We start from the raw sequence: 288358 nt of genomic DNA on the forward strand, positions 1-288358 counted from the left end.
GCCCATAGAGGAGTGAACCTCCCCTCACCCCAAGCCTACAGGGAGGGCGCCTCGTGTTGCAAGGTGTCCTCCCTGCATGGTGCAGGCCCCGCCCCCCCCCCCCCACCACTGGTAAGATCCCAGCAGCGGCGGGACCAGGCCCTTAATTGGCCATTAGGAGGCCAGTTAAGGGTTGGCGGTGGCCTATCCTGTCCCCAGGAAGATCACTTGGCGACAGGGAGGCGACTGGCCCTCCGCCCTGCCACCCCCCCACCTTGGGGGCATATGAAAACTCCTGGGCATGGGTGCAGTAGCATAGCAATTATGTAACTGGGCGAGTAATCCAGAGGTCTGGACAAATGATCTGGAAACATTGGAGAGGATTCTGAGAGACAGGATTTATGATTATTTGGAAAAGCATAGTTTGATTAGAGACAGTCAGCATGGCTTTGTGAGGGGCAGGTCATGCCTCACAAGCCTTATTGAATTCTTTGAAGATGTGACAAAACACATTGATGAAGGAAGAGCAGTGGATGTGGTGTATGTGGATTTTAGCAAGGCGTTTGATAAGGTTCCCCATGGTAGGCTCATTCAGAAAGTGAGGAGGCATGGGATACAGGGGAAGATGGCTGTCTGGATACAAAATTGGCTGGCCCATAGAAGTCAGAGGGTGGTAGTAGATGGAAAGTATTCAGCATGGAGCTCGGTGACCAGTGGTGTTCCGCAGGGATCTGTACTGGGACCTCTGCTCTTTGTGATTTTTATAAATGACTTGGATGAGGAAGTGGAAGGCTGGGTTAGCAAGTTTGCCGATGACACGAAGGTTGCTGGAGTTGTGGATAGTGTGGAAGGCTGTTGTAGGTTGCAACGGGACATTGACAGGATGCAGAGCTGGGCTGAGAAGTGGCAGATGGAGTTCAACCTGGAAAAGTGTGAAGTGATTCATTTTGGAAGGTCGAATTTGAATGCAGAATACAGGCTTAAAGACAGGATTCTTGGTAGTGTAGAGGAACAGAGGGATCGTGGGGTCCATGTCCATAGATCGCTCAAAGTTGCCACCCAAGTTGATAGGGTTGTTAAGAAGGTGTATGGTGTGTTGGCTTTCATTAACAGGGGGATTGAGTTTAAGAGCCACGAGGTTATGCTGCAGCTCTATAAGGCCCTGGATCGACCACACTTGGAATATTGTGTTCAGTTCTGGTCGCCTCATTACAGGAAGGATGTGGAAGCTTTAGAGAGGGTGCAGAGGAGATTTACCAGGATGCTGCCTGGACTGGAGGGCATGTCTTACAAAGAAAGATTGAGGGAGCTGGGACTTTTCTCATTGGAGCGAAGAAGGATGAGAGGTGACTTGATAGAGGGGTACAAGATGATGAGAGGCATAGATAGAGTGGATAGCCAGAGACTTTTTCCCAGGGTGGAAAGGGCTATCACCAGGGGGCATAATTTTAAGGTGATTGGAGGAAGGTTTCGGGGAGATGTCAGAGGTAGGTTCTTTACACAGAGAGTGGTGGGTGCGTGGAATGCGCTGCCAGCGGTGGTAGTAGAAGCAGATACATTAGGGACATTTAAGCGACTCTTGGATAGGTACATGGATGATAGTAGAATGAAGAGTAGGTAGTTAGTTTGATCTTAGAGTAGGTTAAAGGTTCGGCACAACATCGTGGGCCGAAGGGCCTGTACTGTGCTGTACTGTTCTATGTTCTATGTTCTATGTTCTATGTCACTGGCCTGAAACGTTAACTCTGCTTCTCTCTCCACAGATGCTGCCTGACCTGCTGAGTATTTCCAGCATTTTCTGTTTCTATTTATGTGACCATAGACCCACTGCAAAGTGGTTGACTCTTAACTGCCCTCTGAAATGGCTTAGCAAGCCACTCAGTTGTATCAAAATAAGAATAAACCTGATGGACTATGCAGCATCAATGGAGGCACCAGATATGACAAAGGCACACCCAACCCAGTCAACCCTGTGAGGTCCTCCTCACCGCCATCTAGGGACTGGTGCCAAAATTGGGAGAGCTGTCCAATCAAGCAACATGGAGAATCAAGCAACAGCCTGACATAGTCACACTCACAGAGTAACATTCTCAGCCATTGTCCCAGACTCCTCCTCACCATCCCTCGGTATGTCTTTTGCCACTCGCAGAACAGACTCACCCGAGGTGGTGGCACAGTGGTGTACAATTGGGAGGAAGTGATAATGTGACTGGTGCATTTCACACATCAGCCATCATTGTGACCTATCTCTGAATAATACTATATAAATTTACTGCCAGGGTGGGTTACTATTTTGCTAAGGCCTCATACTCACGATAACTGAGATGACACAGCCTAAATACCCATTACATCCAGGAAAGCAAACTTTTTATCCTATCTGTCTGTATTGGACTTAGATCCAGGAACTGAAGGTTAAAGTACATTACTGTACCCATTGTATAACGCAATCCTCAATTCAACCTTGCTTGTCTTTTCTTTGAAGTTATTCAGGGTTTCTGTACACTAAACTTAACTCCTGGATGAGTGTGCCTGGAACTCCTCTCCACCCCCGCCAACAGCACTGTGAGTGTACCTACACCAGATGGACTGCAACGGTTCAAGAAGGTGGCTCACCAACACCTCAAGGGCAAGTAGGGATGGACAACAAATGTTGGCCTTGCCAGTGTTACGGCCACGTGGTGCGATGTGGGTGGTTCCCACTGTTCAACCCCCCACCTGACCGCAGCAAGTGTTTTGTTATTAGGGTTTACCCCGTGGTGTTTTATTTTTCAAATAAACAGACAGTGACAGGTTTTCTTGTAGGTATTAAAAAACAGAAAATCAATTTTTGATTGTGCAATGCGCTTAATCCTGAAATTGTCACAACTGCATCCACTCGCGCATTCACTCGCACGCACACAAGCAGACGTGAAGAAAAGAAAGTGATTTTTAATGAGGGGGAGGGGAGGTCATGATAAACCTGTTGCATTCTCTTGGAAATCAAGTTCTTGATGGGTTTCATATTTATGTTGTTTGTTTTTTTGGGTTTAGAAAGAAGGAGAAAAAGAAATAGTAAGAAAGTTTACAGTCACACCACTGTACACATTTATTCATTCACTCCTCCATCTTACAACCGCTGCAGTTGACATTGTCTGTAGCAGCCATTTCAGGTTCAAGTTTTTTCATCATCCTTCCTCTGGATGAGGTACCACTTAAAAAATTGTATTTCTTTTGGTTAAGTGTTGTCAAGTGGGGTTGTAGTTTCTCTCACACCAGTTTGTCCTACTTTAGGAATGTTAATCTCCAGGAACATGTGATTGTTGGTGAAGCTTGTAGAATGCAAATTTCTGTTACTGCTTGTGGCAAGGTTCCCTGTCTGTACAAGCTTTAACCCTTAACTAATGCTTCCACAATAAATGGTGTTAAGCATTCAGGTTCTGGCACATTGATAGTTCTTATTTCTAGTGTGATAGTGGGTGATACATTGTTTTTTAGACCCTGCGAAGCATCTGGGATTTCTTCCTGCCCCTTGTTCTTGCTGAGTTCTGACTCTAAATTGGTGGGCTTGATGAGTTGTGGATTTGGAACCACAGAATTGTTACAGTGCAGAAGAAGGCCATTCGGCCCACCATGTCCGCACTGGCTCTCTGAAAGAGCAATTCACTCAGTTCCATTTCTCCACCTTCTCCCCGTTCCACCGCACATTCTTCCTTTCCATTTAACAATCTAATTCCCTTTTGAATGCTTCAATTGAACCTGCCTCCACTACAGTGGGGCGGCACAGTGGCGCAGTGGTTAGCACCGCAGCCTCACAGCTCCAGCGACCCGGGTTCAATTTTGGGTACTGCCTGTGTGGAGTTTGCAAGTTCTCCCTGTGTCTGCGTGGGTTTCCTCCGGGTGCTCCGGTTTCCTCCCACAAGCCAAAAGACTTGCAGGTTGGTAGGTAAATTGGCCATTATAAATTGCCCCTAGTATAGGTAGGTGGTAGGGAAATATAGGGACAGGTGGGGATGTGGTAGAAATATGGGATTAGTGTAGGATTAGTATAAATGGGTGGTTGATGGTCGGCACAGACTCGCTGGGCCGAAGGGCCTGTTTCAGTGCTGTATCTCTAAAAAAAAAACTAAAACTACAGTCTCAGGCAGGGCATTCCAGACCTTAACCACTCACTGCGTGAAAAAGGTTTCCTCATGTCACTTTTGCTTCTCTTGCCAAATACTTTAAATCTGTGCCCTCTCGTTCTCGATCCTTTCATGAGCGGGAACAGTTTCTCTCTATCTACTCTGTCCAGACCCCTCATGATTTTGAATACCTCTATCAAATCACCTCTCAGCCTTCTCTTCTCCAAAGAAAACAGTCCTAACTTCCCTAATATATCTTCATAACTGAAGTTCCTCATCCCTGGAACCATCCTCATGAACCTTTTCTGCACACTCTCCAACTCCCTCACATCTTTCCTAAAGTACAGTGCCCAGAACTGGACGCAATACTCCAGCTGAGGTCGAGTTAGTGTCTTATACAAATTCAACACAACTTCCCAGCTCTCGTACTCTATGCCCCTATTAATAAAGCCCAGGATACTGTATGCTTTATTAACCACTCTCTCAAGTGTCTTATACAAATTCACTGTCCTGCCACCTTCAATGACTTATGCATATATACACCTAGGTCCCTCTGCTGCTGCACGCCCTTTAGAATTGTACCCTTTATTCTATATTGTCTCTCCATGTTCTTCCTACCAAAATGAATCACTTCACATTTCTCTGCATTAAATTTCATCTGCTACCTGTCTGCCCGTTCCACCAACTTGTCTACGTCCTTTTGAAGATCTACACTATCCTCCTCACAGTTCAGAATGCTTCCAAGTTTTGTATCATCTGCAAACTTTTAAATTGTGCCCTATACACCAAGGTCCAGGTCATTAATATATATCAGGAAAAGCAAAGGTCCCAACATTGACCCTTGGGGAGCTATACTACAAGCCTTCCTCCAGCCCAAAAAGCATCCATTAACCACTACTCTTTGTTTCTTGTCACTCAGCCAATTCCGTATCCATGTTTCTACCATCCCTTTTATTCCATGAGCTATAACCTTGTCTGTTGTGTGGCACCGTATCAAATGCCTTTTGAACGTCCATGTACACCCAACAACAGCACTGCCCTCATCAACCCTCTCTGTTACCTCCTCAAAAACACCAGCAAATTAGTTAAACATGATTTTCCCTGAAGAAATCCATGCTGGCTTTCCTTAATTAATCTGCATTTATCCATGTGACTATTAATTTTGTCTCGGTTGTTTCCTTCTTCAGTGGATAGACCCACATTGACCTCACTTTTAGTTTTCTTGTGATTTTCCCAAATGTGGTTCACTTTAAGGTATGTTACCTTCCCTTTTCCTTTTACTTCCGAGATAGGTGTTTCCCTAATCTGCCCCATGTCCTCTGGGACACTACTGATCGCAGGTGGTTGTCCAGTTTCCACTGCACTCCCCTGTGGCACTTCAACCAGGTGATGCATCTCCCTCACGCTTAGCTTTCCTAGTTGGGAACTTTCCTTGTCCCTATTTAAATCTTTGTAAAAGGTTTCATCTAATCATATCTCTGGTGCTTTTCCTTCAATCTTTGTGGCTTTTATCTTAGCTTCTTTAAATGTTTTTGGCTCTATCTGGGCCCTTTTAAATTCTTCTGGCTCTATCGCCCCCTGTGGGACTTTTGGGACTTCCACAGCCCTCTGCAGCTGTACAGAGTTTTGTTTGCTCCCCTGAGTTTCTCCAGTCTCTGTGAACTGTTTGTACATTCTGGGTACAATACTGTGCATCTTGCCAAGTCATTGCCCAGCAATAGGTCTGCTCCCTGCATGGGTAAACTCTGAATGATTCCAACTGTCACTATCCTGGTGACCAACTTACTCTGTAGGTAAATTTTAACTAAGGGAACCTTCTAGCATTTGCCAGTAAGCACTTTTACTAATACTTTGGTAATTGTTCTCCTTTCCGGTGGCATTTCTGTCAGTTTGGCTGCCAGTAGGGTTTGAAAACAACCGGTAGCCCTGAGGATGGTTATCTCCTTGTCTGGTACCTGGGACACAGATGGAGTCATTTTTCCTTTGTGTAAAAAGTTCTGGTATGTGCTCTGCTCTTGAGTTATATTAGAACACAGGCTTACCACATTCAAAACCACAGACATGGGCTTTACTGCAGTGTCTCCTGTTGTTGTTTTTTTGGCATACGAACCATTTGCCTGGACATGTCCAGATTTGTCACACTAGAAATATGTCCAGCGGACCCCTACTGGTTTATCACCTGGGCTCCATCTTTTAAAAGTTGGAGACTAGTTGGGTTTTCCTTCCCTACTTTCCTTTTCTCTTGATCCCACTTCTGCTTCACCTGCATCCCTGCTATCTCTCTCTAGCTTGTAAGAGTTACTAAATGCAAATTTATTCTGAGTTAGGGATTTGTGTATTAATTCATAGTCACGGCCATTTTAGCTGCTTCCCTTATTCTTGTGACTCTTTGTTCTTAGATGTGGGTTCTCATACTATTTGGGATGTTATTTTTAAATTCTTGCAGCAACATCACTTCTCTCAAATTTTACTATGAGGGTCCCAGCTTGAGAGACCGTATCTAGCGATCAAAAGCCATATGTTTAATTGCTTTGAATTCAATGTAAGTCTGTGTGAGTCTTTTCCAGATGTGTCGGAATGACTGTCTATCTGCTTCCGGTACCGGCTCACATGCATTTAGAATTGCAGTTTTAGTTTGTTCATAATCAGAGGAACTTCCTTCTGATAACAGGGGAAAAAGCTTCACGAGCCCTACCCACAAACTCGCCTTGTAAGAGGAGAGTCCAAAATTCTTTCGGTCATTTTAGCCTGGTAGCTATTTTCTCAAATGAAATATAACATGACTCAATCCCCTCCTCATTAAGTTTTGGCACTAGCCTGAGTGTCTCAGCGTGTCAAAGTTTTGCTCTGAATTGATAATCAGATTTGACTGCCTGGCAGCATTTTCATTTTGGATTTGCAGCCTCACTACTCAAACGTTCTTGTTGCTTCCTCTCTTTGCATCTCTCTTTCCTCTTTTTCTTTCTGAAACTCTCTCCCTTTTTCTTCTGAACTGCATCTCCTCCCTTTTCAACTGTAATTGTATTTCTTTCCTTTTCATCTGCAACTAGATTCTAGCTTCAATGATTTTTGAAGACTCTGATTCCATGCTGTCTTCTTCCAGTTCAGAGGTAAGTTTAAAATGGTTGGCTAGACTTTTCACCAGTTCAGATTTCTTTGCTTTTTTTGTCTGAAAGTGATTCCCACCTCGGTAGCTAAGCTTTTTAAATCTTCAACACTTAATTTGTTTAAATTATCATGGGATATCTCTCCCTGCTCTACAATCTCCTTAGCATTAAACGCGGCCACAAAGAAGACACAAAATCCTGTTTGTTTCGTTTTCCACAATTTTAGAGGTGAATTTTCCTCCCGTTTTCCAAATCTCTCGTTTATCTGGAGGTTCAGATCCTGGCTTTGAGCCGCCAATTTGTTACAGCCATGTGGTGCGATATGGGTTGTTTCCACTGTTCAACTCCCTACCTGACGGCAGCAAGTGTTTTGTTATTAGGATTTAACCCTTTGATGTTTCATTTTTCAAATAAACAGACAGTGACAGGTTTTGTTGTAGGTTTTTAAATGTTTATTGATAAATATGCCATATTCCGAAATTGTTGCAACCGCATCCACCCATTCATTGAATTCTCTTAGAAATCGAGTTCTTGATGGGTGCAGGCCTGAGATGATTATAGATTTTTCTCTTGATTGAAATTTCAGTTGAAGACGGTGGATCACTTCTAGCTCACTGCTGTCTAATGTCGATGTAGGATTTTACAGCAGGGCTTGTGCCTTCTGGCTTGCTGGAACACAAGCTGTTAGATGTTTCTTCTCTCTCTCTCTCGCAGCTCTCTCCAGTTTTACGCTGTCTTCTTTAAGGTAAAGCTGCATTACTTCTCACCTTCTGGTAGGAGACATTCTCATTGCTTCTCCACAGTGATCACACAATGGCCCAGGACATGGCTACTTCATACCTTCTTTGTTTCTGGAAGGTTTTAGGTTGGGGTGCAATTGACACCTCTTAGCTATGAAGATTTGTCCTTTGTCTTTGTCAGACAGTTTGAATATGCAAAGGACAGTCCCCTTTCCTCCAGTGGCCATTTTGGACCATTGTTCACTTTTCAAAATAAAGGTTCATTTTTTTAAAAGACAAAGTCAGTTTTTCATAACTCTTCAGAGTTAGTCTATAGTTTGTATCATCACACTTCCAGTGTGCATGACACCAGCAACGCTCACATCCCATGAATGAATAAAAATACAGCCTAGCCCAGCAATCAAATCTGGGGCCTTCCTGGTCTCTGTAGTTTGGTACCACACTACACACTGTTTATGCACTGAATCATATTATTTATATTTAGAAATACAGCACTGAAACAGGCCCTTCGGCCCACCGAGTCTGTGCCGACCAACAACCACCCATTTATACTAACCCTACAGTAATCCCATATTCCTTATAACCTGCCTACACTAGCGGCAATTTACAATGGCCAATTAACCTATCAACCTGAAAGTCTTTGGCTGAGGGAGGAAACCGGAGCACCCGGCGAAAACCCACGCGGTCACAGGGAGAACTTGCAAACTCCGCACAGGCAGTACCCGGAATCGAACCCGGGTCCCTGGAGCTGTGAGGTTGAGGTGCTAACCACTGCGCCACTGTGCCGCCCATAAAGCATCATGAAGCAAATTTCACTTCTTGCCTAATGACTGTGATTCCAAAACACCGATTAGCCAAATTTCCATAGCATTTGTTTAACTTTTCAAATACCTGCGTTGGATGGCAATCTAGTCTTTGATGATGATACTATGCAATCCTTTTTATTTCCACTATAAATAGTGGTCTTTTGGCCCAAGTCAATCTGTTTTGCTCAGAATTCTCGTTTGGTGCCTATTCAGCCAACGGGTGCTTTTCGGTCAATTCTAGAGACCTTTCCACACACAAAATCTGATGGAATGCCAGAAGGCAACCACAGATCAATATGGAATTAAAAAGAGGAACTGGGGAGTATCAATTAAGGGGAATCCTGTAGTAAAATTACAAAATTACAACTGCATCAATAAGAGTTCTGGGACTAAACATGCATCAGCTTCAGCTGAATGTGTGAAATTCACTGTCTTGTAATTCAGAACAAAGGCTGAATATTACATTTGTTACAAGTGCTTCTATATTTTTAAGTATTTTTTGGGGAGTCATATGTTTTAGAGATGGACTTTGGTTTATTTTGGGAAAACTGAAAAGACTCCATGGATGGGTTTTTACCAGGGTCACTGAGAGATCTGGCTTTGAAAATAAACAGTTACTGGAAGGCATCTGTTTTCAAATAATTACCCAGCAGGGGTTGTTTTTGACATAGGGAAGATGTTTACAGAGAAGTCTCAGCTCAAGATTTATAGAGGTCAGGAGGCTTGACTCTTGCGGCACTGTTTATGGTTTTGTTTTGGACAGTGAGTTGGGATATGGACAATGGTTTGGAAAGACAGTTGGAGAAAACTTGCCAAGGAAGCAAAACCCCAGCTCAGTCTGTTCCAGCAGTTTGAAAAAGCCTGCCAGTTGTCCTTCACTCGAGAAGCTGAGAAGCTGAGAAGCAGACTGAAACTGTCACCGCATTTCTGCTGTAAGGTCTGTCAGAAACCTTTGTTGCTTCATTTCCTGGAAAGCCTATTCAAATTTATCTTCAAAGTCACCTGAAAAGAACTGTTCTCGGGAGATTCCAGTGACAGCCGTCTGTATGCATTTGGGACGCCAAACCAAAACAAAGGATATCTTTCCATATCTTCTCTTTCTTCTTCAAGAATTAGCAAGTTTTTAACCCAAGTATTTTTTTTTTCTTAGAGCTCTAAAACACAAATTCCTTTATTTTCCCAGTTAACCGAGTGTGTGTGTGTGTGTGTGTGTGTATATAAGTGTGAGGGGCTAAGGTAAAAAGGGAACTTTAATATTTCAATCTGTGTGTTTATGCTTTATTTCATTACTGGTTAACACTTGTTTTGTAATAAACTGATAATTTTATTGTTAATTAAAGAAACCTGATTGGTGTGTGCTTTATTCTGGAAAAATAGAGTATATGATTGACTATATTGGTCAGTGGGAAATTTTTAATATATGTTGTGACCTGTGGAGAAGTGGAACTAGAATAAACAGTGCACTCCTCCCGCCTCGGTTGTAACACATTGTACAACCTACAATCCTCCGAAGTGTCTGCCCTTCCCCAATTTTAATCACTCCACCATTGAAGGGAATGCCTTCAGCTGCCAAGGCCCTAAATTATGGAATTCCCTCCCTAAACCTCACCACCTCTCTGCCTCCCTTTCTTCCTTTAAGATGCTTCTTAAAACCTACCGCTTTGACCAAGCTTTTGGTCATCTGTCTTAATATCTCCTTATGTGACTCGGTGACAAATTTCATTTGATAACATTCCTGTGAAGTGCCTTGGGACCTTTTGCTACATTAAAGGCGCTATATGAATACACATTGTTGTTGTTGTAGGGCTGTTTCCTGATGTGATTCTGCATACTGCCTGTTTCTCCCATTGTTGTGCATGAGATGCCTGTTTATTTTGTGGGGAGTGTTCTACAGCAGCTGAATGCAACAGCTGAATACACTTTAAAAATGACCTTCAAAACTTTCAAACAATAACTGTTTCATCGAGGGTTGATCATTTCCCTCAGTGGCTGGCGTAGGTTCCGCAGAAGCTAGCCGAAGCAGAAGTGCTTTGCATGCCTGCATGTGTTGTGTGCAAAGGCTTTGCCTGTGGCCATAAAATGCAGACACCTTGATATTTTTCAGGATGTGTTTATGTTGTAATGGGAGGCACTGGCTGAAATCACTTCTTGGTGGTGCTTTCTGGCTCCACCAGCATAAAAAGTTTTGTTGCTTGGGAGCTGTGGTGACAGCAAAGCAACCAAGTAAATGTCCTGTAACAATCATTCAAGTACCTAATCAACTCTGGCTCTTTTGGAAACATGCATGTCTCTAAGTCAAAACGTCATGAGTTTAAGTCCTTACTCAGAGAGTTGAGCATATAATCTATGCTGGTGTTCAATTGCAGTACTGAGGGAGTGCTACACTGTCAGAGGTGCTGTCTTTTGGATGAGATATTAAACTGAGGCCCCATTTGTTCTCTTAGGAAGAAGAGCAAGAGGGTTTTTTCCAGTGCCCTGGTCAATATTTATCCCACAACCAACATCACTAAAACACAGATTATCTGGTCAATATCACATTGCTGTTTGCGGGAGCTTGCTGTGTGCAAATTGGCTGTTGTGTTTCCTACATTACAACAGTGACTTCATATCAAAAGTACTTCATTGGCTGTAAAGTGCTTTGGGGTGTCCTGAGGTCGTGAAAGGCGTTATATAAATGCAAGTCTTTCTTTCTCACTAAGATCCAGAAAACAATATCATTTTCGATAAACATCAAAGGATGTGGCCTCTTTTTCTGATTCCTTCCCTAGGCAGCAGCTGTTCCGCATATCAGTATCAATCCTTTAGCCATTGTCAGGATATAAGGTTTGCTGTTCCCTCCAGGGCTCTCTTGCATAGTTTGGGATTATTATAAAGGGTGTCTCACCATCAGTAACCCTTTTAAAAATCAAACAGGTATATAGAATTATGGTTATCTTTACATTTTTTGCCCTATCTATTTTCTAGATTCTTTTTAAATTTTTAACAGCAAATAATAGTGATGTCATTGGAGAAAATTGGCTGGAAGGAATTACTGAGCCTGACAATATAAAGGGACTGAATTATTCTCGGTAGGCAATAAGGTGTTTCAGTGAACCTGTCATCAATAAAAGTAAAATTTAGATGAAAAAAAAACAATTTTGGTGGCAATGATTGTAAATTTGCCAGCATGAAAACGTCCAGTACCAGAAAGTTTGTATCCATCTGAACTGCTGTTCTATTGACAATGCAATGATAAATTAAATTTGAGCTTCCCTCTTTTGTTTTTGAATGTTTGTTAAGATAATTAATTACTGTGCCAAGTGCAAAATTCCTTGGACGGGTAGCCTCTATTCTTTGCTTAACGAGAGGGGAAAACATAATCGTGTGCTGTGCCCGTTTTGACAGAAAGTTCTGCATTTTAGAAGGTGGACATCAACAATTTTAATGGTTTGCAGTTGGTTTGTTCTTTTTCTGAATGGGTAACTGCCCCTTCCCTAGGTAGGCGTATTATGTACATGTTAAAGTAGCCTGTGTAAAAATGTCACCATTCAAATCATTAGTAAAATACAGTACTGAAAACGTCCATTTACTTTTTAAGTATTAAACATGGAAGTTTGCTCAGTTTAATTTAAGCGATTATTTTCCATTGAGTTGCTATTTGCAATCAAGCCTGTTAAATGCACAACACATTAATGGGAAACAACGTATCCTTTCCTGAAAAAAAACCTGTAAGTGCACATTGCGCAGTTCTGAGTTCAGAAAGCCCAAAGCTTGTATCTCTGCACAGCCAAGTTAAACTGTCACAAGATCATTAAGATAGCCTCTCCACAACTGTCAGGGATCCAAATGATGTTACTTTAAACCCTGGAACAAGATACATATTCAACCACTGTTTCACAAGGGATTCTTTGTGCCCCACAATTGTTAGGGACTAGACTTTTAATGCACTTTTAAAAAATATAAACTGTAGCTCCTTAGGTGACGGAATAACACAGTGGGTTAGTGCAGTGAGGATGACACACTGCCTTTTCATCTCTATGATGTGGATTTGAATCCAGCATAGGCTGGGTTTCCTTCCTCTCTCTGCTGGCTGTCAGGGTCCTAATTAAGTGACTTTTGACAGTCGCAGCCCAGTTCGAGCAGATGCAGACCTACAGCAGGAGAGAAAAATATCCATTAACAGTTTGTCTCACACAGAATGTGCACAAAAACTGCTGTTGACGGAATTGTGAAAAAAATTACATTGGTATGGCCCAGAATGCTCTTCTGAGGCTGGGGGACAGAATACAGGGCACTTTGGATCTGATTATAATGCACTTGATCAGGCAGTATTTGACACTCATAAATAGTGTCCAAAGCAGAAATTAATTTTAATGTAAATCATGGGCAGCTTTGCTGAAAATTCCTAACCTACCTGGTCAGTGGGTTAGGCTCCCCACCAGTTATGCACATATATAAAGTTGACTTTTACATCTTGTGCCTTGATGGGCACAAAAATACACTTAACAGATACATAAACTGTGGCTGAGGTCACAGATACATGCTAACATGAAAGAAAACGAGTGGTAGGACATAGAAAATGGTATCCCTGCATATATACTGCATAATTTAAAGAAAGAACTTGCATTTATGTTCCATATTTGACATCCTAAGGACAATCCAAAGTGCATCACAGCTAACAAGTTACTTCTGAACTACAATTGCAGCTATTACATGAGCAGATGCAGCAGACAGCTTGAGTACAGCAAGGTCACACATATAGCAAATGAGGTACGTGATCAGTTTTGATGGTGTTGGTCGAAGACTGAAATGTTGACCGAGACACCAGGGGAGCTCACGACTCTTCTTCAAATACTGCTACGAGATCTGTTACACCCACTTGAATAGATAGGTGGGGCCTCAGTTCAATGTTTCACACAAGCATAAGAAAAGGACAGAAAAAAGTCCATCAAGCTCACCCCTTCCAGATGTGGTGTAGCTATGCTACACTTTGTCCTCTTTGTCTCACAATCTTGTTTGAGAGGCAGGGCAACAGAGGAAAACCCGAGGGTAATTTAGGAAAAGCTCAGGGAATTTCTTTTCTGATGCCCCATGGCAATCAGGCAAGCTCCACTAGACTACAGTAAGTCATGAATCTCATTCATCCCAGCCATTCCATAATTTGTCATCTATCACTTGAAAACTCTTCATCTCTGAGGAACTAACCAGCTCCCTTTTGAAGGACGGCATGAAATCATACTCCTTGCATGCAGCTGCAATCTGTTCCAGAGGGGGATAACACTCTATCTCTCTATGAAAATAGATATTTTCAAATATCTACCCCAACATTTTACCTCCAAATTTATACTTATGATTCCAGTTCTCTCATCTTTACTGAACTGAGCATAATTTACTTCCTCCATCAGCTTGAAAACTGCAACCAAAATTTGTATAGCAATTTTGACAACCTTAGGATGTCCAGAAGTGCTTCACAGTCAATGAAGTACAATGCAAAGCACGGCTGAGCAACTACCATCTTAGATGCAACTACCATCTTATCCACAAATCATTGTAATGCTCTACAGGTTGACTGTTTCAAAACTTGGAGCATTTCTAAGCCACCAAGTGAAATCTGAAGAAACAATCGATTCCCATCTCTATTTCACCCAGCCACCTACTTTGGTGCATTTAATAGCCACCCTATGGACTGGAGTTATTCAGAATCCATCAAAGATATTGGATGTTTACAAAGTTGGCATCGTGCCCTGATTCATGACCATAAAGAGCATGGCATCTTCCACTCAGCGAAATGCATTCAAGACTCTTCCCCTGACAAATGTTGGATCACTTCAATCAACAGTCATGCACAACCAGCATCATGCACTGTTCTCAATGCCCTTCCACACAGTCTACGCTAATCTTCATTTATCCAGAATAAAAGCAGAAAGTGTTGGAAATACTCAGCAGGTCTGGCAGCATCTGTGTAGAGAGAAACAGAGTTAACATTTCAGGTCTGTGACCTCTCATCAGAACTGGCATAGGTTAGAAATCTAATAGGCTATGAGCAAGTGAAAGGCGAGGGGAAGAAGAACAATAGGGAAGGTCTGTGATAGGGCAGAAGGCAGGAGAGACTAAATGACAAAGATGTTATGAAACATAAGGCAAAGGGAGTAGTAATAGCTGTAGTAAAAAACAAAGCATTTTTCCAGAGAGAGTGAATAATGAACAGATCTGTCCGAAAGCAAAAACAAGACAAACAAGTTTATGACTGGTACATGGGTCAAAATGGCAGTCATGGTCTGAAGTTGTTGAACTCAATGTTTAGTCCAGAGGGCTGTAGAGTGCCAACCAGAAGCTAAGATGCTGTTACTTGATCTTGCTTTGAGCTTGACTGCAGCTGGTCAAGGACAGAAATGTGGGCATGAGAGCAGGGTGGAGAATTAAAATGGCAAGCAACCGGAAGCTCAGGATCATGCTTGCGGAGCAAGTGGAGGTGTTCTGCAAAGTAATCACCCAATCTGCGTTTGGTCTCCCCAATGTCGAGGCGATCGCACTATGAGCAGCGAATAGAGTATACTAAATTGAAAGAAGTACAAGTAAATTGTTGCTTTAGCTGGAAGGAGTGTTTGGGGCCTTGGATGGTGAGGAGAGAGGAAGTAAAAGGGCAAATATTACACCTCCTGCAATTGCATGGGAAGGTGTCATGAGAAAGGGAAGAGGTGTCAAGGGTGATGGAGGAGTGGACCAGGGTGTCGCGGAGGGAATGATCCCTTCGGAATGCTGAGGGGAAGAGGTGTTTGGTGGTGACATCATCCTGGAGGTGCCGGAAATGGCGGAGGATGATCCTTTGCATGTGGAGGCTGGTGGGGTGGAAAGTGAGGACAAGGGAACCCTGTCACAGTTCTAGGAAGGAGGGGAAGGGGTGAGGACAGAAGTGTGGGAAATGGGTCGGACACGGTTGAGGGCCCTGTCAACCACAGTGGGGTGGAATCCTTGGTTGAGGAAAAAGACATATCAGAAGCGCTGTTGTGAAAGGTTGCATCATCAGAACAGATGCGACAGAGATGGAGAAACTGGGAGAATGGAATAGAATCCTTACAGGAGGAAGGGTGTGAGGAAGTGTAGTCAAGGTAGCTGTGGGAATCAGTGGGCCTATAATGAGTATAGTAGATAGCCTATCCCCAGAAATGCAGACAGAGAAGTCGCGGAAGGGAAGTGTCGGAGATGGACCATGTGAAGGTGAGAGAAGGGTTGAAATTGGAAGTGAAATTGATGAAGTTTTCCAGTTTGGGGCAAGAGCAGGAAACGGCACTGATACAGTCATCAATGTACCGGAAAAAGAGTTGGGCGAGGGGGCCTGAGTAAGACTGGAACAAGGAATTTTCAACATTCCCCACAAAAAGACAGGCATAACTAGGACCCTTGCAGGTACCCATTAGCAACACCTTTTATTTGGAGGAAGTGAGTGGAGTTGAAGGAAAAGTTGTTCAATGTGAGAACAAGTTCAGCCAGGCGGAGGAGGGTGGTGGTGGATGGGGACTGGTTGGGCCTCTGTTCAAGGAAGAAATGGAGAGTCCTCAAACCATCCTGGTGGGGGTTGGAGGTGTAGAGAGATTGGATGCCATTAGTGAAGAGGAGACGGTTAGGGCCAGGAAACCTGAAATTGTTGAAATGACGTAGGGCATCAGAAGAGTCATGGATGTAGGTGGGAAGAGACTGGACAAGGGGAGAAAAATTAGAGTCAAGATAGGAAGAAATAAGTTCAATGGGACAGGACCGGGCTGAAACAATGGGTCTACCAGGGCAGTCCTGTTTGTGGATTTTGGGAAGGAGGTAGAAGCGGGCTGTCTGGGTTTGTGGTACTATGAGGGGGGAAGCTTTAGAGTGAAGATCTCCAGAGGAGATGAGGTCAGTGACAATCCTGTGGCTTGATGCTCGATGGTGGGGTCATGATCCAGGGAGGGGAGTTGGAAGAAGTGTCTGAGAGTTGGCACTCGGCCTCTGCATTTTATTTATTTAATTAATCCATGTCAGCCTGTAACTACTACTCACAAAAAGTGCAAGGAAACCTCAATGGAACTTTAGGAAAAACACTTGGGCTTCAGTTAGAGACTGTTGAACAAATCATTGTTACTATCCCATAAATAATCTCCCAATGAAGGAAACTTGCAAACACTTTTGTGGCACCCTCTAAGAAAGTTGCAAAATTCACATTGCCTCGTAACGTTTGCCCCTTGTACACACCACGTTTGCACAAAGAGTGCACTGCCCCATTCAAACTGTACAAGGAATCTGGTGACTCAGATATTGCCAACCACCTATTTGAAGCTGCTTGTTGAGCCCATTAGGGAGAGTCAAGCTCAGTGATGGATTTTACTTGCTCGAGTCGAAAAAGCTGGAATCTCATCCATCACCCAGGTACTGCTCTATGTCCACCAGACCTAATCATCTGTGTCAGCCAATGCCCTTGCCATTTGCCTACAAAATGTGACAAGAACTCTTCGGATAGAAAGTACTTTGGGGAGACAAAACGCAGATTGGGTTACTGCTTTACAGAATACCTCCACTCGGTCCACAAGCATGATCCTGAGCTTCCGGTTGCATGCCATTTAAATGCACCATGCACCACTGTCATCAAAATGTCCTAAACCAACCTCACACCATCATAACTTGACGCTAAGCTGCAAGATAGGAAACTGGCTACAGCATTCAGCTACAACATATACCCTGAGTTTTTGAAGAACCCTGGTGCATAAATTTATAATAAGAACAGAAATGTTCGGCACAGTGGCGCAGTGGTTAGCACCACAGCCTCACAGTTCCAGGGACCCGGGTTCAATTCTGGGTACTGCCTGTGCGGAGTTTGCAAGTTTTCCCTGTGACCGCGTGGGTTTTCGCCGGGTGCTCCGGTTTCCTCCCACCGCCAAAGACTTGCAGGTGGTAGGTAAATTGGCCATTGTAAATTGCCCCTAGTGCAGGTAGGTAGTAGGGAATATGGGATTACTGTAGGGTTAGTATAAATGGGTGGTTCTTGACCAGCACGGACTCAGTGGGCCGAAGGGCCTGTTTCAGTGCTATATCTAAAAATAAATAAAATGCTGGAAATACTCAGCAGGTCTGGCAGCATCTGTAGAGAGAGAAACAGAGTTAACGTTTCAGGTCGATGACCTCTCATCAGAATTGGAAAAAGTTAGAAATGTAATTGGTTTTAAGCAAGTGAAAGAGGGAAGGGTGGAAAAAGAACAAAAAGGAAGATCTGTGATAGGGTGGAAGGCAGGAGTGATTAAATGACAAATGAGTTGATGGTGCAAGCAAAATGAAGCGGTAAAGGGACAAGTAAAGAAATAAAAGATGTGTCTAGAGGAGGTGTAAATGGCAGAATGACGAACAGCTGCCATCCGAAAGTAAAAACAAGAGAAAAATGAGAGTAAAATCAAAACTTGCAAAGAAAAAAAAAACAAAATGGGGGAAGAGATTATGTTCCGAAATTGTTGAACTCAATGTTGAGTCTGGAAGGCTGTAAGGTGCCCAATCAAAAGATGAGATGCTGTTCCTCCCAGCACCATGATAGGGTGCCCCTTGTCCTCATCTTCCACCCGACCACCTTCCGTATTCAATGGATCATCCTCCGCCATTTCCGCCACATCTGGCATGATGCCACCACCAAACACATCTACCCCTCCCCTCCCCTTTCAGCATTCCAAATGGTCATTCCCTCCACGACACACTGGTCCACCCCTCATCGCCCCAACAACCCCTACCCTCCCCTTCCTATGGCATCTTTCCATGCAAGCACCGCAGATGGATCACTTGGCCTTTTACCTCACCGTCCAAGATCCCAAACACTCCTTCCATGTGAAACAGTGATTTACGTGTACTTCTTTCAATTTATTATATTGCCGACATGCTTTTCTCACCTTGGCATTTACAGGAGAAGTGCCTCAAACAGCACAGACCACTCTATGTTGCCTTCGTAGACCTCACCAAGGCTTTTGATCGTGTCAGGAGAGACAGACTCTTCAAACTGCTACGGGAAACTGTCTGGCCTCCTGAACTCTTGAGCTTCATCTCTTCTTTCCACAAGAACATGCACAGTTCTGTCAATTACAATGGAGCAACATCAGATGCTTTCAAGATCAGCAGCGAGGTAAAGCAAGGCTGCATCCTGGAACCACCTCTCTTTGGCATGTTCTTCTTCATGCTGCTGTTGTAAGCTTTCAGCAACTCAAATGGGGGTGTCCACCTGCATACCAGAGTTGAAGACAAGCTGTTCAACTTGGCAAGACTGCGCGCCAAGACCAAAGTGCGTTAAGTCCTAGTCCGTGAATTGCTGTTTGCTGATGCTGTGCTGACAACCCATAATGAGTGTTCACTTGCAGCAGCTTGTAGATTGGTTCTCCCGGGCCTGCAAGGAGTTTGGACTGACAATCAGTGCCAGGAAGACCAAAGTTATGGGCCAGGACGTAGAGACTACACCTTCCATCAACACTGAAAACCTAACTTTGAAAGTTGTCGATAGCGTCACATATCTTGGATCAACAATCACCAGCAATCTGTCCCATGGTGCTGAAATCAGCACCAGGATTGCCAAGGCCACAGCTGTCATGTCAAAGTTGAGAAGATGAGTGTGGTCCAACAGCAAAATAACCAAAAATACAAAGGTTCACGTGTACCTGGCTTGTGTTCTCAGCATCCTCCTTTATAGTCGCATAACATGGACAACTTATGCAAGCCAAGAAAAGCAGCTGAACAGCTTCCACCTCCACTGCCTCAGACAGATATTGAACATCTCCTGGAAGGACAGAGTGCCGAATGCAGAAGTAAGCCAGCGTGCAGGGATCTGCAGCACGTTTGCCCTCTTGAGTCAGCGGCGACTCTGTTGACTGGGTCACATGTGCTGAATGGATGACGGCCGCATTGCCAAATACATGCTCTATGGCGAGCTTGCTATTGACACGAGACCAACGAGTCACCCACATCTGCAATACAAGGATGTCTGTAAGCGAGCCATCAAGCTGACCGGAATCAGAGTTGATGCATGGGAAGCCCTTCCTGCTGACCGGAGTTCCTAGAGAAAGGCACTCAGGAAGGGCGTTGTAAAAGCAGAGGAGAAAAGAAACAACCAGATGGTGGAAAAGAGAGCCTGGCAGAAGGAAAAAACATCAGTCAACCTCGGGCCAACGATATTCATCTGTGCCAGCTGTAGAAGGGATTGCCACTCACGAGTCGGCCTCTACAGCCACAATGGTTGGCATCCTTCCATCTACGAAAGGTGATGGATACGCAGTAAACAATCTCTTTAGATGAGGTGTCTTCTTTTGGTGCACCTTTGTTGATGGCTGTGAAGGTCAATCCTTGAGAGGCAGGTTCTGCCACAAGTGCTGCAGGTGAAGTTGCCAAGTGACACTGGGAGTTGTTGTTTTTGATGTAAGCTGCTGTAGCAACTGATCATCATGGTAGTGCACACCAGTCCACAGGATGTATCGCCATTTCCCTCTTTCGCCAGCTAGTGACTCCCAAGTGCGATAGTTGACATTTAGGGCCTTCATGTCATGCTTGCAAGCATCCTTGAAGTGGAGCTTTGAGCACCCCACTAGTTGTCTGGCCCCGGCTACCTCACCATATAGAAGGTCCTTGGGTATGCAACTGCCTTTCAACCTACGGACATGTCCAATCCACCGAAGCCGCCTCTGTTCGATTAGAGCCAACATACCTGGGAGCTCTGCCTTTAAGAGGACTGCCACATTTGTGATTTTGTCCTACCAGGATATACCCATAAGGCGCCGCAGACAGTGAAGATGGAAATTATTGAGCTTCTTTTCCTGGCAGCTGTAAGTCACTCATGTTTCACAGCGATACAGCAAGGTGCTGAGAACGCAGGCCTTATAAATCATGACCTTGGTCCTAAGGATCAGCTTGGTGCTATCGCATGTGCATTTTGCAAGTTGGCCAAAGGTGGTAGCTGCTTTCCCTATGTGTGCATCAAGCTCTGTGTCAAGGGACAGATAATCACCATGGACCCAAGGTATCAGAATTTGCTAACCTATTCCAGTAGAGTGTTATTTAGTTGATTGGTGGTGGGGTGGGGGGGAAGGGGGGGGGGAGATGGCGGGGAGAAATGCAACATCTTGTCCCATGACCATAGTTTTCTTGATGTTTATAGTCTAGGAGAACAAGTTACAGGCACGGGAGAGGCAGTCCATGAATCTTTGTAGCTGAATTTCCGTGTGAGCAACTAGCACAGCATCATCAGCGTAGAGGAGTTCTCTGATCAGGACGTGATGTGTTTTTGTCTTCACTTTCACCCTTGGTAGATTGTACAGCTTGCCATCTGACCTAGTGTGCAAGTAGACTCCTTCCATATCTGCAGAGAAGACGAAGGTCAGGAGCATGGAGAAGAAGATGCCAAACAGAGGCTAGGACACAACCCTGTTTCACTCCATTCTTCATTCCGAAACTGTCAGAAGTGGAACAATCAAACTGTACAGTGCAGTGCATGTTGTCATTGAAGGAATGGATGAGACTGAGGAGCTTCAGCAGACAGCCAATTTTTTTCCAAAATCTTGTAGAGCCCTATCTGCTGACGGTGTCGAATGCCTTAGTGAGATCTACAAAGGTAAGGTAAAGGGGTATACTCTGTTCCCTACACTTCTCTTATGGATGGCAAATGGAGATCATATCCACAGGAGATCTGCCAGCACGGAAACTGCACTGTGCTTATGGGTACACTAAATCACTAAATGGAGTATTTTAAGTATGACCCTAACAAAGACCTTCCACATGATGCTAAGGAGTGAGATGCCCCTGTAGTTGTTGCAGTCTCCTCTGTCACTTTTGTGTGATGATTTTTGCATCACGCATCTTCTGTGGAACGGAGTCTACTTTCCAGCAGAGAAGGAAAAGGTCATAAAGGCATCGATGAAGCTTGGAAGTCACTAAGCTCAATCATCTATGAAGCAGCAGAAGCATCATTTGCTAAAGGTGGAACCCGCAACAAGGGCTGGTTTGAGATCTACTCAGCTGAGACAATATCTGTCATTGATGCAAAAAATAAAGCCTAAATGATGCACAACATAAACCCAACAGCTAAGATACTGCATGACCTGAAAGTAGCCAAGACAGGGAGATACTGCACAAACACTGGATCAACTTCTGTCAAGAAATCCAAACTGCATGTGACAAAGGAAATCTACGAACTGTGAATGAAGGAATCAAGAGGGCACTTGACCCTGCCGTCACGAAAGTTGCTCCCCTGAAGTCGGCAGCTGAAGTACTCACCAACAAAAGCAAACTAATGTACCGCTGGGCTGAACACGACTGTGAGCTGTAATTCCGCGAGTCGGACATCTTCCAGTTTGCATTTGACGCTCTCCCGCAACTTCCTGTCATGGATGAGTTAGATGAAGAACCCTCATCACTGGAGCTCGAGAAGACCATAGACTGCCTAGTGAACAGAAGGGCACCCGGCAAGGACAGAAGCCCAGCTGAACTGCATAAGCACAGAAAGTCTCATCTGTTGTCACACAGGCACAACAGATGATGTTGAATCCAGAAGTGACATACAGCCCAGGTGTAGCCCATTGTCTTCCGAGATGGACAGATTCCTACTATTACTGCTACTATTCACTGCTCACAATACAGTCTGTTCTACATTGGGAAGATCAAATGCAGATTGGGTGACCACTTTGCAGAAAACCTCCATTCAGTCTGCAAACATCTGCTCGTCTGTCATTTTAATTCTCCATCTTGCTCTTACGCTGACCTCTCTGTCCTCAGCCTCCTGCAGTGTTCCAATGAAACTCCATGTAAGCACAAGGTACAGCACCTCTTCTTTCAATTTCCTGTGCGCTATCAGAACCCCATCCCTGCTTCAAGCAAGTCAGCAAGTAAAAATTCCCCCCCCCCCCCCCCCATACACTCCTACAGCATAGAAGGGAGCCATTCAGCCCGTTGTACCATGCTGGCTCTTTGAAAGAGCTATTGAAATTAGTCCCACATGCAAGTTTCTATCCCAGAATCCTGCAAATTAGTTCTCTCAAAATAATTGTCCTGTTGCCTTTTGCAGTTAATATGGAATCTTATTCCACTACACTTTTAGGTAGTTCATTCTAGATTTGTGACAAGAAAACCTTATTTCCCCTCTAGTTCTTTTGTCAAGTATTGCAAATTTATAATTTCTCGCTACTGACTCATTTCCCAAAGGAAACAGTTTCTCACTACTTTATTGAAACCTCATAATTTTGAATACCTTTTAGGTCTCCCCTTACCCTACTCTGCTCCAAAGAGAACACTCCCAGCTTCTCCAATCTCACCACATAAGTGAAGCCCCTCATTTCTCACAATACAACAGTGACTCTGCTTCAAAAGTACTTAATTGGCTGAAAAGTGCTTTGAAACATCTGGTGGTCATGAAAGGCGCTATATAAATGCAAATCTTTTTCTGAGATCATCCTGGTAAACCTCCTCTCCCAAATTGCTCAAATTCAGGTCACTTTGGATCACAATATTGACTTGCGACTCATCTGTAGTGTGGTTTGCAGTTTTCAGATGTCCAGGGTTGTGAATATCTCGGAAATGTTGGCAATGAGATTTATAATCACAGAGTGAGCCAGATGGCAAATCAGTTTAAACATATGGAACTGTGTTTATTTTGAAGAACATATATCAAAATAGTTTACATTTTTTGAGATCAGATGAATGAAATGAATATTATCCCTAAAAATGTGATTTGGTAGGTCTGCATAGGTTAACTCAGGGCCACTGACAGGATCTCATGTTTACTCAAGTAGGCTTTTCTATGCATTGGTATCTGATGCCCTATCTAGCCCCGTTCAGCTTAACTGTGGCTTCACTCCGTTCCAGTTAAGATGATCTGGTATATTCTGGAAGCCTTTTCATTGACTGGCAGTGCTAGGCTTTTGGGACAAGCACAAATTGGCATCACACTGGCAGGCTGCCTCTGAACAACAACCTCGCCACAGTGCCAGCCTAATTCTCCTTCGTGTTTCTAAACAAAAAGCTACCAGTAGCATGCCCTGTCTGTCCACAATTTACGCTGCTGGCTTCCTTTTTACTCTTGAACGTTGTTGGGGTACTTTTCCTTTCCCTGTCCTGCACGAACTGGAAGCAGGATTAACTGCAAACCCACGTGGGAAAACTATTTGAGTAACACTGTTGGAATGTTGTACAGAAAATTCCTTCTTACCTCATTTACTCACGCTATGACTGCGACTATTTGTGGGGTATTTTTATTTGGGCCTGGGGGAAGGAGCTGCGGGAGGGACGTAATTATTTGATGGGGTTTCAAATATTTAAAACTTCTGTCAAGAGTTTATAGGAAACAAAAACTACATGAGTTTTGGTCTGTTTCACGCAGCTCACTTACAGTTACTTCCTGTAATTTCAGTTTAGAGTTACGTTAGTTAGTCGACCCCTTCCATTGAAGTACACCCAGTCATGTCGAAACCTGGTTATAAATATCAGATGAACTGGCTCTGGTCAGGTGTGCAAAGGAATGGTTAAATGTGAAAGGATCACGCAGATCACGCAGGCAAAGAAACGTAATCCTTGAACATGAGGGTTTATTTATTGGCGTTTTGGGGAAGTGAGATTTATTGTTTGTATACACGTGTTTCTTTTCATCTGATGTCTGCAGAATGGGTCCCTTTCTCTATGACTATAATTTGTCTCTTTCCCTCGTTGGTTGCCTGTGAAATGATGGGACTTTTACATGTGGCATTTACGAACCACCAGCCTTCCAGAATTTCACCTATTACTCCTGCATTTTACACACACAATTCCGTCAGGCTGGACACAGCAGCTAGAAGAGAGAAGGCGAGAGAATTTGCAGCGGATTTTTTTTTTGTCCTCGCTCCTCAATCAGGCTGTAACAATGTGTGGAATGCGCGCCTGCGCTCTATGCTCTTCGCCGCTCGGGGCTGGCGGGGGGGGGGAAGGAAGAGGGGGAGGGTGGGCGGGGTTTGTTTTGCATATTGTCTGCGGTGCTGACCAATCCGCGGCGGGGGAGAGGTGGCGGGGGCGGGGAAAGGGGCGGGAAGGCCGCTGGACGGCCGCTGGACGTCACAATAGCGGCGGGGGTAGATTGACGTGTGTGTGGCAGAGGGCGGGATTGCGCTTGGCTGGTTGGGCTTGAGTTGGGTTGGTTGGTGTGTCAATGTGTGTGTACAGACCCAGCGCCACTCACTCACTCACTCACTCACTCCAGTCCGAGCTCTGCTATTAAACCCAACCCTCGAATGACAGTCCGCCAAGGCACTCGCTAAGATCGCCCGCTCGCTCCCTCTCTCCAGCTGCGAGGAAATTCCGCTCACTTTGAGGAGAAAGAAAAGAGGAAAACAAAACCCTTTTGCATCCGAACATAAAAACCGCACTCGCAGCAACAGCAACATATATATATAAAAAAAAATCGGAATCCCCGCAACGACAAAAAAAAAATTGTGGAAGAAGTTTCGCAGTTTTGAAAAGGACAATCCCGATTCTGTTTGGAGAGAAAGTGGAGGAAGAAAGAAAATAAGAAGCCGGATCAACTTTGCTGGAAGTCTTTAAGCAGGAAGAAAACTTTTGGTTTTATTTTTTGAGGAGAGGGGGTGAAGAGAAAAACCGTGTTTCTCGTTTTCTCTGCATATTGCTGTCTTGTGTTGAAGAGGCACTGGGCATCTGTGAAGTGATCGTGTCGATCAACATCCAGGAGTTGGTTTTTTTTAAAAAAGAAAACTTTCGCTGTGATTTTTTTTTTGATAAAGAAGAATTAAAAAGTTCTTTTTATATTAAAAAGGCAGTGCGAAAATGTTTCCTTCTGGGATGTACCTGGTTGCCAAGTTGGTGGCAGTCCTGCACCTTCTGCATTTATTGGCGCAGAGTGGCCGGGCTATTGTGTGCTTACCTTGCGAGGAATCCAAGTGCGAGGGGTCCAGGCACTGCCCGGGGAGTATCGTGATGGACTTTTGCGGCTGCTGCTCCATCTGTGCCAAGCAGAAGAACGAGACCTGCGGCGGAGTGTACGGTCTGTACGGGACTTGCGACCGAGGCCTCCGGTGTGTTATCAGACCGCCTTTCAATGGCGATTCCATCACCGGCTACCAAGTCGGCATTTGCGAAGGTAGCTTTAACTCAGCGCGGAGTTTTAACATGGCGCGATGGCATGCCGTTAACTTGATCGAGTGAAGTTAACTCCAGTTGCTGTTTTCTCATTTTTGTGGGGAGGAGGAGGAGGGGTGGGTGGGGGACGGTGTTCTCGCCGGCCTGTTTATTCTGTTTTATCTTCTTGCGGTCATCCAAATATATTTCAAATTAACGTTTGTGCAGCCTTCGCCCTGGCCGGTGGGAAGCAAGACCGCTTGGCCCTTGGTTACTGTATTTTCATAAAGCAATGCACCTTTCTGCGGCTTTGCTGTCTTCATCGTGGTTCTGCTCGGGTATGTTGACTGCATGGGGTGTTTTTTTTTGCCTTGGTGTGATGCTCCGAAATGATCTGCACAGCGGTGCACTTTATATATATATATATATATATATAAACACACATTCCAGCTCAGTGAGTCTGTGATCTGTTAGAATCTGTCGGCGATCCCTTTTTTTTTGTTTCTAACAGATTCCTTGCTATTTTTTGGGGATCCGGTGCTACTGTGGGCTGTTGAGGGGGTTTTTTTTTTTGACAGGAATGTTTGCTATGTCTGTTTGTGGATCAGCTCCTCAGATTTGAGAGCCTCGCGGAAGCTCAGCTGCAAGACACTGCGATGTCGGATGCAAAGCTTGTTTCTCTCCGTGTGTTTAAACGGACTGCAGAGCAATCTCTCTCATACACACACAAAACAAGCGCACCAGGAACTTTTCATGATAACTTTCACCCATTCCTTTAGTGTAAGTCACTCCGTCATTTCTTAAAGGGAGAATGCATCATTCCGGGTGTCGACCCCACGCCAGCCGCTTCATGGCTATTCATTAGGTTAATATTAAGATGAGCTTAATATATTGGGTAAGGTGAAGCACGCTTCCCACTTAGTGAATTGTATATTGCAAGTAGCCTCGAAATCTAGTGCTCAATCTTATCACGTACTCAGTATAATTTGCACCAGACCTGGACCTAGCTTTGTAAATAAGATCGGGGTGACTTTAAATGCAGGGTCTGTTTTTTTTTTGGAAACTTCATAGAACCAAATTGGCGAGAGATGTGAAAACATCAATGCCATCCAATTTTTCAAATATATTGAAAACAGTTGCCTTTTGCAAATTTGGCTTCGGTGTGATCCGGGCAGATCTAATTTTATTCAGTCAACCCAATATGTCTAAAAGTAGAACAAAGGTTGCGTCTTTCTCGAGAGGACAGTGGTTTAAGAAAATACGTTGCGAATACTTTTCAAATCTCTTGCCTCCCCCCCCCCCCCCCCCTCCCGTTTATTCTTCCTATTAATCTTCAAGTGCAGCAAGAGACTTTGTGAGCTTTCATTCTTGAAAGACAGGTGGCAGCAATGAGTCTTGGGAAAGAAATTCTCAGGATGGAGCAAACAAAACAAAAATTGAATTCAAAAATCTCTGCTCCAGGAACTTCAATCGATCGGTCATTTGTCTAGCTGCTGTCGCAGTTACCAATCATCTAACGTTGTTTCAGGCTGGTAGTGTGGTGTTGGAAGTTATGTATACGTGAAAAATTTGTTTTGTAAAGGTAACTTAACAGTTGGCTTTGGCGGCTGGGGTTTTCCTCCAAATTCCTAGGCAGCAGGAATGTCAGCGTTTTTTTTCCCTTTCTTATCCTGAAAGTTTAGAGCCCCTGACCCTCTCTCCTTCATATCCCAAGGATTTCCTTTACTGCACCATTGGGAACTTTTCGGGCTCAGGTCCAAGCCTCAAGCACATGATACAGCAAAACAAGAGTTGAGAGTTTAAGATGACACAAAGGAGAGTAAGTAGATCTAGCAGAACCTAAACCCACGAGCTGAACTTCCTAACTTTTAAACAAAACAATGTTTTTGTTTGTGTTTTATATGTCTTTAATTTTGGCGTGAATTTCTGAAGCAGAAGTTGGCAGGAGATGACAATTAAAGGTGTTATTTAAGGCTCCACAATGCCTCAGCAAGTTTAACTCAGTGAGTAGCTGAACCATGCAGCCCAGGCCCTAGCCAATATCATGATTAGCAGATTTCAGCTGGTGCGGTAGTAAGGATGCTGTGCTTGGCCTCATCATCCTCAGGTTAGCAAAGGACAAATCTACTGGCCTGAATCAGTGTCCAGTGACCTCAGCTGGACACCTGACAGGATGAGGACAGAATTAGGCTTAGCCGGGTGCCACCTGCAGTCAGGTAAAACTGACATTGGACTACTGACCACTTGGGTGAGGTACCAAAGGGCAACCACAGTCTGAAAGGAGTCAGTTGCTTATAATAGGAGAAAACATTGACAGGAAAAGAGGAGAAACTATAAGATCTGTGGAACCTTATCCCAATAAGGAGTTAGTGCCTGTATAAGAGAAGAGAACATTGACACGAAAAGAGGGAAAATGTATTATAAATCTTACAAACCTGATAGCCTATGAGAATTATATGATAATTGAGATGTGGTGCACAGTGCAAGTGGGATAATGCAGTCACTGTCGGATTTATTACCATATTTATACTCCACTTTAAATTAAAGGGGTAAATTTCACAATTAAGTTTTTCTATAATATTCATTCATGACTTCAGTCCCACAAAAATTTTTATTCAAAAATGAGTAAGTGTTGTATATTGTATTGACTGTAATAGAGTGTGCGAGCAGTCTATTGTTCCAGCTGGTGACCTCCCTCGTGCTCAGTCTACTGAGAAGAACCTATACAGGTTCCTGGTTACAATTGAAGGGCCAGTAAGGGGAAGAAGCATGCTGATTGCAAGAGCCAGCATTGTATTTTGTGCTGCCTGGGACTTGGGAGCTACAATATGCTGATGTCACTAGAATGAAGGGAAAGCTGAAAGAAATCTTTTCACTCAGAGGGATATCAGAACACTTTGGAATTCTTTTACTACAAGTGTGGCTATCAAGACAGAGATTGTAGCATCATTTCAAAAGAATTGGATAAGTAATTGGAAAGGAAGAATATAAAAGGATAGGTAGAAAAAGTAGGGAAATGTGATTAGAGCAGGTAGCTCCAGCTGAGGAACTGTGGATCAGATATCCTCCATCTGTATAATTACTGTGATTCTGTGGTGCTATTTCCAGTATTTTTAAACCTGAATTAAGTTGTTGCATTGATTATGCTGTTATCCCTATGAAACTTTTTTTTTATTTCTTGCAGTATCATAGTTCTCCTTCATGGTATTTCCATGAAATGCAAAGAGAAACTTTATTATTGATGAGATGATGCCATCAGTGTGGTGGTATAAGAAAGCTCCCCTAGTGGCCTTGGTGGGTAAATGCAGGGTGTGGGATGATGCTGAACCATCTACATCAGCAGAGCCCCAGTTCATTCTCCAGTATGCACTAACATAGCTGATCTCGGCCAGAGGAGCACTGAGAGTGCATCAGTTGTCCGTTCAGATGGGCGGGGATCAGGGAAAAGACAGTTCTTGAAATGGAGGGGAGAGACAGTCAGCACAAGGTCCTGCCCCATGTCGATATCTAGTGAGCTGAAAGATGCAAGTCAGACAAGGGCACAATCTGGCACAGCCAAGGTGCATCAGTAGTCTGTCAGCACTTGGTCTAAACGCGCACATAATGGACACATGGGGGCGGTACTGAAGAACTCCTGGTACCTGTAGAACTGAAGCGTAACATGAGTCAGCAGATACGGGAGATGAAAAAATTGGGGAAAAAACACATGGGTATAAACAGAATTCAACATAAATATGTAAACAAATGTAAAATTAACTATCAAATATTTTTTACCATATCACATAATTGTGTTTACAGAGGTTCCATGTGAATGTATAAAATGTGACCCGCAGTGCAGGAAAAGATCAATTCCGTTTTCTTTTTAAATCTGCACCTGTCATGATTTAATATGCTCTTTGTTAACTGAAGAATATTCCAAATGGGTGAAGTGAAAATAAAATTGCAATAACTGTGAATGACTTGCAGCTAACCAGTGACTGCACTCTGTGTGGTTCCCTCTTCATCACACCTGTGCCACACATCGCAAATGATAAATTCTGGCCTTATTATTGTGGAGAGGAATCTTTGAATGCAAATTACTTTTAAAGGCACTGTGCTATTCAAAACGTAAACATTGTAGGACATACATGGAAGATTTAAGTACTTTCATTTATTATCTCCCTCCCCCTCTGATATTCCTCAATAAAGCATTAAGTGAATGTAAATGCTTTAAAGAAAGAACATTTTAAAGAACTTTGGAAGCCAAATCATGTGGAAAATCATTAGTTATTGAGAGTTAGAGAGAGCCCTACATATGTCACATATAAACAAATATTTAGGAGCAATCCATAAATTGGTGACTAAACTAGTGCCAAGATTGTGACTTGTTTGATGCTTAAGCACAGTTTACAGCAACATGCAAATTGTAGGCTTATTTTGATCCTGGCCATGTTCTGAGAATACTTTTCTTTTAGACGAGAGCTGGGAAGACGACCAACTTCTTGGACTTGAGCCCTGCAATGAAAACCTAGCAACAGGCTGCAACATAGTCAATGGGAAGTGTGAGTGCGATACCATTCGAACCTGTAGCAATCCATTTGTCTTTCCCAGTCAGGAAAGCTGCCTCTCAGCGTTAAAACGGATTGAAGGTGAGTAAGCACTGAACATCAATAGAGCACTTCAGATTAGGAGTTGTAAATTTGGCATTGTCGTCTATCCCCGATCACACTAAACATTGGCCACATATATAAACTGACAGTTTAGTGGGTGTAGGCAGCTAGAGAATTGGTGAGGTCATTCTGTAGAGTTCTTTAGACTGACATCTGTCTTCATTCCATACCCACTAAAGGCCAGATTTCCTCTCTCTCACTGTTTGTACCTATAATTTAGTTGAAAGCCTCTGTTCTATCACAGAATTCTGTGTACTGTGAAGCTGAAGTTATTTTTCTTAAATTTCCATTTGTTACCTAGCTGTTATTTCTGTAGATCTGTTAAGTCAGTTTTACAGAAATTTCAACATTGAGGGAAGTCATTCATAAGATCTGGAACTATCCATTGGGATCCCATTTCCCTGCTTTTCCTGTACCCTGTAATATTTTTCTAGTTCCCCCAATCACCACTCACCTTTCACATGGAAAAAAAACTGCTTTTAAGAACAATCCCTCAAAAGTGATTCACAGTTTGGGGAATATCAGACCCAATCAGAACTAGGAGAGATGTTAAAGGGATATGGCTGAACACGTGGTTGACAAGTAAGGTTTCAAGGAGGCTTTTGAAGGTGAGAAGCTATGTAGCAAAGACAGAGGTGTTTACAGAAGGAATTGGAGTGCTGGGCAAGAGAATTGAAGGCTGCACAACTGATGGGTAGAGTGGAAGGACAGGAGCACATGCAGCAGGTCAGAGCTTGAAGATTGAAGGATTAGAGCACTGGCAAGATTCAACGTCGACAGAGATAATAGCAGATGTGCTGCTTGTTTCTACACCGCACCCAGTTTCCCCTTCCATTGAAGTCAATAGCCTGTTTTTCTCCTGCACCCAGTTGAATTTTACCCCCATAGGTCTAGAGGAGGTTGCAAAGGCAGTGGAGGGATTTTTAGACCTGATTCTTTGTGTGTCCAGTCTTAGTATTGAAATTATTCCCCTTACTGCAAACAGTTTAATCTCAACCCCTTTCATAATTTGAGCGGTTCTACGTCAACACCACCCCACCCCGCCCCCCTTCAATGAATACAGATTTCATTTGTTAGTCTCTCTATAACTGTATCCTTAAACCCCTGCTATCATCCACAGCAGCTGTTGCACCATTTTGATCAAGCAAAAGCACAGATTTAGCCAACACTCTCCTTTAGCCTGGCTCTCCTCATTGCCCTTGTATCAGTTAGCATGAGAGGTGAGGTAGCGGCTTCAGAAACAAGGTCAGATTTTCAGGGGGGAACAGGAATTCCCATGTTACAGCACATTAAAAATGGCACACTCTGTTTAGCATTTTAATTCAGTGTTTTGGATTTTAAAATGTTTCCATCATTATATATCTATGCAACATGTTGCAGTTTGCCTGATTGTTAGCAGTAGAATGACTGGGCTGGCAATGCTCCTGTTGGTAGGTCCAATAGCAGAAAATGACTCCTTGGGTTCCCGGGCATGTGTTAATGTTTGCAGGACATTCCTCTGTACACAAAAAGTGTGCAAACCACTGCTGTATGGTACAGTGAACAAATTGGCCGCTTTTAATAAGCGCAGTTATAACAACCACTGGCAGTTCCAAAAGTCCAAAATATCCGCACTCAACCGAAAGCCAAGTGGCATTTGCCATTGTGCCCTGTCCTACGCGAGGAGGAATTAAAAAACTTTCCAAGCAGGTTATTGTGAACGGGATGTCTTACACCTAGCCAACCGCAACACCAGCACCAACCTTTAGCTTGGTTTAAAGGAGCAGCATGCCTTAAACAGACAAATCCACAGCGAGGGCCTCAACATGCCTTCTGGAATCTGCGAATTAAAATAGTGGCTGACGTGAGTGTGGTGGCAAGCAGGAGAGCAGGGCGCGACCTCTGTTTTACTCCCCACCCCCACCCCGCATGCCCTATTCTTAACAGGCACTGGAGAGGTGGGGGGGTGCGGATAAAATCGCCCCTATTTACTTGTTGGAAAGCATGCTTCAGTAGTGTATATAACAACAAAAATAACATGCTAATAAGTCAGTAAACAGGGAAAGGGTCAGAAATCCACTGACAGATAGATAGAAATTTGATGGGCTCGGGGATGTGTTAGGGCGTGAAGACCCCAGTTTTTAAATCTGCGTTCCAGAGGTGAGTAGCAGGTACATCTGCACAAATAACCCATTGCATTCTTTGGTATTGTAGCCACTTTGTTCTTTCAAAGCAGAGGTGTCGTGGTAAAGGAAACACAAAACAGCATTGTTTCCCACCTTTGGGAAGGATGGGTTTATTTTTGTTAAAAGGAAAGGGCTTTCATTTATATAGCGCCTTTCATAATATCAGGACGTGCCAAAGCATTTTATAGTTCATGCAGTACTGTTGAAGTATAGCCACTGTGGTAATTAATCCTGAGAATCCTTCAAACAGGACAAATGAGGCTTGTGAACAGATAATATTGTTGCATTTTAAAATTTATTAGGATTCTTGCGTTCTGAATCTGTTACAAATTTGATTGAACCTTACCTTGCTAGTAATGGTTAATTTGTAAGGTTTTGGAGGCTGAAGTGTTGATTCATAGGTGTGTTTGTAGATGAATTTCTGTTTTCCTTCTGGGAACAAAAGGAAATCCTTGCTAATTGCATGGGTGTAAATTAGCCGCGACAGTGTCTGAGGAAGATATTAAAGCAGATATACCTCACCCAACATCCTTATACAGTCATTGCACAGAGGGACCTGTTGTTTTGTTCTTGATCTGCTGAAAACAAATATTTGATGACTTTGTTTGGGTTTGTGCTCCTGATTATGTGCAGGTGCTGGCAGATAGCTGCATAGCAGTCTCATTATTTCACTGCTGAAAAGCAATATTTGAAAAGGTTCCGCTTGATTGTGGAAAAACAAAATGGGAAGGGGGCAGTCTGTGGAATTTACTGGAAGTTATTTGGCGTTTTTTTTCCTTATTGACCATCCCTTCACCGCCCCTCCCCCCATTCCCCCAACTTTCCACCCATACAGAATATTATCTTTTGATTAAATTTCTTGCTCAATAAGGTGAGGAATGTTTGTGCTGGGAAATAGAATATGTTTCTGCTTTACGCACCCAATGTCAGGACTGAATGCTCTGCATGTTAGTAATAGAAAAAAGCTCCCTCTCCTCTGTCCGTACAAGTGCCTTGATTGCAAACTATTATCTCTGGTGTACTATTCCCAGGTTTCATATCAGCCATCCCTGTGAAGCTTGGGTGGGGCATGTAATTCCTCTGTGCGAGATTTTAATTTAGTTTAGTTACAGCCTACAATGGCAATCTTCACCCCTTGAGTGTCTTGCTAGGATTGCATTGTGCTTCTTGACAGCGCATTCGAGACTGTCTGAAGCCCATTTTAGTCTCAGACCCTTATGTAGCCGGGAGAGAAAGAAAACTTTCATGCCACAGCTCATGGACTGGATTTAAGCCCAGGTCCCTGGATGAAAGGATAGTGTACTAACTAACACACAGCACCACCCAGTTTCCCCTTTCACACTTTTGTATCAGTTCCAGACTCCTAACAGTTGAACAAATCAAACACTGGAAATAATGTTCTCTGTAAAATAGTTCGAAAGCTTGTGTTGGATTGCATTTTTGTTACTTGGCAGAACTTATTTTGCAAGACTAACTTGGCATGAGGTGACGTTAATTGATCCAAGAGATATATGTGTTTGAAATGCAGGAAAGAACACATTTCCCTGCTATGAGGGGCTTTCGCTCTGCTATCAGCTGATGAGGTCTTTTATTTATTATTCTTAAATGCCAGCAATGCCCTGCTGTACAGAACCATTTATAATCCATTGCATGTTTGTCTGCTGGGAATATTTAATGCGGGCTTTTGCCAGTTTAATATCACTGATGGTAAAATCAAGTAGGATTAGAACTGATTGGTGTAGAAAGGAATTAAACATTTTCAGACAACGAGGTAATAACTATGGCAAAATCACTGGATGGGAACATGCAAGTAATCAGATTGTCTGAAAGGTTGGTTGGAAATCAGCTAAGCATGCGTATGAAACAACTGAAGGGAACAGAGCTGAGTGATGCTCTTCTCCAACTCCTTTGGCTGAATGTATAAGCACTGATATTGCTTATCAGTGTTGGATTCAACCGTGTGTCTAAATGTCCAGTGGTCCCAGACTTTTACCCCCAAATGGGCCTGGGTTTTTATCTGTTTTTATCTCCCAGGAGATTACACGGTTTGGGGAGGGGGTAGGGAGTGTGTATATTTTGATGTACAAGGTATCACAATTGTGTGGGACAGGCTGGATGATCTAGAAGGTCTTTACCTGTCTTTCATTGTCATGCTCGTATTGCTCCTGCCACGTGCAGTAGAAAGGATGAGAGATGTCCCCGTCCATCTTGTCATTGCTTCTGCCTCAGTGCGCCGAAAGTGCACATGTGTGGATGTTGGATGAACATAAGAAGCAGGAGCAGGACTAGACCATATGGCCCATCGAGCCTGCTCTGCCATTTAATATGATGGTGGCTGACCTTGGGCTTCAACTCCACTTTACCGCCCACTCGCCATATCCCTTGATTCTCCGAGAGACCAAATATCTGTCTGTTAGCCTTAAAAATACTCAATGATGGAGCATCTACAACCCTCTGGGGTAGAGAATTCCAAAGATTCACAATCCTTTGAATGAAGAAATTTCTCCTTATCTCAGTCCTAATTGATCGGCCCCTTATCCTGAAACTGTGACCCCCAGTTCTAGATTCCCCAGCCAGCGGAAACAACATCTCAGTGTCTACCCTGTCAAGCTGCTTCAGATTCTTGAATGTTTCAAAGAGATCGCCTCTCATTCTTCTAAACTCCAGAGAATGTAGACCCACTTTACTCAGCCTCTCATCTGGGCTCAGCTGCGATGACCTTTGTGATAGATGAGCCTGCTTACACTTACTCCCTAGGCTGTCGGATAAAGAATGGTGTCTTGGACTCGGTGTTGGAGGAATGCTACTCCAGTAAGAATGAAGGCCCACAGGTGAAGAAGAAAGAAAAACTGTGGTGGGGTTCGGGTAGGGGATGAGGGTTCAACCTGTTCCTGGCCAGTTAGATTTAACTTCTAAGTGCATGCAACATCTTTTCATTTGATAAGAATCTTTTGATACATTCTACTTTCCTATTTTCAGTATTGAGGCTGCACTCGAGGGTTGGGACTTGGCTTGAGCCCAGGACTCAACTTCATTGCTTGGCCTTCCATTGGTGAGAGTTATTGATAATAGCATTCCTACTTTTATTATTTAAGCCTAGGTGTAAACATTTTCCCTTGGTTTTATTCACTTATTGAATACAGTAGGCAGCACAACAGAAATAAAGTTACTGTTTTATTTAATTGGGTTGTTAAAATCTTCTGAGCCATTAAGGATGACACAATTTCAGTGACTATTCTAAATGGATTAGATTAGAAGGGAGAGGATGTGTGGGGACACATACTCTGCAGATTAGTACCTGCATGACATGAATTGTTTATGTTGGCAATATCATGCGGGCAATCATTTCTCAGTACAAGTTATTTTATTTGCATGATCTAACAGCTGTAATCTCCTTAATGGATTAAAATCCCTTCCAAAGTTTAAAAAGTCAGTTGCACACATATCTGATGCATATGTTCACCCAGAAGTGTTTACATAAGAAAGTAAGAAAGATTAAGAATTCTCTCCGCCCCCCCCCCCCCCCCCCCCCCATCTAACTGGGGCTGATATCTTGGTGTTATGACCTGGAAGTGGTTCTGCATGCTGTTCCATAAATGGAACAGAAACAGTCGGCAAGAAGCCATCTGGGATAGATTTAAGATGAAAAAAAGCACTTGGTGGTTGTTCAGAGCTCACTTTTTCTTTTACTCCCCGTTTTCGATTTCATCCTGGCAGAAGTACAAGGCTTAGAAAATATCAAAACCACGAGCACTTTTGAGATGCTAAGCTACTGGATTTAGAAAGCAAAGTTTGTTGCATTGATGATATGGGCAGTGCAGTGGCTTCAAAATCTTCCCACCGTTGTTATTTTAAGATGAGAGGCAGAGGTGAATCTGCACCGTTTCCCCACAGCAAATCACGTCTGAGGTATCCAAGAAGCTAATTATTACAAAAGAATGAAAATCTGATCAAACATCTTATGTGTCAGTTAAATGAAAAGGCATCCTAAAGCTTCTATTGTACTAATATTTCCTGGTAATTAATGCTAAATTTTAATTTAATAGTACTTTCCTTATCGCCAGCTGCTAATGAGGAAACAAGTATAATCTACAAAAAGAAGTATTGCAAATGAACGAGTTACATGTGAATGTTGAGGCGAGGCACTGGGATTGAGTGTTGAGGTGAGGCACTGGGATTGAATGTTGAGGCAAAGCAGTGGGATTGAGTATCGAGGTGAGGCACTGGGAGCAAGTGTTGAGGTCAGGCACTGGGATTGAGTGTCGAGGAAAAGCAGTGGGATTTAGTGTCGAGGCGAGGCACTGGGATTGAGTGTCGAGGTGAGGCACTGGGATCGAATGTCGAGGCGAGGCACTGGGATCGAATGTCGAGGCGAGGCACTGGGATCAAATGTCGAGGCGAGGCACTGGGATCGAATGTCGAGGCGAGGCACTGGGATTGAGTGTTGAGGTGAGGCACTAGGATTGAGTGTTGAGGCAAGGCACTGGAAACGCGTGTTGAGGCGAGGCACTGGGATCGAGTGTTGAGGCGAGGCACTGGGATCGAGTATTAAAATAGACAGGAGTGTTTCATAAATTTGTAGTATAAACGAGGGTTTCAGAATATGCCATAGATTGTGCAAACAAATCTTTAGCAGTTTATACAGTTATTACAACACGGTGATTGTACAGTATCCCCTCATGCACGCCCGGTGAACATTCGATACTCTTGTTCACATTATCGTTCATCGTTGTGGCCTGTCAGTTCAAGATGGGCAGTGTGATTTTTTTCCCCCCCTCCTAACGCACATCAGTGAAGATTTAGTTTAAGAAAATCTTCAAATGTTGCACACAGTATTACATGTATCTAATGAATGAGATGGATCACGCAGAGCTAGTGTTAATGTATGTGCTTTATAAGACAAATGTTGTTTTAATGGTCTCTGTGTGGGCCTCAGCAAGACCAGAAAAATATTCGAGGAGGAGTTGGCAATTTGGAGTCATTCTCTTATGGTTTTTCGACCTTCTCAACTAGAGGACATTACAGAGGAAATGTTTCACATTCCATTGCTTTGCTTTTGTGTCTTTATAATCTTTGGCAGGATAACAGCAATGAATATTTGTACCATGCAGCTAGCCATGCTATTTGTGACTTCTTTCTGTGGACAAAGAACAGTAACGAGTGCCAAGAGCAACATGTTGCTTGCTCTCTGCTCTGGGCCTGGTGCTGTTAAATAATTTGTTGTTTCATAAGGAAGTCGTGAGGGAGAAGCAACACCTTTTAGATTCCAGCTGTGGTTAGAAGCCACTCCTTGTTCTCTATGGCCTTCTTAACAGTACTGTAACCACCAGCAAAGCACAGTGTTTCCACAAACCTCCCGATTTAGCCTTTCATCTGCACGACATTATAGTCTGCTTGTCTGTTCATGCTAAGACACTCCACATTTTACCTGATTGTCTTACTCACCTCCATCCATCTCCCCATGCTACTCTCTGTTCCTTGGCTTAGAAGGCAAGGAATATTAATGTGCTATACAGTCCTTTCTAATGATTTTCTGCATCAAGCTGCAAAGAGATGTTTTGAGAGTAGATCTTGTGCATTCCTGATTTTAATCGCTGAACCTTTGGCGACTGTGCCTTCGGTAATCTAGGCCCTCAGCTCTGGAATTCACTCGCTAAACTTCTGTGCCTCTCCATACACTCTCCTCCTTTAAGGCACTCCTTAAAATCTTACTCTTTGGCCAAGCTTTTCGTCACCTGTCCTAATATCTCTTCATGTGGCTCAGCGTCAAATTCTGTCCGATAATGCTGCTATGAAGCACCTTGGGATGTTTTTACTGCATTAAAGGTGCTATATAAAGGCAAGTTGTTGTTGAGTGCTTTTACCCTACTTCCCAATGCCCTGTACGTTGCGAGCAGGGCAGATTGGGAACTCGCCCGACCAGGCTTGTCAGGTGCAAACTTGCAGCATCCCTGGTACTGGCCATGTTGGAGCTCCAACACGCAATCACTCAGCAGTATTTTATCAATGTGCTTTACTCCTGAATGCTTTGGTCTATATTGAGTCTGCTTCTTGCAATGGGAATCAGAGAAAAGCTGTTCATTTGAGAATTTAAATTGCTTCCAGGAGGGAGCCTCTCACCATCAGGGCTCTCTTTAAAATATGATGACAAGGAATTGTGATTAAATTTAACACTTTTTAAAAAGTTTTTTTTTGGTTTACCGGGTGAGTGCTAACGACATTAAAGCAGTTACTGGGCTCGACGGTACAGGCCAGATGAATTAACATGCAGTCACAAGAGCATGATTGTGGAAGCACTCTGGATTAATGGCTGTATCACTGCTGATGCTAATTCAGCTCCATCACACTGTCAGGCTCTGTAACTCCTCCCAGCTGGTCCTCCTCAGTACTTTCATCTGGACTCATCCAATTATTCACCCAAATGACAGGAATAGACAAAAGAGAAAATAGGAAAGCAGTAGGATGTTAAAGTTGCAGTTTGTTCCATTGGTTTTTTAAAATTTGTTGATAGTGATGCTCCCTCTTTTCCAGCGAGACAGTTTATCTCATGTAAATGAGCTGCCAAAGTGCTGTTAATAGATGATCACCGAGAGCAGACGTCAAACCAATTCCCTTGCCGTATTCATTAAGCCTGATGCAGGATATATCCCATTCCTGGTTGCTTCTACATAATACTTCCGCATTTTGTAGTTAACCCCTCTCCCATTGTGCAGATGTGGTTGAGCTCTTGTTTGCCAAAGTGTTACCTGAGTCAGCAGATGGGTGGGTGCGGTGGGGGGTGATGTGGTGGCTGGGAGCAGGAGTGCAAGAGGTCTGTATGCGTGTGACAACATGTGGGACAAGGAGACAGCAAATAGAAGTTTTAGCCATCAGGGAACAGTAGCAGGGAGACCAATGACAGAACATTTAGTAGCCCAAAGCTATCAGCCATTAATTTCTGCAGAATTGCAAACTTTATCATCTAAAACAGTTGCTTTTTTTGGAGGGGTTTGATATTAGCAGCTCATTGACTCATAAATGGATTATCAAACCCAGCTATGCAGAACATCTAAAATCTTGTACTTACCTCAAGGCTGCCCACCATGGAGCTACTGGTATACGTGCAAAGACCCCTTGAATATAACCTCAAGGCATATAACACCCATGCCAGTGACTTGGATGAACTCAGCAGTACTGGGGTATTGCACCTTGCTGACTGGTGTTCCTCGCTGTGAAAACAAATTTCTGTGCAAAAATCACTGGAGCATGCAGCATCCGTGGGAAGTGATGGTGGTGGGGCAGGGGATGGGTGGGGGAGTTTATTCTATCTGTGCAAATTGCTGAAAGAATTTAGTGGCATTGGAAGCATTGCTTCGTCAAACAATTTCTAGCTTTAATTTTGCACACACATACTGCATTTATGGGGGCGCTTGCCCATCTTCCCAATGTGACCTCCTGGCAGCCAAAGCTCAGAGCCTGGAGTTATAATTTTTAAAATGATTTCTTTTCAGTAGGCTTTCTTCGGTATATTACAAGAGACGTATTGCAGGAAAGCCCACACCATGGTACAGGGAGCTTCCAGTGTTAATCTTGTTAGCTGGGCATGTGTATTTTTGTTTGCCCTTGGAGTGCTGTGTTGGACACAAGCCATACCATTATTAAGGTTGTGTTTGTCTGTGTGCACATAGCAGTATGAGTCTGTATGTAGCTGCGACAGAGGTGAAGGGTAAGCTGATGGGATGTACATTTCCTGAATTGAGACATTTCAGGCATTGATACACGAAGAGCTGAGCAGCACTGAATTAATTCTGCTAAAAGAGCGAGTGTTGCCATTAGAAATCTTTGTTTGAAGGAATCGCAGACCTCTAAAACAAAAAAAGAACATTAACACCTATTTTTAATTTCCATCTATTTCTTCTGATCGTTTTTGGCGTGCGTGAGCATATTTTTAATGAACTACCAGCGTCATTTGGGAGCCTGTATAGAAAAAGATTATTGGGTCTGACAGTCTGCAGGGTTGAGTTAAAACAGAAGACAGTTTTACACTGATAGATTGCTGTTGAATGCCATGCCCAGTGCTTCTGATATTGATGCTAATGTTTAATATAGATGACCTTAACTTGGGAGAGCAGACCTCTCCATATTCATCGGCAACATGAGCTGCTGTTGGGTCCCTTGTGTGGAGGGAGCTTTTCTGGCAGATGGAAATGTGACAGCAGGGCCCTAAAAAAAATAGTGGGGTACGTCTTAGCACCCCCTTCCCACCGATGGCCTGGCCGGTGCTGTCTCTCCAGGGACTTATTGCTGGCCAGTCAGACAGCAAATCAATTGGTCCAGTTGCGTAAGCAAGAGCCGGATTGCCGTTTTGGTGGTCACGGAGCTGATGAAGAGGAGCCCAGAAGGTCAATTTGAATTTATTTTTGTGAGGAGCTCCGGGCTCCATGAAGAAACCAACCTGGACTGCTGTCATGCCAAGAATATATTCTCTACAGATCTACCATTTTCCAGGCTGAGAGGGTGCCCTGGCACTCGTTGCCACACGGACAATGCGTTTAGATCTATGGAGTGTGGTAGTCATTCTGCTGGTATATTTTGGTAGATGGATCAGAGTCATTGTATGGGTTATTTAACATGGTCTGTGGCCCTCTAATTCAGTTGGATGTTTGCATTGATATCTCCTATCTTATGAATCCCAGAAATTGTAACCTCCTTAGGCTCCCCCCCCCCCCCCGCCCCCCCCCCCACCCATCCCCTGTCCACCAAAGTAAAGTAACAAACTGTTATTGCACACCTGTCATTATGACAAGTGTTTCCGTGGTTCAATTGCAGCTTCTTCATAGCCCATAGGAGAAGACAAACCTTAATAACCTATTGCTTCAGCTCTGTCAAGCTTATAATAATGCGTTTGGGCTGTGTTTAGTCTGCAGGTGACTTAACCATTTTCCACAAACACCAGTATCAGTACTTTATTGTTACGGTAGAAGGCACGTATTGCGCTGGTGGGCTGCAATTCACGATTACAAGGACAGAGAACGGTCTTATTTTCCTGGACAATAGCTGCGGTTCTTGGTTGAACATTGGGAAGCTGCAATATCTGCTCACTTCACAGGCGTAAATGCTGGGTAAATCTGGGCCTTGTTCTTTTTAATGTCTGCTTACGCAAATAGCCGAGTAACAATCACTCTCCGGGTATATAAGTAAATTGCCTGGATCACTGATAAACAAGGAGCATTCCCCAACAAAGGTGGAGTGGATAAGTAAGAGCCAGAAAAATGGAGGGATAGAAAGGGCTGTGATGATTTACTCTTGGATTGCAGAAGTACTTGAACGATAGATCAGGAATAAGGATCAGAAAATTACAGTTAATTTAATCATTATAAAAATTTGTAACTTTGACTCTTAGAAAAACAAATATCTGGCTCAGACTGTTGTTAAAAATAAAAGAAAGACTTTCATTTGTATAGAGCCTTACACAACCTCAGGACATCCCAAAACACTTTACAGCCAATCAAATACTTTTGAAGTGTAGTCACTTTGGTAACATAGGAAGGGTATTGAAAGATATGTGTATTAGGTGCAGGTATTAAGGGATATGGAACCAAGGCAGATGGAAGGATTTAAAATACACATCAGTCATGGTCTACATTGACTGGCAGAATAGGTTTGAGGGGCTGAAAGGCCTACTCCTGTTCCTGTGTAACAGGCCCGAGGGGGGCCTTAGTGGCCTCCTGCTGTTCCTGTATAACAGGATCGAGGGACTGAAAGGCCTACTCCTGTTCCTGTGTTCTTTTGTTGCCGACCTTGTGCGTATCGAGGTTGGGAGCAAGGTGTGTCTGTGTGTGTGTATATGTGTGAGTGTGTGTATGTGTGTGTGTGTTTGTGAGAACACTGATGTCACTGGACCGAACAACACTAAAATTGTCAGAGGTGGGATTTATCACGTAGAAATATAGCATTGAGTCTCGCAGCACATTCTAATCATGCCTGTGCAGAATCTTTGAAAAGCCTATCCATTGCCCTGCCATTTCCCCTTGCCCTGCCAATTTTCTCCCCTGCAAGTATTTAACCAAGTATTCATAGCCGGCCCGTTGCCCGCTCTATAAGATATGCTTAGTTGGATTAACCTGCTTCTCTACAGAGTGCTGTATTAAAATATGCTGCCATTATACTGCAGGAAGGCCTTCCCTGTGAGAGTGCAGATTTACATTTGCAGCAGGTGCTTTCTCCCCATGATGTTAGCTGTCGGTCATCCACAGGACAGGGCAACAGTTCCACTGAGACTTGTGCAGGAGCAGATTATTTTGCCCCCCCACCCCCGATAGTGGGGGAGGAGTATAATATTTCTGTTCATCGGGAAACCTTTTGTCTTAATGGGCTATATCTTTAATGTCTTCTGTACAACCCCTGGGCCATATATAAAGCTGAAATCCATGTCCTCATTGATTTGCATGGATCTCACGTTGACAGTGTTAACAGATCCTGTGAGGTATTCTCATTTACGATTTATTCTCACTGTTAAGAAAACGCTGCTAAAAAAAAAGGCCCTTTTCAAAACCTCCAGGCCCCCCAAGTTCAAGCACTGTGAACCAACGAATAAGTAACATTAGCACAAACATTAGTCAATTGCCTGGTCTTTCAAAAGCTGGATCTGGCAGGATTCATGATCCATATGTGGCTCCTGAGCCACACTTTGGGCCCACTTCGTGTATATAGGCAGGACAGATTACAGTGGAACATCACAATGGAGAGAGCTCCCCCTATCCCGTTATCCTCAATTGGATAATGCAGATTGATGCAGTATTGAGTTTGAGAGACCCAAATAGGTATAATGCAACAATTTCCTAAGTATGCGAATAAAGACAAATTCAATGCAAATAGCATGATTTAAATTTAATCAGTTCTGGGCTATATGGTTGATTTATGTTAGTGGGCTGTGCAGTGATGAACTGTGCCAGGCCTTGGGTATCAGAAAGGAACATAACTGGAGTGCAGATACCACCATATTATTTTCAGTATTATGTAATCCCTGATGAGCAGAAGATCTGCTTCAAGTTGTAGTTTCACTCTATTCTAAAACTTAGCCCATTTTGCTGGCCCTGTCAAATCTGTAATTCAGCACTTTGACTCTCTTCAGTTTCAATTTGGGGGGGGGGGAGTGACCTTTGCCATGACAAAGACAGCACACTCCCACTTCTGGAACATTGCCTACCTTCCCCTCTATCACTGATAGTCAGCATATGCAAGTCAGCACACTGTCTAGTTCAACCTGAGCAAGCAGCAGGGAGGGCAATGAGAGTCAAGAGCAGGGGATTGGAGTTTATGGTGGGACTGAATAAGAATGGTTTGGTTTCCGCTGTGCCATAGGATTCATTACATCCACCTGAGAGGGCAGACAGGGCCTCAGTTTCGTGTCAGATATGGAAGGCAGCACCTTTGACAGTGCAGCACTCCCTCAGTACTGCACTGGAGTGTCAGCCTAGATTGTATGCTCAAGTCCTGGAATGGGACTTAAACCCACAACCTTCAGATTTAGAGCTAAGAGTACTACCAACTGAGCCACAGCTGACACTTTTGAACTGAAGTTTTTGTTGAGGCATAAGATAACGTTAATAATCCATATAAGGAAATGTTGGCAGTCAGTGCTATAAATACAATAACCTGTAACTATAATGCGCCTTTAATGTGGTATGACATTGCAAGGCACTTCACTTATGCAAGAGTGGACCGAATAGTAACAGAAAAAGTGTAAAAGCTGAGGAAATGATAGCTTCTGAGGAGTTTCTTAAAATCAGGGAGAAGAGTGAAGAGCTTTAAGTTCCAGAGGACTGGGCCTAAGACAGCAGAAAGCTTTTGTTTCCAAGCAAGACTACAGCTCCTTTATTACCATCAGCAATCTCAGGCCACTCATGTATACTCTTTGCAGATGAATTAGAATCCTAATCATATCAGTTTAAGTAGAGAATAATGGTTAGCATCGTGAGGGGGATTACACAGCACTAATCTAATCAAGGGATCCAGATGATGTATTTAGTGACTTGTAACTGTCATCTGATCCCAATCCCCACCACCAAACTGCTCCCCCCCCACCGCCCCCCTGCCATCCACCACACCATCCTGATTAGAATTCAGCCTTGAAATTAATCCCCAATGTTCTACATCTTTACAATTGAATACAGCGCAAATTTTAGGTCGCGATAGTCTTCTGTTTTGGGCTTACTTTTGTGCGCAGTGGATATAGACGCAGACTACATGCTTTGTGCACCTGATAACAACACTCCAGAGGATTACAGCACGGTGCCATGATTCACGGGACTGTTGAGAAATAATCTGCAGCGGATTTGTTGTGGGAGTGTTAAATTAGAATGATAAGAAAGGCCATTTGAGTCTTTAAAGTTTAATGCACCAAACATAGAAACATGGAAAATAGGAACAGGAGTAGGCCATTCGGCCCTTCGAGCCTGCACCGCCATTCAATAAATCATGGCCAATTGTCCAAAGTGTTCCCACTTTCTCCCCGTATCCCTTGATTCCTTTAGCCCTAAGAACTATTTAACTCTTTCTTGAATATGTTTAATGATTTGGCCTCAACTGCTTTCTGTGTTAGAGAATTCCACAGGTTCACCACTCTGTGGGTCAAGAAATCCTTCCTCAGCTCTGTCCTAAATGGCTTACCCTTTATCCTTAAATTTTGACCCCTTGTCCTGGACTCCCCCACCATCAGGAACATCCTTCCTGCATCTAGTCTGTCCAGTCCTGTTAGAATTTTGTAGGTTTCTATGAGATCCCCTCTCATTCTTCTAAACTCCAGCGAATACAAGCCTAATCGAGCCAATCTCTCTTCATACGCCTCGCAGGAATCAGTCTGGTAAACCTTCGCTGCTCTCCCTCCATAGCAAGAACATCCTTCCTCAGATAAGGAGACCAAAACTGCACAAAATGCTCCAGATGTGGCCTCACCAAGGCCTTGTATTATTGCAGCAAGACATCCTTGCTCCTGTACTCGAATCCTCTCGCTATGAAGGTCAACATACCATTTGCCTTCTTAACTGCCTGCTGCACCTTCATGCTTACTTTCAGCGACTGGTGCGCAAGGACACCCAGGTCTCACCGCATCTCCCCCTTTCCCAATCTATTGCCGTTCAGATGATAATCTGTCTTTCTGTTTTGCCACCAAAGTGGATAACCTCACATTTATCCATATTATACTGCATCTGCCGTGTATTTGCCCACTCACTCAACCTGTCCAGATCACACTGGAGCTTCTCTGCATCCTCCTCACAGCTCACACTCCCACCCAGCTTTGTGTCATCTGCAAACGTGGATATATTACATTTAATTCCCTCATCTATATCATTAATAACTCTCCACTTGTGGCACCTAACTGTATATTGAACAACCCTAATATTTTGGCCTTTATCTTGTTTCATCAATTATATTACTATTATATAGTGCGCTGCTAGTGGATAGTGCAGCAACTTAATGTCCAAGCTGGAGTACTTTGACCAGTACTACAGCATTCAGTTTTGAGTTTGCAGTACTGACGTCTTTCAAAGCTGAGATAAACTTCAGCGATTAAATAATTCCTGTTGCACCATTATCTATATTTTCTTAAATAGCTACTTGCCTCAGCTGGTAACATCTTTGCCTCTGAGTCACTAGGGACTTGAGCACTTAACCTAAGCTGACACTTTACTGGATACTGAGAAAGTACTACATTGCCTGAGGTGGTAAATTTCAGACAAGATGTCAACACCAAGGCCTCACCTTCCAGTTCAGGTGAGCATAAAAGTTCCTGCGGCATTATTTAAAGTCAGGAGTTCCTCTGGTATCGTGCCAACGTTCCTTCCTTTAACCTTTGCCACCAAAAAAGATTATCTGATCATTTATCTCAAATGCTATTTATGGGATCTTGCTGTGTGCAAATTGGCTGGCTTGTTTGCCTACAATACAACAGTGTACTGCACTGCAGAAGTAATTCATTGGTTTTGAAGTCTGGAGGATATGATGAGCTGCTGTATGTATTAAAGCTCCTTTTTTTCCTGTTATTTGTAGCTCTGATTTTAATATTGCATGGCTTGAGTGGTATTATTGCCTGTTCGTATTTGCCAGCTGCACAGATCATTCCCTGCCTGACAGTGTGGGCAGGTGATCTACTCCCTTTCTTGGCTGGTATTGCTCTGTAACTTGCTGAGAGGGAATTGCCTAGGAATGATTCTCACTCACATTCCTCTTTCCTGTAAATTAATTCCTCCACTCTCTGAATTCTCCCTTCCACTATCTCAGTTCTCTTTCCTCCATCTAAATTCTCCATTCCTTCCTCTTCATTTCTCCGTCTCTCCAAATTCTCCTTCCCTCCCTTGGAATTCTCTTCCCCCCCTCCCCCGAACCTTCTGTCCCTCTGAATTCTCTCTCCCTCTGAACTATCCTTCCCACTCTGAGTTTCATTCCCTCCCTCTGAATGCTCCCTCTCTAGATTCCTCTTCCATCCCTCCCTCCCTTTGAATTCATCCTCTCTCAATTCTCCTTCCATCCCTCTGAATTTTCCCCCTCTCTGTCTTCCTTTGAATTCTCCTTCCCTGTCAGAGGAGATGTCTAGCCTCGGTAATCTTCCCCTGTCGGCACTGGGTAGGGTGTTGTGGGTATGAGCACATGCTTTACTATGCTGCCGTGAGGCACTGGCAGACGGAGGCCAAGGAAGGAAAGTTGCAGCCAATTCTCTGGATGTTCCTGTGTAGCTCCTAGTGGCTGTTTGCAGACTGACATCACCGGAGCCATCTAGATCTTAGATGGCTTGTGTGAAGCTCACTCTGCTGTTTCACCAGTAGTACTCTGGTGCTCTAACTACGGTGTTTGTACCCAGTTAAACTGAGAAGGAAGACAACCCCATGATTTTATCATCCTACTGAATCATGAGGTATTGGTACACAATTCATTCTCTAGATACGGGCATCACTGGCAAGGCCAGCATTTATTGTCCATCCCTAGTTGCCCTTGAGAAGCTGCTGGTGGGCCACTTTCCTTGAACCACTGCAGTCCATGTGATGAAGATGCTCCCACAATGGGGCCAAGTAGGGTTTTGGCACAGCAACAATGAGGGAACGGCGAAAAAGGTCCAAGTCAGGATGATGTGTGACTTGGAGGGGATCTTGGAGGTGGTGATGTCCCCATGTGCCTGCTTCCCTTGTCCTTAAAGCTGGTGGAGGTCATGGGTTTGGAAGGTACGGTCGAAGAAACCTTGGCAAGTTGCTGCAGTGCATGCTAGATTGCACTCAACTCCACTCCAGACCGTCGATGACCCAAATATCGGAGAGACAGATGACACAACTGCAATGGACACAGTACCACTGTCCACAGGCACCCGCCATGTGTTCAAACAATGGCTTTGTGTCTCTACATATTCTGCAAATTGAGCTTTGCCTTTGAAAAGCTAAATGCTTTTAAAGGTGTGCATGTTGCCTCTAGCCTGCCTGGAAGAGCCATCCTGTTCCTGGTGTAATCAGATCCACAATTCGTCAGACAAAGAAAGTGCCAGTGAGGGCGAACTGATCCTTTTCCTGCTTTCAACCCGCGTCTTCCCCAGATCAGAGACAGTTTTAGTTTCCACCTGACAGGTACAGCAATGTATATATGTCAGCACCTTGTTTTCTTGCCCCATGGGCAATATTCCACAAACAAACCAGATAACAAAGATACAGTATTGAGCTCACCCCAACTCTGGCAGTGCATAAATCTGTGGTGGCAGTGTGTTATTGTGCCACAGGCTGATGCAGTTTCACTTTCTAACCACATAGGCAGGAAATGAAACACTTGCTGTGTGTATATAAAAGTCTCTATATTTTTGTGTCTATCTAGCTCTTGCATGTTAATGCATGCTTGTCTGAGCTGGCTGTTGCTGTATACACTTTGGAGCCTTTATGCAGGATTATCGGTGAGCCGGGGATGCTCCAGGCTGTCAAAATCACTTCAAGGCCGGTCACAGCTTGCGTATTGTAATTATTTAATATATATAATTTACAGTGTGCCACGCAGTAATCCACTGCAGCATGAAAACTGAACCGTCTCCATGGCTTCAGTTATTCTTGCTGCATTCAGTACCAAGTCATAACTGTGGACTGCTTCTTCCTTTGCCACTTGTCTCCCCCTTTCCTGAAGATAGTAACTGTCTCTCAGGAATTAGAGGACTAAGAGCTCACATTTATGGGGGAGTGAAATTAGACGACACCAGCAGCGTGAGACGGGTTCGTAGTGAATCGGTAGTCGATTCTTTTTTTCACTGAAGTTTGTAGTATAAGGGACTGAAAGGGTTAATGTTGAGAGAGTATAAAAGACTACCTTCTACCATGATGATTTAAGAAGTCACGTGTGAGAGAGACTTGAAGATAGACGCAGCGAGGCTTTAGAGGAGTCACATAGATTGGTGTGAAGCAGTACATAGTTGTAATGTATTAAAGGTTAATGTTCTAATTACCCCAGACTAAGGAATCTCTCTCAGCTGGACTAACTAAGCATATTAAGGTGGCAGCATACCAAACAAGCATGCAACGAAGTTCACAGAGCAATAGTTCCAACGCTTTTTGGAGATTTGTTTCTTAGTTTCGCTATCGCTTTTACTTGGTTTGAAATCTCCGGATTACTCCCAAGGCCACCTGCTGGTGAGTAGAGTAATAGGAAAATACACCAGAAGAATGCGTGGCTAGAGAGATGGTGCAGGAGGGTGGGCTTCAGATTTCTGGGGCATAGGGACCGGTTCTGGGGAAGGTGGGACCTGTACAAGCCGCACGGTCTGTACCTGAACAGGACTGGGACAAATATCCTTGCAGGAAGGTTTGCTAGTGCTGTTGGGGATGGTTTAAACTGGTTTGGCATGGGGATGGGAACCTGAGCACAGTCCTAGGACAATTTCAGGGCAGGGAACAGGAGGCAGAAAATTAGCAAGTGACTCTGAAAGACAGATGAAGCAAAGGTTAAAAAGTGTGCAGCACAGGAATTTGGCAGTGTTAAAGGGTATTTATTTAAATGCAAGGAGTATAGTAAATAAAGGATTGTTTTTCCTGGAACTGAGGAGGCTGAGGGGTGACTTGATTGAGGTGTACAAAATTATGAGGGGCCAAGATAAAGTGGACAGGAAGGACCTGTTTCACCTAGCGGGGAGGTCAGTTACCAGGGGACACAGATTTAAGGTGATTGGTAGAAGGATTAGAGGGGATGTGAGGGAAAACCTTTTCACCCAGAGGATGGTGGGTGTCTGGAATTCGCTGCCAGGAACAGCGGTGGAAGTAGAGACCCTCAATTCTTTTAAAAGGTACCTGGACATGTACCTGAAGTGCTGTAAACCTGTGGGGCTATGGGCCGATGCTGGAAAGTGGGATTAGTTTGGGCGGCTAGTTTTTTCGGCTGGTGCAGACATGCTGGGCTGAATGGTCTTCTGTGCTGTACTTTTTCTATAGTTCTAAATTGAAACTCTTGCCCATATTTTCCAAATCAATGGAAAATAAAAACTGGTGCGGTGAAACGTCGGCTGCTGAGTTGCTCCGATCCCGTTTTGCGCTGCTGGCGTAGACCAGTTTCACCCCCGTAGTGTATTTCACAACCTCAGGACGTCCCAAAGCACTTTACTGCCACTGAAGTACTTTTGAAGTGTAGTCAACTGTTGGAATGTAGGAAACGCATGCAGACAGTTTCACACAGTAAGCTTTGATAATATTGGCTGAGGGATATATGTTGGCCATATTACTTCGAATAGTGCCATGGGATCTTCCAGGTCCACCTGTGAAAGATTTGGTTTAACGTCTCATCCAAAAGGTAGCACCTCCAACAGTGTAGCACTCCTTCAATCCCACATTGGAGAATTGGTTGAGATTTTGTGCTCAAGTCTCTGGAGTGGGGCTTGAAGCCACAGCTTTCTGACTCAGAGGTTGGAGTGCTACCCACTGAGCCAAGGCTGAAATGTTGGAGCATGCTACCACAATTGCTGGCTACCCATTGGCATCTCATGCATATAGCCCTTCTTCATTTGTGTGGTGAAGTAATGAGTCTGGGTGGAAGCACCAAAAGGAGTACAATCCTACGATCACCCAGCATCCAGACTTGCAGGGGTCACTGGGTGTCACTGGGTGAGGGTAGGGAGTAGGAATCCTGGCTGATTTTTCTCTCACTTGGCATGGGAAGCTGGCATCAGTTGTAGCTTCTCCTGACCGTCACTGATCTCCTACCAATTGAGATCAATTAACATCAAGCAGATCATTAATCAAATCAGAGTGCTTCCTGATCGATAGGGATCAGACATTTAGTAGCTAAAGTTTCTGAGCTATTGGGGAGCCTCCTCTCATTTCGAAAGAAAATGCTTTTTCTTTTACATTCACTGCACAATCAAACTTGATGCAGCCAGAAACCAAAATGTAATATATAAAAAGCTAGTATTTTCTAAAACCATCATAATGTGACAAATATGTCTGGCAGTGGGTTGAATGCTGCAGCTTTAATTTTGTGGTTTTGACACCTGTAAACCTTTCAAACTTTGCTTCTGTGGTTTATTGAGTCGAATTAAATTATCTAACTGGCTGTCTTTGGTTACCACTCTGACAACTATCGCATATCCACCAACTCATTCAATGCTCTATCACCTATTACCCCTGTCCTCGCTGACCTACACTGAATCCCAGTCCCCAAATTTAAAATTCTCATCCTCCTGTTTAAATACCTTCATGGCTGCACCCCTCTCTATGTCTTTAACCTCCTACGGCCCCTCCCCCAACTCTACATTTCTTTTACTCTGGCCTTTTGTGTATCTCCATCTAGCTTCACTGCACCGTTGGTGTTGGTGTCTTCAGGAGCCTCCCTAAACGTCTCTGGCACTCCACCTCCTTCTCTTCCATTAAGCCATTCCTTAAGAGCCACTTCTTTGGCCAATCTTTATGGCCTCTCCTCTTTGGCTCAATGTCGATTTTGGTCTGATTACACCTTTGTGAACCACTTGCTAATGGCTTTCTATCAATCTTAAAGGTGCTATATAAATGCAAGTCATTGTCCGATAGAATAGTGATTTTTTTTTTATCTGTCTGTTTAACAACACAGCAGGTCTTTTCTGCTTGTTTCTTGACAGTGGCTGATAGATGTTGCCTGTAGATTACCTTCTTGTGTTGCCACATGTAGTGTTCTTGTAGTGAATCTATCCAGACTGTTACGTACAGAGTTAACTCTGGTGGTTTTGCCTCGATTGGTTAGTTCTTCGAGGATTGTAAAATATAAGAATTTTTTTTATGTGTCTGCGCAGTGAATAACTGACTGTAGCTGCTTTGTTATAATAAGGTTTGCTTTGTGAGGGAGTGCCATACTCTTGACCGATGCAGACTGACTGGGTGTAATTTATCTTGAGGGGGACCTGTGTGTGTGTGTTAGAGAGTCGCTTCAGGGTTCTGAAGAGGTTCGTTGACACTAGTGTTTTGTTTAGCTTCTTTTTCCTTTTTTTATTTTCGGAAGGAGCTGAAGCCTTAAACCTTATGAAAACTTACAAGAAGAAACTATGGAAAAAGTACCAAAAACCACATTCTTCATGGCTTGGCTGCAGTTCTTTGCTATCTCAAGTGTTTTCAGAAAGAAAAATAGAAATGTACAACATAAATGTATTAGTTTCCAATTGCTATTGAGCAGTCTGCTCAAAGTGTCTTTTTCCCAGAAAATATTTCAGTGACTTCATAATCCAGAGAGTGAGTTCAGATCCCACCACGGCAGTTTGAAAATTTCAATTCACTCTTAAAAATCTGGATATAAAAAAAATTCTGGTATCAGTAAAGCTGACTTAGCAAACCACTCAGAATTTTGCTCGGCGAGGGTATTAAGGATTAAGGAACCAAGGCGGTTGGATGGAGTTCAGATACAGATCAGCCATGATTAAATTGAATGGCGGCGGAACAGGCTCGAAGGGCTGAATGACCTCCTCATGTTCCTATGTTCTACTGAATATATAAATAAAATGCAAAATAGGCACTTGGCTTAGGCACCATAAGTTAATGCAGTCTGTTTATCACCGCAAATTATTCTCACTGCTCCCAGTATCCACGATAGAATTGGTAAACTCAAATATTTCAACGTCAACTTATTTGGCTGAAAATAATTTTCCTAAAAACGACCAAAGTTTCCCATTCCACATCGAACACTGCGGAAATCTTCCCCACAAGTGTTAAACCCTGTAAAGATGTAAAAATGAGCAGGTGTGTGCTAAATCATAAGAAAGGTTCAGCTTGCATGAAGTCCAATTTACAAAAACATGTACATTGGAATCCTATGCTTGGATTTACTGTTTTCAATGGAAATGCAAATCAGGAGAGATGTTGAATAGGTGACTAATTCGATATATGTTGTTTTGACACTATCACTCAAAGTCAAAATTGCTCCCAGTATATCTTTCCAGATTTCACTGTGCCCTTTCTGTTCAGTGGTAGCTGCGCAATGAAGGGGTATGGCTTCTGTCACAGTTATAGTGCTAGACTGGGAACTCTGGTGGTCATGTGTTCAAGTCCTATCAGAGTAAGCTGTGCCATTGAATCCAATAAATCAGGGGTAGTGTCAGAAAATGACCATGAAGTTGACTTGATTATTGTAAAAATCCAACTGGCTGTCTAATACCATGCCGTGCTACCATACTACGAGCATCAATTGGTCCGTCATCAGGATGAGAAGATGGATTTAGCAGTGTAGATGCTGGGTGTCACAGAATTCAAACTCTTAACATAAAAGCAGCTTTCAGCAGAACAAAGGACATGTGACACTGTCAACCTGTCTTCACTCTTCTCAGATATCAACAGGCCTGCTGAGCATTTTCAGCATTTTCTGTTCACGTTTTAGATTTACAACATTTGTAGTTTCTGTTTTTATCTCTATGCGAGTTTGATACCCGCATGAGGCTAAACAACATATCTGTTCCCTTAGCAATCCCTTTGATAAACACAGAGTCCACCTACACCCCTAACCACATCAACCTTCCACACACACCCCCCCCACCCCGCAAAGAAAACCTGAAATAAGGAACACTTCAAGGTAAAGCCACAGTTTAAAAACTGGAGACAACCTGATGACATGAAGATAATGCTTTTAAGAGGAATCTAAGACTGTTGTTACTTCTATCATTTTATATGGGCAATCCTGCCTGCTTCAGAAATGTATTATTTTACATGGCTGTCAGAAGTTGTGGAAAGGGCTTCAGATACTGTAATGTATATTAAAGTACATTTTAATCCACAGATTAAGTTTCTGTTTTGTGTGTACAGTGTTGACAGAGGGCTGCTGAAATGGAAGACCCTGTGGTACTGTCAGCAATAAGAGTGGGAGAGATGAATGGTAGTGAAAGAGTGCGGGGTAACCTGAGTAATTGGGGGACAAGCGTTATGTGACAGGACTTTGAGGTAATTGTGTTATGTGCATGCACAGAAATGCAGTCAACTACAGAAACATTTTTTTATTTAAAAGAAACTTTCGTGTGCTGAAGACTGCTTGAGCTTAGCAGAGCAGCTCTGTTAACAAGTGTAGCTGAAGGCAGGTGTGATTGTGAATGTGTGTGTTATGATTGTGAGTTACCGTGTTTGTGGAGGGTTTGTATTTTTTTTAAAATAGAACATGCACCAAAAATCACTGATGCTTAGTGAAGGTAACTGCACCACCCTCTGTGCTGCTGATTCACACACACACCAGGAAAAAGAAGGAAAGAGAGACTTGGCATTTATATAGCGCCTTTCACAGTCTCAGGTTGTCCCAAAGCGCTTTACATGCATTGGAAGTTCTTTTGAAGTGTAGTCGCTGTTGCAGTTTAAGGTCCCGGGTTTGCTTCCCAGTTCACTCTGAGTTACCTGAGGGAGTGCTGCACTGTCGGAGTTGCCATCTTTCGGATGAGATGTTAAACGGAGGCCCTGCCTGCCCTCTCAGGGAGATGTAAAAGATCTCAGAAAGAAGAGCAGGGGAATTCTCCCAAGTGCACTGGTCAATAGTTATCTCTCAACCAACCAATAAAACAGATTATCTGGTTATTAACTCACTGCTGTTTGTGAGAACTTGTTGTGCACAAGTTTCCTACAGCTGCCATGTTTCATACATTGCAACAGTGACTACACTTCAGACGTACTTAATTGGCTCTAAAGTGCTTTGGGATGTCCTGCGGTTGTGAAAGGCACTATACAAATTCAGATTCTTTCTTTCCTAATTTCTAACCAGTGATTCCTGCCTACCTGTGCGGATGTCTTATGAGGACAGTGTTGGGTTTGGCTGTGGTGCGATGCCAATACTCACATATCATTGGGCTCTGCTGTGATGTCCCGTGCACACTGTATACCCTCGCTATATCTTGGTATCATATCGATGCACAATGTAGGCTCACACATGAAGACTTCCTAGGCTGGAGGACATCTGATGCCTGTGGATCTGTATCCCAGAAGAGGAGAGGGAAATAAAATGAAGAAAATGAACACAAATAGCACAAAATTAATTCCTGCTCACCCCCAGAATCATGGCACATTCCCTGCCCGATTGAACAACACAAACTGGCACACTGGCTAGCTTTTTGTTTACCTATGGGAGGCTTTTCTACCCTGACATTGGGAATCAATAGATTAAGAAGCAAGAACAAGATGCCGCATTCTGATGGTGCATTTCTGTTGTGCAAAAACCTGGTGCTTTCAGTTTGCCTGTTTACACTGCAGATCAGGGTAACAATACAGATTGCAACACTGAAGCAGCTGCTTGTGTGCAGCTGCCAAAGCGTTGAGTTCGCGATCCTACGTTGCTGTCTTTGGGCCCTCATGAGAAAATCCACGGAGGCTAGCAACATGAAAACCGCAGGTACACTGAGAAGCCAGCCTGCCAGTGGTGAAGAGGAATAGTCACCAAGGAGCATTGTCTCATCTCTGGCGAACCCAGGGAAAACGCATTGATGTCTCCAGAGGTATTAATGTTACCTCATCTACATCACATCGCTGACTCCAAAAGCACATAACGTTGCTAGGCCGAGACCCATGGCCCACCAACACACTGCACCACCTAATCAAATTCCCAAAGAGTATGTCTCCAGTTTAGGCTGATTGTTTTGTTCAGCATTCTTGGGTTTGGCAGGGAAGGCTGAAAGAATGTTTCCAGGCATGTATCATTAGCCATAATTCCAACAGAAGGTGTGGAAGGAGAGAATTGAAGGTTTGTTAGCAACATTTAAAAGTTGGACTCAAAATCAGTGTGAAAGTTTGAAACAGTAATAATCAATGAATAAGTCTTACTGGCATTCTCCTAGAGTGTTAAATTAAAATGATTTTGCAATTGAATTTCAAATATACTTTTCTCAATGGTGCATTCCTTAAGTTATGTGATGAAAGACAGATTCACTTTGTACTGTATCGTGTAGATGGCATCATTTCAACTGAGGGAATTAATTACATGTGCTGTAGACTTGTTCAGCTGGAAGCAGCAGCTGACATTAAACTCTTTATTTAAAAAAATTAAATGAGCAAATCAGAAAATGTTGAGATTAACTGTCCCTAACACCCTTGTATCTGTGTGTTTGCTTCTTTCTCTCTCTGCGGTGTCTATTTATATCTTCTGTTTCTTTTTGAGTATCTAATTCTCTGTCCCTTTTACACATGTATTCCTGTCTCTGTCTATCACTGCATGGCCTCTTCTCTGCCTGTCTGTTTCTCATGTCTTCCTGTCTTTGTCTCTCTTGTGTGTTTGTTTCATATGAATGCTTGTATTTATTTTCTCTCTCTTGCTGTCTCACTCTCTCTGCCTATCTCTCTCTGCCTATCTGTCTGTCTGTCTCTCTCTTCCTCTCTCGCTCTAGCTTGCTGTCTCTGCCGACTCTCTTCCCTTTCTGGCTGTATGGCCACAGTTCAATGGATAATCTCCTAATATCTCTCTGTCACAAGGCAGTACTTTGGTTTTCCTTTTGCAAGCAGGCTATTGTTGTCATAGACACTTAAGCCAGAATGCCAGGTTATTCCAGTTCAGTTTCTTGCAATTAAGTTAGAAAGAACACCTTATTTGTAGGCTGTCGAAGATGGCAGGACTTTCAGTGATAAAATACCACTGAGGACCAAGTGCAAATAGGGGTGTAATTGTAAACGGTTAGGAGGACTATAAGCTCCTTTCTTCTGAAAATAAGAGGGTTGCCTTAAGGAGTGACCCGTGAGAGAAAAGACAATGAGGCATTAGTGAAACCATTCGTTTATTCCCGTCACTTGGAGAAGTCATACTCATGTGATGAAAGGACATTTGAAGGTGTTTCATTTATATAAAAAATATTTTCGAAGAAAGCTGTTTAGCACCAAGTTAATTTATCATTATAGTAATTTTTGAAGTTAATACAGATGTAATTATGCCCATGAGTGGGTAAGAGAGCATCCTCGACTGCAAGGATAATAGCCTGCATTGTAAACCGATCTCTGATGTGTGAGGGTGAAGATTGTGCTGTGTGAGCGCATTAACTGAGCCAATGTTCACTGGTTGTGCCCTCTCTGCTGCTTCTTCATCAGATAATAAAAGGTTTAAAATGCTCTCCTCTCTCAGGTGAGAATGGGTTACCTGTTTGTCAGATCCACTCGCTCCTCCCATCAGCACAGCATGGTTGATTTGCTGAGTGATAGATGCTCTGGGTTTGACAAATCCACTTCGTGGCTTGGCCTTTGTAGAGATGCGGTCAATCCACCGCACTACTGGAGGTTTCGGGCTGAATGACCTGTCTCAGTGGCCATATATCCCTATGTAAAACATGACAATTAGGACTAGGCGACAGAGGGTTAAATTGGTGAATCGCAAATTTAGGACTGTTTTTAAAATAATGATCAACATATGGGTATGGTTTTGGTGGTTAAAAACCCAAACAACATTAAAGAAACTGTTGTTGACTCCACAAACATGACCCTGAACATCTGGTTATCTGCCCCACTCCCGCTCTGGCCTCAGCCTCATACACTGTTCCAACGAAGCTCAACATAAGTTCCAGAAACAACACCTCATTTTTTGATTAGGCACTTGACAGCCTTCTGGACTTAACGTTAAGTTCACCAAATTCAGATCATAATTGCAGCCTGCAGGTTTTCAGACAGCAGCTGTAGGTAATGATTCTTTTATTCTTATTTACACCTTTTCTTGACACATGTTTTGTTTCTTTACTTATCCCATTACCAGCTACTTTTGCCTTGCACCATCTTCCCTTTTGTCATTTAATCTCTCTTGCCTTGTACCCTATCACAGACCTTCCCAGCTGTTCTTTTTATGTTGTTAAGAGAGCTGCAGTTTCACCCTGACCAACGCTCAGGCCCCAGGATGTAGAGTTTGGCCTGTTCAATTTAATTCAAAAAGTCCTGGTGATATCAGACTGCTACAGCCCTCGCACTGAAGGAGTGGGAGCGGAAAATGTACCCTGTCACTTCCACGTACCATTCTCGTGCTTTTAATGTTGTGATTGCCAATTACCTGTACGGACGGCAACTTTATGTCTCAGATCACAAAATGGATGGGTATTCCCTGTGAGTATTTTGACGCACATTCCGATCGGAAATTCTCGGAATGTGGTCTGGTCAACTTTTGCTGTTTTTTAGAGCAACAGTAGCACCCCTTATTTGGAGAAAGCCAAATACTGCAACACAACCTCTTTCCAGATTCATAAGCCTTGTGCAAATCCTCTTATATGTCTAAGAATGTAAGTATTTACACCAATTAATTAATTTTATTGCTGCATGAGAAGGTTTGAGATCCGAACTGTGCCACCAAGAACTTAAAGAAATGTTGGCTATGTGTCTATATAATTTGCAGGAGGGAGGTCTGTTTTATTCGGAGTTGGGGGAGGAGGGTTCTCTTTGTAATATTCCTCTTTGGAAGTGTGGATGAGGGGAAGTAGAGTTATTGTATGCTGGTTAACACTAAAGGATTTTGTAGCTTTCAACTGTAAGGAATTATTAAACACTCTAAGATCAGCATGTAGCTGCCAGTGTTGTATCACATAACCCGTGACTCAAAATAGGTTTACTTCAGCTGCTGGAACGCAGTATGCCAGCTCTTCATTTTTCCATCGTAACAGTGAAGGCCTTGCATGGCACAGAGTAAATTACGTAGTACCCACAGGACAGATACAGGCCATTGGGCCCAGGAGGTCCATGCAGGTGTTTTTGCTCCACACAAACCTCTCTTCATTTAACCCCATCAAAAATCCTTGTATTCCTTTCTCATGTGCTAATCTACCTTCCTCTCAAATAGCATCTATACTATTTGCCTCAATTACTGCATGTGGCAGTGAGCTCCACGTTCTAACCACTCGCTGGGTAAAGAAGTTGTTCCTGAATTCCCTATTTGATTTATTAGTGACATTTTTTTGGCACCAAGTTCTGATCTCCCTTGCAAGTGGGAATGTCTTCTCTACATCTAAGCTATCAAGCCCTTTCATAAAAATGACCTCTATCCATTCCGCCCCACCCTCATTTTTCTCAAGAAAAGAGCTGCAACCTGTTCAGTCTTTCCTGATAACTAGATTTTGGCTTAGCCGGCTTTACACTCTTGCCTCTTTCTGACCTTTACTGAGAAGGGTATAAACGTCATTTAAAGATGGGCTCGGTTGCTTTGTCCTCCTATGGTTAGATAGCCTGTGAACATTCACCTTTCCGGGCCTATATGAGGACTTGAGTGATGCAGACCAGGAAGGCCTCAGGTTTGACCCTTTTTTCATGCTGTATTAAGTGATCCCAGCCTGGCCAGTAGGGCTGTGCTGCAGTGGACCACAGTGCCACTGTTAGAGAAGGGAAAGTGAAACAGGGATCTCACACCCAGTCCTCACGCAGACTGACTCCATGTGTGTGTGTGTGTAAGTATTGCCACACCTGGATTATTGTGTGCAGTTTTGGTCTCCTCATCTATACTTGCCATAGAGGAAGTGCAGTGGAGGTTCACCAGATGGTGGGATTGTCTAATGAGGAGAGATTGAGGAAACTGGGCCTGTGTTTTCTACAATTTCGAACAATGAGAGTGATCTCATTGAAACTAACAAAATTCTTACAGGGCCTGACAGGGTAGATGTAGATGGGATGTTTCCCCTGGCTAGTGAGTCTAGAACCATGGGACATAGTCTCAGAATAAGGGGTAGGCCATTTCAAACTGAGATGAGGAGGAATTTCTTCACTCAGAGGGTGGTGAATCTTTGGAATTCTCTACCCCAGAGGGCTGTGGAAGCTCAATCATTGAACGTGTTCAAGACAGAAATAGATGGCCTACTCGTGTGTGTGCGTGTGTGTGTGTGTGTAAATCAGATTAAGGAAAGGGGACCAGGATTGGTTATGGTGCCCCTCCGAGCACCAATCACTGTGAAGACATACGCTCACACACAGGAATACTGGTCACCAGAGTGATGTAACGGAGTTGAACAGTCACTAGGGAAAACTCTACCACAGCAGAATTTGATGCTACAGGAAGGAGGGGGGAAAGAAGAAAACTACGGGAGACATAAAAAAGAATGTCCATTTGGATGAGGTAGATATGAAACCTCTAACCCAGCTTGAGTAACTGATTTCAGGAAAGATGGGGTGAGGGGAGAAAGAGTTAGAGTTCAGGAAGTTTGCAAGCACAAGTCAGTTGCGTTTTGGTTATAATTCGTACTGTCTGTCTGCAGTTTGTTTAGTTGTGCGACAAGAACTGTGATTTGAGCTGCTGTTGTGAGGATAGACAGGCATGTGGCATTCATGTAAGTAATGGTTGTGATTAATGTGGGAGATTTGCGAAGTGAGTATCTGCCTGAAAGCAAAGGAAAGCATTTATGATTTATTTGGTCTGCTGGAATGACACTATCAGCAGAAACGTCCTCCTTGTTATATAATTCTGTGCAGTCTACATGTAAAGTGTCCTGTGGAGCCTCTCTCCACTGCTGTGTTTTCATTGTAAAACAGGAGCGTGTTATGGCTTGGTGACAAAATCACTGTCACCTCACTGAAGCAGAGAGAGACATTTTTGGCTTAACGCAGTGTAATTCTCCAGTTACACCTTTGCCCTATGTTTAATGTCCTTCCCACTGTGTTTCTGTGTCCTGCCCAATGTGTTACTGTATCCCTCCCAATGTTTTACTGTGTCCTTCCCACTGTGTTACTGTGACCTTCCCATTGTATTACTCTGTCCTTCCCACTGTGTTACTGTGTCCTTCCCACTGTATTACTGTGTCCTTCCCACTGTGTTACTGTGTCCTTCCCACCATTACTGTGTCCATCCCACTGTGTTACTGTGTGTTTACCACTATGTTACTGTGTCCTTCCCACTGTTACTCTGTCCTTCCCGCTGTTACTGTGTCCTTTCTGCTGTGATTGTGTCCTTTCCACTGTTTCTGTGTCCTTTCCACTGTTTCTGTGTCCTTCCCCATGTGTTACTGTGTCCTTCTCCATGTGTTAATTTGTCGTTCCCACTGTGTTACTGTGTCCTTCCCAATCTGTTACTGTGTTCGTCCCATTGTGTTATTATGTCCTTTTCACCATCTGTTTTGTTTCTTTCTCGCTATCCTCTGTGTGCTTTGCATTGTGTTGTGTCTTTGTGTTGTGCTGTTTTTCCTTTGTAATGTGCCATGTGTCCTTTGCATTATGCTGTCTGTTCTCTGCATCGTGCTCCATGTGCTCTCCAGTGTCCTCACTGTGGTCTGCATGTTTCAGTGTTCTTCGCATTGTGTTGTTTTCATTAAAGTTGTGTCCTGTATGCTTAGCTGTTTTTTTGTATGATACTTTGCATCTCTTGCATTGTTTTGCTCTGTGACCCTTGCATTGTGATATTTGCTTTAAGTTGTATTCTGTGTCTCTTGTTGTCCTCTGTCTTTTGAGTTGTGGTATGTATCTCTTAGGCTGTTCTCAGTATTTTATATTGTGCTCGTGTCTCTTGTGTTATGCTCTGTGTCCCTTGCATTGTGATGTTTGCTTTGAGTTGTGTTATGTGTCCCTTTCATTGTGCATTCCCATGTAATAAAAGCAATTTTAGCTACTTAGTACTTCAAAATGATGCCTATCTTCATATGAAAAGCATATTTCAAAAGGATTTTTCACTTAGCAAAAACATACAGTGCTGTATTATAGACATTATGATGAAGCGCATCGGAATGTTACTTGGGGTAATGTTTTGTGACAGAGACATTTCTTTTGATTGTTCTTCATCTTCAGTCAGAAATGATTTAGGCAATGCCACATTGTCCACACAGTGTGTCTTCAGTTCAATGGGCCCATCTTATTTTAAGGAAGAAATTTCCTATTGGGAATTACATCACCCAATCCTTAGCTCATGGGAAAATGAAGAAGCGAGAGGAACTGTTTCTGATTAAGTTGTCGCCTCCAAAGCTTTGACTGGATTGGAAGGAATCCAATCCTTCTAAACAAAAACATTGCTGATTTACTTACTTGCACTCTTTTGTGCCTGGCTGGGGTTACTAGCCCCATTTGCTGGGGACGTTAGCCGCCTCGAGGACTTCTGTGTTGGAGATACGGTCCTGCCACCTGATGCCAAGGATTCTCCGGAGGCAGTGAAGATGGAATGAATTGAGACGTCGCTCTTGGCTGACATACGTTGTCCAGGCCTCGCTGCCGTAGAGCAAGGTACTGAGGACACAGGCTTGATACACTCGGACTTTTGTGTTCTGTGTCAGTGCGTCATTTTCCCACACTCTCTTGGCCAGTCTGGACATAGCAGAGGAAGCCTTTCCCATGCGCTTGTTTAATTCTGCATCAAGAGACAGGTTACTGGTGATAGTTGAGCCTAGGTAGGTGAACTCTTGAACCACTTCCAGAGTGTGGTCGTCGATATTGATAGATGGGGCATTTCTGACGTCCTGTCCCATGATGTTCGTTTTCTTTTAGATTAGATTAGAGATACAGCACTGAAACAGGCCCTTCGGCCCACCGAGTCTGTGCCGAACATCAACCACCCATTTACACTAATCCTACACTAATCCCACATTCCCACCAAACATCCCCACCTGTCCCTATATTTCCCTACCACCTACCTACACTAGTGACAATTTATAATGGCCAATTTACCTATCAACCTGCAAGTCTTTTGGCTTGTGGGAGGAAACCGGAGCACCCGGAGAAAACCCACGCAGACACAGGGAGAACTTGCAAACTCCACACAGGCAGTACCTGGAATCGAACCCGGGTCCCTGGAGCTGTGAGGCTGCGGTGCTAACCACTGCGCCACTGTGCCGCCCTGATGGTTGATGGTTAGGCCAAATTCATTGCAGGCAGCCGCAAACCTGTCGATGAGTCTCTGCAGACACTCTTCAGTGTGAGATGTTAATGCAGCATCGTCAGCAAAGAGGAGTTCCCTGATGAGGACTTTCCGTACTTTGGTCTTTGCTTTTAGACAGGCAAGTTTGAACAACCTGCCACCTGATCTTGTGTGGAGGAAAATTCCTTCTTCTGAAGACTTAAATGCATGTGAGAGCAGCAGGGAGAAGAAGATCCCAAACAGTGTAGGTGCGAGAACACAGCCCTGTTTCACGCAACTCAGGATTGGAAAGGGGTCTGATGAGGCACCGTTATGCTGAATTGTGCCTTTCATATTGTCATGGAATGAGGTGATGATACTTAGTAGCTTTGGTGGGCATCCAATCTTTTCTAGTAGTCTGAAGAGACCACTTCTGCTGACGAGGTCAAAGGCTTTGGTGAGATCAATGAAAGCAACGTAGAGGGGCAGCTGTTGTTCACGGCATTTCTCCTGTAGCTGGCGAAGGGGGAACAGCATGTCAATGGTGGATCTCTCTGCTGGAAAGCCACACTGTGCCTCAGGGTAGACACGCTCGGCCAGCTTCTGGAGCCTGTTTAAAGCGACACGAGCAAAGACTTTCCCCACTATGCTGAGCAGGGAGATTCCACAGTAGTTGTTGCTGTCACCACGGTCACCCTTGTTCTTATAGAGGCTGATGATATTGGCATCGCGCATGTCCTGTGGTACTGCTCCCTCATCCCAGCACAGGCAAAGCAGTTCGTGCAGAGCTGAAAGTATAGCAGGCTTGGCACTCTTCATGATTTCAGGGGTAATGCCGTCCTTCCCAGGGGCTTTTCCGCTGGCTAAAGAATCAATGGGGAGTTCCGATTTTGTTGGCTGTACGTCCAACTCATCCATGACTGGCAGAGACAGGGTTGCATTGAGGGCGGTCTCAGTGACAACATTTTCCCTGGAGTACAGTTCTAGGTAGTGTTCCACCCAGCAGTCCACTTGCTTGCGTTGGTCAGTGATTGTGTCCCCTGATTTAGATTTGAGGGGGGCAATCATCTTGACGGTTGGCCCAAAAGCTCTCTTAATGCCATCATACATCCTTCTGATATTTCCTGTGTCAGAGACCAACTGAATATGACTGCATAGGTGTTGCCAGTAGTCATTTGCACAGCGCCTGGCTGTTCTTTGTGCAGCGCTTCTGGCAGCTTTAAGTGCTACGGATGTTAACTCGCTGGGGGCTTTCTTGTAGTTCAGCAGTGCAATAGGTCCTGTCATACTCCACTTCTGCATTGGGAAGTTTCTGTCCATTCAGTTTCATGATGTGAAGAGTCTGCAGAGATTGAAGTGGGCCAAGTTTCATCAGGCAATCTCTCAGGCACAGCGCTGATCATGAACCCCTGTCCCCCTTACATGCCCCACTGAGGGTAAAGGTTCTGCATCACAGCCCAAGATGTTTCCTCTTGTGGTGGCATCCAAAACTAGAGACCGTAAATAGATAGTCAATAATAAATCCGATAGGCGATTCAGGATAAACTTCTTTACCCAGAGAGTGGTTAGAATGTGGAATATGCTACCACAAGGAGTAGTTGAGGTGACTAGAATTTTTTTATTCTTTCATGGGATGTGAGGATTACTGGCAAAGCCAACGTTTGTTGCCCATCCATAATTGCCCTTGAGCAAGTGGTGGTGAGCTGCCTTCTTGAACCGCTGCAGTCCCTGGGGTTAAGGTACAAACACAGGGCTGTTAGGGAGGGAGTTCCAGGATTGTGACCCAGTGACAATGAAGGAACGGCGATATAGTTCCAAGTCAGGATGGTGTGTGACTTGGAGGGAAACTTGCAGGTGGTGGTGTTCCCATGGCTCTGCCGCCCTTGTCCTTCTAGGTGGTAGAGATCGCGAGTTTGGAAGGTGCTGTTGAAGGAGTCTTGGTGAGTTGCTGCAGTGCATCTTGTAGATGGTACACACTGCTGCCACTGTGCGTCGATAGTGGAGGGAGTGAATGTTGTGGATGGGGTGCCAATCAAGCGGGCTGCTTTGTCCTGGATGGTGTCGAGCTTCTTGAATGTTTTTGGAGCTGCACCCATCCAGGCAAGTGGAGAGTATTCCATCACACTCCTGACTTGTGCTTTGTAGATGGCTTTTGGGGAGTATTGATGCATTTAAGGGGAAGCTAGATAAACGCGTGAGGAAGAAAAGAACAGAAGAATATACTGATAGGGTTAAAGAAGAGTGGAAGCAGGCTCACATGAAGCATAAACATCTGCTGAATGGCCTGGTTCTCGGTTGTGCAAACCACATGGAACATTAATTTCTCAAAAAAATACATTCTCGTTAGCATCTCTTGAATAAAGTGGCACATTGTAAGTGTGGCCTTTGCCCTGTCCCTCAGCAGGTTGGATTGCACAAGCATTGCTGCTTGGTCTGGCTTGTCCAGCAGCCATCACCTTTTCAATCATTATCTCCTTTTTTAATTGGGTGAGCCAATAACGCACCCTCCCCCACCTCCAAATCCCCATCCCACCCACACCACAATGCGAGGAGGAGGCTGCGGACCGTCTTAACTTGTCTTCCCGTCAGGACACACAGCAGTAAATATCTCTGGGAAAAGGCGGATTCAAAATTACTGCTTTCCACATGAGCTGCCCGATATTGACTGACCCTGTCTGAGGTAGAACTTGGTAAATTTAATGGCAGGATTATTCCAGGGCCTTGCATGCTTTATAGCCTGTGGCTGCTCTTGCTCTGAAAATCTTCCAAGGCGGGATGCTTGGTTTCTTTTTCAGAGCACTACGAGTAAAACTTACACCATCTGACATCTGCTTATTGAAGCATGCTCAGGCTTCTTAAAATCTAATTGCAATCCAGGGCAGGCAAAGCCCACAAGGAGGTGTTTGTAGCTGTTGCCAGACGCCAGTTAACAGCAGTCATTTCTGAGGGCACTCCTAGACGAGTTGTGTTGCAGAGAGCTCGGCTGCTCGTCTTGCTTGATTGACCGGTAGATGTGCACGGAATGCTAGGATTGTTCCTTATTAGCAGCCCGGGGCAGGTGAGGGGGAGGGGGCGTGGGGACAGCTTTCACAAACTGAGGAGTATTGCCTCTACCCTCACTTTCTCAGCGTCCTGCCTCCTCATCGCCTGTGCAGCCCTTCTTCACATCTCAAGTTTACAACTTTCGATTGACTGTCCTATCACACAGCCTGCAAGTAAGCAGAGGACAGGCACATATTGACTCTGGGCATTGTGGCAACTGCCCAATTTGTGTGGGGAGAAGCTGCCTCATGAGGTGATACCGCAAGAAGCTGGAGTCACCAGCAACACTTGAAAGGAAGACTTGCACTCCACTTTAAATGTACTTCATTGGCTTCAATGCACATAAACGCCGCTATAAAGTCAAGCTGTTCTTTACTTGTACAACACCATTCACGACCTCAGGACATCCCAAAGTGCTTTACATAGTATTTACATCACAGAAACAGGCCATTCGGCCCAGCTGCTCTATGCCTGTGTTTATGCTCCACGTGTGCCCCCTTCCGCCCTTCTCCAGCGAACCCCATCTTGTGTTAATCTAGCTTCCCCTTAAATGAATGCATTTGTTCTATTCGCTTCAACTACTCCTTCCACATTCTAACCTTTACAGCCAATAAAATATTTTTTGAAGTCACTATTGTAATGTAGGAAATGCGGCAGCAAAGTTGAACACAGCAAGCTGCCACAAACTGCAATGTGATGATGATTGAGGGATAAATACTGGCCAGGACATGAAGTTGATATAGCCAGTGGCAATACAGTATAAATGCAGCATGAGAGATAACTCAAAGCAGTCGCTTCCTGTCACACTTTTGTGTGTGTCTGTGTGTGTCTTGCCTTCTTGTTTCCTGTTTGGACAGTCCCTTTCTCCCCATGTGTTGTTTTGTTTTTTGTATATTATGTGCGCTCGTGGGTTTCATTTAATCCTGTGATGTTCTTTCCTACTATTATCTTTCTAATCACCGGTTTTGTTGTGTTGTAATCTGCCTCTTATTGAATCACACTTCAATAAGAGAATTAGGCGCAGTTCCACAGTGGCCTGGGGTAATGATAATCACAAGCATTCAGTGGGCAGGCGCTGTTGATTGCCTTGTTGTGCTGCTCAGCATCATTAACAGGGCTGAGGATATTTGTTGTGTTGAAACTTTAACTGTTTCCTCCAGTGAGGTTCAACACTTTTGCAGACTCATTGGTAATTACTAACTAACTGGTGGCCTTTGCATTTACCTTTGTTTTTACGCCACTGGGTAATGGAACATTGGTTCGTAGGTATGATGCTATCCCCAGTGTTGAATCCCTGGTTTTGGCTATGCCACCTTGGGAAGTTGCTGAGTGGAAGTCGGGCATTTGCTCTTTGGGAGGGGGGATGGGCTGAACTGTCCCAGGTCTTGGGGGGGGGGGGGGCGGAGAGAGAGAGAGAGAGACACCATACTGACCAATGTCTTCAAACCCTTCCCTATCTCTGTAACCTCCTCCAAACCACTGAAATCCCTACGCTGCTCCAGTTTTGGCCTCTTGTGCACCCTCGATTTCCATCACTCCACCATTGATGACCGTTCCTTCAGCTGCCTAGGCCCTAACTTCTGGAATTCTCTCCCTAAACATGTTTTCTTGAGTGACCAGGTAGCTGAGATAGACTGTGCACTCCATCTGCACTTACAGATTCTGTTTGTCATATCCTGCTGCGTCCAATTGCCAGATCCATCAGATGGATGGACATTCACATGATCTGACATGAAAATCCTTACATTCTTGGTTGTTAACGCAAGAACACATCTCATACTTTCTGCCACTTCTCGATGCTGACACACACATAGGTTCATATGTGACATGAGGTACCATTTCCTTGAATTTTATATCTGTTGTACCTTCCAGCCTTAAAGACAGCATTTATTACCCATTCCTAATTGCCCTTGAGTAGGTGGTGGTGGTGGTGAGCTGCCTTCTTGAACCGCTATCCATGTGGTGTAGGTACAAACACAGTGCTGTTAGGAAGGGAGTTCCATGATTTTGACCCAGCGACAGTGAAGGAACAGCGATATAGTTGCAAGTCAGGGTGGTGTGTGGCTTGGAGAGGTACTTGCAGGTGGTGGTGTTCCCATGCATCTTCTGCCCTTGTTCTTCTAGGTGGTAGAGGTCGTGGGTTTGGAAAGTGCTGTCGAAGGAGGCACGGTAAGTTCCCGCAATGTATCGTGTATATGGCACACACTGCTGCCACTGTGTGCTGGTGTTGGAGGGAGTGAATGTTTAAGATGGTGGATGGGATGCCAATCAAGCGGGCTACTTTGTCCTGGATGGTGTTGCGTTTCTTGAGTGTTGTTGGAGCTGCACCCATCCAGGTAAGTGGAGAGTATTCCATCACACTCCTGACTTGCACCTTGCAGATGGTGGACAGACTTTGGGGAGCTGGGAGGTGAGTTACTTGTCACAGAATTCCCAACCTCTGACCTGCTCTTGCAACCACAGTATTTATATGACTGGTCCAGTTAAGTTTCTGGTCGATGGTATCCCCCATTATGTTGATGGGGATTCAGTGATAGTAATGCCATTGAATGTCAAGGGGAGATGATTAGATTCTCTTGTTGGAGATGGTCATCACCCGGCACTTGTGTTGCATGAATTTTACTTGCCACTTATCAGCCCAAGCCTGAATGTTGTCTTTCTGCATGCGGGCACGAGCTACTTCAGTATCTGAGAAGTTGCGAATGGAACTCAACATTGTGCAATCATCGGTGAACATGCCCACATCTGACCTTATGATGGAGGGAAGGTCATTGATGAAACAGCTGAAGATGGTTGTGCCTAGGACACTACAATCCCAGGTTTCCAGGCAGCGTCACAGATAGAAACACCTATGGCTATCTAGACTACTAAACTATCTCAAAACTGGAAATAAGAATATCTATAAACAAGTAGCTCTAACTTAAAATTCAATCAGGATGATAGCATTCAACAAGTGTAGTGGAATCTCAGTTATGCATCACAATGGAAGTGAACCCTTCCTGAGGGATAAAGGAACTAGGCAGATAATCAGAGCTGCTCCACTAATCCTTTGATAAACTGAATTTTCATAGTTGGTATTTTACGATTTAGCAATCAGGTTTCCAGCAATGTAAGAAAGGCTTGCAGTTTATAGATTCCCTTATCAATTCTTTCAGAAATGTCTCAAAGTACTTCACATTCAATGAATTACTTTTGGAGTGTGATGGCTTGTTATGTAACCACACACAGCAGTCTTATTACACACAGCAAGATCCCACAAACAACAATAGGGTAAATGATGAGTTAATCCTGTTTCTGATGCTATTAATTGAGGGAGGAATGTTGATCCAGATACTGGGATAGTGCCTTAGGCCTCTTTGCATACACCTGAATCACAGACAACCGACACAAGCTTGATTTAATATCTCAACTGAGAAATGCTGCAATTTCAGGTTTGAACCCATAACGTTCGGGCTCAGTCGCGAGATTGATAGCAACAAAACCAGAACAGCTAGCAATCCAACTCCTGATCATCCTGCATCCAAAGCTATATGAACAGTAGCATCTATCAGGCACTAAACATCTGGATAACAATTATTTACCCTGCTAGATCAGGGACAAGAGTCTGTGAAAATCAATTTTAAAAATTCAATTGAATTTTAGTTGGTTTATGCAAAAGCAGTTTCCATGAAAATTCACATGAATTATCAATGCATATAGTAGCAGTGTGGATAGTCGGGAGTGCATTAATAATAGCAGAAGGACCCACAAGTTGTTGTGGTAATTGCTATGAATGTTGAGTTCGGGCCAGACTTGGTCTTGTTCCTAGTTACACTGTTGTTGTTTCCACAGCCTGTTATTGATATGTTGCTCATAAAGACGCTGTCCTCCTAACTTTGCACCAGTCTCAGCTGTTGCTAGGCATCAACTGGTGGTTGGCAGATCTGTCGGTGTGTGGATAACCTTCCACAGGACTCAATAAACAGCCATAAACCTGAAGCTCATTTTTTTTACATGACATGAAAATACCTTGCTTGTTTGACATGCAGGCACTTTAACGTAAAATTGTTCAATCTTCTTCCTTCTTTTGAAGAATGGAAAATTATTTCTGTTTGACTTTTTTTTAACTAGTTGTTGACAGCAAAGAGAAGCGTCACGGATCTCATTTTTCTTTCCCTAGTAGCTTTTTAAAAATGTGTGTCTTCTCAGACTGGAGCTTATTATAGTTTCATATAGTGTCATACTAAATATAGATGCTTAAATATTAATTGGAGCTATATTCCAATGTTTTCTCATAAAAGTTACACATTGTTACCTCTTGTGTAATAGGTACAGCACTGGGCTAACTATTCCGTTTCTACGATATTTTTTCGAACTCATTTCTAAGTTCCTTAGAGGCTTTTCCAAGATTCCAAACTTGTTTTTATTCTGCCACTCTTATTTCTCAACAGCCACATAGAATCATGTAGAATATACAGCACAGAAACAGGTCACTCAGCCTATCCATTCCATGACACGGTTTATGCTCCAGTCGAGCCATTGCCTGTATTTTTAGAAAGAATCTATATATACTTAGCTCCTGAAGATAGTTTGCTGGTATCTGTTTTTATGAAACAAAATAAACAGAGTGTTTGTGAGAACTCATAGAGATCCGGGTCTCCAAAGCAGCTTTGGAATCCCCAGCCAGCAGTCTATACCCTGTGCCTTTGGAACCTGCCTGAACCTTCCCCCTCAGTAAGTTTCCACCAGGCCGGGAACCTTTGACTGAACTCTTCTTTGCTGCTGGCTGACACTGCAGGTCTTTGCACAATACCTGAAGTTGGCAGCAGCACTTCAACAGCAATTGACTTGTTTTTTTCTCCTTTTCCGGTATCCTGTTTTGTTGCACACGAAACCCAATAGTTGGGTTGGTGTTAAAATTTAAAGAAGCCAGAAATTAAACCTGTAAAATTAGTCTCTGATGCCTGTTCTTTATGTGCGAGTAAGAACTTAGCCACAATCACCCTGTCAGTAAACACAGTGCACAGCACCCTCCGTACACAGCACAGTATAAAGGAAACCCTTTATACCCGGCATAGTGCACGGGAAAACCTCTATAGAGGGCACAGTATGAAGAGATCCTCTATAAAGGCCTGCTCGGGTCTGCAAATGAGACCCGACCTGAGCCCGACAGAGCCCCATCCGAGCCCGACCCAGCCCAAGTCCTTCCATTTTTTCCCGCGCCCTACTCAACCCGACCCAACCATCAGTTAACCTACCTTCCGTTTTTCACTTTGTTCCTTATCTGCACAAGCTTAAAATAAAGTTCTAAAGTTACTTGTGGACTGGTGGCTGATTAGTTTAATGTACCTCTACTTTTTTTTCCACTTGTACATCGTAATCAAACCACCTTTAAAGTCCAAAAAGTAAATTAACTTTAAAGTCACTTAACTGAGGTGGTGATAGAGCGTGTCCGACCCGAGCCCGAATGCCAGACCTGGAAGTGCGACACGACCCGACCCAAACCCAAAACATGTCGTCGGGTTCAGGTCAGGTAGCAGGCCTTTAATCCTCTATGCACAGCGCACTGTACGGGAGCAAGCTTACTGTACTACAGTGTCTAGTGCGAATCATCACATTATTGATGGGATCATTCCCTGGACAATCCATATCAATTAGATAGCTCACAACCTAAAAATACTTGACATTGTTTATTATTCTCACCAGTATGGAAATTGTATTAAAAACAATTTTATATTCACATTGGCTGAGCGCAGTTACAGAATCTCAGTGAACCTGTCAATATTGATGAAGAGCTATCTGGGAACTTTTCAAAATAAAGTTTAAATGGGCAGCTTGGCACTGGTTAGAATACACTAGAGCAGGTGCAAAACACCAATGTTCCTCCTGGAGGTAATCATATGCCACGTGGCCAAATTTCAAATGACCCTTCCAATTAAAAATTTCAAGCCACTGTTCTTAGAATTAGAACATTACAGCGCAGTACAGGCCCTTCGGCCCTCGATGTTGCGCCGACCTGTGAAACCATCTGACCTACACTATTCCATTTTCATCCATATGTCTATCCAATGACCACTTAAATGCCCTTAAAGTTGGCGAGTCTACTACTGTTGCAGGCAGGGCGTTCCACGCCCCTACTACTCTCTGAGTAAAGAAACTACCTCTGACATCTGTCCTATATCTATCACCCCTCAACTTAAAGCTATGTCCCCTCGTGTTTGCCATCACCATCCGAGGAAAAAGACTCTCACTATCCACCCTATCTAACCCTCTGATCATCTTCTAAATTGGCCCATTGTATTGACGTGGAGGCTGTAGAATAACCAAGCATATATTAGATTATCTGATGTGTCGTGACCTCAGGTTGTCTATGACTCCCTGGCTAATAGAGACAGTGAATGAAAAGACTTCATAGACAGCTTCCCCCCCGACCCCCACCCCCCATATGGCCTGATTGTTGTATTGCCTGCCAAGAAGTTTATTCTGTAAGAACAGTCACCTTTAATGGGTACATACAGAAACATCTGCGATCCAAATACACTGAATACTGTGATCATTCAGCTGAGTGCAAGCTCTCATCTCACTCTTCACAAAGTGGAAGATTTGAAAAACCAGCTACCAATTAGATTTTATCTCCACCTTACCATTCAGCTGTTTAGTGAACTGCTCTTAGATCAGACATTACTGTTAGGTAGCACTCCTGAAGTTACTTGTGGACTGGTGGCTGATTAGTTTAATGTACCTCTACTTTTTTTTCCACTTGTACATCGTTTTTATATAAATGATGTCTTACTGTGTGGTAAAGGGGCTGTAATATATCAGCTGGTGGGTTTCTTGATTGAATGGTTGCCAGATACCAGGTACTTGTTCAAACGGAGGGAAGGGGAATTCCCTCTGGCATGTTCCAGGGCAGCTGCTAATAGCCGGATCAGCCGGAGTGTTGACAGACACCTGGGAGGCACGTCACCAACCAGGGATGTACAGTGGGAAAGCTCACTCTGAGGGGAGTTGTGGAGGGTGGGTGAGGGATGGTTGGGGGGGGAGGTACGGGCAAGGTTTTGTAGAGAAGTAATTAAATCATTAGGATGAAGGTGTTACCAGTTTGAAGGTAATGAAACCAGCAGGTTGAATATGAGGCCTAATGTTGTATCATAAAACCAGCAGGTTGAAGCTATGACTGACTGATGTCATGTGAGGCTGGGCTGAATATCGAGATATGTCTGGAGCATAAATGAGCTGACAAGATGTACGATGGAGCAGGTTAACCATAGGGACCAACAAAGAACATTGTGATCTCCGCACCCCCCCCCCCCCCCCGATCCCCCCGAACACCCCATACAAAAGCAGCAATGAAAGCAGCTGGTTACTCTGTTCCTGTCAATTAGTGTAAGAAGCTGTGAATGAAGGGAAATACACTTCACACCAATTGTTTCACGGAGATGCTGGTGTTACAGAAGGAAACTGTATGTTATCCAGCGTTAGCATAAATCACTCCCCAACCAGGTGCAGAGTCAAGCACTCTATCCTTGTCAACAGTGCACGTAGCCTCAATCTCAGAGGAATGTCTCCTGGAACATACATTAGTATTAATCCATTTCCCACACCAGCCAGCCTAACATCCTCTCACTGTTTTCTGCACAGGTTTCAAACTAGGAAACCTGGACTCAGGGCATCTGTGGAGAGATCCCAGGGGAGATAAGAGGTTATCCATCCATCATTGTATTTCTGAATTGTGCTGAATTTGGGACTCACTAAAGCATATTTATATTGCTGTATACCAGCAAAAGACTTTTCCACAGTACAGTTGCTGTATGCCTTTGGGAAGCTTGCTCTGTCTTTCAGAGGTACAAGAGGTCTGTTGCAGTGTGTCACTACTTGCAGGGGATTCCCTAGCAGAAAGACTTTGAAAGTCACTGATTTATACCGTTAGAATTTAGAAGCACTCTTGTCCTGTGGGCCATGCCTACTGGTTTGAGAACTCTTCATATCGACTCATAGAGCCAGCAGAGGTGAGACCTAACTACCATTAGCCTGACCTTACTTCAAACCCTTGTCCCAGAAGTGAAATGACAGCATTCTAACCCACTACACCATCCACTTAATGGAATATTTGTTTGAAGGGAACATTGGCTGAAGGTGCCAATGAATTCCTTATATAGTCCAATGAAAAAACTACAGACATATACAGGAGAGAGAGTTTAGACTGGGACTTGCTTCTTGTTTAACCAAACTCATAGGCAGCATCATGACAGATACATTATCAGATTTTTACAGACAATAGGACCTTTGCATTACTAACTCGCTGCACTGCATTATAGCAAGGGACTTGTTACAGAGAAACAGCTTTCCGTGGGTTCTCTAATAATGATGCAGATATATTTGATTTGTGTTGCGCTGGAGCAGATGTAGGTATGAAAGGGATCTGAACCACTTAATGGCAGGACCAGTAAATGACTGGCTTGCTCCAAAAGCCCCTGACCGCCAACACCATAGTAATTATCTATGCCTTACAGACAAAACACGCGCACACCAAGCATGTGAACACACAGTGCACAAACATACAACATACAAGCGCACAAACACAGACAAAACGTGCACAAACGGAGTGCGCACACAAACACACACACACACACACTTTACAAACACGCAGTCCGCATGCACAGGCAAACAATGCTGTCACATGCGTTCAAAATGTGCATGCACCACACACATATATAGAAAATTCACATGCATTCATACATTTATTTGTATAAATTGTATAAATACAAATAAATACGTGGATAGATTGGAGGAACTGGAGTTGTGCTCCTTAAATAAGAGAAGGTTTGATAGAGGTGTCCAAAATCATGAGGAGTCTGGACAGAGCAGATAGGGAGTAACTGTTCCCATTGGCTGAAGGGTCGAGAACCAGAGGACACCGATTTAAGATGATTGGCAAAAGAAGCAACAGTGACGTGAGGAAAAACATTTTTACACAGCAAGTGGTTACGATCTGAATGCACTGCCTGAGAGTGTGGTGGAGGCAGCTTCCACTGTGGCTTTCAAAAGGGAATTGGATAAACACCTGAAGAGAAAAGGTTTTCAGGGCTACAGGGAAAGGGCAGGGAAATGGAACTAGTTAAATTGCTGTTGCAAAGAACCATCATGCGCTCAAAGGGCCAAATGGCCTCTTTCTGTACTGTAACCATTCTATGATTCTAAGTTGAAAGTCATTTGTAAGAAACCTGTGTAATAAGCTTCCTATGTGTGGGACAATGAGCTCGCACTGTACAAATTACTTATAATTAAATCGCCTACAAGTGGGAATCCTTTATAATTAAGTTATTCTCCTTCTCCTTCGTTTTTTGTGCTTTATTGGGGGAAAACTCTTAAAATTAAATCAGCTAAGGGTGAACTATCGTCAATTAAAACTAACAGATGACCCAAGGACATTTTCATACCCAATAAAAAGTGCTTTGGTTGCTCTTTGTTACTTTGAGGTGTTGAGATTGCCTGTTTAAGGTACATTTGGCATTGTAGTGAGGTTAGTACATCTTGAACACACATAAGCTGGCGACCTTACCTGCTTTACATTAACATTGGTGAAGTAATAATGCCTCTGGCTACAGTGACTTTTGTTCTAAGGGATCGACACCATATTGGTGTTTGAAACCACTGGGAGAAGGGGTGCTCTTAATTTTAGCTGGTTGTGCTGTGTCATAGTGTTCATAGAAGGAATAGCAGCAGTTTGTTCCATATACAGTTCACAGTGACCCTGTATAAGGAATGTTTTTTTTAGTTAACTACAGGGAATTAGGAATGGGAGGAGGCCATTCAGCTCCTCGAGCCTGTTCTGCCTTGCTATTAGGTCATGGCTGATCTGTATCTCAGCTCCATTTACCTGCCTTGTTTCCATAACCTTTAATTCCCCTACCTAAAAAAAAATTAGTCACAGTTTTGAAATTGTCACTTGAATCCTCCAGCCTATACAGCTTTTTGAGGGAGAGAGTTCCAGATTTCTACTACCTTTTGTGTGAAGAGGCACTCCTGAATGGCTTAGCTCTAATTTTAAGGTTATGCCCCCTTGTTCTGGACTCTGCTGACCAGAGAAAGTGGTTTCCCTCTATCTGCTCTATTAACCCCTTTCATCATCATAAACATCTCAATTAGATCATCCCTTAATCTTCTATATTCGAGGGAATACAAGCCCAATCTATGCAACTTGTCCTCATAATTTAACCCTTTTAGTCCAGGTATTATTCTGCTGAATCTACACTGTATCATCTCCAGGACTAATGTATCCTTCCTGCAATGCGGTGCCCAGACTGAACACGGTACTCTAAAGGGGCTCTAACAAGAGCTTTATATAACATAACTTCCACCCCTTGCTATTCTAGCCCCTTTCTATCTATCAGATTAGACCTTGTTTAAAAAAAAGACCCAGCTTTCTTCCCTGTTCTCTCCCCCTCTTCTGAAGGTACCAGCTGTTTTGGTGTACAGTTCCATAGGCGCCATTCAGAGGCCATGTCCCCACTGATCGAGGCCAGCGATACACCGGATTTTAATAGGAGTGGAGTTAGTAGGATGGTTTGGATAATGACAATGTTTTACTGGATTGTAAACCAGTCAGTCAGAGAGTTGAGCAGCAAGTGTTATCAGCTGCAGTGGTGATGCATTGTAATACATAATACAACAACAATTTGCATTTATATAGCTCCCTTAACATAGTAAAATGTCCCAAGGCGTTTCATAGATGCATTATCAACAAAATTTGGCATCAAGCCACATAAGGAGATTTTAGTTCAGTTGACCAATTGACAGATGGTCAATGAGGTAAGCTGTAAGGAGCATCATAAATGAGGAGAGAGAGGCGGAGAGCTTCAGGGAGGCAATTCCAGAGCTTGTGGGTCTTTTGAGCTGAAGGCACGACCGCCAATGGTGGAGTGATTAAAATCGGCAATGTACAAGAGATCAGAATGAGACGAATGCAGAGATCTGTTGAGTGTTGCAGGGCTGGAGAAGGCTAGAGAGATAGGGCGGGGTGAGGCAACAAGGCTGAGAATTTTTAAATTGTGGCATTGCCCGACCAGGAGCCAATGTAACAATTTCTGTGATTCACTGCGTACAAAATAAAGACAAAATCAGCATGCTTTTAGGTCTCATAGACTTGGGACAAGGTTTTTCTGCAGGCTTCAGGACACTGCCATTCGACTCAAATGGGGATCAAAAACCCGCACTCTGTGGGAAACAGGCACTCACCTGTGATTTTCCCAAAATTGGCCAATTAATGGCCAGAGGGTGGGCTTGCTGTCCAATTAAGGATGGTGGGTGGGCTCTCGAAGCTGGAAGGCCAATGGGAGGCCCTTCAGCTTGAAAGCAGCAGCTGGGTGCCATGGCAGGTAAGTGAGAGAGAAGGTACCCCAAAATGGCGGTGCTCTTTCTCCAACATTTTCAAATTTAAAATAAAAAAGGCCTTTAAGACTGTGGTGGTGGGGGGGAGCCCTTCCATGGGGAGACTTGCAGCTGCTGCTGAGCACAGGCAGGCGCGCAGGGCTTCTACGACTGCCTGGAGCTCTGCCCCTCCCCACCCCAGTCTGCTTCCAAGAGGCTGCCTCTGGACAGTTACAGTGTCCCCCATCGGTACCTACGGGGAGGCTGACTGGAAAATCCCTGTCCGCCTCCAGCAGCAGGCCTTAAGCAGCTCAGTAGGCTACCTGCCACTTGTGGGCGGGTAGCCCTGCCACCCCACCATCCTGCCTCGAGAAAAATGGCCTGGTGGGGGGGGGGGGGGGGAGAGGGAAAGGGGGATCTAATGTGCCAATTTTGTGCCACCTGTTTCCATTCCTGCCCCCAGCGGGGGGCTAAAAATCCAGCCCTTGCTGTGTCCCAAATGCCTTGGTCAGTTTACTGCCATTGTGATATATCTATTATCCTATCCACGTCCTTCGGGAGGTGAAGCATCTTTTGGCAGACTTACAAAGGTGATTATATTCGTTAAGGGTTTTTTGATGTGGTTTATATAAAGGCATACCGCATTGCCGACAGTGCGCTGCAGATGCTCTCCGAGCCATCTCCCGCGGGCGCTTTGAAGTTGCGGCCGAGGATCCGTTCATGGATTTTTTGGATGTTCGGGGCACCTTTTCTCAAGACTTCCCTAGGGTCCCGCTGCTCCTTCTTCACCTCAATGGACTTACCGCACGCCGTGGCCGCACTCTGGGCATCAACACGAGCAGAATTTCTCACCCACAGCTGTTACAAAAATTTCTAAATTCACTTGTAACAGCCCTTCAAAACACTCCCACAGGGGATGCTGAGACCAAGTGGGCCCACATCAGAGACGCCATCTATGAGTCAGCTTTGACCACCTACGGCAAAAGTGCGACGAGAAATGCAGACTGGTTTCAATCTCATAATGAAGAGCTGGAACCTGTCATAGCCGCTAAGCGCATTGCACTGTTGAACTACAAGAAAGCCCCCAGCAATTTAACATCCACAGCACTTAAAGCAGCCAGAAGCACTGCACAAAGAACAGCCAGGCGCTGCGCAAACGACTACTGGCAACACCTATGCAGTCATATTCAGCTGGCCTCAGACACCGGAAACATCAGAGGAATGTATGATGGCATTAAGTGAGCTCTTGGGCCAACCATCAAGAAGATCGTCCCCCTCAAATCTAAATCAGGGGACATAATCACTGACCAACGCAAACAAATGGACAGCTGGGTGGAGCACTACCTAGAACTGTACTCCAGGGAGAATGTTGTCACTGAGACTGCCCTCAATGCAGCCCAGCCTCTACCAGTCATGGATGAGCTGGACATACAGCCAACCAAATTGGAACTCAGTGATGCCATTGATTCTCTAGCCAGCGGAAAAGCCCCTGGGAAGGACAGCATTCCCCCTGAAATAATCAAGAGTGCCAAGCCTGCTATACTCTCAGCACTACATGAACTGCTATGCCTGTGCTGGGACGAGGGAGCAGTACCCCAGGACATGCGCGATGCCAATATCATCACCCTCTATAAAAACAAAGGTGACCGCGGTGACTGCAACAACTACCGTGGAATCTCCCTGCTCAGCATAGTGGGGAAAGTCTTTGCTCGAGTCGCTCTGAACAGGCTCCAGAAGCTGGCCAAGTGCGTCTACCCTGAGGCACAGTGTGGCTTTCGTGCAGAGAGATCAACCGTTGACATGCTGTTCTCCCTTCGTCAGATACAGGAGAAATGCCGTGAACAACAGATGCCCCTCTACATTGCTTTCATTGATCTCACCAAAGCCTTTGATCTCGTCAGCAGACGTGGTCTCTTCAGACTACTAGAAAAGATTGGATGCCCACCAAAGCTACTACGTATCATCACCTCATTCCATGACAATATGAAAGGCACAATTCAACATGGTGGCTCCTCATCAGAGCCCTTTCCTATCCTGAGTTGCGTGAAACAGGGCTGTGTTCTCGCACCCACACTTTTTGGGATTTTCTTCTCCCTGCTGCTTTTGCATGCATTCAAGTCCTCTGAAGAAGGAATTTTCCTCCACACAAGATCAGGGGGCAGGTTGTTCAACCTTGCCCGTCTAAGAGCGAAGTCCAAAGTATGGAAAGTCCTCATCAGGGAACTCCTCTTTGCTGACGATGCTGCTTTAACATCTCACACTGAAGAGTGCCTGCAGAGTCTCAGGGACAGGTTTGCGGCTGCCTGCAATGAATTTGGCCTAACCATCAGCCTCAAGAAAACGAACATCATGGGGCAGGACGTCAGAAATGCTCCATCCATCAATATTGGTGACCACGCTTTGGAAGTGGTTCAAGAGGGTACACCTGTCTAGGCTCAACTATCACCAGTACCCTGTCTCTAGATGCAGAAATCAACAAGCGCATGGGAAAGGCTTCCACTGTTATGTCCAGACTGGCCAAGAGAGTGTGGGAAAATGGCGCACTGACACGGAACACAAAAGTCCGAGTGTGTCAAGCCTGTGTCCTCAGTACATTGCTCTATGGCAGCGAGGCCTGGACAACGTATGTCAGCCAAGAGCGACGTCTCAATTCATTCCATCTTCGCTGCCTCCGTAGAATACTTGGCATCAGGTGGCAGGACCGTATCTCCAACACAGAAGTCCTCGAGGCGGCCAACATCCCCAGCTTATACACACTACTGAGTCAGCGGCGCTTGAGATGGCTTGGCCATGTGAGCCGCATGGAAGATGGCAGGATCCCCAAAGACACATTGTACAGCGAGCTCGCCACTGGTATCAGACCCACCAGACGTCCATGTCTCCGCTTTAAAGACGTCTGCAAACGCGACATGAAATCCTGTGACATTGATCACAAGTCGTGGGAGTCAATTGCCAGCGTTCGCCAGAGCTGGTGGGCAGCCATAAAGATGGGGCTAAAGTGTGGCGAGTCGAAGAGACTTAGTAGTTTGCAGGAAAAAAGACAGAGGCGCAAGGGGAGAGCCAACTGTGTAACAGCCCCGACAAACAAATTTCTCTGCAGCACCTGTGGAAGAGCCTGTCACTCTAGAATTGGCCTTTATAGCCACTCCAGGCGCTGCTTCACAAACCACTGACCACCTCCAGGCGCTTATCCATTGTCTCTCGAGATAAGGAGGCCAAAGAAGATTATCCTATCACATATGGGTCAGCACTCTGGCCCTGACCTAAGGGTGTTTTCCTAATTCGCAGTGGGCTTGGAGTGGGGAGAAGTCTCACCGCTCTTGGCTCAGGTAACTTGTTGGTTGTGGCGGGGAGGGGACGGGCAGGTTGGGGGTCGATAAGCCAGAGAGTTCCTTCCTGCATCACTTCAGCATGCTTCTTTGGCAGTGTGACTGCTGATGGTGTCCTCAGAGATGTCCATGGGCCGGAATGACAGGAAGAACATGTGATATAGCGACTGGAGAGAATGGCAAGCGGGGGTGGGGGTTTGAAGGAAACAACAAGGGAAGTTTAGAGTGAATAAATCTGGCATTGTTATTCAGATTTGCTTATTGGCACACCTGCAGTCCTCAAACACGTGTTGCTTGTCGGCCGATCCATCAGGGTATTGGCAGTTTGGTGGAAACACATTAAACTCAGAAGTTAAGCATTTTGAACACATGTTAATATTGAAAACAGATAAAGCTTTTTAAATCAAAAATAGTCCCATGGACCTGCTGTGCATACATGTTCCAAACTCATTTCCTCCCAGTCCCAGCTCTCCCTGGTCACCACGCCAGATTTTGCCTAATCGTTTAGTTACTTTTGGCACTGTTGTGTGAAGCAGAGAAGGTTAATGAGGCAGGAATCTAATAAGACTGTTAGAAATCTTGAAAAGGTCTGAGGGGTAAATGATGAAAGATCATTTACGCTGATGAATCGAACAGGAACAAGTGGGCGTTAAATTAGGACTGTTGTACAAAGGTTAGAAGAAATGCTTTATGCAGATGAGCTGTTCAAATATGGAATGTATTACATCAAATAGCGTTGACGCTAAGTCAATCATAGCATTTTAAGACGGAATTAGATAAATACTTGATAAAAGCAAATATTAAAGGATGCAGGGAAGTAGCATTACAATGGATAGATCGAGTGCAAAGTCAGCACCGTCACAAGCACGATGTACTGTGATTTCTTTGATTCTAGTTGCATGAAGGGGGGTTGGTTAGCTCAGTTGGCTAGACGACTAGTGTATGGTGTTGAAAAATATCAACAACATGGGTTCAATCCTTGTACTGGCTTTGGTAGTTCACCGAGGCCAGCCTCTTCACGTTGCCCCACACTTGAGGAGTGATGACTCTCAAGCTATACATCACCAACTGTCCTCTAATAGGGAGAGATGCTGATGGTCCTTTGGGACTACAGCTAGAACAGTTGAATGAAGGAGGATCCTGCATACCTGCTCTTTTGGCCTGAAACATTCAGCAGATTTTCTCTCTCTTCTTACTTTGATTTCTCTCCACCTCACCCCAATTTAATCATGTTTGGTATGAAGATTTCAGCTCTCCTGAGGGAAATTATCTCCATGGAGTCATAGAGTTATACAGCACAGAAACAGGCCTTTTGGCCCATCGTGTCTGTGCAGGCCGTCAAGCACCGATCTATTCTAATCCCATTTTCCAACACTTGGTCCGTAGCCTTGTATGCTATGGTGTTTCAAGTGCTCATCTAAATACTTCTTAAATGTTGTGAGGGTTCCTGCCTCTACCACCTCTTCAGGCAGTGTGTTCCAGATTCCAACCCCCTCTGGGTGAAAAAATGTTTCCTCAAATCCCTTCTAAACCTCCTGCCCCTTACCTTAAATCTATGCCCTCTGGTTATTGACCCCTCCGCTAAGGGAAAAAATTTCTTCCTATCTAACCTATCAATGCCTCTCATAATTTTGTATACTTCAGTCATGTCCCCCTCAGCCTTCTCTGCTCTAAGGAAAACGGCCATAGCCTTTTCCGTCTCTCTTCATAGCTGAAATGCTCCAGCCCAGGCAACATCCTGGTGAATCTCCTCTGCACTCTCTCCAGTGCAATTACATCCTTCCTATAGTGTGGTGACCAGAACTGTACACTGTACTCCAGCTGTGGCCTAACCATCACTTTATACAGCTCCACCATAACCTCCCTGCTCTTATACTCTATGCCTCAGCTAATAAAGGCAAGTATCCCATATGCCTTCCTAACCACCTTATCTACCTGCACTGCTGCCTTCCGTGATCTATGGACAAGTACACCAAGGTCCCTCTGACCCTCTGTACTTCTTAGGGGCCCACCATCCATTGTTTATTCCCTTGCCCTGTTAGTCCTCCCAAAATGCATCACCTCACACTTCTCAGGATTAAATTCCATCTGCCACTGCTCCGCCCATCTTACCGGCCCATCTATATCGTCCTAAGGCTTTCCTCCTTGCTATTTACAATACCACCAATTTTTGTGTCATGGGCACACAGAGAGCTCCACTTAACCTTGCCGTGCCCTTTTGGGCACGTCTTAGCCAGGAATTTTCAATATAAATATTGAACAATATAAAAGATGGGACTCGTGTTTTGCCTAAGTTGTTCTTTGTATATATAAGACATTTTTCCCCCCTTTTTTTTGGCCGTGTACCTGGGTTGTGTGAGACATGAGACGTTCCTGATGTTTGGTCTGAGCCTGGGCCTTGTCACCTTGCCAGATGCTCTAGTGGCAACAGATGCTCAGTTAGCTTGCTTCCATGGCAACTCGAACAAAATGTTACCATAGAGATGAAAGGTCAAAAGTAAAGCATGGAAACTAGGGTCCTAATGTTTCCTTGGAGATGCTTAAGCTATTCAGCAGCTGCTCTTTCCGCACTGGGACTTTTATGGATGTTAAATATTCCTGGTAATTCCATTTTTTCTGAATAGGGAATACTTAACAATAAAGATGTCTGAATAATAGTTATATGTACCTATATTGCTGGTAAAAGTGATTTGTTAATCTGCCGAACAACCCGTCTTGTAGCATCAGACTTCAATAAAGGTTATCGTTTCCACATTGCCAGATTTCTGTACTGTAAACTCTGGTGATGTTTTAGTGCATTCTTTGATTAATTTATGTTGCAATTTTCAGTAGCAGGGAGTCTACTTAGTCAGTCATTCTGCAATTAATTGCACTTTCCACAACTGCTGTACTTTCCTCCTCTCTTTCTGATCGTGACAGATTATTGCGGCAATGGTAATGAAAACTGGACGAGTTGTTTAAAACCTGTGAAAGAGTGAATTTAAGCCATCCTGCCTGTTAAATCCCATCTGCCAGGGAGAGATATGGCCTGTCACCAACACCAGCCTGCAGCAGCTTCCCACTAACACTCATCGCTGATTACTATCGATGGGGCTTCTTATTTCCGTATGTCTTTCACCAGGAATTAACGGTGTAACTAGCCTAAGATTAATGTCACAGTGCGCAATGTTAAACAGGTGTGGTATAATTATCAGTTAGACCAACGTGCAGCCCTCATTGAACAGTGGATGCGTATTAAAGTGTCAGTGGACCCTGCGTCTTTTCATTAAAATATTGTGTGATGATTTTTTTGGGGGGTGGGGGGAGGGGCGGCGTTTTTGTTGACAAGTACCTCCTTTTATGTACTTTTGTGATTTTATCTGTGGTTGCCTGTCTGGTCCACGCCTGCAGCTGCTAGGATGGGCACACACACAGCCTGCTGACTGGCTTTTCCAGCAGTGTCCACATACCTAACGACAGGAGGTGCCAGGGACTGCCTCGGGGCGATGCACTCCCCCCTCTGGTTTGCCCTTGGCTGGGAGACATTGCGGTCTCCACTTGGCATCTGTTGTGATTGGGTACTGGACAGCGTGGGACTTGAAGCTGATCATTGTCTCATTGCTGTTTGTGGGATCTTGCTGTGCGTAGTTTGGCTGCTGTGTTTCCTACTTTACAGCAGTGATGACACTTCAGAGGTACTTCACTGGCTATAAAGCGTTTTGGGATGTCCTGAGTTTGTGAATGGTGTTCTATAAATGCAAGTCTTTATTCCATAAATTGAAAAAAAGAGGATGATAAATTTGAGGAAAAACAGTTTTAGTGGCACAGTGAAAATACTGTGCCAGATTGCATTAAAGCAGGAAATGTCACTATCAGGATGTGATTCTTTAACAAAAAAATTCAGACTATTCATGCCGGTGGATTACTCACTGCCCCTGTTTCAGATTGTCGTATTCATTCTCCCTCTCGTACCCTGTTTCCCAGTGTTAGCTTAAAAGCCCAATAAAGGTTGACAACTCTTGTGGCATTTAGTTGCCAATGGAGTAGACTTCCAATTTCTGATATAGAGATGGAGTTTGAGCTCCCTCAATGGCTCAGCATAGTTCATCCAGTGAGCCAGATAACAGATTTGGAAGGTCCAAGGGTTCATTGCCAGTCACTGCCTGGTTTAACCCCCAGAGTGCCATCACCTGTTGACCTCACTGCCCCTTGATTATAGGAGGGAAAACTAACCAGTGTTGCTGCTCCTAGTCGCTACCCAGCAACCTGTGATGGAAGCATCAATGCTGGGTGAAGAGGAGATCGAGCACAGCATGTGATGCTCCCTATGGTCGAATATTTTACCAGCACTCCACCATCAAGCTTCATACAGAAACAAATATGTTCCTGGCGAAATATCTGAGGCTGGAGGGACACCTGCAAAAATAAAATGGCAGGAGAAAAGATCAGCCGTGATACAATTGAATGGCAAAACAGGCTTGAGGGGCTGAAGGGCCTCCTTCTGTTTCTGTGAGAGGAATCACGATCAAAAGCATTAAAAGCCAACCGTAAGCAAAAAAGATCATAAACGCCATGATATTTTTGTAACTGTTTCATTTTAAGCAGCAGTTCCGCTTGTGACACGAGCTCTTTAAATGAATAAAGGAAAGGGCTCTTGGCAGTGGGGGCCTCTTTTTATTAAGAAAGAAATAAACACTATAATTTGAAGAACTACAGATCGAGCCCCTCTTGCTTATTCCCTAGTGGAAACCACGGAAGACATAGGCCTGGATTTTAACTGCCCCCAGGCCCCAGTTACTGATGGAACCACCTCACTGCCCCCAGGCTGGCCGTCAGGCACGAGACTGCAGCTTGTTATTTAAACGAGGCTCCGCTGGGTTCTGCAGCTGCTTAGGGCCTCCCCTAAACCTTCTCCCATTAAAACCTGGGCCTCAGTGTCTGTACAGATCAGCAAGCTGACAGTGTTCCACAACAATAACTAAAGCAGATCACACACAATAAACAGAAAACCAGGAAACCCACTGAATTTAATTATGAGAAATGTCATCACATGGAGAGTTTTCTGCAAACATGACTGACCTTAATAATATTGTGGTTTGACATGCCGTGTATAGTGGTATCTGAGGGAAAATAAATTGCTGCTCTTCATTTTCTTTCTCAGTTTACTGAATGATCTCCTGTGGCATTGCTCACGTGCGCAATGGGAAAAAAAATTATGTTGTCTGTTCTTTCTGTAATTGTCTCTCTGCTTGTCTCCCACTTTCTAAATTCTATCATGTCTCTAATTCCATTTTGTCTTCCTCTTTACCGTGCACTCACTTTTTTGTCATCTAACCCACTAACCCACTCGCTCTTCGTGTAAATCTCTCGCTGCCTGTTTCCTCTCTTTCTGTATTGGTAAGTGAATCCCCAGCCAAATGATGAAGACTGAAGCTTGACACAGATACTTTTCTTGATTGTTGGTTTATTCACAGAATGCAGCATTACATCTTGTCTCCTGTTTGCTGTCTCCTTGCCCAGTAGGCTCTCCTTATATTTGCTCTGGGACCTTAATTAAACATTGCCCTTTATCTCTAATAACATCATTAACCTACCATTAATATGTATGCCTCTCATACTGTCTATATGTTTAGCACTCTGATCGCAACTTACTCACTCTCTCTCCCCTTCCCGCTGTAGGTCTGTCTTTGTCCGATATGTCTCATACTCTCTCCTTTTTTCTCACACTTATCCTGAGTGCTCGGAGGCAGAATGTGGGGCCAGATTGCAAGTGGCCACAGAACCCGTAGAATGGTTACGGCACAGAAGGAGGCCATTCGGTTCATCATGCCCATGCCGGCTCTCTGCAAAAGCCGTTTAGCCACTTCCACGCCCCCACCTTTCTCCATAGCCCTGCAAATTTTTTCTCTTCAGGAGCTTATCCAATTCTCCTCTGAAAACCCCGATTGTATCTACCTCCACCACACTTTCAGGCAGTGGATTCCAGATCCTAACCACTGGCTGCATAAACAAGTTTTTCCTCATGTCGCCATTGGTTCTTTTGCCAATCACTTTAAATCAGTGTCCTCTGGTTCACCACCCTTTCGCCAACAGGAACAGTTTCTTTCTATCTACTCTGTCCTAATTCCTCATGATTTTGAACACCTCTGTCAAATTTCCCCTCAGCCTTCTCTTCGCTGAGGAGAACAACCCCAGCTTCTTCAATCTATCCGCATAACTGAAGTCCCTCAATCCTGGAACCATTCTCATAAATCTTTTCTGCACCATCTCTAAAGCCTTCACAGGCTAAAGTGCAGTGCCTAGAATTGGACGCAATAACTCCACTTGAGGCCAAACCAGAGTTTTAGTAAGATTCATCATAATTTCCTTGCTTTTATACACTATGCCTCTATTTATAAAGCCCGGGATCCCGTATGCCACTTTAACCACTTTCTCATCCTGCCATGCCACCTTCAATGATTCAGGTTTCTCTGTTCCTGCATTCCGTTTAAAATTGTGCCCATTATTTTGTATTGCCTGTCCTCATTCTTTCTACCGAAGTGTACCATTTTATACCTCTCTGCATTAAATTTCATCAGCCACATTCCACCAGCCTGCCTGTGTCCTCTTGAAGTCTATTACTGTCTTCCTCACAGTTCAGAATACTTCCAAGTTTTGTGTCATCTGTAAATTTTGAATTTGTGCCCTGCGCACTCAAATCTGGATCATTAACATATTTCAAGAAAAGCAGTGGTCCCAAGGGAGCTCCACTGCATACTTTCCTCCAGTCTGAAAAACAACTGTTCCCCGCTACTCTGTTTCCTGTCACCCAGCCAACTTCGTATCCATGTTGCCGCTGTCCCGTTTATTCCACGGGCTTCAACTTTGCTGGATAAACCTAGCAACTATAGGCCAGTCAGTTTAACCTCGGTGGTGGAAAATGTTTCAGAGGCGATAATCCGAGGCAAAATTAACAGTCACTTGGACAACTGCGGATTAGGGAAAGCCAGTATGGATTCGTTAAAGGGAAATTGTGTTTAACTAACTTGATGGAGATTTTTTGATCAAGTAATAGAGAGGGTTCATGTGGTGTATATGGATTTCCAAAAGGTGTTTGATAAAGTGCCACATGATAGACTCTAAGACTGCCTGGAGCTCTGCCCCTCCCCCCCCCCCCCCCCCCCGCCACCCAATCCCCGGTCTGCTTCCAAGAGGCTGCCTCTGCGCTTTATCAAACACCACTTCTCCTCTTACTACACTTTTACTATTTGTATGCTTATAGAAGATTATTGGATTCCCTTTTATGTTAGCTGCCAGTCCCTTCTCATATTCTTTCTTTGCCTCTTTTATTTACGTTTTCAATTTCCCTCTGAACTTTCTATATTTAACATGGTTCTCAATTGTATTATAAACCCGATATCAGTCATATGCACTCTTTTTCTGCTTCATCCTACTCTCTATCTCTCTTGTTATGCAGAGAGCTCTGGCTTTTGTTGCCCTCATGGAAATGTACCTCAACTGTACCCGAACCATCTCCTCTTTAAAGGCAGCCCATTGTTCCGTTAAAGTGATCTTGTCTTGCCTCCAGAAACAGGAGATTGGGGCATATGTCATCTTGCTACTTTCCAATAAGGGAGTGGGCGGCCGAGGTATGGGTCAGGAGTCAGGGAAGAGTTGGAGAGAATGGAGTCTTGTCTTCTTAACTAAAACCTATCTTTCCAATCACATGCTATGAAAAGAAGGAAGGTTTTGGGTCTGTAGCTCCAGATAATCATTTTGGGTTTTGCAGCCACAAGTTAACTAAAAGCTCAGAACAGTTGTGGATGTTTGATGTTAACGGGGTCAGGGTGGGTAGTCAGCTCCAAATGTCCTACCTGCTGCTGATTTTCAGATATTAGTACAAGGCTGCAAGGGCTGCCCACTTATCCAGTATTGCTAGTAGGTGTGTTGGCACCAGTATACCGGAAGAGAGCTCACACTTCAGCCAGTGTCTCTCAGTGTTGTGCAGTGCATTTATGTGTGATACTCTTAATTCATCACATCAAATTGCTTCCACCACCAGTGACAGATCTGAAGCTAACTGTACTTCAGGATCATATAAAACCTGATTTAGGTTAATTGCTACTTCCACTGAGAGCAGTTCTGCATTAAATCCCAGTCTTTTGCTGCCGAATCTGCCATGTTTATATTGCAGGATGCATTCAGCAACAGCAGATACCTGTGCAGATGTGAGTTTTGTATTTGTATGTCCCATAGCCACACCAAATTAAATCCCTCCTCGAGGAGAGTCTTGGTGTCGATGATGACAGCAGCATCACTGTGTTTAATGTTGTCAAACATTTACTGTAGTGTAGGAACAGGAATAGACCATTCAGCCTCTCAAGCCTGCTCCTCCATACTCTGTACCTCAACTCTGCCCACCTTTGATCCAGATCCCTAACAAAAATCTAAAAGCACAATACTGCGGATGCTGGAAATCTGAAATAAAAACCAAAAGTGCTGGAAATACTCAGCAGGTCTGGCAGCATCTGTGGAGAGAGAAACAGAGTTAACGTTTCAGGTCCGTTATCCGTTCATCAGAACTGGCAAAGGTTAGAAGTGTAATAGACTTTGAGCAAGTGAAACGGGGAGGCGGGAAGAAGAACAAAAGGGAAGGTGTGTGATAGGGCAGAGGGCAGGAGAGATTAAATGACAGAGATGTCACGGAACAAAGGCAAAAGGAATGCTAATAGTTGTATTAAAAGACAAAGTATTAGTCCAGAGAGAGTGTTGATGGCAGAATAATGAACAGCTCTGTCCAAAAACAAAAACCTGAAAAACATGTTTAAGGCAGACCCTTGGTTAAAAAATTAAATTAAATTTTAAAAAGGCAGTCATGCTCTGAAATTGTTGAACTCATTGTTGAGTCCAGAAGGCCTTAGAATGGCGGAGGATGATCCTTTGGATGTGAAGGCTGGTGGGGTGGAAAGTGAGGACAAGGGGAACCCTGTCGTGGTTCTGGGAGGAAGGGGAGAGGACAGAAGTGCGGGAAATGGGTCAGACATGGTTGAGGGCCCTGTCAACCACAGTGGGGGTGGGGGGCGGTAGCGGGGGGAATCCTCAGTTGAGGAAAAAGGAAGACATATCAGAAGCACTGTTGTGGAAGGTTGCATCATCAGAACAGATACGTCGGAAATGGAGAAACTGGGAGAATGGAATGTAGTCCTTACAGGGGACAGGGTGTGAGGAAGTGTAGTCGAGGTAGCTGTGGGAGTCAGTGGGCTTATAATAAATATTAGTAGACAGCCTATCCCCAGCGATAGAGACAGTGAAGTCGCGGAAGGGAAGTGTCAGAGATGGACCATGTGAAGGTGAGAGAAAGGTGAAAATTGGAAGCAAAGTTAATTAAATTTTCCAGTATGGGATGGGAGCTCCTCCCGCAACTCTTTTCCCGGTATATTGATGGCTGTATCAATGCAGTTTCCTACTCCTGCCCATTACAGACCTGAAACATTAACTCTGTTTCAGACCTGCTGAGTATTTCCAGCACTTTCTGGTTTCATTCCTAATAAAAAATCTATTGATCTCAGACTTGAAACTATCAATATACCCAGCATTTGAGGAGAGAGTATCATATTTCCACGACCCTTTGTATGAAAATGTGCAGCCTGATCTCACTCTTGGATGGCCATGTTCTAATTTTTAGCTTCTGCACCCTTGTTCTGGAAACCCTCACCAGGGAAATAGCTTCTTTGTGTTTACTCAATCTAATCCCTTAAACACCCCAAATAGATCAACCTTATACATTCAGGTAAGTGTATGCAACCTGTCCTCATAATTGAACTCTTTTAGCTCCAGAATCATTTGGTGAAACTGTGCTGTCCCTCCTGCAAGACCTATACATCCTTCCTGAGGTTTGATACCCAAAACTGAATGCAGTACTCCAGGTGTCTGGCCAAGGATCTGTGCAACTGAAGCATCGCTTCTCTCCCCTCTTTGTATTCCAGCCACCCTGTGATAAAAGCCAACTTTCCATTAGCCTTTTTGATTACCACTATCTCAGGCTGACCCAGAATGTTGTAACTTCAACATCCAATTCAACCTCACCCCGTATCTTCTCAATTATAACGACCACTTACTTTTATCTCTATAACATGATCCATCTCCACACTTGCCTCAGCCCTTCTGCTGCTGAAATCCTCAGCAATGCCTCTGTCATCTCCAGACTCAACTACTCCAAAACTCTCCTGGCCAATATCACATCCTCCAACAACTTCAGTTCATCCAGAACATTGCTGCCCGTATCCTATTCTGTATGGAGACCCACTCACCTGACACTCCTGCCCTCATGTGTAGATGCCAGACAAGAACAGGATTGAGATGCTTTTCATGGAAATGGCCTACCCAGTGTCTACGTTCACACATGAAGATTGGCCACATGCCAGAAGACAAACTATCCCAAGAACTATATCCTACCATCCTACCATGAGTTAGTACCTTAAGGTGGTGGGGTGTGGGGGTGGGGGGAGGGGGAAGTTCCAGCTGTTCCATTATGTGTTGCACAGAATGTGAGAGGAGTATGTTGCTTCTGCCAGTTTCCTGGAGTATGTCCAGTTCATATTTGACCCCAAGATGAACTTTCAACCACTTATCTGCGCCATCACTAAGATCGCCTATTTCCACCTCCGTAACATTGCCCGACTCCTCCCCTGCCTCAGCTCCTGTGCTGCTGAAACCCTCATCCATGCCTTTGTTACCTCCAGACCTGACTATTCGAACACACTCCTCGCTGGCTCTGCAAATTCTACCCTCCGTAAACTTGAGATTATCCAAAGCTCTGCTCCACGTGTCCGAACTCGCACTAAATCTCATTCACCCATCCCCCCTGTGCTCGCTGACCTATACTGGTGCCACGTTAAGCAACGCCTCAATTTTAGAATTCTCAAATCCCTCCGTTGCCTGGCTCCTTCCTATCTCTGTAATCTCCTGCACCCCTACAACCGTCCGAGATATCTGCACTCCTCAAATTCCGGCCTCTTGAGCATCCCTGATTTTCATCGCTCCACCATTGGTGGCCATGCCTTCAGTTGCCGAGGCCTCAAGCTCTGGAATACCCTCCCTACACCTCTCCGCCTCTCTACCTTGCCTTCTTCCTTTAAGCCACTTGTTAAACCTACCTCTTTGACTAAGGTTTGGTCATCTGACCCAGTATCTCCTTATGTGACTCCATGTCATATTTTGTTTTATAATACCACTGTGAAGTGCCTTAGGAATGTTATGTTACATTAAAGGTGCTATATAAATACAAGTTGTTGTTGTTGTATTAATTCCTCTGTGGTGATTGCTTCAGAGTTGGGTTGCATGAGCTAGATATTGGTTGAGTGCCTGCAATCTCTATGGTTTTTCCTGAGTTCCTGCAGTGGGACATGACTAACTTAGAAGCAGATTCAGTTCTTTGTTACAGTGAAGCAAGTTGATTTGGACATTAATAATTCTGCCTCTTGTTAGTGTTTGAATTGGCATTTTGTCACTTGGCTGACCTGTTAATTAGTGTGTTCTGAGCCATAAGGACCAGGAAGATCCCAAGTTTGATGGGAAGTCAGTGACGAGTGTGACAGTGATCTCAGGTGGGGCAACATTAGTGCCAGCGATGGGCAAGGAGAGGCCCACCAAGAAAGATATCAGTCTATTGTTCTGGCCCCTCATCGGCATCCATGCTGAATACTGCACCTGTTTGAACATTGAGCGAGGATAAAACCACAGTCCAAAAGTTTGGTAATGCTCAATTCCCAGGCACGCATGTGAAGAATGGCTGGTTGGGCAAGGTTCTAGAGAGTTGCTAGTGCCTGTTGGAACAATAAACCTGCATGCGCTCACCCAAAACTCTGCTGCCCCTATCCAAACTTGCCGCCTCCTGAAATTTACATTTAAAAACACCGGAGGATCGCTCTGAGGGGGGGAGGGGGGGCTGCAAAAATGCAGAGGCGGGGTCCCCTCCACCTTTTGTCCTGGCATCAGGAGTCCCGCCTCCTACACACAATCCAGCCCTCAATCTCTGTAATCTCCTGCACCCCTACAACCCTCCGAGATCTCTGCACTCCTCCAATTCTGGCCTTTTGCGCATCCCCCGTTTTAATCGCTGCACCATTGGCGGCCGTGCTGTCTAGGACCTAAGCTTTAGAATTCCCTCCCTAAACCTCTTCACCTCTCTCTCCTTCTTTAAATCGCTCCTTAAAACTTACCTGTTTGACCAAGACTTCGGTCATCTGCCCTAAAATTTCCTTATGTGGCTCAAGGTCAGAATTTTACTGGTCATGCTCCTGTGAGTTTTTTTTACTACATTAAAAGCGCTATATAAATGCAAGTTGCTGTGGATCACAGAGAAAATTGCAGAGGCACATGGATTTTATAAAGAGAAATCACCAACATGCTAGCAGTGTGCTAGATATGTTTTAAAATCCCACTCATTGAGCTAAAAGCTGTATTTATGTCATGTTTAATGCTGTCCCAGGGCCTCTGGCCCCAACATGTGGCTCTTATGCAGCCAAAATCAGTACTAAACTAAATCACTAAGACTGGCAACCAACAAGGTTCATTTCTCACTGAGCTCACCTGGAAAGCTACCCATGGTGAGACTGAGCAGCTAGGTTCAAAGCGGGAACTCATAACCGTGGCTGCTCAGACAGAGTTGGGTGAAATGTAATGTGACCAAATGATCTCCTCCTGTGCTGTATGATATGCCAAGTACCAATGGATGGGGAGCTTGCATGGTGCATCTGCTGCGCATAGGAACCTGAAAATTGCATTGGGATCCTATATGTGAGACGGCAAGTGGATTGACAACATGAACAGGGCGACAAGTTAGCACACTACCATTTTCCCTACGCTTCCACTCCATTCCCAACTGAAAACCAGGACAGAAATTGGCCCTGGAATTTCCTATCTTGGCCAGACCATCAGGAAACAAAAGACAAAAATAATGTGGAAAAGAAAATGAAGGGAAGCAAAGCAACATTCCTATTTGCAATTTGCGTAGTCCTAAAGTCTGACTCTATTTCCCAGACAACGGGTCCAGGAGTAGATGCGATCGGTCCATTATTTCTTCAGCAGGATTTTAAGGAGGCCAGGGATATTGAACCTGCTATTTGATTTTCTGATTATTTAATAGAGTTAATTTTCAATTTATCCTCTCAAGGAATTTCATTTTATCTTAACTCATCTTTGGGAAATAAAAATGTAATTAATACATAGATGAGGGCATAGGGAGCAAGGCTATGTTTCTAAATCAGAACCTTTCTAGGTGGGAGCACGGGCCGGGGATACAGCTGTACAATTTTGCACTAATATGCAGACACTTGCATTTAGATGGGCTCATCTTTCAGTGGAGCAGACGTACTTCACCCATTGCAGTATCTGCCCTGACATGTTCCTGCAGACAGTTGTCCCTTCAAAGTAATGGGGAAACGACCTCTACAATGGAATTGTTTTCTTTTTACAAAAATGGTTCAAATTCCCCTTCAGGCTAAAGGAACCCACAGCCTCCCCACACGGGCTTCTCGCGATCCACTCAGGCATATCCACAGCCCATCTGAATCGCTGAACAGCCAGTCTGCAGGTTCCAAGGTTGATGGTTTATTTTTGGATACTTTGTGAATTTCCTGATAACTCATGATGTATTGTAACACAAAAAAGTAGTGAAAAATCTTCCATCTTTTCAGGAAAAGCTTTTAAATAAATTTATTTCCCGTCTATTATTGTGTTACCCTTATTCCTTCCGGACTTTAAAAAAAAAATTGTTTTTTTTTTGCCAGTTTTCTCCCTTTTCTACTCGTGAACATTGAGTCCTTCAATACTTTGACTTCAGTTTTCGTAACTGTCCATTTTTCTGCTGGTATTGTGTCAGAGATGGTAACTGTGTTGCAGGAAGTCATGGTAAGATGAAGCAGAATGCCTTAGCTTACATTTGGAGCTTCAAATTCCGCAAACCACTCGGGGAACAAAATAATTAATATTTTTGGTCGGGGTCGTATCCGTCAGGTGCAGAACACTTTACAATTGCAGGACGTTGTCATGGCTACGTAAAGTGGCAATGCCAGCATTTTGAAGGTGCTCTTTTTCTGCTGAGGTGTAACAGTGGAGTTTAATAGACCAGAGCTCGCATAGGCACATAGAAGGACGGGAATTCAATCATCTTGTGGAGCCAATATATAAAGGGTCCAGTAGGGAGTCTATTTGCATCCAATATGACTAGATCCTCACTTTAGAAGCCCTTGATGAAGGTACCGGAAGAATGATTAAATATACTTGTAGCTGGTCCCGGTGTCACTGGGACAGTGTGTCACCTGGCGTGGTATTAAAGATGGCTGCATATTCCCACAGCACCACTATTCCCACACAAAATGGAGACTATTGGGAAATTCTTCCACCAATCACAGCAGGAGACTGCACTGCGGTAAGTGACTAGCATTTAGGTTACGTGCATTATTTATGTTATGTAAGTATCCTCCACTCATTCCATTTTGCTGGAGAAATCATTCTGCTTTTATTGGGAGATGTTGCTACAGTTTTGGTCATGCAGGAGGTCTGTGTGCTGTAGGCTCTTTTTAAATAGACTCTGTAGACTGTTGGCTGTAATTCGCTGTGTAAACAGAATCTGCTTATTGAATAGACTTTGTTTACTGTAATTGCTCCAACATTGGCATCCGTGCTTTCAGCTGCCTTGGCCTTAAACTCTGAAGTTCCCTCCCTAAACCTCGCCGCCTCTCTTTCCCTCTCATTCAAGACGCTCCTTAAAACCTGCCTCATCTGTCCTGATATCTCTTTATGCAGCTCGGGTCAGTTTTTTCTTGATAAGGCTCCTGTGAAGTGCCTTGGGATGTTTTACCACATTAAAGGCACAGTATAAATGCAAGTTGTTGTTCTTGTTGTAAAATATACTGTTTGCTGTGAGTCCCTCTGCAAGTGTCAGATGATATATTTGGTTTAAAAAATAACATAATAGCTATGCTCTGAATGGAAGTAGGTTTGGTGCTATGGAAGAGCACAGAGGTTTGGAGGTACAGCTTCATAGGATATTAAAGGCAGTACCTCAGGATGATAGGGCTGTAAAAAAGTTAATGGAATTCCAAATTTTATCACAAGAGAAATAGAGTATAAAAGCCAAGAGTTAATGATGAGCCTATAAAAAACTTTAAGACCATAGTTAGAGTACTGGGTAAAGTATTGGCTCCATACTAGAGGAAGGATGTTATGAATTACAGAGGGAACAAAACAGATTGACAAGGCTGCTGCCTGGTCTGAGAAAGTATAAAGGTGAAGAAAGACTTGAGAAATTGGATCTTTTTTATTAGAACAAGGTGGATTACAGGATGATATGATAGCTCTGTTTAAAATGTTGGAAGTGTGGGACAGGGCCCATAGAAGCAGATTACTTCCTGTAGTTGAGGGGCCATAGATACAAGGTTAAATGTAAGAAATTTAGAACAGAGGGCAGCAGAAGCTGCTTTACACAGAGAGCTGGGAGGCTGTGGGATTCAACTCTAGGGTTGAGGCAAAAATTCCATCAGCGTGCAAAATAGATTAGATAGATGGATGACGGAAAAGGGGAAATAAAGGATACCGGAAGGGGTAAATGTGATTAGAATGATTTCCACACAAGGAGGGTAAATGCCAACATGAATTGGTAGAGGTGCGGACTACATTCTAACTTCTATAAATGTATAAGGACCGGATTGAACTTGGACTGATCACTCTGATCTCCTCACCATAGTCACATAGCCTACCGACCCTCAGCATTTAAACATGTTTAAACATCACCAGGGTAATATCGAACCTCCCTTACCCTATCCCCAGCATCCATTACACCATACCCACAGCTTTCAGAAGAGGGATGAGAAATAATTAGGACTGGAGGGAAGAATTAATTAAGCGCAAGTCATTTTCAGATACCAGCAACAAAAGCAAATGATGAGTAGAATATCACATAACTGATTCACAAATGTAAATTACTTTTTTTAATTCAAGGGTTGGATTGCATGAAACTTGAAGTTCTAAAATATTATCCATAGCATCCTGTGTCACTTCATGAGCTAGTGGAAGCTAATACCAGCCTGTATGTTTCCAGACCTCCTTCCCAATGCTGCCCCAACCCCCTCACCACCCCTCACCCCAAGTCAGAATTACAGGATTTATCGCTTTATGAGCCAGCTCAGTTGACAGACATGTTGGGGGAAAAGATAGTCATTTGCTTCATTTGTAAGATGTCCAGGATTACGGCAGATCCCATGCCTTATTCTAACACAGTTGCTTTGGGAGCGGCAGGAGGATGTAGAATCATGCAGCGTAGGAAGAGGCTATTCAGCCCATCGTCCCTGTACCAGACAAGGTGCTATTCCTAGAGGAGAGGAGGACAAGGTGCTACAGGAGAGGGGGACAGTGTAGTACTGAGACGCAACGAAATGTGTTACCCCCAAAATTGCTCCCTAATCTTCTGTGAATAATGCTCTCCATACCAAGCTCCCAGTGGCCTGTTGGGGAGAGGAGGATTGGCAGAGGGTTGGGGATAGACACCCACACACTCATACTGCCCTCCCTTGGCTGAGGTATGGCATAAAGGAATGCACTTCTTTATTTCTACTTTTTTTAAAATGTTATAAAATGGATCCTACCAAGCTTGCCTGATTGAGGTAGGGAGTAGCTGAACCACCATACAAGAAGGTCACAGGTTTAGTTCTAGTTCTATACTGAGTTAGCTGATCTCAGTTGTGCTGAGGTGCTGTTGGCACCTTTTGGTTGGAGATGAAGTGCTGCGAGGATTCTCTCTCCGGAATCTTATGCACTGACTCCCTCTAGAAACTGTGTGTGCTTGGTCATCAGGTGAGGACAGGATTGTGTCAGTTTCACCCACTCATGGTTGAATAGACTGCCGAGGTTTGTGTGTAAGGGCCACCTGTGTTCTACTTCAGATAGCCAGGTGGTGAAGAATAGAACTAGACCTTGTCTTTACATACTTATAAGCTTTTATTTACAGAGACACACATTACAAACATGCACCTCCAAACCCAATAACCACAGTTTCAGTCTGCTCCTATACACAGGAGTACAAGTGAATTTTTTTTTAGAGATACAGCACTGAAACAGGCCCTTCGGCCCACCGAGTCTGTGCCGACCATCAACCACCCATTTATACTAATCCTACACTAATCCCATATTCCTACCACATCCCCACCTGTTAATTAACCAATTAACCTATCAACCTGCAAGTCTTTTGGCATGTGGGAGGAAACCGGAGCACCCGGAGGAAACCCACGCAGACACAGGGAGAACTTGCAAACTTCGCACAGGTAGTACCCAGAATCGAACCCGGATCCCTGGAGCTGTGAGGCTGCGGTGCTAACCACTGCGCCACTGTGCCGCCCCAGTTAATGCCTACCACCTGAATACAATAAAACACTCATTAATATACAATTAACAACCTGGATAAGACATTGGGGGGTGACCTTAGGAGTCAGACAAATGACGAAGAGGGGAGATAGGAAACCCAGAAAGGAGTCGGCACCTTTTGGAGAGGTGAGAGGGAGAACGGTTGTAACTATGTACAGTCTCAAAACTTAGCCTTATTTCCTAACAAGCAAACTTTTTTTTATTCGTTCATGGAATGTGAGCATCACTGGCTAAGCCAGCATTTATTGCCTATCCCTAATTGCCCTTGAGGTGGTGGTGGTGTGCTGCCTTCTTGAACTGCTGCAGTCCCACAGTGCTGTTAGGAAAGGAGTTCCAGGATTTTGACCCAGCAACAGTGAAGGAACGGTGATATAGTTCCAAGTCAGGATGGTGTGTGGCTTGCAGGGGAACTTGGAGGTGGTGGTCTTTCCATGCATCTGCTGCCCTTGTCCTTCGAGGTGATAGAGGTCGCAGGTTTGGAAGGTGCGGTTGAAGGAGCTTTGGTGAGTTTCTGCAGTGCATGTTCTAGATGGTACACATTGCTGCCACTGTGCATCGGGGGTGAAGGGAGTGAATATTTAAGGTGGTGGATGGGGTGCTAATCAAGTGGGCTGCTTTGTCCTGGATAGTGTCAAGCTTCTTGAGTGTTGTTGGAGCCGCACCCATCCAGGCAAGTGGAGAGTATTTCATCACATTCCTGACTTGTGGCTTGTAGATGGTGGACAGGCATTGGGGAGTCAGGAGGTGACTTACTCGCCACAGAATTCCCAGCCTCTGACCTGCTCTTGTAGTCACAGTATTTATATGGCTATTCCAGTTCAGTTTCTAGTTAAGGGTGACCCCCAGGATGTTGATAGTGGGGGATTCAGTGATGGTAATGCCATTGAACATCAAGGGGAGATGGTTAGATTCTTTCTTGTTTGAGATGGTCATTGCCTGGCACTTGTATGGCTTGCAAGTAACTTCAAGTAACACCAGCGGTAGGAGGCAGTTGGGTTACCTCGTGAAAACAGACTAAATATCTGAACGAAATGATGACCTAATCCTGACAGCAATATAAATAACAAATGTTTCAGAGGAAACGCCATCAGCACAATTTCTATTGGATTTCCCCTCCCCTGGAATGAGACAGCCTACGCTGATAAGAAGCGGTATATTTTAACATACCTGTCTATCTGATTTCGCCACAGTATGGCAAACTTTTTTTTAATGCTGCGGCATAACATTCTTGAGGCTGTTGCAAAGTCTTTTCTTTATCCTCTGCACATCCCACCATCCCGCCAGACCCCAACCCCTCTTTAAAACTTACCTGCTGAATGGCTGTGTGCTGGAGAAGGAGCTATTGTACTCAATGTTTCCTGCTGCTGAGAGGTGATGCTGGAAGGTAGAGGATGAAGGTTGGCAATGCTTCGAGCTCTTCTTCCCAACAGCCAAGAATACAGGCTTCGGGGTAGCTAGCTGCTGCTTGCCCACAGCACAAGCTTGGCCAGTGTCCTGGGGCTGCTTCTTTTAATTATAATAACACTTCCATTGCATACCACCTCAAAAATATCTCAATCGTATTAGACGCAGTGAACTAGAGCGCATTGACGATTGCTATGTGGGCAATAACTGTGCCAGTAGAAAACAGTAATGAGGCAAATGACTAATTCATCCACATTTTGGAGGCTGAGGGAAGAATGTTGGCCAAGGACAGATGAAGGACGCTTCTTTGAATAGTACCTTGGGGTCTTAACTGTCCACCTCAGCCCCTTGAAGAAGCAGGCTGGACCCCAGTTTAACATCTGTGTACCTACTGCAGCAACTGGATCTTGGCCCTGCTAGGAATGGAAGATGTCTCTTGGGCAGACATTACAGTGATCGAAAATGATAGGAGCACAGGCAGCCTGAGCAAGATGCATGAATGTGTCGTCATTACTTCTCATCCCAGTGGACCCTGCATGTGCATAGCTGCTTTCATAGTTTGCTTTATAAGTGCTGTGCTTTCTTCCTCTGTAGTAATTCTGAGATTCTGTTCATTGTCTCCAATGGTTACATTTCATAGTGAGCCACACAGTCACATGAGAACATCCAGCATTAGCTCTCGTCCAAAACAAGATGGGGTAGATTGGCAAACAATAAGTAAATGGCATACACTGGGCTGTTTGGAAATCATGTTGGATTAAGATGTCAGTTTGTTCCAAAAACACACCGTTTAAATTATTGACAGTGAAGTCAGAGTTGGATCTCTGTTTGAGCCTGCCTTCCCACCCCCTCTGCCCACCCGGGAGCCATTCACTGTGTTCCAGTCAGAGGCCTGCTTCAGAGTTGCTGTGTTCTTTGTTTTAACATGGTTTCTTAAAGCATGAATACAGTAAAGGTCCAGACAGAAGCCAGAGCAAGACGGCATGGCAGATCTGTTGACTCAGGAGTGGTCCCTCATTGAAATCATGCAATATTGACTCCTAAGAATCAAGTCGAGTAAGAAACGGACAGTTCAGGCATCAAACTCATCCAGTTCAATGGACTGCGGGAGGCCCTGTGAGTTGCCACCTTCCCGATCCCCATCCTTGACTTAATTGTTATTAAATATGACACTGTTTTCAAGCGAAATCTGGGGATAACATTTCATCTGGCTTCGTAATTGTGCTTGTTTCTTATGTTATCATTGGAGATACTGCCAAACACGATATCAAACTGTCTGTGCATTACATATACCCGCAGAGCAAAGAATTCATCATGCAGTGTGTTCAGCTATGAATAATTGTATCAATAAATAAAGCAACAGGGCCTTTCTGTTTGTCACAAAATGATAAACTCTGACAGACATTTCTATTTTTATAATTTCCTTCTGCGACCATAGATTAATTATTCATGGTAAGGATTAGGGCAAAATAGATTTTTGGGGGGGAAATTACAACGTGTTCACATTTCATAATGCAGTTAATTATATCTGTTAAAGGAGAGCTCTTCCTGTTACCCCACATACCCAAAGTAGCATAAAACATATTCGTATTATGCTTTACAATCTACTAGAGCTCGTCAGCGCCAACTTTAACCATGTAATATGATGCACTAGTTAGAAGGAAATGTTCATTATTTTATCAATGCTAACAATTCTAACCTTTCAATCCAAAAATTGGGAGAACCCAGCAACGGAGAGTCCAGTTAACTAATTAAGGATTCAATTTGCTTGTTGTTAAATATTGGCTACTGTTAATTACAAATAAGGTACTACGCAGGTTCAGTATTGCAGCACGTCAGATTGGGATGCCAGTGTTTTCCTTAATAATGTTTACACTCTGGGGAAACCCATCTCATCAGATGTGAACTGGAGCAGGAGTGAGATCCTTAATCAACAAATCTAATTGTAGTCGTTTAGTAGCACAGAACTCGAGTACTGCTGAAAATAGAGACATGTTGTCGAAGCTTTTCATCTTGCACTCATCAGGACAATCGCAAGAATAACCAATGTAAGGGAAAACAACAACTTATACTGCATGAGAAGAGAATGCTGATTGATTGGCAAGTGAACTCTATGCAGACAGAAAGAATATGTACAAACATTAAGCCTATTTCAGCTGAACAAAATAAGTGATAGCCATTCGCTGGTTCATTCCTCAGGGCAATGCCTTGACCAATCAGAGTCAAGCTGCCTGGTTTAAATTTTAAACAAAGTTTAACTGTCAGTCACCGTAAACTGGTGCATTCGCCATGGCAACGCCTCTACCAATCAGAGTTCACTTGCCAACCAATCAGCACTCTCTTCTCATGCAGTATAAGTTGTTGTTTTCCCTTACACTGGTTATTCTTGCGATTGTCCTGAGGAGTGCAAGATGAAAAGCTTCGACAACGTGTCTCTAGTTTCAGCAATACTCAAATCTAATTGTCCTGGAATTTGATATTGGATGTGTATCTGCTGGCCTCCTAAAAGCACGGGAATATACTGCGAAAGTGACCATGGTGATGGGAAAAATGGTGAGTGCGCATGTCTGATGCCATTGACACAAATTTTACTTCCGTTGACTTCAGTCAAGATAAAAATCAGGAGAGTTATAAAGCGAGTTGTTGCTTCACTATCACATATTTTACACTATCGCACAAAGTCAAGACCCACCCCATGAAATTCCAGTGTAGCAACCGAGGCTTGTACAGACAGACAAACCATATTGAGACAGGTAGCTCAGTGTCCTATTTCTGCTGTCCCTTGTTGTGCCTGAGCTGTTGTTGGATTTCACTACTTCGCAGACCCATCACACACAGCCAACATTCCTCTGTAATTATTAATATTCACAATTGACTACTTTATCAGCAGTTGTTAAATCATTAGAGTGACAGCCTGTGATTGCAGGTTTGTATGTGTGTGTGTGTGTGTTTGTCTGGTTGTTTAAAAGGAGGAATGCTATGCGGTCTGTGCTTCTTTAGAGTTAATTGCCCAATTCAAATTTGGACTCCATCCTTTCTAAATTCCCATCCAAAATCAGAGAGTTGAGCTCACCAGGATGGTCTCAACAGGCATTTGCTGACTATAAATTGCTTAGTGAAGGGAGCAAGCAGAATCAATAACGTGGCATTAAAATATTTGAGGACACGCTGGTCAGAAATAGTTTTTTGCTCTTTTGAGAGAATGTCACTCACCAATTTAGGTTGGCATGCCACAGCCTCCTATTCTTTAACTTACCATGTATAATTAGCTATTCTTGTTTAATATGTTGAGGAAACTTCAAGCTGTGAGTTATAATTTAAAAACCCTGAAAACAGACTAATCAATTCCTTTCTCTTTATGACGGAAACCTTCTACTGAAACCAATTATTGCGCTCTGGTGGCTGGGTTCATTTTCCGATTGCCTGGTTTTTAAACTAGAAAGTGATTGACAATATACCAAAGGTTAATTGCCCTAAACTTACACATGGAACCCTTGATCGTTTCAAATGCCAGTGCTTTGATCAATACGAAAATGAGAAAAATGAAATGGAAAATTAGATCTTTGTCAGTGGTCCTATTAAAGCTAATTGAAATGAAGAGCCCACTGAATCTATGGGGCTCAGTGAACCAATCAAAGCTCTCCTCAGTGTTGCTGGAAGAGGGATGCAGTCATCCTCTCACACAAAACGGAAAAGATCAATTTTAATTGGCTGCAGTTAACTACTAAAAACAGCCTGAGGGAGGGGTGGCAGGGAGAGAATGTAACAGTGGATTACATTCACACACCACAGTTTCACTTGTGGCAATTTCCCATCCTCGGTTGTGTTGCTTCAGACAATGGAGAAGAGCACTTCCCCATGAGAGGAAGGGCTGTGCATGTGCACCTCCTGGTGGCTGGTTGAAAAGTTGCCATTGACAAAGATTTGGTAGGAGTCCAGCCACCCACAGTCAATTTTCCGACTCGGCGCCCTTGGATAGGAGCCGAGCCCACCGGGAGCATGCATCGGAAACTTGGGTGGCGCTCTATGTGATTTTCTGACCAATTAAATAGTGCACATCCAAAGTGCCAAAAGGCACTCCCCGAAGGCAGGACTCTCCAGCAAGACGGAGCATTATCCCTATAACTCTAGAAATTATGCATGGCACAGGCACATTTAAAAGGAATGGAGAAAAGGATAAAGTTGATGAGTACGATTGCATAATGCTTATATTACTGGACTGGTAATCCAGGGGTCTGGACTAATAATTCAGAAACGTGAGTTCACATTCCACCATGGCAGTGGGGGAATTCAAATTCAGTTAATAAATAAATCTGGAATAAAAAGCTAGTATCAATAACGGTGACCACGTAACTACTGGATTGTCATAAAAACCTGTCTGGTTCTCTAATGTCCTTTAGGGAAGGAAATCTGCCATCCTCACCCAGTCTGGCCTATATGTGACTCCAGACCCACACCAATGTTGTCGACTCTTAACTGCCCTTTGAAATGGCCTAGCAAGCCACTCAGTTGTATCAAAACTGCTATGATGGACTGCAGTGGTTGAAGAAGGCAACTCACCACCACCTTCTCAAGGCCAATTCGGGGTGGCCAATAAATGCTGGCCTTCCAAACAACACCCACATCCTGAGAATGAATAAATAAGGCAAAAGGCTATAGTGAGCACTCAAGGTGTCCCTGAGGTTCTCCCAATAACATTGTAAGTTGATGCCCGTGTGCTATGGTCCTTGAGCCTCGGTGATCAGGAAGATTCCAGCTGATCCCAGTTGGCCAATGGTTGAGATACTACCTCTGGAATAAGGAAAACCAGTTAAGATTGCCCCTCCTGATTGCTGCTGGAAAAGACAAATAGTCTGCACTCACGAGAATCGCCCCTGTGAAATCATATCGCAGAGAGTTAGTATCTGCATAAGTGGAAGAGAAGTTAATAGCAAGCAGGAGAATTCAAAATGAAAATTTCTACAATTTTTAATTTTCTTCAAAGATGACAGGAGAGGCATCATTCAGTTGCCAAAAATATACAGGGGAAATCAGAATGAAGCAAAGCAGAAATTTGAAAGTCAAATTCCACTCACATCCCTTGGAGGATTTATCATTGTGGCAACTTAATCACCGGAGCCTGCTCCTACAAAAGGAGCATTTACAAAATGTGTGTCAGAATCCAATCTAACTCAATGTAGGAGGTGTCGGTTGGTAAGATTGGTTTTGTGGCCATTATCAGGGAGATGTCCCACTGGGCTACATTGCTTAGCGAATACGGAAAAAGCAGCACCAACGTCTCAGAAATGGATTTTAGAGTGGCGGTGATCGTAGTAGGGTTAAGGACATCATTATAGTCAGTACTGACCAATTTGTGTCTAGTGTCTAGGGCCTTGAGGAGCTTAGTGGAGCCAAATTGAGTTTTTGAGTGGAAGACTGGCCTCTTGGATTTTTGTATATAGGAAACTCTTTGAGCTATAGAAAGGATTGTGATGGGATCTCAGATCTTTCAGCTAGAAAGCATGGCGTAACTGATAATAGTATTGTCTTCGGATACTATAGACAGAGCTGTGATGGAATTCCCTTCACAGTAACCACGGTAATCGCTGACCCTCCTTATGGGCCCATTCAAGCAAGGCTAGGCCGGCAAGCCTTCGCTTTCTGCAACAGGTTCCCATTTTCTTTCCCACATTGCGCTATTCACCCAGCTGCTTGCCCCATTTTTATTATCACTGCTTTTTGTGGAACTTCACAGCACAGAAGGAGACCATTTGGCCCATCGTACCTACACCAGCTCTTTGAAAGAACGATCCAATTAGTCCCACTCTCTTGCTCTTTTCCCCCATAGCCTTCCAAATTTTTTTGCTTTTCGAGTATATATCCAATTTCCTTTTTGAACGTTATTGAATAATCTTCCATTAACCATTCCGGCAGTGTATTCCAGATCATAACAATTCGTTGCGTTAAAAAAATTATCCTGAACTCCCCTCTGGTTCTTTTCCTAATTATCTTAAATCTGCAAATATAATTTCAGTGTTTCTTTGCTCCTTCCAGCTGTAATGTTTCCCTTTCACTGCCACTTTCTGCCCATTTCTCCTGAAGGTGCTGACTCACACTGGGTTACAGCACTCCAAGTACTGCCAACATTTCAGAACAAGGAGCAGTTCTTCTTGTCTGAACCTCGTTGGCATGTTTTGACTCACTGTACGACCATTGAGGGGGTGGGTGGGCATCCCAGTTGGGACCGATCCTGTCCTTGCACAATAGCCACACGTGCCAATTTTTCCTTTTCCTAGCCCAGGGTCGCTGAAGACGATTGTGGCACTGCTGTGCCTAGGATCGGCACAAATCAGCAATCAAATCCGGAAACTTCCTAGTCTGTTCAGCTTCACATTGTGAGGTCCATTTAAGCCCTGAGCCATTGGCGCGGCCAGTGACAGTACTGGCTTTCTTTTTCAAAGATTATAATTAAGAGACCGATCCCATTAATCCAGTCCACCTTGCTCCCCTTCCTCCCTGTTTAAAGAGACCCTATCTATGCAGTGTTCCACACACTGGCTATGGGCTAGTCAGCGAGGGACAGGAAGGCAGAGAGGCAGCACGATCAAATTTAGATTGGTGGCTTTGATGCCATTGCTGTGTTCCTGCTATGTTTGGAGTTATTTCCGTTTTGTTTTTGAAAGAGGGGGATAGTGAATGCATTTAATTTGTTTACAGCTTACCATATTATTGACTTTAGATTTGCAGTGTTACTGATTTGACTGTCACCATCACTGAATAGGCATCTAGGTCCGTTATCCTCTACCCCTCTACCAAAGCTCTCAGCATGGCTCTGGGTGTTACAACTCAGATAGCCAGGCAGTGAAGGATAGAACTGAAGCCAAGTCTTTATACACTTACAAGCTTTTATTTACAGAGACGCACATTACATATTATGCACTTCCAATCCCACAACCACAGTTTCAATCTGCTCCTATATGAACGCAGGTGAGTTCCCAATTAATGCCCACCACCTGAATACAGTTAAACATCCAATTAATATGCAGTTAACACTGGATGCTTGTTGATCTTATTTTCTAATTTAATTTTATTTGACGCTTTTTGAATTCTAAGCGATCTGCCTGCATTTTGGTCACCAAACACACAAACCGTTGATCTATTTCACTTTCGTCGCCTCCCATGCACTTAACCCCACCTTCTGTCCATTCCCCCCACCTTCTGTCCATTCCCCCTCCACCCCCAATTATCCGCCTCTCTTCTTATACCTTTATAAAAACCTCTTAAAATTGTAGTTTCAACCACAAATTTGGTCATACTTCCTTACTCTCCCAACATGGCTTGGAAGCCCCTATCTTTTTTTTTTCAGTAGAGTACCTAGGGATGTTTTTCTATGTAGAGGATGCTGGATTAATATAAGTTGCTGCAGTTTTATTAGTCTGTTGAGGCGTAAAAGGTCTGTGTTCTCACAGGAGGCTCAGTGAAACCTAACCAGTCCTCAGGCTTGGTTAGCACGTGTCGGGATGGGTAAAGTAAAACAGTTGCTCAGAATTCAGGTTCAGTCTTAACTTGTGTGAAAAGTGTTTTGTTTATGCCGCGGTTACTAATTATTGCAGGAAGTGGTTGTTGAGTTACTAAACCTCGCATTTGGAGAGATGCAGCTGTTACTTATAGTCTTTCCTTTCCAGTTCACTTCCCTTTGTTTCCATCCCTCTTTTCCCCTCTTGAGGATGTAGTCTTTTCCTGGAACACAGCCTTACAGGTACTTGTAGCCTTCTGGTGCCTCATATAGCTGGCAGTTTATCGCGTATGAATGCTGACAGGCTATTCAACTATGAGGGGAGGCATGACAGCCAAACTCAATCCTGTCTGCACCCAATGTCTTCACATGCATGTTTACATTGGAGGTCATCAGATTGTGATCAGGAGCAGGAGTCACCTCCCCTCCCAGATCACTGGTCACATTTCCCCTCCTTCAGCCCATATTGAGCTGATGGACCACAAACCAGGAAGCAAACCGGGGACCTTTCTGGCCTGGAGCTTTACCCCACTGCCTGGTGTGTTCAACTACATTGAAGAAGCCCGAGATTAGGTAGTTAACACTGTACTGCTTCAGTGATTACACCATTTCACCTCTGTGTAGTCAGTCTGTCTCCCTTCCCTCACTCCCTTTTGTCTCTCACACACAATTGTGCTCAGGCAACCATCAAATGTCAGATTTTTTTTTGGAAAAAAGCAAAATGACAAAGACTTAGAAAAATTCAGGAGTGGCCTGTGATGTTGCAGGCAGTAAATTCACCTGTCAGTGTGACCGTGAGCCGTACACAACAGGTTTTAGCCCTCCTCAGTGCCGAGTCAGCTGACCTCTGCTGTGGTAGTAATACACTTGCTACAGGTGATCCCAATGTCCTGCATTCAGGATTCCTGCTTCTGATTGTTATCCAACATGATTCCAAGTGGAAGAGAGAGGGAGTGAGGAGAGAAGGAGGGAGTGAGGAAGGAAGGATAGTGGGAGAGAGGGTGGAAGCACCTGCATTTATATAGAAAGATGGAATATGGAAATTGGACATAAGTGGAGGTCAGATGAGGAGGATGGTGACTGGCCATGATGCCTTCCCCATTCACCCAGAGATGAATTGTGGCTGGCATTGATTGACTGGACTCATACGTGGAGAATCCACACCTGGGAGAGATACCAGAGGGTGGCAGCTCACTATGGAACTGTGAAGCGAGCAAAAGTCAGGAGAGGAGGTGGGTGAGGAGAACTGGCAGCAAAACCACCACAGCAAGTGAAGTGATTTAGATGGGCCGGGTGTTGTGCACAGGCTGAGGGCCGGACAGTGTATGTGTTTCTCTAATATAGCCCCACTTCTTGTTTTTCAGAAGAGAAACCAGACTGCTCCAAAGCCAGGTGTGAGGTCCAGTTCTCCCCTCGTTGCCCAGAAGACTCCATCCTGATTGAAGGCTATGCCCCTCCTGGCGAGTGTTGCCCCCTCCCAAGCCGCTGCGTGTGCAATCCAGCTGGTTGTTTGCGGAAAGTCTGTCAGCCCGGATACCAGAGTATTCTAGTTTCCAAGGCATCAGGAAAGCCGGGGGAATGCTGCGACCTTTATGAATGCAAAAAAGGTTTGGGAAAGGAGTTACTTTCAGTTCAAGGGGTTATTTGATAAGGATACAAATATAACGCTGCCTGTGTTACACAATTAATACTTTTTTTGGGGTAGAAAACAGCATTTCTCTGGATGCTAATATTTAACTATAAAATATTAAAAATCTTACATTTGCACGTACCTCATATCTATCCACATTTATAATGAAGACTGTTATGTTAAAGGCGCTATGTAAATATATGTTGTTGTTGAAGACCGCCTATGTAAACTTGTTAACCTGTAAATATATCCTCCCACCAGTGGTGGGAATACAGCAACTCAGATTTGTTGGAACCAATTCTATTTCTTGATTTCACAAATTGCTGTAACTTAACATCAAAGTGTTTATTGATAAAATGCACAACTTAAAGATGGAGACCCAATTACGTTTGCACACTCTAGTGTAATTATCTCCTGCCTTCTAACTCCCTTTCACCCGAACATTGTGTTTTGTCTTCACTCCTTGTTGGTAATTGTGGCCTTCAGTGATGGTGAAAGCAGGGTAATATCAGAATGACCTCAGTTGAAATGAAAATCGAGGCAGCCAACCCAATATCAGCCCGTTTCCACTATTGGCAAATGGTACATTTACAACCCCGTGTGTGTGTGTGTGTGTATATGTAAAAATCTTGCCTCTTACATCTATAACATCTCAAAGTACCAGAAGTATAAAAAAAAGAACAGCAGTCATTTAGTGGTTTTTTCTCTCTCTGTCCTGGAACCCAAAATTTACAAGCATGTGCCAATCTACAAACTTCCCTCGCCAATAGCAATTAACCTCTGATTGCCCTCAAGTGTGTTTCTTTTCCGAAGTTAGGCTTCCTACCCTTAAGGGGGCAAATCAGCTTGAAGCACAGCTTCACCTGAGCAGCAGAATAATGAGATAGACTTTACCCACGATTTATCCACCAAACCTCTGCCAAGTTTCTGCGAACATTCAGGAGAGCCCCTGCAGAGATTACTGGGTATTTATGCGGTATGTGGCATGAAGCTCAAAGTTATATAACCATGCATGGATCTTCTGCCTTACGTGAACATTGGTATGGCAGATCCTCAAATATATCACAAGAAAAAAGCTTCTCTTTTGGTTTTCTTTCTCAAGTCTTTGCTGAAGGTTTAGATTAGAAGGCAGCACAGTGGTGCTGGCTCACCAGCGCCCAAGGGATGGATGAATACACAAGAACAGGAGGACGCCATTCAGCCCCTTAAGTCTGTTCCACCATTCAGTAAGATCATGGCCGATCTGTATCTCAACTCCATTTACCTGCCTTGGTTCCATATCTCTTAATGCCCTTGCCTAACAAAGAAAACAATCTCAGTTTTGAAATTTTCACTTGACTCCCAGTTTCATCCGCTTTTTAGGGGAGAGAACTCCAGTTTTCCACTACCTTTTTGCGAAGGAGTGCTTCCTGACATCACCCCTGAACAGCCTAATTTTAAGGTTATACCTCCCTTGTTCTGGACTCCCCAAGCCAGAGGAAATAGTTTCTCTCTATCTACCCTATCAATTACTTACCTTCTCATGGCAAATTAGTGCTAATCGGGACTCAAATTGTATTGACAAACTGCAGCCAAAGGATGTCTGAGGATCAGGGAGGGGATATGAGCCAGGGGAGAGAGGAAAAGGGGCAGTGAGAGGAAATGCGAAAGTAAACCAGCTTGAAACCAAGAGAATGTAAGTTTGATTTACTTTTGTCTCCTGGGATCCCAGTGTCAGGCATGGTGCTACAGGGAGATACTGGGCAGAGATCCACTTTCGCCCCTGAGCTGTTCCAACTAGGCTGAGCCATTTCCAAGAGCTGCCTTAATGGTAGCTTGAGAGCATCCCATCATGATTATCTATTGATATTCAGCAATCATAAATAAAGTGGTGTATGACATCTCTGTGACTTTTGAAATCATAACAGAAGCCTCCCTTGTGTGCCATCTGTATCTAATCCGTCCTCATTCTTTGATTCTTCCCTTCTCTCAGTCTCTCATTTCATTCTATCTCATTCTCCATGTTTACTCTCCCAATTTATGTCCAGTTTGTTTCCCTGCCACTTTATCTCTCGCCCCTGCTTCATTACCTCTTCTGTTGCCTACAGGCCTCTTCTGCTTGCATTTTGTCACAACTATTGGGTCCTGATTAAAAATAGCACTAATTTGCCATGAGAACATAATTATTTTTAGGATCAGTTGGCCCAAACAGGCCCAACAATCCTTTTAAGTTCTGATTGAATTGAGCCTCCTGTCCAATGAGATAACAACCAGACTTTGTGAAAGTCAGTAGTAGTTCCTTCATCAACTTGTTTCAGCTGTCACCAGCGATATGGGAAACAGAGAAGCTCGATCCCAGTATATGCAGGTGCTGTTTTTTGTCAACCAACCTTCAAATACCAGCCAGTTCTGAAATTCCCCCACACCTGATTTAACACAAAATAAGTAACCTGCTGATAGGTTTCCCTTATTCACCAAAGCTGTGCAAATGTGAGCATCTGGTCGCCGATGAGGGAACAGAAAGCAGATGTTTACTGATTTAGAGCGGAATTTAACACACCCACCACCAGCAACCCCCGCCCCCCCCATCCCCCAGGAGTGGGCTAGGAGGCAGTAGGGCGGTGTAAAATCGTGTGGGGTATGAGAGGCAGAGGGTGCTGTGCCTGTCGCCTATCCGCCCCGCTGCTATTTTACCACTGACAGGGGACATGGCAAATGGCCCACCTGCCCTTAGGCCAATTGAGGTCCTTTAATGGCCAGTTCATTGCCACTGAAGGGCCTCATCCCACCGCCACTGGTAAACGGGCACTTCGGCACCTGAGAAGGCTGCCTAGTAACACCTGCTAGCCTCCTTGCGGGCTGTGGGGGGGGGCGGGGTGGGGGGATGGTGGTGGTGAGCCCTGTGCCCCAGCTGCCCCTACTAAAGCAAATTCCACCCCCCAGACTCCAAACCCCACATCCTCGCTGGGGCCTCACCAGTTGTCCCCGGTGAGGCCCGACCCATTCTGGGGCTTCCTCCATTCTTGTTGGTACTGGTTGGGTGCAGTTTTAGCAGGGGCCACCGCTCCCAGTGGCGCCACTGGGACTGAAGAGCTGCTGGTCCTGTGATTGGTTGGCAGCTCTTGGAGGCAGGACTTCCTGCCTCAGAGGGGCGGAAGCCCCAATTAAAGCCATTTAAGGGCCTGAGCCACGCAAAATAACAGCGTGGCTTCCATGCCTGGAGCAGGCGGACTGGCCCCCGGCTTTCCAGCTGGTGGGTGAGGTTACTGCCTCACTATTAATTTCTGGCCTTAGTCTTTGTGATTTGTTGACAAAACTAACAAACTTACTAACAAACTAATGAATCGCCCCAAAGGTATTACATCACCCAGTGATCTAGGCACTCTCTGCCATCCCATCAGATCACCCAGTGATCTAGTCATTCTCTGCCATGCCATTGTTGCTGTTGGTTTGTCCATCATTCATCTCCAATTTAACACAGGTTGTGGGTTGTCATATGACTGTAAAGTCTGATTTCTGTGAAGAATGTTTTCCACACACAGGATATTGGATGCCAGATCGACCTGAGGGCTGATCTTTCCTTGATTTCCTTTGAGTTTAGCTGAATACGACTTGCTTTGTCTTGCCTTCGCGAATCATCATTTGCCACTTTTTCCTGTCACAAGCTGTCAGTGGTGATGCTGCATATTCTTCAGATTGGTCTTTAGGCAAAGCTTATAGCTTTTGAACTGACCATCATGCAAGGGTGAATAGGATTGCTGAGAGGGATGCTGAGTTTCACTGCTTGGCCTCGCTCCTTTTCCTCAGCTACATGCTGCCCCTTGGAGACATCATCCGAAGGCATAGGTTCCACTTTCTCATGTAGGCTGACAACGCCCAGCTTTGCCTCTCCATCAGCTCCACTGCCTTTGTGTTGTCAGGTTGCTTGTGCTACATCCAGTCCTGGATGAACCCCAATCTCTTTGTTAAACATTGGTCAGACCAAGCCATTCCCTAGCCTCTAATTCCGTTCTGCTCCCTGGCCACTGTCTCAAGCTGAACCAGACTGTTTGCAACCTCTGCGTTCTTCGCTGAGCTTCCAATCCCATGTGCTCTCCATCACAAAAAAACATCTACTTCGGTACCATAGCCTTTCTGCGCCCTTCCTCAGCCCATTTACTGCTCATTCATGCCTTTGTCACCTCCAGCCTATTCCAGTGCTGTCCTGGATGGACTCCCAGCTTCCACCCGCCATAAAGTTTAGCTGATCCAAAACTCTGCTCTGTATATCCTATCCCACACCAAATCCTACTCCTTCATCGCCTCTGTGCTCACTGACTTACTTTGGCTCCCAACCCCCAGTGCCTCAAATTTTAAATTCTCATCCTTGTGTTTAAGTCCATTCTGCCTCACCCCTCCCTATCTCTGTAACCTTCTCCAGCCTTACAACCCTCTGAGAACTCTGCATTCTCCAACTCGGGCCTTGTGTACATTATCCATTCCTTTCACCCCATCACAAGCAACCATGCTTTCATATGTCCAGACCCTACACTCTGGAATTCTCTCCCTGACCCTTTCCTCTCTGCCCACCTCAAAATGTACCCCTTTGAATAAGTCTTTCCCCCATCATTACATCTCCTCCTTGGTCTCGGTGTCAATTTTATGCTGATTATCAGGAGAAGAGCCTTGGGTTGTTTTTCGTCATTGAAGGTGCTGTGTAAAGGAAAGTTGTTGTTGTAGAGCATTTGGGCTTGAAATCACATTTAGCAATGTTAGGAACAAAACCCGTTAGCGTGCTCATGTGAAATCCACAGGTTGGAGGCCTTTAAAAATGCGGACAGAAGAATTTTAAATGAAACCATGAGCACATTTGTTACTAATATCACAACACACAATTTCAACACTTTTAGTATTCACAGGGCATTGGGTCTGTTAAGGTTGGAGAAATTGGCTGTCAGCTTCCCCTCCTCCACCCTACACACACACTGATGCACCCACACCCCCTGCTATTGCCCTGTCAGGAGCAGTATTCAAAACACACAAAGACAATTCTCCATCCTATCCAACAAGCTGAAGAAGATAACATGTGGCAGCTTTAGCTGAACATGAGAGCTTGCCAACTTTACTGTAAATTTCACTAATTATTTAGCTAAATGTAAAAGCAATAAAGCTTCCACCCAGAGCTCAGTTGATGGGAAAGAAGAGGGGAGGGCACCAGGAAAAATCTAAGGAACTAATTTACTGGGTTTGTGCCAATGGGGAATCTTTGCCCCCATCCTTCCCCTCACACCTCCCCCCCACCCCCAGGCTTCCAAAGGGCCGCATCGGTAGTGACAGCTCAGAAAATAATGCCATAAATGCTGGAGTAGCTCGTGGTCATGGCATGGTGCTAAATCTCCATACTGTTCTCAGAAAAGCTGCATTGCAGAAGGAGGTAATGTGTTGAAGTAACAGTTTGCAGAGACAACATGCACCTGCTTAACACGTCCACTATTTGAACTGGTTAACCCATCCAGCTCAACTCACAAACTGTAACATTATGTACTGAGCAAAAAGTGCTCAGTGTTGACACTTTCTTTTGTCTCTTGTAGTCTACAACGTGGACTGCAGCACGGTGGACTGTCCCGCCATTCAGCAAGTGGTTTGCCCATCCGACAGCTACGAGACTCCAACCCGATTGACTGCTGATGGTTGCTGCACTCTCCCGATACGGTGAGTCTGCCCGTTGATGCTGATGTTGGTGAGGAGAAGTTTCATCCCTCTTGGAAATACAATGTCAAATCCACACTATTCATTGGTCCCATGTTGTGAGGTTTAATTTATACAGTTACTATGAATGAAATGGTATGGTACACAACCATAATGAATAGGCTGGTCCCAGATTGAATCATAAATATATAAAGATTGTATCTAGAAAAGAGGAGTGACCTGATAGAGGTCTTCATGATAATGAAAGAGTTTGCTAGGATAAACGTGGAGAAAATGTTTCCACTTGTGGGGGAGACCAAAACTAGGGGTCATAAATATAAGATAGTCATGAATAAATCTGATAGGGAATTCAGAAACTTCTTCACCCAGAGAGCGGTCAAAATGTAGAGCGCATTACCACAAGGAGTAGTTGAGGTGACGAGCATAGATGCATTTAAGCCGAGCTAGATAAATACATGAGGGAGAAAGGAATAGAAGGGTATGCTGATAGGGTTATTATCATAGAAATTTACAGCACTGAAGGAGGCCATTCTGCCCATCATGTCTGCGCCAGCCAACAAGTAGCCACCCAGCCTAATCCCACTTTCCAATGCTTTATCTGTAGCCTTGTAGGTTACGGCACACCAAGTGCTTATCCATGTGTTTTTTAATGTTATGAGGGTTTCTGCCTCTACCACCCTTTCGGGCAGTGAGTTCCAGAATTCCACCGCCCTCTGGGTAAAAACATCTCCCCTCAAATCCACGCTAAACCTCCTACCTCTTACCCTAGATCAATGCACCCTTGTTATGGATCCCTCAAACACGGGGATTATGGACTTCCTATCCACTGTATCTCGACCCCTCGTAATTTTATACACTTCAATAAGATCTCCCCTCAGCCTCCTCTGTTCCAAAGAAAACAGCCTAACAGCTATGATGAAAGATTGGATAGGATAGGGTTGTTTTAGAAACATAGAATAGAAACATAGAAAAATAGGAGCAGGAGTAGGCCATTCGGCCTTTCGAGCCTGCACCGCCATTCAATACAATTATGGCTGATCATCCAAACTCAGTACCCTTTTCCCGCTTTCTCCCCATATCCCTTGATCCCTTTAGCCCTAAGAACTATATCTAACTCTTTCTTGAATATATTTAATGATTTGGCCTCAACTGCTTTCCATGGTAGAGAATTCCACAGGTTCACCACTCTCTGGGTGAAGAAATCTCTCCTCATCTCAGTCCTAAATGGCTTACCCCTTATCCTTAGACTGTGACCCCTGGTCCTGGATTCCCCCACCATCGGGAACATCCTTCCTGCAACTAGTCTGTCCAGTCCTTTTAGAATTTTGTAGTTTTCTGTGAGATCCCCTCTCATTCTTCTAAACTCCAGCGAATACAAGCCTAATCGGCCCAATCTCTCTTCATACGTCAGTCCTGCCATCCCAGGAATCAGTCTGGTGAACCTTCGCTGCACTCCCTTCATAGCAAGAACATCCTTCCTCAGATAAGGAGACCAAAACTGCACACAATACTCCAGATGTGGTCTCACCAAGGCCTTGTATAATTGCAGCTAGATATCCTTGCTACTATACTCAAATCCTTTCGCAATGAAGGCCAACATACCATTTGTCTTCTTAACTTCCTGCTGCGCCTGCATGCTTACTATCAGCAACTGGTGCACAAGGACACCCAGGTCTCGCTGCACCCCCCACTTTCCCAATCTATCACCATTCAGATAATAGTATGCCTTTCTGTTTTTTCCACCAAAGTGGATAACCTCACATTTATCCACATTATACTGCATCTGCCATGTATTTGCCCACTCACTGAACCTGTCCAAATCACACTGGAGCTTCTCTGCATCCTCCTCACAGCTCACACTCCCACCCAGCTTTGTGTCGTCTGCAGACTTGGATATATTACCTTTAATTCCCTCATCTATATCATTAACATATATTGTGAATAGCTGGGTTCCTAGCACTGACCCCTGCGGTACCCCACTAGTCACTGCCTGCCACTCGGAAAAAGACCCCTTTATTCCTACTCTTTGTTTCCTGTCTGCCAACCAGTTCTCTATCCATGTCAGTACCTCACCCCCAATCCCATGTGTTTTAATTTTGCACGCTAATCTCTTATGTGGGACCTCATCGAAAGCCTTCTGAAAGTCCAAATACATCCTACTAGTTAGATCCTCAAAAAATTCCTGTTGATTTGTCAAGCATGATTTCCCTTTTGTAAATCCACATTGACTTTGTCCGATCCTGTCATTCTTTTCCAAGTGCTCTGCTATTACATCTTTTTCCCTGGAACTGAGGAGGCTGAGGGGAGACTTAATTGAGGTGTACAAAATTATGAGGGGCCTAGATAGAGTGGACAGAATGGACCTGTTTCCCCTGGCGGGGAGGTCAGTTACCAGGAGACACAGATTTAAGGTGGTTGTTAGAAGGATTAGAGGGGACATGAGGGTGGTGAGTGTCTGGAATTCACTGCCAGGAGTGGTGGTGGAGGCAAAAACCCTCAATTCTTTTAAAAGGTACCTGGACATGTACCTGAAGTGCTGTAACCTGCAAGGCTGTAGACCAGGTGCTGGAATGTGGAATTAGATTGGACGGCTAGTTTTTTTCGGCCGGCACAGACACGATGGGCTCAATGGCCTCCTTCTGTGCCATAATTGTTCCATGGTTCTAACCCTAGCCTATTCAGTCTTTCCTCACAACTAAAATTGTCCAAACAACTTCCTCATAGATCTCCTATAGTGCAATCACATCTTTGTTATAGTGCGGTGACCAGAACAGCACGCAGTACTCCAGCTGTGGCCTAACTAGTGTTTTAAACAGTTCCAGGATAACTTCCCAGCTCTTATAGTCTATGCCTCAGCTAATAAAGGCAAATGTCCCTTATGTCTTCTTGACCATCTTCTCTACCTGACCTTCAGGGATCTGTGGACATGCACTTCAAGGTCCCTCTGTTCCTCTACGTTGCTCAGTATCCTACCATTTATTGTGTATTCCCTTGCCTTGTTAGCCTTCCCCAAATTCCTTACCTAACACTTCTGCAGATTGAACTCCATTTGCCAAAGTTCCGCCCACCTGACTCATCCAATGATATCTGCTGCAGTCTACAGCTTTCTTCTTCATTATCAACCATAGGGCCAATTTTGGTATCATCTGCAAATTTCTTAATCATACTCCTACATTCAAGTCCAAATCATTGATACATACTACAAAAAACGAGGGACCTCGTACTGAGCCCTGTGGAACCTCACTGGAAACAGCCTTCCAGTCACAAAAACACCTATCGACCATTATCACCGAACATTAAAGGTTAGGTGAAGAGAGGGGGAGGAGGTCCATGTGGAGCATAAATGATTGGGCTGACTGATTTCTGTCTGTAGACTCAATGTAACAATGAATATGCTCATCTCAGCCAGGGTGATAAGGGAGGATGCACACAATGCACCTCAGTAACCCTGGTCCGAGCATTCAAACAGTGTCCCCCTCCCATTCCTGATCAATTCGGATTCTGGCAGCGAATGGTATTAATGTGGGCAATGGGTAAGAACAGGATTGGGATCAACTCTGACACCCTGTATGTTAAGATAGCCAACTGACTCTTACTGCTGAGGCTCACGTATAAAGAATGGCCACTTGGTTGAGAGCTGCAGTGTGACCAGACTAATGGAATTTTACTATATTGAGAGTCTGACCTTTCCAGGTAAAGAAAAAGCTTGATACGAATATTGACAGGAAGAAATTATAAAGGAAATCTCAGTAGCATCACTGTTTATTTTGCCTGTGTTTATTTTTTCCGACCATTGCTTTTTAAGACGAGATGTTAGTGCTATTTAATGGAGCATTTTTGTATTCCGGGTACCCAGTATCAACAAAGAATGCTCCTGGGTCAGATACAGCACAGTATTAGCAGTAGAGATTGGCACTGCCTACCCAAGAACTCAGTACTAACCTCATGAGACCTCACCTCCTACTGCTCACAGCGCCCATCCTCTGGCTATTATCACCAATTAGTACGTGATTAGAAGCAGTTCTGAGCTGTGGTCTCATATCCTTTAGGAGCTGGACTGAGACAGCTTAAACCTATTTCACACAGGACCTTTATAGCTAGAAAAAGAGAGAAGGGGAGAGGGTCTTCTCTCCATTCATTCTCTGCTGGATCAAACCCAGATGGCAGAAATATAAAGCCAATGCCTAACCCGCTGTCCCCTAGCCAAGTATGGAGAATCACAAAAGCCCAGGTTGGTGCTACAGGACTGTTCCCCAATGTGTTTCTGTGGCTTCTTCTCCCAGCATCTCAATTTAGCTAATGGCACATAAACAATGGAAAAGGTTTTAAGTGAGCAGACGCAGCTTTTTAGCTGAATTTTATCCCTCAAGCTATCGGAAAAAAACCCACACACACATTCAGAAAAATCAGGCACGTTGGATGGTAACAGATTCAGGCCTGAGTTGTCTGCTTAGAAAGAATATAGTCTTGAGTACTCTAAACGGACGCAGCACTTGTAACTTTGCCCGCCTCTTGGGCACCCACGTGTCTCACTCCATTCCCGCTGTCAAGGCTCTGATTTGTTGTGTCTTGTTTGGTTTCCAGGTGTGAGTGTTTGTTGGGAATCTGCCGAGTCCCAAAGTGTGAGGCTGGCACTGTGGCACGAGTCATTTCTCCTGGGGATGGCACGCCTGGAAAATGCTGCGATCTGTTCGAGTGCATCAATGGTATGTGCAGATTTAACAAAAATATATTCTACAGCTGCTGTGGAAATGTTTACACAAAATGATTCCTTTGAAGAGAGGAGGAGGGGTGCAGAGGAGGATTAATAAACTAGAATGAGAAACTTGTTCTGCACAGGGCTGTGGGGGAGGTTTCAGAGATGGGCTGTTGAGCCTGTATTGATAGTACTTTAGCCTAATTAAAAAAGAAGTCTAAACAATGTCCACATTTAAACGTTTGAAAATGTCTACAATGCTTTTTACAACCTTTGGTTAAGAGCCCGCAACACAGCTTTAAAACTACATTTTATTACTTCTTTCGCGCTCTTTTGCGTAACTTGATTACAGTTTTATGACTGTTTGAAAAGCATAGTGATAAAAAAAAGTCCTATTGTAAGGATATGTTGTGCATATTCTCTGAGGTTGTGAATCCTGCTTTTCTCCCCTCTTTCGGGTTATCCCAGGTCATGCACTATCTGCAGCCACGAAGGCAGGGTCGTGCCTTTTTCTTTTGTGTTTGCTTGTAGGATGTGAGCGACACTGGCAAGGCTGCATTTATTGCCCATGCCTAGTTCCCCCTGAGAAGGTGCTGTTGGGCCTTCTCCATGAAACGTTGCTATCCTGGTGATGATGGTGTTCCCACAATAGTGTTAGACAGGGAATTCCAGAATATTAGCCCAGCAACGATGGCAGAACAGCGATAAAATTTCCAAGTCAGGATGGTGTGTGGCTTGGGAGGTGAATAGTGCTGCAACATCACTGTTCTTCTGCTTCCCGGTGATAGAGGTCGTGGGGCTGGAAGGTCAGATCAAAGTAAGCTCATAGGCCTCCACCAGTCACTGCCTCGGAAGTGGTCAAGACAGACTTTCCTGCAACATTTCCCTCCAGTTTGTGTGAGAGGCTTCCACCTAGCTGCTTAAGAATACCTCTTGTCTACAAACGAATGCACCAGAATGGCGGGTTGGGCCCACCTTGAGGCATCGCACCTTGTGGCTTCAGTGCGCCAAGTTGCTGCAGTATGTCTTGTGAAAGTTTGAAGAATTTAGAACCTTTGCTGTCATTGCATTCATTTTGTTGTTGCTGTTGAAATTCGCCCCATCTTCCATGTCTCCTAGACCAGTACGTCTCCAGGATTGGCTGGTCCTCACCCAGGCCTTTGTCAGTGTTACGTTGGGCTGGATCAATCGTTTTTCAGTTTTTTTTAAAATTCGTTCATGGGATGTGGGCGTCGCTGGCTAGGCCAGCATTTAATGCCCATCCCGAAATCCCCTTGAGAAACTAAGTGGCTTGCGAGGCCATTTCAGAGGGCATTTTTAAGGGTCAACCGTGTTGCTGTGGATCTGGAGTCACATGTAGGCCAGACCAGGTAAGGACAGCAGATATCCTTCCCTAAAGGACATTAGTGAACCAGATGGGTGTTTACAACAATTGCCAATGGTTTCATGATCACCATTAGATTAGCTTTTTACTTCCAGATTTATGAATTGAATTCAAATTTCACCATCTGCTATGGTGGGATTCAAACTCATATCCCCAGAGCATTAGCCGGGGCCTCTGGATTACTAGTCCAGTGACACTACTAGGCCACCGTTTCCCTGTGCTTTGCTCTGCGCATCGCTAATGATCACCCTGCTGAGGACCCTGGCCAGGATTTTATGTGGCCACCCAAGATGGGTCAGAGACGGTGGGGGGCACGGAGTATCGTGACAGGTGGTGGGGGGCACGGAGGGCCTGCCGCCTCCCTGTCACCAACTAGTCTTCCCAGGAGAGGCTAACAACTGCCTATTAATGGCCAATTAAGGGACTCTTCCCGCTGCCGCTGGGATCCTACCAGCGGCCGGGGGGAGGGGGGCAGTTGGGAGGGTGGGGGAGGGGGCACCTCCGCCATGCGGGGAGGACACCTTTTAACACAAGGCACCCTCCCTGCAGGCTTGGGGGTTGTGGGGGGCCGTTCCCTCCTTTGTGGGCAATCTGTGGCCCATGGAGGACCCCCACCAGGAACCAGTTTACTCCCTAGGACCCCCCCCCCCTCCCCTGGACTGCATCACCAAACCCCCCCCCACACACCCCCTCACCTTGGCCTTCCGGACTGTCCCCTGACAACCCAGCCTCACCTACCTCTGGTCCAGGGTTGTATCGCTGGGCCTGGTTCTGAGGCCTCTGCAGTACCGGTCGTAGCCACTGCTCCCGGTGACGCTGCTGATACTGCTGAGTTGCCAGCTCTCTGATTGGCCAGCAGCTCATGGAGCTGGGATCCCCGGCTTTAAAGGGACAGGATCCCGGCTTCTGAAACTTAGATTTAAAAAGACTGGAGGATCGCTCTGGCGGTGCACAAAAAGGCAGAGGCGAGCTTTCCCCCGCCTTTTCGGTCCAGCACCAGGAGCCCCGCCTCCAACACAAAATCCAGCCCCCTGTGTGAGAATACTCAAGAGGTCAACTTGCCACTCTGTCACCCAGCACCTTGGCAGCACCCACACCCTCTGCACCCAAGCAGACCCATGCCTTCCATTTGAATTCTTCACCACTTGTCTAACCAGTGCATTGTGTATCTCAAAGAGCTTCCGAACTCCAGGAGCTGTTGCTGTTGTGTGATAAGTTTGATATTGAATTATTTCTGGAGGGTGCAGGAAACTGCTCATGCAAACGGAAAGAATGTGTTTGCAAAGTATGAAGGATGCCTCTGACCATAACATTTATTACTGCTGTGGTATTCATAAACAGTTAACATAGCAACACTGTGCATTAGCAAGACCCGGCTATTTAAATCTAGCACAATGTTTAGACCTTGATAGAAACTAAATATAGAGAACGCTATGCTCCATCTCACTGAAACGCTTGGCACTGTGACAACAATGTCTCAAAGGCTAAATGAGCCTACTTGACAATAACGCAATTAAATTATTTAGTCAACATTGGAAGAAGGTATCACTGAAATATGTCAGTGTTAGAAGCCTCTCCACGGTCTCCCCCCCCCCCCCCCCCAATCAACCATCGCACTTTATTCAGATTGCAAACTATTAGCTGCTTGCCCTTCCTTCCTTGCCTTCACACGTTTTGAGTAGTTGTGAAGTGATTTCCCATTTTCAGGAAGTCATCACAAAGAACTTTGTAAACTCAGACATTGGTGCCAACATATTTCTTGTCATTCTGCTAATCAAATTGTTTCATCCAAAGTGATTTGAATGGAAGGCAGAAGGTGGTACAGGGAGTTGTGCATGAGGACAGTTAATTATATACTGAGGGATTGTATGTTGCAGCAGTTTACAACACTGTCCTCTTACTGTTGGGTTCAAAGCAGTTTCAACCTGATCGTAACACACTGTGACATTAGAATCCCCTGGCAATACATTTTTAATTGCTAGGCGAGAGTTACAAGTGAAAAATGACTGACAGCAGATAGCCTACTGGTCTATCCAGCCTGTCCCACACAATTGTCTTGTGCAACACCGTATAAATGCTTCCCACTTCATTACACCCAGAAGCCATGTTTATATCAGAGCTGAAAAGTTGTTAATTTGCTCAAATTGCAAACGGTGGACTGTTGTTAGAAGCTGTTCAGTTGTGCTCCATTCAATATGTCAGATTGATGCGATACAGAAGGAGATTCACTTTGGAATGTTGGGGGAGATGCAGACAGGTTTGTGAGGCCACCTTCACTGGCAACTGAAAGAGTCTTCAAAACGGTTCCTACTCTTAATTCTCTCAGGAGATTGGGGGTAAAGTTTTCAAGACCCCAAGACACTGATGGGGACCTCACATATAGCAAGTGGCATATCAGAAAATTGCACATGCACTGTCCTTGATTCACCATCCATTCCATTCATTACTTGTCTCAGGAAATTCATATCTTGCTTTCTGTCAGTATCTGTTATGCTCTAATGTATTGGTTTATTTATTTATTCTCCACGTTTTAATTTGTTTCTCAATTCTTTGCCCTTTGTGATCTCTTGCTGGCGTGTGGTTCCACAGTCATCGGCAGCCCACAGGAACCTAATCCAAATGCGTTAGCCCCACAGTGAATGTTAACCTCGCTGCCAAGCCCAATCCTGTCCCTTCCTGACACCCACATACGAGCACTTTCCGGCAAGAGTCACTGACATTAGTCTGCTTTCCTTGTTAGCTGTAGCTCAGTGGTTAGCACTCTTGCCTCTTGAGTTAGCAGGCTGTGGATTCAAGTCCCACTCTAGAGACTTAAGCACACAATCTAGCCTGATGCTTCAGTGCAGTACTGACAGAGTGCTACACTGTTAGAGGTGTTATCTTTTGGATGAGACATTAAACTGAGGCTCCGTGAGCCCTCTCAGATGAATGTAAAAGATCCCATGGCACTATTTCAAAGAGATTTTTATTATATTCGTTCTTGGGATGTGAGCATCGCTGGTAAGGCCAGCATTTATTGCCCATCCCTAATTGCCTTTGAGAAGGCGATGGTGAGCCACCTTCTTGAACCACTGCAGTCCATGTGGTGTGAGTACATACTCAGTGCTGTTAGGAAGGGAGTTCCAGGATTTTGACCCAGCAACAGTGAAGGATTGGCGAAAGAGTTCCAAGTCAGGATGGTGTGTTGCTTGGAGGGGAACTTGCAGGTGGTGATGTTCCCATGTGTCTGCTTCTAGGTGGTAGAGGTCACAGGTTTGAAAGGTGCTGTTGAAGGAGCCTTGGTGAGTCGCTGCAGTACATCTTGTAGATGGTACACACTGCTGCTACTGATGGTACACACATGGAATGAATGTTTAAGGTGGTGGATGGGATGCCAATTAAGCAGGCTGCTTTGTCCTGGATTGTGTTGAGCTTGTTGAATGTTATTGGAGCAGCACTCAAGCTGGCGAGTGCAGAGTATTCCATCACACTTGTGCCTTGTAAGTGGTGGACAGGCTTTGGGGAGTCAGGAAGTGTGTTATTTGCCATAGAATTCCCAGCCTCTTGGAGCCACAGTTACGTTTCTGATCAGTGGTAACCCCCCCAAGATGTTGATGCTTGGGGTTTCAGCGATGGCAATGCTGTTGAATGTCAAGGGGAGATGGTTAGATTCTTACTTGTTGGAGGTGGTCATTGCCTGGCACTTGTGTGGCATGAATGTTACTTGCCACTTATCAGCCTGAATGTTGTCAGGTCTTGCTGCATGCAAGCACAGACTGCTTCATTATCTGAGGAGTTGTGCATGGTACTGAACACTGTGCAATTGTCAGCGAACATCCCCACTTATGCCCATATGTTGGAGGAAAGGTCATTGATGAGCTGGGCACAGTGGCGCTGTGGTTAGCACCGCAGCCTCACAGCTCCAGCGACCCGGGTTCAGTTCTGGGTACTGCCTGTGCGGAGTTTGCAAGTTCTCCCTGTGTCTGTGTGGGTTTCTGCCGGGTGCTCCGGTTTCCTCCCACAGCCAAAGACTTGCAGGTTGATAGGTAAATTGGCCATTGTAAATTGCCCCTAGTGCAAGTAGGTGGTAGGAGAATGGTGGGGAATGTGGGGTTAATGTAGGATTAGTATAAATGGGTGGTTGTTGGTCAGCACAGACTTGGTGGGCCGAAGGGCCTGTTTCAGTGCTGTATCTCTAAATAAATAAAGGGGATTGGTCAAGATGAAGCAGCTGAAGATGGTTGGGCCTAGGACACTACCCTGAAGAACTCTTGCACCAATGTCCTGGGGTTTCGATGTTTGACCACCAACAACTTCAACCATCTTCCTTTGTGTGAGGTATGACTCCATCCAGCAGAGAGTTCAATTTTACTCGGACTCCTTGATGCCATATTTGGTCACATGCTGCCTTAATGTCAAGGACAGTCACTCTGGAGTTCAGCTTTTTTGTCCATGTTTGGACCAAGGCTGTAATGAGGTCTGAAGCTGAGTGGCCCTGGCAGAACCCAAACTGAGCATAGGTGAGCAGGTTATTGCTGAGTAACTGCTGCTCGAGAGCACTGTAATGACGCCTTCCACCACTTTCCCGATGATTGAGAGTAAACTGATAGGGCGGTAATTGCCCAGATTGGATTTGTCCTGCATTTTGTGGACAGGACATACCTGGGCAATTTTCCACACTGTCAGGTAGATGCCAATATTGTAGCTGTACTAGAACAGCTTGGTTAAGGGTGTAGCTAGTTCAGGAGCACAAGGTCCATGCCTTTGCTGTATCCAGTGCCTTCAGCCGTTGCTTGATATCACACGGAGTGAATCGAAATGGCTGAAGACTATCATCTCAGATGGTGGGGACCTCAGGAGGAGGCCGAGATGGATCATCCACTCGGCACTTCTAGCTGAAGGTGGTTGCAAATGCTTTCAGCCTTGTCTTTTGCACTGATGTACTCATCTCCCCCAACATTGAGGATGGGGATGTTTTTCACACAGAGTCACAGAATAATACAGTGCAGAAGAGGCCCTTCGGCCCATCGAGTCTGCACCGATGCATTAAAGACTCCTGACCTGTCTACCTAATCCCACTTGGCAGCACTTGGCCCATAGCCTTGAATGTTATGACATGCCAGGTGCTCATCCAGGTACTTTTTAAAGGATGTGAGGCAACCCGCCTTTACCACCCTCTCAGGCAGTGCATTCCAGACTGTCACCACCCTCTGGGTAAAAAAGTTCTTCCTCAAATCCCCCTTAAACCTCCTGCCCCTCACCTTAAACTTGTGTCCTGTCGTAACTGACCCTTCAACTAAGGGGAACAGCTGCTTCCTACCCACCCTGTCCATGCCCCTCATAATCTTGTACATCAGGTCACCCCTCAGTCTTCTCTGCTCCAGTGAAAATAACCCAAGCCTATCCAACCTCTCTTCATAGCTTAAATGTTCCATCTCAGGCAACATCCTGGTGAATCGCCTCTGCACCCCCTCCAGTGCAATCACATCCTTCCTATAATGTGGCGACCAGAATTGCACACAGTACTCCAGCTGTGGCCTTACCAAAGTTTTATACAACTCCAACATGACCTCCCTGCTTTTGTAATCTATGCCTCGATTGATAAAGGCAAGTGTCCCATATGCCTTTTTCACCACCCTATTAACCTGCCCTTCTGCCTTCAGAGATCTATGGACAAACACGCCAAGGTCCCTTTGTTCCTCGGAACTTCCCAGTGTCAGGCCATTCATTGAATACTTCCATGTCACATTACTCCTTCCAAAGTGTATCACCTCACACCTTTCAGGGTTAAATTCCATCTGCCACTTTTCTGCCCATTTGACCATCCCATCCATATCTTCCTGTAACCCAAGACACTCAACCTCACTGTTAACCACTCGGCCATTCTTTGTGTCATCCGCGTACTTACTGATCCTACCCCCCACATAGTCATCTATGTCGTTTATATAAATGACAAACAATAGGGGACCCAGCACAGATCCCTGTGGTACGCCACTGGACACTGGCTTCCAGTCACTAAAACAGCCGTCTGTCATCACTCTCTGTCTCCTACAGCTAAGCCAATTTTGAATCCACTCTATCAAGTTACCCTGTCTCCCATGTGCTTTTGCTTTCTTGATAAGTCTCCCATGTGGGACCTTGTCAAAGGCTTTGCTGAAATCCATGTAAACTACATCAACTGCACTACCCTCATCTACACACCTGCTCACATGCTCAAAAAATTCAATCAAATTTGTTAGGCATGACCTCCCTCTGACAAAGCCATGCTGACTATTCCTAATCAAATTTTGCCTCTCCAAGTGGAGATAGATTCTCTCCTTCAGAATTTTCTCCAATAGTTTCCCTACCACTGAAGTGAGACTCACTGGTCTGTAGTTCCCGGGCTTATCTCTACAACCTTTCTTAAATAGTGGGACCACATTAGCTGTTCTCCAGTCCTCTGGCACCTCCCCCATGGCCAGAAAGGAATTAAAAATTTGGGTCAGAGCCCCTGCAATCTCCACCCTCGCCTCCCACAGCATCCTGGGGCACAAATCATCTGGACCTGGAGATTTGTCCACTTTTAAGCCTGCCAAAACCTCCAATACCTTGTCACTCCCTATGACAATTTGCTCGAGAACCTCACAGTTCCATATCTACATCCTCTTTCCCTTGGGTGAAGACAGATGTGAAGTATTCATTCAACTCTTTCTCTTGGGTGAAGACAGATGTGAAGTATTCATTTTTGGAGCCTCCTCCCCCAGTTAATTGTCCACCATCATTCATGGCTGGATATGGCAGGACTGCAAAGCTTTGATTTGTTGGTTGTGGGATCGCTTAGCTCTGTCTATTGCATGCTGCATCCACTGTTTAGCATTCATGTGGTCCTGTGTTGTAGTGTCACCAACTTAGCACCTCATTTTTAGGTGTGCCTGTTGCCGCTCCTGACATGTTCTCTTACACTCCTCATTGAGCCAGTGTGGTTCCTTGGCTTGATGGTAGTGGTAGAGTGGGAGATATGCCAGGCCATGAGGTTACACATTGTGTTTTAATATCATTCTGCTGCTGCTGATGGCCCACAGTGCCTCACGGATGCCCAGTTTTGAGCTGTCAGATCTGTACTGAATCTATTTCACCTCATTTAGTACTGTGGTCGTGCCACACAACACAATTGAGAGTGCCCTCAGTGTGAAGGTGGGAGCTCGTCTTCACAAGGACTGTGCGGTGGTCACTCCTACGAATACTGTCATGGACAGATGTATCTGTGACAGCTAGATTGGTGAGGATGAGGTCAAGTAGGTTTTTCCCTCTTGTTGGTTCCCTCACCACCTGCCACAAGCCCAGTCTGGCAGCTATGTCCTTCAGGACTCATCCAGCTCAGTCTGTAGTGGTGCTACCGAGCCACTCTTGGTAATGGAGATTGAAGTCACGCACCCAGAATACATTCTGTGCCGTTGCTACGCTCAGTGCTTCTTCCAAGTGGAGTTCAACATGGAGGAGCATTGATTCACCTGCAGGCAGTTTCCTTGCCTGTTTTTGACCTGATGCCATGAGATTTCATGGGGACTGGAGTCAATATTGAGGACTCCCAGGACCACTCCTTCCTGACTGTATGCCTCTGTGCTGTCACCTCTGGTGAGCCTGACCTGCTGGTGGGACAGGACATACCCAGGGATGGTGATGGAAGAGTCTGGGGCATTGGCTGTAAGATATGATTCGGTGAGTATGAATTTGTCAGGCTGTTGCTTGACTACTCTGTGGGACAGCTGTCCCCAAAGTTATTGAGGAGGACTTTGCAGCTTCGACTGGGCAGGGTGTGCCTTTGTCATTTCCAGTGCCTAGGTCAATGCCGGGTGGTCCATCCAGTTTTATTCATACTTGCCTTTTCTGTCGCTGTTTGATACAACTGAGTGGTTTGTTAGGTCATATCAGAGGGCAGTTGAGAGTCAACCACATTGCTGTGGACCTGGAGTCACAGGTTAGGCCACACTGGGTAAGAACAGCAGATCTCCTCCCCTGATTAGTGAACCAGAGGGGTTTTTACGACAATCTGGTAGTTTCACGATCATCGTTACTGAGACTATCTTTTTAATTCCAGATTTAATATTTAATTGAGCTGCTGTTATCTCCGAGCATTAATCTGGGCCTTTGGGTTCCTAGTCCTGTAAGAGGTTCCGTTCCCGTTACCCACTTACTACAGTTCTTGGACTTTGGGAATTAAAAGAATAAAATTGCATACGACACAGGATTAGGCTGAACCACAAATTTGTTTATTTAAAAAAACACAAAAACCCTCCTAACACCCTGTTACAAAGACCTCTAAACTAATTTAAAGGACACCACACGACACTTGATTGGTTAGTCCAATTTAAATCCCTCCGCGATTTAACCTCAATGCTCACCCAAACACACAAGTCCCCATGACTTATAAAATAAACCTTTTCGAAAAAAACCACAGGCAAAACCCCACATTTCTGCTCCAAATTCACTCAATTCAAACATCAAACCCTCCCAGGATTTGGTTGCTGCACTTAAAATTCTTTTATAACTCACGGCCCCAAATACCCCTTGGATTTGGCTGATAATTCACAATCCTCCAAGCGGTTGGTCCTTCCGGTGAGAATTGTAGGTCAACGAGCCAGGTTGACTGTTCCTGACCCACCTTCTCGACTGCAGCCCCCATAGTACAAACCCCTTCAAGATTTGACTGAAAAACTTACAATCACCCACACGGCTGGTCATTATCAATGTTGATTGTAGGCCTGGACCTGAGATGACCAGTCCCCGTCCTTCACATAACTGCAGTGCCAAACCCTTCGATCTTGTCCTTTTTATGATGATCATTATCGAAATATCATGAACACATAACCTGAAGCCATCCTGCTGAATGGTCAACACTTAGCACCTTTTAATCTCTTTCCTCTATTACCTGCCTGGTCCAGACAGATCCGTTTAGTGCTGATGTGATTTCCCTGACCGAGAACAATGAACTCCACCATGGTGAGGTAATCCAAGCTCCAAAGCTAATATCCATGAAAGAGGATTCTCTCCTGTCTTGGCAGGAGTGAATGCTGTGCTCTGGGGTCGGTTAGTTGTAACAATGGCCTCCCCAATCACTTAACATGATGGCAGTTATACTGTGTCACTGTTATGATAATGTCCCAAATTCCAGGCCTTTAACAGTATCAGTTCTGTTGTGATGTTGGGATGTTTGAAATTGACCCATTGGAATGCAGCCTGCCTCTGTGTGCTTTGTGTTGAGGTTTGACTCTTAATATCCTGGCCAATATTTATCCCGCAACCAAAATCACTAAAAACAGAATATCTAATAATTATTACATTATGGGAGCTTGCTGTGCTTATATTGGTTGCCACATTTCCTCCATTACCACAGTAACTACACTTTATTGGCTGTGAAGTGCTTTGGGGTTCCTGAGGTTGTGAAAGGCGCTATATAAATGCAAGTGTTTTTCTTTCTTTGCTAAGGCCAGTTGCTTTGTTCCAAATGCTACCACAACCGAGATCACATAGCTCAGGCTGGGAATCGATCCTGGGTTATTCCGATTTGTAAGGTGGTGCTATTTACCCACTTGAACACTGAGAGAAACTCCAGGTTTTTTAATAAAAACAGGAAGTGCTGGAAATGCTCAGCAGTCGAGGCCTGCTCAGGTTGGGAAAAAAGAACCCAACCCAAACCCGACCAAGTCCCTCCGATTTTGCCCCAAGCCTGACCCGACCCAAGCCCAAGCCAACCATCCCTTTACTTACCTTGGTACTCGGAATCTCCATGAAAGCTGCAGCACACGCGCGATGACGTCATAGTGACGTCACTCGCCCACTGCGCAGACTCAGTTTCGTCCCAGACTCCCAGCTCAGGTAAGTTTTTAAAAATTTCAATACTTACCAGCAGAGTACTTACCGTGTATGTCTGGCTCGGCTCGGCTCGGCCCGACCCGACCCGAGCCCGAACGCCGTACCCTGAAGATGGGCCAGACCCGACCTGAGCCTGACACATGTGGTCGGGTCCCGTCGGGTTCGGGTCGGGTAGCAGGCCTCTACTCAGCAGGTCCACCAGCATCTGAGGAGTGAGAAACAGATTTCAGTTTCAGATCTGTGACCTTTCATCAGAACCCAGGTTTTGAATATTTCCCGGCGGTTGTGCTTTGCCCTAAAGCTAGTCCCAGCAGCAAGGTAGGGTGCTGCTTACCATGTGGTGACACTTCAATGCACTTGGCTTGTTTGATATTTGGGGCACATAATTTTCTCCCTTGTTTAAACATTCTATTTAAATTCCAACCGCTGAAAATCAGTGTTACTCAGGCGCAGAGGAATCTAGGTTAATGACAGCTGCAGTGCAATGTCTTCAAACCTAAATCTCACAATGTTGAGGATTAGTTGTAATCAGTAATATTTTCACACCATATATTATTAGAATTTAGTTACAGTATTTTTTGCCAATTAGGTGTTGTATAATGTATTAATTTATTAACTAATGGTACAAGGACTAGGGGACACAGGTTGAAGGTTCTGTGCAAGAGATGCAGGGGGAATATGAGAAAGAACTTTTTTACGCAGCGGGTGGTAATGACCTGGAACTCGCTGCCCACAAGAGTGGTGGAAGCGGAGACAATCACCGACTTCGAAAGGAAATTGGATGGGCACTTGAAGGAAATAAACTTGCAGGGCTACAGGGATCGAGCGGGGGAGTGGGACCGACTGGATAGCTCTGTGGAGAGCCAGCATGAAATCAATGGGCAGAATGGCCTCCTTCTGTGCCATAAATGGCTCTATGACTATAAGCAACAAGGACTGAGTTATCAGGAAGAGCTGAAGAAACGTGGTTCTTCAGACTTGAAGGGAGGTGATTCATACCCCATACAGAATCATAGAATAGTACAGCACTGATGGAGGCCATTTGGCCCATCAAGTCTGCACCGGCTCATAGAGCAATCCAGTAAGTTCCACTCCCCTGCTCTTTCCCTGTAACCCTGCAATCTTTTCTCCATCAAATATTTATCCAATTCCCTTTTGAAGACTTGTATCAAATTTGTATCCACCACGCTATTAGGCAGTGCATTCCAATATTTATTTAGAGGTTTATAAATTGTACCCAGTATAAGGAAGGTAAATCCATTGCTGTGCTTCATAACATGGCAGTAGGATAGACAGACTCCAGTTAATATCAGGAGGCTTCCAATCAAACAGTGATCAACATATGGAAGGAAATTGTATGAGGCAAAAACCCTGGAATCATTTGACAAACAGATGGATGCTTTAATCGGGAAACAGTAAATTTCTCTATAAGAATAACTAAAAATTTATCTACTAAGCCTTCCCCATTTGTATCTCTCTTGCGAATAGGATTCATGCCCACACAGAGGGTTAACAGCCCTGCTGCAATGCTTCCATATAGGGAGCAAAATCATTGAAAGTGGGAGTCACCATGGACTACTTGGGCAACACCACTTTTTGACTATTCAAAGGGCAACATAGACAAATACACTGGGCAAGATAGCCACCTGCTGTCTTAGCTAGGGATAGGGCATGGCCTGGGCGGTCCGAGATATAAAAGTAAGGAGAGATGAAAGAGGAAGCTGTTGTAGCAGTATAACTTACAAAGGACTGTAGTTGACATTAGCAGGCCAATGTCTTGCGCTGTCATATGACATCCTTCATTTATCATTAATGGGTTAACACTTCAGCTAAAATAACAGACAGAAGAATGTTGTGCAAGCTTGTTAAGCATTCCTGAGCTGATATTGTCAAGAATAATCTCGAGGCTTGCATTATCTGAAGAGACCATTCAAATCCATGTTGCGAGTGGGGGCAATATTACTGGATGCAGTGCAAAAGTAACTTTGTCATTCTAGGGTTAATGGTTGGTCTGTGTTATTCTAGGCAGGAGTAGGGGTGGCGAGATATTTGTGCATTCACAGCCCATTAGGAGAGATTATCTCAACTCAAAGTATTTACTGCCATTGGTTCTCTCATGGTTGGGGCTTGTCTAAGAAAGGGAAAAAGATACCTGCCTGTTGATGTTAGCAGCTATTGTCACAGCCCCTGCCTACTCGTGTGGTGCAGAAACAGCCAGAGTATGCAGAAAAGGAGAGAAGCACCTGTTTGTATTTTCTAGCAAGCAAGCATATCTGATCATTTTGATACACAACTCAAAGGGAAAGGAATCTGTCTTAAAATAAGTAAAAGCTGGTTGAAGAAAGCTGACATGCGCTGTGACCATTAACAACCATCAGTTTATATTTTGGTTTGTAGCCAGCTCAAGTATACGTTATATCTATATTTGTCTACAGTCCGTAATGGAATACATTCTACCCACAAGACTTCTCTTTTTAATCAGTTTGGTTTTGAACAGGTGTACATACTGTTGCTTAATCCAATAGATAGGAGTTGGTAGCATAGTGGTCATGTTACTGGGCTACTAATTCAGTTGAGTTAATGATCTGAAGATGAGTTCAAATCCCACCATGGTAACTGGGGAATTTAAATTCAGCTAGCTAAATAAATCTGGAATAAAAAGTCAGTATCTGTAACCATTGCTGGGTAATTAGCAGATAGTCATGAAAAACCCATCTGGTTCACTAATGTACCTTCAGCAAGGAAAAATCTACTGTCTTTACCCATTCTGGCCAAATGTGACTCCAGGTACACAGCAATGTGGTTGACTCTTAATTACCCTCTGAAAGGGCCTAGCAAGCCATTTTGTTGTCAAGAAAGTGGCTCACCATCACCTTCTCAAGGGCATTTAGGGATGGGTGATAACTGCTGCTGTTGCCAATGATGTTCATGTACTCAAGCTCGGGCACACATACTCACATGTGCACATAAACTTAGCAGTGTATTCTTGACACGTGTGCACACATACAGACCAGAGTGAAAGTGCTTGGAGGGTTTCATGTCCAATCGGGTAATCTTCTCCAAACTCAGTATTCTTATGGGCATGCCTCACCCACTGGGAGTGCATGTTGCAAACACACTGCTCATTAATGGTCAGGAAATCACGCAGACTGGGCACAACAATGTCTAATGCGTGCTCCAGGTGGACGAGGCACCCTGCAGGAAGCACAAAACCAAAAATAAATGCCACCTTTCATGTCAGCAAATAAAATTGTGAAAAAATTTCAAAAGATTTGCCTTCATATAGCACCCGATCGCATCTCTCAGAAATACCTCAGAGCGCTTTTACATGCCATTTATTTTCCGGTGCGTACATGTGGTTTAGTGGAGGGGGTTGGAGCGAGAGAGGAGAATCATTGAAGGGCAAGGCAATTCCATGGGCAGGGGGGTTAAAAAAAATCATGTCTGAGGTTGTGAATTTATTTATGCTGCAGCTTCTTTTGTCACTGCTCAGGAATTCACAACACAGACAAACAGGGCTGCAGCATGCAGGAGTAGACAGACAAACCTTGAGATGACAAACATTCTCAGATTCTTGTGGTTTACCAACCTGAACCCATTTCCATATCAGGGCTGGGCTCCACAATCGAAGAGTGCGAGTGTTGTTGGCAGGGTCTGTACTGCTCTTGCAGTCAACAGCATAGTTCCAGCTTCTGTTAGGAAGTACTCACAGACATCTGGAGCCCACACATTGAACAATGTGGCTCTGTGCCAATAAATTAAGCTTTTCTTGTAGAACTTTGCTTTTGCTCTTTTTTTTTACAAACAAAAAAAATTGGATTAAAGTTTGCATATACTTATAATGCTTCCCAAATGTTTGTGGAATGACCACTTTGAACTGGCTGCCTGATTGTCCCCAGAAAAGGGAAGTCAGCTCTTAATGCTCTTGCGTGTCGAGATATCTTACCTCAGTCTCAAGGACTAATTTTCATTATCAAAAACTTACTCATGCTTCTGTATAAATTTAACTCCGTCCCAGACTGCGGTAATCTTGAATCAGCTAGGATCTTGTGGAATTGCAGTTTCATTTCCATTATTCAGAATTGGTCATTGTTCTGCATGTTTACTAAATTGTGTAGTAACTATTTTAGTACCATTTTATTATTTTCACTATTTTTCCTTCCACCCTCTCCCATATTAAACTATCCTCACAATCCTTCTTCACACACACTAAGACCTCTCAGGACATTATGTTTCTGCCAGGGTGAGGAAGTCTCCACTAATGATGCCCTGGTCATCATGAATGTGGGGTAGGCTTGATAGACCAGCTGGTCTATTCCTGCCCGTTATTCATTTCTGTTTATATGCCAGTGACCTGCGTCTAGGTGAGGGTCACCAACTCTGGTTGGATGTATTCCTGGAGGTTTCACCACATGACATCCTTCCTCCAACTGTCCCACCCCCAAAGCCCCCGCCATTGGTCACCCAACACATTCATCTTCAAGGCACCACACATTCTCACACATGTCGGGAAACGAATAGACTCTACGCTACCTGAATGGATGATCCTTGGTTCTCAGTCCGACAGTCTATTTTTCCCACTCTGCAATCTTTTTAAACTAGCATGAAAAAACGTTCAAAGAAATCGATTGAAAGAAACACAACTCCTCAGCTGGTTGTCAGATTCCAACCCGCCTAATTCCCCTCTGAAAAATATAGCTTTTGATCAGCCTGTCTAAAAATGGATATAAGAAGTCTGTTTTTTGAAACAAAACTCAATGTTAGTAATTCTTTATTACATAAGGCATCAATAATTGCTGAGGTTGTTAACTTTTTTCAATTAATTTCAGTAGCAGCAAACTCAAGTCCTGATCCCACCCTGCTTTTCATGTGTCCATCTGGTTTTGAGCTGGTCAGCAGGTACCAAGACTGGATGGATGCTGGGAGGGTTGCAGGAGTGCAACTGCTCCCTCTTCTTCCTCTACTCTCCATTTCATCTTCTTCCCTTTGGGACGCATCTCTGCTCAGTATGTCTTCTTTACAGCCTAACTGTACAGCCGTTCACTGAGCTGGGAGTCACAGCCACCTTTGGCTATTGGATGGTAGTGGCATGGTGGGGCACTAAGGTACCAGACAACCAAGACAACACTAGTTGTCAGCTGTGACTCAGTGGGTAGCACTCGTGCCAGAGTCAGAAAGACATGGGTTCAAGCCCCACATCAGAGACTTAAACACAAAATCTAGGCTGACACTCCAGTTCAGTACTGATAGAGCGCTGCACTGTCGGAGGTGCCATCTTTTGGATGAGATGTTAAACCAAGGCCCTATCTGCCTTCTCAGGTGGACGTAAAGGATTCCACATCACTATTTAGAGAAGAGCAGGGGAGTTATCCCCAGTGTCCTAGCCAATATTTATCCCTCCACCAACGTCACTAAGACAAATTATCTTGTTATTATCTCACTGCTGTTTTTGAGATCTTGCTGTGCGCAAATTACCTGCCATATTTCCTACATTACTGCAGTAACTAAGCTTCAAACATACTTCATTAGCTGTTCATTGGGAGATCCTGAGGTTGTGAAAAGCACTATATGTCTGCAATTGTTTCTCTCTTTTTTTAGTCTGGCTTCCTTATTTTTTTGTTCATGTGCAGTGAGGTTTCCCTTTCCATCTGCTCATTTATCCAGGGCAGAGGTCTGCATCCAGTTCCATTCCATGATCATCTTTGATGGAAGTTGCACTTCATAAGCATGAATTTTTCTAAATTCTCCTTTCCCTTCCTTGCATTTCCTTGAGAATGTTCCACTGCTAATTTTTAATAAAATTATTTTGGGGTGAGTTTCCGCCATGTTTACAGAGGGGTCTTCTGTCAGAGCGACAGCAGATGAGCGGGAAGACTGCCTCAGAAACTCACCCCCATTATATATAATGTTTTGTTCCTGGAATCCAGCTGAAGAAGGACTAGCATTGATAATTCTGCTGTTCATTTTAAGCAAAACCTTTTTTCCCAAGTAAAAGGAGAAAATAATTTATTGCATGGTAACAACAAAAGACAAGATCCTGGCTGATGACATTTCCCATCTCCACCCATGTGAAACATGTAATGATTTACGCTGTGAATTGTTTCAATGACATATTGTTGACTGTAAAAGAACACAAGTGCTTCCACATTATTGATACAGTGGCTTCCAGTTCAATTCTCAAAGGAAGTTGAGGTACAGGTTCTGTACTAATAGCCATCAAAAGGGGGTGGGGGAGGATAGTGTGTTTACTCTAGAAGGCAACACATTCCTAACCCAACAGTGTACTACACAGGGGTCACGGAGGGTCAGCATTTTGTTTTCGAGCAGTACACAGGCTTTCTGAACTCCTGGTGTCAACAGTCAGGAAGAAATACTCACGAGTCTGGAATTTTCAGGAAATAGCACACAAAACAAAACCAGAACTTCCATCCAGCACTCCTACACCAAGTTCCTTTACTCAGAGGAATGCAGAGCTTTACAGGGAAGCCTGGCTGAACAATATGGGGAATATGTGCAACCATGTTGCAAATTAACAGAACAAAAATAAATGGATAGACTACCTAAAACTGGCGTGCATAAAATCATCAAATGGTGTTGAGGGTGCAGGCAGTAGTAAAACACAAAGTGTGAATTGATAAATCTGCCATGTATCGGTACAAAGGCTAATCTAATGAGGTGATCAATAGTTAGAGAATAGCTATAATTCATGAAACAAAAGAACATTTCAACATAACCGGAATATTATGAGGCAAAAAGAGGAGGGTGATTAATAACTCTCTGTACACAAATGCATACGCACCACGGCAATTGAATCTAAAGGGTAAAAAGTGTCTGATATTATCGTGACACACAGCAATGATTCGTGGTGTTATCTTCTTCTTCTTCTTCTTCTTTGGGCCTCCTTATCTCGAGAGACAATGGATATGCGCCTGGAGGTGGTCAGTGTTTTGTGACATATAACAGTGGTGTTATATGTTAAGATAAAGGGATATTTCCTTCATAAAGGCTCAGTATCACTGGGAGTGTCAGGAAGTTTGATCTCTGCAGCACAAGTTCTGAGCGCAGGTTAGAAGTAATAGTGGGAATTGTTTGAAGATGAGCACTGATTAGTGAAGTGTGTACAGTTCCGCACACTGCATCTTAGAAAGGATATATTGGCCTTGGAAGGAGTGCAGTGCAGATTCACCAGAATGTTACCAGGGCTCCAAGGGATTGATTATGAGGAGCGATGACATAAATTAGGCTTGTGTTCCCTGGAGCATAGAAGGTTAAGGGTTGATTTGATTGACATTTTTAGGATTTTAAAAGGAATCGATAGGGTAGAGAGAAACCTCTCACCATTGGTGGGGGAGCCTAGGATAAGGAGATATAACCTTAAAAATAGAGCCAGTCCATTCAGGAGAGAAGGGTAGTAGGAGTGTGGAACTGTCTGCCACAAAAAGCAATAAATGCCAGCTTAGTTAATCATTTTAAATCTGAGATCAATAGATTTTTGCTAGACAAGGATATTAAAGGATATGGAGCCAAGGAAAGTGGATGAAATTAAGGTATAGATCAGATATGATCTCATTGATTGGTGGAACAGGCTCAAGGCTGACTGGCCTACACCTATTCCTATGTTCCTATCCTCAATGAAAGCAAAATACTGCAGATGCTAGAAATCTGAAATAAAAACAAGAAATGCTGGAAATACTCAGCAGGTCTGGCAGCATCTGTGGAGAGCGAAGCAGAGTTAACGTTTCAGGTCAGGGACCCTTCATCAGAACTGGTTAAATCTTCTGATGAAGGGTCACTGACCTGAAACGTTAACTCTGCTTCGCTCTCCACAGATGCTGCCAGACCTACTGAGTATTTCCAGAATTTCTTGTTTTTGTTCCTATCCTCAATGTGGTTTCTATTAAGTCTGCTTGAAGCAATCCTTTGACAAGCATTCCTTCATCCTCTGAAACCGCTTATGGCTCTGCATCCTAGCTCTTCTGAGTCATCAACTATATGACTTTCAACATGATATCACTTGACTCTCGCCAACTCTTTCCATCTTCCTTCATCTCTCCCCATCTTCAAGAATCAGCTTAAGATTAGATTAGATTAGAGATACAGCACTGAAACAGGCCCTTCGGCCCACCGAGTCTGTGCCGAACATCAACCACCCATTTATACTAATCCTACACTAATCCCATATTCCTACCAAACATCCCCACCTGTCCCTATATTTCCCTACCACCTACCTATACTAGTGACAATTTATAATGGCCAATTTACCTATCAACCTGCAAGTCTTTTGGCTTGTGGGAGGAAACCGGAGCACCGGAGAAAACCCACGCAGACACAGGGAGAACTTGCAAACTCCACACAGGCAGTACCCGGTTAAGGACCTGTTCACATGTTCAACCTCGTATCTGTCCACATCCTTGAGCACTGCTTCCAATTCTTACTTCAGTTACCCCGCCCCCTTCTCCCCCTGCACCCCACCTTATTTTGGACTTTAGGACTTTGCAGTACATTAAAGACACTGGGATTGCTGTTTTAAGAGCAGAGAAGGTTAAGGGGAGATTTAATAGAGGTGTTCAAAATTATGATGGGTTTTGATGGAACAGATTAACAGAGAGAAAATGTTTCCACTGGCAGGAAGGCCAGTAACCAGAGGTCACAAATTTAAAATAATTGGCAAAAGAACCAGAGGGGAGATGAGGAGAAATCCTTTTACACAGCGAGTTGTTATGATCTGGAATGCACTGCCAGAAAGGGTAATGGAAGCAGATCCAATAGTAACTTTGAAACGAAAATTGGATAGATACTTGAAAAGGAAAAAAACTTGCAAGGCCACAGAGAAGAAGCAGGGGAGTGGGAATAATTGGATAGCTCTGTCAGAGGGCCGGTACAAGAAAGGTGGGCCAAGTGGCCTCCTTTTGTGCGGTATAGTTCTATGATATAAGTAAGTCATTGCTGGTGCTTTTTTTTTGTTTCAGCTAACTTGCATATTGCAAAATATCTGCAAGGATTTCCTGCAGAACAGCAGTGTGGGGCCACACAGCAATGGGACCAGGTCCCACATCCTACTCTGCCACTCTGCTGCATTGCTTATCTCAGCTGGGGTGAAATCAGGTGCCTCCCCAACGTGCGGGAATCACACTGTTGTGTGCCTCCGAGCAGCTGGTTGAAGAGTGGCCCTGACGCAGGCTTGGATGCAGGTTGATTTAACTGCTCTGCTGCAGGCGGTTTGAGGCCAGTGGGAAATGAGCAGAATGGGAAGGAACGGGGGGGATTTTATACTCGTAAAAGGAAAAGTCATAATCTCATCTTTTTTCCTTCTATTCTGTTCCCATCTTACTTTACTGTGTCCCTAGTGACCTCCCTAGTCAGGAGTACTGGAGCATGACATTGGTAGAGCCGCCAAGGGAATTGATGAATGACAGCATTAGTTTCCCTTATTGACCCAGACAACCAGGTCAAGTCTGAGGAAGTTCGTCCTCTAGGAGTCCCCAAAGTGCACTGAGATTAGAGTTCAGGCTCGGGTTTCCTAGACTGGAGTTCCTGCTCTAACAATGTACTGTCAAGGCAGCCATCATAAGTTGGACTGTGTTTTTGCCAGCATGCAGAATTATGGTGAAAGCAAGAACCACTCCCCCACCCCACCTCCAAAATCATGGGCCTGTTCTGGATAACCAGGAGTGTAGTTAAGCTTCAAAGCTTTACTAAACTATTCACTAAACAAGACTGAAAGCTACATTTCCAACATAATTTCTCTTGCTCATACTTGCATTGCAACATGTGATCCTTGGAGCGAGTGCATTAATATGTGGCTGCGTCCTGGTGAATGTTGCCACTAATGGTACCCCAAGAAACAAGAATAGATAGCAGAGCGCTGGCTCCATCCCAGAACATTCCAGATTCTCAATTTAGAAGACAGCAGTCCGTGTTGCCATGTCAGAAGTGCTGCCATGTGAGATTGCAGCACGATCTTTCTTGATGCGTGCTGAAAGCAGACTCCTAATCATGGTTAATTCTATAAAAACATACTTCAGAGGGGACATGTATTGCCAGTAGTGTTAGCAGATGTGCATTCCCTTCTTGTCACGTAATTGTTTTTTAAATCACTTCATGTTGTGTTTTATTTTCTTTGCTGCCCATTATGCAAAGGAGCAAACCCGCGACCAGGGGCATTTGTTAGATCGCCTGCGATTGCTCTTTGCTCACCTTGGGATTATGACTGCATCACTCAGTTTCCTGCTTATTACAAATGTGTTCAGACAAAAGAAAGGCTTGCATTTATCTAGCGCCTTTCATGACCTCAGGACATCCCAAAATGTTTTACAGCTAATGAAGTACTTTTGAACTGTAGTCACCATTTTAATGTAGGAAACATGGGAGCCAACTTGATCACAAGGTCCTACAAACAGTAATGTGATAATGACCAGTTAATCTGCTTTTAGTGCCATTGGTTGAGGGATAAATATTAGCCAGGACACTGGGGAGAAGTCACCTGCTCACATTCAGAATAGTACCCTGGGATCTCATGTACACCTGAGAGGGCAGACGGGACCTTGGTTTAACGTCTTATCTGAAGGACGGCACATCTGACAGTGCAGCACTCCCTCAGTACTGCACTGAAGTGTCAGCCATGATTTTGCCCTCAGGCCTCTGCAGTGGGACTTGAAGCCAGAACCTCCCCTCTCCCCAGCTTGAGAATACTAAGGCCAATTATAGCATTCCTACTGCCTTTGAAAGTACACATCCCAGGATGTTAGGTGAGGACAGGGTCTGTGATGCTTCACATAGAAGAACAGCACAGGGCTTAGAGCTTTCCTGTGTCTCCTCCAATTTCATTATTTTCATATGGTCAGCTGTATTTTTTTATTTCAAGGCAAGAGTTTCTTCCCTTTCTTCATAATAAGATTTATTGGTTGTTGTACAGCTTCCCCCCAAAGTTAAAGATCCCGGGTTCTCTTGTGTGAAAGTGGATTGAAGCCAGCTGCTCACCAGCGCTATTATTCAGAATAGTTATCTCGTACCAAAGGTTTTTGGGATCCATCTACCCACTACCCACATTCAGCGTGGTATGTTGGCAGCACAATAGCCCTCAGTCCTGTTACTCAGCATCAGTAAGATGTTACTGATGTAGCCTCAGGTAAAGCAGCAGCTCCTGCAGAAAGTTGAAAGGAGTTTAGTTGCACTAATTGTTGAAATACAAGTAAGAGCCAGACTGAATAATGGGGATTTTTTTTAGGGCTGGAAGATTGCCTTCTGGTTTGTTTTGTCTTTTTTTGTAACACAGAGTCTATTACAGTATTTTCAACAGGAATAATGATTGTTGACTCAGTTCTGCAGTAGCTAACTGCCTAGGGACAAGAAATTTCAGCTGAATTCAGATAAACCAAGCACAAATTACTGGAGTAAATGCATTGTCTCTTCCTCCAACTTTCTGCCTGTCACTGTCTTAATCTCTTTCTGTGTTTCTCCCATGATTTGTCTATATGTGTACAAGTCCGTCCATTTCTCTACATCTCTATCCCTGTATGTCCCTCTATCCATTTCTAAGTATGTCTCACTTTCCCCATTTCTGTCTCTGTTCCGTATGTCTGACTTCTCTTTGTCCATTTTTCTATGTGTGCGCGCGCACGTGTGCGCATTTGTGTGCATGCCTCTTTTGGCCTGTTTCTTCTTTTGTATGTGTCACTCTCTCTGTAGTTTCTCCTCTGTATGTGCCTCCATATCCATCAGTTTCTTGTTCGATGTCTTTTTTTTTCATCTGTTTATGTATTTGCTCCTTAAAACCTACCTCTTTGGCCAAGCCTGTCCTAATGTCTCCTCTTGTGGCTCTGTGTCAATTACATTATTGTGAACCACCGTGGGACATTATAGGTGCTATATAAATGCAAGCTGTTGTTGCATGAATAGCTTTCTCTCCATCACTATCAGTTTCTCCATTTTCTGTCTCTTTCTATGTTGTATGTCACTCTCTGGGAGTCATTCAAAGAGGAAATAGTGAGAGTTCAGAGCCAACATGTACCTGTTAAGGTGAAGGGTAGGACCAACAAGTCCAGGGAACCCTGGATGTCAAAAGATATAGAGTATTGGATCAGGAAAAAAAGGAGGCTTATGGCAGATTCGGAGCACTGAAAACAGCGGAGGCACTAGAGGATTATAGAAAGTGTGGGGGGGGTACTTAAAAAAGTAATTAGGAGGGCGAAGAGGGGACGAATAAACATTGGCAGGCAAGATAAAGGAAAATCCTAAGGCATTTTATAAGTGTATTAAGGGCAAGAGGATAACCAGGGAAAGAGTAGGGCCCATTAGGGACCAAAGTGGCAATCTGTGTGTGGAGCCAGAGGACATAGGTGAGGTTTTAAATGATTACTTTTCATCTGTGTTCACGATGGAGAAGGACGATGTAGGTGTAGAGATCAGGGAGGGGGATTGTGATATACTTGAAGATTTTGTCATTGAAAGGGAGGAGGTATTAGCTGTTTTAGCAGGCTTTAAAGTGGATAAATCCCCAGGCCCAGATGAGATGTATCCCAGGCTGTTATGTGAGGCAAGGGAGGAGATAGCAGGGGCTCTGACACAAATTTTCAGATCCTCTCTGGCCACAGGAGAGGTGCCAGAGGACTGAAGGACAGCGAATGTGGTACCATTATTCAGGAAAGGTAGCAGGGATAGACAGGTAATTACAGGCCGGTGAGTCTAACATCAGCGGTTGGGAAACTATTGGAAAAAATTCTGAGGGACAGGATTAATCTCCACTTGGAGAGGCAGGGATTAATCAGGGATAGTCAGCATGGCTTTGTCATGGGGAGATTGTGTCTAACTAACTTGATTGAATTCTTCGAGGAGGTGACTAGATGTGTAGATGAGGGTAAAGCAGTTGATGTAGTCTACATGGACTTCAGTAAGGCTTTTGATAAGGTCCCGCATGGGAGATTGGTTAAGAAGGTCCATGGGATCCAGGGCAATTTGGCAAATTGGATCCAAAATTGGCTTAGTGGCAGGGAACAGAGGGTAATGGTCGAGGATTGTTTTTACAAGTGGAAGTTTGTGACCAGTGGTGTACCACAGGGATCAGTGCTGGGACCCTTACTGTTTGTAGTGTACGTTAATGATTTAGACGTGAATATAGGAGGTATTTTGGGATTTTTGGGATTTTCTTCTCCCTGCTGCTTTCACATGCGTTCAAATCCTCTGAAGAAGGAATTTTCCTCCACACAAGATCAGGGGGCAGGTTGTTCAACCTTGCCCGTCTAAGAGCGAAGTCCAAAGTACGGAAAGTCCTCATCAGAGAACTCCTCTTTGCTGACGATGCTGCTTTAACATCTCACACTGAAGAATGCCTGCAGAGTCTCATCGACAGGTTTGCGTCTGCCTGCAATGAATTTGGCCTAACCATCAGCCTCAAGAAAACGAACATCATGGGGCAGGATGTCAGAAATGCTCCATCCATCAATATTGGCGACCACGCTCTGGAAGTGGTTCAAGAGTTCACCTACCTAGGCTCAACTATCACCAGTAACCTGTCTCTAGATGCAGAAATCAACAAGCGCATGGGTAAGGCTTCCACTGCTATGTCCAGACTGGCCAAGAGAGTGTGGGAAAATGGCGCACTGACACGGAACACAAAAGTCCGAGTGTATCAGGCCTGTGTCCTCAGTACCTTGCTCTACGGCAGCGAGGCCTGGACAACGTATGCCAGCCAAGAGCGACGTCTCAATTCATTCCATCTTCGCTGCCTTCGGAGAATACTTGGCATCAGGTGGCAGGACTATATCTCCAACACAGAAGTCCTTGAAGCGGCCAACACCCCCAGCTTATACACACTACTGAGTCAGCGGCGCTTGAGATGGCTTGGCCATGTGAGCCGCATGGAAGATGGCAGGATCCCCAAAGACACATTGTACAGCGAGCTCGCCACTGGTATCAGACCCACCGGCCGTCCATGTCTCCGTTATAAAGACGTCTGCAAACGCGACATGAAATCGTGTGACATTGATCACAAGTCGTGGGAGTCAGTTGCCAGCATTCGCCAGAGCTGGCGGGCAGCCATAAAGACAGGGCTAAATTGTGGCGAGTCGAAGAGACTTAGTAGTTGGCAGGAACAAAGACAGAGGCGCAAGGGGAGAGCCAACTGTGCAACAGCCCCAACAAACAAATTTCTCTGCAGCACCTGTGGAAGAGCCTGTCACTCCAGAATTGGCCTTTATAGCCACTCCAGGCGCTGCTTCACAAACCACTGACCACCTCCAGGCGCGTATCCATTGTCTCTCGAGATAAGGAGGCCCAAAAGAAAAGAAAAGAAAGAATAGGAGGTATGATAAGTAAGTTCGCAGATGACACGAAAATTGGTGGTGTGGTAAATAGTGAGGAGGAAAGCCTTATATTACAGGATGATATAGATGGGCTGGTTAGATGGGCAGAACAGTGGCAAATGGAATTTAATCCTGAGAAATGTGAGGTGATGCATTTTGGAAGGACTAACAAGGCAAGGGAATATACAATGGATGGTAGGACCCTAGGAAGTACAGAGGGTCAGAGAGACTTTGGTGTACTTGTCCATAGATCACTGAAGGCAGCAGCACAGGTAGATGAGGTGGTTAGGAAGGCATATGGGATACTTGCCTTTATTAGCCGAGGCATAGTATATAAGAGCAGGTAGGTTATGATGGAGCTGTATAAAACACTAGTCAGGCCACAGCTGGAGTACTGTGTACAGTTCTGGGCACCATACTATAGGAAGGATGTGTTTGCCCTGGAGAGGGTGCAGAGGAGATTCACCAGGATGTTGCCTGGGCTGGAGCGTTTCAGCTATGAAGAGAGACTGAAAAGGCTAGGGTTGTTTTCCTTCGAGCAGAGAAGGCTGAGGGAGGGACCTGATTGAGGTATACAAAATTATGAGGGGCATTAATAGGTTAGATAGGAAGAGACTTTTTCCCTTAGCGGAGGGGTCAATAACCAGGGGGCATAGATTTAAGGTGACGGGAAGGAGATTTAGAGGAAAAATGTTTTTACCCAGAGGGTGGTTGGAATCTGGAACACACTACCTGAAGGGGTGGTAGAGGCAGGAACCCTCACAACATTTAAGAAGTATTTAGATGAGCACTTGAAACGTTATAGCATACAAGGCTACGGGCCAAGTGCTGGAAAATGGGATTAGAATAGTTAGGTGCTGTATGGCCGGCAGACACGATGGGCCGAAGAGCCTGTTTCTGTGCTGTATGACTCTGTGACTCTCTCTCTCTGTTTTTGTCTTACTATGTATGTCTCTCTTTCTGTCTTCCAGTGTATGTGTCCTCCCTCCATTCTTATATTGCTATCAGTATATATATCTCTCTGTATCCAATTCTCCCAGGCTATTTGTTCTCGCTCTCCATCCTTTACTTGCTGTGCGTTAACGAGTCTCCCTCCTGTATTTTGTTTTTTGGTTGGATTTCACATGAAAGCCATTTTTCCAGTGTGAGCAGAGCTGATAGATTCAGAGACCCCAGTCGACAGTCCCATTGCATGGATAAACCCTGCCCCTTTATTCCTGATGGAATTGGAAGTCTGGAAAAAGAGGCTGCAATTCTACCAGAGGATAGGTTTTGTGGGCACAAGGAAACAGTCCTACATGTTTGTTTTCTGTGGAATTCTGGAAAAAGCCAAGCCCAAGCAGGCCTGTAAGAGCCAGCTCCCCACTCCCGAATGTATAAGTGGGAGAGTGGTACACAAAGTGTGGCTTACCAGAAATGGGAATGAGGTTGTGTGAGGTCAGCTTGCAGCTACAGATTTATCTTCATCTGGTCTATCAACTCATCGTTGCCGGCTTCATGAAATACTGCGATTGAAAGGCAAAGAGTTGCTATTTTTGTCACCCAGATCAGAGAAATTTTGTCGGCTGCTTCTGGAAGCTGGCTGCTCATATTTGTCGATGGAAAACATCTGCTCAAGTTTACACTGCACTGTAAACTAGACAGACAAGTAATTGTCAAGTTTTTATTTTGTGGCTGGGATTAGTTATTGGGTTTATCTGGCTTCACGTACTTCACAGATAGCAGAGAAATTCCAGAGCGGTCAGTCTCTATCATCAGTTTTGTCGGCATAAAGCAGCCAACTCAAATATTAATTGTACCTCCTGCCCCAACCACCGCCACTTTGTAAGCAGTTGGCGCTGCCCATTGATGGCTCAGTGAGTATGTGTATCGTGTGGTGATGTGACAATGAATTATAAAGACTATAAAATTTCTGAGGTTTGATCCGGGGTCTGTGCTGAGCTCGCTGATCTTCCTTAGGGCAGTGGGAGTCAGTCGGTCTCAGAACACTCTCCAGGCCAGGGAAACTGGGTGGGTAAATATTCAATTAAAGTTTGGAATCGCTATCCACCAATCCTAACGCGGGTTGTCAAGGTGAAGACAAATCTCTGGCTTAACTGCAATGGTCTGCCAGCTATTCAGGCCTAGATTTTTCAGACCACCTGTAGTCAATTGTAGGAAGGTCCTGGCTGCAACTTTAAGAACGGGCGGTCGTGGTAAAGTATGAGAGAGAGCAGCTGATGCCACATGGAAACTCACGTAAAGAGTCAACGTTTTGAAGAGAAGGAACGGGAGAAAAAATTGTAACAAGACCTGGCAAAGTTACCAGTGTTGTCAACTGAATGCAAATTAGGCCACAACCACCTATAGAATTACATAGTATTTAAAGCACAGAAACAGGCCATTCGGCCCAACTGGTCCATGCTGGTATTTATACTCCACACAGGCCTCCCACCATTCTTCATCTAACCTCAGCAACATATCCTTCCACTCGTTTCTCCCTGATTTGTTTATCTAGCTTCCCCTTAAATGCAGATGTGACAGGATCAAGTCTAACGGAACATTTTTGTGCTTTGTCCTTGCAGAGACAAAGCCCACCTGCATATTCAATGGTGTGGAATATTACGACGGGAATATGTTCCGGATGGATGCGTGCCGCTTCTGCAGGTGTCAAGGGGGCGTCTCCATTTGCTTCTCGGCACAGTGTGGCGAGCTGCACTGTGACAGGTACTACGTGCCGGAAGGAGAGTGCTGCCCGGTTTGTGAAGGTAAGCCTTCCTGCTTTACCATCCTTCTCTGCATGAAGGGAAACTGAGGGCGGAGTGGGGTGGGGAGGAGGGTAAGTTTTCGTCTTCGCCACCTGACCTGGAACAGATTGCCTACCCATAACAACCCATCCCATTATCTTTCCATAAAATTCAGTGGAATGAAAATCGGACAGGTTGTAAATGGGCAGGTAAACCTCTAAAGGTATTACTGCCCTGGTGGTGAAGGAAGTTAGTTAAGAAAGACTAGAACAAACTTGCATTTATATAGCTCCTTTCACGTCCCAAAGCACTTTATAGCCACTGAAGCAACACAGGAAATGCAGCAGCCATTGGTGCACAGCAAGCTCCCACAAACAGCAATGTAATAATCACTGCATAATTTCTTTGAAAATGTTGGTTGAAGAGTAATTATTTGCCAGGTCACTATGGAGAACTCCCCTAATCTTCCTCAAATTAGTGGGATCTTCTATGTCCACCGGAGAGGGTTTAAAGTCTCATCTGAAAGATGGCAGTGCCAACAGTGTAGCACTCCCTCAGTACTGCACTGGAATGTCAGCCTAGGCTTATGTGCTCAGGTCTCTGGGGTAGGACTTGAACCCCTGTCCTTCTGACACAGGCACGAGCATTACCATTGAGCTACGGCTAAGACCGTTAATCAGATTAAGTTGGAGATTTACCCTCTGGTTGCACAGTTCAGAAGGTCTCAGGCTCAGGTCTTGGTCTGACTGAGCTAGCTGGCAACAGTCAGGGTGTTATTGTCAGCTTCATTGCCTCTTAGATGAAGTACATAGAATGGGAGGTGGCTCAAGTGGAGCATAGTCAGTGGCGTGGTCTGTGTCTGTGCTGTACACTCTATGTAATTCTACGTTTAAAATGAAGTTACAATGAAGTCTGCTAGAAAATATGTGTGTGAGCGGCAGATAAGAGCAGCATCAGGCTCAGCTGTGATAATGCCTCCTGCTCAAATAACCTGCTGTTTCCAGTCCACTTCAGTTAAATTGCATCTCATGAAGATGAGCGGTGAAGCTATACTCCAGCATCAGTCCTTGCCTTCAGGGAAGATAAAAAGGATAAAAAGCCATGTATCGATCTTGATTGGCACAAGTTGTGTCCTCTAAGTGCCCAGTTACTAATGACATTAACTCATCTCTCACCCATTGGCAGGCTTTTATGAGGGCACAAGAAATTGTTAAGCCGACCCATTAAAGCTGCATTGGACCAAATCTATTACATGGCAATACAAGAGTTTTTTCTGTGCTCTACTGCACTTCATTTATTTGAAGAGATGCTGCAATTTCCGGTCTGCTTCTGTTTAATGCACTGAACCACGATATTAGCACCTGATTCCCAGCTAATTTCACCTTCATAGGGAGGAATAAACATTTCTGTTTGCAAAAAGCAGGCGTTTACTGCTTTGGAAGAGTCAGGATTTCACACACATTGCGTGAGAATTGTGATGAGTGCAGTCAGATTCTCCCAAGCGCAGATCTCACATTGAGGCCCAGCCTGTGCCTAGCATGCAGACCAGGTCCGTTTTACCTGCAGCCAGCTGGACGGGACTTCCTGTACCTGGTGAACCTGGAGGCACCAGCACGATGTGAAATGCGCCTTCAAAAGGGAAATCATGTTTAACCAATTTATTGGAGTTCTTTGAAGAAGTAATATGTGCTGTGGATAAAGGGGAACTGGTGGATGTACTGTACTTAAATTTCCAGAAGGCATTTGATAAGTTGCCACATCAAAGGTTATTGTGAAAAATAAAAGCTCATGGTGTAGGGTTTAATATATTGGCATGGATAGAAGATTGGCTAGCTAACAGGTAACAGAGAGTAGGCATAAATGGGTCATTTACTAGTTGGCAAGATGTAACACGTAGTGTGTCGCAGGGATCCGTGCTGAGGCCTCAACTTTTTACAATTTATGTAAATGATTTGGATGAAGGGACCGAAGGTATGGTTGCTAAATTTGCTGATGACACAAAGATATGTAGGAAAGTAAATTGTGAAGATGACATAAGGAGGCTGCAAAGGGATATAGATAGGTTAAGTGAGTGGGCAAAGACCTGGCAAATGGAATATAATGTGGGAAAATGTGAAATTGTCCATTTTGGCAGGAAGAATAAAAACAAAGCATATTATCTAAATGGTGAGAGATTACAGAGCTCTGAGATGCAAAGGGATCTGGGTGTTCTCGTGCATGAATCGCAGAAGGTTAATATTCAGATTCAGCAAGTAATTAGGAAATCCAATAAAATTTTATCTTTTCTTGCAAGGGGAATTGAATGCAAAAGTGGGGAGGTTATGCTTCAGCTATACAGGGCATTGGTGAGACCACATCTGGAGTACTGTGTACAGTATTCTGGTCTCCTTATTTAAGGAAGGATGTAAATGCATTGGAAGTAGTTCAGAGAAGGTTTACCAGACTAATACCTGGAATGGGCGGGTTGTCTTATGAGGAAAGATTGGACAGGCTAGGCTTGTATCCGCTGGAGTTTAGAAGAGTAAGAGGTGACTTGATTGAAACATACAAGATCCTGAGGGGTCTTGACAGAGTGGATGTGGAAATGATGTTTCCTTTTGTGGGAGAATCTAGAACTAGGGGTCACTGTTTAAAAATAAGGGGTCGTCCATTTAAGACAGAGATGAGGAGAAATTTTTTCTCTCTGACGGTCGTGAGTCTTTGAAACTCTCTTCCTCAAAAGGCAGTGGAAGCAGAGTCTTTGAATATTTTTAAGGCAGAGGTAGATAGATTCTTGATCAGCAAGGGGGTGAAAGGTTATCAGGGGTAAACGGGGATGTGGAGTTGAGGTTACAATCAGATCAGCCATGATCTTCTTGAATGGCAGAGCAGGCTCGAGGGGCCAAGTGGCCTACTCCTGCTCCTAATTCGTATGTTCGCATGTAAAGAGTCTCTGTATTGTCAGGAAATGATGGCGCGTTGTCTGCTACTGCCAAATTCTATATGTTACATAGATTACCGCTTCCCCTCGCTCAAGCTGCTGACTCAGGCTGGACTATATCGCTATGTGCTCGGTAAGGGTTAAAATACTCCCTGTCTTTTGCTGTAGTTTCAGCCAGCAGTGTGAGATGCGGCATTTTGAGCTGAAGACAGAGGGCCGCGAGCAGCCTCTCCCACCACAGAAGTCCGTGTCAGTGCCTTATAAGTGACAAGATGGCCACCTTCAAATCACTGGCTTAACTGCAGAAATGAGCTGATAAACAGGAATTAATATAGCAGCTGGATTTGGAGAAGCATTGCGTGCATTAAAATTGAGGATACCAGGACTCTGGAGCTTCCCTTTCAAAGAGATTAATGGCACTATTGTATTGAAAGGTTGTCTCTTGGGAGAGGGGCACTTAACCAGAGACCCAATGCCTCTGTGTGGTGGCTTCCCCATTTCTCAATGCTACCAAAATTTGACTTTTATCCAGTGAATGGAGACAGGTGGCAGCATGCAAGACCCACTGAAAGGCCTAACTCAGGACCTGGTGCTGTTTATATTTGGGTTTGCGTGTCTCCCATCACTGGCACTCTGCTAATGTAAAACCACATTCACAGCTGTCACACACTGCCTCAGGACTCTACTTAGACACCAGTGACTCCAGTCTGCAATATTTCTATTACCAGCAACTCAATTTCTTTTACAATACAGCCCATTCTGCAGAGACACCCCTGCACTAAAAGAGGTGATGTATCTGTCTCTATAGACAGTACTGTATTCTATTAAACCAGACCAATGATCCTCGTGAACCTAGATCAGTATGGCATGCAAGAACACAGGCTGAGTTCGATTTGTTTAGTACCTCTTAAAGGAGAACATTGACGTGGCACTTTCATATTGCTTTGCACAGCCTGAAATGTCCTGTGGTTCTTTAGAGGGACCTTGGGGAATCTGAGCAGGGAGAAGGACAAATAGCAAGCTGAATTCAGCACACTAATATATGAATACAGCATCTTTTTTTGGAATATTGAATACCATATCAAACAGTAGTCTGTGTCTTCACACTACAGCTAGTGCCCATGTGTGTTGTATGGGTATGGGCATGTGTGTCTCACAGGTATGTTTGTGTGTTTTGCATCTGCATCTCTCCCATGACAGCCCTCTCTTGTGTGTCTGCTTCGTGAGTCATGTCTGTCTGCATGTCCACATGCCATTGACATGTGCGAATTTCTCACGTGCTGCATGCCTGTTTCTCCCATGTGTCTGTCCCCATCTGGTGTACCCACCTCTCCCTTTTGTTTGTGTTTGCCTATCTCTGCGTTTGCCCCAGAACGATCACCACAACTGCAGCTTGTTAACCGTGTTTTATTTTCCATTGACAGATCCGATATACCCGATCCATAACCCTGCTGGGTGTTACGCCAATGGACAGATCCGTGCGCATGGTGACCGCTGGCGTGAGGACGACTGCACCTTCTGCCAGTGTATTAACGGCGAGCCCCATTGCATGGCCACAGCCTGCGGTCAGAGCTGCCTGAACCCAGTGAAGATTCCCGGAGAGTGCTGCCCTGTTTGCGAAGGTAAGGAAACCTTTCAAATTGAGTATTTAAATGCACTCATTCATGGTCAGTAAAAGTACTTATTGAAACAGGCTTGCATAAAAAAAAAATTGTTATGTATTTTCAGGGGACAGCTATTTTAGTCAGGGGCAGTAAAAAAAAACAGATACATAATATGCCAATGATAGCATTGTGTAGAATTAATATTCTACTCCTCCAGTGGAATTAATGATAATTATTTTAGAAACCAAAATGCTTTTCATCAGCTACTTAAGCTTTGAGTCAGACTACGTGGCATTTTATAATGATGATGAATCTCCAGTGGCAGTGCATGCTGCCAATCGTGCACTTTCAACACAAGACCTGCAGACTCTACGCCATCAGTGGACTCCGGGTCCCGATGTTTCCTTGGTTCTGCGGAGTGGCTGAGCAAGAGACCGTGCAGAAAACACTGATCTCTCCTTTCTACAGGCCCCTCTGTCAGAGCCTAGAGATGTCACGTCAAAGGGAAGCTGGGACATTGCCGCTTGGAGGTTCTTGATCTCCGCCCTGACCCGCACAGTGTAAAAGTGAAATATTTCATGCTACTGCTTCCATTCGGCACTTGTTGCTCCGAGGTCTAAGGAGTGACCTTTGACACTGAAGTCCTGCTGCAACATATTGTCGCCAGTGGTAATGTAAAAACTGTCTGTTTCGGCCTCCTGAAGCTGTCGATCCTGGGCCAGCACCAGGCACTGAATGCGCAGCTGTGTCAAATGGCATTGGGTCTGAATTGAGGGTCAGCCCCAACCTCCATTTTTACGACACCCTGGCCTGCCTGTGGCGCGGGTCTCTCGCTTTATGAAACCTGGCATAAACAATACCGCCCGACTGAGGGGTTCCAGGCCTCCTCTATTTTAACCACCAGCGCCTCACACCACCGCCTACACATACACCCATTCTCATTGGGAACGGGGGAAGTGCAGGAGTGGGAGAGGTGTTAATATCAGCCCTCTGGTGTTTAGGAGGAGGAGTGGTTTGTCTCGTGAAATACTAGACATACACACAGGGAAGAGGCTGCTCGATAAAATTACTGGAAACACAGTTCCTTTGCTCTATGTACACACACACGCACATTGCACTCCTCAAACTCCTGAAACCAGACAGAGCTGCTTCAAGTAACGAATGTCATTCCCTCGTTTCAGATGGGAAATCAGGAATCTGAGGAATGCAAGTGGTAAATGAGAAGTTATTTTTGGAATGATGTATATGTTTTCAGTGGGATCTTACAACAAAATTTACAGTACATTTTCAAATTCACGCCTGGCAGGTGGCTGCTTTGAGGCAGTGGGTCATGAAGGAAACTAGCTTGGTTTGTTTCCCTAAACATGTGCTGTATGGAATATGTGTCCCTCTGATGTGTAGTGTATGGTATGTTGCTTTATAACATATGGTAATTTCAGTACAGCTCCTTTCCTGCGGGAGCCTGGCAACAGAGCAGTGTAAATTGGAGATCGGAGTATAACTGTAACGTGCGTGTGTGCGTGTGTGTATGTGCACGGTATGTGTGTGGTGCGTGCATGTTTGTGTGGTGTATGTGGTGCGTGCGTGTGTGTGCGCGTGCGTATGTGTTTTAAATGTTGCATATCACGAGAAAGGTTTGGATGGAAAAGACCCAGCAGCGCATTTGATCTCATCCTGCCAGGATACCAACCCAGATGTCTTCCCCATTACAGCATCTAGCTGTTTCTTAAATGGGTCCAGTGTTCTAGCTTCAGCCACAACCTCATGCAACCCACCCCAGCGACTGCTCACTTTCTGTGCAAATAAATGCTTCCTGGCATTTGTCCTAAACTTTCCCTCCACAGCCCTGACCCTTTGCCCTTCTTCCCTGCAGCATCTAACAGTATTAATCCAAGTTTCCTTTCTCTATCCCATTCTGAGTCAGAAGGTCATGGGTTCAAGTCTCACTCCAGGGCACGAGCGCATAATCAAGGCCAACACTCCAGTGCAGTACTGAGGGAGCACTGCACTGTCAGAGGTGCCATCTTTTGAATGAAACATTGAACACCCCATCAGTCCTCTCAGATGGATGTAAAAGATCCCAAGGCACTATTTGAGGAACGAGCAGGGGAGTTCTCCCTGGTGTCCGGGCCAATATGTACCTCTCCAGCAACATCATTAAAACAGATTATCTGATTGCTGTTTGTTGGATTTTGTTGTGTGCAAAACACCTGCCGTGTTTCCGACATAACAACATGTGACTTCACTTCAAAAGCACTTCAAAAGTAAAACACAGGGCACAGTCTCAGGTTACGGATATGATCATTTAGGACTGAGATGAGGAGGGTAATAGATGCTCCATCATTGAATATATTTAGGGCTGAGATAGACTGGTCTGTCAGGGAAGCAAGAGATATGGGGAGTGGGCAGGAAAGTGGAGTTGAAGCCCAAGGCCAGCCATGGTCATATTGAATGGCGGAGCAGGCTCGATGGGCCGTATGGTCTAGTCCTGATCCTGTATCTTATGTTTTTATGTTCATTGACTGGAAAGCGCTTTGAGACATCCTGAGATTGTGATCGACGCTGTATAACTGCAAGCCTTTCTTTTCTTTCTTTAAGCTCCTGTCTGAGATGTTGCTCTTTCAGGCTTTACAGCCATAGTTTGTCAAATGATTCCTCATAGAACTTCCTTAATCTGCCTCATTGTTCATCTTTACCGTCTTTGGGTCTGAAGGCTCACTTATGACTTGGTGACTAAAACTGTACACTGTAATTGAGGTGTGGTGTTATCTAGGCACGCATGGACTCACTATGCCTTGCCTGAAATACCAGGCATTGGTTTATATGAAACATCATTTTGAGGTCATAATAAATCTATTGTTTCTTTAAAAAGGTGCTCCCATAGCATCTCTTGCCAGGATATAATTGCATTAGTTGTCGGTAGTCCTTCTGTATCAGCTATTGGCAAGCAGTTCCAGTTGTGGGAGGCATCACAAGTGAGCTTTGTCCTATCTACACACCTGAGCTTTCTAACCTGGAACACTAGGCAAGTATCAAGAGCAGTAATCCAGGCTGGCATCAAAGCCTTTTTCCCCAACCAAGGGACCCCTGTGGTCTTGTACTATCCCTACTGCTACCTGGATTAAGATCAGCTAACAAATCAGGGCCTTTGATCTGTTAGTACCACACCACGTAGCTGCGTCCCCCTCTAAATTAATAAAATAAATGATCATACCACATCATACTACTAAAAGTAGTGATGCAGGTTAATAAGACCATTAAAAAGCAAACCAAGCTCTGGTGTTATCTCTGAAGGGGTACAGTTGAAAAGCAGAGATGTTATGTTAAACTTGTATAGAACTATGCTTAGACCACACTTAGAATACTGTGAACAGTTCTAGGCTCTGTATAAAAAGGATACAGAGGCACTAGAGAAGGTGCAAAAAGAATTTGCTAGGATGGTGCCAGAACTGAGAGGTTCTACCTATCATGAAAGCTTGAACAGGCTGGGACTGTTACCTCTAAAGAAAGAGAAGCCTGAGGGGTGACCTGATAGAGGTGTTTAAGATTGTGAAAAGGGTTTAATAGGCTAGACGTAGAGACAATATTTCCACTTGCAGAGAACCCAGAACTAGGGGCCGTAAGTATAAGAAGGTCAATCATAAATCCAATGGAGAATTCAGGAGAAACTTCCTTACCCAGAGAGTGGTTAGAATGTTGAGGTGAACGGCATAGATGCATTTAAGAGTCCGCTAGATAAACACATAAGGAATAAAGGAGTAGAAGGATATGCTGATGGGGTGTGATGAAGAAGAGTGGGAGGAGGCTGATGTAGAGCATAAACATGGACATGTTGGGCCGAATGGTCTGTTTCTGTGCAATACTATTTAATTTGGAAATTAGTCAGGCATAAAATTGGATTGCAAAATTTATTTAGTAAAGTTGCTGTCAGAGTAGTGTTGGTACACCACATTAAAAAGAGGAAAGTACAGGTGTCCGGCTTGTAACAATATATGAGTACATCACAGAGGAAAAGTGCCATTGCAAATGGGAGGGAGCAATGAATACATCTCAAGATTTGCTTCAAGACAAAGTGAAGAACAAAGACTGCTGCAGCAGTGATAAAACCAAGACAACATACTATTAAGGTGTGGTAGAGTGTTTAAGGTAGCATTTCAATCTCAGAAACTGGAAGGGGGTTCACTGGTTTAGTTTAGAGATACAGCACTGAAACAGGCCCTTCGGCCCACCAAGTCTGTGCCGACCATCAACCACCCATTTATACTAATCCTACATTAATTCCATATTCCTACCACATCCCCACCTGTCCCTATATTTCCCTACCACCTACCTATACTAGGGGCAATTTATAATGGCCAATTAACCTATCAACCAGCAAGTCTTTGGCATGTGGGAGGAAACCAGAGCACCCGGAGGAAACCCACACAGACACAGGGAGAACTTGCAAACTCCACACAGGCAGTACCCAGAATTGAACCCGGGTCGCTGGAGCTGTGAGGCTGCGGTGCTAACCACTGTGCCACTGTGCCGGTTTATTATTGGAACTGTCAAGTTGAATTATTGCCGTGCAGTTCTCTGTCTCTCTCTGCAGTGCCATCAAATAATTACTCTCCATTGCACAGTGCACAGGTTTTCCATGTAAAATATTGGCTGGGAAATTCCTGGGGCCTGGTCCCTCATTTAACTACCTAAAGTGTTTTGCTCGCCATGGCTACTCTATTTTATCAATCCCAATTACCTACTCTTCTCCATATCCTTGAACATCCTTACTTCCCAAGTATGCTTTCTACTTCAAATTGCACTGCAAAGTTCAGAGAGCTGAAGCTGTTTATGTTCCCTTAAATTGCCTTTATCTTGACGCTGTTCTAGTTTTGGATTTCAGGCACCGAGCTCCCAGAATCCAGCTGCAAATTAAAAGTGGTTCTTTTAAAAACCACAGGCTTTATTATTTATTTTGGTGCTGTTCAATTTTATGCAGTCAAAAAATTTGTAATGTCACGGACTCTAGACCCCACGCCATTTAATCACAAAAGAGTGAGTGTAAATGGGACAGAGAGTGAAAGAGATTGTACATGGGATCCCGAATGAGAAGAACTGCATTAACAGATCTCAGACAGCGAATAGCCTCAAAGGGGCCTGGCATTGATCCACTTGTTACTTGTCAGGCTCCTTCCTGCAGTGTTGCACATGGAATAGAAATTCCAAGTGTCTCGGTATCTTCAGTAGTTAAGTGCCTGACTGATAGCTAGACAGCCAGAGGTCCCGGGGTTGCCAACTATTGAAGGTCAGTCTATGATTCAATTATCAGGAAAAGGAAGCCAGTTTTAGCCATAGAGAGATAACACTCTTCCATAAACCTAGCTACAGAACGAAAGACTTGCATTTATATAGCGCCTTTCACAACATCCTATGATGACATTCTCAGGACATCCCAAAGTGCTTTACAGCCAACAAATTACTTTTCTAGAAGGGTTGTCTCTGTTGTAATGTAGGAAATGTGGCAGCCAATCTGCATACAGCAAACTGCTACAAACAGCAATGTGATAATGACCAGATGATCTGTTTTTTAGTGATGACGGTTGAGGGACTAGGTATACTAAGTGTAAAGCTGCTTCCCTTATCTCAGCTTGGGTGCGTTTTCTCCACTTGACTGTTGCGCATAGCAGAGAAAGCTCGGCATTTTAAGGCTGCCCCCACCCGCCAGTAGTCTGATCACAGAGAGGCACTGGTATCAGCAGGTGCCACAGGCCACCTTGCCCCCAATTGACCCTCCCATGGCTTATGTGATGTACTGCAACCAGCAAGAGGCAAAGCAGATAGAAGGCAAGAAAAAATCCAAAGTTACCATGACCCAAATTCTTTGAAGGAATTCGGGATGGGTGGTGCTGTTACATTCCAGCTTTGAAATCCTCTCACGGCAAGTAAATATCTCAAGCTATAAGGTTTGTATTTGTAGTCCTTGAGAGCAGAGTACCTGATGTCACTTGATACATGCTGAGGAATACAGAACAGAGAGCGGGGAGTGCCATCAACTGCCAACACAGGCACTCACATATATAAAAAAAGAGCAATTCTGAGCTCAGTTCTCGGAATCAGTGCAGTCTTGGCAGCATTATTCAGAATTGAGACAAACATATCATCACTGAACGAGACCCACAACTTTATAGTTAAGCATTAGGTAACAGAAACTCAATCCAGGAAAGACCAATATTCCGATGAAAATAGTCATTTTGGATGCTTCAGCACAAGGGCAGGAGAATCGGAGGGGGAAGTCATTTTAGTTTTTTTTAAACAGGAAGGTATTTGACTCTCTAATGTTTGCTTTTCTATAATTATAAATATAACAAAATGGCTTATAACAGAACATCCTTTGTCACAGTTGTCTTAAATGCAAACTTTTTATCCATATTGAATTATCTGGTAAACTCCCTTAAAAAAAAATTGGCTGAGACAAAATATCATCAGCACTTTAATTCTCAATATAATGAACCTTGGAGATTGACCATTTAAAGCACCTTTCACGTTTCAGTAAGAATTGGTAATGTGCACCCAGTCGTGTGGCACCTGCTATTCAGTTTCCCTTGGTGCTTATACTGACTCACATCCAGTTTAGTGAGGTAGTAATACTTGCATTGTATTGAGTAAAGATTAAAGGGGGGACTTTTATGCTCTCCGCTGCGATGTGTTTGGAGGTGGGGAGAGCATATAATCAGGTGGGATGGTGGTGATGGGGGTCCTTCCAGCCTCCACCCAAATTAAGTCTGGGATGGGAAGGCCTGTGAACGGCCTTGCTGACCCGCCGCCAATTGAGGCCCTTAGGTGGGCAATTAATGCTCAATCAAGGGCCTCAGCCCAGCGGCAGGCAGGCCTGTTGCCACACAGGGATCATACGGGTTGTTTGCCAGCTCCAGGCAGGGAGGAGGGGGGGTAGTCCCTCGCTAAAAGGCTTCGGGAAGGCGGGCCGCTGAGCCACACCCCTGCCATTGTTGCTGACCCCCACGAAAGCCCTCCTGCCCTGACTCACCTGTGGCCTGGGTCCAGGGCCTCAGGTGAATCCAGTACCAGTGCCCCTGTGGTGGTACTGCTCAGTGAAAAAGCTGGCGGCCTCTGATTGGCCAACATCTCTCAGTGGGCGGGACTTCTGTCACCGGGGTCCTTATTCCCAGGGAAGGCCCGCTGCTGTCCACTTAGTTGCCTAATAGGCACATAATGCCTTCGCCAGCGGAGGCGACTCGGAGCTCTAGCCATTGCTTTAGCCAGTGGTCAATAAAATCCCGGCTTCTATGTGTGAATTTTTTGGGATGACCCCTAAAACACCATTCAGCGTATTACCATCACAGAGACTGATTTCGTTACCCTCCCCCACCCCACCCCACCCAACTGCTGTGTGTAGGGAATCTCCATGAGGTGTTTGTCCACATATCAGTCATTGCATTTCAAAAGTAATTCATTGTGTAAGGTACTTCAAGATGTTTCTACATGATAGATGGCTATGTGTTATTATAGTAAATTGCAGGAAACTGTAGCACACTGCAAAATGATATAAACAAATCGCCAAAAATAGTATTGGATAGAAGAGATGAAGACATTTACGGCACGAATTAAAGCATCTAAATTGTTGCATTTCAGACATTTTCACAAGATAAAAGGCCTAACAATCTTTTTATTTTGGTGGGTGAAATCTGTGTTCATCGAGGCATGAAGGATGTTAGCCACTGGAAAATAGAACCATTTCCCATTTCATGGTCAGTATCAAGGACACCCAGGAACTCCAACAATGTTCCTCAGCTTCTCCTGCACCACTGTGGCATTTTGAACCACCCACAATCTAACCCTCTGATGGTGTTGGCTAGAAGGGTCAGGTTCCGAAGAAGTTTTTTTACCTGCCTTTAATTGGTTGGTGTTTGAAATGACAAAAACTTTAGGCGATGTTGTAAAATGGGCAATATCTAATCAACGACCCGTTATGTATCTCCAGATAGAAGGGGAACTCGGACGAGGTCTATGATGGGTGGCTCATTCAGTGTTACCCATTTTACACAATTGACCAAAGACAATATTCTGTAGTATCTACAGAAGTGACCATAATTATTTAGGCAGTAATTACGTGATGGAGATAGAAAATGCTTCAGGATTTTCAGTTGCTATTTGCATTAGTAGAAGTATCCCTTCTCATATTTTCATATTCATGTTTTATTGATAAATACCGATAAAATGTTTAGGTAAAAGCTTTGCTGTCCAGAGCTGAAGATAGCTGGAACAGAGAGATCCTACACTGACTCTTGTAGCTTGCTTTCAGAAAAATTTCCTCTGTTGTTAATATCCTCTTAATTTCTGTTGATTCTTTTTGAATATTTTAGCTGAAATAGTAACTATTGATCACTTAATTAAGGAGTTACTGGTTGGAATGAGTTACTGATCTTGAAAGATAGCTCAGGACATCAGACTTCTATAATCCTTAATCCAAACTGAAACCATGCCAATTTAAACGTTTCGCCTTACTGGAGTGATCAAAGGTCTGTGGAAATTTCAGGATGTGGGGAGCAGTAGGGTGGAATATTGTCGGTTCGTCAGCAGGCCAAGGTTGAATCGGGAAAATGTCAGGGTGGATAGGAACATAGGAGCAGGAATAGGCCATTCAGCCCATCAAGCCTGCCCCACCATTCAAAATGATCATGGCTGATCTTACACTTCAATGCCTTTTTCCCACACTATCCTCATATCCCCTTATGTCATTGGTATTTAGACATCTGTCAATCCCTGCTTTAAACGTACTCAATGACTGAGCTTCCACAGCCCTCTGGGGTAGAGAATTCCAAAGATTCACAACCCTCTGAGTAAAGAAATGTCTCCTCATCTCTGTCCTAAGTGGCTTCCCCCTTATTTTGAAATTGTGTCCCCAGTTCTAGACTCCCTAACCGGGGAAACATCTTAGCTGCATCTACCCTTTAAGTCTATCCGTTTAAGTACTTTGTAGGTTTCAATGAGATCACTTTCTCATTCTTCGAAAGTCTAGAGAATACAGTCCCTGTTTCCCCAATCTCTGTTCATAGGACAGTCCCGCCATCCCAGGAGCAAGTCTGCTGAACCTTTGTTGCACTCCCTCTATGTTAATAATATCCTTCCTAAGATAAGGGGACCAAAACGGCATACAGTACTCCAGGTGCAGTCTAACCAAGGTTCTATACAATTGAACCAAGACTTCACTACTCCTGTACTCAAATCCTCTTGCGATAAAGGCCAACATACCATTAGTCTTCCTAATTGCATGCTGCACCTGCATATTAGCTTTCAATGACTTATTGGCAAGGACACCTAGGTCCCTTTGTACATCTACACTTTCTAATCTCTTACCATTTAAGAAATACTCTGCACATCTGTTCCTCCTACCAAAGTTGATAATCTCACATTTTTCCACATTATATTCCATCTGCCACGTTCTTGCCCACTCACTAAGTCTGTCCAAATCCCCTTGAAACCACTTTGCATCTTCCTCATAACACACATTCCGAACTAGTTTTGTGTCATCCGTGAACTTGGAAATACTACAATTGGTCCCCACATCCAAATCATTGATATATATGTTGTGAACAGCTGGGGACCAAGCACTGTTCCCTGTGGTACCCCACTGGTCACAGCCTGCCAATGCGAGAATGACCTGTTTATTCCTACTCTCTGTTTTCTGCTTGTTAACCAATCCTTAATCCATGCCAATATATTACCTCCTATAATAAAAACAAAATACTGCGGATTCTGGAAATCTGAAATTACCTCCTATCCCATGTGCTTTAATTTTGCTAACCAACCTCCTGTGGGGGACTTTATCAAAGGCCTTTTGAAAATCCAAGAATATCACGTCCGCCAACTCACCTTTATCAATTCTATTAGTAATATCCTCAAAAAGCTCCAACAAATTTGTCAAACATGATGAATACTTCTGGAGTGTTGTCCAATTCTGTTGGGAATGGGGCAGTGCTTATGCAGAATTTTTTCTTGGGAGGGATGGAGTAGAGACCCTGAGAGGGTACATTGTGCATCATCTGTAGAAGGGCTGGGCTTTGATGGACAAAATGGCCTTTCCCTCATCCATGCTTTCTAATGTTAAGATGGCGGAATAGTATCACAGCATGTTGGCTCTCCCAACACACAAGTGTTCCTCAGACACCTTGAATTGCCAGTTCTCTTGCTATCGGAGCACAGGCCAGATAATTCGTCACTGTAGACCCACTCACACACATCTACTGCAACTGTTAAGAGCGTCATTATTACAAGCCTGCGGGCAGACTGTCTGCCACTTAAAGGAATGTGGTCTAGGAGATGAGTGTTAATGAGGGTCTTAAAGAAGGAGAGGGAGGCGGAGATGCAGAAGGGTTTAGGTAGGGAATTCCAAAGCATGGGACTGAGGTAAATGAAGGCTTGACCACGAACGGTGAGGCTAAAAATGTGGGATGAACAAGGGGCTGGAGTCAGGAGAACCTACAGTTCAGGGAGAAGCAGGAGTGTAGGTCTGGAGGAGGTTACAGAGATAGAGAGGATGAAGTCTTGGAGGGATTTAAATATGAGGATCAGTATATTCCAGTATGTATCATGTGAGTGCCATGATGACTGAAGACAAACTAGGGTGGATCTTGGTCTTTTTCATCTAGCAGTTCCTATGAGAACTTGAAATTTGAGACATAGATGAGTGAGAGCTGTGGTGATGGACTTGATGCAGGGTCGTGTACGGGTAGAAGAGTTTTAGATGAGCTGTGATTTAGTGAGGGTGAAGGATGGATGGCCAGCCAGGAGAGCGTTGAAATAGTCGGGTGAGGCGGTAACAAAAGAGATGAACATAACATCTGATCAGTAAAGTTATTGTTCGAAAAATTGCATTTTTAGTAAGGATTTGGTATCGGCCCAATTCAAAATGCATATTAAATAGACGCAATGTTAGCCCTTGTAGGTTGTGCACATTTTTTTTTGCTTTTCTTTCCACAAGGCCAATGCACAACAGTGAGTTACTAATGCTGAGGGACAGTCAAGGTGAGGTAGTTGCCATGGATACAGCAAGCAGACAAATGGGGTCCAAAAAAAACTTTTAAATTGCTTTTAGCTCACAGGTAATGGTTCCATGGCAGATATTATCTCCCTTCTATATGCAAAATAAATTCCATGCTCCTTGAATGTGAGATAAGAATGTATTGCTCATTGTGCTAGGCTGCATACACTGTATAAATTACACACACACACATATACATTGCTGAAAAATTCCCACATCTCACTGTAGAAGAATTAGATCTCCAAGACAATTTATCCTGTTTAATCCCTGTGAAACTTCCAATGCAAGCACGCGCACATACACACACAAGCACACACAAACAAGCTTGCGCACACATAAGCATGTGCGCACGCGCACACACACACACACACACACAAGTGCACATGAACGCACACATAAGTTTCCCCTGCCTCTGTGATGCAGGGCAGTGCACTCAACCTTGCAAGAATACTGACATGAGCACTACTACAATCAGCTATGGAGTAACCTGCATAGTTCACATTCCAGAGGGCTTGGTCTCAGTAAATAACTGCACCCCTGTCTGGAGGAGGATCCTTGTGAGAGGAAAAAACATGTTGGGGGGGGGGGGAGGAACCAAACAGGATTAAATTGACACATTCTCCCATAGGACCAAGGGGATCTGTTTCTCCGCTCTGACCCCCACCGAAACCTGTTGCTATTTTCCCACCCTCTATACCTTCGTGTCCACTGGTTTCACCCACTCCCAGAGTACAGCAAAGGAGATTAGATCGTATGGCCTGTGTAGAGCTTTTTTTCCAAGCTTAGCTACTGTTTGTCTATTCAACTGCACGGAAGCCTGGCAATGGTTCTGGCTTTATTTGTTGAGTCTTGTCTGGTGAAGTGAAAAGGGCAGATACTTTTTTTTCAGACTGCATTTTTTTGCGAAATTATTTCCATTGTCCTCTGCTCACAGTTCATTGAAGTACAGGCATGCATAAAAAAATTAACAGTGTTTGAATCTGCACCTTGACACAAAAAAACACCACACAAGCCTGTCCACAAATGATCAGCCTGCAGGCGGGTCTCACAGCCGTCGGGAGCAGCAGCTATGAGCTTTGATTCTATCAGTCTTTCAATTCCTCACTGTGGCTCAGTGAGTAGCACTCTCCCCTCGAAATAAGAAGATTGTGGGTTCAAGTCCTACTTCAGAGATTTGAATCTAATAGTCCAAGTTGAACTTAAGTGTAGTACTGAGGGAGCACTGTTCGAAATGCAGTCTTTAAACTGATTGAAGCCCATCTGCCCTTGCAGCTAGACAGAAGAGGTTGCATGGTGCTATTAAAGAAGGTGACCAGGGGAGTTTGTCCAGAAATCTGGTCAGTTCCTCAACCAGTATCACTAAAACAGGTCATCTGTTTCTCACCACATTGTTGATTGTGGGAGATTGCTGCATTTCCTTATTACAACAGTAGTACACTTCAAAAGTACCCCATGAGCTGTAAAGTGCTTTGGGATGTCCTGAGATCATGAAGGTGCTATATACATACAAGACTTCTTTTCACCTCGTGCTGCTCACAACATTGAGGCATTTTTTTTATTCGTTTCATGGATGTGGGCATCGCTGGCAAAGCCAGCATTTGTTGCCCATCCCTAATTGCCCTTGGTGGTGAGCCACCTTCTTGAACCATTGCAGTCCATCTGGTACGGGTACACCCACAGTGCTGTTAGGCAGGAAGTTCCAGGGTTTTGATCCAGCGACAGTGAAGGAACGGTGATATAGTTCCAAGTCAGGATGGTGTGTGGCTTTGAAGGGACCTTTGCAGATGGTGGCGTTCCCACACATCTGCTGCCCTTGTCCTTGTAGGTGGAAGAGGTTGCGGGTTTGGAAGGTGCTGTCGAAGGAGGTGTGGTGAGTGCTGCAGTGCATCTTGTAGATGGTACACACTTCTGCCACTGCGCATTGATGTTGGAGGGAATGAATGTTTAAGGTGGTGGATGGGGTGCCAATCAAGCGGGCTGCTTTGTCCTGCAAGGTTGTTGGAGCTGCACCCATCCAGGCAAGTGGAGAGTATTCCATCATAATCCTGACTTCTGCCTTGCAGATGATGGACAGGCATTGGGGAGTCAGGAGGTGAGTTACTCACCACAGAATTCCCAGCCTCTGACCTGCTCTTGTCGCCACAGTATTTATGTGGCTGGTCCAGTTAAGTTTCTGGTTAATAATAACCCCCAGGATGTTGATGGTGGGGTTTCAACGATGGTAATGCCATTGAATCTCAAGAGGAGATGGTTAGATTCTCTCTTGTTGGAGATGGTCATTGCCTGGCACTTGTGTGGCGTGAATGTTACTTGCCACTTATCTGCCTAAGCCTGAATGTTGTCCAGGTTTTGCTGCATATGGACACAGACTGCTTAAGTATCTGAGGAGTCATGAATAGTACTGAACATTGTGCAATCATCAGTGAACATTACCACTTCTGACCTTATGATGGAGGGAAGGTCCAATAACCACAGCCATCTTCCTTTGTGATAGGTGTGACTCCAACCAGTGGAGAATTTTCCCCCTGGTTCCCATTGACTTCAATTTGACCAGAGCTTCGTATATTCTTGATAAACAAGGGGGTGGAAGGTTATCGGAAGTAGGTGGAAATGTGGAGTAATCAGTTCAGCCAGGAACTTATTGAATGGCAGAGCAGGCTCGAAGGGCTGAGAGGCCTACTCCTGCTCCTAATTTGTATGTTTGTATGTTTGTAGAGCTCCTTGATATCCAGGGCAATCACTCTCACCAATCCTGTTGAATTCCGCTCGTTTGTCCATGTTTGGACCAAGGCTGTAGTGAGGTCAGGAGCCATGTGGCCCCGGCAGAATCCAAACTGAGCGTCACTGAGCAGGTTGTTGCTGTTTTAGTGGTGCTTGACAACACTGTCATTTACACCTTCCATCACTTTGTTGATGATCAAGAGTAGACTGATGGGACAGTAATTGGCCAGATTGGATTTGTTCTTTTTGTGTACAGAACATACCTGGGCAATTTTCCACATTGTCGGGTAGATGCCAGTTTTGTAGCTGTGCTGGAACAGCTTGGCTATGAGTGCAGCTAGTTCTGCAGCACAAGTCGTCAGTACTACAGCCGGGATGTTGTCAGGGCCCATAGACTTTGCTGTATCTGGTGCCTTCAGCCATTTCTTGATGTCACATGGAGTGAATCGGTTTTGGCCGAAGACTGGCATTTGTGATGTTGGGGAGCTCAGGAGGAGACCGAGATGGAGCATCCACTCGGCACTTCTGGCTGAAGATAGTTGCAAATGCTTCAGCCTTTTCTTTTGCATTGTTGTGCTGGGTTCCTCCATCATTGAGGATATGGATATTTGTGGAGCATCTTCCTCCGGTTAGTTGTTTAATTGCCCACCACCATCCACAACTGGATGTTGCAGGAATGCAGGGCTTAGATCTGATCCTTCAGTTGCGGGATCGCTTAACTCTGTCTATTGCCTTTTCAAGCTGGGCTCCCATATTTGACATTTGAGCCTTGTCTGTCTAAAATTCAAAAATGCTGTCCAGAATAAGAAATCGTCTATAACAAGACATAATGTCCTTCCCCTTTGTCGAAGCATGTCAGTTTTAAAACCATTGAAAGTCGTTGCTGGTGGTGGAGGACATTGGAATAATTACACTTCTCAGCAGTATCATGGGATTTTTACCATAGTTCCACACACCATAAATTCCTGATCTTTTTCATAGTGTGAGACAATCTGAGAGTCATTCATATAATGATACAGCACAGAACAAGGCCATTCAACCCATTGTTCCTGTGCCAGCTCTTCGAAAGAACTATCCAAATTAGTTCTACTCGCCAGCTCTTTTCCCTTAGCCCTGCAGTTTTTTCCACTTCCGAGTATTGGTCATTGGTCTCAGCCCTGTTGAGGTCCCTCCTGTCCCTAAGCTGCTACCCAAGGGGGGGTAGTTAAGGTACCGACAATATACCATCCAACCACTCTTCTTGGCAGCAGAATCGCATGGTTCAGAAGAACAAAAAATAGAACATTGAAAATCAACGACCCCCTCCCCGCCCCCCCCAGCCAAAATACAAATACACCCAAGTCACCTATCTCCACTCTTTAGCGCCACACCCACCCCATCCCACTCTAGTCAACTACTCTTGGGACTCTTGTGAAAATTAGGCTGAAATGGCTATATCTGTGGACAATCATGAATCACTCAATACCTAGTGTTTGCCATTGTTGTGGTGACAGCAATGTTTAATTGACGAGTTCAGGGCCATCAGAAAATGTATAGTTGCTCATTTGAAAAGACGACTGTCTAGTGTGGTAGTGACGCAACACAGACCAGGTTCAGTCTATGCTAAGTTGGGATGTCAGTCGGGGCAATAAAGTTAGTTTCACCATTTCCTGAGTTCACCTGGAGTCCTACACCTGATCGAGATCCAACAAGTCCTGAAATGTGCACGTATGTGCAAGTTAGGGTTAAGGCAGGTCAGTTGTGGTGCACCTACATTTAGTAATATAAAAGCAAAATACTGCGGATGCTGGAAATCTGAAATAAAAACAAGAAATGCTGGAACCACTCAGCAGGTCTGGCAGCATCTGTGGAAAGAGAAGCAGAGTTAACGTTTCGGGTCAGTGACCCTTCATCGGAACTGACAAATATTAGAAAAGTCACAGGTTATAAGCAAGTGAGGTGGGGGTGGGGCAAGAGATAACAAAGGAGGTCTAGATTGGACCAGGCCACATAGCTGACCAAAAGGTCACGGAGCAAAGGCAAACAATATGTTAATGGGGTGTTGAAAGACAAAGCATTAGTACAGATTAGGTGTAAATACACTGAATATTGAGGAGAGGAGACCACACTGTGAGCAGCGAATACAGTATACTACATTGAAAGAAGTACAAGTAAATCGCTGCTTCACCTGAAAGGAGTGTTTGGGGCCTGGGATAGTGAGGAGAGAGGAAGTAAATGGGCAGGTATTACACCTCCTGCGATTGCAGGGGAAGGTGCCCTGGGATGGGGACGAGGTGGTGGGGGTAATGGAGGAGTGGACCAGGGTGTCGCGGAGGGAACGATCCCTTCGGAATGCTGACAGGGGAAGGGAGGGGAAGATGCGACTGGTAGTGGCATCACGCTGGAGGTGGCAGAAATGGCGGAGGATGATCCTTTGGATATGGAGGCTGGTGGGGTGAAAAGTGAGGACAAGGGGAACCCTGTCACGGTTCTGGGAGGGAGGGGAAGGGGTGAGGGTAGAGGTGCGGGGAATGGGTCGGACACGGTTGAGGGCCCTGTCAACCACAGTGGGGGGAAATCCTCGGTTGAGGAAAAAGGAGGTCATATCAGAAGCACCGTCATGGAAGGTAGCATCATCAGAGCAGATGCGTCGGAGACAGAGAAACTGGGAGAATGGAATGGAGTCCTTACAGGAGGTAGGGTGTGAAGAAGTGTAGTTGAGGTAGCTGTGGGAGTCGGTGGGCTTATAATGGATATTAGTAGACAACCTATCCCCAGAGATGGAGACAGAGAAGTCGAGGAAGGGAAGGGAAGTGTCAGAGATGGACCATGTAAAGGTGAGAGAAGGGTGGAAATTGGAAGCAAAGTTGATAAAGTTTTCCAGTTCGGGGCGGGAGCAGGAAACGGCACCGATACAGTCATCAAAGTACCGGAAAAAGAGTTGGGGGAGGGGGCCTGAGTAGGACTGGAACAAAGAATGCTCGACATATCCCACAAAAAGACAGGCATAACTAGGACCCATGCGGGTACCCATAGCGACACCTTTTACTTGAAGGAAGTGCGTGGAGTTGAAGGAGAAGTTAGTTGTTCAATGTGAGAACAAGTTCAGCCAGGCGGAGGAGGGTGGTGGTGGATGGGGACTGGTTGGGCCTCTGTTCCAGGAAGAAGCGGAGAGCCCTCAAACCATCCTGGTGGGGGATGGAGGTGTCGAGCGATTGGACGTCCATAGTGAAGAGGAGGCGGTTGGGACCAGGAAACTGGAAATTGTCAAAATGACGTAGCGCGTCAGAAGAGTCACAGATGTCGGTGGGAAGAGACTGGACCAGCGGAGAAAAGATAGAGTCTAGATAGGAAGAAATAAGTTCAGTGGGGCAGGAGCAGGCTGACACAATGGGTCTGCCGGGACAGTCCCGTTTGTGGATTTTGGGAAGGAGGTAGAAGCGGCTGTCCGGGGTTGTGGGACTATGAGGTTGGAAGCTGTCGAGGGAAGATCTCCAGAGGAGATGAGGTCAGTGACAGTCCTTTGGACGGTGGCTTGATGTTCGGTGGTGGGGTCATGGTCCAGAGAGAGGTAGGAAGAAGTGTCCGTGGGTTGGCGTTGAGCTTCTGCAAGGTAGAGGTCGGTACGCCATACGACAACAGCACCACCCTTGTCTGCAGATTTGATGACCATGTCGGGGTTAGACCTGAGAGAACGGAGTGCCTCAAGTTCAGAGGGGGACAGGTTAGAGTGAGTGAGGGGGGCAGAGAAATTGAGACGACCAATGTCTTGCCGACAGTTTTCAATGAAGAGATCAAGAGCGGGTAAGAGGCCAGGGGGAGGGGTCCAGGTAGAGGGAGAATGCTGGAGGCGGGTGAATGGGTCTGCTGGTCGGGGGGAGGACTCCTGGTCAAAGAAGTGAGCCCGGAGGCGGAGGCGACGGAAGAAGAGCTCAACGTCATGCTGAGCGCGAAATTCATTGAGGTGGGGGCGTTACATTTAGTAACCTGCTTGTATTCACTACGTGGGTTGTCACATCAGGAGCAATGGAATTGCTGATCGATTTGTTGAATGCACTCTAGTAAGAATCAACACCTTTAGGAGAGGGGGAGGAGAAAAAGATTCAGATGCAGGAAGGAACTATAAAGGATTTTATAAGGCAGGGAGCTAAGAAACACACACACGCGCACAAACACACACGGAAAAACACGTACACAAGTGAATGAATTGTGAGTACTGCATCTCACCAAGCCTATGAAGTGACGGTGCCTGGCCGGCTGGTGGTGTAGCCCTGATTACTCTATCAGTCTAACTCTCGGAACCTGGCAGAAAATGTTCCCATTCGTAAAGGGATTCCTGCTCCGGCACTCTCCCCATTCCAGGTGCTGAAATAATAGATATGGGTGGCCCAGAAGATAGGAGGCACACTCTCATTTGGCAAACTACAGTAAATCCCACATGGAGACTGGCTAAGTTGCCAGACAAAAGTCCTAGCCATTCTCAGTGTGTTGCGATTGCAGCACAGGAAGAGCTGATTTTAAAATACCTCCAGTGCCATTAGCAGAAGATAAAGCACGGGCTGTCTCTCATCTGTAAGCATATTGTTAACCATTGGGGTGCTCAGAGGGTTTCTCATGTTAGATATGACAGAACTGCTCAAAGGCCCTCGCGGAACCTCCCTCTTCCTCTGTCCACACCCTCCGTCGCTGTTTTCCTGTCCCACCACCCCCTTCTCCCCCATCCCCACAAAGTTTGAAATGTGGGTAAAATAGAAGCTCTTTGTGAGACTGGTTTTGTTGTAGCTGATGCTTTGTTGATTAAATCTTCGCCCACCTGTTCACTTTTTTGACTTGTTTGCACAGATTATAATTTCATATTTGTTGGTTTTAATCAAGGGGGAAGAGGGTTGAGCCAACCACTTCTTTCGTGTGCATCAGTCAAAAGGTGCTGTTGCGGTGGATGTTGCTATGATGTACACAAGCTGGACGTACATAAGATAGATAGATAAGTTGGTTGTTTTTACAATACTAATATTACGAATAGGAGCAGCAGCCAAATTAATATGCGAGGAGCTAACCCTTTGAGAATGTCGAAGTCAAGATGAGATTTAAACGTCAACACATATTCACTTTTACCCTTTTTAACCACATCATGTAGATACTCAATCTCGTTTTGGCACGCGGGTACCCCCAAGGGTCCGCGTCTCATGGTGCTTCTCATTTTCAAAGTTAAGTGATAAAAAACATGCCCAACTTCACCTCTGGCTACAAGAGATTGTCTTTGCCAGATGATTAATAGCTGGAATAAACTGAACTCTGCCGCGTCCCCGTCACATCTAGCAGCTGGTGCAGAAATGCTACTGTAGAGCTGCAGAGGATAATCCGGGGCTGTGAAGTTGAGGCTCCAGCCTAAGGTTATTGTGACATTTCAGAACAATGACTTTTGCAGATAGGCTGGGTGTGTATTTGTGCACGTGTGTGTGTGTGTGTGTGTGTGTGTGTGTGTGTGTGTGTGTGTGTGTGTGTGTGTGTGTGTGTGTGTGTGTGTGTGTGTGTGTGGGAGGGGGGGTGGGGAGGGTAGTGAGGGACTGCTTCGCTCTTCTCCCGGCTCAACCCGATCACCCCCAGTTAAGCTATAAACTCAACACCTGCTTTTAGTTTCCATGACAACTGTGAGCAGCCTAGACTGCCTTTGACCTTGAAACTGGAACCATCCACTGACTGAAAACAATCAGGCCAAGAGAGGCTGTGCACAATGAGAGGCTCTCCTGCCAAGGAATTTCAGATACCTGGGATACTGCAGCCTGATTAGACTGGTGCTGTAAATGCTGAGATATCTGAAGAAATGGAAAGAATGTTACCATGAGAGGCAGAAAAACTGATGGAATGTTTTCTCGGAATAAAATGGAAAGTTGTGCAAGAGAGTTTCAAATGGTGTTTTTTTCCACTCTCCTGCCTTCAGTGTTATTTATATTTTACAACCCTCCTTATTTCTCAACAAACTCCACACCATTCTGTGGCCAAGAGGCTTAGTAATTCTCGGTTCTCAGGTCTCTTTCAATGCTGTTTTTAAGTTGTCATGTAAAAATTGTATTGCCAGATTTTTTCTTTAATTATTACCTAATTGTGTAGGCGCCCTAACTTCCTCCCCTGGAAAATACAATTATTTGTAACTTGCTTATTGGCTATAACCCAAACTTAAACCATCATCGCTGGAGGAAAATATTTTTTAACTCATAAATAGGCCACATATCCAGCAGATGTTTCTGCTTTTGTGGAGCGGAGACTATGGCCGGGATTTTATTGAGCTCCCGATGTCGGGCTCTGGGGTTGGGGGGTGGGGGCGGAAGATCTTTCCAGCAGCGGCATGCCACGGAGTCCAACGCCAGGAGTGCTGGATGCAATTTTCCCGGCGGCAGTGAGACTCCTTGGAGGCCCCCCCCACCGCTGGGCGACGGGACCCGGATTTGAATATTTAAATTAATAGATTTAAATAAAATTCACTCCTATCTTATCATCAGGCTGTGACATTCTGACCGGTGGGTGGCAGTCACGCGCCTTCACTTTCCTGTCGAGGGAAAGCAGGCACCACTGTGGAGGGGAAGGGAGGAACTTTTGATTTTTAGTGCTGGGGTGGGGATGGGAAACAGGGTCAGATTTACAGTACGAGTGTAGCGATAGGGGAAAGGGGTGACCTCTGCACTTTGTTCAGTTTTGCGGGGGAAGGTGAAGTGTTGAAGGTAAGTGTTTTGCCGGGGTGGGGGGGGGGGGTCGGTGGAATAGGGCAAATATAGAATTTAATTATTAATGGGGAGTGGGAAAGGGACGACAGATTTTTGATCTATACAGTGGTGGGGGTCGGGGGGGGGGGTGCGGGTGCTGGCAGGACTGGCTGCCCTTTAAAAACAGCTCCTGCGCACAGGCAGCTGACGCCATTGCCGACGTGATTGGGGAGGGCAGCTCAACCTCACGGCGGCATGGCCGCGCGGCCTGAATGTATGGGCCGCCATTTTGTTTTGCCCGCTGCCAAGAGTGGCGGCAGGTGCATAAAATCCAGCGCTATAAGTGTGCTAATGCATATGACATAGGCTCCCAAGGCTATTCTTAATTGAAGCATCTAGCGTCCCCTACATCTAGAGTCTTAAAGGTCCCACCCACAGTCCCCAAAAGTCAAGCCAGTTGACAACAGAATCAGTTTGCTCCCCCACCTATCAAGGCGACAGACTGGGACTGATTTTAATGCTGTTTAGGTAAATGGGTTTTGAGTGAGTTAAAATCGGGCTCTGAAGGCAGGATTTGATCATTTTGCTGATCTTTCAACATATAACCCTTAATCCCATTTAATAGATATTTATTCCTTGTTGTCTTTCCAAAGGAGTTAATGCCTTAGTTAGCTACAGTTCCGAGGGTGCCAGGCAGCTGCATGTTCTTTAACGGATTGGCATTATTCATGTGTGTCCCGTGATGCTGTGTGTTGGCAGCTTATTCAGCCACAGTGGGAAGCACAGCCAAACCCAATCCTGCTCTCAAACAGTATCAGTCTGGATTAGATTTGTGGTGAGGAGCTGGAACACTGGCCCACCCAACTGGAAGGGCACTTGAATGGAACTACTGGCTCACACACTGCCCCCCCTCCTGCCCTTACCCTCGATTTCAGCATTCTTGCTTTGAAACACTTATTTTGCAATGGTATTTTACAAATACTTGGAACAGAAGAAGACATATGTACCTCAGGTCTGATTCAGTTATATTGAGATGTGATGCTGTAATTAGGTGCTGGCCATGGCTCAGTGGTTAACACTTTACATTGAGTCAAAGGTTGTGGGTTCAAGCTCCACTCCAGAGACTCGGGCACATAATTAAGACTGATACTCCAGTATAGTCTGCTGGATGAGACATTAAAAGGGGGTTCCATATGAAAAGGTCCCATCGCCGTATTTGAAGATGAGCAAATGAGTTCTCCCAGTATCCTTGCTACAATTTATCCCTCAACAAACATCACTAAAGCAGATTATCTGGTCAGTTATTCCTTTGCTGTTTGTGGGATCTTGCTGTGCACATGTTGGCTGTTGCTTTTCCCTTCATTTCACCAGTGACAGTAGTTCATTGGCTATGAAGTGCTTCGGGACGTCTTGCAGCCATGAAAGTTCCTTCCTAATCTCACCACCCCCTCCATATAATTCTATACAGGTGGATTGAGTAGAGCCACTTCATTTGGCTTTCTGCTGAACAGTTTCACAAACAATAAAGTTCTCTGAATCCACAGAACAGGAATTTGTACAACCATTAGGCCCTACCTACATAAAACAGGCAACTGTTCGATTCAGTACCAGAATGGAATTTACCCCTAAGGTGGCTCTGGTTAAAACCAGCACAGATTTGAGATTCCTAATTTGACCCAATTTCATTCCCTTCCAAACTTAGTCTGCTGGATGGCGATGAAACCAGTTGATTATAAACTAAGCCACCACGGAAGTCTTGCCTTTGAATAAAAAAAAAATTGGCATTTAAAATTCCAAATTGGGCTTGCCAGAGATTAATTAAATGGAATTTTTCGATTGTAAGCAGGTGCGCCATCAGCTACTTTGTTTTGTAAAATCCTTTGTTAATTCTATGCTGAAACTGTAGTGCTCTTGCCCAGCTGTAGCTGGCTAGTGATAAATGGACTGCGCCTGTGGCCTTTGACACTCTGGCCTTCGTGCGCTTCAGTCCAGGAGACATTCCTTGCACGGTAAAAAGCCATTGAGTTTAGCTTGAAATGTGAAATATGCTGCCTGCACTGAGATTTTGGCAGGTTTACTTATAGTACAGTCATAAAAAAGAAAGGATCAAGACAATTCAATCAGTTTGTTTGGCTAAGTGAAATAAAGTCCAGTTAATTTTTAAATCAGATTTGACTTGAATTCGCATGACTCTCACAGGGCTTGACACAATTCCAAGAGGCTCATAATGCCTCAGCTATTTGTGGTTACCCCGCCCCCCCATCCACCCCCACAACTCCCCACTTTTTTCCTTTCTTTTATGCAGAGGACCAGCACCGTAAGCATGTTAAGAATGAATTGTTGTCAGCTTTTACACTGCTGCAGATGTCACCTTGAGCATGAGGTAGCGTATAACACTTTCATACGAAACCCTCTGCCCAGTCCAAGCTAGGAATTTAGAGAAACATATGAATGTATTTCTTGTCCCAGGTGAGGAGTTTGGTTCTCATCTTTTGGGGAGGACTTCTGGTTGTGGAAGGGTTACACAGTTCAGAAAGAAAGACTTGCACTTATATAGCACCTTACACAACCTCAGGGCATCGCAAAGCACTTTACAGCCCATGAGATACATTCGAAGTGCAGACATTATTGTGATGTAGGAAATGCAGCAATCAGTTTGCGCCCAGCGAGCTCCCACAAACAGCAATGTGTCTTCTTGTGATGTTGATTGAGGGATAAATATGTCACCAGGACACCAGGGATAACTTGCCTGCTCTTTCTCTGAGTAGTGCCTTGGGATCTTTTGCGTGCACCTGAGAGGGCAGACAGGGCCTCGGTTTAATGTCTCATCCGAAAGACGACACCTTCCTCAGTAGTATGTTGGAGTATTGGGCTAGTTTTTGTGATCAGGTTCTGGAGCGGGACCTGAATTCCGAGGCTTCACAGCTACCATGGCTAACACCTTAATAAGTTTCATAAGGTGAAAGCAACACAGGCACTATACACTTACCAGAACAGGATAGGCTGTTCAGCTCCTTGAGCCTGTTCCTCCATGCAGCTAGATCATAGCTGATCTGTATCTTAACTCCCATCTACTTAACCATTAAGAGTGTAAAAATATCTTCAATTGCTGTATTTCTTTTGTGTTTTTGCCATAACTGGTCTCCTTCACTACATACGTATTGGTACTGCTTTCAATGTTTTTAGGTTTAATTCAGCCAATTGTTTGTAGATCTGACAATTCATCTGCACCCGTGGTAATTTGATTATTTTATTATTAATGCCACTTCTATTCATAAAAGCACCAGATCATGTCAAAATGGCTCAAAGCGCCTCACACAATGAATTCCTTTTGGAGTGCAGAACTGTTGTTTGGTAGGCAAATGTGGCAGCCATTCTGTGTGGCAATGTCCCACAAACAGCAAAGAAATAAGTGTATTTCTTATAAGAATAAATAATAAATAAATGTATTTCTTTTCATAGTTTTAATTTTGTTACCTCTAGACTTGGCTATTCCATTGCACTTCTGGCCGGCCTCCCATCTTCCACCCTCCATAAACTTAGGTTCATCCAAAACTCCACTGCCCTAACCAAACTTGTACCAGATCTTGCACCCCTGTATTCGCTGACCTGCTCCCTGTTAATCAAAGCCTCAATTTTGAAATCCTTAGTCTTGTTTTAAAATCCCTCCATGGCCTTGCCCCTCCTCCAGCCCTACAACCCTCCAAGATATCTACGTTGCTCCAATTCCGGCCTCTCGTGCAGCCCCAGTTTTAATCGCGGCATCATTGGTGGTCATGCCTTCAGCCCTAAGCCCTGAGGAGGCCCTAAGCGCTCCCTAAACCAACCTCTCTGCCTCTAATTACTCCCTTAAGACACTCCTTAAAACCTACCGCTTTGTCCGAGCTTTTGGTCATCTGCCTGAAGAATTTCCTTATGTGGCTCGATGCAAATTTTGCCTGATAATGCTCCCGCCTTGGGACATTTTACTACATTAAAGGCGCTATATAAATACAAGTTGTCGTTGTTCAGAGAGGAATTGTGACCATGACACTGGGAGAACTTTGCTTCTCTTGCAATAGTTACACTTGAACAAGCTGCCTCTGAACGGCCTGAACGGGTGAATGAATAGCATTTCACTCTGATTTACACCCACATGTTCAGAGTTTTCCTGTACGTGCAGTAATGAAAGACTAACTATAACTGTACCTACAGCTGGGCTCCAGGCACGTAGCTTATTCACGGCCGTTTGCAGACTGATCAACAGACATTTTTTTCCCCTCAATATTGAGCAAGGGTTTATTCAGCCCATTACTTCCCTCCTGTCTTGAAGGTGGTGATTCCTACCTCTGCTTCACTACACTGACCCTCAACTTAGTGCCATTCTTCATTTGTGAGCTTACAGAGTGAATATTAGTAGGTTATTTGACTATGGGACCATTACAGATTAACCCATCCCTGTCCTGTAACCGATCTGCACACATGTAACATGTGCACGCACAATTGCATCAAGCATCAGGTGATAACAGTCAGGTACAAGGACCCTGGTTGATATTTATTGCCGCTCCCCACCCTGAGCCCAACTATAGCACACCAGTATTGCTTGGTTGAGATCAGCTAATCATCGTTAGCATGGGGCTTCCCTGGTCTGTATGGCGCAGTGCACACAACCTGGCCTTCAATTACTAATTGCCTTGGAGTGCACTCTAGTGAGGCCTCTAAGTAAATCCTTTACCTCATTCAGCAAGAACAAGAAAAGGAAAGACAGGAAACATCATAATGATAGCCATATTAGGAAGACGACACAATCCAACAGGATCCTCTCGCCCTATGATTGAGTTCCCCTGACACCCCCCGCCCCCCATCCCACCCTCTATATGCACTCAGTTGTCAGCTACAGCGATGAACAGTATTTAGGTCTCCACGGTGGAACCCCATGAGTGGGAATATTTGGGAAAATGGTATTGAATGTGAAAGATAAAATAACTGGGCTACACTGTGTAAAGAAGTACTTTCCAACAAAATGAGGCACCCTTTCGGAATGTCGCTCTGCCAGCTGAGGCATGAGTAAGTGCAATTAAAATTTTTAAACACTTGTACTGATATAATACTTTATCACTTTGAAATGTCTGAATACAATTAATTAGTTTTGAAGTGCAGTGATTGTCGCAGGCAAATGCAAATGTATTCTGCTCCAGAAATAATCCATAACAGGCAGTAGGATGAGTGGGCCATCAATCTTATTTTATGTATGGTGGTGGTTGGTGAGGACATTGAGAGAGTCGTAGAGAGTCATATAGTCATTTATGGCACAGAAGGAGGCCATTCAGCCAATCGAGCCCATGCCGGCTCTCCATGGAGCTGTGCAGTCAGTCCCACTCCTCCGCTCGATCCCCGTAGCCCTGCAAGTCAATTTCTCTCAGGTGGCCATCCAACATCCTCTTGAAGTCATAGATCATCTCTGTTTCCACCACCCTTGTGGACAGCGAGTTCCAGGTCATTACCCCCTGCTGCATCCTCATATTCCCCCTGCATCTTTTGCTCAAAACTTTCAATCTGTGACCCCTAGTGCTTGTACCATTAGTTAATGGGGACAGTTTTTCCTTGTCTAACTTATCCAAGCCTGTCATAATACTCTACACTTCTATCAAATCTCCCCGCAATCTCCTCTGTTCCAAGGAGAGCAATCCCAGCTTTTCCAACCTAACCTTGTAACTAAAATCCTCCAACCCTGGAACCATTCTGGTAAATCTCCTCTATACCCTCTCAAGGACCCTCACATTCTTCCAAAAGTGTGGTGACCAGAACTGGACGCAATGCTCTAATTGGGGCCTAACCAGGACTTTATAAAGGTTCAGCAGTACTTCCCTGCTTTTGTACTCAATGCCTCTACTTATGAAGCCCTGCTCTTCAAAATGCGCCATGGGGAATCTTTAAAATCCACTGGAAAAGCAAAGAACCCCGGTTTAACTTTTAACATCTCATCCAAAAGACGGTGCCTCAGGCAATGTAGCACTACTTCAGTGCTGCAAAGCCTAAATTATTCACTTACACTGTGGTTGAGGCTTGAAACTACACCTTTATGAGTGAGAGCTCTACCAAATAAGCCAAACTGGCTATAAAAAGGGAAGAGTCAGTCTGTCCGAGCTTTTTAACACCTCTTTCTCTCTCTCTCTCTCTGTACACTGCTGCAGAGCCGACATATATCACCATTGGGCCTCCAATATGTGAGCTGCTGAACAACTGCACGCTGACAGAGAGGGACTGTATCTATGGCTTCAAGCTGGACCACAGTGGATGCCGCACATGCCAGTGCAAAACCAGTGAGTACTGCCTTCGTCATTCTGCTCAACATCTGTCAGCTGCTTGAGAGGCTCTGGCACTTAACTGTGTGTGTGTGTGTGTGTGCGCCACAGATAGCAACAGGACTAGATCAGTCTACATTGCCACCTGAATCTACTAAACGGGTTTATAAATAGGATTTGCGGTAGCCCCCTGTGTGATATGATAAATATCTCCAGAAGTGAGGCTGATGCAAATGATTCACAAGTGGGTTATGGCAGCCACACAAGTGGAAATATTTATCAAACTGCACTGCTGTTCATAGCATATTCAATTAATAACACTTTAATAGTGTGGATTCAGACTTAGGGAAAAGATGCTTTTGTAGACAAAGCAAATCAATTGAAACTACTCCGTTGTGACTCTTTATTACTGGGGTCCTGTGCCAGGAAAATGTTTCTTTTTTTCCATTTTCCACTGGTGTTCTCATTGAGAGGAACTGGAAAATGCAGTGGTATCTCACTTCATAACGTGCTTTGTTCCATGTATTTATGCTTTAAAGACGAAAAATAAAAGTGGAGTCTCTTTGCCACGCTGCTCCAGCGATGCCAGTAACGGGAGACGCTCCTGTGTGCCCCTGCTTGGCTGTATTTGCATTCCTGGTCTCTAGTGTGGCCTCCGATATGCGGCGGCCTTGGCGAGGCTCTCAGACTGATTGAAAGTCATAAAAAGAACTTGCATTTACATAGCCTCTTTCACAACCTCAGGATGTCGTAAAGCAGCCAATGAAGTATTTGTTTTTAAGTGTAGTCACTGTTGTCATGCCTTTCCGCTGCAATGGAGCCGCTGCAGGGAGCTCTCCTGGTAGGTCAATCCATGAATACCAATCAGGGAGGGGTCTTTACTTGAGGGTTACTATGCCAGCAGGAAAATCAGTGTTCTAAAATAATTCTTCTGGTAATAGGGTCCAATTTGCCCCTTTAATGACTAATCGGAAGAAAAGCCTTAAAAGGAGTAGTTTCAGTAGAAAGAACCACGCAGGATTCTGAAATGACTCAGCGATTTATTTATGTGAGTGCACAGCTGGGTAAGGATGTGATTGAATTCAACTAGGATGCTGGCCCCCATGGTCAAATAGCTTTTCGATACAAGGAGAATGATCATGGGGTTGATACTGGAGGGCCCTCAATGCCCCCACATGGGGCCAAGGAGAGGAGGGGAAGTGTGAAAAATACATCCCACAATTTCAACATGCACAAGAAGTGCCCAGAGACACATCCAGGAGTAGCTCCGGGAATACATGGAAGCCTTAAAGGTGATTAAATATTTAATGAATGAAGACCTGCTAAAGTTACAAGAGAAGCTACTCCCTTTTTTTCCTCTATGAAGTTACAGAGGATGGAATACTTTCACTGAAAATCCACCCCCACCTTAGGCTTTCTTTCACCGTATTTAGTCCTGTCTCTACCTGCGAGCGAGGAATATTAACTGTTTTTCGGGCTGTATATAACCCAAATCCAAAATAGTTTTGTTGAATGAGCAGGCTTCAAAGACCCAATAAAAATTCCACTTGTCACATTGTTATGGAAGAAGTGCATTTTGTTAATTCGCTTGTTGGAAAGTCATTACAAGCTGAGTCGTTATAAAACATTAGGGTTAGGGGCTATAATTAAACGATCAAAGGTGCATTATGTTTTTTGAAAAAAAAAATCTTTAGCATCTTTAACATATTTCTCCAACTGTACAGTTAAAGGGATTTTTTTTTGCGAAAGTGAATAAACTGGTAAAGGTAAAGGGCCAGGTCCCACAGTCTCAGGATATCACAGAGGTTGAAAGGGATAAGATAGGTAAATCAGGATGTCACTACTTGGTGACAGGGACAAGGTAAAGAAAGGAAGAGCCTTTTTAAAATTTATTCTTGGATTGTGTGCCCATCCCATATCCTGAGAAGGTAATGGTGAGCCTTCTCCTTGAGCCGATGCAGCATCTGTGATGATGCTGGTCCCGTGATCGAGAAGGTAGGGAATTCGAGGGTGTGTAACTCAGAGGAGAATCTGCGGGTGATGGCGTTGTCTACATAAGCAAAAAAAAACAACCAGAAAAGGAAGCAGTTTTTAATCTGCAGCACAAATCACTGCATTAGTTTATCTTTGTTTTATTCGTTCACGGAATGTGGGCATCGCTGGCACAGCCAGCATTTATTGCCTGTTCTTAACTGCCCTTGAGAAGGTGGTGGTGAGCTGCCTTCTTGAACCGCTGCAGTCTTTGTGGTGTAGGTACACCCACAGTGCTGTTAGGAAGGGAGTTCCAGGATTTTGACTGGAAAACTCCAGTCAGCCTCTGACAATAGGCCTTTAAGGACCCTTAATTGGCTACCCACCACTTGCTGGCGGGTTGCCCTGCTGCCCCCCCCCCCCCCCCATCCCGCCTCCAGGTAAGTGGCCTGGGAGCAATATGGCACGCCGGCAGGGCAAAGTTTTGCGCCCACCTGCAGGTGGGCTACAAATCATGCTCCGGGAGTCCTAAGATTGTGAAAGGCGTTATATAAATGTCAATTTTTCTTCTCTCTTTAAATGAAATACAGATAATACCAAGTTTAATCTAATTTTGTCTTTTTTTCCAGGAGAAGAGCTGTGTACGGGCCTCATATCAGGCTGTGGTTTGGATTGTCCCTTTGGCCTGCAGACTGATGTACACGGCTGTGAGATCTGCCAGTGCCGCGCACGACCAAAGAAATGCAAGCCAGTGGTTTGCGACAAGTACTGTCCGTTCGGATACATGTAAGTGCAGGTGCACTTTTACTGATGTAAACCTGTAGGTACCCATCCTTACAGGGCATGTGCCTCGATGGGGGTAACTTCCAAATTCAGCGAGAATTGTAAAACTGCTGGTATTGGATTGGTCGCACTTTATACACTCCGCCCTTTATTTTTGACATTTGTTTGTTTTTGCAACTGTGAACTGTTTTCTCTTAAACAAGCTTGCATGAATTTATAACCTTGTTTCGTACTTACCACATCTTAAGGATTCCCCCTCGCATTCCCCAGTGTCGAAAACTCTGCTCATAAGAAGAGAAGCTTGCACAGAAAATAAAAATCACGCGGTTTTACATCTATTGGTCCATAAAGTCCTGCAAGTGCTGCATGCCTACCGTACCTCAGGTCACACTTGGAAGTGAGTCACACACACACACCTCACTGGCTCATTTTCATAAAGCAGCAACAAATCAGAACTAAACAGATGGAGAACCTACCAATGACTAAATATATATGTTACATATTTTTGAAAAACTGTCATTTCTTTCTGGCTTATTCCAGCTGCCAAACTACAAACTTGTTTGGACAATTCATCTCAATCTTTATTTACAGTAATTAGACTTTGTGGCCTTGCAAAGACAATTAAGCAAATTTCCACCTCAGCAGTAGAGGAATACATTTTGCATTCCCTGGTATAATGGTTGTAAATTAGTGTATGCCAACTCACTATGAGAAACACGTTTGGAGATCCAGAATTAGCTATAATATGTGACGGAATAAACGTCTTACTGCAGCATGATTCACTGTCACTGTGGTGTAGCAGCTATTGCCTTTAACATGCTTCTAAGCTAAGTGTTATTGATCTGCAACAAGCTCCTGGCTATGTCTTATTGCCCTGTAATAGCCTTGTATCTATGTGTCATTGGTGCCCCAGATACTATCAGCTAACTGAGCACACAGCAGGGATGAAATCTTGAACTTGCCTGGTCTGGAAAGATCAGTGCCACACCATGTGGTGCATTTACTCACTGAACCATCACAGGAGCATTTCTCTTTTCTCAACGAGGCAGAAAGATTTAAAAGAAAATTGTGGATTCTAGCAGATCTGCAAAAGAAAGCAAAACATTTTAGCAGACATCATTGTTATCAGTGCTCAGATTGCAAGCCATACCTAAGCAGTGTAATTATTTAATAACACAGATAGTATCTTAATGTTGAAGTGAATGCCTACGATTTAGGAAGAAGTTAAGATTCACAGATACACGTGTAGAAGCCTGAGATGGGGAACAGTGGAGTTATACAGCCTTCTCAAAAAAAAAACATGCTGTTTACAGCAAGCCAGCGATTCTCAAGAATGGTATGTTGGCAAGCTGTTCATCTGTTGATGCCATTGCAATCAAGCCCAATCCTGCCCTTCTCCAATGTCAACAGGCACACTTTTTGCCTAGGTTCACCTGAATGCCGTCAGGAATGAGAACCCTGAGTGATCTCTCCATCCCTAGTCCAGGCCAAAATGAGGAAATTATGTAGGATATATGGCACAGAAACAGGCCATTCTACCCAACCAGGCCATGCTGGCGTTTATGCTCCACTCGAGCCTCCTCCCATCTTTCCTCATCTAACTCTTATCATCATAACCATCTATTCCCTTCTCCCTCATATGCTTGTCTAGCTTCCCCTTAAATGCATCAATACTGTTTGCTTCGACCACTCCCTGTGGTAGCGAGTTCCACATTCTCACCACTCTTTGGGTAAAGAGGTTTCTTCGGAATTCCCTATTGGATTTCTTGGTGACTGTCTTATATTGATGGTCTCTAGTTGTGCTCTTCCCCACAAGTGGAAATATTACCTGTAAAAAGTTAATGAGCCTGACTGGGAGAGAGCTGGAGTAACACACACAGTTGAAATGACACAACTACCAAAGTATCTCTGTTACCAATACAACTACTACATCTCCACTAATGTTAATCTGGCTCCTTCATGCTGATATGCACAATAACTCCTCCAAGCCAGTTCTTCTCTCACCTTATTGAACGTGCATTGTTTAACCAGTAATGATGGAAGGGAAAGCTTGCCAAAATGAATCCTATTCTTTTAGATTTAAAAAATGAAAGTTTAATGGATGCTGATGTCAAGAATCCCTTTCATTCTTTCTCAAAGTTAGTTAATATTTTGTTCATTTCCCTGTTTAAAAAAAAAGTTCCCTCCACTACTTAACTTTACCAGATCTTGGCCACTGGCACTGTGCTACCAACAACTCATTGAGCCAGCTGTAATTTTTCTGCTGATTGTTTGTTAAGGGGATATTTACACAAGAGATAGGAGCAGAAGTAGACCACATGGCCCATCAAGCCTGCTCCATCATTCAGTACGATCATGGCTGATCTTGGGCTTCAATTCCACTTTCCTACCTGCTCCCCATATCCTCTGATTCCCTGCGAGACCAAAAATCTATCTATCCCAGCCTTAAATGTATTCAACGATGGAGCATCCATAACCCTCTGGGGTAGAGAATTCCAAAGATTCACAACCCTTTGAGTGAAGTAATTTCTCATCTCAGTCCTGAATGATCAACCCCTTATCCTGAGACTGTGTTCTAGATTTCCCGACCAGCGGAAACAATGTCGCAGCTTCTACCCTATCAAGCCCTTTCAGAATCTTGTATGTCTCAATTAGACTACCTCATTCTTTAAGAGAGGTGTTCAAAATTATGAGGGGTTTTGATAGAGCAGATGAGGAGAAACGGTTTCCACTGGTGGGGGGGCAGGGGGGGATCTGTAACCAGAGGACACAGATTTAGAATAATTGGCAAAAGAACCAGAAAGGAAACATGATTGAGATGAATATACAGTGAGTTGTTGCACTGGAGTTCGCTGCCTGAAAGTGTGGTGGAAGCAGATTCAATAGTAACTGCAGAAAGGGAATTGGATAAATACTTGAAAAGGAAACCTTTGCAGGGCCACGAGGAAAGGGCAAAGGAGTGGGACTAATTGGATTGCTCTTTCAAACAGCCGGTACAGGCATGATGGGCTGAATGACCTCCTCCTGTGCTTTAATATTTTGTGTTTCCTCCTTCTCTGTGTTCTTATGTTGCTGGCCTTCACTCACTGCCTTCCCATTGAGTTATACAGCTGAGACTGTGCAAACCCTCCACATGACCATGAAACCCTATGTTGCCCTGTTGTGTCCTGGGACTCCGGACAGAATGCAGCCACCACACTCTCATCAGGCACGTCTTCTCCTTCCACCTTTTACTTGACAACCGCCGCTAGGATCCAAGCTCGTGCTGCTTTGTATCTGAGCTTCTACAAATAGAAGTTTGAAATTAAATTCTGACTGCAAGGTGCCCAGACTAGTTTGAAGGAAAATGTATTAACTAAATCATAATAGGCAGACGTGCTTTTTTGGGAATTAATTTCTTCACTACCTTTTCTTTTAAAAACAGGAAGAACAAACATGGCTGTGATATCTGTCGCTGCAAGAAGTGCCCAGAGCGTCCATGTGACAAGTATTGTCCAATGGGATTCGAGCAGGATGTTTACGGCTGTCTTATCTGCAAGTGCAAGGGTAGGAGAGCTAATTGCTTTTACCTGGCGGATTGAGCTGTTGTCACAGTGGACTTAAGAAGACAATAATTATCAGGTGCTAATGTGAATCTCATTTCTCTGAGGCCCAAGGAAAATTGTAGTGTCTGTTCTCCTGTTAATTAAGATAGTCATCTTCATCAAAGGCACCTTTCCTGGAAAGGCTTTGATCCTACACAACTCCCTTAAGCGAAGAGGAGAAAATAAGCTAATCACTCATACAGGAAAGGTAGCCTTTATATATTGCAGGCTGTCTCTCAGGAGGGCTTTGGTGCGCAGGTAAGTGCAAAGAATGTGAATTCCATTGAATTCCAAGGTTTCATTTTGTGTTTGTAGATTACTGTGTAAATAACAGTCCTTTTCACTCGACTCCTAATCCACCTGATGAAGAGCCAGAGGCCTGTCCACTGATGGTTCTACAGGTTCTGGTAGCTTTCAAGTACCTCAGCACTTGTGAGACAGGACAGTGAATACCAACAAAGTATTCAATGGTGGATATGTGGGGCGGAGGGGGCAGCATGGGGAGGTCACCAGAGATGTGCCTGATCCCGCTTTTTAAAAATCTCTACTCGTATCTGATGTTCTCAACATAATATCGAGCTGGCAAATTGCCAAACCTTGGTCACATCGCCCTCAATGTGTTTGCTCTGCTGCAATGGCTGGATTCTGTGCTTTGTGAGGTTATCCTGTAAATAACCATTGCTTTGTTATTTCAGCAAGTATAAGGATTTTACTATTTAGTTGTCACTTATTAGCTGGGCCTTAACTCTTAAGTACTATAGGAATAGGAAGCAGTCACGCAGATAAGATGGTTCCTCTTTTTTGGCATCATGCCAAATTGAATTTAATTTTACTCACCTGCTGTATAGCAATAGCATTCCTTCCACTGCCAGCCCCCTTCCTGCAGCAGACTTAGGATACACAAACTGATGGATTTACATTCCTTTCTACATTAAAGCAAGATGCAGATTAAGGGGAGATGTAATAGAGGTGTTCAAAATTACAATGAATTTTGATAGAGTAGATAGGGGTAGGCCCCTCTACATTGCTTTCATTGATCTCACCAAAGCCTTTGACCTCGTCAGCAGACGTGGTCTCTTCAGACTACTAGAAAAGATCGGATGTCCACCAAAGCTACTAAGTATCATCACCTCATTCCATGACAATATGAAAGGCACAATTCAACATGGTGGCTCCTCATCAGAGCCCTTTCCTATCCTGAGTGGTGTGAAACAGGGCTGTGTTCTCGCACCCACACTTTTTGGGATTTTCTTCTCCCTGCTGCTTTCACATGCGTTCAAATCCTCTGAAGAAGGAATTTTCCTCCACACAAGATCAGGGGGCAGGTTGTTCAACCTTGCCCGTCTAAGAGCGAAGTCCAAAGTACGGAAAGTCCTCATCAGAGAACTCCTCTTTGCTGACGATGCTGCTTTAACATCTCACACTGAAGAATGCCTGCAGAGTCTCATCGACAGGTTTGCGTCTGCCTGCAATGAATTTGGCCTAACCATCAGCCTCAAGAAAACGAACATCATGGGGCAGGATGTCAGAAATGCTCCATCCATCAATATTGGCGACCACGCTCTGGAAGTGGTTCAAGAGTTCACCTACCTAGGCTCAACTATCACCAGTAACCTGTCTCTAGATGCAGAAATCAACAAGCGCATGGGTAAGGCTTCCACTGCTATGTCCAGACTGGCCAAGAGAGTGTGGGAAAATGGCGCACTGACACGGAACACAAAAGTCCGAGTGTATCAGGCCTGTGTCCTCAGTACCTTGCTCTACGGCAGCGAGGCCTGGACAACGTATGCCAGCCAAGAGCGACGTCTCAATTCATTCCATCTTCGCTGCCTTCGGAGAATACTTGGCATCAGGTGGCAGGACTATATCTCCAACACAGAAGTCCTTGAAGCGGCCAACACCCCCAGCTTATACACACTACTGAGTCAGCGGCGCTTGAGATGGCTTGGCCATGTGAGCCGCATGGAAGATGGCAGGATCCCCAAAGACACATTGTACAGCGAGCTCGCCACTGGTATCAGACCCACCGGCCGTCCATGTCTCCGTTATAAAGACGTCTGCAAACGCGACATGAAATCGTGTGACATTGATCACAAGTCGTGGGAGTCAGTTGCCAGCATTCGCCAGAGCTGGCGGGCAGCCATAAAGACAGGGCTAAATTGTGGCGAGTCGAAGAGACTTAGTAGTTGGCAGGAAAAAAGACAGAGGCGCAAGGGGAGAGCCAACTGTGCAACAGCCCCAACAAACAAATTTCTCTGCAGCACCTGTGGAAGAGCCTGTCACTCCAGAATTGGCCTTTATAGCCACTCCAGGCGCTGCTTCACAAACCACTGACCACCTCCAGGCGCGTATCCATTGTCTCTCGAGATAAGGAGGTCCAAAGAAGAAAGATAGGGGGAAGTGTTTCCACTGGCAGGAAGGTCAGTAACCAGAGGACATGAATTAAAATTGGCAAAAGTTCTGGTGGGGGAGGGGGGACCATTGAGAATATTCTTACACGGTGTCATGCAGGCCCCCATCTGCCAAGAATGAGGCATATTAATTTTGGCATATAAACATTGATTTTAAACTTGCTTGGAAGAAGAGAAGGCCTGTTACAAGGGCTGTCTGACACTTAGCTGAAAAACATTTGCATACCAACAGCCAGTGCTTGTGGAGACAAAAGGACCATTCCCTGACACATTCAATCCACAATGGATTTTGATCACCAGACATTGAAGGTGTAAGGAAGAGCATTCCAGAGACTGTTAAGGGTATACAATCCACAAAAGCCAGGACTGGTTAAACCAGCTGGTCATATGACTGACTGGCTGGTCCAGGGTTTTTTCAACTAGCCACAGAGTTTTTGAACTCAGAAAGACTGTTTGCTCCTAGAGTGAGAAGCCCTGTCCTGTCTGCTCCCATCTCTTTCTCACAAGCCTGTAGGCCCACTGAGGACACATGAACTTCAAGAGAAAAGTCTCCTACATCGAACAAGGTTTAAGAAGAATACTGGGCCCCAACAAAAAGCAAGGCCTACCTACAATCAAGGACTTTACAGTGAACTCAAAGAACAGTAACCAAAACCGTCTTCAGATATTGCTTCAAACTTTTCCACTTTATTTCTTCTGCTCTTTTCTGTCTCTGTCTGCACGTGTGTATCGTATATGCATGCTAGCGTACGCACGTCATATATCCGTAGGCATTAACCGAATTAGAGTTTAAATTTAATAAAGTTCAAACTTTTTTCTTTCAACCTAAGAACACCTGTCTGGCTAGTTTCTTTGCCTTATAATTGGAAAGCAGTGAACAAGAATTCCACAAGCGGGAGCTAAAAACACAGTGTGTTAAAATAAAACCCTGTTATTGTAAGACCAGGTGAAGGCTGAGAGGGAATCCTGGACCCCTTCTCACCTGTTTGTAACAGTGGTGAATTGTTATGATCTGGAATGCGCTGCCTGAAAAGGTGGTGGAAGTAGATTCAATTGGCTAGGACCTTCAGAGAAGCACAATGGACCGAATGGCCTCCATCTGCGCTGTATGATTCTAGGAACATGGAAGAAATGGAAATGGGCTTTGTATAAATGGACCTACCTATTTTCTACATAAAAGCTTTGCATGTTGTGTGTGCAAATTTCTGAAGCACTCAAAGAAAACTAAGAAAATAATCAACCTCTAATTAACCTCAGGATGTGAATTAACAGTAATTGGCCGCTAATTCACCTCAGGATGAGCCTATTCACAGTAGTTAGACTTGGCTGTCTTAAAGGGACAGACTGCTTTAGCGGCAGAATAATATAATGTTCATTACCTGATATAGCTCTCCAGTCCTTATAAAACAGCATATTCTCTGACTTTCCTATGAGCAATGCTACTGGAGATCTGCTCGTAGGTTCTGAAAAGGTTGATGAGTCTGTCTCTGAAGAGGGAAGGCAGGAAGTCAACATTGAGAGCTGTATTTTCAAATTGTTTCCTTTAATAAAAGAGATTTCTCTTTTTTTCGTTCGAAGCGTTTAGTTAAGAATGTAGCACAATTCCCTTGACAAGTTAAGGCCTTGGTATTCCAACATTACAGGCTAGGAAGGTCCCAGGTTTGATTCGTGTCTCTATACTGAATTACCTTATCTCAGCAACAGTTCAAAGGAGCCAGAACCCTCATCTCTAATCACACACCTCTGACATAAAAAATGGAAAATGCTCAGCAGGTCAGGCAATGTCTTTGATGAGAGAAACAGAGTTAACATTTCAGGCTGATGACCTTTCATCAGCACTGGGAAGTTGTGGAGATGAACAGCTCTTAAGAAAGTGAGGGAAAAGTGGGAGGCAGCAAAAGAACAAACAAAAACTTGCATTTATATAGTGCTTTTAACATAGTACAACATCCCAAGGCATTTCACAGGAGCATTATCAAACAACATCTGATACTGAGCCATTTGAGGAAATATCAGGACAGGTGACCAAAAGTTTGGCCAAAAAGATTTCAAGAAGCGTCTTAAAGAAGGAGAGAGAGGTTTAGGGAGGGAATTCCAGAGCTTAGGGCCCAGACTGCTGAAGGTACGGCTGCCAATGGTGAAGCAATTAAAATCGGAATGGCTGAAGTGGTCAGAATTGGAAATGCACAGATGTCTCAGAGGGATATGGGGCTGGATGAGGTTACAGAGATAGGGAGGGGTGAGGCCTTGGAGGGATCTGAGCACAAGGAAGAAAATTTAAAATGAAAAGATCTTTGATATGGTGGAGGGCCTGAGTGATTAAATAAGTTGTTATGACCAAGGTGGGAGGAATGCATTGTTTTTCTAGTTCTACTTCGCCACAGGTCACAACATACATTTAAATTTTTTCCCAGTTGGCGATACAGTCAATCATAGACTCTATTTGTATCCCAGAATAAAATACACCAACCAGGTTTCTTTAATAAACAACAAAATTTTCAGTTTATTGTAAAACAAGTCTTAACCAGTAATGAAGCAAAGCATTAACACACAGATTGAAATATAAAAGTTCCCTTTTTACCTTAGCCCCTCATATATACTGGTTAACCGAACAAATAAGAGATTTACTCTTTAGAACTCTATTGCAAAAACAAACAGACAAAAAGAATGCTTTGGCCAAATACTTGCTAATTCTTGAAGAAAAAGAAGATACGGAAAGATGTCAGATGTCCTTTGTTTTGGTTTGGCGTCCCAAATACATGTAGATGGCTCTCACTGGGATCTTTCTAGAACAGTTCTTTTCAGGCGATGTTGAAGATCAGTTTGGGCAGGCTTTCCAAAAGAAATGCAGCAACAAGTTTTCAGGCAGGCCTTGCAGAAAGAATGCATCATCTATTTCTTACGTTCGCTTCTAAGAGCTTCTCAAAGAGATGGAAAAACTGGCAGGCTTTTCAAAGTGCTGGAACAGGCTGAGTTGGGGTTTGTCCTTGGCAGGTTAGTTCTTTAACTCCTTTTCAGAACATTGTCCATACCCCAACTGCCTGCCTAAAGCAAAACCAAAAACATCTCACGAGTCAAGCCTCCTGACCCTTATAAATCTTGACCTGTCACTTCTCTGTAAACATCTTCCCCAAGTCAAAAAAGCCCCCTGCTGGGTATTTATCTGTAAACAGGTGCCTTCCAGTAACTGTTGTTTACAAGCCAAGTCCAAAAGACCTTCTGATGACCTCTTTTTAAAAAAAACACAAAGTTCCAGCATCTATGGAATCATTTTTCAGTTTTAAAACACAAATCCTCTTAATTTAACAAAAAAGTGGAAGCATTCGTAACAAAGTAAAAAGCTGACAGTGCAGAACAAAGATCCCCTGGTATCCTCTGACCCCTGGTGAAGGTGCAAGGTATTTGGGGGCCAGGTAAGGACAGAATCAGAACTCAGCTGTGTTCCCTCTGTAACAATCAGGAACCATGACTGGGGCGAGGTACTGGAGGACATTTGGTGCCTGTAGAAATGCACTTGTCGTGAGGGAGTCGGTGAGTTGGTGCCGTTAGGAGAGGAGAGAGGAAGCAAAGAGAAAGATGAAGAGAGATAAATAAAAAAACTCATCACAGTGTATACAGTGTATCCCTGACCTAATTTAAATCTCTCCAAGGAGCCTGGTAGCACAGTTACGTTAATCACTTCACCTCAAACCACTTGAAACCATTGGAGCTGTCATGAGTAGGAATTTATTTAGGTCATGCGTTTGATCAGTGACTCTGTATAAATAGTTGAATGTTCAACCCATACTTTTTTTGGAGCATGAGCCCTGCAGTATCCTAAATAGCATTTTTCAAAAATTATCTTCTGTTGAGTTCCCCTATTGGCCTCCAGAAGGCTTCCTGCTCCCAATCGTTATCCATGTGAGTCCTACAGGTAAATTTTAGGTGGAGACAGGACTGGGCTCGGTTGCAATGCCCTATGATTCAATAATATTGCCGACACTAACTCTCTGATCTCACCCGTGAAGAGTGGTTACATGGATCAGGTAGCAGAGGGAAGCCAGCGTTTGTGAAACACAGGAAACAGGAGTAGGTGTAGGCCATACCACCTCTCGAGCCTGCTTCGCCATTCAGTATGATCATGGCTGATCTTCTACACCAACTTCACCTTCCTTGCCTGCTTCCCATATCCCTTGATTCACTTAGTGCCCCAAAATGTAACAGTCTCAGTCTTGAATATATATTCAACAACTGAGCATCCACAGCTCTCTGGGGTAGAGAATTCCAGAGACTCGAAAACTCTCTGAGTAAGGAAATTTCTCCACATCTCAGTCCTAAATGGACGACCCCTTATCCTGAGTCTATGAACGGTAGTTCCAGAATCTCCAAGAAACTGCCCTAAGGAGGCATAGAAACATTGAAACGTAGAAAATAGGGGCAGGAGTAGGCCATTCGGCCCTTTGGGCCGACTCCGCCATTCAAAAAAGATCATGGCTGATCGTCTAATTCAGTACCCTGTTCCCACTTTCTCCCAATATCCCTTGATCACTTTGGCGTTAAGAAATATATCTGTCTCCTTCTTGAATATATTTAATGATTTGGCCTCCACTGCCTTCTGCGTTAGAGAATTCCACTGGTTCACCACCCTCTGAGTGAAGAAATTTCTCCTCATCTCGGTTCGAAATGGCATACTCCATATCCTGAGACTGCGGCCCCTGGTTCTGGACTCCCCAGCCATTGGAAACATCCTCTCTGCATCTAGCCTGTCTAGTTCTGTTAGAATTTTATAGGTTTCTATGAGATCCCCTCTCATTCTTCTAAACTCTAGTGAATATAGGCCTAGTCGACCCAACCTCTCCTCATACGTCAATCCTGCCATCCCAGGAATCAGCCTGGTAAATCTTCTTTGCACTCCCTCCGTAGCAAGAACATCCTTCCTCAGATGAGAAGACCAAAACTGCACACAATACTCTAGCTGTGGTCTCATCAAGGCCCTGTATAACTGCAGTAAGACATCCTTGCTCCTGTACCCAAATCCTCTTGCAATGAAGGTCAACATACCATTTGTCTTCCTAACTGCTTGCTGCACCTGAATGCTTGCTTTCAGCGACTGGTGTACAAGGACACCCAGGTCTCGTTGCACCTCCCCCTTTCCCAGTCTGTCACCGTTCAGATAATAATCTGCCTTTCTGTTTTTACAACCAAAGTGGATAACCTCACATTTATCCACGTTACACTGCATCTGCCATGCATTTGCCCACTCGCCCAACTTGTCCAAATCATATTGGAGCCTCTTTGCATCCTCCTCACAGCTCACTCCCCCCCAGCTTTGTGTCGTTTGCAAACTTGCAGCCCCTTTGGGAGGGTAGGGGTTAGAGGTCGGAAGTTTAAATATCATTGATAATTTTATTATTTTCTTTTCGTCTTGCACACATCAGGACAATCGCAAGAATAACCGTAAGAGCAACAGGTGAAGCTAGCTGTTTCACACTGCTACTATGCAGTAACAACACGTGTGGTGTTTGCCACTAACAGGATGCTGCTGTCAAACCAGAGAGACCTCCTGCCTATCACACAAATGAGTAATGTGATTTATGAATTTCAATGCCAGTGTGATGCTAGATATATAGGCCATACATTCCAAAGACTGGCGGATCGTATCAAACAAGATGTCCCTTCTGCTGTTCGCAATGGGCAAGGTACAGGCCATACCCAGCCAGCCCATGCTTGCAAAACTCAAAACACAGTGTCCAACATTAGATATAATTCCACAATTTGACAACATTTGCTAAATAATCCTCAGTGTGCTAAGAATTACGCTGACAACCAATGTATGATTGTCAGTAGGGCTCACAGTGTGGCGCATTTGCGCATACTGGAAGCTACATATATTAATACACCGGGCCCTGTTCTTTGCAGTCAGAAAGAATATGTACAAACATTGTGCCTGTTTCAGCTAAACAAAATAAGTGACAGCCGTTCGCTGGTTCATTCCTCAGGGCAATGCCTTGACCAATCAGAGTCAAACTGCCTGGTTTAAATTTTAAACAAAGCTTGGCAGTTAACTGTCAGTCACCATAAACTGGTGCATTCGCCATGGCAACGCCTCTACCAATCAGAGTTCACTCACTAACCAATCAGCACTCTCTTCGCATGCAGTATAAATTGTTGTTTTCCCTTACATTGGTTATTCTTGCGGATTGTCCTGATGAGTGCAAGATGAAAAGCTTCGACAGCATGTCTCTATTTTCAGCAATACTCAAATTCTGTATTACTAAATGATTATTTTCTTTTCCTCATGCACACAAGCAAGCAGGTATATTTTTCAATGAGTAAAGAAGTGTTTGTTTTCTTTTCATTTTGGACTCGTGAGAAGAAATGTCCTCCAAATGTCATTGAAATAGGAAGAGGCAGTGTGGAAATGTGTTTAGCAGCCAGATGTCCAGCTGCATTTTATCAGTAGGATAAAACATTTGGCTATTTGGACAGAGCTATTTAGCTGAGAAATTGATTTCAGTAAGTTACTTGTCATCGCAGTCATTGGGAAACTGGCCTGTAGTTTCCTTGGCCACTTAGCCTAATATTCAGTTACTAGCATCCTGGATTGGTGAGTTTAGACCCAGCGATGACTGATGTGAAGTCACCATGTAAAAGGGTATCCAAAGTTTTACAAGAGTATGCTACACAGTTGCATGTAAAAGCTTTGATTCATATGGACTAACTTTAACCCACCAAAACTGGTGAGTTTGGGTTGGTGGGAAGTAAAAATGTTAAAAATTTCAGACAGGATCCTAACACATCTCGAACCCAGTTTTAATGGAGGCAGGACGAGGGGCGGGGGCAACCAATCCACTCTCAGAAGGCGGGTTGGTCATTGAAACCTTTTTTAAGGAGGCTGCGTGTCTCCATTTTAACAAGGTTTCTATTCTTAATCACTCTTGGCTAGGTTTCCTGGGTCTCGGGAAATTCATCAGGTAAAAGGAAGTGAGAACGCCATAAGGTAAGTGACTTGATTGCACTGCTTGTGGGCCAGGAAGAGCAGGAGTATTTCCTCCAGGCCCAACAAGTTAACCCTTTAAACCCTCCCACCATCACCCTCACGATCTCCCCCCGTGTCCCCCCCACCCCCCAATCCTATAATCACCCCATCTCTTCACCATGATTTGTCATCTTCACCTGACCCTCCCCCAGGCCTCGCATGATCTCTCCCACAAACCACCCAGCCCTCTCATCCCCTCCACTCACCACTAAACCTACCTCGTACCTTCGAGCCACAGCTTCCCCACTGAGGCAGCCTAACTTGAATGTCAGGCTGACTGTCGGGTAGGGAACCTTGAAAAAACGGGTCAGACGCACCCTGGAGTTAAATCGCCATGGCAATGGGGGAAACCCGTGCTTCCTGGTTTCCTGACTGTAACTCCTCCCCGTGCCCAGCACCTCGCTCCAAAACGATGCCTCAGTAAATATCGGCACAATACCATCCATTTTTCCTCATATGCCTGGATGTCACTGATTTAGATTAACTAGGTGGCAACATCAAATATTTGGATACTCCACCTAACACTAGGTAGATGCCTATCTGCTCATGGTGCGTCTACATTCTCAGGCATTTCTTCATGGCGAAGAAGTCAAACAGAAGCCTTTCCTCACAGGAAGGGATAAATTCATCCTCAGACTGTGGCCTGAGTCGGCCGATTTCAACTGAGGTAGTTTGTGTTAGTGCCCCAGGTTAGACAGCAGGAAATCAGCCAGGGTTTCCACTCCTGATCACTGTCGACCCAATCCCTGCCGGTAGTGTACATCAGCTGGCCATGGTCAGATAGCCTACTGACATTCATTACCGTGGCGACGTAAATAATGGCTGTTTTGATGAGTTATCAGAGGAAAACCAGTGCCCATGAACCAATACTCCAGAAACTGTACCCTAGCAAGGGAATCTAGGTGGCAGAGTGGATTCGGTACTGTCTTCGCACCTTTTGAACCTTGATCCACATCCAGCCCAGATTGATAGGATGACAGTCTTCTCTGGCTGTAAGGATTCCAGAGAGTCATAGAATAGCACAGAAGAAGGCCATTTGGCCCATCGAGTCTGTGCTGGATCTTTCAAAGAGCAATCCAGTTAGTCCCACTCCTATGCTCTTTTTCCATATCCCTGCAATGTTTTTATCTTTCAAGTATTTATCCAATTCCCTTTTGAAGTCTACTGTTGAATCTGTTTCAGCCACCCTATCAGGCAGTGCATTCCAAATCCTGACTACTCGTCGCCTAAAAAATTTTTCCTCAGATCACCTCTGGTTCTTTTGCCAATCACCTTAGATCTGTGTCCTCTTCTTGTTGACCCTTCAGCCATTGGAAACACTTTCTCGTTATTTACTCCGTGTGAAATGAGGATGTGTAGTCTCAATCCAGCTCCAAGTGGACATGGTCCTGCAGCACAAAACTGACCCTCATTTGATCCTAATTTATAATCACCGTCAAAAACCTCAGATGTGGAAAATGGAAGAAATGTCATTGTCATAAGAAATGTCACTAGGGGCTGAGCACATAGTTGGGGAAGAGTAAAGGCAGCTCCTCATTTCAGCTTTGGCTCAGTTGATAGTATTCTCATCTGAGTCAGGAGGTTTAAGCCCCACTCCAGAGACTTGAGCACATAATCTAGGCTGGCACTGCAGTGCAGTATGAGGGAGTGCTTCAGTGTCGGAGGTTTGTTTTTTCAGGTGAGATGTTAAACTAAGACCCCATGGTGCTATTTCGAAGAAGAGCAGGGGTGTTCTCCCTGGTGTCCTGGATAATATTTATCCCTCAATCAACACCACGAAAAACAAATGATCTGGTCACAGATCTCTGTTGCTTGTGGGAGCTTGCTGTGTGAAAATTGACCACTGTGTTCCCTCCGTTTATAACAGTGACTGCACTTCATAAGTATTTCATTGGCTGTAAAGCACTTTGGGACATGTTGGGGTTGTAAAAGGCATCATATCAATGCAAGTTCTTTTTTTACTCAATGCTAAGATTTTACAGGGAGCTTTGTTCTCCTCCTGGTTTGGAAACAGAACAGCCATGATTCATTTGAATGGCGGAGCAGAATCAAGGGGCTGAATGGCCTCTTCCTGTTCCTAGGTACAAAATCACAATGGGTTTGTGCAGATGTAAGAAATAGCCATGTGGTTAAGAGAGAGAGATTGCCCCACACAATGACTCAGTCTTGTTTGTCCAATGCTTGTCATACAGATGTGCCCACAACCATCGTGCCACCGGTCAAAACTGGCTCATGCTTGTCCATGGATGGCCGACGACATGAGAGTGGCGAGAGTTGGCATGACGGTTGCCGTGAGTGTTACTGCTACAATGGACGTGAAATGTGCGCACTTATCACCTGCTCCGTGCCCAACTGTGGAAACCCTACCATCCGTCCTGGACAATGCTGCCCATCATGCCCAGGTAAGGAGCACTTGACTAACCCTCCTGTAAATAAAGTGGTGCAGGTGTGGGGGGCATTTTTATTAACGTGGACCTTTAATGGAAAGTAGCGACTTGCATCTGACCAAATTCATTTTACAGCACAGAAAGAGGTCATTCGGACCATCGCAACTCTGCTGACTCTTTGAAAGAGCTATCCACTTGGCCTGTGGAGCAGGAATGTATTCTGTGTTTGGAGAAATTTATTCAGAGTAATAACTATTATTAATAAGACTCTCAGCATGGTATGTGTGATAAATTTAAAATGTCAGGATCACTGAGCACTGGCTGTGCATAAATGTTAATCCAATGTGCCAAACTCAGAATAATTTTAGAGGATCCTTTGCTGTGTTGATATCACTGAGGTATCTCCAGTTATCTTATTGAGTGCAACTTTGAAGCTCATTCAGAGAAACAGTAGTTCTAGTTTGCTATTAATTGGTAGTAAATCACTGCACTAATTGATGAATGGGCAAACGCATCATGCCATATGGTACTAAAGCTGCTTCTATACTGTCATGGTTTTAGATTGGGTTGCAGAAGACCAGCTTCTGTGATATGCCTTTTGTCATTTATACTATTAAATCTGGCTTCCTTAGCCCAGCAGTAGACACACAGCCCCTTGATGGCCAATTATCACAGGACGACTGGAATTTTCCAGTAAGCCAGCAGGTGTCGTGTGGCATCGGGAACAAGCCAGCTGCCTGGAAGCGGCAGACTTGTGGGGGAGGGCAGGACTCCAGGCAGGCTTTGAGGCACTCCCCATCTGCCTGGCCATCGCTGCAGCTGCAGGCCGCCCTGTGGAGGAGTTCCCCATTTTCTAATTTAAAAGTTGCTGAGAGGTCACTCTCTCTCTCTCTCTTTCTCTCCCTCCTCCCCTCTATTTCCCCTGAAACTGCAGGCTGCAGCTCCTTCTGAGCTGAAGGGCCTCCTGTTGGCCCTCCAGCTTTGAGAGCCCACCCGCTGTCCTTAATTGGACAGTGAGCCTGCCCTCTGGCCACTAATTGGCCAATTCAGGGAAAGCCACTGCTGGATGACTGTTCCCCACACAGTGCGGTGATCTAACCCTAACATTGGGGCCCAAACCAAAACCCAAAGTGCTCCCACTAGACTCGAACATACATCGGTGTAAAAACAGCTTAAGTTTGGTAAAGGAAAGGGAAGGTCTGTTTTGTTTTCATATTTCTAGCCCAGGAGCATTAGACCTGTTGACCCTGTCTGAGTTCAGCAAAGTCAGCACAGACTAGGGATTGATCCAGCAAATAACCGGCACAGGCATGAATGGGCCAAATGACCGCCTACTATTCTGTGGTTCACACTGGACATTGAATCTCCGCAGTGGGCCATCAGCTTCTGCCTCTTCACTGCCATGCCTAGCTGCACCAGCTAAGACTGTCTCAGAGTAATGAGCTTTGAGCCAAAAGTGCATTGACAGTAGATGGTACTTTGTCCCCTTTCAATACACCAATACGATAGATAATAAGTTCCAGTATTGATAAGCATATGAAAGGAGAAAGCAATTGATGATAATGTACAACTTCATTTAGTGTTGTAAAGGAATTCATTTTCTCCCTCTGATATATTACAACTTATTAATTCATAAACTGAAAGAAATCTCAGTACAAAAGGAAGCCCTTCAGCCCACACCTTTGTAAGTGCTGGCTTTTCAACCCGCGCGATTTACTCAAATTGCATTTCTCCGCCCTTTCTATGTATCTTTTAATATACCTCCCTTTCGATTGATGTTAATAGCCGCTGTCTCAATAGCCGCTTGTGGTAAATTATTCCACGTTCTGATAACCTGTGTGAACAAATTGTTAACTGTGTTCTCAGAGGATTCTGGCCTTTGGAAACCCGAGCTAAGTGATACATCAATCTGCCACGCTCCAGGTGGTGAATATTTCGTGGAAGGAGAGACTTGGAACATTGACTCCTGCACCCAGTGCACGTGTCACAGCGGCCGTGTGCTATGCGATACTGAGGTGTGCCCACCCATCCTGTGCCAGAACCCCATCAGGACACCAGACTCGTGCTGCCCGCAGTGCCCAGGTACGCTCACAGCTACAACAACAACTTGCATTTGTATAGAGCCTTTAACATAGTAAGGCGTCCCAATGTGCTTTACAACAAATGAAGTACTTTGATGAAACGTAATCATTGTTGTGATGTGGGAAACGTGACGGCCAATTTGTGCACAGCAAGATCCCATAATGCATTAATGACCGGATCATTTGTTCTTTTTTAGTGATGTTGTTAATGGTTTAATAAATGGTAAAAAAGATGCAGGTACACAAGAGGCCATTCAGCCCAGTAAATGCTGTCCTTCCAAGTATACAACCTGCTCGGGCGTTGTTCATCACCATTCTGCTGCAGCACCAAACCAGGAACCTTCTGCTCCCAGTTAAATCAGTTTATGGTTCAATGAAGTCAGTTTTGATTAACTAATTGGGAGCCTACTTCCAAAAGTTAATAATTTGTAAACGTTCATTAACTTCTTTGGAGGTCACTTTAGTGGAATTTAGGTGAACAAAAAAAAACAATGTTATAAATAAATAATGCATCTAAAGGATGCAAATACAAGTGAGGTTCCTTTCTGAGCTCACGGGTGACATATGGTCAAGTCAGAATTTCAGTGGTGTTTGCCCAAGCTCCTGAATATAGCTGAAAATCCTCAGTAATCTCTCCAGAGAAGGTTCACCTGTCCTGAGAAGCATGGATAGGAACAGCAGTCTCTTTAAATTGTGCCACATTGAGTTGAAACTGGGTGAAGGAAATGGGACACTGGCAGAGAAACTGCAACAGTAAGACTAAAACAGGGCTAAGGAGATGACTCGAACTGTGGGGGCAGGGACCCTGCTCGAAGTGGCGACAGTGCTCACCCATGTTTCTTAGGGCAGATGAAGTTACTTTGAATGTACAGCACAGAAACAGGCCATTCTGCCCAGCTGCTCTGTGCTGGTATTTATGCTCCAAATGAGCCTCCACCCAGCGCTCTTCACCTTATCAACATCTCCTTCCATTCTTTCCCCCCTCTTTCCAGTTTCCCCTTAAATGCATCTGTGCTGTTTGCCTCAACTACTCCTTGTGGTGGCGAGTTCCACATTCTAAACACTCTCAGGATAAAGAACTTTGATTACATGTAGGACCCTGGTTTAAGCACAACCAGCATTTTATTTAACGCAATAAGCCCACATGTGTATATTATTTTGGGAAAGTGGGAAAGTTGACTTAATTCCATCCTCTCACTATATTGGTATCTATTCTTCTCCCTTAATCAGATGAACCCCTTCAGCCTTTGTCACCAAGCAACAAAAGTATGCCTGGTTACTGTAAGAACGAGGAGGGCGATATCTTCTTGGCAGCTGAATCCTGGAAGCCAAACGTGTGCACCAGCTGCATTTGCCTGGAGGGTGTCATCAGCTGCTACTCAGAGTCGTGTCCAGCCGTGACCTGTGCCCGTCCTGTCCTGCGGAAAGGGCAGTGCTGCCCTTACTGCATTGGTAAGTAACATTGCCGAATAAATGGAGGAAGCAAATGAAAATTGCATGTCATTCTCCTTCAGTGCAGCCAGGAGACGGACCATCTGCTTTTGTTGTGTTCACATTTCAGTCGCATGTTGGTCCAGTTTGAGTATGCAGTGACTCTTGTCATATTCATCATTGGAATGATACTCTTATAGTTACATCAACACACTGACAGAATGCATTACCACTCCTATATCCTGAGGCCAGGAGCTCTCTCCTGCCTTGCCTACATGGCTGAGTCCTGATCAGTCAAGGAATACACAGGATAGGCCCATCTTTGTTCTCCTGTACCTTCCCAATCTTCACTGCTAACACAGCTTATCAGGACAGCTGAAGACATGCATTAGCAGAGGGGTCCTGGAAGCAACTGACTGCTGTATCTGCAGTATGGGCAAACTCAAAGAGTATGAAGAATAAAAGGAGAACTAAACCCGTCCTTCCCAGCTTTAACCTCTCTTATAGACCAGTTTTAACCCATAGCTTGGTCACAGAGCGATGATTTCTTTTGCAGTTATTAGGGCTGAGCTGTTACAGTCTTTGTCCCCGAAGCACAATTCTCCTAACACAACCAAAGCCGTTGCTCAGCTGTGGAAACTTCAGCAAGCTCGGGTTGACCGTGTAAGGCATAGTATTTTCTCCAGATGCAGGGCTGCATTACTCGGCTAGTGCTGGGGAGAACATCACCTTTCAGGTGATTGTCACCACATCTCCCCTGTACCCCAAAGACTGGGCCTCAGGTGTAATCTCCCTGTCCACCAGAGACAACATCATTGAAACCAGCTCCTGTCAATATAAACTGAATTTATTAGCATTTCAACATCAGTAAATGCACTTGTGAATTCGTATAATTATCAATAATATAACCAAAACATCATGGGCAATTAGCATCAGTTCACAAGACTGCAAGCAACAATTCACCCTTCCCCCAACTCATCCTGCATTTCAAATTAAACTGATCCTTTAATTTATAAATTATAATAAATATAATAAAGCATGAACTTATCGATTGCATTTTGGTGATGTTCTAATGAAGATGACAATAGTTCCAAGTTCACTCGTATACGGTTCAGGTTTAAAAGGGCAGTTTCTTCCTGGTCACTTCTGTAAATCAGTCAGTTCATCCTCATACATCACACACTCTAAACCCTCACACTCCTCTAAACCCTCACACACTCTAAACCCTCACACACTCTAAACCCTCACACACTCCTCTAAATCCTCACACACTCCTCTAAACCCTCACACACTCTAAACCCTCACACACTCCTCTAAACCCTCACACACTCCTCTAAACCCTCACACACTCTAAACCCTCACACACTCTAAACCCTCACACACTCTAAACCCTCACACACTCCTCTAAACCCTCACACACTCTAAACCCTCACACACTCCTCTAAACCCTCACACGCTCTAAACCCTCACACACTCTAAACCCTCACACACTCTAAACCCTCACACACTCTAAACCCTCACACACTCCTCTAAACCCTCACACACTCTAAACCCTCACACACTCCTCTAAACCCTCACACGCTCTAAACCCTCACACACTCTAAACCCTCACACACTCTAAACCCTCACACACTCTAAACCCTCACACACTCTAAACCCTCACACACTCCTCTAAACCCTCACACACTCTAAACCCTCACACACTCCTCTAAATCCTCACACACTCTAAACCCTCACACACTCTAAACCTTCACATACTCCTCTAAATCCTCACACACTCTAAACCCTCACACACTCTAAACCCTCACACACTCTAAACCTTCACATACTCCTCTAAACCCTCACACATTCTAAACCCTCACACACTCTAAACCTTCACATACTCTAAACCTTCACATACTCCTCTAAACCCTCACACACTCTAAACCCTCACACACTCTAAACCTTCACACACTCCTCTAAATCCTCACACACTCCTCTAAATCCTCACACACTCTAAACCCTCACACACTCTAAACCTTCACATACTCCTCTAAACCCTCACACACTCTAAACCCTCACACACTCTAAACCTTCACATACTCCTCTAAACCCTCACACACTCTAAACCCTCACACACTCTAAACCCTCACACACTCCTCTAAACCCTCACACACTCTAAACCCTCACACACTCCTCTAAACCCTCACACACTCCTCTAAACCCTCACACGCTCTAAACCCTCACACACTCTAAACCCTCACACACTCTAAACCCTCACACACTCTAAACCCTCACACACTCCTCTAAACCCTCACACACTCTAAACCCTCACACACTCCTCTAAATCCTCACACACTCTAAACCCTCACACACTCTAAACCCTCACACACTCTAAACCCTCACACACTCCTCTAAATCCTCACACACTCTAAACCCTCACACACTCTAAATCCTCACACACTCTAAACCCTCACACACTCTAAACCCTCACACACTCTAAACCCTCACACACTCCTCTAAACCCTCACACACTCTAAACCCTCACACACTCTAAACCCTCACACACTCTAAACCCTCACACACTCCTCTAAACCCTCACACACTCTAAACCCTCACACACTCCTCTAAATCCTCACACACTCTAAACCCTCACACACTCTAAACCCTCACACACTCTAAACCCTCACACACTCTAAACCCTCACACACTCCTCTAAATCCTCACACACTCTAAACCCTCACACACTCTAAATCCTCACACACTCTAAACCCTCACACACTCTAAACCCTCACACACTCTAAACCCTCACACACTCCTCTAAACCCTCACACACTCTAAACCCTCACACACTCTAAACCCTCACACACTCTAAACCCTCACACACTCCTCTAAACCCTCACACACTCTAAACCCTCACACACTCCTCTAAACCCTCACACACTCTAAACCCTCACACACTCTAAACCCTCACACACTCTAAACCCTCACACACTCTAAACCCTCACACACTCCTCTAAACCCTCACACACTCTAAACCCTCACACACTCTAAACCCTCACACACTCTAAACCCTCACACACTCTAAACCCTCACACTCCTCTAAATCCTCACACACTCTAAACCCTCACACACTCTAAACCCTCACACACTCCTCTAAATCCTCACACACTCTAAACCCTCACACACTCTAAACCCTCACACACTCCTCTAAATCCTCACACACTCTAAACCCTCACACACTCTGAACCCTCACACACTCTAAACCCTCACACACTCCTCTAAACCCTCACACGCTCTAAACCCTCACACACTCTAAACCCTCACACACTCTAAACCCTCACACACTCTAAACCCTCACACACTCTAAACCCTCACACACTCCTCTAAACCCTCACACACTCTAAACCCTCACACACTCTAAACCCTCACACACTCTAAACCCTCACACACTCCTCTAAACCCTCACACGCTCTAAACCCTCACACACTCTAAACCCTCACACACTCTAAACCCTCACACACTCTAAACCCTCACACACTCTAAACCCTCACACACTCCTCTAAACCCTCACACACTCTAAACCCTCACACACTCTAAACCCTCACACACTCCTCTAAACCCTCACACGCTCTAAACCCTCACATACTCCTCTAAATCCTCACACACTCGAAACCCTCACACACTCTAAACCCTCACACACTCTAAACCCTCACACACTCTAAACCCTCACACACTCTAAACCCTCACACACTCCTCTAAACCCTCACACGCTCTAAACCCTCACACACTCCTCTAAATCCTCACACACTCTAAACCCTCACACACTCCTCTAAACCCTCACACACTCTAAACCCTCACACACTCCTCTAAATCCTCACACACTCTAAACCCTCACACACACTCTAAATCCTCACACACTCTAAACCCTCACACACTCCTCTAAATCCTCACACACTCTAAACCCTCACACACTCCTCTAAATCCTCACACACTCTAAACCCTCACACACTCTAAACCTTCACATACTCCTCTAAATCCTCACACACTCTAAACCCTCACACACTCTAAACCCTCACACACTCTAAACCTTCACATACTCCTCTAAACCCTCACACATTCTAAACCCTCACACACTCTAAACCTTCACATACTCTAAACCTTCACATACTCCTCTAAACCCTCACACACTCTAAACCCTCACACACTCTAAACCTTCACACACTCCTCTAAATCCTCACACACTCCTCTAAATCCTCACACACTCTAAACCCTCACACACTCTAAACCTTCACATACTCCTCTAAACCCTCACACACTCTAAACCCTCACACACTCTAAACCTTCACATACTCCTCTAAACCCTCACACACTCTAAACCCTCACACACTCTAAACCCTCACACACTCCTCTAAACCCTCACACACTCTAAACCCTCACACACTCCTCTAAACCCTCACACACTCCTCTAAACCCTCACACGCTCTAAACCCTCACACACTCTAAACCCTCACACACTCTAAACCCTCACACACTCTAAACCCTCACACACTCCTCTAAACCCTCACACACTCTAAACCCTCACACACTCCTCTAAATCCTCACACACTCTAAACCCTCACACACTCTAAACCCTCACACACTCTAAACCCTCACACACTCCTCTAAATCCTCACACACTCTAAACCCTCACACACTCTAAATCCTCACACACTCTAAACCCTCACACACTCTAAACCCTCACACACTCTAAACCCTCACACACTCCTCTAAACCCTCACACACTCTAAACCCTCACACACTCTAAACCCTCACACACTCTAAACCCTCACACACTCCTCTAAACCCTCACACACTCTAAACCCTCACACACTCCTCTAAATCCTCACACACTCTAAACCCTCACACACTCTAAACCCTCACACACTCTAAACCCTCACACACTCTAAACCCTCACACACTCCTCTAAATCCTCACACACTCTAAACCCTCACACACTCTAAATCCTCACACACTCTAAACCCTCACACACTCTAAACCCTCACACACTCTAAACCCTCACACACTCCTCTAAACCCTCACACACTCTAAACCCTCACACACTCTAAACCCTCACACACTCTAAACCCTCACACACTCCTCTAAACCCTCACACACTCTAAACCCTCACACACTCCTCTAAACCCTCACACACTCTAAACCCTCACACACTCTAAACCCTCACACACTCTAAACCCTCACACACTCTAAACCCTCACACACTCCTCTAAACCCTCACACACTCTAAACCCTCACACACTCTAAACCCTCACACACTCTAAACCCTCACACACTCTAAACCCTCACACTCCTCTAAATCCTCACACACTCTAAACCCTCACACACTCTAAACCCTCACACACTCCTCTAAATCCTCACACACTCTAAACCCTCACACACTCTAAACCCTCACACACTCCTCTAAATCCTCACACACTCTAAACCCTCACACACTCTGAACCCTCACACACTCTAAACCCTCACACACTCCTCTAAACCCTCACACGCTCTAAACCCTCACACACCCTAAACCCTCACACACTCTAAACCCTCACACACTCTAAACCCTCACACACTCTAAACCCTCACACACTCCTCTAAACCCTCACACACTCTAAACCCTCACACACTCTAAACCCTCACACACTCTAAACCCTCACACACTCCTCTAAACCCTCACACGCTCTAAACCCTCACACACTCTAAACCCTCACACACTCTAAACCCTCACACACTCTAAACCCTCACACACTCTAAACCCTCACACACTCCTCTAAACCCTCACACACTCTAAACCCTCACACACTCTAAACCCTCACACACTCCTCTAAACCCTCACACGCTCTAAACCCTCACATACTCCTCTAAATCCTCACACACTCGAAACCCTCACACACTCTAAACCCTCACACACTCTAAACCCTCACACACTCTAAACCCTCACACACTCTAAACCCTCACACACTCCTCTAAACCCTCACACGCTCTAAACCCTCACACACTCCTCTAAATCCTCACACACTCTAAACCCTCACACACTCCTCTAAACCCTCACACACTCTAAACCCTCACACACTCCTCTAAATCCTCACACACTCTAAACCCTCACACACACTCTAAATCCTCACACACTCTAAACCCTCACACACTCCTCTAAATCCTCACACACTCTAAACCCTCACACACTCCTCTAAACCCTCACACACTCTAAACCCTCACACACTCTAAACCCTCACACACTCTAAACCCTCACACGCTCTAAACCCTCACATACTCCTCTAAACCCTCACACACTCTAAACCCTCACACACTCCTCTAAACCCTCACACACTCTAAACCCTCACACACTCTAAACCCTCACACACTCTAAACCCTCACACACTCCTCTAAACCCTCACACGCTCTAAACCCTCACATACTCCTCTAAACCCTCACACACTCTAAACCCTCACATACTCCTCTAAACCCTCACACACTCTAAACCCTCACACACTCCTCTAAACCCTCACACACTCTAAACCCTCACACACTCTAAACCCTCACACACTCTAAACCCTCACACACTCTAAACCCTCACACACTCCTCTAAACCCTCACACACTCTAAACCCTCACACACTCTAAACCCTCACACACTCCTCTAAACCCTCACACACTCTAAACCCTCACACACTCTAAACCCTCACACACTCCTCTAAACCCTCACACACTCTAAACCCTCACACACTCCTCTAAACGCTCACACACTCTAAACCCTCACACACTCCTCTAAACCCTCACACACTCTAAACCCTCACACACTCCTCTAAATCCCCACACACTCTAAACCCTCACACACACATTCTAACCCTCACACACTCTAAACCCTCACACACTCCTCTAAACCCTCACACACTCTAAACCCTCACTCACACACTCTAAACCTGCACTTACACATTCTAACCCTCACACACTCCTCTAAACCCTCACACACTCTAAACCCTCACACACTCCTCTAAACGCTCACACACTCTAAACCCTCACACACTCCTCTAAACCCTCACACACTCTAAACCCTCACACACTCCTCTAAATCCTCACACACTCTAAACCCTCACACACACATTCTAACCCTCACACACTCTAAACCCTCACACACTCCTCTAAACCCTCACACACTCCTCTGAACCCTCACACACACTCTAAACCCTCACACACTCCTCTAAACGCTCACACACTCTAAACCCTCACACACTCCTCTAAACCCTCACACACTCTAAACCCTCACACACACCTACCTAATCCTCACACACTCTAAACCCTCACACACACATTCTAACCCTCACACACTCTAAACCCTCACACACTCCTCTAAACCCTCACACACTCTAAACCCTCACATACTCCTCTAAACCCTCACACACTCTAAACCCTCACACACACCTACCTAATCCTCACACACTCTAAACCCTCACACACACATTCTAACCCTCACACACTCTAAACCCTCACACACACACTCTAAACCTGCACATACACATTCTAAACCCTCACACACTCTAAACCCTCACACACTCTAAACCCTCACACACTCCTCTAAACCCTCACACACTCTAAACCCTCACACACACCTACCTAATCCTCACACACTCTAAACCCTCACACACACATTCTAACCCTCACACACTCTAAACCCTCACACACACACTCTAAACCTGCACATACACATTCTAAACCCTCACACACTCTAAACCCTCACACACTCTAAACCCTCACACACTCTAAACCCTCACATACACATTCTAAACCCTCACACACTCAAAACCCTCACACATTCTAAACCCTCACATACACATTCTAAATCCTCACACATTCTAAATCCTCACACATTCTAAATCCTCACACACTCTAAATCCTCACACATTCTAAATCCTCACACATTCTAAATCCTCACACATTCTAAATCCTCACACACTCTAAATCCTCACACATTCTAAATCCTCACACATTCTAAATCCTCACACATTCTAAATCCTCACACACTCTAAATCCTCACACATTCTAAATCCTCACACATTCTAAATCCTCACACACTCGAAACCCTCACACATTCTAAATCCTCACACATTCTAAATCCTCACACACTCTAAATCCTCACACTCCTCTAAATCCTCACACATTCTAAATCCTCACACACTCTAAATCCTCACACATTCTAAATCCTCACACATTCTAAATCCTCACACACTCCTCTAAATCCTCACACACTCCTAAATCCTCACACATTCTAAACCCTCACACATTCTAAATCCTCACACATTCTAAATCCTCACACACTCCTAAATCCTCACACATTCTAAATCCTCACACATTCTAAATCCTCACACATTCTAAATCCTCACACATTCTAAATCCTCACACATTCCAAATCCTCACACACTCTAAATCCTCACACATTCTAAATCCTCACACATTCTAAATCCTCACACACTCGAAACCCTCACACATTCTAAATCCTCACACATTCTAAATCCTCACACACTCTAAATCCTCACACTCCTCTAAATCCTCACACACTCCTCTAAATCCTCACACATTCTAAATCCTCACACACTCCTCTAAATCCTCACACACTCCTCTAAATCCTCACACATTCTAAATCCTCACACATTCTAAATCCTCACACACTCTAAATCCTCACACTCCTCTAAATCCTCACACATTCTAAATCCTCACACACTCTAAACCCTCACACATTCTAAATCCTCACACATTCTAAACCCTCACACATTCTAAATCCTCACACATTCCAAATCCTCACACACTCTAAATCCTCACACATTCTAAATCCTCACACTCCTCTAAATCCTCACACACTCCTCTAAATCCTCACACATTCTAAATCCTCACACACTCCTCTAAATCCTCACACATTCTAAATCCTCACACACTCTAAATCCTCACACATTCTAAACCCTCACACATTCTAAATCCTCACACATTCTAAATCCTCACACACTCTAAATCCTCACACATTCTAAATCCTCACACACTCCTCTAAATCCTCACACACTCCTCTAAATCCTCACACATTCTAAATCCTCACACACTCCTCTAAACCCTCACACATTCTAAATCCTCACACACTCTAAATCCTCACACATTCTAAATCCTCACACATTCTAAATCCTCACACACTCCTCTAAACCCTCACACATTCTAAATCCTCACACACTCTAAATCCTCACACATTCTAAATCCTCACACACTCTGAACCCTCACACATTCTAAATCCTCACACACTCTAAATCCTCACACATTCTAAATCCTCACACACTCCTCTAAATCCTCACACATTCTAAATCCTCACACACTCCTCTAAACCCTCACACATTCTAAATCCTCACACACTCCTCTAAATCCTCACACATTCTAAATCCTCACACACTCCTCTAAACCCTCACACGTTCTAAATCCTCACACACTCTAAATCCTCACACATTCTAAATCCTCACACATTCTAAATCCTCACACACTCTAAATCCTCACACATTCTAAATCCTCACACACTCCTCTAAATCCTCACACATTCTAAATCCTCACACACTCCTCTAAATCCTCACACATTCTAAATCCTCACACACTCCTCTAAACCCTCACACATTCTAAATCCTCACACACTCTAAATCCTCACACATTCTAAATCCTCACACATTCTAAATCCTCACACACTCTAAATCCTCACACATTCTAAATCCTCACACACTCCTCTAAATCCTCACACATTCTAAATCCTCACACATTCTAAATCCTCACACATTCTAAATCCTCACACACTCCTCTAAATCCTCACACATTCTAAATCCTCACACACTCCTCTAAACCCTCACACATTCTAAATCCTCACACACTCTAAATCCTCACACATTCTAAATCCTCACACATTCTAAATCCTCACACACTCTAAATCCTCACACATTCTAAATCCTCACACACTCCTCTAAATCCTCACACATTCTAAATCCTCACACACTCCTCTAAACCCTCACACGTTCTAAATCCTCACACACTCTAAATCCTCACACATTCTAAATCCTCACACATTCTAAATCCTCACACACTCTAAATCCTCACACATTCTAAATCCTCACACACTCCTCTAAATCCTCACACATTCTAAATCCTCACACACTCCTCTAAATCCTCACACATTCTAAATCCTCACACACTCCTCTAAACCCTCACACATTCTAAATCCTCACACACTCTAAATCCTCACACATTCTAAATCCTCACACATTCTAAATCCTCACACACTCTAAATCCTCACACATTCTAAATCCTCACACACTCCTCTAAATCCTCACACATTCTAAATCCTCACACATTCTAAATCCTCACACATTCTAAATCCTCACACACTCCTCTAAATCCTCACACATTCTAAATCCTCACACACTCCTCTAAACCCTCACACATTCTAAATCCTCACACACTCTAAATCCTCACACATTCTAAATCCTCACACATTCTAAATCCTCACACACTCTAAATCCTCACACATTCTAAATCCTCACACACTCCTCTAAATCCTCACACATTCTAAATCCTCACACACTCCTCTAAACCCTCACACATTCTAAATCCTCACACACTCTAAATCCTCACACATTCTAAATCCTCACACATTCTAAACCCTCACACACTCCTCCAAACCCTCACACACTCTAAATCCTCACACACTCCTCTAAACCCTCACACACTCTAAACCCTCACACACTCCTCTAAACCCTCACACACTCCTCTAAACCCTCACACACTCTAAACCCTCACACACTCCTCCATATCCTCACACACTCTAAACCCTCACACACTCTAAACCCTCACACATTCTAAACCTTCACACACTCCTCTAAACCCTCACACACTCTAAACCCTCACACACTCCTCTAAACCCTCACACACTCTAAACCCTCACACACTCCTCTAAACCCTCACACACTCTAAACCCTCACACACTCTAAACCCTCACACACTCCTCTAAACCCTCACACACTCTAAACCCTCACACGCTCTAAACCCTCACATACTCCTCCAAACCCTCACACACTCTAAACCCTCACACACTCCTCTAAACCCTCACACACTCTAAACCCTCACACACTCCTCGAAACCCTCACACACTCTAAACCCTCACACACTCCTCTAAACCCTCACACACGCTAAACCCTCACACACTCTAAACCCTCACACACTCCTCTAAACCCTCACACACTCTAAACCCTCACACACTCTAAACCCTCACACACTCCTCTAAACCCTCACACACTCTAAACCCTCACACACTCCTCTAAACGCTCACACACTCTAAACCCTCACACACTCCTCTAAACCCTCACACACTCTAAACCCTCACACACTCCTCTAAATCCTCACACACTCTAAACCCTCACACACACACTCTAAATCTGCACAAACACATTCTAACCCTCACACACTCCTCTAAACCCTCACACACTCTAAACCCTCACACACACACTCTAAACCTGCACATACACATTCTAACCCTCACACACTCCTCTAAACCCTCACACACTCTAAACCCTCACACACTCCTCTAAACGCTCACACGCTCTAAACCCTCACACACTCCTCTAAACCCTCACACACTCTAAACCCTCACACACACCTACCTAATCCTCACACACTCTAAACCCTCACACACACATTCTAACCCTCACACACTCTAGACCCTCACACACTCCTCTAAACCCTCACACACTCCTCTAAACCCTCACACACTCTAAACCCTCACATACACATTCTAAACCCTCACACACTCTAAACCCTCACACACTCCTCTAAACCCTCACATACACATTCTTATCCCTCACACACTCTAAACCCTCACACATTCTAAACCCTCACACCCTCCTCCAAACACTCACACACTCTAAACCCTCACACACTCCTCTAAACCCTCACATACACATTCTTATCCCTCACACACTCTAAACCCTCACACATTCTAAACCCTCACACACTCCTCCAAATCCTCACACATTCTAAATCCTCACACACTCTAAATCCTCACACATTCTAAATCCTCACACACTCCTCCAAATCCTCACACATTCTAAATCCTCACACACTCTAAATCCTCACACATTCTAAATCCTCACACATTCTAAATCCTCACACACTCTAAATCCTCACACACTCTAAATCCTCACACATTCTAAATCCTCACACACTCCTCTAAATCCTCACACATTCTAAATCCTCACACACTTCTCTAAATCCTCACACATTCTAAATCCTCACACACTCCTCTAAACCCTCACACATTCTAAATCCTCACACATTCTAAATCCTCACACATTCTAAATCCTCACACATTCTAAATCCTCACACATTCTAAACCCTCACACATTCTAAATCCTCACACACTCCTCTAAATCCTCACACATTCTAAATCCTCACACACTCCTCTAAACCCTCACACATTCTAAATCCTCACACACTCCTCTAAATCCTCACACATTCTAAATCCTCACACACTCCTCTAAACCCTCACACATTCTAAATCCTCACACATTCTAAATCCTCACACATTCTAAATCCTCACACATTCTAAATCCTCACACATTCTAAACCCTCACACATTCTAAATCCTCACACATTCTAAATCCTCACACATTCTAAATCCTCACACACTCTAAACCCTCACACATTCTAAATCCTCACACATTCTAAATCCTCACACATTCTAAATCCTCACACATTCTAAATCCTCACACATTCTAAACCCTCACACATTCTAAATCCTCACACACTCCTCTAAACCCTCCCACATTCTAAATCCTCACACATTCTAAATCCTCACACATTCTAAACCCTCACACATTCTAAATCCTCACACACTCCTCTAAATCCTCACACATTCTAAACCCTCACACACTCCTCTAAACCCTCACACACTCCTCTAAACCCTCACACACTCTAAACCCTCACACACTCCTCCATATCCTCACACACTCTAAACCCTCACACACTCTAAACCCTCACACATTCTAAACCTTCACACACTCCTCTAAACCCTCACACACTCTAAACCCTCACACACTCCTCTAAACCCTCACACACTCTAAACCCTCACACACTCCTCTAAACCCTCACACACTCTAAACCCTCACACACTCTAAACCCTCACACACTCCTCTAAACCCTCACACACTCTAAACCCTCACACGCTCTAAACCCTCACATACTCCTCTAAACCCTCACACACTCCTCTAAACCCTCACACACTCTAAACCCTCACACACTCCTCGAAACCCTCACACACTCTAAACCCTCACACACTCCTCTAAACCCTCACACACGCTAAACCCTTACACACTCTAAACCCTCACACACTCTAAACCCTCACACACTCTAAACCCTCACACACTCCTCTAAACCCTCACACACTCTGAACCCTCACACACTCCTCTAAATCCTCACACACTCTAAACCCTCACACACACATTCTAACCCTCACACACTCTAAACCCTCACACACTCCTCTAAACCCTCACACACTCTAAACCCTCACACACACACTCTAAATCTGCACATACACATTCTAACCCTCACACACTCCTCTAAACCCTCACACACTCTAAACCCTCACACACACACTCTAAACCTGCACATACACATTCTAACCCTCACACACTCCTCTAAACCCTCACACACTCTAAACCCTCACACACTCCTCTAAACGATCACACACTCTAAACCCTCACACACTCCTCTAAACCCTCACACACTCTAAACCCTCACACACACCTACCTAATCCTCACACACTCCTCTAAACCCTCACACACACATTCTAACCCTCACACACTCTAAACCCTCACACACTCCTCTAAACCCTCACACACTCCTCTAAACCCTCACACACTCTAAACCCTCACACACTCTAAACCCTCACACACTCCTCCATATCCTCACACACTCTAAACCCTCACACACTCTAAACCCTCACACACTCCTCTAAATCCTCACACATTCTAAAACCTCACACACTCTAAATCCTCACTCACTCTAAACCCTCACACACTCCTCTAAATCCTCACACACTCTAAACCCTCACACATTCTAAACCCTCACACACTCTAAACCCTCACACATTCTAAACCCTCACACACTCGAAATCCTCACACACTCCTCTAAACCCTCACACACTCTAAATCCTCACACACTCTAAACCCTCACACACTCCTCTAAATCCTCACACACTCTAAACCCTCACACATTCTAAACCCTCACACACTCTAAACCCTCACACATTCTAAACCCTCACACACTCGAAATCCTCACACACTCCTCTAAACCCTCACACACTCGAAATCCTCACACACTCCTCTCAACCCTCACACACTCTAAACCCTCACACACTCTAAATCCTCACACATTCTAAATCCTCACACATTCTAAACCCTCACACACTCTAAATCCTCACACATTCTAAACCCTCACACACTCCTCTAAACCCTCACACACTCTAAACCCTCACACATTCTAAACCCTCACACACTCCTCTAAACCCTCACACACTCTAATCCCTCACACATTCTAAACCCTCACACACTCCTCTAAACCCTCACACACTCTAAACCCTCACACATTCTAAACCCTCACACACTCCTCTAAACCCTCACACATTCTAAACCCTCACAGTCCTCTAAATCCTCACACACTCTAAACCCTCACAGTCCTCTAAACCCTCACACACTCTAAACCCTCACACACACTCTAAACCCTCACACACTCTAAACCCTCACAGTCCTCTAAACCCTCACACACTCTAAACCCTCACACACTCCTCTGAACCCTCGCACACTCTTCTAAACCCTCACACATTCTAAACCCTCACACACTCTAAACCCTCACACACTCCTCTAAACCCTCACACACTCCTCTAAACCCTCACACACTCTAAACCCTCACATACACATTCTAAACCCTCACACACTCTAAACCCTCACACACTCCTCTAAACCCTCACATACACATTCTTATCCCTCACACACTCTAAACCCTCACACATTCTAAACCCTCACACACTCCTCCAAATCCTCACACATTCTAAATCCTCACACACTCTAAATCCTCACACATTCTAAATCCTCACACACTCCTCCAAATCCTCACACATTCTAAATCCTCACACACTCCTCTAAACCCTCACACATTCTAAATCCTCACACACTCCTCTAAATCCTCACACATTCTAAATCCTCACACACTCCTCTAAACCCTCACACATTCTAAATCCTCACACATTCTAAATCCTCACACATTCTAAATCCTCACACACTCTAAATCCTCACACATTCTAAATCCTCACACACTCCTCTAAACCCTCACACATTCTAAATCCTCACACACTCTAAATCCTCACACATTCTAAATCCTCACACATTCGAAATCCTCACACACTCCTCTAAACCCTCACACATTCTAAACCCTCACACACTCCTCCAAACCCTCACACACTCTAAATCCTCACACACTCCTCTAAACCCTCACACACTCTAAACCCTCACACACTCCTCTAAACCCTCACACACTCCTCTAAACCCTCACACACTCCTCTAAACCCTCACACACTCTAAACCCTCACACACTCCTCCATATCCTCACACACTCTAAACCCTCACACACTCTAAACCCTCACACATTCTAAACCTTCACACACTCCTCTAAACCCTCACACACTCTAAACCCTCACACACTCCTCTAAACCCTCACACACTCTAAACCCTCACACACTCCTCTAAACCCTCACACACTCTAAACCCTCACACACTCTAAACCCTCACACACTCCTCTAAACCCTCACACGCTCTAAACCCTCACACGCTCTAAACCCTCACATACTCCTCTAAACCCTCACACACTCTAAACCCTCACACACTCCTCTAAACCCTCACACACTCTAAACCCTCACACACTCCTCGAAACCCTCACACACTCTAAACCCTCACACACTCCTCTAAACCCTCACACACGCTAAACCCTCACACACTCTAAACCCTCACACACTCCTCTAAACCCTCACACACTCTAAACCCTCACACACTCTAAACCCTCACACACTCCTCTAAACCCTCACACACTCTAAACCCTCACACACTCCTCGAAACGCTCACACACTCTAAACCCTCACACACTCCTCTAAACCCTCACACAATCTAAACCCTCACACACTCCTCTAAATCCTCACACACTCTAAACCCTCAAACACACATTCTAACCCTCACACACTCTAAACCCTCACACACTCCTCTAAACCCTCACACACTCTAAACCCTCACACACACACTCTAAACCTGCACATACACATTCTAACCCTCACACACTCCTCTAAACCCTCACACACTCTAAACCCTCACACACTCCTCTAAACGCTCACACACTCTAAACCCTCACACACTCCTCTAAACCCTCACACACTCTAAACCCTCACACACACCTACCTAATCCTCACACACTCTTAACCCTCACACACACATTCTAACCCTCACACACTCTAAACCCTCACACATTCTAAACCCTCACACACTCCTCCAAACCCTCACACACTCTAAACCCTCACACACTCCTCTAAACCCTCTCATACACATTCTTATCCCTCACACACTCTAAACCCTCACACACTCCTCCAAATCCTCACACATTCTAAATCCTCACACACTCTAAATCCTCACACATTCTAAATCCTCACACATTCTAAATCCTCACACACTCTAAATCCTCACACACTCTAAATCCTCACACATTCTAAATCCTCACACACTCCTCTAAATCCTCACACATTCTAAATCCTCACACACTCCTCTAAATCCTCACACACTCTAAATCCTCACACACTCCTCTAAACCCTCACACATTCTAAATCCTCACACATTCTAAATCCTCACACTCCTCTAAATCCTCACACATTCTAAATCCTCACACATTCTAAATCCTCACACATTCTAAATCCTCACACTCCTCTAAATCCTCACACATTCTAAATCCTCACACACTCTAAATCCTCACACATTCTAAATCCTCACACATTCTAAATCCTCACACATTCTAAATCCTCACACATTCTAAATCCTCACACTCCTCTAAATCCTCACACATTCTAAATCCTCACACTCCTCTAAATCCTCACACATTCTAAATCCTCACACACTCCTCTAAATCCTCACACATTCTAAATCCTCACACATTCTAAATCCTCACACTCCTCCAAACCCTCACACACTCTAAATCCTCACACACTCCTCTAAACCCTCACACACTCTAAACCCTCACACACTCCTCTAAACCCTCACACACTCCTCTAAACCCTCACACACTCTAAACCCTCACACACTCTAAACCCTCACACACTCCTCCATATCCTCACACACTCTAAACCCTCACACACTCTAAACCCTCACACACTCCTCTAAATCCTCACACATTCTAAAACCTCACACACTCTAAATCCTCACTCACTCTAAACCCTCACACACTCCTCTAAATCCTCACACACTCTAAACCCTCACACATTCTAAACCCTCACACACTCTAAACCCTCACACATTCTAAACCCTCACACACTCGAAATCCTCACACACTCCTCTAAACCCTCACACACTCTAAATCCTCACACACTCTAAACCCTCACACACTCCTCTAAATCCTCACACACTCTAAACCCTCACACATTCTAAACCCTCACACACTCTAAACCCTCACACATTCTAAACCCTCACACACTCGAAATCCTCACACACTCCTCTAAACCCTCACACACTCGAAATCCTCACACACTCCTCTCAACCCTCACACACTCTAAACCCTCACACACTCGAAATCCTCACACATTCTAAATCCTCACACATTCTAAACCCTCACACACTCTAAATCCTCACACATTCTAAACCCTCACACACTCCTCTAAACCCTCACACACTCTAAACCCTCACACATTCTAAACCCTCACACACTCCTCTAAACCCTCACACACTCTAATCCCTCACACATTCTAAACCCTCACACACTCCTCTAAACCCTCACACACTCTAAACCCTCACACATTCTAAACCCTCACACACTCCTCTAAACCCTCACACATTCTAAACCCTCACAGTCCTCTAAATCCTCACACACTCTAAACCCTCACACACTCTAAACCCTCACAATCCTCTAAACCCTCACACACTCTAAACCCTCACACACACTCTAAACCCTCACACACTCTAAACCCTCACAGTCCTCTAAACCCTCACACACTCTAAACCCTCACACACTCCTCTGAACCCTCGCACACTCTTCTAAACCCTCACACATTCTAAACCCTCACAGTCCTCTAAACCCTCACACACTCCTCTAAACCCTCACACACTCTAAACCCTCACACACTCCTCTAAACCCTCACACATTCCTCGAAACCCTCACACATTCCTCTAAACCTCACAGATTGGACACATTCTGAATGCTGCCATTCTCTTTCCAGTATGTGGTTCTTGCTCCCTCTCGTGGCTGCATGAAGATTGAAATTACAGTAACCCCTTACAGGAACGTTTCCATTTTTCCCTTTTCAGCCTACCTCTGGGTGGTCGCTGTCACAAACGCTCCCAATGAGTGTTACTGATCTGTCATTCCGTGAAATTGCTTGCAGTGCCAGGCCATTAGCTCTCTCGAAAAAAACTTTGATTGTCTGATTGCATTTCTCGCAATAATTTATCTTTAAAAACAGCATCAAGGCCTCCCCAATATCTCAGTATCAATAAGCGTGAACATGAAAATGGTGCATTGTCGTAAAATAAGTTAAATAAGGGATGGAAACCTGGGCTGGGATTTTATCCGGGCGACAGGGGGGTCTCAACGTGCGGGAAAAGCGGCAGCAAGAGCCCTGCGTCACCTCTTCTCTGGAAGGCCCGCTGAAGCTACTGCCAATTAGACAGTTGAGTGGACAGCAACGGGCCTTCCATAGGATCGGTGACCTGGTGATGGAAGTCTGCCCTCGGAGAGCAGCCGGTCAGTCAGAGGCTGGCAGCTCTTCCACTGAGCAGCACCACTGCAGAGGCAGTGTCTGCTGCCAGTGGAGCAACTACGCCAGGCCCAGGAGTGGCGCTGGACCCAGGCCACAGTTAGGTCAGGGCAGGAGGGGTGTCACGGGGTGGGTGTTTGCAGGGGATGTGGGTGTAGCCGGGGGTCACTAGCAAGGGCCCTCAGCAGACCCCCTTTCCCAATGCCAGGACCCTTGTTCAGGCACTAAGTGCCTTTTCATGAGGGACCCCATCCCCTCAGAGCCTGCAAGCAACCCACATGGTTTTTCCTGCCATCCTTCCTGTGCGGCGACAGGGCTGCCCACCACGTGGCTAATGGCGACAATAGGATGAGGCCCTTAATTAGGCATTAATTGCGCACTTAAGGGACGTTCATAGGCTTTTCCTGCCCAGCCTTAACTTTGGCGAAGGTGGGAAGTCGGCGGGGATCCCCCTCCCCCGCCACCATCCCACCCGATATTATGCTCTTCCCGCCTCCAAACCCGCCACGGGGAAGAGCATAAAATCCCCTCCCCTGCCTTCCTTACCCGGTTTGAACTATACAGGACTTCAATCAGGTTAACCCCTGACTGCCCTCTGAAATAGCCTAGCAAGCCACTCGGTTGGAGCCAACCACCAGCAAGGGTTCAAGTAGGAGGCCCATCACCATCATCTCAGAGCAGCCAAGGATGGGTGATGAATACCGGCCTTGACAGCAACGCATTCATCCCAAGAATGACATTTTTAATCGGTTGATAAAGGCAGTCTGCTACACAGCCGTTCTGGCCAGGTAGATCCCAAATTCGATGAGCAAGGCTGCTCCTGGGGATGCTATGTTAAACCATACCTGCTGGTGATCTAAGGGAGGGGCATAGGGGATCAGCAGAGTGAGAGCCCGACTTTAAAACTGTGTGGGGGCAATTTCATTAAGTATTAAAATGAGTTACTTAACCAGGTGTTTGCCCAATAGATCAGCAGCCAGGGGTGGACCACAGTGACAAGAGAAAAATCAAAACAGTTTTAAGTAGTATTTCACTGACTAAGAAATAGATGAAGTGCTGTGAAGCCCAGACTGTGAGCTTGATGAGGATGAGGCTGCTTTAGTTCTTGTTCTCTTCCGAGTTCACATTAAAACTGACTGAGGGAATGGAAACATTTTCCCACTGCAGGTCGTCGGTGAGCGGAGAATGATTGTACACCTGCTGACGCATGGTCTAATTAGGCCCCTTCTTTTTTCTCTCTATTTCCGTCTCGTCAACAGAGGAGACCATACCGAGTAAAGTGGTGTGTCACTTCAATGAAAAGACCTACGCGGACGAGGAGAGGTGGGACATCGACAGCTGCACCCACTGTTACTGCCTACAGGGCCAGACACTCTGCTCGACAGTCAGCTGCCCTCCCCTCCCCTGCCTGGAGCCTGTCTACATGGAGGGAAGCTGCTGCCCTGTGTGCCCAGGTAATTGGAGGACTGACAGTTCTTTACAGTTCCCAGGATAGAGAGAGATCGCATCTACCCTCCACCCCCCCCCCCGACCCCCCGCCTGCCAATTCTACCGCCTCCCAGTGCACACAGACCAATCAATTTTTTTCCCCTTTATTTATTTTTATCTGCAGTTAGTAAAGAGCATCTGCTTCATACAGACCCTGTTTGGCTTTCAGAATAAAATGGCAAGAGTTGAAGCTCTGACTCCAGCAGCTCACTTTCCCTCCACACCCTGAGAGATCGATGTGCAGATTGCCCCCTCCCCCACCTCAGCATCTCTAACCACCCCCCTCCCCACAACATATTCTCTACTGCCCCAAGCAACTCTCACCCACCCCCAACACTCTCTACCCCCCAATCAACCCTCGCCCCACAACACTCTACCCCCCCCAGTTAATTCCCCCACAACACTCTCCTACCCACTGATCAGCACTCCCCCTGTAACACTATCCCTACACCCCAATTAACATACCCACTATCCTGAATCAGCACTCCACCCCCCTCAACTCTCCCACCCGTAACATCCCCTGCCCTTCACCAGGAACATGCCCTCAACAACACCCCCACCTCCTGGCAATGCTCCCCTCCCCCACCAAACAGTTCCCCTGGCGACACCCCATCCCCTGGTAGCACCCTCCCGCCTGGCTGTACCCCATCCCAGCAACATCCCGCTCCCCTTAACCAAGTCTTCCCACCCAGCCCAGCAATGCCTCTTAACAGAATAGGAACTGCCCCCATCCCCCACACCATAATGGCCCACCCCCCCCCCCCCCCACTTCTAGTCCTAAACAGTACAAATAATAAACTGACTTTAGTACCAAACCTGTTAAGACACATATGAAATTTCTGTCTGCTGCCTCAACGAATGCACTGGTGTTTAATTAAAACTGATTGGCTCCTTCATTGAAAGGGCTACAGAGAATTTCACACCCGCTTGTTTTTAATACTGCTGAGCACAATTTCATCTCATTGCCCTTATTAATGGAGCAAGTTAGATACTGAAAGTCTGAAATCAGTTCATGGCGTACTGTCTTGGCCACTATTTTTCTTTCCCTCTTTATTCGCCTGCACAACCTCTTAATTTCCCTCTCAGGACTCTGCCAATATCACTCATGATCCAGCCTCCTGTAGGCAGGTGCAGAGCTGTCTCGAGGTGTAACTGTCCCTTCTATGGGGAAGCTCTGTCAGTCCAGGTGTAGCACAGACTGGAAGGCGTTATTCACTGTCTTGCCTCTCTGAGTGGGGCAGTGTGTTGAACTGCCCGCCTTACTCACAGGACCTACAAAGTTCAGGACAAATTTTGAAGAATGTTTTGTAGCCCCCGGACTTGACTCCTTTTCCATACAGCCGCAATGAGTTAGTGTAAGGAGACATTACATGTGCCTATGGTTACGTTAACGGTGTTTTTATTTTCATTGCTGCTTCGTTGGTGGACTTGCCTACCGCTGCCTAGGCCCTAAGCTGTGGGATTTCCTTTTTAAACCGCTCCGTCTCTCAACCTCTCTCTCCCCCCTTTCAGACTCTGTCACCTGTCCTAGCATCTCCTTATGTGGCTTCGGTAAAGTGCCTTGGGACACGTTACTATGTTAAAGGCTCGAGATAAGTGCAACTAGTTGTCATGCTTTCACTCTAGTTAGTGTAGGAACCTCCCGAATCCTCTGCAGCGTCCCATGAGAGAAATTCATTTAATCCAGCTCCACCGGATTAGATGGTTTCCTATTTGTGTGCCCACTTCATCCAGTGGCCAGTGTTTGTTTTACAATGCCAAAGTGTTGAAATACAACATGGAATTATTCCATGCGACATTCCTGGGCACATACCTGGCAAAAACGACACTGAATATCCAACCCATACGGGTGTTAACTTACAGGTATTCGTATTTTAAAATGCAAGACGCCCAAAGTCATTTTCAGATGTTTTTCATGCTGCTTTGCTGACTCTGTCTTTAGACCTGTACATGCCAGAGCCTACCAACATCCCCATTGAAAAGTTTGACCAGAGGGGTGAAATCGAACTGGAAGCCCCATTCTGGCCAACACCCAGTGGAAACGAAATTCCCGCACACCTTCGGGACGATGGTAAGTAGAACTGGAATTTAATGTCCTGTCTTTAAGATTTTTAACCTGGTATATTTGCTATGATTCATTTCTTTGTTCAATGGCCTTTTACTGCCGAGAAAGTAGAACAGTTTCACTTATACAGGAAGTGGATGCGGAGCACTGGTCAGTCAGTACTGTTGCTGTTAATATTTTGGGTACACAAGTTCAGATTGTCACAGTGTGCATAATGTGACAAATTGATTCCATCGCGCACATCATAGGCTGCTTTTTCCCGGCCCCCTGATAGCGAGTCTGTTAGCAGGGTGTGGGGAGTTGCGCCAGGATAGCATCCCCACTGCCGGGGATGTTTCCCATGGGCGGGTAGGGACCCGGATCGGCTGCCCGTATCAAGGAGGCGGAAAAACTAATTAAGCCAATTACGCACCCAATTAGGTCCAATTATGCAGGCACGCTGGCATTTTGCCGCTGGTGGAGTGGCCCCTCCCCCCGCAGTGTGCAGAGGCTGCCATCTCAGTGGAGGTGGCCTCCCTGCAGCAGGCCGAGGGGCCATTGGAGACGATGTTCCATGCCCCTAAGAGGGGACAGCTGCATAGAAAGGCCGTGCGCATGGCCCAAACGATCCAACTGGAGGGGTTACCCCTCTGCTTTTATGGGCCTAACAACTTTGGCCGTAAAAGTTTTACCTTTAAATCTACACCTCCGAGGGTGCCTCCATGTTGAGGCACCCTCGCAATCCCAGGACTCCCTCCGAAGCGCCACTTGTCCTGGTGGGGCTGCCAAGACTCCAGAGCTGCTGTCCTTCTGCTGAGGAGACCACCTCCAGGAAGATTGGGCCATCAGGCACAGGACCCCCATCTAGTCCCGACGTCTGGGTCCTGAGGTCAGTGAGAAAATCAAGCTCCATAGTGCGACACATCATGGAGTGTGCAATCTGTTATGATTACTGCGCATCATATTACTGTTTCCCAATTATTCTTTTTCACTATATTTTCTTGTCACCCATTTTTTCTACTTTGACCCCTCCTACAAGCTCCTGAGGGACAATTTCATGGAAGCTACTGACCTTCCAGTACCTCAATCCATTTTTCAGCCCCTCTGATCCCGACTCTGTTTGCGCCTTGCTGTGTAATTTTCGGGAGGCACCCAATTAAGAGGCCACCTCCAGGATGCAAGCAGGTTGCGGGATAGTGAGTCAACGTGCAAGACTGCAAGGCCAGCAGCCTTCACCATATATGAATTGAGAGTGCTGCTGGTGTGTCTGGGACGCGAGAGGGCTGGATAAAATGGAAGAGTAAGACAGCTGGAGGCAACAGCCACCACATCCTCACCGCCAGCACTGTCCCTTACTGCAGTCTCCAGGAGATTGGAAGGAAGTTGCAAGTCACTGCCTGCAGAGGACCTCAGACTTGCCGATTTCCATTTTAAGGCGGTAGATTTAGTTTATTTGTTATGGCGCTCCAACCTCCCATTCTGCACCTGCCTCCTGTTACCTAATGAGCTGCAGACACAGCGGGGGTCCAGTAAAATCTCATTTACGCCAGAAAATTGCTGCTAATTGGTTGCTGATGAGCCTTAATTGGCTTCCTGCCGCTGCTAAGGGACAAGCACAAAGTGTGGGAACACGTCAAGGAACCAGCATGACTTCTTTCTCCACTGTTTTCCAGGATCCCCACCCCCACCGCCTCCAAATGCACCTCTGAGTCCCTGGGAAAACTCCCCCCTCCCCGAGTGTCAGGAGGGATGTTTGACTATATGGGGCATCATAGCCAGGCTCTATTGAGACGACACATCCGCACTGCCCAGGAGCGGTGGAAGATAGTCACCAAGAGCAGGAACACCTGTCAGTTTTCTCTCACCGAATCCAAAAGCTCCTCACGTAGTGCAGATGGGGAATAGTCATCCCTGCTGAGAAGCAAGTTCTCCCTGAATAAACTAAGCACTGGGAGGAGAGGTGTATGGAATAGTTAAATCCATACTCCAGCAAGGAGTCAACAGTCGCAGAAGAGGGTTAAAAATTGAGGATGACTTTTTTTTAATGTTTAGAAAGTATTCTGATTTATAACGTTTTGAAAATTGTTCCTCCTAAAGCATCTGCATTAGTTCTGCATGAGATAATGTTAATGTGGGTAATAACTTGTGAAGCAATGCTGGATTTATTTATCTTGTGAGAAAGCCTGTATATTTCGCTAGCATCCAAGAGGATTCAAGAATCATGTCCTATTCAATAAACCAGTAACGCTGTACCCTCTATCATTCAATGACTCTTTGTCAGCAGTTCCCAGGAGATAGAACTGTGGAAGATGCAATCCATTGTACAACCATGAGCTTTGCAAATCATGAGTCAGCAGCCGTTTCTGAGATTACAGCAGGCATCCTCGTGACACCCGGCATCTCCATCTTTTACAGTTTCTGTTGCTCAACAGATAAAAGACTTATTCATTTCTTAAATCTGTCATTCCCTAGACAGCTGCCAGAGCTTTCAACTTGGGCGGGACTGTACATAGGGAGGTAGCAGATTGGCCACCCATTGTACACAGTCTGATTTTCCTTAGCATTGGAGTGCGTAACTTTATTTCACCCCATCTACATATCCTTCTATTCATTTCTCCCTCATGTACTTAACTAGCTTCCCCTTATGTGCATCTGTGCTATTTGCCTCAACTAATCTATGGGCCAGCAAGTTCCACAATCTCCTGAGTTTCTCCTGATTTCCCTATTGGGTTTATTAGTGACTATCTTATATCTATGGCCCCTACTTCTGGTCTCCCCCACAAATGGAAACATCTTCTCCATATCTACCCTATTTGAACCCTTCCATAATCTCACAGGCCTCTATCAAGTCATCTGTCAGGCTAGAGAAAAGAGCCCAAGCCTGTTCAGTCTTCCCCAATAGTTATAACTTCTCAGTTCTGGTATCAGCCTTGTAAATCTTTTATTGCACTTTCCGCAGTGTCTCTAGATTCTTTTATGTTATATGGAGACCAGAATTGAACAGTGTGATCTAACCAAAGTTCTGTACAGGTTTAACATAATTTCTCTGCTTTTGAATGCTATTCCTCAGGAAAGCAGTTTAGAAGGAGAGCAATGAATTTAAAATGAATTAACTAGCATTTAATCATAAAGTGGTTATCGCAGTATTGCATCTGTCCATGACCATATTGGTAGGAGTGACCACCACACAGACCTTGTGGAGATGAAGTCCCACCTTCACATTGAGGATACTGTCCATCGTGTTGTTTGGCACTATCACCGTGCTAAATGGGATAGATTTTGAACAGATCTAACAATTCAAAACTGGGCATCCATGAGGCGCTGTGGGCCATCAGCAGCAGCAGAATTTTATTCAACCACAATCTGTAATCTCATAGCCCAGCATATCCCCCACTTTACCATTACCATCAAGCCGGTTGACCAACCCTGGTTCAATGAAAAGTACAAGATGGCATGCCAGAAGCAGCACCAGGCATACTTAAAAATGAGGTGTCAACCTGGTGAAGCTACAACACAGGACTACTTGCATGCCAAACAGCAGAAGCAGCATGCGATAGACAGGGCTAAGTGATCCCACAACCAATGGATCAGATCTAAGCTCTGCAGTCCTGTCACGTCCAGTCGTGAACGGTGGTGGACAATTAAACAACTGACAGGAGGAAGAGGCTCCACAAACATCCCCATCCTCTACGATGGGGGAGCCCAGCACGTCAGTACAAAAGACAAGGCTGAAGCATTTGAATCCATCTTCAGCCAGAAGTGCCAAGTGAATGGTCCATCTCGGCCTCCTCCTGAGGTCCCCCAGAATCACAAATTCCAGTCTTCGGCCAATCCGATTCACTCCATGTGATATCAAGAAAAGGCACTGGATGCTGCAAAGGCTATGGGCCCTGACAACATTCTAGCAATAGTACTGAAGACTTGTCCTCAAGCATGAGCGTGCCCCTAGCAAAACAAGAGAGACTCTAACCATCTCCCCTTGAAGTTCAATGGCATTACCACCACTGAATCCCCCATTATCAACATCCTGGGGGTCACCATTGACCAGAAACTGAACTGGACCAGCCACATAAATGCTGTGGCGACAAGAGCAGGTCAGAGGCTGGGAATTCTGTAGCGAGTAACTCACCTCCTGTCTCCCCAATGCCTGTCCACCATCTACAAGGCACGTCAGGAGATGGAATACTCTCCACTTGCCTGGATGGGTGCAGCTCCAATCACACTCAAGAAGCTCGACACAATCCAGGACAAAGCAGCCCACTCGATTGGCACCCCATCCACCTCCTTCAATGTTCACTGCCTCTGCCACAGAGGCACAGTTGCAGCAGTGTGTACCATCTACAAGATGCACTGCAGCAACTCACCAAGGCTCCTTCAACAGCACCTTCCAAACCCACAACCTCTACCACCTAAAGAACAAAGGTAGCAGATGCATAGGAACCCCACCACCTGCAAGTTTCTCTCCAAATCACACACCATCCTAACTTGGAACTATATCGCCGTTCCGCCACTGTCACTGGGTCACAATCCTGGAACTCCCTTCCTAACAGCACTGTTGGTGTACCTACACCCCAAGGACTGCAACAGTTCAAGAAGGCAGCTCACCACCACCTTCTCAAGGACAATTAGGGATGGACGATAAATGCTGGCCTAGCCAGCGACGTCCACATCCCCCGAACGAATAAAAAAATACAAAAAAAGGTATTGCACGTCTGTTGTGTTCCCTCTCCTGTGTGATGGCCTGTTGAATGTTCTCTGCCTCAGCATCTTTTGTGTGAAATAAAAACAAGAAATGCTGGGAATACTCAGCAGGTCTAGCAGCATCTGTGGAGAGAGAAGCAGACCCTTTTATTTTTTGCCAGTTCTGAAGAGGGTCACTGACCTGAAACGTTAACTCTGCTTCTCTCTCCGCAGATGCTGCCAGACCTGCTGAGTATTTCCAGCATTTCTTGTTTTTATGTCAGATTTCCAGCATCCGCAGTATTTTGCTTTTATCCTTTGTGTGAATGTCCTCTACTAACACATCATTGTTTTCCTTTTCATCTCCCACAGAGAACCTCCGTGTTAATGCAATAGGTGGAGACTATCCCCGATACAATGAAGACTCTGCTATACACTCTGTGGCATGGGTGGCAGTGCCTATAATGATCACCCTCATTCTAGTCATAGCTCTGCTGCTGGTCAACCAGAAGAAGCAGTGGATCCCGGTGCCCTGTTACAGAACTCCTACAAAGGTACAGTGTCCCTGACAAATTCTTCATTCTGAGCTTGCTCTTAAATCTTGGCTAAGGTAAAGTATGTGGGGGAGTTTTTTTCTGCAGTATGACAGTCCAAATAAATCTCAGAAACTTCTACTCCTCCAGCATGTAGTACTGTTTGCTTCAGAGTTTCAGAATGTTCAAATCACTTAGTCTAATTATGGGTGTTAATTGTCAACTACTTGGGGGTGAAGTTGAATCATTTTGTCAAAGACCCAAATGATTTGGTACTCACACTGATCTTTTTCACTGAAATTATCAAACGGACAGATTTCAGCACCACTGGTTCTCAAGCCACAAGTTATGGCTGATGTGAATTTGCACCATATTATGGCCATGATGACCTTGTATAAACAGCTATGTACAGCTTGCAGAATAACGTGAATGCAAATTCAGCTTGGGGTTAAAATGAGAGTGAGTCTCTGCAAAGAGCTGTAAACAGCAGTGTAATATATTTGGTGACCCCATCTGGTTGGGGTTTGGGTGGGTGGGTAGGAACCTAGAGGAGAATGTCCATCTGGCTTGTCCTGGATGTCACCTACCTGTACCTAAAGTTCTGATTCTGTCACTTGTCCCCCAGTGGATCAATACATTTGCCCGATGGATAACTTGAGCTCTACAGATCAGTTAGATCGCTGTTTCCTTTCTCCATTCTGAGCCGGATCAGTTTTTTGTTATTAAGTGACCCGCATGTGGAAGAATGCGTGCATTATTTGAGCATGGAATTGGGCTCAGCTGCGATGCCTGGGGTCGGATAGTAAGATAACGCTCAATGTGAACATTCGAATTAGGAGCAGGAGCAGGAGTAGGCCACTCGGCCCCTTGAGCCTGCTCCGCCATTCAATAAGTTCATGGCTGAATTGATTACTCCACATTACCGCCTACCCCCGATAACCTTCCACCCCCTTGCTTATCAAGAATCTATCTACCTCTGCCTTAAAAATATTCAAAGACTCTGCTTCCACTGCCTTTTGAGGAAGAGAATTCCAAAGACTCACCACCCTCTGAGAGAAAAAATTTCTCCTCATCTCTGTCTTAAATGGGCGACCCCTTATTTTTAAACAGTGACCCCTAGTTCTAGATTCTCCCACAAGGAGAAACATCCTTTCCATATCCACCCTGTCAAGAGCCCTCGGGATCTTATATGTTTCAATCGAGCTCACAGGGGAATAATGGGTGAGTTTTTAGAGGGTAACTGGTACCCATACCCCAGTGGAGGAGGCCTGCACCTTTGGGAGAGGAGGAAGCAAGTGAGAAAATACTTCAATAGACCTGCCCTTGCTGCCATATTCCAAGTTGAGCCTTCAGCCAACTTGGTGGTTATCAGCAGGTTATTCAGTGTAAATTGGCATGGTAATAAGCCATAGTGTAATTTGAAAAGCAATTGTAAATGTAACTATTCCAAATTTCTATAAAATAAAAAAGCCTGTGTCCCGTCTCAAGTAATTGAGTGGAGTGTTTCTCCCAACATTTAAAGGGTCCTTAATTTGAAAAGAACTGTTACATTCCCTTTTAACATCCCACTTGTTGGGTTTTTTAAAATCAAATATTTATACTTTAAACAGAAAGCACTGTTGACTTTAGAATAATTGACTGGGAAGGGTTACTGAGCTGAGCACTGTGAGAGAGCTGAATTAACACATGGGATTGGTTGCTGAATCACTCTGGGTTAATTACTGCACCTTTCCTGTTGTTTATTCAGTTCCATAACTCCTCAAAGCCAATTACCTTAATGTGCTTGGCAACTACTGTTTAAGGAAAGCTAGTAATAAGAAACAGGGGGTTAAAAAAAAAGGATGTGCAGATTCTTAGTTCTTGGTTTTAAAAGGAGGATGGATGGTGAATCTCACTCTTTATGTGGTAAATGTAGAAATATAAGGGCTGATTTTAGTTTGCAGAGGCGGGGGTGGAAGACAATGGGTGGTAGTGGATTGCCTGCCTGTTATATCTTCTGCCCATTTTAACTTTCTGTGAGAATAATGCAACAGGATATACAACGTGCTGTCCAGCTGCTGCCTCCAAAAGTTAAAATCAACCCTGCATAAACATAGACACAAAGCACTGACTCAGGCTCCCCATGACACTTACAGCCTTTAATAGTCTTAATTGCTGACATTGCTGTTGGTAAATGCACTGCCCATTACTGAAATCTAGCAGCCAGGAAGGTCCCAGGTTGAAGTACTGGGCAAGGCTGAGTTATCTGATCTCAGACAGGGCGGCTATACAAGGTTTCATGGAAGTTGGCCTATTTGCTTATTTCGTAGCTCTGTTACCTGGAAGTCAGAAAACCACACCTAGCTTACACACTGGAAAGTTGGACTGTACCCAGTGAGAATCTGAGACTTTGGGAAGGGAAGAGATAATCCTTAATAATAAACAATAACAAAAATGAATGGTACCTCTGAGCATTTCTGAAATTAGAAGTAATTTGCTGTGTAATTGCAGGGCTCATTGAGAAAACCAAAAAATCTATTTTATTCTTTTCCACCAGGAACTCTAAGCCCACATTTCTGTCTCCCCTCCCAATTGCTCACTGAGGTTCTACCAACTAGTGCACAGCCCTGGTACCCCTGTTCAGCCCTGGGCTGAGCTTCAAACCCTGTGTTATATATATCACAAAAACTGCTTATTCCCATCGCCACAGCATTGGCCGTCTCTGCTTCTAACTCGCCCTCCATCACAGGTAAAATCCTTATCCACACTTGCATTAGGTCAAGCTGCAACTTCTCCAACACTCTGCTCAGAAACTTCATGATGTACACCCAACAGGAACTCCAAATCACCCACACTAAGGCCGGGATTTTATCTGGGCGACACTGGGTCTTGACCACTGGCAAAAGCGCCAGCGAGAACCCCGTGTCGCCCCTGCTGTGGGAAGCCCGCCAGATCACGTGCCAATTAGGCACACAAGTGAACAGCGGTGGGCCTTCCCCGGGATCAAGGACCCTGACTATGGAAGTCCCGCCCTCTGAGAGCTGCTGTCCAATCAGAGGCCAGCAGCTCTTTCACTGAGCAGTGCCACCACAGAGGCGATGGCTGTTGCCAGTGAAGCACTCACCCAAAGCCCTGGACCCAGGCCACAGGTAAGTAGGAAGCTCAGCGGCAAGGACAGGGGTGTGGTTTTCAGCGGGTCCCCCTTCCCCGTGCCAGGTCTCTCGATCAGGCTTGACATGTTCCCCATGCGGCAACAGGCTTGCCTGCCGCTGTGCTAATACTGGTGGCGGTGGGATGAAGCCCTTAATTGGGCATTAATTGCTCACTTAAGGGCCTCAATTAGCAGCGAGGCAGGAAAGCCTCCAACCCCGATGCAGGGGGCAGCATAAAAGTCCCCCCTTACATCTCTCCTCCCCATCACCCTGTCTAGTTGTTCTCCACTGGCTCCCTTTAGAATCATACAGTACAGAGGGAGGCCATTCAGCCCATTGTGCATTGATGGCTCTTTGAAAGAGCTATCCAATTAGTCTCACTCCCACCACCACCCCCCCAACTCTTTCCCACAGCCCTGCAAATTTTTCCTTTGTAACTATATATCCAATTCCCATTTGAAAGTCGCTGTTGAATCTGCTTCCACCATCCTTTCATGCACTGCGTATAAAAGATTCTCCTCTATCTTGCCTTCAGCTCCATCCAATGGCCTCGCCCGAGCCAATATTCTCTGACTTTATGTTCCAGCCAATGCTCTTCGGTCTTGCACCACAAGCGAGCCTTCAACTGCTTGATTGCTCGACTGTTGAACTCACCTTCTAAACTTCTCCATCATTTTTCTACAGCTGACTTTCCTCTCTCTGTGAAGCATCTTTGATCTCTTTACTACATTAAAGGCCCTGTACAAATGCACATTGTTGATGTTAAGAGTTGGTTGCTTGTCAAAGACCTTGCACTAAACTACAGCATTTGCAAGATTGGGCTGAGTCATTCTGCAAAACTTCATTTGTATTTATTGTACAGAGATTTGCAGCTGAAAAGAACAGAATCTGAGTGAACAAAATAAAAAATTCAGAAAATGGGAGATTCACAGCATTAAGCGGGAGTGAGTGCCAAATGAATAGCCTTTGTTTATCCATTCGTGGGATGTGAGCGTCGCTGGCAAGGCCAGTATTTATTGCCTATCCCGAATTGCCCTTGAGAAGGTGGTGGTGAGCTGCCTTCTTGAACAGCTGCAGTCTGTGTGGTGTAGTGTGTGTGCGTGCGTTAAAATGTAGATCAAATACCAAAAAGATGGTGAAATATAAACGTGAGTGAGAGAAAAAAAGATCAGGCTTTGATATAACCAAGTTGATGCTTAAAGGATGGAAATATATATATAAAAGTTCTGTGTCCAGTTTCATAATGCAGGCATCATATTTCAAAATGTAATCGTAGAGATGCCAATCTTTGTAAGAAAAAGATAAACACGTCCAATAATAAACATGGAGCCTGAAATTTAACATTTTATTGAGAAACTAGGGGCTAGAAATTGACTACAATGATCTGATACTGCCCCCCATCCCTCTTCCGTCTGAGATGAATTGCTGTCCCCAGATTTACTTTGATCGGCACAGGGCGGCACAGTGGTTAGCACCGCAGCCTCACAGCTCCAGTGACCCGGGTTCAATTCTGTGTACTGCCTGTGTGGAGTTTGCAAGTTCTCCCTGTGTCTGCGTGGGTTTCCTCCGGGTGCTCCGGTTTCCTCCCACATGCTAAAGACTTGCAGGTTGATAGGTAAATTGGCCATTATAAATTGCCCCGAGTATAGGTAGGTGATAGGGACAGGTGGGGATGTGGTGGGAATATGGGATTAGTGTAGGATTAGTATAAATGGGTGGTTGATGGTCGGCACAGACTCGGTGGGCCGAAGGGCCTGTTTCAGTGCTGTATCTCTAAACTAAACTAAAGTTTTCGGTTTTGCCTGTTGGCTCAGAGCTTTAGTCCTGCTGTAAAACTAAGCTTCAAAGCTGCACGTAAGTTCACTCATGGAGCCAGGCAATGTGATTGCAGAGTTGGAACACCAATCTGCTGCTTCCCTTTTGTGTGTCACTGAAGAAATCTGCCATACAGTCACTTACAGCACCGAAGGAGGCCATTCAGCCCATCGAGTGCATGCTGGCTCTCCACAGAGCTATGCAGTCAGTCTCATTCCCCAGCTCGATCCCTATAGTCCTGCAAGTCTATTTCCCTCAAGTGGCCATCCAACTTCCTCTTGAAGTAATTAATTGTTTCCGCTTCCACCACCCTTGTGGGCAGCAAGTTCCAGGTCATTACCACCCGCTGTGTAAAAAAGTGCTTCCTCATACTCCCCCAGCATCTTTTGCGCAAAACTTTCAATCTGTGTCCGCTAGTCCTTGTACCATCAATAAATGGGAACAGTTTTTCTTTGTCTAACTTATCTAAGTCTGTCATAACCTTGTACACTTCTATTAAATCTCCCCTCAATCTCCTTTATTCTAAGGTGAACAATCCCAGCTTTTCCAACCTAACCTTGTAACTAAAATTCTCCATCCACAAAACCATTCTGGTAAATCTCCTCTGCACCGTCTCAAGGACCCTTACCACCTTCCTAAAGTGGGGTGACCAAAACTGGATGCAAAACTCTAGTTGGGCCCTAACCAGAGCTTTACAAATGTTCAGCATAATTTCCCTGTTTTTTGACTCAATGCCTCTATTTATGAAGCCCAAGATCCCATATGCTTTACTAACCACTCTCTCAATGTGTCCTGCCACCTTCAAAGATCAATGCACATGCACCCCCAGGTCCCTCTGTTCCTGCACACTCTTTAGAACTGTGCATGAAGTATATATTGCCTCTCCCTATTCCTTCTGCCAAAATACATCATCTCACACTTGTCAGTATTAACTTTCATCTGCCCATTCTGCTAGTCTATCTATGGCCTGTTGCAGGCAGTTCATATCATCCTCACTGTTTGCCACACCTCCAAGTTTGGTGTTGTCAACAAATTTTGAGATTCTACTCTGTATTCCAAGATCCAAGTCATTTATATAAAACAAAAAAAGCAGTTATAGAGTTATACAGCACAGAAACAGGCCCTTCAGCCCATCATGTCAGTGCAGGCCATCAAGCACCTATCTATTCTAATCCCATTTTCCAGCACTTGGCCCGTAGCCTTGTATGCTGTGGTGTTTCAAGTGCTCATCTATAGTGATCCCAGCACTGACCCTTAGGGAATACCACTACCATCGTCCAGTCTGAAAGACAGCCATTTGCTACGACTCACTGTTTTCTGTCCTTAAGTCAATTTTTTATCCAAATTGGACACTGACCCTCCTATTCCATGAGCCTCAATTTTGTTAACCAGCCTTTTGTGTGGTACCTTTACAAAATCAAATGCCTGTGCGTCAAGTTCCCTTCCTGGCTCACTCTATGTACCCAGTGTGCAGATGAACCATACCCAGTAAGAAGATCCCAAATTCAGTTTGTAGCCTGAGCTAAGTTAGTGGGTCTTAAATGGTGCAGTGATGGTGTTTCTGACCTAGAAAAAGCATCACATCAATCGGTTTGTGCTCCTGTTTGCTGTGCAGTAGCCCTCCTGAACAGTATCTGTATCTGTGCATGGAGGTCAGGTGGGGATCAAATTTGAAATGGCTGTGAAATGGCCCCAGTAGTGGGATAGCATGTGGACACAAAGACTATGATATCAACTTAACTGACCTGCTGGGAGCTGGCGGGTTGGTAAAGCACAGGGAACCCAGAGGTCAGGCTTCCCTACTCCACAGCCTGCGTGTAACAACACTGACCAGTTGGCCCACCCAAAAGCCAGCCTGATTGACAGATTTGGCTTCCAATCAGGTGGGGAACAGGTCAGTGAAGCCCGCAGGACAAGGTATGGGGTTGGGGGGGGGGGGGGGGGCTGCTGGGTGATCCCAGGGTCTGGAGACGACGGAGGCCTCAGTAGCAGGAGGATGGGGGTGGGAAGATCAGAGGCCTGGGTGGTGGGGGGCTGTCGGAGGCCTCACTGAGAAGGTCGGAATGGGGTGCCCGATCGCGGGGGTTACCCAAGCAGACATGCTGGATCCAGGACTTAGCTCCTGGATCTGGTCACCCTCACTTGTGTGTAGCTGCCAGGTTTCCTGAGGCTTAGGAAATCTGGCCGTCCACAATTTAAATTCAAAAAGTGGAATAACAGTGAGGCCTGCAGCCTCATTCTAATATTTAAAGCACCAACCCGCCTCCTGGGAATGGGTGGGTAACCCACCCATTCTTGCCTCTATTAAAGCCGGAAGTGGGTGGGTTGGAGACGGGATTCTGACTTTTAACCGTCCATATCCAATACAAACCTGTGGTTAAAGTTTCCCTGTGGAGTGTCAGTCCTCACATATGGGGAACAGAAGTGAGTAATGGGTCTTTCCGTGTCTGCGGAACCATAGCTCAGGACCCACAGGAGAGGATTAAAGCAAGATTGGGGCAGGAAGGAAAGTATTGGTGAACAAAAAGGGACAGGTGAAAATTTGTGCACACGGTAAAGAAATTGATGTACTTGTTTTGAGAGATTGGGAATGACTCCAACTAAGTGTTGTTTATCCTGTTCTAACAGCCTTCATGTCTGAACAACCAGCTGGTATATGTGGACTGTAAGAAAGGAACCATGGTGCAGGTGGACAGCTCCCAGAGGATGCTGAGAATGGCAGACCCAGACTCCAGACACAGTGGTTTCTACAGCATGCCAAACACAAAGCAAAACAACTTACAAGTGGACAGCTTCTATCAGACGGTGTGATACACCTCTCTATGCAGAAAGACTTTTTCTTTACCCGCTACAAAAAAAACACAAAAAAAATCACAAAAAAAAACAGCTACAATTGTGCACTTGCTTAATGGACTGTATTGGGTTTGTGAATTCATGTACAGCTCTGAGACTTTATAACGGGATGGGCTCCGTTTCACTCCTACAGTGTGCCAGAGAGAAAAAAAATCATTCCCGCTTTTCCTTGTGATATTTGACCAAGTGTTTCCTAGAACACTTTAGCACCAAAGTTAAAGTTACTATGGTTTTTTCTGCATGTAATATATAGCTGTAGAGAGGAGAAGGACATTGTGGAAGGAGAGTCCTTTCAGATTGACTACCAAACAGCAACTTTCCAAGTTTGTAGACTCTCTAAGTTTTCTCGCTCTCTGTACCCGTTAATGACAAAGCCTAACCCACTGAAAACTAGAAAGAAAGAGCCCTTGGCATGAATATCCTAGAGTGTGCCACAAGTACAAACTATATAAGACAGCCAACATGGTCCCAGGCCTACGATAGAGACAACGTTTTCTGTACACATGGAAACTTAAGATAATATGGATTTTTTTTTGTTGCTGTTGTTGTTTATAAGAGCATGGCAAATGTTAAGGGTGGGTTGTCTGAGGCCATCTTAAAGTGTACTGTGTGCTGCTTTTTAATGGCCAGTTGGTTGGCAAGGACAGCGCGAGGCTGCAGCCTAAACTTCCTTTTTTTTGTTTTGTATGATATTAGCACTGGATCATGTAAAAGATACTACCAGAGATGAGGACAACCACAGCAGGCTTTTCCCTGCAAGCCGCCAGCCCCTCTGGTGGGTTCCTAAGAGTTTCGGAAGGTGGAAATAGAAGAAACTTTGTTGGACAAAGTTCCTGCTCGATATTAAAAGAGAAAAAAAGACTGGGTTTTGTACTTATTGGTATGCAGACTAGAGACTGCTTCCGTGGTAGGAAGCTCCGTAATTATATATTACTCAAGCACCTTTTTTGAAGCTCAGAAAAAGGAGATTATGCTTTGTGAAACATTAGCATTATAGGAATATTTATGTTAATATATATTATGCTAAAACAAAAGTATTTGTACATATATATAATTTTCTATGTTTTCCCGTTTAATGTATTTATATCTTAGAGAGATTTTATCCAGTTTAAAAAAAATTAGCTTAACAGGCATTCCATTTTAGTGCTTGATGGCTCACAGGACTCGCGAAAGGAAAGAGCATCTCATTTTACCTAAGATTTTGTGCCTTTTTGCTGACGGCTTCAGCATTGCTCTCGCTACTTCTGATTTCAGCCTACAAAGGGCTTTAAAGATCGCAAAATGGGTCTCACAGTTATCCATAATACAGTACCAATGCTCACCAATCTTGAAATTTCTTTTCCCTTAGAAGTCACTCTTTCTTTTGTCCAGCTAGTATGTTGTCAGTTAACTAGTACAGTTTATTGTGTCAGTCTGTTGTTTGATTCCTGTTGCAGTTTAACCATGAGGATATTATGCACTGGGCAGCATTTTTTTTTTGGATCCTGTTAGAAACTGTGTGCTTTGTATTTATTTGTATTTTTTATTCCCTACCTGCGGAATGTTTGACGGACAGTTTTCCTCTTCCAGTTCCCACTGGAATGCACCAGGCTCTCTTTATCAAAAAAGAAGTCTTCCCCAATAGCTGAGTGAATAAATGCACAGCCTGGTGTAGCACTAAGCTCACAGGACAGGGAGGCCCCAGTCTGAATTTGTAGGCCATGCTTGAAATAGCCCCTCTCAGACAGGGCTGCAGTAGGGAGGCTAACATAGGCTGCCACGTCCACGGTTTGGGGAGGGAATCAATCAGCCAGCATTCCTGCTTCCGAGCACCTTCCCCTACTGGGAGGTGGATACGCCTGGAGGTTGGCCGAGGACAGGATCAGGCTCTGCTGTGATGTTGCTCTTCTGAGGTCACATTGTTGGCTGGCACTCATTGTCTAAGCACACATGAAGAATGCCTTCTTCGAGAAGGTACCAAAGCAAACATCATGCATAGAATAATGGCCTCGCAAAAACACACCGCTTCAGGAAAGGAGGGGGGATGAAAGAAAATTGCAATACGCTAAATGGAATTAATCAGATTGCCCAAGGTTATGAAATCTGCACTGTGACTCCACATCCTCAGTGATGTCAATCTGCATTTTAACTCACCTTGCTCTCTCCTCTGAGTTCACTGCCCTCCCAAAATCTCTCGCTCCATGTAAACTCTCCTAACTTATATTCATGGCTTTCACTTGCCATCTTACATGGATGCTCTATTCCCATTGTCTCAGTCACAGACAAGGCCATCTCCGATCACTATGTTGTATCTCTCACCACTCAAATTCTGCTTCCAACCCCATTTCCTTTTACCTCCCCTGATAGAATCCCTTCCCCCAACTCCCGACTGTTGCCTTTGGCCCTCTATTCACATCTGTTGGACAGCTCTATCATTCCCTCATCTCTGCCTTTGATGCTCTTCTCTCCAGTAAAATCCTCATTCTCTCCCAATCTGGTCATTCCCCTGCTACTTGCTTCTTCAAGTCCAAGGGGCGCAGACTTAGACATATCTGGCACTCAGTTGGTCTAACCATTAACCACCAGATCCATTGGACCACACAAAGTACAATCAAGCCCGGTTCTTTGCTACTAAAACTGCTCACAACTCCAGGGCGGGCCTGGCGTCCAAGGATAACCTGCGGATTCTTTTCTCCACTAACTAACTATCTCCTTAAACCATTCCATCCTCACCTCCAACAGTGTAAGGAGCTCATGGACTATGTTTGTAACTAAGATTCAGATCAAACATCTAGTTTTGTCTGCTGTGCGTTCCCCCTTCCCTTGTTGTCCATGCCAAGGATCTCCCCCTGCCCTTGCCCTGGACTTGTATCTTCCAGTTTCTCTCCTAGCTCTCTTTAAGGCCTCTCCGAGCTCATCTTGTCTACGAGATCCACCTCCTGATCACTCAATCCTATTACCACTGAACTGCTGATCACCTGACTTCCCTTCCCGGCTCCCATGCTGACTAACATTGTAAACAGTCCCCTCTGCTCAGGTATTGTTGTTCCCCCCGCCCCCGTCCCCTGTTAGAACCATCATCAGCACCCTTTTCCTCAAAAGCACATCTTTGACCCCTCTGTCCTTGCAAACTACCACCCCCATCTCCAAATTCACTTTCCTCTCCAAAGTCCTTGAATGTGTTGTCACCTCCCAAATCCTTCCCACCATGTATCAACCTCTCCAATCAGGTTTTGCCTTCTTCCACCTCTGGCCTTTTACTCATCTCCGCTATCCTTTTGCCCCACAATTGGCGGCCATGCTTCCAGTCGTCAAGGCCCTAAACTCTGGAATTCCCTCCCTAAACCACTCTACCTCTCTCTCCTCCTTTAACACGCTACTTAAAACCTACCTCTTTGACCAAGCTTTTAGTCACCCATCCTAATAACTCCTCCTTTGACTCAGTGTCAGTTTTTGTCTGATGTGGCTCCTCTCAAGCACCTTGTGATGGATTCTTCCGATGTTAAAGGTGCTGTGCAAATTGATTGAGGGAAACGGATGAGTTTTTTTCCAGTGCAGATTGTATTATGGGTAATTGTGAAGAGCTCCAGACGACATTGAAGGCATCACAAACACGCATTACCTGAAAAGTTTGAGGGAGAGAGACAAAATAAATGGCATGCTTCCTGTTACCGAAGAGTTACTAACAAAAGAAGAACTACTGGAATGTTGGCATTGATAAGCTGGACTTTTTTTTTTGTAGTATGCCTATTAGTGGTTATAACTTACTAAATGTATTAAAAAAGACAGGTCTTGGCACTTTTTGTCCTAATTACCCCTTTTATGTGTAATACCTTTTTAAAGTGCTTTCATGAGAGAATCCATTACCCAGTTTGCTTTAATGTGAAAACGTTTGTACTTTTGTTTCGTAGTGGAATTCTCAAGTATTGTTGTAGATACTTGGGGGTCAGAGCTTGCTGAACTTGAAGCTGAAAAAAAAAGAATCTAATTTATTGTTTGACCTAATTTATTAATCTGAAGATTAATGAAAAGTTAGAACATTGCAAGATGTACGGTTTTTTGCGTTATTTGTACGGGAGGAAAAGAAAGGTTTAATTAAGGGTCGAGATTTTTCCTGTCTACGTGACTTTTTCATTTTTCCCACCAAACGATGTTTATTTCCTGAACCTTATCTTCCCTGCTGTCTCTCCCTCCTCTCCCCTCCCCTTCTGTCACTAACCTTCCCCACTTGCATACAGGCATGGTATTCTTCCTGTCGAGTCAACAGAGAATTGCTCTGTCAAGACCAGTTGTTCATTCCTTTCCCAACCAAAAGAGTTATGTTGAGAAATGTTTTTTTTAACAGGTATTGTTCACTGCTTGTTCTTTTTTGTGATTGTGGTTGAATTCTGGAGGAGACAAAAAAAACTAACAGGATGCAGGACATATGGGGTAAGATGCTTTTTTTTAATATTAGAGGGGAAAAAGATTGCTGTCCACTACGTACTGTATCCATTACACTCTTGTACTTTGGTTACTGTTGTGCTAATGTAAAATAATGCAAAATATTTCTAAAATAGATGCGTATGTGGCACTTGGAGTGCACTGCAGTTCCGCAGTTTGCTTGTTTACTTTTTTTTTTAAATGTAAGGCATTTTCTTGTAAATTTGCTCTTGACAGCACAATAAACAAAGTTAAACACACTCCTACTGTTTATGGTTGTGATCCTGAGCAAGCCTGAATTTGGAGTGGTCATTTCATGTCTACCTCCCAAGGCAAGTCCAGGTCGCTGAGTTGAAGGTTGCATTTAGTCTATTATGAGATAACATTGGGCTCGTCCAACTTTGAACCAGCCTGATACCTTTCAAGCGAGGGACCCAGGCACAATGCAAAATGTCTTTTTTCCTGTCTTTCAGATGAGACATTAAACCACTGCCTTGTTCATTTAAACTTTAAAGGTCAAAGGAGTTTTCCCAAATCCCTGCCCATTCCCAACTCAGCCAGAAACACATTAATGGCCTAGAAATTCCATCACGCTGCATCTGTTTTAGAGGTGTTAAAAAACAGGTACCTAAGGGCTGCTCCATAGGCAGCCAGAGTGGGCGGAAGGATGAAAAGACCTCATTAAAACGCCCTAGGATCTTCCTGTGAATTTGGACTGAACCATCGCCTGAGTCATCACATAACTTACTCAGTAACTCATGGTGCTCACAGGCAGCAAGAAGCTGTCAGCAGCGCTATTGAAAGGGCTCATCCACAACATACAGCTTAGTTGCTGGTTTATCCTTTTTATGTTGCTAGTGAACGGCTGAGTTTATTTTAACTAATGCAGTAATGAGTGATCTGCTAGACTGCCCTTGTAGCTGGAGAATGAGGAGGAGCAGCCAAGAAGACAGGAGAGAAGAGGGAGGAGTAAGGCAGGTGCAGGAAACCACAACGGAAGCGAGTCATCAGGGCAGCAATGCTCATACTTCAGCTTCACTGAGGAGCAATGTATGAGGCAACTTCGCTTCAAAAAGGAGGATGTCACTGAGCAGTGTCACCTTTTGCCACCACACGTGTCCTGAGGCTTCTGAACTTCAACTGAGGACATTTCGGATGGCTGTAGTGGTGACCTCAAGCAACTCTGGCCCTTGAGGGCCTGGGAACTGCAAATTGTAGAAGCTCTGGGAGGACCTGGGAAGTCTGGCTCATTTGCCTATGTGGCACTAAAAAGGGCCCTGATGGAGTGGGTGGAAGCGAAGTCGGCATACTCTCAAACTGTGAGAAGTGCCTCACCCATGGGCCCAAGGCTGCTCTCCTATGGTGACACCTCAGCACTCCTACATCTCTGCAATAGGACAGAGTGTAAAAGTAATTTTATGTGCTGTAAACCCCTGTCACACTGCCAAGATGGTGGCAATCTGAGCTACCACGGCAGCAGTGTGAGCTACCATGGTAGCTGTCAATAAATGCACCAGAAGAGTAAGTTGTGAAGACGACATAAGGAATCTGCAAAGTGATATTGATAGGTTAAGTAAGTGGGAAAAGATTTGGCAGATGGAATATAATGTGGGAAAGTGTGAACTTGTCCACTTTGGCTGGAAAAATAGTAAAGAAACATATTATTTAAATGGAGAGAGATTTCAGAACTCTGAGATGCAGAGGGATCTGGGTGTCCTAGTACACAAAACACAAAAAGTTAGTATGCAGGTACAGCAAGTTATTAAGAAGGCAAATGCAATGTTGTCATTTCTTGCAAGAGGAATGGAATATAAAAGTAGAGATTTTTTGCTACAATTGTACAGGGCATTGGTGAGACCACATCTCGAGTATTTATTTATTTAGAGATACAGCACTGAAACAGGCCCTTCGGCCCACCAAGTCTGTGCCGACCAACAACCACCCATTTATACTAATCCTACATTAATCCCATATTCCCTACCATTCTCCTACCACCTACCTATTGTGTACAGTTTTGGTCTCCTTACTTAAAGGATATAATTGCATTGGAAGCAATTATGAGAAGGTTCACTCGACTGATTCCTGGGATGAAGGGGTTATCTTAAGGGGAAAGGCTGGACAGGTCGGGCCTGTATCCATTGGAGTTTAGAAGGATGAGAGGTGATCTTATTGAAACATATAAGATCCTGAGGGGACTTGACAGGGTGGATGTTGAAAGGATGTTTCCCTTTGTGGGAGAGACTAAAAATAGGGGCACAGTTTAAAAATAAGGGGTCTCCCATTTAAGACAGCGATGACGAGAATTTTTTTCTCTCAGAGGGTCGTGAGTCTGTGGCACTCTGTTCCCCGGACAGCAGTGAAGGCAGGGTGATTGAATGCTTTTAAGGCAGAGGTAGACATTCTTGACAAACAAGGGAGTCTAAGGGTCTCGGGGGTTAGGAAGGAAAGTGGAGTTGTGTGCACAAACAGATTGGCCATGATCTTATAGAGTGGCTGAGCAGGCTCGAGGGGCCGAATAACCCACTCCTGCTCCTGGATCGTATGTTGTGTTCATGGAGCTGACCACACACTCCATGTTGGACAGAAGGATTTTTATGCTCTGTGCAAGGACTCAACACAAGTTGGAGCTGCACTCCTCGATGCTCAGAACCATTGCACGCTAACTCACTGATAGGCTGAATCTAGCACCTGCATAGGCTGAGTCTAGCACCGCAGAATGTCCATGAGCCTTCTTCAGTACAGAAGCAAAGTACTGCGGATGCTGGAAATCTGAAATAAAAACAGCTCTTGCAGGAAATACCCAGCAGGCCTGGCAGCATCTGTGGAGAAAGAAACAGAGTTAGCATTTCAGTAGCCTGGTCCCTGAAAGTCAGTCTCTGGGTCCTCTGCAGCAGAATTAGTATTTGACCTCACCTTCCAGTCGCATCCTGTTCTCCTGCCCTAGCTTCTGTGCTTGGTAAGTCACGACGTGCAGATATCTCCTCTGCCCTATTGTTTGAAGTATGCATGGGGCCATCTTCACGAAGGCTGGCCTGTTCCTGAAGTGGCACAGAATATCCACATTGTCAGCACCTGAAATGAAATGAAGGAGCAGGACAAGCATTAGCTTTCCTGTGAACATGCTGATGACCACTGCTGCAGCTTGTCAGGCAGGGTATATAGACTGAGATAGAAGTAAGAAGGGAAAAAGAGGATAAGGTGTGAAGACACCCTGCGCGCCGTCTCTTCCAGCATTGCCACTCACTACAGCCATGCTCAGGGGTTGGCAACATGTCCATACATGGACAGCAGTGTCCATGCTAAAAGATTTTGAGGTCCGTGACTGATAATTTCAGGGATGAGAAATTTCCAATTAGCTTCTGCTTTCCGACGAGAGTGGCTGTAAAATAAAATCACACTGTCAGTTTCACAGCTGATAGATGCTAAGAGCGGGAACGGCGGTTTCCAAATTTCAGACAGCTTCGGGGTTTTCTGGCGGGTTCTATTTTTTTTAAAAAGCCGTCGGAATACCCCGAAGCTGTTCAAAGTTCGGAAGCTGCTGTTCAATAGTCAGGAGGGGAGAGACAGAGAGATGGGTGAGAGACAGGGAAGAGAGAGAGAGGGGGGGAGATAGTGACTAAACATTTTATAACTGAATAATACATGCAGTAACAACTGCTTAATTATTTGCAGAAAAACGTTTTGTTAATTATCTTGTCAGAGCTGAATCGCAATCGACAGTAATAAACTGAGATATAGACATAAGTGAATTTAAGAATTTAAGAGAATGGCTTTATTGGAGGAACTGAGGAGCACTCTTTATTTGTAATTTTGTTTATCTAATTTTGTCACTAGCTTTGGTGAGCAAATGACATTTTTCCCATGAGAGATTCTGTTGTTTCTGTATTTTAGAATCCAGGACCCAGTTTAAAAGCCTGTCAAGATGAATAAACTAGTCTTGGCTACCTACCATTAATCTCTCTGTCCCTTCCTGTCCAACTCTGCTTTTCTGTTTTACTGAAATACTATCTGCTCCATCCTATAAAATTCCCCCTTTTGTTGGCTGCCCTGTCTTCAGACACATATTACAAGCAGTTGGAGAAGTTGCACAAACATTGACCATCACAGGTTAAATTGTCTTGTGACAGCAATGTGAGAAATGGTCCGTCTTCCTATTGCTGATTTTTCTGCTGCATCACCTCAATAACCGCAATAACAATCCTCTCCTTGTGTTTCATTGTTTATTGGATGTATTTGCACTGCTGACAAAATGTGAATCCATAGAGGTCATCTGATAAGGTCCATCTACCCCACCCCCCCACCCCGTGACATGATGTTACTAGATCTATTCTGTCACCAAAAGTAATTAGCATTGGCATTGCATACTGTTTTGCTTGCTAGCTAGCTAATACAGTTGTGCTGCTCTCCATTGATATTTGTATGCGTAGCTACTTTATAGGGCGAAATGTGTTTTAACTCGGACTGTATTTTGATGGCATTGGATTGGCTATACACTTTGGCGTGATTTTACAACTCCCCAATGAGCGGGCTGGGGGGGGCCCACCCCACTACAATTTTACGCAGGGCAGCGGAGCTGAGAAACGGCCCGCCTGCCCCATGCCAAATAAGGCCCTTAAGTGGCCAATTAACTGCCACTTAAGGGCCTCCTCCCACCACCGCGGGTATTTTACACTCAGCAGCTGGACAGCAAAGGCCCCAAGAACCCCACCTGGTAAAACCTTCCTGCGGGCTAGGGGTAGGGGGCCCTCCTGATCGGGCAACCTGTGCCCCATGGAGGGCCACCCCCAAAGCCCCAGCTGCCCCCAACGCACAACATGGGCTCCAATTGACCCCCCCCCCCCCCACTTGCCACGCCGAGGCCCAGCCAATTGCCCCCGGTGAGGCCCTAAAAACTTACCTGAGTTCCGGGGCCGTCCTTCCTGTTGCCTTCGATAGCTGGGTGTATTCCCAGCAGTGGCCATGCTCCCTGTGGCGCTGCTGGAGCGAAGAGCTGCCAGCCCGCTGATTGGCCAGCAAGGAGGTGGAAGTCCTGCCCAAGACCAATTAAGGGCCTGAGGAGCGAAATATCCCAGCCTGGCTCCCCAGGCCCAGAGGAGGCGGGCTCGCCACTGACTTTTCAGCAAGTGGGCGGGGCCTCCCAGCCAACGTAAAATTCTGGCTTTTATACACAGATTAATTGCCCCCATATCTATGGCTGAGTCAATAATTTTGTCAAATGTCCATGGTGCAACATGACGGTGCCTATCCTTGGCCACGCCCCTCCTCCTAAGCATCCTGTTTTCCACCACCAGGGATTGGATGAGCAGCCGGGTTCAGTCTCCTGCCACATACTGACCTCCTTCTGCAAGAAAGAAGGGAATGTGTTAGTGACATCCTTGTGAGGTGTTTCGAGAATGTGCCCTGCCATGGTAGACAGGTTTCTATGTAAAGTTTAAGATGTGAGATATGGGGAAGTGAAGGTTGCAATAACAGTAAGAGTAGGAACTGCAGAGTGTGTGAGTAAGAGGACAAAGATATGGAGTGAAGTATGGTGCATTGAGTGCAGGAAAGTAAAGTGTTGGGGATAATTTGAGTTCTTTTGGGCCTCCTTATCTCGAGAGACAATGGATACGCGCCTGCAGGTGGTCAGTGGTTTGTGAAGCAGCGCCTGGAGTGGCTATAAAGGCCAATTTTAGAGTGACAGGCTCTTCCACAGGTGCTGCAGAGAAATTTGTTTTTCAGGGCTGTTGCACAGTTGGCTCTCCCCTTGCCCCTCTGTCTTTTTTCCTGCCAACTACTAAGTCTCTTTGACTCGCCACATTTTAGCCCTGTCTTTATGGCTGCCCGCCAGCTCTGGCGAACGCTTGCAACTGACTCCCACGACTTGTGATCAATGTCACACGATTTCATGTCGCGTTTGCAGACGTCTTTAAAGCGGAGACATGGACGGCCGGTGGGTCTGATACCAGTGGCGAGCTCGCTGTACAATGTGTCTTTGGGGATCCTGCCATCTTCCATGTGGCTCACATAGCCAAGCGTGGCTGAAAGTATGAGCAGAGCATAAGAGAGCAGAATTCTTACCTTGACAACTGTGGTGAGGTCATTGAACTTTTTTCTACATTCTACCCATCGATGTTCCTATGTCCTGGGAGCTATGTTCCTGGCATTGACCTCCTTTGCAACCTTCTCCCACTGACGACAGAGTACTGCCTGTAGAGATTTCTGTTCCCCCAGAAGGAACAGGATCTCCCACCACCTGGATAAGGTCCATCAACATGGCATCAGGGAACCTAAGAGCTTGATCTACAGGTGTTGCAACCATGTCTTCCTCAGGCACCTTCTCTTCTGTCTGCAGCCAGAAGGCACTCCCCTATAAGAAGTGGTCAGTGAAGCTCAATTTTGACCCCACCAAACTAGCACACAAGTCAATACAGGCCTGAGTCATGAAAATGAGCAGGAAGCACCAATTTTAACGTCCCTGCAACCACAAGAGTGGACTCATGCTGCGCTCTCTGCTCGCCTAGTTTCCGGATCAATTGAATATCTGATCCATTAACTTATTGTTCATTTCATTCAAAGGTCACTGCACATCAACAAAACAAAAGATTATGTGAAGCATTTTGACAGGATGAAGCTCTAAACACATATATTATTCATAATTTTCTTCCCTTCTGTATTTTATGATGTGGAAGCATTAATTCCTCAGGCTTTCAGTTCGACAAATGGGCAACTTAAGTACTTTATCAGTGGTGTTGAGATAGAGAAGATTGATGTTGAAAGATCAGGAATTTTAATGGACTCAAATCTCAAATATGGGAAACAGCAATCAACAAAGCAAATATCATGCTGAACTATCTCACCAGGTCAATGCACCTAAGTTAGGGAAAATGCTTAGATGTGGTCTGAATGTATTTAACATTTTAAGAATGCAAGACAGTGCCTTGAATAACAGCATAAAGAAACTAGTTACCTTTGGTCTGTATGGCCAAATCCATAACATTATGAGGAGGGAATTGAAAATTTAGGAGTGTTCACTGAAGCAGTGAAGTTAAGTGACGTCCAGTAGAAGAGTTCAAAATCATGAAAAGGCTTAAGGGTAGAACTAGTGAAATATTATTTCTACCGGTCAATAAACCAGAAACAATGGGGCATCAATATAGGTTTGGTACTGATAGCATAAAGGAGGGTTTAGAAGAAATGTTTTCACACAACAAGGTATTAGAGTATGGAAGCCATTTCAAAAAGTGTCTTTTGAGCCTTCGTCTATCATGACCTTTAGGAAGGCATTAAATAAACACTTTAAGAAGAAAAATATTAAGAGTACAGGGAATGAGCAATGAAATTTGATTATGATATAGTTCCTGGGCAGACTGGTCTCCTCTTGTGCTAAAATCTGCAGCTTAGACGTTGTTGTTTGTGTGCTGTCCGGGGGTTACTAAAAGTATTGGGAAAACTTTGTCCGATTCTTTAACCCCAGTATTGCTGATTTCAGCTGCAGGAGTAAATGGTGCAAACTATCACCCACACAGCAGGCTGAATACTGAAGAATCAAAACTGATTTAATCATAGAATCATAGAAATTTACAGCACGGAAGGTGGCCATTCAGCCCATCATGTCCATGTCGTCAGACAAGTAGCCATCCAGCCTAATCCCACTTTCCAGTTCTTGGTCCATAGCCTTGTAGGTTAGGGTACTTCAAGTGCATATCCAAGTACTTTTTAAATGTTATGAGGGTTTCTGCCTCTACCACCCTTTCAGGCAGTGAGTTCTAGATTCCCACCACCCTCTGGGTGAAAAGTGTTCTCCTTGAATCCCCCTAAACCTCCTACCTCTTACCCTAAATCTATTCCCCCGATTATGGATCCCTCATCTAATAGAGCCTTCCTATCCACTCTATCCAGATCTCTCATAATTCTATACACTTCAGATAGGTCTCCCCTCAGCCTCCACTTTTTATAAGTAGAGCAGCACTTAACTGGCTTAATAAGGCATTTAAGCCCATAAATTTGCACAAGAAAAAAAATGCATTTATATAGCTCTTTTCATGACCACCAGATGGCCCAAAGTGCTTTACAAGTAAGTAAGTAATTTTGAAATATAGGCACTGTTATAATTTAGGAAGCATATTGACAATTTGAGCACAGGAAGGTCCTATAAGCAGCAAATGTGATAATGACCAGATACTCTGTCTTAGTGATGTTGATTGAGGGATAAATATTGGCCAAGATTCCCCTGCTCTTCTTCAAAATAAAGCTATGGGATCTTTTACATCCACTGGAGATGGCAGACAGAGCCTCAGTTTAATGTCTCATCTAAAAAGGATCACGTCCAACAGTGTAGCACTGCGTCAGTACTACATTGGAGTGTCAACCTGAATTTTTATGCTCAGGTCTCTAGAGTGGGACTTGAACTCTCAACTTTCTGAGTCAGAGATCAGAGTGCTATCCAATGAACCACTGCTTTAAAGGGAATTAGAAACATTTTTGAAAGGGTCAATATAAAAGAATACAAAGAAAAGTCAAGGAAATGGGCTTGCAGTAGGCAAGTACTTCTCTGCTAAACCTGTCTCTTGAAGAGTGCTCTTTAGTCATTGCCATATAACTGTACTTGGTCCCGTAGATATAAGGGCAGCATAGTGCCATGACTGGACAGTACATCTTCACTGTCATCTGACTTATTTGGCAGACCTTCTAAGCTCCTGCTCACCCTTCTCTGTTTAGCCAAGTGCAGGGAACACTGCAGAGAAACTTGAATCCCAACCAATGAGAACCCGTCTCAACTTAAACGCCCATTTCACATGGCAATAAGAACCGCATCGCAAGTGCAATGTACTAAGACTATACTTTGATGGGCTGGTCTCTTAAGTATTAATGATCCATGACTTAAGGACAAGTAAGCCTGATGCATGGCTTTGGCACTATACTGAATGGTAACTCTCACACAGGAGTGCTAGGTGAGTGATAGATTTTGCCAGCTTCTGTTTTCCACGTAAGCACTTTGCAGGTATTTCCTCGTGCGTGTGTGTTTCATCCCTCTTCCCATCATCCTGTTCCTTTTAAAATGTTGTAATATCCTCCAGTTCTGACTAGGGTTAAACACACCTGAAACGTTGGGCTGAATTTTACCAGCCCTCTGGGGACGGGCTAGGAGGGTGAGGGGGAGAGGCATAAAGTGTTGCGGGAAGGCGGGGGGGGGGGGGGGGGGTGGGGATGAAGTGCCTGTTGTCTTCCTGCCACCATGCCATCTTGCCAGTGGTGGGAAAGGTAGAGGATTGCCCTCCCACTCAAAGGCCAATTGAGCCACTTAAATTCTCAATTAAGGGCCTCTTCCCACCACTTCAGGCATTTTACCAGCAACGGCAAGGGGGCCTCCACCAGGTAGGAAGATTGCCAGGTAAACCCTGGCGGCCTCCCAGCAGGCTAAGCGGTGGGGGAGGAGCCTCCTATTCGGGCATTCTTTGGCCCATGGAGGGACCCTCCCCCCACCCTGGCAGAAATAGCTGCCCCTATAGCAACGGCCCCGCCTGCCCACGCCAAACCCCACCCGACCCCTCACGCCAGACTCCACTTACCTGTTTGTGAGGGCACCGTCCATCCATGGAGACCTCTTCTTCCAGGTGCAGTCCCAGCAGTGCTCCCTGTGGCGCTGCTGTGCTGTCAACCCTCCAATAGGCTGGCAGCTCCTGGGGGTGCCAGCTGTCCTTAATACAGACAGGATATGGCCCTGGGTCCTGCAGACAGCCGTAGCACGATCACCGCGCCGCCACCCCAACTGCTTTCACACCTGTTGGTGGCACCCCCAGCACGATAACAAAATCCAGCCCGTTAACTTACCCAAAAGCAAAATACTGCGGATGCTGGAAATCTGAAATTAAAACAGAAAATGCTGGAAATACTCAGCAGGTCTGGCAGCATCTGTGGAGAAAGAAACAGATTTATTGTTTCAGTTCGATGATTGTCATCGGAACCAAGAAAAGTTAAAAATGTAATAGGTTTTAAGCAAGTGGAATTGCGGAGTGTGGGAAAAAGAACTAAAGGGAAGGTCTGTGATAGGGTGGATGGCAGGGGAGATTAAATGACAAGAGGAGTAGTGGTGCAAGGCCAAAGGGAGTGGTAATGGGACAAGTAAAGAGACAAAAGATGTGTTAACTTGTCTGTTATCTCCAGAGATGCTGATCGATCTACTGAGTGTTTTTAACATTTTCCCTTTTTATTGCGAGCAGGATTCTTCTTAGCTCAATTGGCAGCACATTTGCTTCTAGGTCAGAAGGTTGTGACTTTGAGTTGCACACCAGGTCTTGAAAGCATATTCTAGGCTGACATCCCAGTGCAGTACTGAGAAGGCACTGCTTTGCCTGAGATGCCATGCTCTTGGATGAGACATTAAAGCAAAATTTTGTCAGTCTAGTCAGGTGAATGTTAATGGGAGGACAATATTACGGAAAGGTTAGATCAAATGGACTTAGAATACTGTGCACAGCTCTGGTGTCCGTGCTACAAAAGGGATACTGAGGCACTGGAGAAAGAGTAAAAATGATTTATAAGGACAATACCAGAATTGAGAGGTATAACTAAAGAAAGGCTGAACAGGTTTGGGCTCTTTTCTCGAAAAAGAGAAGGCTGAGGAGTGTCCTAACAGAGATCTTTAAAATTATGAAGGTGTTCAACAGGATAGACATAGAGAAAATGTTTATGCTTGTGGAGGAATCCAAAACCTAGGGGTCATAAATATAAGATAGTCACTAATAAATCCAATAAGGGATTCAGGAGAAACTTCTTTACCCAAAGAGTGGTTAGAATGTGGAACTTGTGTGGAGCATAAACTTTGACATAGACCAGCTGGACTGAGGGACCTGTTTCTGTGTTTTAAAGTGTATGTAATTCTATGTGAGAGCCTTTTTCACCTTAGCCTATATATTAAATTAAAAATTAAACTCAAAGCAAGTAGACTGAGAACCAACTGCTGTTGAAACTCTCCAGTTGAGGCAATTTCAATGGTAGTGGAGCAGGGAGCCAAGAAATAAGTGCTTGGGGGACTGGTTCCTCCATAACAGGTCATTAGGTTTTTACCTGCAGTATCAGAAAGCACTGTAAAATTGAATTACCAGATGTTTGCTTTCTTTCTGTTCAGTTAATGATGTGTGACAATCCAGGGCTCTCCTGTGGCCATATCAAAGATTTTGATCAAAAGAAGTGACAGTCCTGATGGGACATGTTAATCGGTTGCAATTAGATGCCAGTTGGCTGGTATGCAAATAGAAGCTGCGTGCAAATGAGTTGCCACAGTTGGATCTGACTGCAGTTGGATTTCCTCTCTCTATTTTGCCAGATCTTCACGCCCTCTTCCTTATAGACAGGCTGAGCAACCTCATCCAGTTTCCAAGCACAGCAAGTCACAGTCACAAATCCGAGTGACCTGATTTACCTTGTTCCAATGATAGCCAAGATTCAGTTTCCTTGTGGTTCCTCTTTACCCAGAATGGGGTTAGAATATGGAACTTGCTACCACATGGAGCTGTTAAGGCAAATAGCATTTAATGGGAAGTAGATGAGAGAGAAATGAATAGAAGGATATGTTGATAGGATGAAATTAAATAAGAAGGGAGGAGGCGTGTGTAGAGTATAAGCACTAGCACAGACCAGTTGGCCAGAATGGCTTGTTTCGGTGTTGTAAATAAATTTGCTGATCTGCCATTGGGACTATGACCTCTGCCTGGACAATCGGGCCTGCATCTAAACAGAGGTGAGTGATACAGGGCTTTTCCTTTAACACTACACACTTACTGAAACGAAAAGGTGTCGCTATGGGAACCAGTACGGGTCCTGGTGATGCCTGCCTTTTTGTAAGATATGTGGAACATTTGTTTGTTTCAATTCTGGTCAGGTCCCCTTCCTGACCTCTTTTTCCAGTACATTGGTGATACATTCCCTGTTCTCGGCCTAATCGGGAAAATCTTGTCAACCTTGCTTGCAACTTCAATCTACCCTTCCCGTACCTTCGCATGGTCCTTCTCCGATTCTTCGCTTCCCTTTCTCGACTTCTCTTTCTCCAATTTTGGGGACAGGCTATCCACCAACACCTGCTACCAGCCTACCAACTCCCACAGCTACCTTGATTAGACTTCCTCCCCCCATTCCCCACTTCCTGTAAGGACTCTATTCCATTCTCCTAATTTCCCTGTCACATCTGTTCTAACTATGCCATCTTCCACACCAGAGCTTCCAAAGAGCTGGGCTGTGCAGTAATGCAGGGGGCTTGCTTTGTTCTGCAATCTCCCAGGACAAGGCTTGCATCAAGCTATAATGTAAAAGGGTCATTTATCTCACTGCCAGGGGTAGAGCTGATGCCAATGAAGTAAACATGACTGGTCAGTGTAAAATGGAAAAGTATAATATGGCTGAGTTCCAGTGTGTTTTTAACTGCATGTTTATGAGGAGACCACACAGAGCAAAGTATCATGTAAGGTGAATGTGTAAGTATTTAACAGGCTTTAAAAAAAGGGCATCTTTATTCACTAAGAAGTCTTTAGTAGTTAAGATCAGCAATCAACTTGTGCCTAATAGTTCACATTACTACTACTGTAGCTGATATGATTTAGATTGATAATGATTGTCTATCACACGTACACCAGAATAAGAAGTGTTTGGACCTACAAGTGTTGAATATATTGTCTTACCAATAAACATTTCAAATGTTGGGCACATAGTACTTGGCCTGGATATTCTGGTGCTAACGATGGCAAAATTTATTAGCATTCACGATCATTATTCTGTTGAAACTGACAGCAACTTTTGGGAGTCTGCACAAGTGCAGAATAAAGTGGAAATCCAGAAGTTGCTGTCAGTGATTTTACTCTTCTCCAGTGGGTGAGCTGTTGAGATTCCCACTCTGAGATTGCAATCCATATGCAATCAGTGAGTTGATGAAAATTTCCACTTTTACATTGTTTATCTCACTGTCAAAACTCTTGAAAAAGTTACACCTTGTTGAATAAGGTGAAACTGTGTTTATAGAATTTCTCCATAATGATAATAAATTCAACATTTTTAAAAAGTATTTCTTTAAAGTTTGTTTATCTTTAATTTAGCTTCTATCTTAATCTAATCATAATCATTTATTTTGGTATCTGAAAATTGATTTCAAAGTTAAGAAGCTTTTAACTTGCTGATTTGCTGTCTGTGAGATTACTTCAATATTATTGGCTGCATCCCCTGCTTGCTGACATCACTGTTGCTGCATGCCTGGAGATCCCCTTGACTTGGCGCCAGATTTAAACAGCCAGTATAAAGGGGAAGTCCATGCCACAAATATTGCTAGATCTTTGTGGGCAGCTTTCTTTGAAGTCAGCAGCAAGCCCCGTTGGTTTGCTGAAAATCCAGCCCAAGAGTACTAACACCATGGGAACACCATCCCCTCCAGGTTCCCCTCCAAGTCACACACCATCCTGACTTGGACATATCATCACACCTTTGTCGTCACTGGGTCAAATTCCTGGAATTCCTACCTGACAACATTATAGAGACAACATCAGGATAAGGACTGCAGCGACTCACAGAGAAGACCCATTATCATCTTCTCAGGGCAACAAAGGCTGGACAATAAATATGGCCAGTCAGCTACTTTTTAATGGGAAGTGGCAAGACAGCACCGCCAAAGGAGTTAGAACATAGAACATAGAACATAGAACATAGAACATACAGCACAGAACAGGCCCTTCGGCCCACAATGTTGTGCCGATCCTTTGTCCTCTGTCAAGGACAATTTAATCTATACCCCATCATTCTCCTTTATCCATATACCTATCCAAAAGCCTTTTGAAAGTCCCTAAAGTTTCCGACTCAACAACTTCCCCGGGCAAGGCATTCCATGCCTCGACCACTCTCTGGGTAAAGAACCTTCCCCTGACATCCCCCTTATATCTCCCACCCTTCACCTTAAATTTATGACCCCTTGTAACGCTTTGCTCCACCCGGGGAAAAAGTTTCTGACTGTCTACCCTATCTATTCCCCTGATCATCTTATAAACCTCTATCATGTCACCCCTCATCCTTCTCCGTTCTAATGAGAAGAGGCCTAGAATGTTCAGCCTTTCCTCGTAAGACTTATTCTCCATTCCAGGCAACATCCTGGTAAATCTCCTCTGCACCCTCTCCAAGGCTTCCACATCCTTCCTAAAATGAGGCGACCAGAACTGCACACAGTACTCCAAATGAGGCCTTACCAAGGTCCTGTACAGCTGCATCATCACCTCACGGCTCTTAAATTCAATCCCTCTGCTAATGAACGCTAACACCCCATATGCCTTCTTCACAGCCCTATCCACTTGAGTTGCAACTTTCAATGATCTATGCACATAGACCCCAAGGTCTCTCTGCTCCTCCACATGCCCAAGAACCCTACCGTTAACCCAGTATTTTGCATTCATGTTTGTCCTTCCAAAATGGACGACCTCACACTTTTCAGGGTTAAACTCCATCTGCCACTTTTCAGCCCAGCACTGCAACCTATCCAAGTCCCTTTGCAGACGACAATAGCCCTCCTCGGTATCCACAACTCCACCAACCTTTGTATCATCTGCAAATTTACTGACCCACCCTTCGACTTCCTCATCCAAGTCGTTAATAAAAATCACAAACAGGAGAGGACCCAGAACTGATCCCTGCGGCACGCCACTGGTAACTGGGCTCCAGGCTGAGTATTTACCATCTAAGACCACTCTCTGCCTTCTATCAGTTAGCCAATTCTTAATCCAACTGGCCACATTCCCCACTATCCCATGCCTCCTGACTTTCTCCATAAGTCTACCATGGGGGACCTTATCAAATGCCTTACTAAAATCCATGTACACCACATCCACTGGTTTACCCTCATCCACTTGCTTGGTCACCTGCTCAAAGAATTCAATCAGGCTTGTGAGGCAAGACCTACCCCTCACAAAACCGTGCTGACTGTCCCGAATCAAGCAGTGTCTTTCCAGATGCTCAGAAATCCTATCCCTCAGCACCTTTTCCATCAACTTGCCTACCACCGAAGTAAGACTAACTGGCCTGTAATTCCCAGGGTTGTTCCTATTCCCTTTCTTGAACAGGGGCACAACATTTGCCACCCTCCAATCACCTGGTACCACCCCCGTCAGCAGAGAAGATGAAAAGATCATTGCCAGCGGCTCTGCAATTTCATCCCTTGCTTCCCATAACATCCTTGGATATACCCCGTCAGGCCCGGGAGACTTGTCTATCTTCAAGTTATTCAAAAACCCCAACACATCTTCCCTCCTAACGAGCACTTCCTCGAGCTTACCAGTCTGCTTCCCACCGTCCTCTTCAGTAATACACCCCTTCTCATTCGTAAATACCGAAGAGAAGTACTCATTCAAAACCTCACTTATCTCTTCCGGCTCAACACACAGTCTCCCGCTATTGTCCTTGACCGGACCTATGGTCCCCCTAGTCATCCTCATATTTCTGACATACGCGTAAAAGGCCTTGGGGTTTTCTTTTATCCTACCCGCCAAGCATTTTTCATGCCCTCTCTTAGCTCTCCTAATCCCTTTCTTCAGATCCTTCCTGGCCATCTTGTATCCCTCCAGAGCTGTGCCTGTGCCCTTTTTCCTCAACTTTATATACGCATCCTTCTTCTTCCTAACAAGACTCTCAACCTCTCTTGTCAACCACGGTTCCCTCACATGACCATCCCTTCCCTGTCTGACAGGGACATGCTTATCAATGGCCCCTACTATCTGCTCCTTGAAAAAGTTCCACATTTCGACCGTGCCCTTCCCTGCCAGCATATGCTCCCAACTTATGCTCCTCAGTTCCTGCCTGACAGCATCATATCTACCCTTCCCCCAATTGTAAACCTTGCCCTGTTGCACATACCTATCCCTCTCCATTACCACAGTGAATGCTACAGAATTGTGATCACTATCTCCAAAGTGCTCGCCCACCAACAGCTCTATCACTTGCCCTGGTTCATTACCTAGTACCAAATCCAATATTGCCTCCCCTCTGGTCGGGCAGTCTACATACTGAGTCAGAAAAGCTTCCTGGACATACTGCACAAACACTACCCCATCCAAACTATTCGATCTAAAGAGTTGCCAATCAATATTTGGGAAGTTGAAATCCCCCATAATTACTACCCTGTGACTTCTGCTCCTTTCCAAAATCTGTTTCCCAATCTGCTCTTCCACCTCCCTGCTGCTATTGGGGGGCCTATAGAAAACTCCCATCAAGGTGACTGCTCCTTTCCTGTTCCTGACCTCAACCCACAGTGCCTCAGTCGGCAGATCCTCCTCGAAAATTATTTCAGCAGTTGTTACACTATTTCTAACTAACAATGCCACCCCCCCACCTCTTTTACCACCATTCCTAATCTTATGAAAACATCTATAACCAGGTACCTCCAAAAACCATTCCTCCCCCTCACCTATCCACGTTTCAGTGATGGCCACAACATCGTAGTCCCAAGTGCCCATCCACGCCTTCAATTCACTCACCTTATTCCTGATGCTTCTTGCGTTGAAGTATACGCACTTTAACCCTTCTCCGTGCCCATCTGTCCTCTGTGACAGTGCTACCTTCCCCAATACCTCACTACACTCTTTGTCTTTCTGAGTGGACCCACTGGTCCCTGGATTACAAGTCCGGTTCCCATCCCCCTCCCAAACTAGTTTAAACCCTCCCGAACAGTACTAGCAAACCTCCCTCCCAGGATATTGGTGCCCCTCTGGTTCAGATGCAGCCCGTCCTGTTTGAACAGGTCCCATCTTCCCCAGAATGCAGTCCAATTATCCAAGAACTGGAAGCCCTCCCTCCTACACCATTCCTGCAGCCACGTGTTCAGCTGTGCTCTCTCCCTATTCCTAGCCTCACTATCACGTGGTGCCGGCAACAAACCAGAGATAACAACTCTGTCCGTCCGAGCTTTCAGCTTCCAGCCTAACTCCCTAAACTCACTTCTAACATCTGTGCCACCCTTCCTTCCTACGTCGTTGGTGCCAATGTGCACCACGACCTCTGGCTGCTCCCCCTCCCCTTTAAGGATCCTGAAGACGCGATCACAAACATCACGGACCCTGGCACCAGGGAGGCAACAAACCATCCGTGCGTCTCGCCTGCGCCCACAGAACCGCCTGTCCGTACTCCTCACCATCGAGTCCCCGATGACTAGTGCTCTCCCATTCTCCCTCCTTCCCTTCTGAGCCACAGTGCAGGACCCCGTGCCAGAGGCCCGGTCACTGCAGCCTGCCCCCGATAGGCCGTTTGGCCAAATTACAATGGCCCAGATTTTGCTGGAGTTTTTGATGGCGAACTATCAGCATTTGTTACCCCTCTGAAACTGATCATGTGGCAGATAAACATGGAAATCTTGAAGCTGCGGCCTGTCATTCACTGCTCCGCCACAGGCTGCGCTGTGGCTCCCCACCCCATCCGAGGTCAACAACCAATGAAATCATTTAATATGGTGAGAACGCCCCCTCTTCCGCTCACATTCTTTTCTTTTGGGCCTCCTTATCTCGAGAGACAATGGATACGCGCCTGGAGGTGGTCAGTGGTTTGTGAAGCAGCGCCTGGAGTGGCTATAAAGGCCAATTCTGGAGTGACAGGCTCTTCCACAGGTGCTGCAGAGAAATTTGTTTGTTGGGGCTGTTGCACAGTTGGCTCTCCCCTTGCGCCTCTGTCTTTTTTCCTGCCAACTACTAAGTCTCTTCGACTCGCCACAATTTAGCCCTGTCTTTATGGCTGCCCGCCAGCTCTGGCGAATGCTGGCAACTGACTCCCACGACTTGTGATCAATGTCACACGATTTCATGTCACGTTTGCAGACGTCTTTATAACGGAGACATGGACGGCCGGTGGGTCTGATACCAGTGGCGAGCTCGCTGTACAATGTGTCTTTGGGGATCCTGCCATCTTCCATGCGGCTCACATGGCCAAGCCATCTCAAGCGCCGCTGACTCAGTAGTGTGTATAAGCTGGGGGTGTTGGCCGCTTCAAGGACTTCTGTGTTGGAGATATAGTCCTGCCACCTGATGCCAAGTATTCTCCGAAGGCAGCGAAGATGGAATGAATTGAGACGTCGCTCTTGGCTGGCATACGTTGTCCAGGCCTCGCTGCCGTAGAGCAAGGTACTGAGGACACAGGCCTGATACACTCGGACTTTTGTGTTCCGTGTCAGTGCGCCATTTTCCCACACTCTCTTGGCCAGTCTGGACATAGCAGTGGAAGCCTTACCCATGCGCTTGTTGATTTCTGCATCTAGAGACAGGTTACTGGTGATAGTTGAGCCTAGGTAGGTGAACTCTTGAACCACTCACATATTGCTGTTAGAATCCCTCCCTATTTCTGTAACCTCTTCCAGCCCCACAACTCTCCAAGATATCTGTGCTCTTCTAATTCTGACCTCTTGAGCATCCCTGATTTTAATCGCTCCATCTTTGGTGGCCACACTTACAGCTGCCTAGGCCCTAAGCTCTGGAATTCCCTCCCGATACCTCTCCACCTTAATCCCTCACTTTCCTCCTTTAAAATGCTCCTTAAAGCCTACCTCTTTGACCAAACCTTTGGTCATCTGACCTAATATCTCCTTATATAGCCTGGTGTCATGTTTATAATTATAATGCCTCTGTGAAGCACCTTAAAATGTTTTATTACATTAAAGGAACTATATAAATAAGTTGTTGTTGTTGGGAGAACTGCAATGGGTGTGGTTCACATGGACTCTCAGAAAGTCTTTGACCAGGTACAATGTATCACACAGGAGACTATTGGAGAAGATTAAAGGGTTGGAATTAGGGGGAATGTAGCCAATTAGATTTTAAAAATGTTCAGAAGGAAGAAAATAGTAGGATTAAAATGCAGTTCTTCAGAGCAGTTGGAAGTGAGTAGTTTGTGCAACAGGGTTCTGTTCAGGAACCACTTCCACTCACTGTGTACATCAATATTTGGATCCAGCATTAGAGGGAGCAGTATTCAAATTTGCAGAAGGCATAGTAAATAATTCTGAGGACCGAAAGAAGCTGCAAGGGAATATTGACTGGATGGAATATTGGGTTTTATGGCAAAAGGCATAGAACATAAAAATCAAGATATAATGGCAAATCTGTATAAAACCTTATTAAGAGTACAGCTGGACTATTGCATACTATTTTGGGCTAAAACTGCAGGTAGGATATTGAGGCTTTGGAGAGTGTACAGTTCAGATTCACTAGGAGTTCCTCAGGGTAGTGTCCTTGGCCCAACCATCTTCAGCTGCTTCATCAATGACCTTCCTTCACTCATAAGGTCAGAAGTGGGGATGTTCGCTGATGATTGCACAATGTTCAGCACCATTCGTGACTCCTAGATACTGAAGCAGTCCGTGTAGAAATGCAGCAATTGAACAATATCCAGGCTCGGGCTAATAAGTGGCAAGTTACATTTGCGCCACTGAAATGCCAGGCAATGACTGTCTCAAACAAGAGAGAATCCCCCCTTGACATTCAATGGCATTACCATCACTGAATCCCCCACTATCAACATCCTGGGGGTTACCATTGATCAGAATATGAACTGGAGTAGCCATAGAAATACAGTGGCTACAAGAGCAAGTCAGAGGCTAAGAATCCTGTGGCGAGAAACTCACCTCCTGACTCTCCAAAGCCTGTCCACCAACTACAAGGCACAAGTCAGGAGTGTGATGGAATACTCTCCACTTGCCTGGATGGGTGCAGCTCCAACAACACTCAAGAAGCTCGACACCATCCAGAACAAAGCAGCCCACTTGATTGGCACCCCATCCACTAACATTCATTCCCTCCACCACTGACGCACAGAGGCAGCAGTGTGTACCATCTACAAGATGCACTGCAGCAACGCACCAAGGCTCCTTAGACAGAACCTTCCAAATCTGCAACCCCTACCAACTAGAAGGACAAGGGCAGCAGTTGTATGGGAACACCACCAGCTGCAAGTTCCCCTCCAAGCCACACACCATCCTGATTTGGAACTATATCACTGTTCCTTCACTGTCGCTGGGTCAAAATCCTGGAACTCCCTTCCTAACAGCACTGTGGGTGTACCTACCTCACGTGGACTGCAGCGGTTCAAGAAGGCAGCTCACCACCACCTTCTCAAGGGAAATTAGGGATGGGCAATAAATGCTGGCCTAGCCAGCGATGATCACATGCCATGAATGAATTTTAAAAAAGGATGCTACGTGGTTTGTAGAAATGTAAAGAAAAAAATTGAAAAGCTAGAACAGAGGAGATTAAAGAGCGGTTTAATTGAATTGTTTGAGATAGGGATTTTCCCCATCTACCACATTTTCACCTAGGAACCGGCTATTCTGCCCTTCAAACCTGTTCTGCCATTCAATTAAATCATGGCAGATCTGTTTCTCGCCTCCTCAAAGAACTTTTATCAGGTTTGCCAAACATGTTCATTCTTTCTGAAATCTGTGTTCGCTGTTTCTAATTATTTTCTCTTCATCTCGATATTTAGTATTTTTTTCTTTGTCGATTCTCAAATTTTCTCTACTACTGATGTTAAACAAACCGGCTTGTAATTAGCTATGTCTTCCTTTTTGAAAATAGGGGTTACAATGGCCGCTCTCCAGCAACGTTCCATGTTAAATTCTGTTGTTGTGTGCGGCCAGTTTTTCTAATGCATGTTACACTTAAATTATTTTGCATCACCACACACGCGTGGTATTTAACACAGAAGAAGGCCTGCACAGTACCTTCCCAACTGCTGCATAGTTGTGCTAATGTGCAGGAACATTGCTTTCCAGTTCTCCAACATTCATCCACACTCATTAAAACCATGAAATTTAGGGCCCCACTATTTCAATTCCCATTTCCCATTGGGACTCATTCTCAGGATGTCGGCGTCACTGGCAAGGCCAGCATTTATTGCCCATCGCTAGTTGCCCTGAGAAGGTGGCGGTGAGTCACCTGATTGAACTGCTGCAGGTCTGCGTGGTGAAGGTCCTCCCCCAATGCTGTTAGGTAGGGATTTACAGAACTTTGATCTGGCGACAGTGATGTTATGGTGACATATGTCTCAGCTGGGACTGTGTGTGACTTGGAGAGTAACTTGGAAGGACTTTCTACCCATGTCCTTCTAAGTGGTGTAGGTCACAGGTTTGTGAGATGCTGTTGAAGAAGCCTTGGTGAGTTGCTGCAATGCATCCTGTAGATAATCTTCACTGCCGCCTTCGTACAACGATGGTGCAGAGAGTGGCCGTTTAGACCAGTGGTTGAAGTACCAATCATGCAGACTGCTTTGTCCTACATAATGTTGAGCTTCTTGTTGTAATGTAGCTGCACCTAATCCAGTCAAGTGGAAAATATTTAATCACGCAACTGATTTGTGCCATATAGGTGGTGGAAAGACTTTGGAAGTGAGCCACTCATTGCAGAATACCCAGCCTCTGACCCGCTCTGGGAGCCATGGCATTTATGTAGATGGTCCAGTTGAGTTTCTGGTCAGTGCTAACCCCTAGGATGTTAACAGTGGAAGGCCCAGCACTAGCAATGCCATTAAGTGGCATGAGGACATTGTTAAGCTCACTTTTGTTTCCTACATTACAACAGTGACTAGATTTCAAAAGTATTTCATTAGCTGTAAAGGGCTTGGGGACATCCTGAAGTCATGAAAGGTACTATATAAATGCAAGTTATTTTTTTCTTGCTGGAGATGGTGATTGCCCTATTAATGTCTGCAGGGGAGGCAGTGGCATAGTGGTAATGTCACTGGACTATTAATCCAGAGGCCTAGACTAATGCTCTGGGGACATGGATTTGAATCCCACCATGGCAGATGGTGAAATTTGAATTCAATTAATAAATCTGGAATTAAAAAGCTAGTCTAATGGTGATCATGAAACCATTGTCAATTGTTGTAAAAACCCATCTGGTTCACCAATGTCCTTGCCATCCTCACCTGGTCGGGACGACATGTGACTCCAGACCCACAGCTATGAAATGGCCTAGCAAGCCACTCAGTTGTATCAAGCCACTACAAAGTCTAAGAAAAGAAATGAAACAGGACGGACCACCCAGCACTGACCTAGGGACTAGAACAGTACCTATATCCCAAGGACTGTAGTGGTTCAAGCACCTTCTTGAGGGCAATTAGGGATGGGCAATAAATGCTTACCTAGTCAGTGACGCCCACATCCCACAATCGAATTTAAAAAAATAAACATTCTGAACATGTTGCGATGTCAAAAAAGAACAATCTCAAAAAAGGATAAAACAGAAAGAACTTTGAAAATGACATCAATACCATTTTAAAACTCAATTCCAAAATAAAACTATTGTCTTTTATTCAATGGTACTGCCCACTTAAGAGCTTCTCTTTATGCCCGCTCCAGTTGTGAAATTTCAGCGCTCCACCTTCCATACATTAAGGCCTTAATTAAATACTTAAATGAGGCATTCAGAGTCTAATCAGGTATTAAGCAATGATAGAAAAATCAAGCAGAGCATGATTGCTGGGATGACTGGATAGAATCATGCGATGCTACATTTCCCAGTATTCATCTTCCCAAATCATAGCAGTGCGAATGACCCCACCATTCCCCCTTAAAATGGTCTGGGAATCAACAGTGGAAACATAAAAGCAAAATACTGTGGATGCTGGAAATCTGAAATAAAAACAGAAAGTGCTCGAAATACTCAGCAGGTCTGGCAGCATCTGTAGATGACAGTGGAAACATACCTGTCAGCCCATTGTTACGACCAGGTGAGGAAGGGGTCTCAGGCTCCCCTTTCGCCCCTTCTTTGGTTTGACCGCAATAGGGTTTATCCTTTTAACACAGTGATTTAACTTAAACTTTAAAATTACATACATGTTTCCAGCCCCTCTCCCATGCCCCCCCCCCATTAACAATACTCTCATTCCTTGCCCTCTCTCCCTCAAAAATACTTACCTTGTGTACCTGACCTTCCCCACCCCCCCACAAGGTTCACAAACTTTTAACTTTACCCCTTCCCACCATCCCCTCCACCAATCAGAATAGTTTGACGGCGCTCCCCCTCCCGCACTGAGAAACTTACCTCCGCCCCCACCCCCTCCCCACAGGTGTTGCACCTTGTTTCCCCGGACGGGGATTCGAAGGCGCGACAGTGCCAGCTGCGGGGATGAAGATCCCGGCGGCAGTTCAGGAGGCAACTAACTCAGGTAAGGTTAATTAATTTGAATATTTAAATTACAATCCCATTGGCGCGCTGCGGGGGAACCGCCATAAGGCCTCGTAGCCGCCGGAAAGATTGGGACGGGCCCTGCTGACCTCGAGGTCCGTGGCAGGCCTCATCCAGGGCAATCTTTATGCCCCCCCAGCCACGGAACCCGACTTTGAGGCCTCTATAAAATGCAGCCCAAGGAGAGTGAAATCATGGAGGAAAATCTGCTTAACTTTACCAGCCTCCTCTGGCCTTGGTTCCTTTTCCCGCCAGGTTGCCCTAACAGGGAAGCTGCAAAGTTCCTCACGCAGACCTCAGCTTCGAATTGCAGTTGCGGCCTGGACAAAAGAAGGTTTCTGGTGGGTGCTGCCCTGACATTCTCAGAAAAGCAGGTTAAGTTCAGGAATCCCACAGGAGGACATCAAGGTCAATATAGCGCCCTGATTCAAAAAGGGAGGGAGGCAGAAAGTAGGTAACTATAGACCAGTTAGTTTAACATCTGTCGTTGGGAAATTGTTAGAATCCATTATTAAGGAAGTAATAACAGGACAGTTAGAAAGTCAAAACGCAATCCATCAGAGTCAGCATGGTTTTATGAAGGGTAAATTGTGTTTGACTAATTTGCTAGAGTTCTTCGAAGCTGTAGCAAGTAAAGTGGAGAATGGTGATCCTGTAGATGTAGTATATCTGGACTTCCAGAAGGCATTTGATAAGGTGCCCCACAAAAGGTTAATACACAAGGTAAGATCACATGGGGTTAGGGGCAATTTATTAGCTTGTATAGAGGATTGGCTAACCAACAGTAAACTGAGAGTCGGGATAAATGGGTCTTTTTCTGTCTGGCAAGATGTAACTAGTGGGGTGCCACAGTATTCGGTCCTCGGGCCCCAACTATTTATAATCTATATCAATGACTTGGATGCAGGGATAGAAGGTACTATAGCCAAATTTGCAGATGACACTAAAAAAGGTGGGATAGTAAGTTGCAATAAAGAAATAAGAAATTTACAAATGGATTTGGATAGGTTAGGTGAATGGGCCAAAATTTGGAAGATGGAGTTTAACGTGGATAAGTCTGAGGTTATCCATTTTGGTCAGAAGAATAGAAAAGCAAATTATTATCTAAATGGAGAGAAAGTTCAGAGTGCTTCGGTGCAGAGGGCTCTGGGTGTCCTCGTACATGATTCGCTGAAAACTAGTTTGTAGGTACAGCAGGTAATAAGGAAGGCAAATGGAATTTTGGCATTTATTGCTAAAGGAATAGAGTATAAAAGTAGGGAAGTGTTGCTGCAACTGTACAAGGCATTAGTGAGACCGTAATAAAAACAAGAATTGCTGGAACCACTCAGCAGGTCTGGCAGCATCTGTGGAAAGAGAAGCAGAGTTAACGTTTCGGGTCAGTGACCCTTCTTCGGAACTGTGAGACCGTACCTGGAGTATTGCATACAGTTTTGGTCCCCTTACTTGTGCAGGGATGTAGTTGCACTGGAGGCAGTTCAGAGGAGGTTCACTAGATTGATTCCAGAGATGAGGGGTTTGTCTTATGAAGAGAGATTGAGCAGTTTAGGCCTCTACTGTCTAGAGTTTAGAAAAATGAGAGGAGATCTAATTGAGGTATATAAGATGATTAAGGGGTTTGACAAAGTAGACATAGAGAGGATGTTTCCTTTTGTGGGGCAATATAGAACAAGAGGTCATAGTTTTAGGATAAGGGGTAGCAGATTTAAAACAGAGATGAGGAGAAATTACTTCTCTCAAAGGGTCGTGAGTCTGTGGAATTCACTCCCCCAGAGTGCGGTGGATGCCGGGACATTGAGTAAATTTAAGGAGGAGATAGACAGATTTTTAATTAGTAATGGGTTGAAGGGTTATGAAGAACAGGCAGGAAAGTGGAGTTGAGGCCAAGATGAGATCAGCCATGATTGTATTGAATGGCGGAGCAGGCTCGAGGGCTGAATTGCCTACTCCTGCTCCTAGTTCCTATGCTCTTATATCTGTAAGCCCAGAGGCCATTTTACCTGCCTGTTGCTCCAGTTTCTGCAGTTGTTAATATCGACTCTCAAGTTCACCAACTTAAATGAGAGCTTGCATTTTTCTCTCACTATTTTTTGCTCTGCCTCTTATTCCTGCCCTCAAACACTTTTGTTGGGGCTTTCTGCATTACCATGGCATCGTTTCCCTATTAACATGCTCTTTATTATTTCATCCGAAGACTGGGTCTTGATTTCAGAAAGCAGACGCCAGTTGGAAAGGAATTAATCAGCACGGTGCTTGATCAATGCTCTATATAAATGTAAAAGAGTTTCAGCCCCTACAGACTTTGATGCCAGTTTGGATAATGCATTCATTTACAGGTTTACCGCACAATTTATTGATGTGCTGCTGCAGCAATTAGCAAATGCACAAGTACATGGGACTGCAATGACAGTGCTAGTCAAGATTTGCAGAAGTTGGTAAAGGGATAATGTATTTGTTGCCTTTCACATCCTCAAGGTATCCCAAAATACTCTACAAGCAATTAATTAATTTTGAAATACAATTTTTTTCATGGGATGTGGGCATCACTGGCAAGGTCAGCATTTGTTACCCATCCCTCGTTATCCTTGCCAACTGAGTGGCTTACTAGGCCATTTCATGGGACACATTGCTGTGGGTCTGGAGTCACATGTAGGCCAGACCAGGTAAGGATAACAGATTTCTTTCCCTAAAGGGCATTAGTGAACCAGATGGGTTGTTTATAACAATCAATGATAACTTCATGGCACCCTTACTAAGACAAGCTTTCAATTCTAGATTTTTTATTAACTATTTGAATTTAAATTCCACCAGCTGCCCGGGTGGGATTTGAACCTGTGTTTTCAGAACATTATCCTTGGCTTTTTAAGTTCAGTGATAGTACCACTGCCTCCCAAAGCTTTTGCTCTCTGTAAATGAACAGATAACTGCTGAAGTGTTACTACTAGATTAAGTAATAAAGTCCTGCAGCAGCACTCAAACGCACAACATTCAAGTGCTGGAAATACACAGCCGCCACGTCACCATCTGAAAACCTGAACAGACAGGTTATTGATTTGGCTGGAGACCCACTGTCAGATTTAGAATGGGATTTCAATTTTGCTGATTATAAATTCCCTCTTTGTGTTCCTCCCCAGCCAGGATTATTATCCAGGGCCAGGGGGACTTGTCTGCTGAGTTATCTTCCTAACAGACTGGATGAAATGGGGAATTTCATGTGCAAGCAATTGTGAGTACTACCATCTGCCCAAACCACTGCATCCAACTACTGTTTCTGCATTAATTCAAAGCTATGTTTTGAACCTAAAATAGTGGGATACACAACTTTGCATTTAAAATCCTGCTGCCACCACAACCAATTTTATTTCCTCGCCTGGCAAGTGGCTTTGTGGAACCTGGGGACTAACAATTCTTTGTATCTGAGTCTAAGTAGTACAAGGCTGATTTTATGAATGAATGCTACTTCTGGGAGTCTTGTCCATCATCCGTGGTATGAGGAGATCATGGCCAGTACAGCAACAGTTTCCCAGTTCTGAACTACTGGTGGGGGGGTGGGGGCAATGGGTGGGGGAGGGGGTTGGAGGGGTGGGTAGAGGGTGGGGGGGTGGGATGGTGTGTGAAACTTCCTGGCAGAAGTATAAGTTTATAAAATCATCCCAGAGAGAGGATCAGCAGATTATTCACTGAAGGCACATTGCACTCAAACCTGAGCCTGTCCTCACCCACACCCGGAATTTCCAGGGAGGTTCTTCCAATCACTCGGTGTAAATGTGAATGTCATTTCCCTGGGGTTGCTGCCAAAGTTATGGTGGAAAATCAGGGAACAGCTGTGGAAATTCCACCCTTTGCACCCCCATATCCACAAGCTTCTACCAATCATGCTAAGGAGTGGGCACCTGCAAAGGTTTTCCCATTGCCACAAAGGTCAATTGCAGCATTTCTATAAGGGTTCTGGCTGAGATCAACTAACTCAGCACAGATCGAGGATTGAACCTGGAACTGGCCTGGTCTAGACAGCTCAGCCACTACTTGAAGGCCAGCTGATGACATTCCCCTTCTAAAAGAACTTGAAATTGACACAAAGGCTGTGGAGCTGATGAAACCCAGTCTCCCTCGAAAGATTAGCAATTACATTGTGCATTCTTCAATCTGACCCTAGTCTGTACAAGTGATTACAGACTTCATTTGTGATTCATGTAAACCTGATCTCTGTAATACACTACAAATTCCAATTTGTGAGCTTCAATCTGACCCTGATCTGTACAATTCATTACAGAATCCTTTGCTGTTTCATGTAAAAGACTGTTGTGTATAACAGAGCTCATCAGGAACTGTGACCTGCAGGACAGAATAATACAAAGTACTCAGACCAAGACTTGTGTCTGTCAAGTTTCGCAGATGGCAAGTGCTTAGCTTCAGTGAGTTGTGGGGGGGGGGGGGGGCTGTTAGGGGGAGGTGGGAAGGAGGGTGGGGAGGCATGAATGCAAAAGCAGGGAGAATCAAGTAGGGGAAGAGTTGTGAAGGAGGTGTCAGTGAAGGGAAGCTGAGTGGGAGGGAGGGAGGGAGATTCTATGAAGAGGTGAAGAATGATAATGAAGCAAAGCTGAGTAGGAGGAAATTGCAAAGCAGAGGTCAGTCATGACTATGAAGGCAAGGTGAATAGAGGGGAAATTGCTGAGCAAAAATCGGTTACAACAACAAAGGGAAGCTATCAGGGGAAGTTGCTAAACCAGGATGAGGAGAATTGGAATGAGGACCATTTCAATGGGTGGTGGCAATATTGTAAGAGGGACAAGTGGTGGCTAGCAGTGGTCTATAGTTTTAATGTGGTTCCACATTCAAGTAAAGAAAGACTTACATGTATATAACACCTTTCACAACCTCAGGATGTCCCAAAGCACTTTACAGCTAATGAAGTACTTTTGAAGTGTAGTCACTGTTGTAGGAAACACAGCAGCCAATCTGGTCACAGCAAAATCCCACAAACAGCAATGAGATAATGACCAGATAATTTGTTTTAGTGATGTTGATTGAGAGATAAATGTTGTGCAGGACACCGGAAGAGAACTCCCCTGCTCTTCCTCAAATAGTGCTGTGGGATCTTTAATATCTGCCTAAGAAGGCAGGCTGGACCTCTGTTTAATGTTTCATGTGAAAATCAGCGCCTCTGACAGTGCAGCACTCTCCCGCTACTGCACTGAAGTGTCTAGTTTAGAGATACAGCACTGAAACAGGCCCTTCGGCCCACCGAGTCTGTGCCGACCATCAACCACCCATTTATACTAATCCTACACTAATCCCATATTCCTACCACATCCCCACCTGTCCCTATATTTCCCTACCACCTACCTATACTAGGGGGAATTTATAATGGCCAATTAACCTATCAACCTGCAAGTCTTTGGCATGTGGGAGGAAACCGGAGCACCCGGAGGAAACCCACGCAGACACAGGGAGAACTTGCAAACTCCACACAGGCAGTACCCAGAATTGTACCCGGGTCGCTGGAGCTGTGAGGCTGCGGTGCTAACCACTGCGCCACTGTGCCGCCCCATTCTCTGGCATGTGACTTGAACCCACACCTTTTAACAAAGGCAAGAGTGCTATTGACTGAGCCAAGGCCAACACTAAGAACTTTTAACAAACTTACCTTTTGCTGGCAGTTCCTTTAAGACTTTCAGGATTGTACAGCATAGCGATGACTGGCAGGACTTAGTCTAATTTTTAATTCTTTAAAAATTCACTTGTTTTATCATATTAGGACTTCTTAGTTGGACAAAACACCTCTCAAAGAACCAACAGGCTTTGCTAAGATCACTGAGGCAACTTTTGCATTAGAACAACAAATTGCTCTAATGTGTGTAGAAAAGTCACATTCAACCTGTTCTAACGCATTTGAGGCAGAATGTTAATAAACATTCCCCACAAAAAATCTATTTAACAAGGTCAGCATTGGAAGTGATGGCACTGTACAATGTTAAATAGAAGTAATTGGATAGATAAACTCTGTAGTGGATCAATAGAATTGGAGCCACCCTCGACTCCACACTTGTAGAGACACAATCTACATGGAGTGTGCAATTAGTTGTCAACTTTGATTCTCTTGAGAGGCTTCGATCTTTAAGCCTACGAAAACTGATGAACTTTCATTTGTCATGAATTTAAGTCTATTCAAATAAACAGTTCAATATATGCTGTTAATTAGTATTGGAATTGCTGCCATATGTCAAGTGTTTCATTGTGCTGAGCCATAGAATGCAAATTTGCAATCAAAATTCACATTGTTGTACACTACCTGATCTCAGGAGATTCAGGGAGACCAGAAGGTGCACGCAGGAAGGAGGGGAAATTGTGGGTCAGTTCACTTTGGTTAGCTTCTGTTCACCTCTTAACAGTCGAAACCAACAGTGCCAGAGGCCTGGCTACAAATCTCTTGCTGAGCTGATTTTCTCTCCTTCCCTATGGTGAGGTTCTATCCATTTTCGGTTCTTATTTCAAACTTACACCACCTGCAATATTTTGCTTCAGTTAATGATATCTATTTTGATACATTTGTTCAATGGGTACAGTAGTATAGTGGTTATGTTACTAAACTAATAATCCAGAGACATGAGTTCAAATCCCACCAAAGCAGCTGGGGAATTTAAATTCAGTTAATTAAATAAAATGCTAGTATCTGCATTGGTGACCATAAAACTAACTACTGATTGTTGTAAAAACTCATCTGGATCATTAATCTCCTTTAGGGAAGGAAATCTGCCATCCTTACTCAGTCTGGTGTGTGTCTCAGTCATATGTGACTCCAGACCCACAGCAATGTAGTTGACGCTGAAATGGTGAGCTGCCTTCTTGAACTGCTGTAGGCTCTGTGGTGTAGGTACATCCACAGTTACATTAGGGAGGTGTTATGCTTCAAACCCAAAGCATGAAGAAAGTAGACTCATGATTTCTGTGTTTGTGTGTGTAGGCTTTATTCAGATAGCTGCCCAGATCTGTTTTAGTTTCCCTTTTAGAACCACGCCCCTGCAGGGTTGACTAACAGCATAGTGAGCCGTCTTACAAACACAGCTCAGAGTAATCAATCACCAAGCAATCAAATCCAACAGGAGGGAGTTTCAGGATTTTGACCCGGCAACAGTGAAGGAACAGCAATATAGTTCCAAGTCAAGATGGAGTGTGACTTGCAGTGGAACTTGCAGGTGGTGGTGTTCCCATTGTGTCTGCTGACCTTGTTCCTACCTGCCTCTCTTCCATAGTCTTTGATGCCTGGGTGACTCCGGAGACGGAGCACATAATGCCCACTGGTAGGCTGGATGTCTTCTGCAACTAGTGGGTACTGCACAGGCTACAGAGCATACTGGGTGTAATATTATTCTTTAATTCTTATGTTTCCATCTCTATCAGTGTGCCCCTCTAAAAAAAAGGGGCAACTTAGGAATTTTTGCTCACTGACACTTCTGGTATTATTGAGAAAAGGCAACAGTGAGGGAAGGAGTGGGCGGAGTTAGTTGCCATCGAGTCGTAATTGGTTGACGCAGATGTTCGTCTTAGACTGTGGGGCGGGGTAAACGCGTTGACCTCATGACGCCGATGACGCACAAGTGCGCCGTCCAGTCGCCATGGCCGGTTCTCGCATGTCGGCGTTCTCGGTTTATCGGAGCCTGGCAGCGGAGAATCAGCTTTGCGGTCAGGTCAGTCAGTGCATTGGAGCAGCAGGAGGTTGTTTGGAGGCTTCGCTCGAGGAGCGGGAGGCATCGGTGCTTCCCTCCCGGGTCGGTGCTGTCAGGCCTGGAGACGGTTTGAAATGGGCAGGCACCTGTTCGCGCCCCTGGGGTCACCCGCGGGTTACTGTCTGGCCCCGCTACCCGCGCGCTGTGTGTCTCCGGGGGCGGGGCCTGTAGCAAGTCTGGGTTTCCCACGTGGGAATTTACCTCACCTCCCAAACGCCATGTGCAGTTTAGCTGCAGACTGGTTTTCAAAGTTTCACCAAGTATTGATAGTGCAGATTCGGCCCACCTGGTGTTCATGCTCCACACTCGCCTCCTCTTCATCTCAGCCCATCTCTCTCTCTCATGTCCTTATCGATGCTGCTGTATAGATGTTGATAGAGAGCTCTCCATTCTAACCAGTCCGGGTAAAGAAGTTTCTCCTGAATTCCCCTCCTGTAGTTCCTAAGTAGGCACAGTGGTTTTGTAGCAATGGAAGGAAACAATAATCTGCTAAGAATTACACTAACAGCCAATTTAAGATTAACAGTTGGGCTCACATACACTTTCTAGAAGCTACATATATTCATATGCAGGGACCTGTCCTCTACAGGCAAAAGGAACGTGGCCAGGCTTTGTGCCTTTTTTGATTTAGCAAAAGCGTGCGGGACAATAGTTCACTGGTAAATTCTGCATAGTAATGCCTTGACCAATTAGAGTCAACTTGCCAACCAATCAGGCTTCTTTTCTCATGCATTATAAATTGTTGCACACTTTGAAATTTGACATTCTTGCATTTGTCCTGATGAGTGCAAGACAAAAAGCATGTCTCTTTTTCAGTAATATCTTAACTTTTGCCCCTTTTGCTTTGTGTCTATTCCCCCCTGCCATGTGAAATGCCATGTGATTTTTTTAGTATAGGTCCTTTTAGTATCATAGAATGGTTACAGCACAGAAGGAGGCCATTTGGCCCACTGTATCTGTGCCAGCTCTCTGCAAGAGGAACTTAGTGAGTTCTACTCTTCTGCTTTCTCCCAGTCACCCTGATTGTTTTTCTTCAGATAATTATTCAATATCCTTTAGAAAGCCACAATTGAATCTGCCTCCCCACACTCACAGGCAGTGCATTCCAGATCCTAAATACTCGCAGCATAATAAAGTTTTTCCTCCTGTTGCCTTTGGTTCTTTTACGATTTACCTTAAATCAGTGTCTTCTGATTCTCGACCCTTCTGTCAGTGGAAATGGTTTCTCCTTATCTACTCTGTCCAGACCCCTCATGATTTGGAACATCTCTATCAAATCTCCTGTCAACGTTCTCTAAGGAGAACAGCCCCAGCTTCTCCAATCTATCCTTGTAACTGAAATCCATCATCCCTGGAACCATTATTGCAAATTTTTTCTGCATATTCCCTAATGTCTTCACATCCTTCCTAATCTGTGGTGCCCAGAAATGGACACACTACTCCAGTTGAGGCCGAAGGTTCGCCATAAATTCCTTGCTTTTGTACTCTGTGCTTCTATCATTTTCTTTTATTCTTTCACAGTATGTGGGTGTCGTTGGCTAGGCCAGCATTTATTGCCCATCCAGAATTGCCCTTGAGAAGGTGGTGGTGAGCTGCCTTCTTGAACCACTGCAGTCCATCTAGTATAGGTACAAACACAGGGCTGTTCGGAAGGGAATTCCATGATTTTGACCCAGGGACAATGAAGGAACAGCAATATATTTCTAAGTCCTGATGATGTGTGGCTTGGAGGGGAACTTGCAGTTGGCGGTGTTCCCATGCATTTCTGCCCTTGTCATTCTGGGTGGTATAGGTCACGGGTTTGGAAGGTGCTTTCGAAGGAGCTTTGCTAAGTTGCTGCTGTGCATCTCGTAGATGGTTCACACGGTTGCCACTGTGCATCGGTGGCGGGCTGCTTTGTCCTTGATGGTGTCGAGCTCCTTGAGTGTTGTTGGAGCTGCACTCATCCAGGCAACTGGAGAGTATTCCATCACACTCCTGACTTGTGCCTTGTAGATGGTGGACAGGCATTGGGCAGTCAGGAGGTGAGTTATTCACTGCAGAATTCCTAACCTCTGACCTGCTCTTGTAACCACAGTATTTATATGGCTTGTCCAGTTCAGTTTCTGGTCAATGGTAACCTCCAGGATGTTGATAGTGGGGAATACAGCAATGGTAATGCCATTGAATGTCATGGGGAGATGGTTGGATTCTCTCTTGTTGGAGATGGTCAATGCCTGACACTTGTGTGACGCACATGTAACTTGCCACTTATCAGCCAAAGCCTGAATGCTGTCCAGAACTTGCTGCATATGGACATGGACTACTTTAGTATCTGAGGAGTCACAAATGGTGCTGAACATTGTGCAATCATCAGCGAACATCCCCACTTCTGACCTTATGATGGAGGGACAGTCATCGATGAAACAAAGATGGTTGACCTTAGGACACTACCCTGAGGAACTCCTGCAGTGATGTCCTGGGATTGAGATGATTGACCTCCAACAGCCACAACCATCTTCCTTTGTGCTAGGTATGACTCCAACCACTGGAAAGCTTATCGCCTGATTCCCATTGACTTCAGTTTTGCTAGGGCTCCTTGATGCCAAGGACAGTCACTATCATCTCACCTCTTGAGTTCAGCTCTTTTATCCCCATTTGGACCAAGGCTGTAATGAGGTCAGGAGCTGATTGGCCCTGGCAGAACCCAAACTGAGCGTCAGTGAGGAAGTTATTGCTGAGTAAGTCCCGCTTGATAGTGCTCTCAACGACACCTTCCATCACTGCTGATGATTGAGAGTAGACTGAAAGAACGGTTTTTGGCTGGGTTGGATTTGTCCTGTTTTTTGTGTACAGGACATACTTGTGCAATTTTTCACATTGCCGAGAAGATGCCAGTATTTTAGCTGTACTGGAACAGCTTGGCAAGGGATGAGGCCAGTTCTGAAGCTCAAGTCTTCAGTACTATTGCCGGAATGTTGTCAGGGCCCATAGCCTTTGCAGTATCCAGTGCCTTCAGCCGTTTCTTGATATCACATGGAGTGAATCGAATTGGCTGAAGACTGGCATCTGTGATGCTGGGGTCCTCAGGAGTTGGATCATCCACTCGGCACCTGGCTGAAGATGGTTGCAAATGCTTCAGCCTTGTCTTTTGCACTGATGTGCTGGGCTTTCCCCATCCTTGAGGATGGGGATATTTGTGGAGCCTCCTCCTCCTGTTAGTCTTTTAATTGCCCACCACCACTCACTACTGGATATGGCAGGACTGCAGAGCTTAGATCTGATCCATTGATTGTGGGATTGCTTAGCTCTATCTATCTCATGCTGTTTCCGCTATTTGGTATGCATGTAGTCCTGTATTGTAGCTTCACCAGGTTGACATCTCATTTTTAGGTATGCCTGGTGCTGCTCCTGGCATGCCCTCCTGCACTATTCATTGAACCAGGGTTGGTCTCCTGGCTTGATGGTAACGGTAGAGTGGGGAATATGCTGGGCCATAAGGTTACAGATTGCAGTTGAGTACAATTCTGCTGCTGCTGATGGCCCACAGCGCTTCATGGATGCCCAGTTTTGAGTTGCTTGATCTGTTCGAAATCTATCCCATTTAGCACGGTGATAGTGCCACACAACATGATGGAGGGTATCCTTAATGTGAAGACGGGACTTTGTCTCCAAAAGGATTGTGCGGTGGTCACTCCTACCAACACTGTCATGGACTGATGCATCTGCAGCAGGCAGATTGGTGAGGACTAGATCAAGTATGTTTTTCCCTCTTGTTGGTTCCCTCACCATCTGCTGCATACCCAGTCTAGCAGCTATGTCCTTTAGGACTCGGCATGCTCGGTTAGTAGTGGTGCTACCAGGCCACTCTTGGTGATAGACATTTAAGTCCCCCACCCAGAGTACATTCTGCGCCCTTGCCGCCCTCAGTGCTTCCTCCAAGTAGAGGAGTACTGATTCATCAGCTGAGGGAGGTGGTAATCAGCAGGAGGTTTCCTTGCCCATGTTTGACCTGATGCCATGAGACATCATGGGGTCCAGAGTCAATGTTGACTCCCAGGGCAACTTCCTTCTGACTGTTTACCACTGGGTCTGTCCTGCTGGTGGGACAGGACATACCCAGGGATGGTGATGGTAGTGTCTGGGACTATGTCAAGCTGTTGCTTGACTGGTCTGTGGGAAAGCTCTCCCAACTTTGGCATAAGCCCCCAGATGTTAGTAAGGAGGACTTTGAAGGGTCGACAGGGCTGGGTTTGCCGTTGTCGTTTCCGGTGCCTAGGTCGATGCTGGGTGGTCAGTCCAGTTTCATTTCGTTTTATTGATTCGTAGCGGTTAGATACAACTGAATGGCTTGCTAGGTCATTTCAGAGGGCATTTAAGAGTCAACCACATTGCTATGGGTCTGGAGTCACATGTAGGCCAGACCAGGTAAGGACAGCAGATTTCCTTTCCTAAAGGACATTAGCGAACAGATGGGTTTTTACAACAATTGACAATGGTTTCATGGCCATCATTAGACTAGCTTTTAAATCCAGATTTTTATTGATTGGATTCAAATTCCACCTTCTGCTGTGGTGGGATTTGAACTCATGTCCAAATAGCCTGGGTCTCTGGGTTACCAGTCCAGTGACAATACCACTACGCCACCGCCTCCCCTTTTTTTCAAATATAATTGACAGTTTGTTTATAAACCTGATTAGTGGCTTACTTAATCAGGACTCTTTACAAAAACTATATTACTGCCCCGTTTGGGCGTAACAGCCTAATTTTAAGGACCGGTGCCCTGCATCCCAAGGACTCCTGAGGAACACCCAATCTGAGATTGAGTCAGCCCTTTTTTCAGGCATCCAGAGTGGCTACCTAAGACTGGCCTTTCACCCCTTGCATAGACTAATGAGGGGCCTTAGACCTGATTAGCACCCGTTGGGGTAATTGGGATATCCAGACATCAATCTTCTCCCACCATTGTCTGTAAAGAGTGATGGAAGGGGTGGTGGGTGTGGTGAGTTATATGGTAGCATAGTGGTAATGTTACCGGACCAGGAATCCAGCGCTTCAATCCCACCATGACAGCTGGAGGAATTTAAATTCAATTAATTCATAAAAAATCTGGAATAAAATAGTCTCATTCATAATGATCATGAAACTACTGGATTGTCATACAAACCCATCTGGTTCACTAATGTCTTTCGGGGAGGAAATGTGCCATCCTTACCCGGTCTCGCCTACATGTGACCCAAGACCCACAGCAATGTGGTTGGCTCTTAACTGCCCTTGCAAGCCACTCCGTTGTATCAAACCGCTACAGAAAAGTCAAATAAGAATAAAACCAGATGGAACAGCACCAGAAATGACAAAGGCACACCCTGCCCACTCAACCCTGCAAAGTCCTCATTGCTAACATCTGGGAAAGTGCCAAAATTGGGAGAGCTGTCCCACAGACTAGCCGAGCAGCAGCCTGACATCGTCAAACTCACCGAATCATACTTTACAGCCAATGTGACAGACACCTCCATCACCTTCCCTGCGTATGTCCCACCAACAGAAAAGATCCACCAGAGGTGGTGGCAAAGTGGCATACAGTCAGGAGGGAGTGGCCCTGGGAGGACCAACATTGACTCGGACCCTGTGAAGTCTCATGGCATCAGGTCAAACATGGGCAAGGAAACCTCCTGCTGATTACCGCTGATTACCACCTACTGCCCCCGCCACCTGCTCCTCCCCCCCCCCCCCCCCCCCCACCCCGCACTTCAGCTGCTGAATCAGTACTTCTCTGTTAAACACCACTTGGAAGAAGCACTGAGGGCAGCAAAAATACAGAATATGCTCTGGGTGGGGAACTTCAGTGTCCATCACCAAGAGTGGCTCGATAGCACCACTACTGACCGAGCTGGCTGAGTCTTGAAGGACATATCTTCCAGACTGGGCCTGCAACAGGTAGGGAGAAAACCAACAAGAGGGAGAAACTTACTTGACCTCGTCCTCACAAATCTGCCTGTCGCAGGCGCACTGGTTATGACAGTATTTGTAGGAGTGAAAACCACACAGTCCCTGTGGCGATAAAGTCCTGGCTTCATACTGAGGACACCCTCCATCATGTTCTGTTGCAACCATGCTAAACAGGATAGACAGAATAGATTTAACAGCTCAAAACTGGGCATCCATGAGGTGCTGTGGGTCATCAGCAGCAGCAAAATTGTATTCAACCACAAACTGTAACCTCATGGCTTGGCATATCCCTCACTCTACCCTTACCAGGGGATCAACCCTAGTTCAATGAATAGTTTAGGAGAGCATGTCCGATGCAGAACTAGGCATACCTAAAAAATGCGTTGCCAACCTGGTGAAGCCACAGCACAGGACTACATCTTGGAACTCCCTCCCTAACAGCACTGTGGGTGCAGCTACACTATGTGGACTGCAGCAGTTCATGAAGGCTGCTCACTAACACCTTTCTCAAGGACAATTAGGTTTGGGCAATAAATGCTGGGCTTGCCAGCGACACATATCCCAAGAGCAAATAACAAAAAAAGGCACTTCGGGACATCCTGAGGTTGCGAAAAGCTGCGATATAAATGCAAGTCTTTCTTTCTGTTGAACAATAAGTGAAGCCTTGCCTATGTAAGTGGTTGAATACATTTTAGACACTTCCTCAGTAAATCCCACTCCTCCATGCTGGTAAGGATTAGGGTTGCCAAAGATTTTGGGCGAGGGGGAGGACTGCTGTTTGAAGGGAGCGTTGAATTTTTATATTTAATGATTTCCTTGCTTTTGTTTTCCTGATTTTCAGCAGTTTCTCTTCAATCCAACATCACAGGGTTTACGCTAAAATGTGGCAAGGGGATGATTTAAACTGTATGGAGGAGGAGGGTCAACTGCAAAAGCACAAACTCTTGGAAATGAAGTTCGGCATCTCCAGCAAAGAAAGAATCAGAATCATAGAAATAAATCAATACGCTACCAATAACAAAGAATGAAAAAATTCAGGTCTCAACTGCTGTTGGGAGCCAGGGCCCCCACTCAGTGACGCAGTCTGCCCAAGCTGCTCGGTGACCATAAGAGCAGATGTAGGAACTAGCCCCATGCTTCTGGATGATATCTCCTACTCCCGCTCCCAGTGTTACTCATAGCTTCACCCACCCTGCTCCGTGTTGCTGTGTGAAGGGAAGGACTGGCAATCCAACCCCAGCCATTGGTTCACAGTCTGAAGAAGGAGCTGAATATAGCAAAAGGAGCATTTCAAACCTGAATGTCAAATCCCAAGATTTCAGAACCTTCTAGTGAGATCACGAATGAGGCTCAATTCTACTTTGTAATTGCACCTCTCACGATAAGTTTGTGGGGATTAGTCTGTCTGTATTAAAGGCCTGCTACCTGACCCGAACCCGGCGGGACCCGACAACACGTATCGGATTCAGTTCGGGTCGCTATTCCGGATCCAGCTTTCGGGCTCGGGTCAGGCCAGGTCCGGGTCTGGGTCGGACACACACTACTACCTTTTGTTCTGCTGGGAGGAAAAGGGAAGTTGAGTGAGTAAGTAAGCGTCAAAATTTGAAAAGCCTGCCTGAGCTGGGAGTCCGGGACGTCAAGGAGGGAAACATGCATCCGGATTCCACAGACTCTGAATCTGCGCAGTGAGCGTCTCTATGACGTCATTGCGCTCATGCTGCATCTTCCTTCCATTCCATCCATCCAAAAGTGGTACGTACAGTGTACTATGGATGTAAAATAAATGCTGCCAACTGGAGAAAGTGAACATTCCAGTGGCCGGGTCGGACATGGGGAAAAAATGGAAGGAGTCAGGTCGGGCTCTGGTCTGATGTGGCTCTAGTCTGTTCAGATCGGGTTTTGTTTCCAGACTCGAGCAGGCCTTTAGTCTGTTTACCCAAATGTGTATAGGTATTCATGCACCGTCATAGGAGCAATGCTTTATTTTCTCAACTTTGGGAGGGATTATCCCCAGAAGGATGCTGGAACCATGAACTCAACTGTTCAAGTCTCCAAGAGTGGTATGCTCTTCTGTGCCACTCTGGTGTCATTTCTGGCTGTTGTAAGTCAGCTTTTTGGTTGGTCATTCAGATGTATAACACCCATTGAAACCCATCACCACTTTTAAGCATCTTGAGACCATGTTGCAATCTCAAAGCCAAACAGCTGAGTCTATCTTTCAGGCAGGTCACAGGTATGAAAGCTCCACATGCCTACCAACTCCTTCAACACCATGCTAATCAGTTATCTAAAAAACCATCTGGTGATTAATCTTGGGGGAAAGGTTAACAGAGACACTTTGGGATCAGATTGGCTCCAAGATGGCATCTCCAACGATAAAGGATTAGAATTGAGTCAGTCTTCAAAAACAGGCCCAGTAATTTGATACTTGTACCAGACAGGTTCACAGTATTCCACAAACTGTTAATGAATGATTGACCAGCCTCACTCACTGACATGACCTATAGACATAGATGCATTACTGATGACTAGGATTCTTTTTGCTTTGTTCCAAATACAAATAAGTCTGAAAACCAATGCTTCAGCCTAGCCGAGCAAGCAAGAGGGACATTGGCGTATCCTATGGGATTGTGCTGACAAAAGACATTATGGTCTACTTCTGCCTCTCTTCAGTGATGACAAAGCTCGAATGAAAGTTAAGCATGTGACATATAAGGCTTGTATTTAGTTTGTTTTCATGATTCAAAGTTCCTATGCATGCAACAGAAGGTCTTACTTTGGCCACTGCAAGGCAATCAGAATTACATCCAGAATCAAACTGTGTGGTAAACTTGTGGAAAAAGTGAAACTGTACAGCGAAGGAGGGCTGTGGCTTTTACTAATCTGTCAGTTAACACCCTAAAAGATGAGTCAACCTCACAGCAGTCACGTCCCTCCCAAACTCCCTGCTGAGGATAAAAAAAGCACGTGTCAGTTGGTTCAGTGGTATCACTCTTAGTGCGGTCAGCACAATCCCAAAGAACTGTCTACCTAGATGTACTTTCAGCAGGGGTGCACTGTTGATTCAAAGTCACTTTCTGCTCTGAAAACCCCCCAAATTATCCTATTTTGATTAAATAGTTTTACTAAGCCAACACAGATGGTATTTTGGTGCAATATTTCAATTCAACTTAATATATGATTCACACTAAAAGTAGACTGTAGAGATGAGGACTGGGAGCCCTAGCTGATTTTCTTCTTAGTGTGAGGCACTGAGGCTAAATGTAGCATGCTTACTGTCACCACTGCTAAGATAAGTAAACTCGGCTTAGACTGGGTATCAGTCTGTGACAAACTGGGTATCAGTCTGTGATTGGTTTTCAGACTTTCACATTTTTGTGCTGAACCATGAGAGTCTTGCTACTGTAGTGAAAGCGTTGACTTCCTGTTTATTTACTAACGAATGACTATTTATTGCAGACCAATGGCCAGTCAAAAAAAAATCAAGAAAAACAAAAGCGTTCACTACATTTGTCCAGAAGGAGCAAGATAATCAAGAGGAAACGAAAATATTTAAGCATTAAAATGGAATCCTTATTAGATATTCATGTTGTGAATGATGTTGAAGTATTACAGGGGACAAATGACAATACTGAGAAAGAGCCCGTGGGTCCCCCAGCTAAAAGAAAAATTCATCGTAAACGGGTATGTAAAATTAAAAAGATGAAGTTAAAGTCTAAGAAAGCTGCAGCATTGTCCATCGATGTTTCAACAAGCTGTTCAACAGGAAAGAGTGCAACAACCTCCAAACCAGAGATTCCTGGGAAACTATTCCAGGTGGGTCTTGCAACATGGAGTTCATAGCCTTGCCTGCAAGCATTTATTCACAAACTGTTCCTGTGTTAAAACTCATTGCCAATGATTTGTTTAGATAATGCAAGTAGCACACATTGAAGAAGAGCTATGAGATAACATGGCACCAATTAAAAACAAAATAGGTGTCCACATTCCAAAAGCTAGTATCTGCTGAAATTCAGGACATAGACTAAGAGTGAAGTAAGGTTTTTCGAACCATTAGCTTAGTGTGGAATCATTTCTGTCTTGTAAATACACAGTGGCTGTGATAACCATACCCAGTGATGTTTTTGGAACACGAATTAAGTCATCCTGTCACAATTTTGCATGAAAAAGAAAACTTTACCAACTAAATCTTGCCAGGATCAATCTCTATAGTTTAAAATGTGACCAGCTCATTTTGCAAGCAATTCCACATCAGTGAAACATATGATGCTGTTGCATTTGTCTCTATCTACAGCTGTTATAGTATGTTTTATGCTGGTTAAGGTTCTAGAGGAAGAAAGTTGAAATCTACAAAATGGGGCATAGTTGTAAAATGCATTGCTATAATAGGTAGAAATGCAGACTGAACTGTCCATTAAAAATGTATTCTTAAAAGGTAGAACATGACTTAGGTGGACAAAAGAAATCTGCAAACTATAAAAAGATTACACTTTTTGGATAAAATTTTTTTTCAAGTTTCTCTCCTCTTGACATGGGTACCAGCAGTCCTCTACAATACATCCCCACTACTTAGACCACCTGCAATTATTGCGGACAACCGTCTAGCATTAACCATTTGCCATTCCTTAAATGTCAATGATAAAGACACTGCTTATTTGTATTAAGCACATTAGTTATTTCGGGCAGATGTTCAGTCTGCAGTTGGCACCTCATTAAGATCCGATTAACATGACTTCTCAATCTCCTGTCAATGGTGTCTGCTTACAGTTTGTGCTAATGAGCACTGATTGTGACAGCAAACATGGCTGGAAAGAGGAAAGCGATAAGCCTCAGCACAAAAATTAACCAAAACAAGAGGATTAGCAGCCAAAGAGGAGCCAGCGTGACCTAGCACAGTGTCTTGGGTCCTCCAAAATCTACAATCGCTGAATTACAAAGATGGCATAACTACCTGTTGACTAGTATCAATATGCCAGTGAAAAATGCAGTCAGCTAGTGGTTGACAAATTGTGAAGTCTAGTCGGCTTATCATGCAACTAGAATTGGCAGAACGGTTGCGGATATTTTGTTTTGAATGAAACTTTGAACTTTTATGTTAGGCCCCCACCTGCCAAGAATGAGGCACATAAATTTTGTCATGAACATTGATTTTAAACACTTACTGGAGTGAAGAAAAGACTTGTTAAATAGATCAGCCGTGGCTGGAAACTATATTTGCATATTAACAGACGGTGATTGGCAGGACAAAGGACTATTCCCTGACGCTTCAACCCACAATGGACCTTGATCACCAGGTATTGTGTGTAAGAGGAGCATTCCAGAGACTGCTAAGGTGATACAATCCAAGATGTGGTCAGACCAGTTAGTCACATGACTGACATGCTTGGCAACCTGGGTTTTTCTGAATTGTGCAGTTTGAACAGAGAGTGTCTGTTTGCTCGTGGACTGAGAAGATCTGTCCTGTCTGCTCCCATCTCTTTCTCTCAAGTCTCTGAATCCACTGAAGCCACTTGAACCCCAAGAGAGAAAAGTCTCCTACAGCGAACAAGGTTTAAGAAGAATACTGGGCCCCAATGAAAAGCAAGATCTACCTACAATCAAGGACTCTACAGTGAGCTCGAAGAACCGTAACAAAAACACCTCAGATATTGCCTCAAGCTTTTCCACTTCATTTTTTTCTTCTCTTTTCTGTCTCTATCTACATGTGTGTATAGCATATGCACACTAGCGTAGGCGCGTCGTGTATCCGTAGGTGTTAACTAAATTAGAATTTAAGTTCAAGTTTAATAAATTTCAACTTTTCTTTAAACCTAAGTAAACCTGTTTGTGCTGATTTCTTTGCCTTATAATTGGAAGGCGATGAACAAGGATTCACCAATGGGGAGCTAAAAACACTAAAATAAAAGCAAAATAGTGCGGATGCTGGAAATCTGAAATAAAAACAAGAAATGCTGGAAATATTCAGCAGATCTGGCAGCATCGGTAGAGAAGCAGAGTTGACGTTTCAGGTCAGTGATCCTTCTTCAGAACTAAAAACACTGTGTGTTTAAAAATAAAACCCTGTTACAATAAGACCAGGTGAAGGCTGAAAGGGAACCCTAGACCTCTTTCTCACCTGGTTGTAACAATATGCTTGTGGAATTGCAAACTGAAGACTACTTGCAAACTAGCATGCAAACTTATCCTCATCCTAGACAACGTTTCTGGATGCCCTCATGACTCTGGGATAAGGAACATATTCCTTGTATTCCTCCCTGCCAATACAACATGTATAATCCAGCCCTTGGCATACACAGGCATTTGGAGCATGGAATGCTTTGCTACAAGTAATGATTGAGGCAGAGATAGTTCTATTTTTGAGGGAAAATTGGATAAATTTTGAAAAAGATGGGTATGGATGAGCAGGACAGTGGGATTAACTTTGGATTACTCTAGCAAACAGCTGGTACTGACAGTTGGCAGAATGACCTCCTGTGCTGTTAATGTTTACATATTAAAAGTTAATTGTGAGTTCTATGGATTTGGACAGGATTTGGCTCCTCTGTGATGCTGCCAACGGTCAAAAGTCTTAACTGATGGCCCCTTTCATGGTTTACTTGTGAATATTGACTACTTGATTCGGGTTCACAATGGTACCTGCTGCAAGTGGTAGCATCTTCCAGCAAGGGGCACAGACATGATGGGCTGATTGGCTTCCTATGCCATAAGCCGCTAAGATTCTAGGGGTCTTCAGAAAATGATGGGTGAGAGTACTGAAGTGATTAAAAGAATGGGTTGTTTACTTATCCTCGCATGCCTGTCTATCCATTGGATTCCTTGTAATGTAGATGTTTAGAATCTATTTTGTAGTTTGTCAGGAATGTTTTGCAAGTGTAGTCTTCATATGATACTGTTTTGCTAACCTGGTGTTAATCAGCATTTGAGATATGATTGTGTTAAATGATTGTCAATTTTTTCTTATTTTTGATGAAAAATATATAAATTTCAGCTTTCTTTGACTTTCTAAATGAGGGTCCTGATTGATGTGTAGAGTATTGATATCTCTGTTGTCTCCTTGGATGTGGACACTCCTGGGTGGTTCATAATTGGCTACTGTCAGAAGTTTATCTTGAAGCTGTGTCAAGATGGCTTGTTGCTTTTTCAGTTTTATTTCATGTAATTTTTTTTTCTTTAACTACTGATTTTCTTCCCAGCCTCTCAACCCTTTGTATAAGAAAGGTTTCTCCTGCTGTCTGTCCTAAACCTCCTGCACAATCTTCTATCTCTTTCCCATCAAACACTGGAAAGAATCTGTTTCTATTTACCCTGTCTTATCCCATCTTCCCATTTAGCTTCAGATAACCCTGCAAGCTAGTGCTCCAATAAATGAGATAATCTTGGCTGATCAAGGAATGGGAAGCTTACAGGTGTTGTGTATCATTAGGTGGTTAAACCTCAGCAGTGCCTATGTGTACATTTAGGGATGCCTAAGCCATGACTTTGCTAGTCTTGACCTAAGGAATCTAGATTTGGATAAAGTGAGATGTCCTAACAGGGAAAGTGTATTAGTTTGATCAGCCAAACAGAACTGTGACCTGTGTGGATGTTTTAGTAACTTGATTTGGAAACTTAAACCTCAATACATGCCAAACACCCACTGTCATCCCCCTGAAAAAGTTGAAATCTGTTTTTCTTGATGGACTTATTGTATGTACTGTTGAGTTTTTTTAGCCATCATTTGTGCTGTACTTTCTTGCTTTAATTTGATTGTGATGTTGCCCTGGTAACATTCTGTTGCCGGGGGATGCAGATTTGTAGTGCTTAGAATTATGGGTATGAAATCTGAAAGTGCCTTTGAGTGGATTGTTTTTAATTCTATTGTTTCTGAGGACTTTTGTCTCATTTACTTTAAGTTTATTTCAACATTTTAATGTTGTCAGAATTGATTGGCTTTTTTAAATGGAGTTTTATTGTGGAAGAGCAATGACAGTAGAGTGGAGCCTAAGAATGTGATCAGTTCAATGACAATTGAAGTAGTTCCATCAGGTATTAGCATTACGCTACCCGGGCACCACACCCATTGTACAATACGGATCATTACCATTGTTCGTATGAAGATAACATGCTTTATCCAGCGTGTTAACCTCACAAACTAATGTACTTAAGGTTTTGAAGGAGAACAGAAATATTCCTAGGCATCGATTTTAAAAAATGGAAAAGAGTAACGGAATGCCAGAGGTGAGGTTGATCTAAATTTTGAGGAAGATTTTCCTTTTTGCTGGACTCTGGATTTTTGTATCTAGATGCAATAATACGACAGAATCATATAGTTTATTTAAGATGAACGGCAAAAACTGATATCTAGAGTGACTGGCACTACCTTTTCCACATTGTTCCTGTTAGGGATTGGGATAATAAGATTGTCTATCAGAACTTCCCATATTTTTTTTTTCTCCCCATCCCGCTGCAGCCATTCTAGAAGATTCCTTGGTGATTGTTCAATTCCATTAATGCTAGTCACTCTCCAGTATCTCACTGATTATCCCTCCTTAGCCTAAGGGTGCCGTGGCCATTTATATTGCCCTTACCGCCTCTTTGACTGCTATCAGCTAACTCAGCAGAGACCTGGGATTGACTATGGGATCTTCCAATCTGTGCAGCTCATTACTCAATGAATACATTCACTGAGCAATCGGAAGAACTCCTCGTATATGTTTAATACATATCCTGTTAGTTTACCCTAGTCAGTTGTTAGACTGAATGCTTAAGTTACTAAATTCATCACGAATAGTGAGAAACTGAGATAAAAACAAGAAATGCTGGAACCACTCAGCAGGTCTGGCAGCATCTGTGGAAAGAGAAGCAGAGTTAACGTTTCGGGTCAGTGACCCTTCATCGGAACTGACAAATATTAGAAAAGTCACAGGTTATAAGCAAGTGAGGTGGGGGTGGGGCAAGAGATAACAAAGGAGGTCTATATTGGACCAGGCCACATAGCTAACCAAAAGGTCACGGAGCAAAGGCAAACAATATGTTAATGGTGTGTTGAAAGACAAAGCATTAGTACAGATTAGGTGTAAGTACACTGAATATTGAACAGCAGCAAGTGCAAATCTGAAAAAAAAACAGTGGGTAAGCAAACTGAACAAACTAAGATGAAATGAAATAAATGCAAAAAAAAAAAGGATTGTAAAAAAGAATGTAAAAAAAAAGGAAGAAAAAATAACTAAAAATGAAAGTAAAATGGGGGGCTGTCATGCTCTGAAATGATTGAACTCAATGTTCAGTCCGGCAGGCTGTAGTGTGCCTAATCGGTAAATGAGATGCTGTTCCTCGAGCTTGGTCACAGGTTATAAGCAAGTGAGAAACTGAGATTTGGTTGGATTTGATGCACTTTGAGACGCAAGAGGAACACTGCCTGAAGGGATGATGAAAACAGATTCAGTAGTAGCATTCAGAACAGAACTGGATAAATACTTGAAGGGAGTAATTTACATGACGATGGAGATAGAGCAGAGGAATGGAACTAGTTGGATATCCCTACCAAAGAGCCGTCACAGGAATGGTGACCTCCTGTCCTGTATCAGTCTGTGATTTTAAGATTACATTCTAGAGTCAGAAGTTGAGGGTTTGGCAGAACCTCATGGCTTCATATGCTGTTTAAGACATTGGCCCTGTCTGTAGGTGCTGATGAAACAAAAGGCTCCATGAACACCTAAGAGCTTTATAGCTTTCCATTCTTTAGAATATAATTAACATGAAAAAAACTTATTCTTTGAGGGTAGGTTAGCCTTAGAATTGGACAATTTTTTCCCCTTTTTTTTGGTCTACAATCTGCACTGGCCTACAATCAGAATAATTGCCTGGAGTGTTACCCTATCCCTTGATCACTTGTAACGGGGTTTGAATCTTAACCAGCGTAATCAAGTAGTTGTCCAATTTCTTTAATTTGCATCAATAACTATGCTGTTAGGAACGTGTTTAGGTGGTATGGATATTTAGTAGGTATGCGACTATCACTCACTGAAGAAGGGTCACTGACCTGAAATGTTAACTCTGCTTCTCTCTCCACAGATGCTGACTATTTCCAGCATTTCTTGTTTTTATTTCAGATTTCCAGCATCTGCAGTATTTTGCTTTTATTTTACTCACTAATAAGTCTTGGGCCATGATTGTTGGATTGAGTATACTGTACTGTTTGACTGCAACCATGCCTGCTTGTTGCTCCTCATCCAACTCTCCACTGCCTTTGTCACCAGTGACCACCCCTCCTTCTCTGTCACGCCTCTGCAATCCATGTCCGTTGCACTGCTCTGTCCTCGTTTGACTGTCATAACAAAAATCGATTTTATCACCAAGAAAGCTAGCTTTCAACTTCATAATGTTGCCAGCTCTGCCACTGTCTCTTACAGTTGATGAAACCCTGGCTTTATGTCTTTATCATCTTGAGGCAAAGCCTCTCTAATGTTGTCTTAATTAGCCTCTACCTTCAAACACAGTACAACTCAATTCAGAATGTTGTGCCTTACATCCAACAAACACAAGAGGTCCTGTACTTCCATCACCCTTGGTCTTGTCAAGGTCCACTTGTTCCCAGTGCCCCAAATTATTGATTTCAACATAATTTTTAATAATCTTTGCAGCCTTGTTCCATCCTACATCAATGACATCCTGTAGCCATGTTTCAGGACACCTATTAGTTCTGCTACATTGATAGTCATAGTGAAGCTTCCAGCCACTATGCCCCTACCTTCTTTGCTCATTTCCTCAACTGTATTGTTGCCTCAATCCTAAAAGTCTCCTTTAAAAGAAAAGTCTTCAACCATATGATTAACCTCTTCCTCCACCCCCCTTTTGATCATCCTGTTTTCCCTCTCTTTCTCAGAATCTGTTTTCTTCCCCACCATGCACTTTGCAAAGTCTCTGTTTATGATAGTGTTGGAATGTAAGTTGAGCAGCTACTCAATTTCCAATTTTAATGCACCTTCCCAGATGGTGGTAGTTTTCTTGGGTTAGCAACTGTTGCCTTTGTGCCAACATCGCTCTGATACCTTGCTCAGGAGTCTGGAGGTAACAAAAGCATCAGTGAAAGTGTCAGCAGCAGATGGACTAAGGCAGGGGTGGAGATAGGCAATATTACAAAGGTGGAAGTAGGCGGTCTTGGTGATGGATTTCTGGTTGGAAGCTCTGCTCAGGGTCAAGGTTACAAACAGTGTAGTTTAGCTTCAGACGTTGACCAGGGAGTAGGATGGAATTGGTGGCTAGGTTATGGTGGGGGCTCAAGACAATGACTTCAGTTTTCCAAATATTTAATTGGAGAAGAAATTTCTGCTTATCTAATACTAGATCTTGGACAGGCAGCATGACAAATTGAGGCAGTGGAGGGGTTGAGACAGGTGATGGTGAAGTAGAGCAGGGTGTTGTGAGCATAGATGTGGAATCCAATGATGTGTTTTTCAGATGATGTAATCAAGGGGCTGCATATAGATGAGAAATAGGAGGCGGCCCCAGATAGATTCTTTGGGGACTCCAGCGGTAATGGTATGAGAACAGGAGGAAAAGCCGTTGCAATCACAGGGCTTTCATAGTGGTTGACGGGCTATCATGTAGAACAGT

At 44.7% G+C, this 288358-nt stretch overlaps 2 protein-coding genes across 8 annotated transcripts in view; both read left to right on the plus strand.

Moving 5' to 3' along the window:
* The first annotated feature begins 24843 nt into the window (after nt 1-24843).
* On the plus strand, nt 24844-240191 carry crim1 (cysteine rich transmembrane BMP regulator 1 (chordin-like)). Of its 5 annotated transcripts, XM_068045359.1 has the most exons (18): nt 24844-25809; nt 30242-30415; nt 108132-108374; nt 113947-114067; nt 118649-118770; nt 146840-147022; nt 151346-151543; nt 178138-178266; nt 180849-181005; nt 184427-184548; nt 196208-196417; nt 198269-198484; nt 199714-199935; nt 220255-220449; nt 222426-222554; nt 227580-227761; nt 235315-235491; nt 236236-240191. In XM_068045359.1, exons 1-18 carry the CDS (start codon nt 25497-25499, stop codon nt 236248-236250), a joined length of 3108 nt encoding a protein of 1035 aa, XP_067901460.1. In that variant the 5' UTR covers nt 24844-25496; the 3' UTR covers nt 236251-240191. The 5 variants fall into 5 exon arrangements, with proteins under 5 accessions (XP_067901460.1, XP_067901462.1, XP_067901464.1 ...); XM_068045361.1 differs by lacking the exon at nt 146840-147022; XM_068045363.1 differs by lacking the exon at nt 108132-108374.
* Nucleotides 240192-270697: 30506 nt separating this feature from the next.
* riox1 (ribosomal oxygenase 1) overlaps nt 270698-288358 on the plus strand; it is a 48314-nt gene continuing 30653 nt past the window's right edge. For 2 of the 3 annotated variants that reach the window (XM_068045355.1, XM_068045357.1), the window contains exons 1-2: nt 270698-270796; nt 280223-280579. In XM_068045355.1, coding sequence (XP_067901456.1) covers nt 270725-270796; nt 280223-280579 — 429 coding nt within the window. In that variant the 5' untranslated portion in view covers nt 270698-270724. The remainder of the gene's footprint in view (nt 270797-280222; nt 280580-288358) is intronic. The other variant, XM_068045356.1, reaches the window with a different exon arrangement.

The sequence above is a fragment of the Heterodontus francisci genome, chromosome 13 (genome assembly GCF_036365525.1).
Source record: "Heterodontus francisci isolate sHetFra1 chromosome 13, sHetFra1.hap1, whole genome shotgun sequence".
Taxonomy (NCBI): Eukaryota; Metazoa; Chordata; class Chondrichthyes; order Heterodontiformes; family Heterodontidae; genus Heterodontus; species Heterodontus francisci.

What these genes read in the sequence shown, in the direction of transcription:
- crim1 (XM_068045359.1), top strand. Translation starts at nt 25,497, where the DNA reads ATGTTTCCTTCTGGGATGTACCTGGTTGCCAAGTTGGTGGCAGTCCTG. An exon ending in TCTGTTCGAGTGCATCAATG is followed by an intron (nt 118,771 to 146,839) that starts GTATGTGCAGAT and finishes TTGTCCTTGCAG; the next exon opens with AGACAAAGCCCACCTGCATA. An exon ending in CGCACACCTTCGGGACGATG is followed by an intron (nt 222,555 to 227,579) that starts GTAAGTAGAACT and finishes CATCTCCCACAG; the next exon opens with AGAACCTCCGTGTTAATGCA.